This window comes from Lycorma delicatula, chromosome 7 (assembly GCF_047948215.1).
Source record: "Lycorma delicatula isolate Av1 chromosome 7, ASM4794821v1, whole genome shotgun sequence".
Taxonomy (NCBI): domain Eukaryota; kingdom Metazoa; phylum Arthropoda; class Insecta; order Hemiptera; family Fulgoridae; genus Lycorma; species Lycorma delicatula.
In genome coordinates, this window is record NC_134461.1 from 80,433,188 (window position 1) to 80,676,980 (window position 243,793).

Below are 243,793 nucleotides of genomic sequence, written 5' to 3' on the forward strand. Positions count from 1 at the left end.
GAATCTTGTAATGTGTGAAAAAATGCCTAGATTGACCTAAATCGAGCCCAGAAATTCCAGATTAAAGTATGCAATGGTACCTGTTCACCAAGATCAGGTTAAAGTAAGTATTACCATTATGAAAATGTAAGTAATGAAATTTAGATTATTTTATAGTTATAACAAAGGAATCAGAACTAATGCTGTGCATGATACATTGCAAAAAATACAACAGAAAGACAAAAAGATTTGTAATCTCTGTTTAATAATGATAAAATATTTCATTTCACTGAAAATAAAATGTTTAGGGAAATGAAAAGCAAAAAGGCCTTTTATTTCTGTTTCCTTACTTGAAGATTTTTCTTGTAAAATGGTGTTCTGTTTCACATAGAGACTACAAAACCAATAATCACATAAGTTATTTTATTTCTTACATTGGTTTTTATATGCCAAATACTATTTATTCTTTATTCATCTGAGTACCTTTTTAAGTCTTTAAAAAAATATGTATATATTTTATATGCTGTGAAATCTTCAGCATAGTTTTATAAAAAAAAATTTCTACTGACATTACTTCCCAATTTTTTAAAAGTGTATTAAAGATAGTTAACACCAGTTTTTTTTTTTTCAATTTTTTTTGCAATCTTTGATTTAATTGTGATTTTGTTACCAATGAAAAACCTACTTATAACAGAATCACAGGAACTGCTTACAGCTAATTAAACATATTTTATCAGCCTTAAATATATGGTTGAATTTTTTATCTTTTCATTAGAGAACCCATAAATATTATAGTTCTCTGTTTTAAAATGTGGAATTCAAGTTACCTAAAAAATGTTCTTGGTTTTGTAATTATTTATAAATTATCTTCAAAAAAATATCAGACCATGTTTTGTTATCTTTGTTACAGATGATGCTATGAAAATCAACTTATGCTAGAAAACAATCAGTTTAGAAAATCATATGTTAGAAATTTTAAAATAATTCAGTGGACAGATTGTAACCATTTAATTTTAACATAGATAAAACAATTACGTTGTTCTTTTCAAATATTCATAACTGATAATTTTATGGGTAATATAGTGATTAAAAATAATAGTAGTATTTCTATGTCCTTGGAATAAATTTTGAGTGTGTTTGAAGATACATTTTTTATGGCAAGATCAAATTGATTTTATTTACAAGGTTAAACGATATTGCTTTACTTTGAAGCATCTTAATCAAATTAAGTTTACTGTTGTATTGTCTCTTGTATATATTGCTAACAAAAATTTATACTTTTAAAATTGTGTAAGTACTTTAGCTAAAATATAATACAACTTGGGGTTACTTAAGACTCGGAATAAGATTTGATAATTAAAATTGGGCATCAGATCTTTGGTACCAATGAACTGAATGTTCTGATTTTTGTAAATTAAAAATTTTTTTAAATTTCCATACATTTTTATTTACAAGTGTATCTTTACTTAAAAGTACTTATTCCTAAAAACAAAAAAAAAAAAAAACAATATTCTTGTATATCAAACTAAACAGAATATTTTAATTAGACATATAGTGACCTGGAAGGATAGACCTTATTATCCTGATTAAACCATATGACTAATTAAAATGGTTTTCATAAATAAAAAAATTTACTTTGTTATTGAATTTGAAATCAATTATAAGACAAAAAAAAAACTTGTTTACTGATCATGTGGCAGATGATGAAATCTTTGTTACAGTAATCGAAGAAAGGAAACGTAATATTAAAAATTCACAAAGGTCGAATAGGCGTTAATATTGAATGGACAACGTCATTCTTTATAAGGGATCTTAGTAAGGTAAGGTTAAAACATTTTTACTAATTTAGTTCGTACATATCTGGATGATTCATATTTCACTGTAACGATTGTGCCACACAGTTACTGGAATACCGTGTGTGTGTGTGTGTTCGAGACGGCGCCTTCGCGTTGACGCATTAGGGCAACAGCAGTACAAGCTTGCAATTCCTTTTCTTTTAAAGAATAAAAAACTAATTAACTATATTTAGTATTAGGTAATCTGGTATCGCAAAGACAATGTTGGCAAACATGAATTTGTTTACAACCAATAGGAAATAATAGATGTTGGAGGGGGGTTACCCATGAGTCAAAGTAACAGTTAAAGAGGGGTAACGCCTTATCCTTGTTGATTCTTTCATTTGCGAAGGGGTTGCTGTTAAGTTGACAACTTGTTCTTGGTATTAGAATATCAAAATGAGGGAAATAGTTCACATTCAGGCTGGTCAATGCGGAAACCAGATTGGAGCAAAGGTAATAAGTATTACTTTACGTAGAGACTATTTTAAATTATGATCTTTAATTAATTTCAGTTTTTCATCTGGGCGTTTTTTTTCTTAATTACATGTAAATTTTGGTTGCCTGTATGCCTACTTTCGTGAATGATAAAAAATTTTTTCGGTTGCCGATTAGAAACTACACATTGCATCAAGTTAACATACGATATTTTACATATGCCGGCAGCCGAGAAAATGGCTGCCATATTACCAAAGTTGTAAATTACAACTGTACATATTTAGCGAAGTTATTTCTAGTTACTACATCAGCACATATTTGAATGTGATGTTTTCTAATAAATCTAAGCTAGTATATTTTTTAAAGTTGCATTTAAAGCCGCTCATACCTCCATCGTTTGGTTTTTATCTAATGTCACTTTTCTTTTACCTATGTTAAAATTAATTATATGGAAGCATTATTTTACATCTGCAAGTAGGAGCTGTAAATTTTATTTCAACTTCGCATTTGTGATAGTTTTATTGATAATTATTAATTCATGAGATTTTTTGCACTTAAAATTTTATTTTCACCCATCCTAGAAGCAAACATTTTTCTTTATTGCTATTAATTTTTTTTATTAATACCGAATGGTTAGGGCATCGAACGCATTGCAGTTGGCCCGGTACAGACAGGCTCAAAATTATGCCGGTTTTTGCCGGCAGAGATTGCTATCTCGCGAATCAATTTAATTCGTAATTATTACATACATTAAATGTGAAGTTTTCCATATTTAATGAAAGCTTAAATTAATCTTTATTACAATCGGTTATTACAGTTACATTGTGGTTTTTTTTTAAAATTTGTAACGCGTGAATTAACCAGACATCTTTCGTTGCACTTTAAGTAGGACCAATCGTGATTACGAAAGATAGAAGTAAATTGATATTAAAAAATTTATTCTTTCCCATATTTTTTTTTAATGAATATAAAAAATCATTACATTTTAAAGGGGTCCATATTTATTAAAAAAATCTGATGTGGACACTACATGACTTGTATGCCTATTAAATTACATATGCACATTTAAAAAAAATGAAAAGTACATAAAATTTTATTTCATAATAACTTCTAATATTTTTTCATACTTTTTTTTATTTTTATTATTGAATTCTTTGTAAAAATCTTTTTACAATCTGAGGTTAATAAATACGTCAGTAATATACAAATAATACATCAGTATACTTAAATTAAAAATTAAAAAAAAAAGATGGAATTCGAACCGATGCGCCTTCCCCTCGTAAAATCCAAATATTTCATTTAAAGTTTTATTTGGCTATATAATTCTGGAACCAGTGAAAATAAGTACTACTTATTATATATCGTTGAAAAGCTCTCAATGAGGTTGTATTACGGCAGTTAAGAAAAAGTCGATTGCAATCAAAAGGGGAGGTGCACAACTAGATGTTACAACAGTCCTAAATCTAAAATATCAACATCCTACAGCTAATCGTTTTTGAGTTATGCGAGATACGTACGTACTTACACACCTCACGCCAAAACTAGTCAAAATGGATATTTCCGTTGAATTCTGAAAACCGAAACTTTTCGCGATCACAATACTAACTTCGTACAATGAAATAAAAAATACCCTACAATGTTATTAATCGTCGATTAGCATAAAAATCGTGTTAATTTTTTTGACATGTTTATTTGTATATTCAGTATTATGAAGTTTATTTTTCTTATAATATAAAGTTACAATTTGCCTTTTATTTAAAATATAACAATTCAGTATTCCATGAAATCTCATCGTGATTTGGTTATTAAAATTATGCATAGGTTTCAAACGACCTAATTTAAGATTCTTGAGTTTTTTCTACGTAAATAAATAAGTGAATTGATAATACGGATTCTTGATCATTCTAAACTTATGACATGGGATTTATGACATTCAAAACTTAACTAGTAATAGAGAGGTATACAACATTTAAATGTATTGTATTAAATTTGATTTGCCCAAATTATTTGTATAAAAGAAAAGACCATGTATTACTATATGTATATATTGATTAAAAATAAAACATCTAAATAAGAGAAATTCAACAAAGGCAAACCTATTACAAAAAGTATTAAAAAATAAATCCGCTTTGCCTGTGTGTCCTGCTAGTCAAAATCATTCCATAAAGTAATGTGTCATAAAATATACAAATTAAGTCGGTAATTGAAGAAAATTCCTTTAGTTAGGTTCGCTTTGTACGTGTTAAAATATTGAAGCTATTGCGCGTTTTTTTTGTACGACTATCATCAAAATAGAATTTGCCTATGGATTTTACTTGTTGCCTGGACTGTACAGTGTAATCTCCCGCCAGTTGAGCTTATTTCTTAACGGAAATTTTTTGAGCGCCAATATTACCGCGTTAAATTTTCCGTTACTGACCTTCGGATAGCAATCCCCCGTTATATTCCCCCGCATCGTTAGCAGATTTAATACAAATCGCCCAGTTTTTGTACTGGTGATTAGGATTTGATTATCTTACTAATTTCTCTTTGTTGAATTTACACGCAATTTTTCATTTATTGTATCTGTCAAACAGCTTTATTTGTTAGGATTAAAAGTTGTAGAAACTAGTGTGCATTAAAAACTGGGTTTTGTCTATGAAGTAATGATTTTAGAATTTTTTTAAAAATAATAATTTTTTTTGTGATGAACTGATTTTACTTCATCTTATTTCAGTTCTTATCAAATGCATAAATTAATACACCTGGTTAATTCAGTATTGTTCTTGATGCCGCAGCATCAGTTGTATTTATGCGCATCTTGTTCTGCGCACCAGGTGCAGTCTAGCGTCACCTTTTTTCTTTCCTGCTCCTTTCCTGTCTTGCGTTCAGCTGCAGTTATTCGTCCCACTGTTATCTGGTGTTCGTCCCTACAAGTTATTAATCCAAGAAACCTTTTAGCAGTTTATTCCTTTCTGGTAGAATTGTTCCCTGTTCGTGCCAGTATATCCTGTTATTATCAATATATATCCGAGTTATTATGTTATCTATTTTATTAAGAACAAATTAAATAAAACTATCCTACTGGAGAGAATTTTAATTTCCCTTTGTTTTGATTAAACTATCAGGTCGAATCTTAACTCCTGCTATAACACTAGCTGACATTTTGAAATTTTAAATTAATTGTTATTCTATTCGTGTTTGAAAGAATGCTTATTTACGGTCGTTAAAACGACCGTAAATAAAAAGAAGTGAAGCCAACTGAATACAGATTCCTTTATTTAGATTATGGAAGAAAAGTCGAAGGAATTTTTTTCGTTTCCATTTGCATACATACAATGTATTTTAATTGATGAAACAGAATTTAAAATAAAATAGGCCAATAATAGAATACAGTTGTGACTGTTGTATTGACTATTGTACGTTGTGTCCGAAAATTGAAAACAATTAATGAATAAGTTCAAATATAATAAAAGTTGTTAAAGTTTAATAAAGTTTTAGGTGTATTTTAATTTTAGAAAAAGATAGTTCACAATTAAAACAGTATTACTGAAATTTTTTCCCAGTGAAGAAAGTAAAGCTTGTAATCAATCGCTTTTTTATTACACGCACTAATTTACGCTAGTTTAAGATCTCTGTTGAAACGGCATAGGAACTGACTCGATATTGTGAGGGTTTTGTTTTCAACATATTTTCCAACTTAATTTTCGTTGGGGAATAGGTCAGAATAAATCTGTTTGACGTGGTAAGAAATCAAGTTTATTTTTTACCTCCGTAAATGCCGCACATGTAAAATTTTTGTCTGTAACTTCTGCATATATTTTTAATATTGGTTAGTTTACGGAAAATAGATTAAAAAACAAAAAATAAATATCAAATTTTGAATGATGTGTTTTGATCTCTAGTCGGAATAAAGGTCTAAACAAAAAATCAGTATCTCGCAATAAAATATGTAAATAAAGTTATTGAATCTTTTTACTCTTAATCAATTAGAAAGTCTATTTAACGGACGAGAGATTAACTATTTACCAAAGCGTGCCGAGTGATAATCTCAGTGTAATTATGATCCATTAAAACCTTGCTTTACAAAAAAGTGGTTACCAGTATAAATAACCTTATGACATATTGAGTTAATTGTGATGTTTTCTTCTCTACTTTATATAAGAATGTTTAAAGATTATATTCAGTTTTTTGAGTTATTACTTATTCATATGCGCCATCAAGTTGTGAATTGATTATTTTCGATTATGTATTAACCTATAAATAATTTTCTTGGTTTTTCATAATTTACGGATTTGTTATATATATATATAGTTATAATAATGGTTTTCCAATAAAAAAAGGGAAAATACTTTTTACCTATGGTATTTTACTTTCTTAAAAAATATTTTCTAAAATTGTATTAAGTTAAGCAGTTCAGACTCTTGAAAGACTGTAAGTTATGAATATTACGTGTAATATTAAGAAAAACAAATATTAAAATGTACTAATATTCTTTTAGAAAAAGTTTCTCATATTTTTATTAAGCTCTAATGCCGAAATTTTACTCATGTTTTACTTTTGTACGTAAATTACAGTAATAAAACTTCAATATATTAGATTTATGGAATTTTTTCTCCGCGTAAGAGTAAAATTCAGTCGTTGATACCCTTATAAGTGATCCTATGTTGTCATTTTTAAACGACTGTTATTATCTTAACTTTTATATCTACATATAATTATCCCGATTTATGTATTATACTAATTTTAACTTTTATTAATGTTATTTCAATGACAAATTACGTGTAATCTTAATAGTACAAATTAATTTTCTTTTCTATGGAGTTGAAACATTTATTTAGAATTTTAATACATTTATTTAAATTGGCTTGTATAAATTCTAATACTCCTATTTCCACTGTTAATATTTTTAAGCCATTATTTCGCCGGATTTTTGTTAATTTTTTTCACCGAAGTTTTTCTTGGAAATTAGTGCTAAGTAAATTACGAACTACTTGATACATCAAAGATCGAACATGACCCTACATGATATTTAAATTTTTTTCCCTTTTCAATGTATTGTTCACATTTCTATTGCGAGAGTGAATAATCTTATCACAGTTATTCAATATTCCTGTCTGAACGTGAAAACCAATCTGTTGTTTTGTTAACGTAGCAAATGTATTTATTCTGTACTGTATATTGCATAAACCGTGATTCATTTCAGGTTTGCAACCTACTCTTAGTTCATATATGGTCACATGCGTTAAATCCTGAAGTGTTTTTTTTTCCGTTGCGCATTTATGCATAAAATAATTTTACGTAACTTCCAATTATTTTTTATTTTAAGTGCGTTGTGTTTACAGCTTTCCCGTATTCCGTGTTATTATTTGCCAGTATCATTTTTGCAAACATTTCATATAACGAAGTTTCTCTATAAAAAACTGGCGGTTTATTTTTATTTTTTCTCATTGTAAGAATGTTCGTCCAATTATGTCTTTTGTTATCAGTCATGCAGTTGTTGTCAATTGGTATTCTTTATTCCTTTGTGACAATTTTTATTGCATTTTTGGATGTATCTACATCCAAAATACTTATACGTTCTGTTGCTCCTATGCTGCAGCAAATCAACACACTCGTAGTAAAGTTGTCTTCAGCAGGTTTTCTTAGATTAAGGTTCTCGACGTGAAACGTCTTTAAAATCACACCTAAACATACGGGTTCCGTAACAGAAATACATCGTCCTGCCTTAATAACTCTGTAAGTATTAGTTTCAGAGACGTAAATGCGGGGTCATTTTATAATTTACGTGGTCAGCTTGCCGATACGACTTTGAGGTTGTTACTGAAGAGCGGGTTGGCGGGGAGAGGGCACAGGGCAGTTTGACCAAAAGTGGCGCTCTCGCTCATTTTCACTCAGTGTAGCTCACGACTTAGGCGTGATAGCGCGGTGATTCTTGTGTTTGTGTTAGGGTTTATTGAGAGAGATCGATTTAAGTAATATAAGTGTATTTTGGACAATATATGTAAAAAGTTAAAGTAAACTTGTAAAAAAAGTAAAAACTGAATATGTCAGCCTCAGCCCGCGCAAAAGCCAGCCAGAAATATAAATTACGCATATCGTTGGAAAGGGGAGGTTTTGGGCCACGCAAAGGTACTCCAATGTCCGGTGCCGAGTGAGCGAGACTTCGGGAACGTTGCAAAGCTTGCACAGCCCCCTCGGTGAACGACTATCGACGGCGCGAGCACCTCTACCGCTGCTTATTATGCCTTTTGTCTCTTAGTTCTCATATTGCAGACCAATATTGAACAGAATTGTCAGATATTAGTCGAAATAATTGTCACGTACCCATTCAGTGTCTGTTTTATGTTAAATTTAAAATTTAGTTTGCAGTCAGTGTCTCGTTTTTATTTCAATCCAATACACTAAAAAAAATCACTCGCTGACATACAGACCAATTTATCTGTAGTGATGGCCAAATGAAGGAACTAAAATTTTCTATTAGAGACTCAGTTTTGTTAAAAAAAAATTCGATGGTGGCTCTCCCATTTACCTCTACAGACAAGTTGGTCGGTCTGTAGCTCGGAGGAACTTCATCCAAGGTCTGTTGCGTTTCAAGTTAAACTAACATTCGTGCGCCGCGACAGCCCTACCCGATTTAAAAAAAAAAATATTTATTGTTTTATGTTTTGTTTTTAACAAAAAACATTTTTCCCCATGTATGACCTGGACAATTTTTTAATGTACTAATATCTTAGGTATTTTTCCTTGCAAAGTATACCACGGGTATTTTTTTCTTTATGCATATAAACACGTATCATTTAAAGACGTATCTCGCCATTCCGATGAAAAGAGAGTTTAAGGGAATGAATTATGGTACTTTTTTAACCTAGTTTCTATTTCTACATCATTTGTTATTCTGTTTCATTTAAATAATGAAATTTAAAACCAGCAGTTGAGTTTATATGAAACTGAATTACCTTGTACCACTATTTATTAAACACGTCTGTTTGTAAATTTCTGTTTTGCTTCTATCTCATTAACATTTCAATGTTAATGTAATCGGTCATTTGACCAAATTATTTGTTGTGACCTTAGTTTAAATTCAGGTTGGTTTTTTTTTATTATCGGGTGATAATGTCTCAGTAATTAATATATAAGGTGTTTGTTTATAAATCCTATACAGCACCAAAAGGTATGGCAGACGAGATGGAAGTTAGAAATTTTTTGATGAGTTGTCATCTTTAGAATTTAAGATACAACTTAATAATTTTATCCATTGCTAGAAGCCCCGATTTTACCTATAGTGCTATCAGTAGGATATAGTCCTAAAAGAGATCCCTTGACCGATCTGTTTCCACCAAACCATACCAATATCAAGAAGACATTCACAACGGATTGTTATATCCTTAGCATATAAGCAGTAGGTGGTTATTTAGAAAATAAGAATCATGATGAGGTGAAAGAGTAGATACACACATTCACCAAGTTCCAGATACTGTGAGCCTCATGAGAACAGGATCGTGCTCCCTCTTAGGAAAAATCCCTCATTCGTAATTACGTGGCGGCTGGTAGTATCTAACTGAGGTCAAATCTGGCTGGAATTTTTTGGCATAGATAATATAATTAATTTTCATCCACAATGTAATTTAACCAAAAAATTCATATACAGTTATTCTCTACTCTAGGTAATGTATTTTTATTTAATGTACCAGACAAGTTACAAACCAGAACTATTTCTTTGCATCTACATCGAAATATGTCTGTTATTTTCTCTTGGATAATTTATAATGTTAAATTTTGTTTATAGACCATTGGATTATATTTATTAGAATATACAGAACTAAAAATAGTTGAAATATGCTGTTGTCAAAACACCAAGCTGTATAACAGTCAAGTACGCAAAGTTTCTCATTAAACCTGATTAGTCATTTCATTTGTTGTCTGGTAATCATATTTAGGTACACACGCTCGCATTGTAGTATCACGTACGCAATCACAGTTTTCCTATTTCATGCGATGAGACGGGTACTTTTATAAATGAAGGTGCATGTTTTTATAGCAATTTTGAAATAGATTTTCAGTCAATGTTCTGGCAAATTTAGTTATTTTGCACAATAAAAATGTTTTAATTTGCAAAATAATTATTGTGTTTTCTAATGTTAGAAAAAATGTATTTTCTTTGTTTGTCGCATCAGTTTGAAAACTGATATAATTAAGGCAAATATCGATTTAAAACATTAAAAAAGTGATAAGAGTAAATGTCTTGACATTTTAGTTTTTTTTTATACAAACACGCTTTTTATTTAAGAAAATGTTCTTTAATTTAATTTTGGTCTCCATGATTTATAATTTAAAACGTAAAAAAAAAACAACTTTCGTGCGATTCATTATATTCTATGTTCGTATTAACCCTCTGCAATCGAGTGAAACATCTACATCTCCCCTCCCGTATCTTATTCCCCTTTATATAGTCCTTGGTCTCCGCCCAGCACCACGTCCTTTTTTTTATCAACGTACAGTAGAGAACTTTTAAGTAACTGCAGCCGTTCACGCTCCAGCAATTTCCCTGCTGCATTAAATACACTATATAACAGTATTGTTATTAATATTACATGTCCTTCATTACACGCAAACCCTGTTTTCTTATTTTAACCGATACAGTCGATTAGGCGCCGCCGCGTTCGAGCTGAACAATGACCTGTTTTTATATATATATCCTAACCTTACGTAACCTTCCTCCCCTCGCATAAAGTATATTTTCTTTATAGTTTTTATTGATTACACTCGTGATTGCGTTCTTTCACGCCATATAATAAATGATATTTATAATGTTAATAGTAGGCGCCAGTAATTTCATTGAAGTCGTGTGATAATTACATATTAATTTTTTATTTATTTGTCATATAAATAACGTAAACCGTCCAAATTCGTTGAATTTTAGAAAATTTGGCACTTTTATAAAGTTTTTTCTTAATTAAAAAAAAATGTAGGACAGAATTCGAAACTTTTCAATTCATGAAACCATTAATTTTACTCTAGAAGAGTAAAAAAAAATTATTGCTATCACGTGACTTTATAATCATTGAATAAAAATATTTACACAGTAGGTCTTTGAAGTTTCCCATTCTTTTTCCTGTTTAGCCTCCGGGAATTACCATTCAGGTATTACTTCAGAGTATGATATGTATAAGTGCAGTCTTGTACAGTTTCAGTTCGACCATTCCTGAGATGTGTGAATTGAAATCCAATCACCAAAGAATACCGGTATCCACGATCTAGTATTCAGATCCACATAAAAAAAGTAAAACTGCCTTTACTAGGTCTTGAACGTTGGAACTCGAATTCCAAATCAGCTGATTTGGGAAGACGCGTTCACCACTAGACCAACCCGGTCGGTCTGGAAAGTTTTTAAACTAAATTTCTTAGTCGGCCGCGTATGTTGTGTTCATAAGACCTTATGCGAGCTTGCGACATGGAACAGAGAAGTGCAATAAAATTTTATGTTCGACTTCATAAACCTTTCGTTGAAACTTATTCTATGATACAGAAAGCTGTGATGTAGCCGCATCTCGTACTACAACATATACGTGGTGGAAGCGGTTTGAGGACGGTACAGAATTGTTGGATGACGACGAACGAAGCGGGAGGCTGTCAACAGCTGTTTACGATGAAAACGTTGCGAAAGTGCTCGCACTCCTGTTTAAACAACCTCATCTTACCCTTCGGGCCATAGCAGAAGAGCTAAACATCGGTAAAGACACAGTACGTACAATTCTAATTAAAAATGATTCGCCGAAAATTGTGCCCTCGTTTCGCGTTCCACGCTTCTTGACCGAAGAACAAAAACAGATGCGTTTTTCTTGCGCTCAAGACTTCGTTGAAATGCCGATAGTAGCGACCCGGAGTTTTTTGCAAACAATTGTAACTGTGGATGAAAGCTAGTGCTTCATGTATGATCCGCAAACGAAGCGTCAATCCGCTGCTTGGTTGAGTCCTGGTGGAGCACAAAGATCGGCGAAAGTCAGGCAGCAAAAAATCAAGAGTAAAACGATGTTGATAGCATTCTTCGACAAGAACGGCCTGAGTCATCATGAGTTTATCCCAACTGGTCAAACCGTGAATTCTAAATTCTATTTGGAAGTAATGAAACGCCTGATGCGTCGATCCGGCCTATTAGCGGGTTCTGGGCAATAAATATTAAGATTTTTTTCTACCTCAAACTAAGCGTGTTGTTGCGTTTATTTTCTTGAATCATTCTTATTTATTATTAATGTTAGGTATCAAATTTTATAATGTTGGAAGTAAAATTGAATTATTAATTTAATTTGAAGTAATAGAGAAAATAAATGTTAAATTTAAATTAATTATGGCCAGATCATATCGTATCATCTAGTTTTTCAACATTTTTTATTTATTTGTATTAAATATATTTCTTTTTGAGTGGTATAAAAACTTGATTACTGTATTCAGAAAAAAAAATTCTGGAGAGATAATGGCTGGAAGCTCGGTTAAGTTTAGGTTTAAAATATGAAATTATCTGCTATCCAAGTATGATTAAATTAAAATAATCCTGTGAGGTTTGTTAAAGTTTTATCGTTACTTTTGTGCTACTCGTTTCACTTCAAAACATTTTTTCATATTAAAAAAATATTTTGTACCGTCTGTAATTTTAATGTTTACAAAACCCAACCTTAATATAAGTTAATTTTGGTACAATAAATAAATGTTTATAGGGTTGTTTTACAATAAAAAACCTCTACAAATTCTATTTTTTTTAATTTACTGAACAGCTTATTCCATTGCTATATTTTATGTAATATTTAATTATGTAAAAAAATTATACCTTACAATTGATATTGTTTCAAAAATGTGAATATGTATTAAAAGTATTTCAATTCAGAAATATTTATTGAATAAAATTAAATAGATTTTTTTTTATATCAGGTTAAAGTTAGTTAATTTAAAATCTAAATATAACATTTCTTTATCGAGTAAGCTGTTGTATAAAAATATCTATACATATTTGGTTGTTGGTAGTTAACAGACGTTTTTGACCTCCATATTCATCATCCATGTACTGGTTATATATAAATGGAAATTGAAAGAAATTACTGGACTGTACCAGTTGACTTCTAACTAACGTGACTACCTTTCTACCATCACTACTACTGTACTTCTGATGAACTTTTGGCCTCTTTTTTATTTCTCTCTTTTTATAGCCTAAATACTTAAGTTAATATTTTTTTAACAGTTACATATTATTGTATTATGTTCATTAACTACAAATACTACATTCTCATATTTAGAAAGACTAGGTTGATTAACTGTTCATTGTGTCTGAATACTTATCAGTATTACTATATCTTTCAAATGGATTTTTATGTTCTTTTACATTTAACCTTTCAAATCAATTCACCTTTCAAAAATATTTTCATACCATCCATACATTCAAAATCAAGACATTTTTGATATGCTGACTAGTTAGATCTAATTATGATTAAAAAAAATTGATATCTTCATTATCCTTTGTTTAAAATGAAATTGTATTTTCTCATCGATTCAACTACACTACACATTTACATTTAATAATGACAACAGTAGCTTTTCTTTTAAAATTGTTTTATTGAAATAATGTTAATTGGTTATTTGCTTTGGCAAATAAAATTAAAAAATTTCATCTGCATCTTTTTAAAAAATATGTTTTGTTATACATAATATAAAATTGTGGTTGACTTTGGATTTAACTTTTGCTTCAGATACTAAATTAGAAATTTTTTTATTTGTTAGTTGAGCAAAATAAATGTGTTAAGTCATTGGAAAGCCGTTTAAAAAAAAACATCCCAAACCAAGTTTACTACTAGGATAAATGAAAAATAAGTGATTTCTTGTTGCCTTCTTCAGTCGCACGTGAACAACACAGGAGTTGGCTGCAGTTAATATTTCTCGGAGGAACCTAAATCTGATTGGTGCCTTTTGTACTTCATGTTTTTTTACATGAACATAGTCGTAGGAAAATAGGTATCACAGCAGTTAAATGATTAAGACTGGCCATTCTAAAGCAACAGATTAATGAACCCCTGTGTATTTTGTAATGGTGAAAAGTGATTTATTTTAAAATAATTGCAAAAATAAAACTTAAGTTGTACATGATTTATTTGTAAATAATGCAATAAAAATGAATGACTTATGAAAGTGTTTCATTTAATTAGTGGTGGATACCTTTACCTTTCAGGTAAAGGAATTATATTTTTTGTATTATATTGAAGTTTTCTAAAAGCTAGTATCAATCTTTTATATTTAAGATTATGTACAAGACTGCAAAGAATGTAGGATATTCTTTAAAATATGGTAAATTTAATAAATAGTTTCATTGAGATTTGTGATCAAACTCACAAATAGTGATCATTTTGAAAAACGTAATTAAAAATTGATAGATCTTTCCATAATTTTTTTTATGTAAAAGTTCCTTTTTCCTCTTACTAGAAATAATTTTGTCTTGAAGAATAAGAAATTAACAAAATTTTCTACTTCTGTTATATTTGGTAAAAAAGAGTGTTTTCCTGCTTCAGAAAAAGTTGCTTCAATTAAGTATCAAAAGAAAATAATACTGAGTGACTTGAGTGAGAATGTATAATTTCTGATAAATTTAAAACTATTTTATTAATAACAATTGTTTAGACATTTACAATATAAAATCTGCCTCCAGTCCTCTTTTGATTGAAATTCAAATTACTGGTCTACTCTTACAAAAAGGCTTCGTGGTCTCTAGATTTTAACTACAATTGATTTAAGCACTGTTTCCGTATTCCAGAAAATAATATGTTTCTATTTTTAGTAATTAAATTGTATTTCCTTTGAAGTCAGGATTAATTAAGGTGAAAGTCATGAGTACATGATGCTCTAAGTGTTTTAAAAAAATGACTTGTGCATTCTACTTGAGAAAGAAGTGACTGTCTTCATAAAAAAATGTTTTTCCCTTTAATAAATGTTTTATTTATTAATGTTTAATATTACATATTAGTAGTAAATAATGAAACCTAATAAGTATGTGTTAATTTCAACGTTTTTATTTTTATGTATTTAACACACATTTTTATGTATTTAAAAAAAGGCAGGATGTAATTTGATTATAAACATATTGTGAAATGTTTTATCACTTTCATATTAGTCTTTTAAATGTGAATTTGAAGGAGTGGCTTATGAGAAGGTACAAATAAAATTTATACATTGTTTATGCTAAGTGTAAAGAATATTTTGTTTTTGTTTATTTTTCTTTCAATTTATTGCTTTGAGATTTTTATTTTTCTTTTAAAATAATTTTCAAGTGTGATATAGTTAATAATTTTGACTTAAACGAGACAAAATACTGTACGAGTAAACTTTTAGTTTTATATAAAGGGAAAATTCAACTGGAGAACTAATTATGTGAATTAACTGAAGAAAAATTGTAGTGTGATAGGTTTTTAAATATTTTTGAGGGAAATTAAGTTTTGTGTATAGTGAGATTATTTTTATAATTGAAGTATGACATTTCTTAATAATAATACTTGTATGAAGTACCTATTATTAGAATTATTGTCATGAAATATTTCTAGTCGGTAATTGTTTACAACATTGCTGACAAATTTATTTCTTGAAATAACTTGCATAATTCCTTTTTTTTATCTTAATTAGATCGTGATTGATATACAAAATGGTTAAAAAAAATTTTGACGTAGTACTTTTGTATTAAAGAATTTCACCCTGTTAAGTTACTGTGTACGGTAAAAAAAAAAAAACTGACAACACAGCTGTACTTTCCGTCACGCGCTTTTTTTTATGCACGGCTTATACACGCATACATACAACTTAATTTAATATATTTATCATTTTATTTAAATATAATATTTTTTGTTTAATTTGATGATTCTAACGCGCCCGCGCATACCGTGTTTCATTCGTGCGGGTGTGGCGGTACTACCAACCACTTTAAATCGAGAAGTTCGTTAGAACTTCGCCGTTAAGTGTCAGCAGAACTTGAATGACACGACGAAGTCAATGAATTATGTATACACTTTTAAACATGACCTAACCTAAAAGTGAAATGAAAATCGGGGAAAAAATTTAGAAAAATAAGCATGAAAACATATAGATTTTTTTAAATAAAGATTACTTTCAAAAACTACCTCGATTTTGTTAGACAATTTTTCTTCCATTTGATGAACCTAATCTCACTTTTTCCTCAAAAAGTTGGGTTTACGAATTGTGCCGCCTAGGTAGCAGTACTTGATTGTACCAGGTAGCGTACAAAAACTAAAAGAAAATATACTACAGCTTTAATAGTAAATACTCTTACGCGAATGAAAGTATTGAAGATGAAACAATTTTTTTAATTCCCATCATTTCATTAAAAATAATAATAAGTAAAAAAATAATAAAACACAAAAAACACGAACAGTAGGAAAGTGTTGCATATGTGGCAACAAAGATTTGTTACATAAAACAGAAATAAATTCGATTGGTAAAATTTTTTTCTACAATTGGAACTATTTAAACTAATTGGTGGAGAAATAAAATAAAGTTAATTTAATAATATAAAAAGTGTGTCCACGGATACGATAACAAATCGATGATTACAGTTACAAAGTAATAAGAGCATATTACATCACAGATCTTCGATTCGTGAAGGTCTGTACTAGTTCTATTAAAAAAGGAAAATAATGGTATGAAGCAAATACGACTAAAAAAATTGGCCGAGAATTTAAAAAATGTATGTTCTTCTAGAAAGGCAATAAATTTTAATAATAAATCCATAATCAGTAATTCGTAAAACAAAGGAATAACTAACAAAACGCAGTGATATAAAAAAATACAATTAAATTGTATCCGTACAGTAAAAATTTCGCAGATATTCGTAATATAAATCAAACTGTTTTTAACAAAATGAAAAATTTGGTGTATTTACTTTCCCTTAAAGTTATAGCGCTAGACGGGAGAGTAAATTTACTGTAATGATTTGCTATTTTTGAGTAATTGAGTTGTAGAAAGCTGAATAATAAAAATTTGGTTACAAATGAACAATATGATTATTAATTTTTATCGACTTTTTAAAGAAAAGTACGATATTACTTTCAGTTGCATGGTGGGAGTGGGAGGTGAAATTGAATTTTCTTTACGTTTTGAAATATAAGTACAAATATACCATTCATTTAAAATGCATTTTACACACACACACACACACACACACACACACACACACACACACACACACACACACACACACACACACACATGCACACATGCTTATGTATAAAATTTGTGGTTCGAAAATCTTCAAAACTACTACTAAATCGATTTCACTGAAATTTAGATGTGCTGTAGTAGTGTATCAGAAGATTGGATGTGAAAATTTCATGAAAATTGGTTGTCATTTTTAATTTAAGCCTTATTTTCATATATGCTTGAGCAGTGATGCACAGTGGTTAGTGTTTAAAGTTCATGCTTTTCTGTAAGGATGTACTTGTTAATCGGACGTATGTAATGCATTGTACTTTGAATATCAGCCGATTTCTGACAGTGAAATAGTGAGGGTGTCGGGAACGAAAAGTTGGCCTTGCACAGAACTTGTAACAGTTTTTACAATTATGCGAGTAAATATAAGCCTTAAAATTCATTGGTGTGTGAAGCGAAACTAATTAATAGTGATATTTTTACTTGAACCGAACAGAAATTCTGTTTTATTCTCATCGTTTTTGAATAAATATATATATATATATATATATATATATATATATATATATATATATATAAACTTCTGGAATAGAGAACTGAACAGATTTCCTATCTTCAAGATTTATATTAGCGTCGTTACTTCATATATATACTAAGTGATCAATTACCTTGAAAAACTGACAAGCAGGATTGAATGAGAAAAAAATTAACAAAACTAATATGTCTTGCTAAGCAATTTATTCATTGTTAAAAAGAGGTGAAGGTGAAACATCTTGTAAATATAAATTAATATTTCTTCGGTGATACAATAGCAAGACTATACTCCAGTTTCACTGTACCAATTTTTTCTGAGGTAATTTTATAGTAAACAAAAAAATGTGTAAATTTAATGACTAATTCATTTACGGCTGCCCAAAAAGAATAATATACTTAGGGTGTATCTATGTTCCACTGTAAAAACCAATGGCTGAACCGATTTTGATGTATTTAGAACACTGCATTGGAATCCTTATGTTACCGGGAGTGTTTTAGGCATTTATAAATATATGCAAAATAAAGTTAGAAAATAGAATAAAAAATCTGATGTTGACACCACACATGACTCTTTGTACGCCTGTAAACTTATTTCATTTGAAAGCGAGATACGATCCTTCAATTCTCTTTAAAGTGGATAATTACACAGCTGCATTGTGGTGCACACCGCATTGAATAAAATTTTTTTGTGGTGTCCGTATCAGCATGTTATATTAATTTTGATTACATCACCCAAGTAGTATGTGATGTGAGAACGTGTCGGATTCGTAACCATCGACGCATCGGTTCGAATCCCGACTTCATGTACATATTTTTTAAAAATTATAATATATTGATCTATTAATTATTAACCATTGTAAAAAATTTTGAATTGAAATAAAAGTAAATAAAATTTGATTTCGCTAATAACTTCTGACTTTTTTTTTTTACATCGGAAGTTAACAATTATTAATAAATCAATATATTTAAATTTAAAATAAAAAAAATGCCTTCCTCTGTGAGATCCAAGTATTTCATTAATTAAAATTTTATTTGGCTATAACTCTAGAACCAATGAAAATAAGTACACTTATGATATATTGTTCTCAACGAGGGCTTATTACTGCAGTTAAGAAAGTCCAAAATCCAAATATATTGGATTTTGGTCTTTTTTTGAACATTTTTGGCCCAGTCGATTTCAATCAAAAGGGGAGGTAACAACTAGATGTTACAACAGTCCTAAATACAAAACTTCAACATCCTACGGCTGATCTTTTTTGAGTTATGCGAGATACGTACTTATTGACGTCACCCCGAAACTAGTCAAATTGGATTCAGGGATGGTCAAAATGGATATTTCCGTTGAAATCCGAAATTTTTCGAAATCACAATACGACCTCCTTACTTCGTACAAGGAAGTAAAGATCAATGATTTTTTGATGGGTAGTACGTTCGATCGTGTGTGAATGTTCTTGTTTCTTATGTATGACTACCCAAAAAGGAGTGTAATGTATTTACGGTATATGTATGTTTGTTTCACCATAGCAGCACAACAGACGTCCTGACGTGGCATTGTTCTGTAATAAATACACAACACATAAATATAAGTAACTTATTTAAGTTAAAATTAGCAGGAATGTGGACAAAATTTCATCAATATGACTATTTTCAGTTTTTGATTGTCGCGTTTATTATTGTAATGGGTGTTTATTGAATAATTATGTATAGTATGGTTAAAATATATATTTTCACTAAATATTGAGATGGCTGATGAAAATTGAATTAAAAAATCGAAACATGTAAATTAATAATTAGTGCAATTAATAAAGTTTCATCCGCATTACTGTTAATTTTCACTTAGATAATTCTAAAAAAGTACCTCCTACATTTTTTTTTATTTAATATTTTTGAAGTTTCATAACCATGTGGATAGCTTAATTAATCAATTAAAAAAATTAAGCCCTGTAAAAAAAAAGAAACGTTAAATTTTAATAGAAATTTTTCTCATTCTTTATTTTAACATCTATTTTACCAAATTTTAGATAATTGTAAATTAAAAACAATTTTAGAAAATTTTTTATAAAATTAATCAGCTACAAAAATTATAACTTCAATTTTTTAAATATACTTTAAACTATAATTATTATAAGTAACTTTAATTTTAACTTTTAATTTTATAAATGTTATAATTTATTTTACAAACTTACATTTTTATTTTCAAAGAGCCGTTCAATACTTCATAAGTGCATAGAATCAAATGAGAACTGACAATTTAAATTTGTAGGTTAAGTTGATTGTTATTGAATGCACGTGTACACATCATTAAAATTCATTAAAAAATAGTGCACCTTACAAATTTGGACACTGTATATTTTTTAATTACACTTTAAAAGAGTATTTCAATAAATAATAATATAATATTCTCAATAAGCGCACAATTCTAGCAGACTCTGCAATGCTTCGCTATTGCTAGATTTGAGTATACATTTAGATTAAATGAACACAATGAAAGTTTAATAAAACCTTAAAAATTGAACATCAGGAACTTCACAAAATTTAACCTTTCACTAAAAGTCAGAATGTAAATAAATCCAAATGGCAAAACAACAGCACTACCTGTCGGATTTAATTCACACCACACTCTCTAATCACAGTATTCGGTGGAAAATAAAAATAATTTTTTAACGAAAAGAGTTGTGGCTGCAAAATCATTACAGTTAATACTGAACATTAAGAATTACTAAACATTACGGAATTTCATAAAATTTAACGTTTCATTTTTTTAAAAAGTCAGAATGTAAATAATCCAGTGGTCAGAACAGCACTACCTATCAGATTTAATTCAAACTACTCTCTAAACACAGTAGTCCGTTAAAAATACGAATTTTAACGTAATAACAACACTAAGCTACGACGCAAGTAACTGATATGCGAAAACGCAACAAAATAAAAAAATCCTAGAATCCGATCACAGCATCAACTTCCGGGTCTGATTGATGCCAAAAATTTCTAAAACGTGGTCGCAGTGCTGCCTACCGGATCCAACTGTGAACCTTAACCATCCCAAGATCAACACATGAAAAAAAAATTCTATCTGATCAAATTGTGAATCTAAACTAAATCATTCTCGAATCAACATAATCACATACACAAAATTCCATCAAAACCAGTTCATCTGTTTAGGAGGAGTTCAGTCACATACACATGGACAGAGGAAATATATATATAAAGACATATTTAAATAAATTATAAAATAAAACGATTGTACTTGCTTAAATACTATCTATAAAATTGGTCACCCACTTGTTTTAATTATCTCATTTTACAGAGCAATGTTTTTTGGTTTTTTTTTGGGGGGAGGCAGTCATGTTTATTAATTAATATTTTTGTATTAAAAAAAGAATATTACTAAATATATTACCACCAATGATATTTTGGTGGTAGATTCTTTTTTTGTAGTTCTTATATATAAAAATGGATGTTTGTCAGCCCCGTATGCGTTCCTGTCATTCATCCAATTGCGATGAAACTTTGGTGAGTTGTGGGCACACCTGTGAAGGTTCTGAATTAGTTTTAACCCGCTAGCTAGGTTACGCTTGGGGTCGTGCTATTTTGAAAAATTGTATTTATAATCCAATTTGGCTCATTCAGTATGTGTTACTTACATGGGAAAAAATACATCAGGAAAAATGGACCTGCTAGATGGCGCTGGGGTTGAGATGTTTGGAAAAATTGCATTTATGGTCCGATTTGGTTCATATTCAGAATACATATTAGTTACATGAAAAGAACAATTTTTTTGCAAAAACTACCCGCTAGGTGGCGCCGGTGTTGAGATATTTATGAAACAAATATATGTACAGACTTTCTTCTTTTATATATATATATATATATATATATATATATATATATGTAAAAGGCAATGTTCGTATATTTGTCTGCTGTAGACTAAACCTTTGTTCAACCAATTTATGTGTTGGGAAAGATAGAAAGGGTGGAGGGTAAAGGAAAAGCGGTGAAAGGGAAAATTTTAAAAATGAAGAAATAGAAAACAGAAAAAGAGTAAAAGTGAAAGGTTAAATTTTGTGAAGTCTTGTAATGTTCAGTTTTTTAATGTTTATCAAATTTTCAATTGTGTTAATTTAATCTATATATATATACACACACATCTAGCAATAGCGAAGCATTGCTGGGTCAGCTAGTACTTGAATAAAAGTACGAGTTAAGTCAGATGTTTAAGATAGATGCAAAACTAAAAATTACATGTTTTACTTCAGTAGCACATGCAACTTTTTTTTTTAATTATAGTGAACATGTACTAAAGTATGAAATTCACTCTAGTAACTTAAGGTTAGTTTAGTGTATCTCCTTCTCCTTTTTTTTAAAGCAAGATTAATGTGATGTTTTATTATTTTTATTGTAATACATAAAGTAAAATGTACAACTTATAGCTCTTGTAGACTATGTCATTACATAGCTCTCATCTAGTAATACTTGGTAGCACATTAATTGTTAAATATGACAGTCCATGTTACACGTTTATTGCATTATCTTGGAAGTAGCATGACTAGTCAATGCTACTTTGAGGATGATAGTTTGGTTTATATTTGGGTCTAGTTATGGCCCAATTGTTTTTCAAAGTGCAGATTGGTTGGAGTAAAGAGAAGGCTTTGAGTTCATATGAACACAGGAATGATAGATTTATCGCTAGTAAAGATATATGAATTTTTAAATATATAAGAAAAAAATTAAAAATTTTTTTTTTTTTTTTAATTGTTTCAGTTCTGGGAAATCATATCAGATGAGCATGGCATTGACCCGACCGGCGCCTACCATGGTGATTCAGACTTGCAGCTTGAGAGAATTAATGTTTATTACAATGAAGCTTCTGGTGGCAAATATGTTCCAAGGGCAATCCTTGTTGACCTCGAACCAGGTACCATGGATTCTGTTCGATCAGGACCATTTGGACAGATTTTCAGGCCAGATAACTTTGTTTTTGGACAAAGTGGTGCCGGAAATAACTGGGCAAAGGGACATTATACAGAAGGAGCAGAACTGGTAGATTCTGTTTTAGATGTTGTCAGAAAGGAAGCAGAAAGCTGCGATTGTCTTCAGGTTTGTTGTAATAAATTTTATCCATAGTAAGCTTTGTCCTTTCTAAATGAAGATTTTCTTGTTTTTCCTTTTCCTAGTTGATATTTTTTAATGACTTTATTTGAACTGCATATCACAGTTAATTTTCTGTTTACCTTAGATTTCTAAATTAAAATAAGGAGCTTTTTATGTGCGAAATAAAACCTTTTCATTCAATACATTATTTTTTCTCATTTGTTTTGTTATTACAATTGGTTCTCAGAATTATTAATTGCGTAAATTAATGACTGCTTATTATCTAATTTCTTCTTTTGCAGTAATCACTGTATTCATACATAAGTGAAATATGCTCTTATTCATTTGGTGACCAGTGTCTCTATAATGATTCTTTGTATTCATAAGAATTATTAGTATGCACTGAAATTTTTTCAGTTTCAATTATTATTGTCACTTAAATTTTATTAATAATTAGGTACTGTGTAGTACTAGATTTTTTTTGTTGTAATTATCCTTATATAATTCTTCCTCTTTTTGGATATAATTACTATTATGTTGAAATTCAGTACAGCTCACAATGTACTGTTTCTAAATATAAAATTAGATTTTTTTAATTGTACATTAAAATTTGAGTAAAACCCCAATTTATAGGTTTTCACCCTAGCTTTCTCAAAACCTATTGCAGATAGGGTTGTGGGACCAATTTTATTGATTTTTTAAATCAAAAACCATAAGTTTTAGCCACCCTTACTCTTAATGCCCTAAAAATTTCAGTATGATTTCATTTCACCCTGGGGTAGCCAAATTCCAAGCAAAGTCTTTCACTAGCCTGAACTCAGAAATTAAGCATTTTAGGACATATTTTTATATGAACTATTCCATTATTTTCATGAGTAGAACAGATTATGAAAGTCCTGGGGAACTTTGTGATACATCTCTCTCTCTCTCTGTGTGTGTGTGTGTGTGTGTATACACACACATACTGTTATAAGAATTTTGTTTTAATTAATATAATTGTGTTGTCTCCTTCAGAATTTAAGTTTTTGATGGAATTGAAATGGTAATAATAATACATTTAAACAGGAATTAAACTTTTTTTATTTAATCAAACAAAATTTTATTTTTTATTTATCAATGAATATAAGAAGAGTGCTGCATTATTAATTTTAAAAATTAGCATCGAAAAATGATATATTTTGTTAGTTATGGAAGTAACTGTTAAGGTTTTATTTTTAAAACAATTGCATTTAAATAACTTAATTTTTGTAGGAATAAAATTTTATGTTTAAATTCTCACAATTGTTAGGAGAAAACTAAGCTGTCATTCATACTTGACATATTTTCAGTTCCTTGTTTGACACAGATAATATTGTTGAATTAGATTTTTTCTCTTTTCCATTCTGTCTTTTTTTTTTGTTTAGGTCAAATATTATGTTTTATTATACTATCCATTTTAAATATTTTTCTAGTTTAATATTCTAATCTAATTCTGAAATATCTAATACATAGCATACATACTGTCGATAAAAGAATACTAGATCGGTTTTTTAATTAGAAAAAACATTCTTGGATCTGTATGTTATGTAATGATAGGGCTCCTAGAGCCAAAAATATTGTCAAAGAGATAGCTACTTACTAGTTACCTAGTAATACATTTATTTTTATGTGAAATGAGATTGTGTAGCTTTTTGTTAATTTCATTATCTCATTAACCAGTTCTGCATATGCAAACTATCCATACTAGCCCAATTTTATTGATTTTTTTTTTTTGTCTTCAGTCATTTGATTGGTTTGATGCAGCTCTCCAAGATTCCCTATCTAGTGCTAGTTGTTTAATTTCTGTATAAAGACATATATATTTGTGATTAAAACATCACAAAATATAGGGCAAAAAGTCACCTGTTATTTATAAAGATTATACTTTCCCTATATTTTTGTATGATTTTTAAAAATGGTTACATTTTGTACCTTATATGATATATTAGTTGCCTTTGTTACATAGGTAGATGTATAGTTTTACTTTTTTCTTCTGTTATAAAAAATTAATTAAATTTGTTATATGCTGCAGATGTATTGTGTAACACATACTAGTTTAATATAAAATGAGGAGAATCCTTTTTCAGTCACTTTCTAGATTCCACTTCACACTCTTCTTTATCTGTCCTACCTTTTCTTTAGTTAAAAAACATTTTGAGTTAATTGAGAGAAGAGAAACACTTTTCTCAGACGCTGATGTGTATGATAATTTGTTATTTTATATTGTACAAAATTAAGTTAGGTAATGTAAAATTATATACTTAAATTTTTGCATTACATTTTAAGTATGTTTAATGATTATAATTAAAAGTTAATTAAACCATCCATAATCAATAGTTATAATTGATTATAACCATTATGTATATATCACTTCCTTATTTTTTTTAGTAAATAAGCCACAATAACAGCAAATCAAGCTGAAATATTTGTTTTACAATTTTAAAAGTAGTTACTGTGTATACTGCAAGTATAGAAATAATGTATAAATATGAATAAAATAAGAATAACTTTGTTTGAATTACTGCTAATTTTGTGATGAGTTAATTTGCATAGTTTTTAACTATTTTTTTCTTTTTTAACAGGGTTTCCAGCTTACACATTCACTAGGAGGAGGTACTGGTTCTGGTATGGGTACATTGCTAATTTCTAAAATTAGAGAAGAGTACCCAGATCGTATAATGAACACATATTCTGTTGTCCCATCACCTAAGGTAATTAATAATTGTTGAAAATTACTTTTAGGTTTTAAATTGCTGCTTATTGACCACTTATGGTTAGTGTACATGATCCTTAGTGAGGATCATACTGGTATTATTTCACGTCTCATATTACTTAATTTCTTGTGATTATATATTTATTAAACATTATCTTCAAATAAATCTGTTAAACAGACTTGGGGTTTTATAGTAATCTTAATGTAATAAAAATAAATTTGAGCTGAAGGATTCATCTGGATTGAAAATTGATTTGATAAAAAGCCCAAGGCTGTTAACACAGTGTATTAGGCTAACACTTCTCAGGTAACATCTGATTCTTTCTCAGCTGAAAGCATACATTGCTGTGCAATATTAATGTACTGTTTGAATAAACTAGTTTGGCAAAAGCTATACATTGGCAAATATTAGAGCCTTATGATTGCATTTGTAGTAGTATATTGGGGTTTTTGGTAGATTTTACTTAATAAATCTACATTTAATGATGTTTTCTTATCTTGGCTTAGAACACAATTATCTTGAAAATAAATTGTATAAAACCATTCTGGATTCAGAATAATTTAGATATTAATTTATGATTGTGATGAATATAAGTGGTGATTGTATGTGCGTGCTATATGATCCCTAAAAAAGTTTGGCTAACAAGTTGCTGATAAAACAATGTCAAATTTAGCTAATTCTTGTTGGATATTTAAATTTAAAAAAAAATAATTAACCTAACCAAGCCAGATCTAATGCAGCCCAGAAATGTCTCCAAGTATATGAACATTGAATATTTTATTTAAACTGAGGGAAAGTTTTAGGAAATGCTGAAATTAATGAGGAAGTGTTGTTACCAAACCTTTTCATTGTTAGGAAAATTTATACAGAGAACTAAAGCAGCATGGAGAATCAGTAAAAAATAAATTATATTTAGTTTGAGGAAATTAAATATTGTGTGTAAAACTAACTAGAGAAATGTTGTGTAGGATGAATCAAAGAGGATAAAGGAGTAATAATGCTAAGAAAAGTTAGTTAATACTTACAATACAATAAAGTGGTACTGGATCAACTGAGTATTTGCTTATAATAAATGCTTTTATACAATCAGAGCACATTACAACTTTTTTCTTAGATCTATATATGTAAACAAATTGAACATATAAGGTCTTCTAGTCCTTGAAAATGATTCATTTCTGTTAACAATTAACAGATCATAATATGCACATTGTTTTTGCTACATAAGTTTATATAATGAGTATAAGCAATAGCTCAAGCCCAGAACATCAGTGTTCTGTGCATACTTTGTGCATTATCTCATTAATTTTTTACTGCTCAACAAGCCAATTGGAAAAAATTTCACGATTTCATTCTGTGTACTTCTGAATAAGGCAAGGTTTAATTAAATGTATGTGTGTGTAGTACTGAATTGGTTAATATGTGTAGGGATAAAGCACAATTTTGTTTTATAAGCAGCTACTACTCCATTTATTTCTATTTAATTTGGTTTTTCTGTGACCACTTTGTAACTATGAAACAAGATGTTAAAATTATGATTTATTTATTGAAGTGTTGTTATTGTATTTCAGGTATCTGATACAGTGGTTGAACCATACAATGCCACATTATCTGTCCATCAGTTAGTAGAAAACACAGATGAAACATACTGTATTGATAATGAAGCATTATATGACATCTGTTTCCGTACTCTCAAGCTGTCAACCCCAACATATGGTGATTTGAATCATTTAGTGTCCCTCACAATGTCTGGTGTTACAACATGTCTTAGGTTCCCGGGTCAACTAAACGCAGATCTTCGTAAATTAGCTGTCAACATGGTACCGTTCCCACGATTACATTTCTTTATGCCTGGATTCGCACCTTTAACATCACGTGGTAGCCAACAGTATCGAGCTTTGACAGTTCCAGAACTTACTCAACAGATGTTTGATGCTAAGAATATGATGGCTGCTTGTGATCCAAGACACGGTAGATATTTAACTGTTGCTGCTATTTTCCGTGGTAGGATGTCCATGAAGGAAGTTGATGAACAAATGTTAAATATCCAAAACAAGAACTCGTCATACTTTGTTGAATGGATTCCAAACAATGTTAAAACGGCTGTTTGTGATATTCCACCTAGAGGATTAAAAATGTCAGCAACGTTTATCGGTAATTCAACAGCTATTCAAGAATTATTTAAGAGAATTTCAGAACAATTCACTGCCATGTTTAGACGTAAAGCTTTCCTTCACTGGTATACCGGTGAGGGTATGGATGAAATGGAATTTACTGAGGCTGAATCAAACATGAATGATCTTGTCTCTGAATATCAGCAATATCAAGAGGCTACTGCTGATGAAGATGCTGAATTTGAGGAAGAACAAGAAGCTGAAGTTGATGAAAATTAAACAACATACCAGAAATTTCAGAATTATTAACATTACCTTAAATGTCAGAATCCTGCTGATAATGATATTAATATTTCATTACTTAAAAAAACCAAGTAAAGTGGAGTATTCCATTTCCAGTTTTATTGCATTTATCTTTTTTTACTTTTTATACTAATTACTTCTCAGTTCTGTTACTTTATTATAAATTGGTATTCACAGTTAAAAGGGAAATTTTTCGTTACTACAGTGATTATAGTTTGATAATGCAGCTGTTTGAATATCAGAACTATTAGTATTCATTTTCTATACTTAAAAATTAATTTGAAATGGTTTCCCTTTTCTGTCAAATAACCTGATAATGTATGTATGTATAATTATTTTTTATTTAATTTATAAATATTTTTTTTTATAATTTTCTTTTATAGAAATAATGTAGAACCTTACTCTTATTGTCTGTTAGTTGTAAAGAAATAAACAATTCATGAAAATATCTGTGTGCATTTATCCTATGGTATCCTTAAGAACAATTATGATTTATTTATTTACAGCTTTCTTTTAAATTGAAACAGAAATTTTTAACTTTATAAGTAAATATTTACCAGAATGGAAAACAGTTGGTGGTTTTAAACATTTCTTAGCTTCCTTGAAATATTTACTGCCTGTTTCTGTAATGTGTATAGCATATTATAAATACTCATTACAAATTCTTGAATTTAATATGGCATATACTTGCAAGTTCTTAACCACTTGTTCCAGTTATTCATGGTTAGATTTACAAGTCTTCAAAATTTGTTTGCACTACCTTACCATTGTACAGGATGATAGCAAATATCCTTTTTTTATTGTTTGTGTTATATAACCTTTACTAATTGTAAAGATATCAAGGGTTAGTAATCTTAACATGTTTATAAGTTCTATACTTATAATAATTCAGGACTACAAACATGTAGGTCAATAACAAAAAACGTGTACTTCTGTCAGTCTTCAGTTAAGTGTATAACGGATTTACACTTTGTTTTCTGATTGATTTGCACTTTACAAATTGTGCTTTAATATTGGTCACAGAAAACAACTACAATCTGGCAAAAAGAAATTGGGCTGTGCATTGAGTATATAGTTAGGTACAAGAGAAATATATCCATTGCTATAGCCCAGAAATATATCATCAGCGATATATCCTAGCGTTTGATGTTGATTTATGTAAACATTGCTTCAGATAGCCACTTTTTAAGTAACAGATTCACTATAATTTTCTTTTTAAATTTAAATAGTATGTATTGTTTTAGTTTAAAAAATAGAAAGTTATGTATTTCATTTTAAGTAAGACCATATTCATAATGGTTAATCAAATAAAAAATTTCCCATTTAGTGGCCAATTATGTTTTTTCTCACAAGATAGTCTTATGTTTGAATATTTAATTTTTTTTATGTAGTGATGGAAGATGAAAGCTCAACAGAAATATTTCTTGGCGGTTTAAAAGCTTAAATTACTGTTCCCTTCTAATTTAATTTTTAATAGTTTAAAAAAAGTAAAATTGTGTCAATTAAGTTTCATGGAAGCATTAATTAATTCTTAGGATCCACGAAGGAGATAATTCCTAGAATGTTTAGGGGGGGGGGGCAAATGCCTTCTTTTTAATAGATCCTTCCCTTTTTAACATAGGCTAAACAGTGACTAACAAAAATATTTGAACTTTCTTTTTCAAACAGCAAAATTATGTTATTCTGGGCTTATAATTTATTGCTCATTTCAGTAGTTTATGGAAATCAATTTGGCTAATATTGTAGTAAGAGGTTTACATTAAAAAAAAAGTTTGGCTAAAATATAATCATTCAATTTTATTATGCTTTATTTCAAAAAATATTTTTCGGTTAATTTTATTAAGTTGCTGGCTGATATGGAAAATTTATGACTTCTGTTATCCCCCTTGAAAGAACTTCGCTTTTCATAGCAAAATTTTTGAACCAGCACCATCGATTAGCACTTCAATATTCAATAAAAATCTTGAGTAGCAATGTGGTTTAGTTTAAAGATGATGTATTGAAATTATCAATGGTAGCTTTAGCTTATAGATAGTTGCTTAATTTTCGTCACTGTTTTTGAAATAAGTATCTTCAGTACTTCTGTTATCACTTGACCGCAAACAATGAACAAGGTGTTTCTCATACACAGTGAACATTTGTATTAACAGATTTCAATTAGATGCTGCTAATATAATGTAAGTGCAATGCAGAGTTGTAATAAACTTGCAGAGATTTTCAAATAATTTAAATTAAGACGTGGTTGGTAATAGTGATGGAATGTAATAGAAAAGAAAATACAAAAAAAATTCTATATAGTGTTATGTAACTCCCTGCACAAATGAGTTACTGTAAAATAGATGAACTTTTATTTTTATCAATTAAATACTGTTTAAAAAAACATTGTATATTTGAACTTATGTATAGTTATAAAAAAGGTTTTACTTGTGTCCTAGATAGCTTTTATTGTGTAAGGTTAAAATATACCTTCAAATAAAATGCATTGTTAGTATATTTTAGACTAAATTCTCCATTAAAAAAATAAAATTAAATTGCAGAAAAGTAAGCCCAAAATAAAATGTAGACAATTATAAAAATGAAGGTTGAGGGTAAAGGAGTTATTTATGCACAATTAAAAACATTAGAAAGTGTACTTTTTAATTTAGAAGTGACCAAATAATTTTATTCATTGTAAATCTTTCAATTAAAAATAATTTTTTTATTAAAGAAATTTCAACAAATTTAATTACTTTTTAAAAGAACAGCACACTTAATTAATTAATAAAAAGATTGTTACGATCACAAATCACAAGTTATCTTAAATATTTCAAGTTATTGTAGAAAGTTTTTATAAAAACATTTATATGATACAATGATTAACTCAACATTTATTTAATATTAACTACAATTAAGTTTTATGGAATCACTTTCTGAAGGGACGGTATGTTAGGTACAATGCGCATGCGCTGCACTGAAAACTATACCTCTAAATTTATCTGTCTCATGTTGCGCATAGGCAGTGCCCATTTCAGTGTTCAAAGAGCATTTCTTTGAGTTGAAGGACTGCTACCCTAGATCAGAATGCTATGTTAAACATTTCTAATAATATTTAAAAAAATAATGAAGCCATAATTTTTTCTTTATAAAATATTAAATTACTTTTGCAAAAAAGAAAATTTTTCTATATTCTGTTAGACATTAAATAAATGTTTCCTTAGATTCAGTTTTACTTAGCATAATAAAAATGGTACTACTCTTATATTAATTGAAATGTAAAATTAATTTTCCTTCAAACCATAGTTTACAAGTACTCTCTTCTTAATACCACTTTTGAACATTTAAAATAATTTTTGATGACTTAGTAACATTAATTTTTTAATTTATTAGATGATTTCCAAACAGGTTTTTTGATAGCCTTCAAAAAAAAATGATGGTTGCTCAAATGGTTGTGATTATTATGCAAATTCAACTCTTCATCATATTTACCGGTTTTGATGATTCATGTGTTTTTTTTTGTAAAGTTGCTTAGTTTTGGATTTTTGCAGTACCATGATATGTAGTCTAATGTCCTAATATTTAAAGCATTTTTATGCAGAAACAAGTGAGAAAAATTTTAATTTACAATTGTAATTGAAATTAATATCTTCAGTAGTTCTGTTATCACTTGACAGCAAATGATGAACAAGGTGTTACTCAATTTACATAGTAACAATTTGCATCAACATTAAAACTTCCAAGTAGATGATGCTAGCTGCTTAGCCTACTTGGTATTATAATAATGTAGCTTTACTTGGTGAAACTCCACTTCCAGATTTCAGTCTATTTGCTCATAAAAATAACTATTTTTCATTACCTATGTATTGTTTCTTCACACTACTCTTCTTTAATCAAGAGACATTGAATAAGAACTTCTTGCTTATAACATTTTAAGTACTTACAATGAATTGAACAAAACAAAAATATTCTTAAAAATTATCACTTTTTTTCAGTAATGTCCTATTTTTAATTGAATAAAAACAAGAACTTATTCAAGTTAAGATTTATTTTTAAGGTAGCTATTGAGAATACTTTGATTGTAGCACTGGTAACTATTGTATATTAATTTGAGACATGGCAGGGTTTATAAGATTTTGAAAAGGGAAGACTTGCTTGTAGAGAAGGATATTAGCTTTCAGATCATTGTTTAGGAGAAGCAGATGAAACTATTAGAGCCAGAAAATGGAAATACTTTTGCGATTCATAAGTGATATCGGATTTGAAATTGGAGTTGCACAAGATTTTGGTGTTCAGCAGTCTGTAGCCGACAGCATAAAGGAGAAAGCACCATTTATGAATCAAATTTCCATTCCACTTACAGGCAATGGAAATAGTTAAACAGGAGTGGTAGATTTCAGATACTGATAGTTATTGGTGCAAACATGACAGGATTAAAAAAACATCTGCGTTCGGAGATGATTATATTAACAGAAAAGGATTTGTGAGCCTCAATGTGCAAGTTGCTTGTGATTCAACTTAACTGATTACTAATGTAAATGCTCAGAGTTGTACATGATTCCAGGATTTGGACTCTGAATTCAGTATAACAGATTATTTCACAATTTAAGAATAATTTCTGCTTGCTTGGAGGTATTGGTTATAGAATTTCACTGTGGTTATTACCACCATTTAAAACCCCTGTTAACAGGAACTGTTCAATGTCTAGCATGCTAAGGAGAGAGTCATAGTTGAAAGAGTATTTGGCCAGCTCAAGGAAAGGTTTCCAATTTTAGGAAACAAAGTGAAAGTATCTTTGGAAAAAGTTCCAAAAGAAATTGAGTGCTTTGCCATGTTACACAACATTAGCAAATATTTACAAGAAAATGTAGAAGATACCTATGAAAAATGTGCTTATGGAAACAAAATAAATGACAGTTAAAAAGGCCAACTAAAACACCAGTAAAACTGGTAACACTGTTTCTTGTAAGATACAAAACCAAGGCTTAAAATTGTTTTCTTTTTTCTTTTGTTTAGTTTTTTACCTAACTGTAAATCTAATTCACTTATTGTCACATCTGCATTTTTGTTTATTACAGTATTAACAAAATGAATTGTAAACTTATAAAAAACACTAAATAAATATTAAAAAAATAAATTTATATAAAATTGGTAATGAATATATAAGAAATAACGCCTCGGGTAGCTCAGTTGGTAAGTTGTTGGGACTTTCTTTTCTTTTTCCTGTTTAGCCTCCAGGAATTACTTCAGAGGATGATATGAAAGTTTAAATGAAGTGCAATCTTGTACAGTTTCAATTCAACCATTGTTAAGATGTGTGGTTAATTGAAACCCAACCACCAAAGAACACCAGTATCCATGATCTATTATTCAAATCTGTATAAAAGTAACTGCATTTACTAGGAGTTGAACCTTATAAGTCTTTGACTTCCAAATCAGCCGATTTGGAAAGACGCATTCACCACTAGACCAACTCGGTGGGAACTTTCTTTCTTTTTCCTGTTTAGCCTCCGGTAACTACCATTTAGGTAATTCTTCAGAGGATGATATGTATGAGTGTAAATGAAGTGTAGTCTTGTATATTCTCAGTTCGACCATTCCTGAGATGTGTGGTTAATTGAAACCCAACCACCAAAGAACACCGGTATCTACGATCTAGTATTCAAATCCATGTTAAAATAACTGGCTTTACTAGGACTTGAATACTGTAACTCTCGACTTCCAAATCAGCTGATTTGGGAAGACACGTTAACTACTAGACCAACCCGGTGGATAAGGTGTGGGGACTAAATTAGCTGAATAGAACCCTGGACCTCAATATTTGTGCAGTCAGTGGATTCAGTCCAACAACTTATGGACTTAGTATGTTGAGGTGTCCTGTTTCTTTTTGTTTTTTAAATTTTTTTATTATTAAAAATTATTTTTTTCAAGAAACAGGATATTCATTTATTTGAAAAATATTACAATCAGTAGTCTGCAAATTATGAATGGTCTAAATAAAGAAAAACATTTTTTTTAGCTAAGTAGGCCTACAATTATTCAATTAACATTTCTTGTCATTTTTATTAAAACTGTAAATATTCTCATAATTCTCGGAGGAAACCATCTCATTCCACTTCAAAGTTTGTTTCATTACTTTAATAATTAAAAAGATTTGAATTTGACTGTGTAGTGTCAGATTTGGTCCTAGTTGATATTCTATCGATGATAAAGTTTTTCTTTTTTTGCTTGCAACCTGGCAACAATTTAGTTGCTCAAGTAAAACAAGATGGAGTTCTGATCCAGACAAATTTGTGGTTTCTTCAGTTTCTAAACAGAACTTCTTTTTCTTTTGCCATTAAATTACTGTAATTTGTGCAGATGGTAATTCAGAAGGTATACTTTCATCCTGTTTTACACAATTCAGATTCCAATCTGCTTTTTTTTAATTAGTTTGTGAATCACGTATGGCAATATCGCAGCCTCCTGAAATTTTCTGGAAAACGACTTTGTAATTTAACATTTCCAGAAACACTTTTTCCCATTCAAGAAGTTTATTTTTTGTTTCCTGTAGTATTTTGGTCTGTTTTCCGATTTATATCTGTTTTCATATTATTAAGAACTTTTTTAATTTTTCAACAGTATAATTTTTCTCAGACCTTCTGGAAAATTCATCTTTTATTTCTATCCATACCTTTTCTTTAGCCTGTACAATTGCTAGGTCATGGAATTATTGAAAACAACAGCACAACCTTTTAAAATATTTGCAAAAAATTCGGTCCACAACTAGTATCTACAGGCAATTCTTCCTTACTCAAAGACATATTTGATACTTCTATTCACAATCAAATGACTAAATAAAAGACTTTGTCTTAAAAGAATTATAGCTACAGCTATAACTAAACATATTTGTTTTTGTTACTGAAATCGCATATATATTCTATAATGTAATATTAAGAGTGTAGTTACAAATTAAGTAATCACTTAGAAAATACTTATCCACTGCAAAATTTTTCAAATGTTTACTTTTAAGTAAAATTTGCTTTTATTCAATTACAATCAAGAGATAACTTATGCTAGAGGTGTTTACTTACTCTGATAATTAGTTTCTTAACAGTAATTACTTATTTTTATTCAATAGACCCAATATTTTAAACATTTATATAAAGTGCCTAATATTTTGTTTGTATTAAAGATGCATTTTTTGGTGTACATGGATGTCACCTGCATCTAATTTTTAAGATGGTGGATGAAAAATGGCTAGTTGAGAATCAAACTCAAGATCACCTGACTTGGACATTAGCAAGCCGTCCCCTATATTGATTGACTGGCTAAACTGATGACATTCTTGCAATTCTTGTTTCTATGAAATATTTTGATTAGAATGGAATTTTGCCAACACATTATCAACAAAACTCTATTACATAGTTTTCCAGTTTTCCAGCAAATAGTTATCAAATCAAAGGATCAGATAATAGTTGACTTACTGGTTCTCTAACTGTGAAAAACATGTGTGTTGTGTAATCTTTATGGAAACTTTTCCCACTATAAGGGAATTAATCGGAGCTTAATTTGTAGATTGGTAATGGAATGTAAAAATTTAGTTGAGTAGTTTCTTTGCTACATGATTATTCTACTTTGATCCCAAGATCCAGTTAATTCATATTGCTATTTGTTCCTTGGAAAACAATTTTTTCAACCAAGAGCTACAAGTGTACTGGATCCTAGTATAGACTAATCTAAAAATCATCTTTTAATTTTTAACTAATAATATTTGTTGTGTTTGCTCACAAAAGTGGTAATAATTTTAAAACACTAACTTCTGTAATGAAAGATCAAACCAAATTTTATAACTTACTTCAATACATTTTCAGCCAACTTTGCAACAATAAGACCGTTCATCTCATTATCCAAAATATGGCTATGTTCAACACCGATCTGTTTCAGTAATAAAACATCAAACAAATATATTTTTTATTGTTTAATTAGACATCTTTGCTTAAATCTTTGTCATAAAATAACAATTTTATTTTTACCAATTTGTAGAACTGGTTAAATTAACATATTCTGTATTTTAGACTTAACAAGCATGTTCAAGTTGGTTAAATGAATCAAGATGTGAACGAAGATTCTATTCATTTTTATTTTATGCTAATCTTTACACCTCACATATACTATATGTAACATCTCAATTATTTGCTTTATATATTCCAGTCTGCATTCCTCTGCAGTTTTTATATTTCCTTTATTATTAAATTAACTTGGCCCATTAACTTACTTCCTGTTTACAATATTCACTCCTCTCCTATTTTGTTTATTCTATATTAAAACCTCATTATTTCAAATTTTACCAACTCATTTAATTTTCAACATTCTTTACTGTAACACCCCATTTAAAAGGTGCACCTATTCTTTTCCTTCCCTTTTTTTATTTTTAATATTTTACTAAAATAAATGGACAAATACTTTCAAGACTTCTTTAAACACTTAGATCCTTAACATCTGTATACTTCTTTTTTCCTAGTGCCAATCTTCTTTTTATCAGTATTTTCATTTATGTAATTTTACTACTTAAATAACAAAATTCTCCCTCTTTGGTTAATTGTATTCCTGAATCTTAGTATTATTCTTCTTCAATTACAAATTCTTCATCACATTACAAACATTTTTTCACTTATTTATTTTTAAATTTAATTACTATTTGTTTTTTCAATTCAAATTCAGATTTTATAAATATTATTTAAATTCTTGTGAGGCGACCTGAAGAATATTCTTGCCAGTCAAAAATCATATTAAGAATATTAATTATAAATTATTTAAAGGCATACCAAATATGAATAACATTCCTACTTCTTTCTTCAAAATTAATATTCTGTTTTGTATGTAAATGCATATAAAGAAGTTATGACTAAGATTTAACTTCCTGTGCAGTCCCTAACTACCTTTGTTATTATTATTATTATTATTATTATTACCTGTTTAAATATTATTTAAACAAATATTGAATAATTTATTTCTTATTAATACTGCACGTAAGTAAAACACGATAAAAATATAAATAGCTTAATAACTTTACTAACAAATATAAATTTTTAATTATTACATAATTTTAAAAAATTTGGAATAAATTTATTATAAATACAACTAAAGCCTGGGGACAGCAGTGCACTTTTTATTTTTAAAGTGAAGATAACTCATAAATATCTTAAGAATTCCCAGCTCAAAGATAAGTTCTGATTACAAAGTATGCCAGACACTATTATGACCAACTAAGCTACAAATGATAAAAATTCCATTTTCTATCACTAGTTTTAGGTCTCATTAATTAATGTGTTATGATAGTAAAAACATATATTATCATGATTAGTATTTCTAACAATGATAATGTTAATAGATAATATGAATTATGTGCCATTGCAGGCTTAGGTGAACATGACAAACAAAAAAATATATATTACATATATTCAGCAGATATGCACCATGACTGCCATATTCAGCAGATATGCACCATGACTGCCAAGATGCTCTTGCTGATAAGTAAAGATAACATATGGATATTTCAGGAAAGTTTTTTCATAATGATTGTTCCATTTCTGTGACAGACAGCAAACTTGTTTGACTAAGAACAAGTAAGTTCTTCCATGACAAGGCTTCTGGTTTCAAAGTTAATGTGAATGAAGAGTTGTTTGGCAAAATGTAACTTTTGTGGAAATAATTAAAAGGTTAGGACTTCCCTCAACATAGATGTGACAAAACATTTTGGGTCAATTCTCATGGATGCAATTCAAATTCTCATGACCCTGAAAGAGCTGTTATTCTCAATATTTTACTTGGACAAATTTTTTTTGGGATGTCAATTGGGCATTATCTAAACAAGAAAATAGCAATCATATTGTTAATATGGACAGGAAAGCAAGTCAGTAATTACTCGCAATATAATAGTATTTTTTCTGTTATCAAAATTGTTATTTTCATTCACAGAAGCTATGTGTTGTTTCTTAAACAGTTCTGCATAGATTGAGGTTGTTAAATATAAGCTCTATTGTTGCAACTGCAACTTAACCATGGATGCTCAACTTCCCTTTACATTAAAGAAGAGCTGCATTCAGTAATCTAGTTTTTGTGATCTGAATGTGCATCCGGTACTGAAATCTATACAACCTTTTAGCACAGTGTAGGAGAACAGTGTTTTACCACAACATCCATGAATGGATAAAAAAATGTAAGTATACAAACGAACTGGACATTTATTTATGGTCACTACTGATAACAATGGAGCGTGTATGTGTTGGCTCTGAAAGACATGAGCGAGTGTTGTTAAAAACCATGACTTCTTGCCTATGAAATCAACCTGTTTGTACTTTACAGTGAAATGACTATTAAGAAGCTGAAATTTTCAATTGTTGACAAATGCCAAAGACGACTGTTAAAAGGTATTGTTATTGGATAACAATAACAGTCTGCACACTGCTGCTCATACTACTGAAACCCAGCAGAAAATAATGTTTGATGTATTGCTCATCCTCTATATAGTTTTATCTTGCTCCTTCAGACTACCACCCATTTGGTTCACTCAAGACAGTGAGAAGTGTGATCTCAATTAACTGAATCATCATATACACAAAAACTGAAGAAAGTTGTGAATGCATGGCCTGTTGCTCAACTAACATTTTTTTTGAGCGTATAATGAAGCTAAGTAATGATAGAAGTGCACTGAAAGCAATGGAACTATACTGAAAAGTGTTATTATACATTTTTTATTTTTACTAAAATATAGTTTATAGTTGTATGCAGATAATTACACACTTGTTCTTATACATATAATTAATAAATTTTAGCAATTGACTAACCTACCAAAGATCATTATATTATAATTTATACATTTTTAATTCTAAGAAATTAAATAAACAAGTAAAATATGAGCAGTTTCATAATTGCAGAATCTAAATAAAGTATGTTTATAAAAGTGATTCTTCATGGATAAAAAATACATAAAACTTAAAACTGAACTTCTCAATTCGATTTATTTTCAACATTTTGGATAAATTTTATTAAGGGCACATCTTTGCTTCTATATTTATATATACATATATATATTTTTTTCATTTACTATGAAATAAATATCTCTACTATCTGAATCGTTTTTAACCTTTATTTTCACTTAAAAGGTTCCAAATTTGCCTAACTTATGAATACAGATAGATTTTCTAGTAAGTAAAAATAATACATTACACAAAAGAGAATTAAGGAAATATTTTTTTAAGATAAATTAAATAATCAGACAATTTTGTTAAAACTGCTGAATAATTTCCTGTACATCAATTTTTAAATTTTTGTTAATTTAATTTCAAAAGAAATGATACATTTTTTAACTAAAATCTTCTCATGATTTTTGTAGACACATACAAAGTACAAACAATCCATTTTCATTATCGAATGACCTAATAATTGTCACATTAAATGAAAAGAATGGTTAACCTGAAATGGAAAAGACTAATTTATTCTATAACTGCAATTCAGTTTAGACTTTTATGGGGCCATATAACCTTAAAGGTTGAGTCTGATAACAGGAACTTAGCCCAACCAATTTTTCTGATAAATGGCATTAAATATTCAGTATTACTGGATTATTTAAGAGTATTACTTTGGCTCTGGTAGTGCACACTTTTGGACTTTAGAACTATAAAAGAACAAAAAGAATATACTATATTTAGAATGTACTTGCATGATTATAATACTTCAATCTAAAATATCCAAATCTGTAATAAAATAACACTAAAGCATTAATTATTTGACTGGGTAAAAATCCACATTACTTGAAGAAATGGAAAAAAAACAATGGAACTGCCAATTGGTGATAAGAGATAATAAAGTAAAACAAAAATAATCAACAATGATAATTTTAGAAATATATTTTTATCAATTTTATGCATAGCAATAGAATCAAAATTGTCTATGAATATTTATAAATAAAATTAAATATTTCATTTAACCACAACTGTCAATAAAAAAATATTTGTTAAATATCTGTATGTAATTTATATTCACAAAAAAGAGAAAGAATCACACGTTTAGCTTGGACTCATTATAACTTATTAAAAATTATTTTTCCCTTTTTAATAATTTATTCTGCAACATTACTGGATAATATTACATTAAAATATAAGTTTCTTGCTTAAATAATTATTAGGTGATTTGATTAAGTATTCTTTTATCATGAATATTACATAACAGCTACAACAGTATAATTGAAATGCAACGTGAATTTAACTGTTCAAGCTATCTGAATATAAACATTTCACAGAAAAAATTATTATTACAAAAATAAATGTATAAATCATGAAATTTATATTATAAATAAGGTAACATTAATATTACTTAAAATTTAAAATAAATATCCTAAATTAAAAAAAAAAACTTGTCATAAACATTTTGTACATAAAAACAGAATTGGATTTAAGAAAAAAATGTAGCTAAATATTTTGGAATTTGGTTTTAAAATAATAATTATTAAAAAAATATGCCAGGTGTGGTGAACAATTTTGTTAGGAATTTCTTTCTTACACACCACTGTAATATAAGAAATTGAGATAATAAAATGTTATCTCGTAAAAAAATTAAACTATTTAAAATAAAATTATAAAAAAGTTATCGAAAATAAAAATCAAAAATACTTGATATATTTTGAAACTACAAAAAAAATGATCACAAATTTTTCAAAAAAATATATAAGCTATGTTGTTTTTATACAGTAAGATAATAAAAAATAGAATTAAACAACACAATATTATCACAATAATCGTATGAACATCAAATATTATACACAAAAAAAAAGTATTAAATGAATTGTAAATAATAAAATAATATTTTTTTTGATATAAATTAATCAGAAAGTTAATTTTCAGATGACTTGAAAACAAACATTTTTAACCTGAGAAATTATTTTATTAATGGAAAAAAAAATATATATATAAAAGTAGTCTTAAAACAAAGAAATGAAATTCAAAATAATACACACAAGTACACAGTTAACACTTAACATAAATGAATTACAGTAGTTTTGGAGATTTTTGAGCCACAAACTTTTATACATATACATATATATTAGATTTACAATCTATAAGGAAACCTCAATCTAAGCAAATGGTATTTTCGTACTCCTCATAACTCTAAACATAAAGAGAATTCATTTTCACCCCCCCCCCCCCAAATTACCACCATGCAACCGATAGTAATACCATACTTTTTTTTTGAAAAGTTGGTAAAAAAACAAACGCTGAAAATGAATGCAAAATTTTGTACTCATAAATCAATCAACTACAATAAAAACAATTTTTAATTAATATAGCGTCATATATTTAAAAAAATTAATTTATATACTTAGCTAAGTAAAAAAAAAGCAAAAAAACATTGAAAAAAACAGATGATATTAACAAATTATACAAGGAAAGTTTCACAAATATATGAATGTGAGTGAGTAGCTATACTGTTTTATTACATTTTTTTTTAAATTGACTATTCTTTGGCAGTTTTTCAAAATTAGTCTTTAAATTTAGACTTTTTCAAAAGTCTTAGTGGCTTTCTGTAAAGAACATGTGAAAAAGGACAAACTATAGAAGTTTATATACATTCAGTAACAGTTATTAATGGCCGGAGAAGTATCAAGCAACAGATAAGAAAAAAATTGTGAAGTCAAGTAAATATGTCATGATAAATAAATGACGTAACTAAAATGTGATGAAATATCAGTTGTAGGTTCAATAAGGAAGTGAAACTCCATAATTAATTGGAGAAAAAAAAGTATGAATAAATTCAATTACACAGCAAATTTTCTCAGCTTTTTTCATTCTAAACATAAAAAAATAAATATTAATATCAAGTCATGGTTATTGAGATTACATAGCTAACTACATTAACTGCTTGAGCAACCAAGAGAATCAACATTATCACTATCAAATTAGTAATAATTTCAAAAAACTTTACCCAGTAAGGAAATCAACAGTATCATGAAATCCCCGTTCATTTTTTACTTGTCAGAAGATTAGAAAAAGAATCACAAAAATTTTTTATTTTCTATTTTTCCAAGTTTGCATAATCGTTATTTTTTGTACGAGATTCCTAATATGAATCTTTGCCTATCATTATGATTTAACATTGGAATCCTATTTTCTTCTTACAGCTGAAAAGGGAGTGAAGTATATGTAGCTGAAGTAACATAGGTTGGCAGATAGTGACTATTATGAACTGTTGCTCCTGCCACAAGTAAAACAAGGAATAAACATCACATCATGTGAAACAAAATCATTCATGTTACTCATTCGTTTAGTCCATGTTATCTTTTAGAAGCATTCATTCATTGAGATTTTCAGTATGAAGCTTAAGGTAGCTGCTAATTAAGCCTTCTAAATCTGTGAAATTTAATTTTCATAATTATATAATCCATCATATATTACAACAAGAGGAGTACTCATTTTTTCCCCAGAATTGTGCTGAAGTTAGGAATATTAAAAGTACAAAATAAAATAATAAAGAAACAGATATTTTGATATTATTGGCATACAAAGAATGTTTTTATTAATCCAATAATTATGATAATAACTTAAATCTCAAAATTACTGCTATAAAAATGCTTTAAATTTAAACAAAATTCTTTTCATCAATGTTTTTTTTTGAACACTTGATCAGAACAAAACATACATCAAATGAAAAAATAAAATTTTCAATTCAAAATTATATTAAGTGTTGACTGCTAAACAACAATAATTAAAAACAATTTTTTAAAAATATTTTTTGAATATGTTGTATTTCAAATACATATATAAATAAATAAATACAAATTTTTCAGTAAATGCAAAAATAAAACATTAAAAAAAATTACTAATAATAGATAGCAAGACTAAATATCAAAATATAACAACATATTGAAAAAAAAATTAAAATACAGCACTTGCATTTTTAAATCAAGATATTTTCTGACACGGTCACTTGAAGGAACATTTATTTCATCAGATAACATTAATAAATAATTAAGTAGATAAATAATTTAGAAATAACATCAGAAGAACACTTCTTTTGCTGAATACAATAGAAGAAAAATTTATAAAAGAACAATACTGCAACATAATGATAATATTGTAAAATCTTTTAATAGATCATTATTTCATAATAGTAAATAGTAACTGCATTGTATATAATAGTAATATTTATCAATCGCTGATGAAAATACAGCTCTAATTAGTTTGAACAATAATTCCTGTTTACTAATATTATTTATAATAATAATAGTAATAATATTAATTACATCAACCGTTTTCAATAATTGACATCACATAAAAAATGTACCCCAACCAAATGTACGTTTAATAGATTCCCAATAAAAGCGTTCCCAATTTTCTCTCGTGCCTTCTGCTTCACTGAAAAAAAAAAATTATACAACTTACAAAATAAATTACTATCTGTATGTGCTTATATGGATATGTTTGTCAATCCCAACATACATCTCAGAAAAAAAATACTTCCTATTATAACTACAATGAAAACATCTAAAGTTATTTGTCAATACAAAAGATGAGTATGTCATCACACTTGTCTTGTTACATGTGGCAGCCAAGAATACTTATCTCATATAGACTAATAACAAACATTTCTTGAAAATATTTGAAGCAAATGGCAAAGTTTTACCATATAATAATACAAGTAAACATCAGTTGGACAAAAATTCATGCTGTGGTGGAGGAGGGGCTGTTTCACATAAATGAAACTAAATAAAAAAATAAATATTACTAGAATTTAATAGTTTGTAATTAAAAATTATATTGGAGTATTCAACAAGCGATGAAGTTAGAAAATACCATTAATTTCACGAAAAACAGTAAATAGATGATTAATTATCTAAGAAATTTATCACACAGTCAACTAAAAATTTAGATAGTAGTAATATGAAAAGTAATCCACTTTTATCGTCACTGTGTTCTCCGAGAATAATAGTTTGCTCTTCTGTTCTTCTATTCAACTACTGTCGCTGTGCCAATACCAATGAGTGTAAACTTGGTTTAATTGGCGTGGTGTTTCGTTTAGAATTTGAACTAGCCACATGATGGTTTAAGTTCATTTTTTCTAAAAAAAAATCTTGCCATTTGCCACAGTTGAGCTTCAATAATTGATCCTGAAATACAACAAATTTCTGCAGATAGCCAATTATGCAATTAAAAAAGGCATTGCTGCTCTGTGTTGTACTACCACACACTGTACCGACAATGAACTGTTAACTATTCCAACAAGTCCATCGCAATACCACCTTAACATACTTAGGAATCCCCTCCAAGCTAAAAATTTAGTGAGTTTGTAAACCTTTTCCCTGATAAGTCTTTGGGACTTTTTATATTCAGCTATTAAAGCTAAGCTTCAATGCTATTGCCAATGCTGGATAATGAGTGGCTTTTTATTTGCTGGTACTTAATAATAACTCCTCTTCACTTCTTACTGTTTGGTTAAATATAGATGTTTGTGATTATCATTCCACTTGGGATTGAGTTATGTTGTTCCAGTTTTGTGGTTATTGGGGGTTTACGGTTTCTAAATTTTTATTTATTTATTTTTGTTTTTTTTAATGTAATTTTGGAATTTTGTACCGACTGATGATGCAGGATCCTGCAAAGGTCACCTTTTGTATTAGTATTCTAGGTTTTGTTACTGTGTTTGGTAGTTATTTTTTTGTTATTTGAGATGTATATTTATCTTCTCCAGCTTCCTGATTATGTTCAGATCTTTAATTTCTAATCTATAATTTTCAGTTCTTTACCCTTATACTGCATGTGTGACTTTTACTGGTCTTCTTAATTGATAACCAATCTCATATAAAAATTATTTATCATGCAACTAATAAAAAATAGGTTACTTCTAATATCTAAACAAACATCTGGGTACATTTCTTGCGAAATAAAACACTTCACTTGTATGTTTCTAAATCTGTTTTGAATTACCCACCTGAATTATAATCAAGTGAGAAAAATTTATAATTATAATCAATGATAAACTAGAAACAATCAACTACACTCTATTGAATAGAAAACAAAAAGTTAACAATGAATTTACAAAATCAACATTTTGAACATAGTTTCCAAAATGTATCAATTTTTTGTAAGCACTAATTGATACCTACTATATGCTAAAATAAGTTAATAAATCTCATTTAAATAATTATTGTTATAATAGGTGTTGTAGTATTTATTAAAACTGTCAATACATTTCATAAAAGGCAGAAAATATACACATTCAAAAAAGAAGCTTGTACACATTGGTTAGCTCTGGCTGTCAGGATTCAACTTAAGAGCTTAGTTTTATACAATCTCACATCTGTAATTTTTTATAATGAATTTTATTTTTTATCAGCAATTTAACATTAAAAACAAGAAGTGATATAAAAAAAATTAATAAATAAAAATAAAATAACATTTTTATAGAATTATATGACTAGGATCTTAAGAAAAACTAGAAAACGTTTTGCATGCAAATAATATAACTACAAATATAAAAATTAAAAACCTCTCAACAAAAGAAAAATTGGGGATAATTTATTTTATACAAAATATAATTTAATTTTAAAAACAGTTTAATGCTTTACCTTTGTGGGACGTCTGTTTGTTTTAGTCGTATCACAGTATGATCTTGTTGCTGATCTATTTCTAATGAAACTGTGGAATAATGACCATCTGGCCATTGTTTGGATCTCCATTTCTGCACTATTTTTTTACTAGGTACCTAGTTTTAAAAACAAAACAATTTTTTTTAAACTGTTAAAAAAGTATAATATCTTTTAGGAAAAGGACTGAACAATAGTTATCTAAAACATGAAAACATGCAGGATGGTAAAACAGGTTGACAGAAAAAAAAATATATACATTAGATATAATACAAATAAATAGAACAGCTTATTTTAATGTCAACTAAACAAAATTAATTACTTCAAAAGTTAATACAATAATTAAAACAACTTGTGTGTCTCATAATATTCTGATAATCTATAGATGTTAAGCGCAATTTCTTGATTTTGGGTCCATACACATCTGCAACATTGATCAATTTAACATACGTACCTGTAGATATTTACATCCATAGATCACTGGGCCAGGATATTAGTTAGAAACCAACATTAGAATGGTGATCGGGGACAGAATAAAGAAATCGTTAATGTTTAAATATAACTGGCTCAAATTATTTTGATCCTAAAATTACAACAATAACTGATAATATAAGGCATATCCAAAAAGTAAGTACTATTTCCAATACTGTGATTGCAGCTCTGAGCATGCGAGTCATATTCTCTCATTTGTATGCTTCCAACAGACACTCCATTATAAGTACACCAACATATGTTTAAACATCATTTAAAATGTTCAAGTCAATCAAGAATAATGCTGACTGTGAAATTACGTCAGATGTAAGTAACAATTTGGTTATACGAGTGGATGAAAAAATGAAAGAAAATCTATGGTTTACAATTTCTTTGGTTTCTTTGTGAAATAAGTTTCCTTAATCTTCTTTCTGGATATGCCTGGTAAAATAACCAGAACCCTTGATTATTTATTTTCTCTGTAAATAAACCTGAATCTTATATTTTTTAAAAATATTACAGTATAAGATCTAATATACTTGTCTCTGGTAAGATAGTTAACTTTGTCCTGATGATTACCTTTGGGAATGTTTTGTGAACTTCTTTTCAACTGGATGTAGAGTATGGAAAATGATCAGCTAGATGACTTAGTGTTAGCAATAACGTACCAATAAGGAGTTTAAAACCAAAATACTCAGTAAAGTATTTATACACATTAATATTTGCATATGGATTTTTCAAATATTATGGTTTTATCAAGTAATCTGATGGAAAAATTGGTGATATGGTGTAAAAGATTACTGGGCAAGTTTCAGTGTGGTCAGTAAAGTACAACAGACCAAATTTTACAGTCATACAGATCATGATAAAATTCTATGAACACAGGACTGACCTTTATTTTATATTGATTGACTTTAACAAACATTAGACAATATCAAGAGGAAATGGTTGCTCAGAATGATGACAGATTACAGATACCAGCAAGAGTGATAACATTAATTACTACTGGAATACTCATCAACAGACTTGTTTGATCTAGTACATCAAGAGATAAGGAAGTTGACTAAAGAGGAAGTATATGTAACAAATCAAGCTAGAAATGTGCATTTACAGATGATGTCACAATTCTTTCCAGGAATACAACTCATTAAAGCAGAAAGACTACAAATAAAAGTTAACATACTTGGTATGATCTATACTGACTTAAGATGCACACATGAATTGGCCAAGATTATTTGAAAGGATAATAATGAGAAAAATTTATGGGGAATTAAATGAAATAGTGAGATTAAGGCTTTAATAGGATGGAAGGATAATGCTATGGTTCATAAGACTTAAAGACTGCGATAGTTGGTGCATGGTGAGGATAAGCCCTACTAGTCTATCCAGAACTGTTAAAAATGAAAAGTTGCATCAATGGAGGAAAAAGAGCAGACCAAGGAACAGATGGTTAGATGATATTGAGCAAGATGATCATTATGGGGATGCAAAGAAGGTAGTTAATAGGAAGGAAAGGAAAGTGATCTTGGAGGAAGCCAGACTCTTTGAGCTGCAGGGCTACAAAAGAAAAAACTGTTGGATTATCAAGCAACAGATTGTTAAACAATGTGGGTTTGAAAGTATTAATAAAATTAAGTGCAACTTTTTCTCCACAGAGGATTTGGCTGAACAATTTATAATTCAGTTATAGTACATAACATATAATTAAGTAATGGTTAGGCCTGATATCTGGTAAATAATATTAAAAAAAAAACCAATTGGTAGCAATTACTGATCAGTGCACAGCTCCTAACCTGGTTAAAGATACCCAGTTCTCCAGAGGGATTGTAGGTGGTATGACTGCCTGAGGTCTATTCATAATTTGGTAATTTGGAAATACTCCTTAGAGAAGTTTGTTTAATTTAATGGTTCCCTTTGTTAATGATCCCTTTCTCATTATCAAAACTGTTGCTTGTTTTTTTCCCTGTTGATGATGTTCTTCAGATCATGTGGCCTGCAGATCTGTCTGGGGACTCTATCCCACATGATTATAAAACATTTTCAACCAGGAGCTGAGGAGCTGATCAGTAAAGTCAAACCTCACAATCTCTTATACATACGGAATATAATAAACGAGTGTCAGAAACATAAAAAATAACATGTTTTACTATAATCTAAAAAAAATGAACACATACCAATTCAATAAATTCTCCATGTACATTTCCACCAAAAAGTTCAAATTTACCATTTTTTTTTGCATCTACTTTAGCTGGTCCATTAGTAAAAGCCGAAACCATCTGAAATAAAATTTTATTTTTAAGTTATTTAAAATATTTTTAAACTAATTTATCTATAATCTATAAGAAATGTAACTAAACAAATATGATGAACTGAATGCATAAAATAACATTAATTTGGTAAACTGACTGATTCCAATATATACACAATTTTAATTTTTTCCCAATAATTAAAAATTGAAATCTATAACTCATAAACAGTAAAATAATTAATACTTCATACAAACAGGTATAATTAGTTAAAAAATTAGAATAAAATTTGCTAACAAATTGCCACAAATTTTCTATGATGTAAACAGCATTGGTGAAGATAAGAATTTATCTTATTTGAATGGAATAAAAAGTTATAAAACAAAAACTTTGCATTGTAAGGTAACTATGAGGGTAGGATGAAAAGTTTCAAGTCTCACACAGAGAAGATGTTAGTACGCTTAACTTCTTAAGAGTGTTGCACGATTCCATTTTTCATTAGTTTACTATAAGTTTCAAGTTGTACATTGTGCACTAGCGATGCACAATGTAGTGGATGTCTTTTTGAAAGGTGTATGCCACAAGTGATAGAATAAGTACATAAAATTGTTTTGGCAGTCAAGAAGTAACAGGCAACGAGTTAGCAGAGTCTGTAGGTATGTTAACAGAATGTATATGCAATATATTTCATGAACATTTCAGCATGAAATAGCAGTGTTCTACATAGGTGATGTGTTTGCCTAACTAAAAACACTGCTGAAAAACATTTCAAGCGATTGTCTCAAGTTCTTTCAGTGCAATCCAGAGGAATTTTTACATCAATTTGGATGGTTGATGAGACTTGGGTTTACCAATACACTTAAACCAAACAGCAGGTTGAAATAATGGATTAAAAAAGTCAACCTGTTCAAAATAAAAAGCGAAAATTAATTTTTCTGCGAAAAGGTTATGGCAACTGCTTTTTGGGATGCATGTGGAATAATTTTCATTGGTTTAAAAGGATGAAACAATAAATGGCAAATAATATGCGATCCTATTACAACAATAATGAAAGTAAGGAAAAACGTCTGATTTGGCAAAAAAAAAGGTGTTTTTCCATGAAGACAATGATCTACTCACACTTCAGTCACTACAATGGTAAAAATCAATGAATTATGGTTTGAACTTCAACACCCACCATCATATTCACTGAGCTCTCAGTGACTATCACTTGTTTTCTAACCTAAAAAAAATGGCTTGGAGGGAAACGATTTTCAACTAATAATGAAGTTATTGCATAGATGGTTATTTTAAGGAATTGGATAAATTGACGTACTGCACTGGCATAAGTGCTCTTGTCAACATTGGACTAAGTGTATAGACCTTAATAGTGACTATGTACCCAGGAAAATGTTAATAATCAAAATATACCCAAGAAAATGTTTTCTTATCCAGACCCAGAACTTTTCACCCTGTCCTCATATTTCTGTAAATATTGAAATAAAAAAGTGTTTGTTATGACGCAACAATTTATAGGATAGTCATTTTTCAGAATAGAATGGAGATGGCAACATTACAATGATTAAAATTAATAAAAATACTTAATGTTACACAATCATGAAATAATATTAGTTAATTGGTATTATTTTACACAAAAAACATACTAACAAATTTCTACAAAAGAAAAAAGTAGAAAACAATTATTTTATATACATATTCATTCAGTTCCTAAAATAAATTAAGACTTCAGTTTCTGTCTACAGCAACCAATGTTGCTAGACCTCAATTCTTAATGAGGGTCAGAGCATTTAAATTGAGATGGAATTGCAATTCAAGGATTCTTAAAAATCAATAATGAAATAAAAATAAAAATTAAACTGTTCATTTAAATTAACAAGCAATATAATTAAACCACATTTTGTTGTGGCAATTAACAAAAGTATTTACCCTAAACATACATATCAGTAAGAAGTAAACAGTAATAAAAATTTACTAAATGATAGTGCCAATCAGAAATAATTACGAAAGGAAAAAATTAATTCAACAGTAACTAACAACTCAATCACTGGACACCTTTATTAAATACATAAATAAATGTAGCTTAGAAAATATATAAAAATGTTTAAACCTACACATAATTGATCAAATACGAATGGCACAAGGTAAAGTTTCTCAGATAATTTCTCTATTATCAGAATAATCTTACCTGAATGTCAGTTAATGCCCTATAAAGCTCTTCTCCTGTACATTGAAAATTATGGCTAGTAGTTAATGTTGTTGTACTGGTTGATTTCCATGTTTTATCACCCGAGGCTTCAATTTGCGAACTACTGTTCACATGATTCATTTGCATCTGAAGTAAAATAAAATAATATAAAAAAATAAACAAATGGATTTACACAATATTATTTTTCATTAATTTATATAAATTACAAAGTTCAATTTGAAATAAACTATGGGCCAATTTGTTAAAAATATTAATTTAGTAAACATAGATTTTTAATTATGCCTAAAGGATTTGTGAAATGATGCCCGTACAACTTGTTAACACAAGCATTTTATTATTTGGTTCTGACAAATTTTGAACATGTAAACTTATAAAAACATTAATATAGAAAAAACTTTTATTATCATTATCCCACATTAACAGACGGTGTATGAATTATGTTGTACTAATTGCTTTGCACTCTAATTAGAAAGCACAAACTGTTTACATGGCATTATCAGTTGTAATGAACAGGATGGTTAGCCAATTATTAACTTTGCAGTTATGCATTATATTTTAATTTATGAAGTTTTTCACTAAAATAAAGAATAGCGATACTGATGAACTCCAAATGTGGATCCAGATCTTTCTATATTTTAAGTATTTATATGTGTTTACTTGCTGCTTGTTTATCTTAATTTCATCTGGATACACCTTGACTTGCCTATTCTCATAAAAAACTACAACCCATCACAACGAAGTCTCAAATGTGACGAATATCACCAAGATTATATCATTCAATTTCATGGTGCAAAACAAATTCTGCTTCATGTTTATTTACATTAAAACTAAAATCAACAGTTTGTTTACTATTCAGAAACTGACTGGTGGACTACCCGTACGTTCATATGAGTAGGGTGGCACCGTAAGTGATAATAATCTGAACACAGCACAATTTTCATGATTTTGCTTATCTATTTTTTCATATAATGTTCAAATATTATTTTTATTTCCCACTAAACCTCTGATTTTAAAGTCTTTTTTGCTGTATTTTAAATCTGATTATTTTTTTCTCTCTTCTCTGCCTTTATAACACTTCAAACATATTTTATTTCCACTACTAAAAGTATGTTCATCTCTTTTTTACAGTAAAAATGAATACATTTATTACACCAAATTTAAACTTTTCTTAAAATCCAGAAATACTGTGTGTTATACAAAGACTGAAAAAAGTGATAACTGTCTTGAAAATACAAATTTTTTAAATTGTCTAACATAAATATTATTTCAAACTTTATGAATTTTTAAATAGTGATTTTTCTCTTAGTGCTAATTCCTAATGTAATTCCAAAGAATTTTCAACAATTCAGTTTAAATGACAAACATCTTACTACAAAATTTTATATTTATCAGTGTAATATATAATTTTCAATTTTAATTAATTTTGTTAAATTTTTCATGATTATTTAATCTAAATGTAATGAATATACAACATATTTTTATTTTTAGGAAATTTAATTTTTAAAATTTCTATAGGACGTTACAATAGTCATTAAATAAATAATTATTTAATAATAATAATTAAATTATTATTAAAAATAATAGTAAATTTTATATTATTATTAATTGCTACTACTCAAATTAACCACAAGACTTGTTTTAAAATAAAAAAAGTTCAGAATGAATGAAGATGCATTATATTTATATAACATTTCATTATTTTACTTAAGCTACTTTACAAAACTGTACATTCTTTTTTATATTTATCGACTGAATGGCAACATCTGATAGATAAGCGGAATACATAACTACCAAAAATTTCAATTAAATTTATTACTTTTTTTATTAGTGTAATGCAACCTACTCATAAAATAATTCATAATGAACAACCACTATAACACCGGCTTCTTTAAAAATATAATCATTTGAATTTTGAACGTTACTAATTCAAAGTTAACTTTAATATATTTCTGAAACACTATTTTCAATCGATAAATTCAATTAATTAAAATAGTAAATTATTGACTTATTAATAATAAATGTTTGATATAGTATAGTTACTGTATTTGAATTTGTGAGCTAAAATTCATAATTAACTGTAAAAAATAAATACAGTACAGCTAATATCTAATTTATGCAAATAAACACTAAACTATTTTAACTAATTTATAAGACACAAGTCATATTTTCACAAATTAAGAGTTCTTTTTATAAGCAAAAATATCTGATTTTGAAACTTGCTAAACAGAAATTGAGATTGGAAAAATAATCTAAACAAATATGTTCTTATAAAGTGAGAAATTCCTTTAATTGAGTGACACGGTTATTTTATAATAATAATTTAAATGAAATTTCTAGTTTCTAATAATTCTTTCAATTCGATGTCCTCTATACATTCTCAATGAACAAGAGAGGCTTTTAAAATGATTTGTGATGGAACAGAGACAGTTTAAATTTGCACACAGAGCAAAGAAATCATGCAGTTTGTAGGAAAAAAATTACAGTTAGTTAAAACCTAAGGTTTAGGGATAGGTAATGTAGACCTGTCCAACCCTCCACCAACTTACATGCCATCTCAGAATGTTATAAAATTTGACAAAGATATATCTTTAACAACCTTATGATTTTTACATTAGTATTTAGTTATTTTCAGAATAAAAACTAATAATAAAATTACTCTAATAATCTCTTTAAACAATTTTTAATATTTTTTATTCATAATCTTTTTCAGAAATGTTTCTGTTTTATACATTAACTTTTTTTTGGTCAAATTAGATATTGAAATAAAATAACTAATGTTCCTATACAATATTCTAATCATAATGAAAAAGTTGCTGCATTTTTTTTATTTTTTAAATTATTAATTTTTAAGGAGAAAGAATCTATAATGTGGTTATTATTGTCTAAACAGCAACAGAAAATATAAGATTCTAGATCTTAAAATGACCATTTGCAATTGCTATTGCAGTTGTATTGACATCCTTTTCTTATAAACAATGAAACAATGATTTTTGTTAATATCATAAATTAAATTATTTCATTATGTCCCTTTTGGAGGAACACAATGAAATTATTTTCTTAATAATCTACGGGTTACAATCAATAATTAAAGAGACAAACTGATGTACAAATGAAAGGTTGTCGGAGTTCTTTACTTTCATGACTTTAGGTTGGCATCACTAGGATGAGCTGAGAACAGCTTTTGTTTATAACCTCAATATTGCATTTAATGATGGTGTGTCTACTTGAAGTTTCCACATTAGTTGAACAATGTTCAGTGATCTGCTTTTTGCTTTCCGAGGTGAAAAACCAGCTAAAATCTTTTCTTGAATGATTTTACAGTATGGTGAAAGTTGTATGAACCGTGGAAATTTTTATAAGTGGATAGAACAATTCAAAAACAGTCGAACCTCAGTGACTGATGAGAACGTCCTGGCTGGCCAGTTAAAGTGTCAACTCCTTCGCTTGAAACCCGCATTGACGATATTATTCGTAAAGACCAACATATTACAGTTGAACATATAGAAAAAACAACAGTTGCAGTAAGTGTTGGCGCAGTTCATAACATCAGTAACAAGCTCAAGTACAGCAAAACAAGTGCTAGGTGGGTCCCGGAAGAGTTAACACAACAATGCAGGGAAACAAGACTCAAAGTGTGTACAGACTTGAAAGAACGCTATGAAAGGGAAGGTGACCCTTTTCTAAACAAGATTTTAACGTGTGATAAAACTTGGGTTCACCATTTTGTAGAGTCCAAAAGGCAAAGCATGGAATGGAAGCACAGCAGTTCACCTGTCTGAAAGAAATTCCGAACGCAAGCATCAGCGGGAAAATTCATGTTGACCATCTTTTGGGATGCCCAAGGTGTTGTTTTTTGTGATTATTTGGAAAATCAGTGTACAATAAACAGTGTCTACCACTCAGACACGCTGATAAAAAAATAAAGCCAGCAATTAGAGAAAAACATTGCAAATCTCAAAGAAAAGGCGTGATATTGCTACATGACAATGCTCACCCTCATACCGCCCAGCTGACCCAAGAAACCACTGGAAAAGTGGCTCAAACAACAAGACAAAGACTTCTTTGCATTAGGTATAAAAAATCTAGTTCATCATTGGTACAAGTGTATTAATACTGGTGGAGATTATATTGAGTAGTAGTAAAAGTCTCATTTGTAAAAATACAGTTTTTTTTTCTACATCAATTGGTATCTTTAATTATTGAATGTTCCTTGTAGGTATTAGGCATAAAATAAAATTAATAAATTAATTAATAGTTAATTAGATAATTAATAATGTAGTGGGTGATTTATTTAAATACATAATCATGAAAGAATTTATAAAAATCATGTCACAACACTTCAATACCACTTTAAAAATTAAATACGTTAAATACAGAAATTTGTTGAATAACCTTCTCAAAATATTTAAAAATAAGTATTATACTGCACAAATCACCCAAACTAACAATGATAATATAATAAGATGATGATAAGGTGAGTGATATCTGAGGCAACAAATGCAGAAGCATTTGTTGTCTCTGCTGAGAGCTTTTATTTGTCAATAGATAAAATTAAGACAGATGAGTCTGATTTACTGTTAGCTGAAATCATTTTAAAAAAGCTAAACTGTACGCTATGTTTTACAGGTGTTGGGGCTACAATTAGGAAATGTAAATTACATGATAATGCTAAGGTAGTATTATATTTCCAGTAGAAGGAAATATTGAGACATTGTTTTTTTAAATGTCTCAAGATGTGAGATTGAAGTTGTTTCTAAAATTATGGAGCACTGTTCATTTGTGAATAAAAGTATTTGAAGGAAAGTACTAATACTGAGATAGTAAATAATGGAATATCCATAGTTTAAAACTGGTTTTGGCAATTAACTGTAAAAAACCAGGGTTATACATTTTAACAACTAAATAAATTGAGGAATAGATAATAATTCACAGACTTAAATGTAATTGTGTTAATCCATTCTTAAAGTTATATACTTCTTGTATATGGTTCAGATTGTAATTATTTGAGTGTTATTCCTGATAGACAATTAAAATGTCATCTGTAAATTAGTAAATTAACCACGTATAGAGAATTTACTTTTTATACAGTTTTTTAAACAAAATTACATTACGGGCATCTTAGTGTGCATTAGTACAGTTATTGATCAGGTAAAGTAATATTTTGCAGGGTAATGTTTGTTATTGTTATATTAGATCTTTAATATATTAGAAATAATATTAGACGCTAGCAAAGCATCGTTTGATATTATGCAGTCTTAAAAAATGTATTTTTTTCTTGTTTCAGTTTTTTAATTTCCTGGAAAAAAATCACGAGGTTTGCCAACCATGCTGTGGTGATTAGCTTCTAAATAGCACTTCATTTTACTTGGAAGCATACACTCCGCTACCAAAACTTTCATACACAATACACATTGTGGTCTCTTTTCACTATTAATATCTGTTGGCGTAAAACCAAATTCTAAATAACCGTCATCATATTTATGATATTTTTGTTTCTTCACAGTCATACCACTGGGTGAAGACTTAATTTCTTTATCTGCACCATTATATTTATTACTGTTTAAAAATCATTCATTATTAAAGATACAAGAGCAAAAAATCACAAAACTATTTATCAAAAATAACAAACAAGAAGTAATATAACACTAACTATACTACATAAACTAATTTATATCACTGTTTATTTATATGAAGTGCTGAGTTTAATTCTACACAAAAAATGTGAATTTTTCCTATAGCAAGGTTAGTAAGAAAGAAGCACTAATTGTGAAGAACCATAAGCATTTATTCAACCATACTAATTTGCAACAAAATATGATATAACATATACAAAAAGTAAATACATTATATAGATATTAACATATTTTATGCTTTACTAAATGTTAAGTGTAAAAGAGATGTAACAATTATGATATTCAGAAATATATTAATAAATCATCATTGCTAATGATATTAGCAATGTACATTATCAAGTTTGAAAGGAATAACCAAACCAATAGTTCTTCCACATAAATGCTTTTAGTTAAATATGCATTCTTCATCAATGTCTCAAATATAACAGGTACTACAGTAAAGTAATTTTTTCTTTCTAAACACTGACACCTTACAGACATGACTGTCTTGCGCAACTTACAACACTTGTTACTCCTGATTTTCAACTTTATTTTCATTTCTTCTTAATCTTTTGTCACTTCGTGCTTTTCATGGAATGCCGTACGTTTTTACTATTTAACATCCACTCTAATGCAATAGATAATTTGTTTAAGTGTTCAAATCATGATTGCATGTAATTATAAGGAAAATCTTTTTTGTCATTATATAACGTTAAAACTGTCAAATGAAATTGGCATCAGTTTTTATTTAATTTTAAATAATTAAATAAACAGTTCATTTAAGACATCGAGCAATTACCTTTTTATTAAATCCGGACGAGAGATTTGATATTTGATCTTTACTATTTGTAGTATTTTCATCTTTCTTTGGTAATATCATTCCTTTTGAAAATTCTGAAAAATTACAGTAAAGAAAACATGATAAAATAATATTTTAGGGAAGTACATAATAATACGATAAATATTAGATCTAATTAATACAAGACAAACAAAAAAAAAGTATGGAGTCAATTAACAGTGCTGCTCCTACAGATAATTGAATAACTCGTAAAAACTCTACTGCTTCTGGAATCTAATTCTATAGAAAAATCTTACCATACTACTTAAATGTATATTTAGTATTAGTGATATATTTGAAAATAATACAGTCATAATGATTATCTATGTTAATAGGATCATCAGTTAGTATTTTAGTCATTAAAAAAAATGAATTACATTCAATCTATCACAGAAATCCAGAAAGATTGAATTAATTCTTTTCATCTGACTGTTATTTATAATTAGGTATAAAAAAATAAGAAAATACTTCTACATAAAAAGTGCTGCCACTGACTGCTGTGGGTGTCCCTAAAAAATGGTAACTGCACCCAGTGTACCTAGTTTACTGTTACTTGGGATCCAATTCATTGAAATAAACTTTCACCATTAACGCTTTCCAATTTTCAGGATTCCATTTCCAGAGGTAATTTATGTATCAAGGATTCTTCAGATAGAAAGTAGAGGTAGTTTTCAATTTTACCCAGGAGCAAAGAAACTTTGGTTAATTTTTTTTTTAAGTACAATTAGAAAAAATGCACAGGGATTCCCAGAAGCCAAAACTGGTCAATCATATTTTTCTGTTGGCAGAAATAAAAATAGCAGTGAAGAGAGTTAAAAGAATGAACTTAATTAAATGGAATTTGGGAAAAAATAATAACATTGGAGGAGGTAGTAAAAAAGAAATTAGCTCAAGAATTGAAAAATGAGATGGAAAAGGTAAAAATTTGTAAATGAATTTTGACTGAATATGAAAGATGCCATAACAAGAGTAGTAGGACAATTGGTTTCATTACGGGAAGAACAAAGAAACCATGGGTTACCAGAAAGAAGATTAAAAAAAATAGAAGAAAATGTAAGAACAGGAAGGACAAAGAAAATAAGGGCTTTACAAAAAGTTAAATAAATGAGTTAACAACGGTAAAGAAAAATGCAAGGAAAACGGGTTTAAGATTTAGATTTAATAGAAAGAAATGAACATAAAAGTAAAAACAAATAACAAGTTAGAGAGTATAAACTAAAGCAATCACCACTGGTAATGGCAATGTGTTATAAAAAAATATACATAAATATTTCTCTTACAAAATGGAAGGAAAACACAGATGAACTACATCAATCTAATAGAAAACCATAAGAATAAGTAAATTAAAAATTTAAATGTAAAAAAATAATTACCATCCTTTAGAAGACTAATATAACTTTTCAATTTTTCTCTTACTTTATCCCTTCCTTCAACGTATAAGAAATTTTTTAATATTTCAGCTTCAGTACCTTTCTCTTTAGTAGTAAAATTCACCTAAAACAAATAAAAAAATCCTTAGTCATAAAGTTATATATATATATATATATATATATATATATATATATAAACTCTTGAATGAGTAATAATCGTTCACTTAATGATATTACATTTTTGGTAAGATTTAGCAAAACTGTGAGTGTATGCGGGTCTTTATAGTTGTTGGCACCAATGACTTCAAAAATAAAAATAATAAAAAATTTGTAACAGGCTCTCTATTTCCATGATAAGTATTAGTTTAAAATAAATGACAATGTATGTAGACAATTTATAAACTAACCTCTGGTCAGGCATCACAAACAAACAACTTTACACAGCTATATTGTACATGCACAGTAGACATCAGCTAAGCTTAAATATTGTCAAACATAGCCAGTCACCATTTTGTTCTGTACTGCTCAAAAAATATGTGGCAAAATTATAGAGGTGATCGTTGTACTTCTGCCAGTTTCAAGGTATGCCATTGATTTTTGCAAGCAGAAGGAATATCTACAACCAGCTGTCTGTAGTTTATAGTAATCATTTTTTTTTTTTGGGGGTGAAAAACACTTTCGCGTTATAATTGTCTGGGTCAAAAAATAACAAAAAGGCCCCCCTCCTCTTGGATGTTAATATGTTAGTAAAATAAGGTTGAAAATAATAATAAAAAAATCATTCATTAAAATAATAAAAGAAATGTAACCATTAGGATAAAATATACAACACTAATACAAAATAAAATCAAAATTTATGGTTGATTAGATTTTTATGAAGTATATTGATTCTTCTTAGAAGTAACAATACCTGGTCTAGTAAATTTTTATTTCCTAGGTTGCAATGCATGTCTCAGTAATTTGGATCAGTGGTGTAAGGCCACAAACAAATGCAATCCACAAGGATGTGGTGCAGTCAAGCGGCAGTTGAATCGTACATGCAGTGACGCATTTTCTGCTGATATCAGGTGTCTACGAGTAGCTCTGGTATGTCCTAATCGTAATCTGCACAGGACCACTTCCTCCTGGTGAATTTTCTACATGAGGAGTCCCATGGTAACACTGTACTTTTGTAGTGTCAGAGTTTACTAGTCACTGCTGCAGTCACCTTGCCAACTTCTTCAAAGGTATGTGTTACAGAATTAATAAAATCTGTAGTAGCAACTTGAGTGGTGAAAGACGGTTGGCCACCTTTAGCAATGGAATCCACGCGTTTGTTACACAGGATTCCCACATGGCTAGGGATCCAGCAGAAATTTACTTGCGAGTTGTAATGATTTGACTTTGCGATTATATTATGAATTTTGGCGATAGGATGTCCAGAATATAAATTTTCTAAAGCTTGGAGTGCACTATACTAATTGCTACAAATAAGGATGTGACAATGTTTTGACTTAATGATATTTAAAGCCATATTGATGGTAAACAGGTCAGCTTTGTAAATATTCATAATGCCAGGTAGCCCAACACATAATGTAATGGTAACATGTAATAATGTAATGAATAATGGTTCTGGGAGAATAGTGCAGGAAATTTAGAGAAGGGTGAACTAATATGCATGAAGAGGAAGGAAGGAGGTGACATCTCATTGAGCAATAAATTTGTTGAAAAGATTGGAAACATACCATTCATGGTCATTAATTCATTCTTAAGTAGTGAACTTTGTATAAATTTTCCTCAACCTTCAAGACCCTATTAAATTTACAGACAGATTGAGTTTTTTAAGTACTGTATGGGTACCAAAATAACTTTCATATGCCCACAAATGAAAAATAATGGAAGCGGTATTGACTTTTCAGCAAAACCAAAATAAAGAAGTGAATTTCTTGACAGTACTGTTACTGGAGACAAGACATGGATTTGATTCATCAATACAGAGACAAAAAAAACAGTCCAAACAATGGCTGCACATACACTTGCCAAACAAGCCCAAAATAATCAAGTAAACCAATTCGAACAGAAAAATGATGGCTAACAAGTTTTAGAATTGTAAAGTAGTTTGTTAGCAAAAATTATTAAATTGGATACAACAATAACCACAGACATTTATTGTAAAATAATTACAAAACTTAGGTGAGCAATAAGAATAAATGGTAAGAGATGTTAACAAAAGGGAGTGCATTTTTTGTATGACAATGAACAGCCACACATCTCTGCTAACATTAAATGTATACAAAAAAAAGTTTAAGTGGCAGATTCTTTACCATCCATCCATTCATTCTTTGAAGAGGGGCTGGTGTCATGATAAGGCAAGTATTTAAATTTGGGCAGGGATCATGTCAAGAAGTAATATAATTATGTATATAACTTTTGAGTGTAATACAATTTTTCAATTAATTTTGCATACATTTTACTTGTTTGGAGATTAATTTATAAACAGTCCTGCATATAATATATGAATTTATTTTTTTAAATAGCTGATGGCTAAGATATGTTTTAAGTAACAATTAAGTGTGCTCAAGGCCTTTTCCTTTAACTAATTTGATTGTTGAAATATTTAATTTAAAATTAATTTAATTTGTCTGTTATTAAAATTAAGATAAAATAATTTTATAAATCTTGCATACACTAGTAGTTACATTTACCATCACAGAGTAAAATAGAATAAATAGCAAATATTACTTCAAAAAAAAAAAACACACAAAAAAACTAGAACTAGAGAAAATATCAAACTGTGGCAGAATCCAAAGCTACGATTGTAAGAAAATATTATTCAATATTTTCATCTATCAGATTACACATTTCAGCCGACCCAGCAACAGCGATCAAAAAGGAGAATGGTTTTTTTTTATTTGCACTGATATTTTTTATTTCTAATAAAATCTACAGGACAAGATTATATTTTGGTATAGAAAGTAATTGAATACAAGACAGTAAGAAAAGGCTTTACCAAATTTGATTTGGTAATTAAGGAGGCAAATAAATGTGTTAACATGATTTGAGACACATCAGTCACCTTACTACCTAAAGCTACAGAAAATTCATGAAGCATGTTAAAACCATGCCTTGCAAATATGATTAAATTTTAGGTGTTATAACAATAAAATAATACAGTAATTAATTATTCGTACTAAGAACTGAACACAAATTAAGTTTATTTGTGCATATATATCATGCACATAATATCCCATATGTAATGAATATTCTATTTTTCTTTGTAACTAAAAATATTTTTTTAAATGATTTTATGGTCTATGATATCTCTCCGAAAACATGTGAACTAACTCTAGTTGAAACAGTTCTTTTATATATATATTTATATATATATACTTATTTAGCGTCTATTCGTAATTAAGTCAAAATAAATCAATTTATTAATTTGAATGATGTTTACAAGCAAGCATATAAACATTTTATGTGAAATGAATCAGACCCAATTATCTGGAAATAAATTTTATTTTTGTCTAGTTTTTATGTAATTAAAATATACATTTGAATGGATTTTTTTTAAACAAAAATATTTCAACATATACTTCATTTAGGAATAATAAGTTAACAAATAACAGTGAGTAATGGATTATTAGATGATATAATATTAATTTAATTTATAAATAAAAAGCAGCATTTATAAGTCAGTAATATTATAAATGCTTTATTGAATAATATTATTTATAACTTGTTTCAAAAAATATATATATAAAAAGGAAATAGAATTGTCAGAGATTAAAAAAATGTGATATTTGGTTCAGCACAAATGTATACTGAATGAAAATCCAAGGTCGAACAGTTCAGTATATAGTAAATCCATATAAAAGCTACACGCACAGTACAAAACCTGAGGATGGGCCAACATGCACTGTACAGCATAGTAGGTAATTATTATACGGCATCATAGTTGCCTGTACAGCAAGATGGTTAAGTTCTCTATTTTATCCACCACAGCGAACATGTTAAATACGGATGCACATTCACAAATATAATATCAGAAAGCCAACATTAGAGCACTGGAATATTGAATACTTTTCACAATCAACTTCCCTTAATATTAATAGATAAATTTGCAGTCCTGATCCCAACAATTCAGCTTGATTTTTTGATAAACTGAAATCCCTAATCAAGTCATTTAATTCACCTTGTGATATAACATGAGGCTTATTGGATGATAATTCAAAATTATAATTATTGTTGTCTTTTTCAGTACTGCCTGATTTTTCAACGCTGCTTTCAAAACATACATTCACAGGTGGCTCAGGAACTGGAATAATTTCACTGTGAGGTACAGGCCTGATTGCAGATTACAGTGAAATATATTTTACAGTATGTTTTGATTTTTTAGAAATTCCAGACACACTTATTAAACAGAAGTAGTAATCAGTTACATGATCCTTTGGTTCATGCCAAACCATAGGCACACCAAATGGCAAAGCCTTCCGTGTACCTTTCAGCCATCCTCTTAAATATACAGAACAATTAGTGCATACTATATGAGGAGCCCATGTCTTATCCTGATCACCAATTTTACAGTGAAGTACAAATGATATGCTTTTTTAATTAAAGGTGTAATGCTTTTTCTATTTGATTTTATGATAAACTCACCACTTACAAAACAAAAGGCATCCACATCATTTACACAATTTCGGGACATTATGACACTGCACTGTTAACAAATTTAAAACAGCAATAAGACTGAAAAAAATTAATTCATTCCTAAATCCTAAATGTCATAATATGTGACTATGATGTGATTTAATTCTTTGTCTAGTATTGTTTATTTAAAGATTACAAATTATGTTAACAAAATTTAACAATAAAAAATGAGCTAACAAAATACAATATAGGGAGCTTAAAATGCTAACTATATGTTGAAAATGAAAAAAAATCCTTTAATTAAAATTTAAAAATTGTTCAAAAATGGTGGGTGATAGAAAGATTCTGAGTTCATATTCATTTTCAGTATAAAAAAACAGATTAAAATCATGTATCACATGTTAGGAAACAAAAATATGTTTATCGGTGTAATAAATAAATCATGAGACGATATATATAAAAAATTATTCAATTTTTTTCAAGATTAATGGAAAATATTAGCATGAAGCAACTTACTTCAATTTCATCAACTTCATTTTCTTCACTTAAGTTAGGTATATGCATTTTCCCTTCAATTTCAGCTTTATTACCATTAGTCAGTCTACCTTTCCAACCCATAGTTATATCCCATTCATAAAAGAATATTAACTTTCCTTTGCGGTTATTGACAACAGCTTCACCTTCTAGTTTTTCCATATCTGTTAAAACAACTGTACCAACATCACCTGTGGTACTTTTAATACTAAGTCCCATTAATAAATCTTTTAATTTTTCTTGTGACCAACCACATGCATTTTTTTCTGTCCTGTAAAGCGTAAAACAAAATTAAGTTAAATGTTTTAAAACAAGACTTGAGTATAAGAACATTAAACAACTAAAAACATTTTAGTATTTTAAAAGAATTTGAATCTTCTGTAACTTGAAGGGTGTTATTACTACATCATAACCAAATTTATTTTAGAAGAGCACTATGTATTATAAAAATCAGCAGTCATCAAACCAATGTGAAGTATTTTAAAGGATGAAACAACTAAATAATACATGAATTTTGTGAAATACCAGATGGATTATAAATGAATTACTAATAATTATATAATTTTGCAGAATTAAAATAGATCTCATTAATAGTCTCAAAATTTGTCAAAAACAAACAATTTAACAAAAAAAAAATGTACTGTTTTATCAAATAAAATGATTCCATACATAAGCTGCAAATACAATGCCATCTGCAGTACCACTGATGACATTATTAATAATACTATTAAAAATAAAATGACATTAACAATGGTAATGTAATAGTAATGTATTGTAGTACGGTCTATAATTTGACACATGTTATAAATCATGTTAGAACAATTTTAAAAAACTTGATAAATAAGTAATTAGCGATCTATTAATAAGTACCCTTAACTATTAAACTCATATCATATACATAATTATGTATAAATAAACTATATGGTGGCGGCACATCACATATTTACTTTTTGGTAATAGTACAAGGCATGGCTGAAATATAATGCAAAGTTGCTCCTAACTTGTAAATGAAACAAATATGGCATAAAAATACATTCTACCTATAAAAACCTTAATTTTATTTTTCAATGGTTTTTATCTTCAGTCATTTGACAGGTTTGATGTAGCTCTCCAAGATTCCCTTTCAAGTGCCAGTTGTTTCATTTTGGTTCACTCCCTACATCCTACATCCCTAACAATTTGTTTAACATATTACAAACATTGTCTGCCTGCACAATTTTTCCCATCTACCTGTCCCTCCAATATCAAAGCGACTACTGCAGGATACCTTAAAATGTGGCCTATTAGTCTGTTTCTTCTTTTGGCTATATTTTTCCAAATGCTTCTTTCTTCACCAATCTTAACGCAACACCTCTTCATTTGTCACTTTATCCACCCATCTCATTTTTAACATTCTCCTATAGCACCACATTTCAAAAACTTCTAATCTTTTCTACTCAGGTACTCCAAATGTCCTAGTTTCACTTCTATATAAAGCTGTGCTCCAAATATATACTTTCAAAAATGCTTTCCTGATTTTTAAATTAATTTTTGATATAAGCAAATTATATTTCTGATCGAAAGCTTGTTTCACTTGTGCTGTTCGGCATTTTATATCGTTCCTGCTTTGTCCATCTTTAGTAATTCTACTTACCAAATAAAATTCTTCTACGTCCATAATCTTTTCTCGTCCGGTAGTCCATCAACATTATTTCTACTTCATTTCATTACTTTAGTTTGTTCTTATTTATTTTCATGTGGTAGTTCTTACGTAGGACTTAATCCATGCCATTCATTGTTTCTTCTAAATCTTTTTTACTCACAGCTAGAAATACTATATCAGCAAATCGTAGCATTTTTATCTTTTTACCTTGCACTGTTACACCAGATCTAAATTGTTCTTTAATATAATTAACTGCTAGTCCTATGTAAAGATTAAAAAGTTACAGGGATAGAGAGAACATCCTTGTCGGACCCTTTTTTATTAAGACTTCTTTCTTACGTTCTTCAATTATTATTGTTGCAGTTTGATTCCTGTAAATGTAAGCAATTGTTCTTCTATCTCTATACTTGAATCCCAAAATTTTTTAAAATGCTGAAAATTTTATTCAAGTCTACATTATCAAATACCTTTTCTAAGTCTAAAATGCCATGTATTTTTGGTGTGTTTTTTTAATCTTTCTGCTATTAATCTGAGCACTAAAACTGCTTCTCTTGTCTCTATACTTTTCCTGAAACCAAATTGGTCTTCCCCTAACACTTCTTCCACTTTCCTCTCAACTCTTCAGTACAGAATTCTATTTAAGATTTTTGATACACGAGTAGATAAGCTTTTTGATCTGTATTCTTCACATTTTTCTACAACTGCATTCTTTGGTATCATGACAATAACACTCTTTTTGAAGTCTAATGGAACTTTCCTTTTATCGTAAATATTACATACCAGTTTGTATAATCTAGCTATTGTTTCCTCACCTGCACTGCACAGTAATTCTACAGGTATCCAGTCTACCCCAGGAGCATTTCTGCCATTCAAATCCTTTAATGTTACATTAAATTCAGATCTCAGTATTGAAGATCACATCTTCGAAGAACATCTTTGTCACTAGCATTCTTGTTCACATCAGCTGTAATATATCCTCTGATATCTAAGGTGTTGTTTCACATAATCTCTTGTTACAACAGGTCAACATTATATCGCCGATTCATCCTTAATTAAAAACACAATTTAATCATATTAATTTATCCTTTATTACTCTGTAATGTTGAATACATAGTTTATCTGTTAGTGATTGTTAATGTGTCCTGTTCATGTCTGTGTGTTGATGATTGAATAAAAGAATAACTTTACAATAATACAGTTAAACACAATAGATAAATCTCAGATGGCAACTAAGCAGTAATATAATATATACAAACTCGTTTACATTGAGATAAAGAGGAACAAGAAATGAATGTATTTATATGTTATATAAGGAGGAGAAAATAAACACAAAATTGAACATACTGCCGACCAAAACATCAAGTGAGTTTTTCCTTCTTTAATATTACAATAAAATGAAAACTTAAAGCAAGTCAAACATTTATTAATGATTGACGAAATAGTTCTTTTGGTATTTAATATCCAATACTTCTGATGCAACAAATGATGTGTTAACCAAGTAACAGCACGTAGTAGCCGTAAATGTTCGGCCTTAATGATTAGTCTTGTGATGTTAGCATCTAGATGTAATATAATAGGATGTTTTACATGGTAGTTATAATCAAGAATGTTGCAGTCTGCCTCCTACACGTAGTAAACCTAAGTTATCCAAGAATGGATATAGAGAAATAAGTTTACTATGTTTAATAATAGTTCGATTATTTTTAGTACTATATATCTCATTACCAAAATGAATGGATTGTGTTTGTTGCAAAAAGAAGGTAGGATTGTGGTTTAGTTCCTGTGTAGTTAAAGGACCAGAATTCTGTTTAACTGATTAGACTTAGCATTATAAATGAATCTAAAACAGAACTAAATATGTGGAGTAGCATGTGTAAAGATGAATATTTTTATATGTAATCAGGTATGGCAGTAGATACACATGACAATAGCATAGTTCCATTTTTCTGTTAAACATTCTGGATTTGAATCATAATTATTAAAGGTAAAATTACTGTTTGGCCAAAAGGATGAAGATCGTGAAAGTCCTTCTGGACCATGCCACCAAAATGACATGTCAATTAATTTGCTTGGAAGGAAACCTCTAGACAGTACATCAGCAGGATCTGAAGACCTGATGTAATGCCAAATAGCATCACAGTATTATGTTAGATTTCCAAAACTCTACTGCTAATGAATATCTTCCAAATTGATGGTTGTCCATGAATCCAGTAGTGCAACCATAGATTCAGTATACAAGTATATCTCGTCAAAATGTATCTTTAGTGCCGTTAGTTACCTTTATTAATAAGCGAGTGAGTAACAAACAGCCACATAGTTCAAGTCTAGGTAATGTTATTTGTTTTAGAGGGGCCAGTTTTCTTTTTGAACACAGTAAATTAGATGAAATTGTATTGTCAACAAATAATATTCATATATAAATACAATAGCCGAAGCCCTTTTTGGAGGCATCAGAAAAACCATGTAATTGAATTGACTTAACCTTAATATTACTATTATTAGGAATTATAAATCGATTTATTATTATTGATTCAATTAAATAAAACCGATTGTATAGAGCCAGCCATTGAGATAGTATTGTTTTGGGTAATGTTTCATCCCAACTGATTTTAATTTTCCATTATAACTGCATGAAATGTTTGTGAGAAAATACAATAGGCTCAATGAATCCTAGTGGATCGAATATACCAGTTATGATGGACATGATATTTCTTTTTATATAAATATTACAATTATTGGAATGAGTGACTTGGTAAAGTAATGTGTCTGAAGTAATATTCCAAAGAATTCCTAAAGTTTGAATGTAATTATATGTCTTAAATCTAATCATTAAAGAAAATATATCTTGGACTATTGGACCACCTAATCCCATTATAAGTTTTAGCCAAACCATCAAAAACCACTCAAAGTTTAGTTATTAAGCTAGATGGTTTAAATACTAAATGGTGGGGTAAGTAATACACATTAGATTGTTTAATTAATCAATAAGTAAGTCATCAGAGTTAAGTGATGACATGTGATCCAGATCTAAGAATTCTTAGATGAAAATGGTATATCTCTTTTATCTTAGAATTATTGCTTAACCTTTTTTCTAAATACAAAAATCATTTGCTAGCATTAACAAAGGAATTGCCTAATTGATTGTTATCATATTTACACGGTAAATCACCACACACAAACCACAAATAAATCTACATTGATAATTTCGTTATCAAATTAAATTAGAAATGTTTTTTGCATAAGGAATATAAGGAGTGAAATATCAGTATTAATTTCTTCAATCCTCAAAAATTTCTCCATTATATTAGAGAGGTCTATAGAATCTTCACAAGAAAGATATGATATAGTGAAATTATTGCGCTTAACATTAATTGGAATACAACCACTAACTATATATCCTAATTCAATCTCTTGGACAACAGGATCTTTAAGAGTTTGAATAAATTTCCCAGGGGGAATGAGACTCAAGTAAAATTGAGCTGAGATTAATATATCAATGTCATTTGTAATTTTAAAATTGGGATTAGCATAAAATAAATTATAAGGTAAATTATGATATAAAATATCAAAAGTGTATGATAGAAAGCAATTTGTTATATTTGAAAGAACAGCACACTGTACTTCCAATGAAAAATTCATATATAGCGAATGTAATGTGAGTATAACACTATACTGAGATTGAGAAAATGAGTTATTTATTCCAAAAATGAGAAGATTACATTTCACAAGTGGAAGCCCTAGAAATTGGGCAAAATCATGTGCACAAAAATTCACCTGACTGCCTGAATCCAATAAGATTTGACATGCATAAACATGAACATCATTGGCATTAAATATTGCAGTAGACAAAATTATGTTTTTGTTTAATTGCAGTTTAAACGAAGAATAATTATTGATTTCAAATTCTTTGTCCTCTGATTTAGAATCAATACTCTTATCCACATGTACAAGAGTATTATGTTTTCTAAAGAAAATGTTACATGTAATGGAAGAATGACATTCATTAACAAAATGAATGTCACAAACAATTAAAACAATACTTATGATGTTTTAAAAAGTTTCTTCTATCACAGTAGATAGATTTAAAAAATCTTTACATTGTTATAAATTAAATTTTGAATAACATTAAAATGATTTCCTTTAAATGGCTTAGTATTTGAAATAGTTTGTTAAGTGAAAGATTTGGATGTATTGTTGTAACGCTGTCTCTTAGTGTTATTTTCCATGTTTAGAAAGTTTGACCTATTTGGGTTGGTGTGCTCAAGAATTTCCCTTTTAAAGCATTTAATTTTAAAATGTGGTCAGCATTATGAAAAGCAATTATACATTTATTATCAAATTTCTTTTTCAATAGTTTTAATGGGATTACATAATTTTCATTTGTAACTGGTAAATTCTTAATAATGGCTAGCGCTTCATTCTTCAAGGAAGAATGAAGATAATGCAATTTCTGTAAGTTTGTATATTTTTACTACGTATTGGATCATTAAACATGTGATAGTAATGCTGCCAATCTAAGACACTGCCTTTAAACTGGTAAGTTAATTGGCTGTAGCTGGATGTGGTTAATCTTTGAATTTAAATTGATTTCTTCATTTACTGTTTTTTTGACTATTATTTATCAGATATTGCAATTTACATTCAATAATACATAAATCATCTTAACTTGAATATGATCTGATAACAGATCATCATCATCATCAAAGTCAGTTTCAAGGTGTGACTGCATAACATCATATTTTCCATGTAAATCAAGAAGTTTTCTCAACTTTATTCAAAGTGCATAACTACCATCCTTTGAAACATCAGACTTATCAGTAAATGTATTGATTACTGTAATGGCAGACTTAATAGTCCTTTGCTTTAACATTTTTCTCTTATCCATAATAAATTAAGAACTAATAAGTAATGTACATGCTTAATGTTATAAATTAATTAAAGATAGATAAATAATATTATGACATTGCTGAATAAATACGTTATTGTGCAGCCCAAATCGTCATAGTCGGCAACTCTATCAATTCCTCTCACTGTATTGAAGATTTGAATAATATAACTTTAAAGTTGTATATTTTGAAATTGAAGATTATCACAATATACTTTCACATACCCGTTGGGCAGAGGACCAAATAAAAAAATATTTCACATATCCGTTGAGCAGAGGACCAAATAAAAAAGTATTTCACATAACCTCTTGTTACGTCAGTTCAACATTTTCGCCAATTCACAGAGTTGAATTAATAACAAAATTTAATTATATTAATTTATCCTTTTATTATACTGTAACGTTGAATACATAGTTTACCTGATAGTGATTGTTAATGTGTCCTGTTCATGTCTGTGTGTTGATGACTGAATAAAAGAATAACTTAAACAATTACAATAACAGTTAGACATAATACATAAATCTCAGCTGGTAACTAAGCAGCAATATAATGTAAACAAAATTGTTTACATTAAGATAAAGAGGAACAAGAAATGAATATATTTATTTATACTAAATAAGGAGGAGAAAAATAGACACAGGACTGAACACAAGGTTTTCTAACAATTTTCTTTATTCTGCCTAAGTTTGCTTCTGCTGATTTAAAGAATTTCCTTTTTAACATTCTCCCATTCTTCTATATTTTCAACATTATCATTTTTACTCAGACCTATTATGATGTTCTCAAAAATCTTCTTTACCTCCTCTTTATCAAGCTTGTCTAAATTCCACCAATTCATCTGACATCTTTTTTTTAAATCCCAATTTATATTTCACTATCAATGTCTGCTCATGAATATGCATTGCAGTCAACTAGTTCATTTCTAAATCTCTGCTAAACCATGATATAACCTACATGATACCTTGCAGTATCGCCTGGCTTTTTCCATGTGTATATTCTTCTATTATGATTTTTAAACTGGGTGTGGGCAATTACTAAAACATACTTCGTCCAAAACTCAATAAGTCGTTCCCTCTTTCATTCCTTTTGCCTAGCCCGTATTCACTCACAGTATTTCCTTCCTTGCCTTTTCCAATGCTTGCATTCCAATTTCCAACTATTATTAAATATTCATCCCCTTTTATGGGTTAAATTGCTATGTTAATTTCTTCATATACACACTCTACCTCATCAACATTGTGGGCACTTGTAAAAATATAAATGTTAACAATCATTGTCGGCTTTGGTTTTGATTTTACCCTGATTACAATGATTCTATCGCTAAACTTTTTGAAATAGTCTAGTCTCTTCCCTATTTTCTTGATCATTACAAAACCTACTCATGCCTGTCCTTTAATAGATGCCGAGTTAATTATTCTAAAATCACCTGACCAAAAGTTGTTTTCCTCTTCCTACTGAACCTCACTAATTTCTACTTCATCTACATTTAATCTACCCATTTTCTCTTTAAATTTTCTACCACCTTTTGATTTTTAACATTACATGCGCCGACTCGTAGAATGTTATTTTTTAATTTTTTGATGACCCCTTCCTTAGTAGTTCCCAACTGGAGATCCAAATGGAGGACTAGTTTACCTCCGGAATATTCTACCAAGGAAGGCGCCTCCATCTTCATTACATGAAAATGCAGACAGCTATATTTTCTTGGAAAAAAAAACAGATGTAGTTTTCCATTGCTTTCAGCTGTGTAGTACTCAGAAGACTGAGTGATGTTGATATGGCTGTTTAACAACTACGCCTGATCTATGCCCTTAACAATTACCGAATGAGCTACTGCCCTCTTTCAGGAATCATTCCTTAGGCTGGCTCTCAACAGATACCTCTCCGATATGGTTGTACCTTCGGTGCAGCTACTCTGTATTACTGAGCACTCAAGCTCCCTAACTCTCGGCAAAGTTTCATGATTCATATAGTGTTTTCCATGTAGTCACTGCCTCTGTGAATTGTTGTATATGACAAACATCTTTTAAGGTGTTTTAATGACTCTCTACCTATCACACCAAATTTACAGACAAGCCAGGTTTGAGGTAATCAGTCATTTACACACATTTGGAATCCCAAGACGCTCTCAAAATAATTTTTTTTTTTAGAAGGTAGTATATTCTGATTTTTTTTTATTGTAGTGAACCATAGTATCGGTATTCCATGATTTGGCACTTTTCTTCTTGGTTGTAATGATTCACTGAATAATAATAAAGTAGTAGTAAGCATTGTTAGCTGTGGACATAGGAGATTTAAAGATGATTATTAGTTTTCAATAATGTCTAGCAATTAAATGATTAATCATCATTAAACTATTAATGCTATTCTAATTTTAATACTACTATAGTTTCCATAAACTATACAATTGCTCCATTACAATCTGGAAACATGTTACAGAGTATCTAGAAAGCAAACTACTTTTTTCTTCTTTTTTTTTAGCAAACATTAAACAAACCATTTTTTCAGAAAAAATCTTTTTCAAAGCATAAAACAGGAAAACAAGTGGATTTTAACAGCAATTAACAAATTCTGCAAACATTTAAACATACCAATGCCAGTTATTAACATTTGTAGCATCAGGTCTTTCTTCAACAATCCAACGAGGATCACCTTCTCCCCACTTGGCCATTATTTATAAACCTTTAAAAAACATTATACCAAAAATTAAAGTTAAACTGAAAAAATTAAACTAAAACAAAATCTGTTACTTATTTTTCAATAAAAAAAATCAGAATAGGTAATTTACAAATTTCTAAGTAACAGAGAGCATATAACTTTTATTAAGTTTTACATAAATGAAACAAAGAAACACTTCTGTATTCAAATCAAAACCAAATTAAAAATGCAATTAATAAGTAATGCTTGCAGATTCCTGATAAGGTGATGCCAGTTGCTATTTGTTTTATTTCAAAGATGTAATTTTAAAAAAATGGAAATTAAATTATTGGTTACTTTTTAAAAGCTAGTTTTAAAACTATTGTGGAAAGCAATATAACAAATGCAAATGAACACAAAAACTTTCAACCAGCTAACTAACTCTCTTTTGTTTTTTTTGTTTTTTTTTTTTACTTTGGACCTTTCTTGGCAAATCAACCACAATAAATATTGTTGGTAAGAAAATTTGGGAACTGATGAAAGACATTAAGAACATGACAGACTCTTGTCCAAAATATGAACAATCAGAGGTAAACATTTAAAGTATGATGTATTTGTTAATTATTTTAGTATTGGTTAATAAATATTTTTTTCTTTAATAAACCTATATTTTTCTCAACTTCTATGATGATGCCGAGCTCTATACTGATTTTCTTTTAAAGGGATTAAACATTGCCTTTTTATTAAGTAGATCACCTCCAGGTGATTAACTATATTTCTGCCAATATCTTCAGAAACAATTTTTCACTTTAATAACTTCATGAAAAAAAATTTTTTTTTTTGTTTCTTACTCTCTTTCTGTCTATAATAACGACTTTGAGGCTGAAGAGAACTTTTAAATAGGATTGGATATTTAGAATCCATAACAAGCCTGTGAAAGTACATTTTGCTTTCAAATCAATAATACCAAGTGATTCAAAAAGGACTTCACAACTTTAAAAGTTGTAATTTATTGAGATAACTTACAAATTTGGTTGAGGTCTCATTTTATAGCAGAACACAAAAAGTTTTGACTCGCATAGTTATTAATTTAACTCGCATAGTAGAATTGAATTAATATTCAATTCTGCCACCAGTGATGTCACACGTGTTATTAAAAATGGATACATTTACTAATGGGAAACGTGCTTGCTGTATGTTTTAATTTCTTGTTTTTTTTTAAGCTCCAGGACCACCATTAGGTATTGCCTCAGAGGAGATGAATGATTTGTAGCATGTGAAAATGCCATGCCTGACAAGATTCAAACCCAGGACCTCCAGATGAAAACCTGAGACACTACCACTCGTGCCCTGGAGGCTGGTGCAATGGTTTCACGATTTGCAGTCGGCAACTACAGTTCAATGTAATTTTCATAGAGTACGGTACGGAATCTCCAAGTAGGCATACAATTTACTCTTGGTACCAAACCTTTGTTGAAACAGGTTGGTTCTTCCTGATAGAACAGCCCATTCTTCTTCCAGGAGGCAACCATATTGTTTAAATGGAAATGCTTAAAAATTTTCTAATTCCTCAGTTAGATGATGATGATTAAGATGAACATCATCATACTATTAGTAAGACAAGTCACCACCTCACCATTGCCTAAAAATTACAGATTTTCTTGATTCGCAGGTCGGTGGATTGGTTGTGAAGGTCTAATTGCATGGCCACCTGACTCCCCAGTTTTGACCAGCTAGATGATTTTGTGGGGTTTCATGTACCACCTATGCCTGCTGATCTTAATGAACTAAGACTTTGAATTAATGACACACCTTCAGAGGTAATGCCCAACTTGCTGGCTACAGTCTGGAATGAAATCGATTTCAGGTGAGACGTATGTCGCATTACAAATGGAAGCCATATTAAACCAAAGTGAATGTTGGGTGACAAACCTGAATTGTTTTTCTATGAAATGAGACCTCAACTGAATCTGTATGTTACTTAAGTAAATTTTTATATGCTTTTAAAGTTGTGAAGTCCTTTTTGAATCACCTGGTATACATAGCAATAAAATAAATTAACTTACACATTTTTACATTACAATGTGCTAAATCTACAATTTAAGAAAAGAATTACATTATATTTAATTACAGTACTATAAATTGTGTTAAAAGTTTCTAAAATATTTGAATCTAAAGTTTATAAAGACAGTTTCTTAAAATTAAAGCAATTTAAATAAAATTTTGCAAATAAATATTTTGTTAATTTAGATTTTTAGAGATTTTCCTTGTGTTTTGAATTTTCAAGTCTCATTGATGAGAAAATTTTAAAGCTGAAAGAATAGCTCTTTACTGCTTAGCACCCATACAGCTAGATTATTATCTGACATGATTTTATAGTAATGGGTATAGCTTACATTAAGAGATCCAATTAATATAAATGTCATATTTTCTTTTCTTTTTTTTTTAATAGATACAGCAACTCATACAGTTTTAATGTAGGCTAATCAAGTTCTATATGTGCACCTTTTGTAGCTTGGCAGACATCTAGACGATAATCTAACTCTTCTCAGGTATTTAGGAACATCTGCAGCATTATTAGACAAACAGCTTCAACAATTCTCTGTTTTAAATCATCCAAATCTCAAACTTTTCTTTGGTACACACAACTGTTAATAAATCCTCATACAAAAAAATCTAAAAGAGGGATGTCTGAAGATCTAGGTAGCTATGAAGTTCAACTTCCTCGTCTGATCCAACATCCGGGAAAAGTGTTGTTCAAGAACATGGTAACATCTCAATGAAAGTGCGGTGGGGCACCCTATTGTTGGAAACTGAAGCCAGCAGGAATCTAAGAACAGAGAAGTTATCAAGCATGTCGAGGTATGTGTGTCCTGTCACATTGAGCTGCATGAGAAAAAAAAGAAAAAGACTGATGCCATTTTTGTGCAGTCCTAACCAGACATTGACTTTTGATATGTCCCTTTCATTTCCGATTACTCTACAGGGGTTTTCAGTACCTCAAATTTGACAACTGTCTGTTAACTTTCCAGCATATATGAAAGGTTGCCTCTTCACTATCAAGATAATTAAGATTGTTTTCGACACCCCTGCAGCAATCTGATATCATAGGCGACAACCACTTCATTTAATGTGACAAGGGAGTTGTAACTTGAACGCTCACTAACACAGCTGTTTATGAACACTATTGTGTGTGAACAACAGAACAAGGAATCTGCAGTTTGTAACTAACTTGCCTAAGTGACTTTGCAGGACTGGCAGTGAATGCATTGCATACATGATCCACAGTCTTGTCACTAACTGAAACTTTTGGATGATTTTCAGTTTGTGAAATCAAACTTCTAGTGTCTCTTAAAGTTATATCCAACTAATGAAGTCTTCAATATAGAAGAATCAATGTTCAATTCAGTTGAACATGCTGTAGAACACACGCAACTGACTGAAACTTCTGTTGTGGAGTCCACATCTTGACTAACTACTAACTCCAATTGTATTGTGAGTTGGCTTGCCTGTGCATGAATATTCTGCTGACTTTCAGAGTATACAGAACACATTTTGGAATTATTTCCTGTTGATTCAGCCTACATTTAAGAAATTATGACAACTAGTTTTCTAAATATAGTCTGTTATTTTCGGATACCTTTATCCCGGACATCTTGTATATAAGTTACATACAATTTCACTCACAACTTTACATAATATAATAATCTAGTCATTCCTCTACTTGAATCATCTTAATTCATATAAAAAATTATTCATATGAAAACTAGATTAATAAAGAATCTCAGTAAGGAAAAATGATAATTATAACTATGATTAACTAAGTGAAAAAAGAGCTTTTTTTTAGAAGAAATTGATAATCAATAATTGATGACAATTATGCGAGTCGAAGTAAGTAAATTATTAATTTTAAAAACCCAATATAGAACATGGGAGACATCTTTCCCAAAATAATAAAACCAAAATTAACTCTAGGTGTCATCAAATAAAAATAAATTTAAGATTTATACAAAGGTAGAAATCTTGCGTCCCATAAAACCAGATTGGATTAGTCATAAAATGAACAAAAAATTTTAATTTTATTGAAATAATTATTAAAATTTGAGATATTTTGTCCATGACTGTACGCACTGGGACTTATGCTAACCTATAAATTTTTTATTGTAATCTAAATAAAATTTGTTTAATACATACAAAAACAAATAAAACATGACAGAATGAATAATTTAAAGGAAATTAAAATTACAGTTAAAAAGTTAGCACTGGAAAATAACAATTAGTTACTATAAAATAAAACAAAATTAATAAATATATCGGAGAACACTGATATAATTACTTGATAATCATTTGAGGAAACAAACTTTTATATCAATATTGTGAGCGATTATGAAAGATTTGAAAAACATCAAAATCACTTAATTATTATCCCTACAGACATATCTAATCTAGATATAATCAGAAATTACATAATATTCTTCTTCCTCTTTTACAATAAAAAGTATTTTCTCAGTATATGTGTTGCTGGCCTACATGGTGCAAGTGGTAGCATCTCCGCCTTTCATCTGGTTCGAATCCCAGTTAAGCATGGCATTTTCACATGCTACAAAAATTTTAATCACCTCCTTTTAAGCAATACCAACTCTGCTGATTCTCCAGAGGTTAAAAAAAGTTTAAATACTGTCTGCAATTTTTTTTAAATTGTTTTAGACTATATTGTAATAATTAATTTCTAATGATGCTTCCTTTCGTTTTCTCTAAAATCACCAAAACACTTTCTATTATCATACTTTTTTCTGTAATTTAATATTATTAAAACAACCATCCCATTTAAATTCAACTTCAAGGAAATTACTTGTCTGATTTCAGATCGTCTTGCAACATGTCGTCAACACTATTATAACATAAATTGAGAAATAACATGATGAAACCTATAACTGCACAAGTTACAGAGTAAATTATACCTTTCAGTTAAAATTACAAAAATGACATATATGTACAACTGAAAATAAACTTTAAATATTTCCAGAAGCCATTTGTTTATAGGTGACAAGATTAACAAAACACTCTAATGCAATTTTTTCTTATATCTTTAGCAGACCTGGTTGTTAACAAATAATGTTAAATTATTTTAGAAAAAATGATAACTTTGTAACCACAAACAGCAAGGGAGTTAAACATTTTTGAATGTGATAAATATTAATAAGTATATCAATAAATGTCTTTAGCCAATGTTTCATTCTCAATAAGATTTTCAATAGCACTGTTCCAATTCATAACATAGTAACTGCCCTACAATGATAGTTCTGCTCTTTGTTGTCAGAATATAATGAACAGCAATACTTATTTAAGAAGTGTATATATTGCAACTTTACTTTTTACAATTTTCTATTCTCAAGAAAAGCTGGGGTTTTTAACACTTACTGTTGTTAAATATGAACGAACTATTTACTTACTCGCTAATACAGTCCAGAAAAAAAAAGAAAAACATTTTAAGAAATGTTTCGTTAAAAAAACCATGTTAATTTTCTTTTAAAAAACCTATAACAAAAACTGAAACTATAACCTAAACCAGCCCATCGAGCTGGTCTAATGGTTAACTCATCATCGCAAATCAGCAGATTTCGAAGTCAAGAGTTCTAAGGTTCAAATTCTAGTAAAGGCAGTTACTTTTATATGCATTTGAATACTAGAATACTAGATCATGGTTACTGGTGTTCTTTGGTGGTTAGGTTTCAATTAACCACAAATCTCAGGAATGGTTGACCTGAGACTGTACAAGACAACACTTCATTTACATTGATACATATCATGTTCTGAAGTAATACCTTGCAGTGGTTCCAGAGGCTAAACAGAAAAAGAGAGAGAAACTAATTAAGTAAAAAAAAAAAAATTTATCTTGTTGATCACCATAAATAAGTATGTAACACCAAGAAAATGGGAGATAATATAACTCATGTTACCAAGCTCATTTAATGTATTCTGCTGCCTGAAAAACAAACTAAAAATAGCAGAAGTCAATTTACATACCCAATCACACAAACCTGCAAAGTAGTTAGTTTTTTAAAAGCAAGTAGTCAATTTAGAACCACTAACTGCAGTTACTTGCAACTTTATCAAAAACAAGGAGCGACAGATTAATATAAAAAAATTCAATAACAAAGGATCCGAAAATAAACTACACTTCATGAAACAGCTTGAAAAATTCACAATACATTTTTAAAGTTTTATTCATAAGCTCTACCATAAAATGAAAGCCAACAGAACTAAAGTCTTTGAATCTACGGCTAGATTATTCAAAAATTTTAATAAATTACACCACTACATAACAGAATTTTCACGTAATAAAAGTATTAACACGAACAACTTAGAATAAAAAAAAAATTAAAAAAACTTGCAAGATCAGCGCACACAAGATTGACTTTATTTCAATTTCATTCAATCACAAGTTCTAAATTATAAAACCTCTTATTCCATTATGAACAATAGCATGTTTAGTATTATACATTTACATCATTTTAATATACTTACCGTAAACAAGGCCTTTTCTTATTCCTCAATTTCGCAGAAAACGATAAATTTCTGCAAATAAATTCAAAATTACGTCGTATGTAACTCCAAAGTCCTTCTAAATAGAAACAAAAGTCTAAACAGAATAAGTTATAACAAATAGTAATAATTCAACAATAACTACAACACCTTGCAAACTTTTACTTCTGTGCCGCAAGGAGGACAATATTAACCTAGAAGACCTCGAACATTCTAGAACAGAACTCATACGACATCAGGAATACCAAAAAAACAAACAAAAAATCTGATTGATACGATATTAGTATTTCAAATGCATGAAATTGTTCGTATTTATGTAAACTATCGCCTAAAAACTGAGCCCTGCAAATATATTATAACTGGGTTTCATAATTATCTTATATACTATAAATCATATTATTGAAGTAGCAGTATTCTGTGTATAAGCTTCTTGCATTTTATACTACATTATTTTTTTGTAAGGGTTATAATATAGTTATTAAAGGCGAATTTACCCGTACCATGCCAATAAGTTTGTGGAAAACTGGTTCTTATCCTATTTTATTACTCTAAACCTTAAATGATTGAGATTATTACTACTTAATCTCTGCAATTCGTAATAATTATAGAATCTTCGTACGATAAAATATAATTTTTTAGCTCTGCGTTCGGTCACACGTACTGCAAAATATATCATTTGTAAATATTAATCTACACTAATTAAATGTTGCATCAACGATGAGAAAAAATATCTTAATACAACCGAAGGCAAAATGATACTGCATTTGTCATGTTTAGCGCAGCAATTTTATGTAAAACATTGGCACGTATTTCTCTTTGTATACACATGTCTGTGTATGCTGTGAGATAATGTGTGTGCACCCCAAGAGCCAAATTGTTGCATTATTTATCTTACTAAAAAATAACTAAAATTAAAATCTACTAACATGTAGCCCGGTCAATAATTCTGTTGTTTGTATCAGAAAAAAACAATTTTCTTCTAAAAAATACAAGAGAATTCTCACTGTTGCTCTACCCAACCCCACTTGTAGAGCATCTAAAATGGGGTCCGGTAAATTTTTCTCCCGCAATTAATCACTAGCAGTTTACTGCTGAGTCATTTTATCGCATAAACAGTTTATAGCCTACAATTGATAACGTATTTACCTTGAGATATGTATGGTCAAGATATAAAGAGTATTTTTTTTTTGCCCTAGTCTATGATTAGCGTATTTTTGGAATTTTATGAACTATGATGGAATAGTTCCGAAATATGTAATTTAGTAGATAGATTATGTATTTGAATAGTTACAAGTATCACAAAAATAGTAAAAAATCCTTTATTTAAACAATATAATAGGTTAATTTTAAACTAATAACATTAGGTATGTCATAGTAGACTGCAAACATTCAAAATTAATATTTATGCAATCTTCACAATCAATCACGTTGGGATAATTAATTACTAAGAAAGAGTATGTAGTATTAATAACAAATATTAGCGCTATACCTCTTAGATAATTAACAATATTGCTCCGCTCATTGTATGCACTAACAAGCTAACAAGGATGAATTCGTTCATCATAATCGCGATACTAATTTTTTTTTTTGCTCTGATCACTTCCACTTAAACATTGTTCAATAAGCATTTCATTAATACTATGTTTTTTTTTTTTTAACGCAATCTATAAGTTTCCAAATGTTTGAATGATAAGCAGCAATTTGTTCCTCAATGCCACTCTTCAACAGAATTAGTCCTTTGTAATCCTTCAGCAAGCTGGTGTATGTTTCACCATGGGAAATACTTTGGTGATTGATGATGTTGTTTGGCTCGGCATCCAATGCATGTATCCTTAAAATAATCAACAATTTCTTGCGATTCTGGAGGAAAAACACTGTTTTCACACAAATGTTAAAAAATAACCGTTACAACAAGAGTGGACACAGATGCAATTGCTGTCAAAATTTGCATATTTAAAGCAAAATTAGCTCAGTTTCATAACGTTGCTTCAATCCTTTATTCTAAATGGAATGAAAATACACTGAAAAAAATAACCCCTCTGCGAAGCATAAGGAAAACATTTCTGCAAGCATTCATTGCCATTTCAAAATTTATACTTATTGATTGTGGGGTTGTAGCTGATTCCATTACTTTCAGCTGCTGTAGTAGAGATACATATGTTTCCTTGACTTGTTAGGCAATAATGCATTAACTAATGGAAGTGACATTTTGTCCTTGAATTCATGTATCATAGACAACTGATAAAAAAGTAAGGAAACAGTTTTCAAAGTTCTATTGGCATACCAGTGTTCACTTTGTGCTAACAACTGAAAATTTCTTTTCATACTGAAAATTAATATACGATTGTCCTTGGGTCCAGAATCAAATTGTAGAAACAATCCTCATTGAATGTTGTTTTGTATTCTTCTGTAAAAACTATATTTCTATTATGTGTTGGAAGAACTGGGTGATCAAAATTTTGATCTCCAGACTATTGATGGATGTTACACTGAGATGAACCCTATAGAGTACATAGAAGGAAAAGCGTGAAGCAGAGTATAAGTAGTCCAAAGAACTTCAACTCATGAAATAAAATTGTAAGTATTTTACATACTTCATTATTAAGGATGGGTGAAGTGAGGGAGTTGTTTCCAAAGGGATGATGTACCTCATAAAAATTAATTAAATAAATAAAAATAAGTTAATTTAAAAATTCACTATAATAGAAATTAGGCTTATTTTGTGGCAATTTTCACAAGAACTTAAGAGGTCAATCACTCTCCACCCTCCTATTCAGACCACTCAACTGTTTAGCTATAAAAATGCATATAGTATAAGCCAAAAAAGTAAATATATTATATTAATTTATTTTAAAAAACATCTTATATCTATTCTCTCACATTTTTCCAATTTATCAAATTTTTACAAATTTTGAAATTTGTGATTTGTGAAAAATCCTAATGCGATGGAAAAAAAGAAGGTTATTTTCGGATTCAGCACTAAAAAATACATAAGAATTAACTATCAAAAACTAAAAAACACAACCATCACATGCTTGTGTTATTATTATTCCAAGTTATGTTTTATCAAACATTTTATAATAATACAACTGAATAAAAAGTTAATAGTTATAAAGGAGCAAATTTAAGTTGTTCAAGTCATTATAATTAATTTATTATAAATACTGATAGTTTTGTAAATTTTAAAGTCATTGCTACTATTTACATATAGAGTAGCCACAAAGTCCCTTGCTACATATAGGTTAATCACAGTATATATCATCAGCTGATTGTAATGGTAAATCAGCTGCTTGTATTTATATATAACTAAGCGCTAGATTTTTTAGAAATTGGTGTTATTTTCATGTGTTTAGTTCTCTTAAGTTAATCTGGTAAAGGTCTTCGGACTACATATTCACCACTCACCCTTCATAAAATAATGTAAGTGGTCCTGGGTTTAAATCCTTTAAGCCTGTTCATGTTAATGAATTTTCTGACTAGAACATGGTTTAAAAGGAAATTTGTTGCAAAGCTCTTTTAAAATATTTATCTATATTCAGTCATGGAAACCAATGGTTTCCATGACTCATAATATCATAACATGAATCATAATGATATCCATTGCATGATCATGGTGCTTGAAAATTATTTTATTTCTTAGCTTCAACTGGTTGCTACGAAATAACTGCCATTTTACAGCAAGGAGGAGCTCCAGTCATTATACCCAGTAAAGAAATTTTTTTTAGCATTTTGATGGGTGATGGATTAGTAGGGACTCCAAAGTAGTGGCTACCTAGAAATCCAGACTTAACAACCTATGACAACGTACAACAAAAGTAAGTGGAGACGTGTAGAAAATATGGCTAGAAAAGATTTGGGATTGACTATCCTACAGAAGATAATAATGGCAATAGTATTTGATCTGACAGGGTGAGGATGTGGAAAAAATTAACATTAGTTTTCATAGCCAGGAATAGGGTGCATATAGTAATACACTTAAATCTAAAAAAAAAACTTTTAATGAATGAATTTTCATTGTATTTATTGAAGTTATACTTCTTTTGGGGTGTTAGGAGAAACTGATCACTGTATTTTCAGCAAGTTATGGAAATTGCACTGTTGTAACACACAATGAAGATTTGCACAGGCCCAAGTCGATCAGTTTGCATGCACATACATGTAGCGTCTAATTCAGTCAGCAGTTCAATGCAATTAAGTGATTAGCACATGATGTAAACATAACAGATACTGAGTCATAATAAATATATATTTATATACACGGATTTCTGAAGACGGATATTTTGAACTGTAAATATTGTTTATATTCATAAAACTTTATATCGCAGTGTATATTTATTTTTATTTTTTTTGTGAAAATTGTATATCAAGATTTGAGGTTATATTTATGTAAGTATTATTTTTTATGAGTAAAATTATATTTTTTAATGACGGAAAATAGCACACATCAGTTAAATTCTTGAATTTGCATAAATAATTTTAAATTTACCAAAAACAAAATTTTTGATAAAATGCACTATTATAAAATAAAACTATTTGTATCGTATTTTTTATATCATAAGCCGCTGATAAATCTCATGCCTGCCTATTCAATTGTCATCCAAAGAATTAATGGAACTAAACTAATCAAAATATATTCAATGAACTTGGTTTTATATGACAACGAATACTTCAGTATTTTTAAAAGTGTATTTATTTAAATTTAAGTGTTATTTATTCAAACATTTTGGTTTGTTTGCCATTTCTCCTGCCACCGTTTCTCCTGCCTCCTGCCACTGTTTGGTTGTCCTAAAGCATAAGACCGAATGTCTGTGCCACAAATAGCTAATGAGCCTTGAAACAGTTTAACAACCAGTGTCCTAAATAGCTCCTAGAGCTTACCTAACAGCGTGAGTGGACTAAGCACGTTGCCATGCATCACCAGCTTACGTGTCCCAACCACTCACTTGTCGTATATTTACTAAAATAGGTAGTGCACCCTGTCAACTACTAAAAATATATATAACATCTGTAAATTAAAATTTATCTAGTTTAGACAGCAATTCACTGCCACGCCACATTGACTCGCCGTTTGTGAGTGGCCAATTTTCCCCTTGACTTCTAAGTTCCAGGGTGGCCCAGTCTCTGCCCCCCCCCATAGAGCAGGGCAGTCAAACATCAGGTGTTCATTTGACTGGATCTCTCCGCAGATGCACAGCTCATCAGCTGCCAGGCGGAACTGGAACAGATATTGGTTCAAATTAACATGGTTGGTGAGCACCTGGGTACCCCTTGCCCTTAAAAACGAACTCGAAGCATATCATCTGACAAGATCCCGTATAAACTTGTACAGGGATCTTCCCTTGGTCGTGGTGTTCCATTCCAGCTGCTATGCTTCCATCGCGAGACACTTCAGCCTCTTCCGCAGGAGGGAGATGGCAACTGAACGAAATTTAGATCCGGTGCATTGTGATCACCGTTTCGTTCCGGTACTGGCCCGGCCCGAAACCGCATCCCAAATACCTTTCTCAATACGGTGGTTGCCTCGTAGGAGGTTGTTTTAAAAACACCAGTACACACAATTACGGCTCTGCGCTTCAATTCAAACTTTTATTCATGTTATTTAATGTCGTCTATCGATCGTTTGACTCTGTTCAAATTTGTTTGAATGCGTAAAAAATTCTTTTTTTATTCACGCCAAAGTATAACTTCTTACGTGCGTACGAAGTATGCACGTAAGACGTACACACGAGCTTTTTTATTTTTTTATTTCAGTATTATTTTATATCTAGTAAAATTGCATTTTAAACCTAGGAGTTCTTTTATACAGACTCTTCTGTATAAATACTATACTAAAAATTAACAATGATACAAGAATTTAGAGAGAAAACACTTTAATCATTTTTCAGCATATTCCAATAAATAAACATTCAACGCCTGTACGATGTATAAAGATTGAGAATGGTCACTACCTGGTATAACACTAAGTAACTAACGCTAGATTAATTATCATATTATACTAGTATTTACTCGTTAGTCAACAATCAGTGATCAATTATACAGTTTACATTAGGAAGGTAAAAAAATATTTATAATAGTATTTAATATGATATTAAATCTTTTAATGAATCTTGACGTAAAAAAAAGAAACAGTAAAATTAGGAAGATAAAAAAATATTTAGAATAAAATTGTTATATTACGTCTTAGATTTCTTTAAAAGAGGTATAAAAACGTGGAACAGTACTTAGTCATGCATGGTTAGTTACTTTTTCCATTTCAACAAATGCATTATGGACCTATTTTTTTCTGTTTCTACACCTACATAACCTTAATCAATGTCTTCTTTCTGATTAAAGACAATTATACCTAGTGTCCAGTGGTATATCCAGCTCAAAATGAAAGGGGCGGGCAACTTCCTGAATTTAATTTCTTTCATGGTCGAAGGGTATATACCCTTAAACCAGCCCCCCCGCAAAATAATATTGCGGGGGGCTGCTATGCAATAATACACTATAACAAAAGGAAGAATAAGTATTTATTTTAAAAATAAAAGCCGATTTCAAAAAAATAATAGTACTAAAAAGTTACAGATAATTATTTTTTTTTTTCATTAACAAAATTAAAAGTATTTACAACCAATAACTATTTTTTAAGTTGGTGCCAGCCAACGGAAGTTAAAAATAAAGTTACGTAAAGTTAGTTCCTCAACCAATCGCTGGGCGGCTAAAGGGATTCGACGTGTAAAATGGGGTCTGAAGAAAATAAAAGAGATAGCGTCTCACGTTTATACCTTGTGGGCAGAAAGGGAGCGCGTCGCTCAAGACAAGCTCAATAATACATCGTTCCGCCGGTGCCTACCGTTAAAACCAAATTTCACAAAATGAAACAACTTCACTTTCTATTTTTAACCCGTCAGTACAGTAGAATCATCCACTAGCAAAGGACGCAAGTCCGTATACTGCAAAAAGTAGCATAGTACTGCACCCTCCGACAAACTTGTGTTCCGTTCCGTTATACCTCAAATTGAGACCGCTAAGGCATAAGTAGTAGGCGATAATATATGCACCTAAGCATCTATAAAGTATTCTTACATAATTTTTGTATGTCGCGTTTTATGCTTATATTTTTGTAGATCTCATTTTATTGTAGTAAAAGTTCTACTACCAATTTTGCATTGTTTCAATTAGAATTTGTATTATATAGATCATAGGTTTTTTTTTTGTTTAACTTGTGTTGGCTGGCACCGACTTCAAAAATAATTATTTGTTATAAATACTTTTACTTTGGTTAATAAATAAAAATATAATTATTTGTAATGTTTTAATACTTTAATTTTTTTAATTATTTTATTTCATAATTTTTATCGATATATTTGTATATATATATATATATATATATACCACAACATACTTGTATAACAGTATATGTTAATTACAACTATAATGTATGTATTATTATAAAATTAAAATATGGGTAAACATGCTGCTCAAATGAGATAGTGACATTTAAAGTAAAGTTGACAAGAAAGGAATGATCGTTTAAAGAAAAAGGGAGAAAGAAATGCCAGAAATATTTCCCCAGAGACGTCTCAACGATGAGAATGTAGCCTCTCACAAATGAGAATGTACAGCAGTCGATTCTTATGGATTGAAAGTCAAGCACATCATGTCAATTTAATACACAAATGTTTGTCAAACGAAATGCAAGAGCAACATCCTCACTGCCTCAACTTAATGTACGAGCAAGGAAAGTTATTGGAAACTGTACTCATAAAATTTGATGATGAGACTATTTTTCTTAGAATGAAAGATATTGATGGTTGAGTAATCATTTCACCAGTTTGTACAGCATTCCAAGCAACAAAGGAGTGCAGAGATGGCGAGCGCAAAATGCTACTTCTAATATTAATCTGGGTTGTAACTATTCTCAAACTGCAAATTACACTGCTCTTGACAGAGCAGTCATAGACTTTGGCAAGAAAATTTTTCCAAGGGGCAGATTTATGTCACTTAGTCGAGATAAGACTTTAGTGGGCATCACCTTGTCTGATTTGGACACAAATAAGTTATTAAGTAGACCACATGATGAGAAAGCTCTGACAGAAATGATGAGGTTGCGTAATTTATTTAATTTATAGGTTTCAGTAGTACGAGTAGACATTTGGACAAGGTTTACGAGTACCCGGTTAAAAAAAGGGCTTATAGTAACTATAGTATATTTAACCATAGTATGACTATTTAACATTGCAAAATTAAAATTTATTATTGCAATAATATAAAAATATTAATACTTATATTATAATTTTGCAATTAGGGATAATACACTTTTTCACCATTTTATATAAATATTATATTAGGTTTAATATTTATATGGAGTTTAAGAGGAGAGTAGCCAAGAGAAAAAAGGAATGATTGTTTAGGAAGAAAAATAGTGATAGATATGTCATGAATATTTCCACAGAGACTAAACAACGATAAGATAGACGGTTATTAATATCCTTGTTGTACAGGGAGCAGAGAGCAATAATGTACTGGTGAGAGCAGTCAGCGGCTAAGGGTGTCGAGCTGTTCGGTTTTTTGTATTTTTTATAAAATTATCATCTGATTATGTTTAAATTTGTATGGGACCACAGCGAAAGTATACTCTTTGCAATAAAAAATTATCAAAATTTGTTTACTAACGTTGTAGATACATTAAAAAAATGACAGTAGAATTGAGAACCTCCTCCATTTTTAAAGTCTGTTAAAAATTTTATTTTGTAATTTAGTTTGCGAGTTTTGAATGCAAGTTGTTTAACTATAGCTTCCACTAATCGTTCCTTGTTAGCAAAAACTCATTGTTGGTGAATGCTTAACATAGCTAACCCATTTAACCTGTTTTTACTGGTGGTGCTTATAGCCATATTTTAATTCAACGAAGGGAGCTAAATGAACGTCACAACAATGGATGCTGTTGTTTTTCTTTCACCACCTAGTCTCACACAATTTAGGATTGCTAGCAATAAGCTTACGTCATAAAACGGACTCGCTAAAAAAAGTGATTATCTCCTTGATAGTTTCAAATTTCTGGGCTAACGTTTAAGCTATTCATAACAAGGTTAAGCTTGTGAGAAGAGCAATGGAAGTAGAAGGCTTCTTTGTACTTTGTTTCAAGATCGCCTGCATCTCCTTTTCAGGCATGGAACATCCATCAAAGCCTAATCACCACATATTTGTCAGGGACTAGGTTATCATATCAATAATCACAAAATCCAATTAGTTTGCCATTACTCATGGCATTAAGTTCTTCAAGCTCTACAAGGCCTAAAAATTCTTCAATTTTGTTAGATTTTTTATCAAAGAAACATAATCCAATAGACAGCTGCCAGAAATATCCATGGTTTCATCAGCCAAAATGCTGTAAACGCAAGTTTGTTTTAACCATTGTGATGATATATTCCCTGATTGTAGCACACATAGATCAATTACTATATTTCAGATGAAAGGTGATCTGCGTTTTTCAGTCCATTCTCAAAGTTGTGAATCAATTGCTTCCATGAGTAAATTGTATGTTGATAAGTACTCCTCATCCAAATTTTTGACTCTGAAAGATAAATCTTGTGCCGGAAAAAATGATGCAGGAAACAATAGGGAACAGTAACTTTTGTTCTTTTCTATTAATTTTCATGAAGACTGGTGCAGTTGGATGCTCACTGAAACGCCCTCCATGAACGATTTTGCAGATTCCATTGCAGTCTGATGTCCCTGGGGCATGCACATGTGCTTTGCAATAATCGTGCTCATCCTTGTACTTATTGAAAGGTCTAATAGTAAAAGAATCCCAACCACCTCTCATTTTTTTGACTGATGACGGAAACAAAAAACAATATATACATACAGAAATCACCTTTGAGTAAGCTAGCCATAATGAATATGCATCCAACTACTGGTGATTGAATTTCCTTTTGAAGTGTTTGGCATCTGCAGCAAAATCATAGTTCTTTGAAGGTACCCACACATTTTTTCTTATCAACTGGCATAGTGCTCGCCAGACCAATCAATTTTTCAATATAATCTTCATAACAACTGTCGACTTCAATTTCAGTGTGTTGCATATTGGTTTGAACTGTAGAAGGCCCCATAGTCACAATGTTTGAACCAAAGAGTGGTTGTACTTACTTGTTCCCAACCTCATTGCTGCTGCTGGTTTTTTTGTTTTAAATTCACAGCAAAAAAAATAAATTTAATTTGATGAAACATTGACGTGGGTGCAGGCATGGCATCACACTGCATTGGTTTCACATGTAAGGTTCTAACTGACTTTTTGTCAAAATTGTGTTTTACACAGTATAAAACTATACTACATGAATTTAATTAAAAATATGATTCTTATCATTACAATATTAAAAACTTATGTAAGAATCATCAATAGAAAGTTTGTCAAATATACAAACATTTTTAAAAAAAACTTTTTTGGACTCAGAGATCCCAAAATTAATATTTTCATATATCCATATCATAAATTTTCACAAGGTAGTTAAATTTTTTCCTTTCTTTACTCACAAATTTAAGATAAACTAGAAATGAGCCAATTTTACTGAAATAAAAACCAAGCAAATGCCAAAAGCAGTATTGGTAATTAGGTCACATTTTGAATTACTTTTAATTGTTCATCAAAGTATTTATTATTTAGAAATTAACAAAAATTATAAATTTCAATATGAAACTCTTGTTGAAAGTTCCAAAAGAATACGTAGAGGAACAACACTTACAATCACAGAAAGATAACCAAAAAATGCATATAATAAACATCACAGTAGGCTACTTACCAAAAAAATGTTCTAGTATCCATCCATTATAATGAAGTGGATGGTAGGTGGTCAGCACAATAAAACAAATATACAGTTGTAAAAAATTGCATACATTACTTACACTTTTGTGAAAGTAACAACTACACTGACTAACAAAATATGTTTGCCCTATTATTTACTTAGTAAATAGCTTCTGGAATATTCCTGTCATGTCATGAAATGAAACAAGAGTGAAAAGACTATTCTAGAAAACTCTTGCTACCACAAGCTAGATGGCACTAGCATGTAACAGTAGCTCTTACACAGTATCATTTCATATATGGTGCAAGTGTCTATTTTGTAATTAGTTTCTTTCAAATTGTTGTTTAATTTAACATTTTTTCAAAAATTTGTTATTTTATATATTTTCTTGTTTTATTTTTTTAAAAGTTTTTTCATTTTGGAAGGGGTCCAGCTGACCCCTCTAGATAAGCTTTTATTACTTACTTATAATCAAAAGTCAGTTCACACTATAAATGTTAAAAAAAAAGAAAAGGTAATGCATAAATATGTTTACAGCACAGTGAGAGTATTAATTTTACATTTTACTGTAGTAGCTGATAAGTTTCTGGCAACAAATTTCTAAACTATGATCAATATCTTAGTACTATCATATTACAAGCCAAGTTTATGAAGTATACATGAGTTGAGCGAGGAAATAGGGGTTTATGAACAGGGTGGGGTGCTATTAAAGATGAACAAACAAACATTAAAGATGTGGTTTACTTACAAAATCATTTAATATGTAAGCAATCAAAATCTTAATTTATAAAAATATTTTGACTAAATGGCCTCAACAGTTTTAACTAAATCTATCATTTTTTAAACTTGAACTGGAAAATTGGATTCATTTTTTAAATTTACAATCCTCATATCACTATCACTTAATATGTTCATGCCTCTTACTTAATGTTCACAACAATGGATAACATTTCCTTTTAATGATATTGTTTAAGTCCTGTATTGTTTGCAATGTTGTAATTGTTAGTTGTTAAAAACAAAGTAATGCTCGAACAATCTAGATTTCAAAAATCCTTACAATAAGAAATTAGGTGTAGTAAGTCAAGGGACATTAATGGCAATGTCATTTCTGTATTAAATTAAGCAATTTGAAACATGTTGCTTAAAACTTCTTTTTTTCATTGATTAAGCCAGACTGGCCTACTCCAGTATCCACTTTTCCTTAATGTCTCTTTTTTCTCTTAGTGCATAATATTTAGTCAGTAATGGCTAGAGGAAGAAGATTCAAAAATTTGATAAAGTTGTTCAGTCTATCATTCTTTATATAATTTGATGATGTCATTGATAGATCAGATGCCTAGTTCTTCTGGGATAATTTCATTTCTTATATGGTCTAAACTAAAAATTCCTTCACAGCTCTTAAATAGTGTATTTCAGCTGCTTGAATTTGAGCCCTGTCCTTACTACTTTATTACCCATATTTCACATTCAGTAAAAGAGAATGACCATCAATTGATATAATCTTAACTTTATATATAATTTCTATGGATAGTCCCACACCATATTTATTTTGAACATCCTACTCTTGATCAAACTGTTAGTCAAAACTCCAGAATACTGCGTCTCAAAAAGTTTTTGAAATTTATGTTGTATGGCTTATAGTCGCTGTTTAGATTGAATCATAACTTTTCATAATGTACTTATAAATGCAGTAGCACTTATTTACAGATTTATGCAAAATGTTATTGACCACTTCAATGTCAAGCACAGATATTATATTTACTTTTCACTATGTAAGTTGAATTTGGAGGATCCTTTTAGGTTGATCTTCAGCCCAGAAATGATAATCTTCTATTTATTAATATGACCTGTGATCTGACAATCTATTTATTCAAAATTTCAGGATTTTCATAAAAAACCATTGAAATGTTGCAGAAATTTATTCTTAATCTAATTCTGTAAAAATGTCTGCAGTATGCCTTTTTTAAAGGATGAATGAACTGGGAACTTCAAATTATCATTTGCCTCACTCTTTATCTGTTTTTGGTAGTCGTTAATTAGAAAGTATATTAGGTACAGTTTTGTTTTCTTTATAAATATTTTAAACACTACTGGTGAATTAAAATTTATGGTATCAGTGTAATATTAAATTGCAAGGAATTCTACCCAATGGTGGAGTACTGAAATTACAGTGAATTTTGTTGAATGGAAATTATGTACTCATAAATAAATGAAATTATAAAAAATTTGCAGCTTCAGTAGCCGTTATGACACTTAAATCTACTATAGTGTAATGGCTGTTATTACATTTATAGCAACACTGGAACTGATTTCCTCTGCTCAGTCTTACATATGAGGGCAGGACTCTTTCATATTAGTAAAATTTACTGTTGACCAATTGTTTAGTTATGTTCTCTGAAAAACTGTTTAGTTACATTTCAACACAAATAACTGTTATTAACTGTAATTAATGTGTTTAATAGAAGTTTAATTAGGGGTATATCAAACGATTAATGTTATCAGAACCCTGGTATTAAAATAATCCATAGTCTCTATTAAGCAAGGGAGTTTAATGGATTAAAAAAAGGAGTATTATATATATATATATATATACATATATAGTGTATCACAAAGTTTTCCCGGACTTTCATAACCCATTTTACTCATGAACATAATGGTAAAAGTTCATGTAAGTATATGCTCTAAAATGCTTCGTTTGCATGTTACGATTAGTGAAAGATTTCAGCTACCCTAGTGAAATGAGATTGTATTTAAATTTTTAGGACATTAATGGCAATTTCTTACGGTTTGATTTAAAAAAATGGAATAAAATAGGTCCCAGATCTGTATCTGCAGTAGGTTTTCAGAAATCTTGGGTGAAAACCTATAAATTGGGGTTTTACCCCAATTTTGACATACAATAACTTTGTTATATGGGTAATAAACACATAAAACTTTTAAACAAAATTTGTAGAGAATTTAATTCTAAAAAAAATGGTGTTAAGTTGAATAAAAGAAAGAAGAGTTAGAAAAACTGGAATTTTATTTAGAACAGAAACAGTACGTTACTATATTTGTCAGAAAAGAACTTATTTAATGTGAACAAAAATCTAATTAATTTTTGTGATGTGAAAAATGTTTTAAAATAAAATTAAGAGTTAAAAGATTAAAAAAAATACTGGAAATTACATAATTGTAAAATAAAAATTTTTTAGATAATTTTTTTAATTTATGACAGAAATGCAATAAATTATTTGAAAAATCATTATTTCAAAGTTGGCAATAAAATAACAATTATCAACAATGCACAATGCTGTATTAGTGTTTAAATCATACATTAAGTATATCGAGTAGTGTAGACTGTGCAGTTGTTAGCGAAGGTTTTCTGTGAATTTTAGTTTGTTAATGTGATCAGTTTGCCATTGAAGTAATGCTGTACTTATTTACAACAGAGGAATACAGTGATAGAGTAATCATTTTGGGTGTGTGTGTATTGGCAATAGTACAGCTGCTGCAGCAAATACCAGCTACACAAAAATGATGATGTGATTGATGAAATTATTATTGTTGCAATTCAACCCAGTCCAAGGATCAGTACACAATGTATTTCTGAATGGATCAGAGTATCGCATTCGATGGTTTGGAGAAAACTTACACAAAACAAGTTTTGTCCTTATCATAAACAGTTAGTTTAACATCAACATCCAGGAGACAATCTGCTTCGCTTGAGTTCTGCAACTGGTGGAATACAAATTGACAACTCTTCGAGTATGTTTTATTTATCGATGAGGTAAATTTCACTTGAGATGGTATCAACAATTTAAACAGTGAGTACAGATGGGCAGAAGTAAATCCTCATGAAATGGTGGAATGCAATTTTCAAAATTGATTTAATTCAATGGCCTTCTTCACAATCAGAGTTTAAACCGTTATATATTACCTGGTCACTAAATGCTAAGGTTTATTTGCACTTTCTTCAAGAATTGCTGCAGCTGTTTGAAGATATTTTTCTAGCACTGAGACGCAAAGTATACTTCCAGCATGATGGCGTGCCTCTCCATTTCTTTGTGCTGTTTCCATCCACTTAAATCATTTCCCTGAGAAATGGGTAGGTGGTGAAGGAGGTCCACATTCCTGGCACTCGCCTAATCTAACACCTTTAGATTTTGGTTCTGGGGATGGATGAAATAATATTGTATACAAAACAAAAATACATTCTTGTAAGGAATTAATTGTCTTCATTATGAATGCAGCTGAGCAACTTAAAGACAGCTCTGAAGAACTAAAAAAGGCAACAAAAGTGTGCTAAGAAATATGATGAAAATGGCAAGCTCATTTTTGAACATTTATTATAAACTGGTACGTATAATGCACTTTGGTCTAATTTACTGTTTTTAAATAAAATTCAAATTTTTCTAACTTTTCTTTGTTTTATTCAACTTATCTTACACCATTTTGTTAAGAATTAAATTTACTACAAGTCTTGCTTAAAAGTTTTATGTGTTTATTACCCATTTAACAAAGTATTGTACATCAATAATAAAAAAAAAAAACAGGGGTTTTTATCCCAAATTTCTCAATAAATCTTAAAAATATGGTTCTGGAACCTATTTTATTTGATTTTTTTTTGGTAAAAAACCATAAGAAATCACTAATTCTGTCCCTTAATTAACATCCTAGAAATTTCAGTACGACCTTATTTTACCAGGGTACCTGAAATTCGAGCAAAATCTTTATCTTTCACTAGCTGTAACTCGCAAACGAAACATTTTAGAACCTAAAATTAGCATTTTAAACCTAAAGGTTTATATGACCTTTTCCATTATTTTCATAGGAAGAATAGGTTATGAAAGTTGTAGGAGAACTTGGTGATATATCTGTAATTAGGGAAATGATGAATACAATTCAACTTTGATGTATGTATAATTCAAGAATAAAGATGTAGAGTGCAGTAGTAATATTTCTTTGCAATTTTATTTGGCAAAGTAATAGGTATTCTGAGTATGAAAAATAAACATTTGCAAATAAATATAAAAATGTTTTTAATGTCAGAAATAATAAGCCCAATTAAAAAAGGTATAGCTACATGTTTAATTTAGTTTATTCAGGTATGATGTATTCTGCAAAGTAACAAATTACATTCTGAAATAAACTAAAATCATATTATTTTAGTAGTAGCAGACAAATTAATTAAATTCATATGATGTGAAGTGTTAAGCAGTAAAAAGTAGAAAATATATTAATTATAGATTAAGTACAAACCAAATTTGTTTACACTTTATGTATATTACAACTACAGAAATAAATACCAAGCGAAGGAGCTTTAAAACAGAGATGTAACAAAAGTACGTAAAATTAACTGATATAATAAAAAAAAATTAATAACCTAAAAAATATTTTTACAGATATAATTATAACTCTATTTTATAAGTAAATTCTACACTACTTGAATATCATTATTTTGTTACAGCAGAACAGTCTCATAAGTTGCATTAAATCTGTTTTCATTCTATTGCAGTACACAATGCAAAAACTACAATAAAATATACCTCATTAAAACTTTAATAAGATATAATTCATGAAATTTCAAACAAATCTTCCATCCAACCATGAGTGTATTAAAATTTTAATTAATCATGGAGTATTTTTTATTAAATGTAATTAACTTCTTCATTACTCATTTCAAGTGAAATTTCTGATCCTTCAATTGTAACCACATCTTAATTTATACATATTGAGATTCTACAGTTTATCTTACTTATGTGTACAGTATTCCCACAAATCAAAGAAACTAAGAAAATTGCCTATAGTGCTTTCAATAATTTTTAAGCCTATAATGTAAAAACTAATCTTTCACTAAGGGCAAAACAAATTGTTTGAGGTAATCAATTAAATTGCTGTACACATTAATTAAATAATTAATCAATATAATGTAATACAATATATATATGTATAATGTATTTATGTATAAATAATACATTAATAATACATATGTATAATAATTATACATATAATTTCATACTATTTGTTAGTAAATTTTTATGTGAATTAACATTAGAATTATATTAATTACACATTACATTTATGCAATAACAATAATAAAATAAAAATAATCTAATAAAACCTGTCAATAATCAAAGAGGCCTAAATTAAAATCTTACATCATAGAATTTCTTCAAATGCTAAAATTTATTTGGAAAATTAAAAAAAATATATATTCAAATAATGATGTGAAATGAACTAATAAGAAAAAATTACAAACCAGAATTAAATTTGTAATATTTAATATTTATGAAGGAATGGTAAGATTGTTGTTTCATTTTTAATGTTACATACAGTATTCATACAATTACATTTTAGTGTCAGTTACCATGTTGCTCTTAGTTATGAATAAAGCAAAATAATTTGAAAGGATTAAAACAGGCCTATTCAACAAAATTAAAAAAATAAAACTGTGCAAATTGTTGGGGGTTAGAACACTGCTATAAACAACATAAACCTAAATTAATGTACATTTTATGCAATAGTAGCCTAATTAGCAGAAATATTCATTTGAGACTAAGTTGCTGCAGTTCATTACACAGCTGAACTTACAGTGTATTGCTGATTTTAATTAATTGTAGTGCAATGTTTCTTAAAATATTATTTTAATAATAAATGAATTATATAAAAATAAAGTGTAAAATTTGCAATAAGGACACTAATAATATTTTTGAAATTTTAAGTAACAGTAGTAAATATGAGCACATCCTAATCTAGAAAGTGTAATGAATGGGAATGGAGTGATGATTGAAATTTAAGAAAGAGTAAGGATAAAAATAGGAATATTAGCGAACGGGGAAGATATAAAGAAAGATTGAAAGAATTAATGGTCATGAATTTCCTGGAATTTCATCAAAGCTCAAAAAATAAGTGGCAGATGGTCCACTTAAATTACAGTACTGTAACAGGTAGAAAAGCTTCCAATAATAGAATGTGCAGAATAAGAGAGAGAAAATGAAGAACAGATAACAAATTTAAAAAGAAAACCAGATATTCTTTCTAGAAAGAATTTCTACAACAGCTATATGGTTGGGACAATAAACGATTATTTTTGAATGAACAAAAGGGTAAATTGGCTGCTGTTACTACAGGTCAAGCCCTAGGCCCGAATGTATAAGTACTGCCACAGACCAGCAAATTCAGTTCAGTTTGTGATAAATGTGAGGTAGGGAGCAAGAGTTATTAGAAGTCAGTGTGTGGTACAGTTGAGTGTATGAGTGAAGAGCATGTCATTAGATACTGTCTGTGGTTAAGTATGGAAAGTTGTTTGGTGAGCTTGTTGTGAACAGAGGAGAAGGTAACATAATTCACTGACAGAAGTGTGAGCAAGTTTCCTTTTCTAAATATTAGAAGTAAATAATTCTTGTATAAAGTTAATTATTGATTTTGCAATTGTTATAATATAATCATCTCCAATTTTGTATTAATTTTTATTAGCCATTGTAAAGTTAATAGTAAAATCAGAATTATATTTTATGATTTATAATTGACTTACTTTATATATATTTTATTAAACGGTAAATAAATTATATTAAGAATCTTTACATGTGCTATCTCAATATACTTGTTAAACTATAAATACATGATGAAACAACTAATATAGAAATAGATAATAATGTATTATTGTCATTACATAGAATCTCTAACGGTCATGTAAGTAAAATTTTAGGAAAACAGTGAAATCTTGGTGTAAATCAAAAGTGGTACATGCAGTAAGACCCAACAAAATTGATGTGTTCATTAGATTGTAAAAGCCTATATTAAAAGTTTTACAAGTTAGATCAGCTGTATTGTATCTAATAAGGTCCTTTTGGTCTTCTAAACTGAATATTGAATGAATGCATATAATGAACGAGAAACTGCGGCTAATACTAAAACTATCAATGATTGGTTTTATTAAATATTTTTAAATATAGTATATTTAAAAATATATTATATATATATAAAATATATTAAAATATAAATATATTTATATTAATTTATATTTATATTAATATGTAAATTATATATAAAATATATTATATATTATATTTAAAAATATATACATATTTTTAAATATTAGTTTTAATTTAGTATTAAATGTGCAAGGTATGCAATTCAATGTAAGTCAAAATTAATTATACTGAAACTGAAGAAAAAATGAATAATAATTAGAAAAATAAGCTCACTTAAAAAATTGTCTGATGGACAAACTGCTCTGGTTGCTGACATAGATAAAGCAAAAGCTGATAACAATTATGTTGTAATTTCCATGGATTTGTAACAGGCATAGTCTACTACTAAATTAGAAACATCAGTAACATATACATCAATAACAATAGGAAATACTAATTTTCTTACTTGTGTAACAAAGGTGGAAGCACACAAAAACATTATTAATAATTAATACACAGTTGCTTGCATCTGTATGTAAATGTTATCAATTATATTGATGATATGTTGAGTTTCTTTCTGGAATATTGCATCAAAAATAAGTAACCGATACAAGAAAAAATAATTCTCACAAGCAGGTGGACTCTGTTAACTGAAAAAAAGATTGGGAGAGAAGGTAATGGAATGACAAACATGGTCAGAGATAAACCATTAAGCTTTTAGATTAACTCAATTTCTGGATAACTGGGAAGCTTAGCTCTACTACATGGGCACACTCACCAGCAGTTAGAGTATTACTGCAATTTGCAGGTAAGAATTGCTTCAAAAACTGCCACTGTATTGAACCTCAATAAAGAAGTGACTGCTAAAAGTGGCACAAATGGAACCAGTAATAAATGTCTACAGCTTGCAGGGAAACTGCTACCAGTTATTGAACATCAGTGATATACAGGAACTAGTTTATTATTTGCATTTTATTGTTTAATCTTCTATTCCCAGTGTTAACTCTCTGATACATTCCAGATGTTGCAAAACCAGTTCAATTTTTATTTCTAATGTTGCATATTTATTTTATCTTATCTTTATAAAGATGAATTAGTCATAGAAGTCTACATAAATATGCCAACTGTTCAGATGTGTCATGATTACTGGGATTAAAAATAAGAAATGTTTATAACATCTAATGTATGAGAAATGTTTAAAAAGTCTATACAAAAAGTACTAAATTTGTAGGAACTTATTATATACCAGCATGTAAAGAAAATTATACTCTAAAATATAGGTTATTACTAACCTATTAATAAGCTATAATATTTTAATACTATAATACACTACTACACAAAACTAATATTTCACAGTTTAATTAAGTCTTACTATAACTTAATTATTATTGAAAGTTGTCAATAAAATTATAACATGTGTACAGAATGTCGAGGTTGACAAGTTCAGTATATTGGGTGGATAGAGTCGCTTGCATAGATTATCAGTACGTACGGTTGATGATTTTAAAAAGATTCTTTATATTATTATATTGATAAGATACCTTATATATTCAATAAGACTAATTAAATGTTCATACCACATTATAAATATATGTGTATGTTTCATTTCATTTTCGTTAGGTTATGGACCCAGAATGTTGCATAAAATAAAAAACATTTTGTGTAATATTGCAATAAAGAAAATTGTCAGTTTGAGATTAAACTGTACTGCTGAAATATTTAACATGGGTTGGCTAATATGTATGACTGAATTTGAGTATAACAAGTAATATATAACAAAATGTTACAAGGAATGAGTGTAATGATTATTATTAAATTGGAAGGTGAAGTAATTGGACTACATGGAAATTTCAAACAAAAGTAATATTGAAAGAATGGGTGCATTCAATATTGTTGACGGATCTACAACGAAACCAGAAAATAAAAATGCTGCATCGTTAAACAAAGATGTAAAGGCACAAAAAAAATCATTTTGAGAATATAGGAAAAATTAATGATAAATTTATTTAAGTGTGAAACTTAATCTGATATGAGATCAAAATTGAATAGTATTTTTGAGCATAAGTCAACCACAAGTATTCACTTATTACAACAGAAATTTCTTAATTATAGCTACATTGTTTAGTAAAGTTGAAGAAATGGTTAATCAACTTAAGCAATTTGGTGAAACTGTGTCATATCAGAAGGTTATAACAAAAATTTTTGATGTTATTGTCTGATAATTTAAAACATTTTATATTGGCAGGAGAATCAGTTCTAGCTGAAAATCAGAAGCTTAATGATTGTTAATTGAAGAAGAAAGTTTGAATAATAAAGTTTGCACAGAAAAAGTAGTTGCTTTGGCAAGTAATACAGGAAGTAAAAGGAAATGTTTTAATTGCAGAAATAATGGACATTTTAAAAAGGATTGTAGAATAAAAAAGGTTATTTATAAACAAGATCAATGGACATGCTACTTTTTCTGTAAAAAAAACAATGATACTTGACGAATGAATGTCATTTTAGATCAGAAAAAGAAAAGAAAAATACTAATAATGCATTTACTGTCACTTATCTAAAGAATGTTGGTGACTTGTCTGCAGAATATTGGATTGTGGATAGTGTGCAAGTGAGCACATGTGTCATATGTTAAGAACTATTTATACAGAAACTGAAATACCAAAATATTTAATAATAGGAGATAGGTCAAATATAAAAGTCATGAGTACTGGAAAGATAAATTTATAGTTACAACAGTTGTGAATGGGTTTCAACAGAATTAAATAATGTTCTGTATGTACTGGATTTAAAAGTAAATTTATTTTCAGTGAATCGTCCTTTGAGTATGGGATACAATATAATTTTTGATCTTCAAAACAAATGGAAATTTACAAAGAATAATACTGTTATTGCTATCACCAATTATCAAAGTAAAATGTTTACCATGATTTTTCATTACATTTCATCAAAATCTGTGATAGCTAATATTAATATAAAAAAAAAAACTTTAAACGAAGCTTGACAATATGACAGTGCTTACGACATCAAAATTTTGAACATGTAAAGAATATTCTGAAAAGGAATAACATAATCTTACCAATATCTAATGAACAAGATGCGTGTAAAAACAAAATAGGTTTTTATTCAGTCCAAACAAAACAATCATGAACTACATGTGTGAGACCTTACATGTTGATCTACTGTATGTGGCACTATGGAGGTTGGAGGTTTTAGATATTTCATGATGATCAAGGATGATATTCTTATTATAGAGTAGCATATTTTCTTAAAGAAAAGAGTGAAATAGATGAAAAATTTATCTATAAATCTTCCAATTTATTTGAAAGCAATTTTAAATGTATGTAAAAAGTATGTATTTAAATGTATGTATGTTAAAGCAATTTTAAATGTGTGTAACTCAATCAAGAATTAAATTTGTTACTACAAATTTTGCTGAAACAGGGAATGTACCTGTTGAAAACAGGGTTGGTGATCATAAATCACAAAAATTTGAGGCCAATAAGAAGTCTGTGATTTCATTCATTTTTAAATCAGTGACCTACAAACTGTGAGACAATATCTTTCATCAGAGCTTAATATTGATAAATTACATAAAATGTATTGTGAGCACACAGAAGACCAAAACTTAAAAGTCAAAGAATGCTACTTTAGATTTATTCTTAATTATGTAATTTATATTAGTTTTGGAAGTCGACAGGTAGATATGTGCTCGACATGGTTAGAATTTAATGAAAAAATCAAACTTGAAAAAGTTATTGAAAAAAGAATAAGATTGCAGGATAAAAAATAATCCATAAAAGGTGAGTGAAAGCGTTTTATTCACTATTAAAAGAGAAAAATTTTGGTGTCATGGTTCTGTCACTTGATTGTCAAGAAAAATTACCATTACCAAAAACTTAAGATACCAGATCAGGAAGGAGGCTTACTACAAGAGATAGTGATATCAATACAAACATTACATTACAATAGTCTAGGGTAGTTCAAAAGACACTCCTTAATAGAGATACACGCACCAGCTTTGTGTGGACTGGGAACGTCCATAAAAAAGGATCAAACAAGATAGCATCATGTTTCCATCAAAAGCTGAATTCCCTGGATTTTAGTGGAATTTCAAAATTAAAGCTGTTTGCTGATGGTTGTTGGGGGGAAAACAACAATAAAATTATTATTGCAATATGTTCTTGTTGGCTTCTGGATGCCCTCCCTCCAAAAAAATCTGGATTCAATTAAATTAATATTTCCAGTTAGGGGCGATAGTTTCATTCCTACTGGTAGACTTTTTGGTCTCTCTACAGCTGAAATTAATAAAAAACAAGTTATTGAGAACCCAGATGAGTATCTGAAAAGAACTGGAAAGAGATCTAAATTCAAGTCAAATGTTTTGGTTCGAGGAGAAGAATTCTACTACTATGAGATGTCTTTGTTCAGATTTATTACCAAAAAGGGTAAGCAAATGATGGACATGAACCCAGACCTAATTTTACCAAATGCAAGAGGACTTGTCAAGGCAAAAATTTTGCTTATGTTAAAATTCATTTTACAGAAAAATGGGGTGAAAATCCCAAACTTGACTTTTATAAAACTCTAATTCCTGAGACCTTTTCTATTGGTCATGCTATGGGAAAAGCCAGAAGAAGAGAACTTGTGTGAATATATATGGAAGAATTTCCAGAACTTGTTAAAATTTTTTAAATAAAATTATAGTAGTTTTTATAATTTTTTTAGTTATATAATAAAAGTTTTGTTCTACACTTTTTTGAGTAGATAATAAAAACATTTTTTATTCATATATACCGGTATTTCATATTTTATTGTAACTCACAACCATGCAGCACTAACCTCTTAATTATAGTAATCTTCTTAATTAAAATTCAGATATTCCAATTTATTAATTCAATTTACTTATGGTAAATACAATTTAAATTAATGTACAGTTTAAAAACATGTTTCATCTTCAAAGTAAGGTAGGTTTGACTAGCTAAACCAACAATCTCCAAATTTAATTGCTTTATCTAAATATTCAATGAACATAAATTAGTAAAATTTTGCAGCATACATTCTTAATGCTACACTAAAGTATTAACAGACATTTCAAAGAATTCCACTTCTGAAAAATGCCTAAAAATGATTTTGGTCTCCAGTAAAACTTACTTCACTGGAGATTGCTGGCTTTGCTTTTAGGAATCTCACATGATTCCAATTGAGTTAGATAGCATGAACAAATAACCTTTTGATACATTTTGAAAATACAAAACTCTGCCCCATACATAAAGCAAGTAAAGGAAGACCAACTAAATAAAGCAGATATAGAAATAAAATATTGTCAAGATAGAAAAAAGATTATAGGAAAAAGCCACAGAATAGAGTTCATGTGAATGCAAAAAAGAAAAGAGTGCACGTGCAGGACAGAAGAACGAAAAACACAGCACAGTGAAAGAATGAAGGATTTCTGGAGGAGAAAAAGGAAAAATCAGAATAGAAGGAATTGAAATGACATTTGTGTGATACTCTGGAGGCCTGTTTGGAAAAAATAAAATATCAAAGAAAACCACAGATGAGATTAAAGTTTTAAGACCAAACAGTGGAAGAAATTTGTAAATGAAAAAGTAATTCAGCTATTATTAAAAGAAGGAATAGTTCATTAAAAGTGTGTAACATGAACAGAATGATAAAATTGAGAGGGAGATGAGAACCATAGTAAGGCAGCTAAAATCATGCTACAAGCAAAATCATTAAAAAAACGTTTTTGAGCAGAAGCAGTGGATATTACTATTTATTTATATTTTAAATAAAATCAGTACCAGTATAGTAAAAGGAAGACACCATTTGAATTATGGTTTTGACATAAAAGAGATTGAAATGGGGTGATAAAAATAAAAGTGGAATATTTACAGCTCATGGTGAAGAAACAAAGGGATTGAGAATTTATATATATGAAAGTAAGAACATATAGGAATAGACATTGTGTTTATCAAAATAAAAACTAAAAATGAAGGAAAAGAGTTAAAAAATGTAATTGAAATGCAAGAAATAATCAATGAAATTCAGTGTGAAGAGAATGAAGGAAACATAGACGAAACTGAAGAGATAACAAAACAAGAAAGGTAAAATATTGTAAGCGAGGAACGAGATAATGATCAAAGGAAAACAAACACGAAATATGAGAAGAAAATCAAAATCTTGGAAGAAGAAAAAGGACAAAGCCAGTTTGGTAATAAAATTATGATGTACATGTACAGAATTTTGAGGTTGGCAAGATCGATATATTGTGTGATTTAGAGTTGTTTGTATAGAGTATCAGTGTATATAGTTGATGGTTAAAAAGTTCCTTTATATTACTGATGTTTTATAAGACTAATTAAATATTCATACCACATTATTTGTGTATGTTTCATTTCATTTTCAATAATTATCAACTCACCTATTGCTTCAAATGTTTCTGCTAATTTATTACAATCAGTGAGAAAAGTCTCCGACTCCTCTTGAAAATATTCATTATAAACTGTATGAAAGAATGTGTAATTTTCTGTATCAATTTTACATGCAACTGATATCACTACTGGTATTACTAGTTTAGTAACAAGCTATATTACTTTAATAATAGAATAAGCTATTACACAAAATTAATACCATTTATAATTAAATCTTATGTTTTATTAATTTATTTTACAGAAGTAATCAGTGAAACAGAAACACCAGAAATGATGGCAGTTACTTGTAAAATGGATACACAATATTTACATGTAAGCTTATTAGCTTATTCATTACTAAACTAGTTTAGAATAATAGTGTCGACTAGCAGTACTGGTGTAGGTTAATTTGTAAAAACTACTAGTACGAATTTTGAGATATGTGGAAGGGAGTAAAAATTATTAAAACAATAACAATAATCCTTTTCTATTAATTTGATGAATCTAAGTTCGACTGTAGTAAACACTGCAACATCTACTCATCCAGTAAACATAGTGGATTCCAAGTGAGACATTATTAACAATCCATTGCAAGCAGGTTTTAATATAATAATAATACTGTTTTGTAGATATAGTTATAAAATGATAAAGGCACTGTATGTTAGTTAACTGTTTTAAATGTTGATCCAGTTTAATGACATGTAGCCTTTTTTTTGATATAAAATATTAATTAAACATCTAAAATAATTTATTTAAAAACAAATAACAAAACCAAATAATAAAATTGGAACTACATTAACAAAAAAACCAAATATTAAAATTAGTACTATATTATTAAACTATTCATTTTAAATAGAATATAAACAATAATTTAAAAAATTCATAAAAAAATGAATAATTGAAAAAATTTATATTTTATTAAAATAAGAAAAGAATATAATGTGATAAAAACCAATGGACAACGAAATATTTAAATAATTTATGAAATATACAACTAAAATCCTGAACTGCTCTACATGGAAAGTGATACAATTTAGTTAACTTTTTTTAATAGAAAAAAATTATATATATATATATATATAATCAATAGATAATGATACATATTTAGGTATTTGTTAGACTGCAATAAAGCAAGAAGGCATATGCATATATGTAAACAAATGATCACAGAAAATAGTGGATGGTGTTTTACAACTTTGTAATGAAATTTTTCAATGTAAAGTTCAAACACAATTCTTTGACAATTTTTATAGAATAATTTCTTACAATTAATTTTTCTTAATTCTTTAAAAGAATAATTATTTATTTATTGTGTGTATAGTATTTAAGTTTTGTATATACTTATGACATGTTGCCTACTGCCATTTGGGACCTAAGATATTATTCAACAACAGAAATCAAATAAACGAATACAAAAAATTAGGTATGGGAGGAGATTAGAAGATCACCAGGAGCTTGTCAATTTGATTTTATTCTTAATTAAATCAATAAAAATTACATTTTATTAATATCAAATAGTGAGATAGTTATCAAATAGTCACCTTCCATAAAAGTTTGTATGGTGTATCGATAATATAATTTTATTAAATTTACTAAATTTGAGAACTGAATTCAATAACCAAATTGAATTCTTAATTTTGTCAAATTGAATTTAAAACTAAGTCTGTGATTCTGAGAATCTGATACATAGCTCTTAGTAGGATAAATATTGTTTGCAGAAAATACAATCATAATCAACACTTAAGACATTCATACAGACAGTTTAAAAAACAATCGTTTTTTAATATAAGCTATCTTTTTTATATAAGAAGCTGTTTTGAATAAGATTTTACCAAGGTTTTTTTTAGTGCACCAGCCAAATGCTGATATGGTTTAGTTTTCATGGTGTTTAGTCTTTTAATGGAGTAATGAAATTTCCTTTTAATTATTTTTAGAAATCAAACCCAAAAAAAACAATAACAGAATGATATAGGTAGGAAAAAAAGAGTTTTCATATTTGCAAATATTACCAATTATCAACATATTGAAAGAATAAGGTAAGAAAAAAATCATTAAAAAAACAATCAGCTCTTTATGAAAACACTATCCACCTTTTCCAGAGATCCAGTGTTTTCTTTCTTTCATTACGTAAACAATAATTTGATTACATCATATATAAATAAATATTTATAAATATTAACAATAATATACATGTATTTTCATTCATGCTATGTGCTAACTAAATAATTCATGGTTACTTGTCTAGTAAAATTGTTATTAGAAATAAAATATTTATTTACTTTTAGAGAATTTAACAATTTAACCATGAACTATCAGAAGTTAACTGTATATGCTTTATATACAAATAAAATATAGTTATTATTATTTTTTTTAAATAGTGAGGTACGTTGAGTTATAAAGACAATATTACAATATTTAAAATGATAATAATAATAATAATAATAATTGTTATATAACCTCATAAGAATTATCACGTGAATTTAAAAATTCTTCTAATTCATCATGCTTTCCTTCTTCATTGCTACTATTACGATGGCTGCGATTAGATGATGATTTTTTCTTTTTACTCTTTTTTTCATCTTTATCCTTATCTTTATCTTTAATCAGATCTTTATCTTTATTTGATTTTTCTCTACTAGATTTCTTTTTATGATGTTTACTTTTACTACTTTTTTCTTCACTCTGGAATAAATAGATAGTAATTAAAGATATATTAAAAATTGTATGAAATAATAACTAAAGTTATCTGAATAGTAGGTTTTCTACATGATTTCTCTATGGATAATTTATCTTTTAAATTTTTTTGAGATTGAAAATTTAATTCTTTTTCTTTTTAATGTTAATGACATAGTTTAAAGTTTGAAATATACTTGGTTTTGAATATAAAATGCACATACACTTTTTTAGGTAGATTTCATAAGAAAGCTACCTATTGTAATGGGTACCATGATTCGACTTCCAGAAAATTTCAACATATCTTCTTCGTGTTTCACATCCCCCAGACCCCCAAAACCACCATCAGTTCAAAAGTTTATATACAGATTTCACTTTCTTGTGGACATAACTGCCATAATTTTGTGCCAATCACTTTCAAATTTATACATAAAATATAACAACCCAAAATCTTGGTTGAGTTTATTAATGGGCAAAATTGGACCATGGGGGTGGAAATGGGAGGGGATTTAGAAAAAAAATCACTACACTTTCCTATTAAGTAAAATATTGAATTCATTTAAAGTTCCTACTATTCTTTGGTCAAGGGCCTAAATCATGTTTAAGTAAGGTTTTTTGATATCACCAACCACTGGGCCAGGGGGTTGGAAGAATGGGATTTCAGAGATAAAAAAATTCATACCTCCCTCAATAGGCACAATGTCGAATTGGTTTAAGATGGTTGTTAGTCCTCTAAACATTACCTAAAACTTTTGCCTGACACAATTTTTGATATGACCAACCCTTATGGCAAGGAATGACCAAAATGTTGCTGGAATGGTAAGACTGAGCTTGTTGTAAGCTAAACACGTGAAACTTTTTTGACATGCAACCATTGTCGAATTGGGTAAATTTGAAGTTTTTCTTAACTTTAAGGTGGAAATATTTTTTATCCCCTACTTAGCACCGGTGAAATTTACCTTCCAGCATGCCAAAAGGGATTTTTTTCTTAATTATTTATTAACATTCTAAACATTTTTCTTTCATTACTGGTGTAATTTAAGTTATATTTTTAAGAACTGAATAATGTATGTCAGTGCTTCTGGTTGTACTTGAAGTTCAAGTTCTTTAAGGTTTAATTCAATATTTTAGAAAATCGATATTTGAGTGATACAAATAATTTTTTATTTTTTACTAGAAAAACGGATTTGGTGTTAACCAGGATTTGATACCTTGCTATTCAAAATTGTTTTTGAAAAACAAGTTACAATTAATTTATCCCAATTAATTACAATGGATTTTGATCTTAAGTTGAAATCACATATTATAAACTATGTTCACACAGAAGACAATATGTGCAAACATATACATATATATATGTATGTACAAATACATATCATCAATATGAGATGATAGAAAAATAAGCAATGATGATAATGCAAATTCTGAAAATTCAGATATAATGGGGATTTGATAGGCAGAATATAATGCAAACATGCACAATGGAAGGCCATTTGCTGGCAAGTGAAAAAATAATAGTAATAGAAATAGAATTTTTATTTTTGTGCAGATAATTAACTTTTAATTAAATTACTTTAATCACAAAGATATATCAAATGATTTCTGATGAAAAACAGAAAAATGAATAATATCATACTTCATAGCCAAATTGTAAATGTGTAAATAATTTTATATGCATGGTTTTGAAACAACAAGAAGAATGAATAACGTGGGAGCAAAATTTGGTACCAACCATAAAACTTTAATAGCAGACATCAATTAATGTTCCAAGAAAAAAAACAAGTTGGTTAGTAATAGTGTTATAAGATGTTGGTCATAGAAAAATAGAAAGATAGAAGGACAGAAGAATAGAATAAGGATACGTTCTTCAAAAGAACAACAGGTAGAAGGAATTGCTGACTGCTGAAACATTTTTATAGATATAGAATGAGATAGAGGAACTGAGATGCTTTGAAAAGAAACCGTCATGAAAATAAAAGCTGTTGAAAGATAATGCGGGAATAATTAAGTATAAACATTAAGGGAACTAGGTGGTGGAAAGAAAGTTACCATTTAGTAAGTATTTGGTGAAGTAAATGGTTTGAATACTATTTGCTGTAACCATTATATAGTAGAACAGAAAATATATGATAAAATAAAAAGAATAAATAATATATATGTCGAAGGTAAAAATGTGGATCACCATTTTTTGATTATTTCTTTTTTAAATACCAGCAAAGATGATCTTCTAGGAAGCAAAAAGAATGCCTAGGAAGAATGTGGAGAGAAGACTGAGGGAAATTTCATTAAAAAGAAGAAATTTTGGAGCATACTTAATGGGTAATAAATGTGAGATGAAAATGGCTAGACAGTGTGAAGGTAAAGAGTTAAGCATTGGATTGGGATTCAAAGAAGATCTTGAAAGTGTGACAGGGAAGTTTGGAAAGGATTTGGAGTAAATCCTTTTGGTGTAAATTTTGAAACCCAAGAACCATATCTTTAGTCACAGTAATAGTAAAAAAGTGTAAAGACAGGTAGCAATTTAAACTTGCCTTCCTTGATTTAAAAGTAGCCTTGAGTTAAGCCAAAGAAGGTAAGCTGATTAGGACCAGAATGACATTTAAGGCAGTGGAATGAGGAAGGAATCAAACAGGAAGTGCCTGATACTTTTTATGGATGAAGTAGATAAAATTTATAAAAAATTAACACAGAGAACTATAATAGTACAATAGAGGATGACACTATTACAACCCTGCCATCCATAAATGAAAATGAAGAAATAAGAAAAATGTATTAAATGCCACAAAAATTATGTTGATGGAAGTTTCCTTAACCTTATAAATACCAGATCTGAAAGATTGGATATAGGATGTTCTGGGATGTATTCACCAAACTTCAGGCACCAATTCAGGACACCAAAATGAGCAAAAAAGTTCATATCAAAGCAAAGTCCTACTTTGCTTTGTTTTCCTTCTGGATGTCATTTTGTGATTTTCAACAAAAAAATTATTTCTCAGGAATGGGTAAACTTACTTTAATTAAATTTGGCAAATCTAAGACTAGTTAATATCTTATTCTACAAAATAAAAAAGTTTGAAAACATCACCTTCAAAAATTTCAAAATGGCAGCCATCTTAATTTTTTAACTTTCAATATCTTTGTAATTTTGTTGATAAAATTTTTACATATTACAAAATTTATTAAGAATTCTATTTTGAACAAAATGACAATTCATTTGTAAAAATCTGTTGAAAAATAATTGAGTTATTGCAGACAATTAACTTGGCAGTACACTTGCACACTGCAATGCAAGCTTATTATTTTTTGCCTGTTTTTATTTCCTACACAAAATGTAATAAAAATTATTAATAGTAAATTAATAAAAATTATCCATTTTCCTCCACTCCACACTTGTTCTCTTGCTTTCTTGGGCACAGTGGTAGACCCACATTTTGTTGCAGGTCACAATACAATCCAAAAATTCCTCTCCTTCTTCCTCAAAGTGATTCAGAAGCTGCTGACAGACATTTCTGGTCTTTCTAGACATCTCTCTGTGCCTCAGTCAGAAGACATGGGACCAACTTCGCAGCTACTTTGCTGTATCTAAGAGTGTCTGATAACATTATATGCACACTCCCAACATTTATGCTCATCTCTAATGCAATCTAATGGTTATGTGGGGATCACCTTCCATAAGGTCACAAACAGCCTGAATGTTGTCATTATTATGGCTGATCTGTGGATGACGTTCATGACTTTCGTTTTCCACTGCATCATGGCCACTTAAAAATTTTTTGTCCAATAAAACACTTCAATTTTTGACAGCATAGCATCTCCAAATTGTGCCTGGAGTTGAGTCAACATTTCAGAAGATTTGCCAACTTCTTTGGCAATAAATTGGATTATAATTCATTGCATAACGGACGATGGTAACCTCCTGCTCAAACATTTTGCTACTGACATGGGAATGTGACTTACAGGTGTGGCTGGCCAATTGCCCCCTCCACACATATCCAACTACCTGCAGTGCCTCACCACATTCACTACTATTCCTCAGTCTGCACAACAAAATTTTGATTTATATTTGAATGACCTTCATATGTTCTTTTCCTCTACCTCCCTTTGGTTTAAATATTTTTCAAACATTTTTTTGAAAGTTTCTATTTCATGTTTAGAGCTATCAAGAATGTCATTTCAAAAAAAAATTATAGACTCAACACCTAAAACCCAGAAAAGTTTTTTGAAAATTTTCTTTTTCTACCTATAGGCTTTATTGAAGAGGGTGTTAGATTTAGAGAAAATTTTACTTCAGCAAATTTAAGCTTAACTATGAATATTTTTAGAAAAATATTTCTTATAATTTATTCCCAACCTCTAAAAAATATATATATTGTTTTTTTTTTTTTTTGTTGCTCTAACTCTTTAAACTTTTATTATAAAGAGATGGAGAAGTCATGCAATGCTTTGCTAGTTATTTATAGTTTACACAAAATGTAAATTTTAAACTTCCAGACTATTAGATGATAATATCTTAACAAATACAGAATATTACAAGAATATCAGTACAGAGTGACTTACAAGAATGCCTATAAATAGAAAATAAAGTTCTTTAACTTCAGTGATCATCACTTATTTTACTTAAGTCAGTAAAAAATTTATTGTGGCTGATCTACAAGAAAAAATAAGAACCAAAATAAAACCTGTTTGGTGCTTTCCAGAATCAGCTGTTTTGTAAGGAACACTGGATGCTGCATGAGGGTCTTATCTGATGCATCATAGATTTATATAACATACCTAAAGTTTCAATAAATAGTTAATTTCGATACATTAAGATAATACAAAAGCATTCCATGGGATTCTCAACCATGATTAGATATAAAAATTTTTGTAATATTTTATATAACTAATACTACTAAATAACAATATATGTTAATTGTTGCAACAATCTAAACTGAAAAAAAGACATTAAATGTACTTCTCAAGGTATATTATTTATTTTACAGTGGCCTCAGTCATCTTATATGCAGCTCTGACATGATTTCACGATCTGAAGGTTAAGTGTAATTGTACTAAGATATACAGTACTTATAGAAGAGACTTGCGCTGCGTGTGGCCATGGCATATCGATTGGTGTCGCTTGAGGCCGTCTTCAAGATATTCTGGTGAAGGAGGGGGCAAATAGATACCAGGGTTGGAGGTCTTGGATACCAGGAGCAGGATGTTTGATCGATGCCAGGAGAGATGGGATGCGGCCACCACTGGCAGGTGGACACATTGGAATATACCATGTGTCAGGACCTGGCTTAACAGGAGACACAGGAAGGTGGATTTTTGGATGACTCAGTGGCTCACGGGGTATGGGTCATTCAATGTCTACCTCTATGCTAGAGGGAGTCGGGAGACACAGACATGTGTGTACTGCCATGAAAGAGATGATATGGAACACAAATTTTTAATGTGTCCAAGATGGGCTGCAGAGAGACTGTTTGATGGAGTGGTCTCCTCAGAGAAGGTCATGTGTGTTGCCTTTGCATGAGAAATGGAACATTTGTGCTGTATGGTTCAAAGATGTACTCTCCTGGAAGCTTGAAGAAGAGGTGAGACAGTTAGGTGGTGTTCAGGCAGAGAGTGACAGTAGAAGGCCAGCCTTCGGGATGGGCAAGTGGGGGGTCCAACTGGATCACCACTGCTGGGGGCCCCTGGGGAACACTGGAAGTAGTTGTTTGACGTTGACACTGGTGAGTCTGTGGATACGCATAGTGATAATGCAATACCCTTGCATCATGGGTGGTTCTATCACCGCATTGTGTGAGGGGGAGGGTTTTTAGTGGGTCCCTGTCTCACCAGGAAACCTCACACACCCAGCAGTACAGGCTGCTGGGCTTCTGGTTGTAGATTTTCCCTCCTCCAATGCAAAAAAAAGTATTTTTTTAGAGTTTCATTTATCAATATGTGTAACAATAACATAGATACAATCATTCAGTCAAGTTAAATATAACTATCGTTCCCTACAAGCCAAAAATAAATGCACAATTACTAAATTGAACGAGCCCTTGAAATTCTGACATATAAATAATATTTTGATTAATTTAAAAATAAAGTAAAATATTTTGTTTTACAGAAATAATATTACTCTGATGGTTAAGTTTTTAAAAAAAAAAACCGTTATATATAAAACTTGTAATTTTTAAGTACTCTAATGTACCCAAATATTTAACGCATTAAACCTCTATAGAATTGTTTTTACTGATATATTTATTAAATTATCTTTATAAAGTTCTATCACTAACATTTAATAAAATCATTATTTTTATATATTAATGTGGATTATACCCATTTCTATTTATAAATTTGAATTTTGGAGAGCTGCTGATTGATTAAATGTTTTTCCACAGTTTCCCCTGAAACCACCTGTACTCCTTTCTGGCACAACTAGAATAATTCCTCTATATTACCTAGGGAGTACCTTAGATATGGCCATACCCTAGATATATATGTGGCATAGATCTCATTTCTGAGGTAATCTATTTAGTGTATAATTATACCTTATTATCTGAATAAAGTACTATATGATTACTATTTCTCAATCAAGTAACCTCAATAATCACAATTAGAATTTTTTTTTTTATTCAACTTCCAATTTATTTGCTAGTAATTTTTTTCCAAATATAAAAATATACTACTTTATAAAAAAAATACCTTATCCTTATCTCTGCTATGATGCCTTTTACTGTGCAATCGAGCAGTACTATCAGATGACTCAGCACCACCAGGACCACTGTCTTCACCCCCTTCAGGACTAACACGTCCCATCCATTCTTCTAACATATCTTCTGTTATTGTTACATTAAAACCACTATCTACTGTTATATCATTGGAAGTCTGTTCATTGCTGATAAAATCACCATTACTCTCTGTATTTTGCTGTTGATGAACTTCAACCTGGAAATAAGATTACAATACACAATAGATAGTTTATGATACAACTTAAAATATAATAAACAATATCCTATTTATTAAAAGCAATATAAATAATGCATTATTTTATGGCAGAAAACAGTATATAAATCAGTTTCTTACAATCTAACTTTAGTTTTTCTTATAGCTGTGACACATTGTAACATGGATGGGGAAAAGAGGTAGGATAGTATATGGGTATACAAGTTGCTGTCTCCATAGTAATGTTACTAAGCCTACATCAGGTGATTATGAACATTACATATATTTTGGTGGTAGGGTTTACGATGGTGGCATAGCACTTCTTTCTTTGCAGTATAAGCTTGGCACAAGATGATTGCTATTCTTGAGGATGGTTTCATTAATGGGAATGACTTATGTCATGTAAGGTTACTTAAAATCATTTAGTTTTTGCTACCTAATCAGCATAAAAAAATTTCAATAATTTATTAGATTTTTCAAATTTATCTATAAAATTACAAAAAACAATTATATAAATAAAATAAATATAATGCTTATAGCAATCAGATAACATTTTTTCCAAAGAATAGAGCTATTTATGCCATAACGAACTGAAACAAAGAGAATGAAATTGTATATCACATTTTGTCTGATCATTTTAGAACTTAAAAGCAAAATCAATAATTAAGAGATATAGGACAATGAAAACTGTTCACAAACATGTGAAGTTCACATGTTAAAGAACTTCACATGTTTGTGAAGTTCTTTACATTTTTAATGGTTATATTTAAATAAGAGTGGACCCTTCTGTACATAAAAATTATTGATATTTTTAATAATTAGCAAGTAACTAATACTATGGAACGCAAATGAAATTGCCATTATTTATAATTTATTATTAGTATACCAACTCTCTGGTACTGCCTTGGCTCTCTATCAGCTAATGATAGAACTAGTGAGATCCAAATCTCTTTTGGATACATATATTGTGTAGTGCAGATGCAATACACCAGGTACATAAAAAAGAATATCAGGATTTTAGTTTGTTATAATTTCTTTTGGATAAGGTGTACAATGTTGATTTAAGGCTAGAATCAAATAGCAAAAAGGACAGTTTTAACTGCGTACTTGGCTATAGATCGATTCCTTTTCTGTTTGACAGTGCCACTAGCAAAGATAGGGACTCCCGAATAGAAAGCCTTCTGTGTTTGGCAGTCTGCTAAACGTGAATCTGTAGTTACATTTCAAAATGTGTTCTGCAGAAAGTTTAATTGTGATCCTCCAAGAGAAAATAACATTCACTGACTGCAAATCAGTTTGAAAAAACAGTACGTCTACATAAAAGGAAGAATACAGGACAACCAAAGGTATCTGAAGAAAATATTACATACATTGGGGAGTAGTCTTTCTTGGGTAGCCCTAAAAGATATATTTGAAAGGCCGGCTGCAAACTAGAAATGCCAATATGTATTGTTTTAAGGAACCGTTTACATTTGCATCCATACCACTTACAGCTGACGCTGTGTTTGCCAATCTCACAATCAAAACGTTGCAGGATGATTATGATTTTCCTGATATAATATATTGCAATTAGTAATCAGTCAACATTTCATCTAAGTGGATAAGTTAACACACATAAAGTCAATATCTTTGTCAGAAAATTCCCATGAATCTTACAATGTGAAAGGGATTTCCCAAAATTAAATGTTTTCTGTGCAATATCCTGACGTCAAGTTAAAGGGTCATTATTTTTCACTGAAGCAATAACAGGAATTGTTTATTTGGATATGCTGTGTTCATGGCTCTTTCCTAAACTGCAAAATCGACCAAAGCATTTTATTTTTCAACAAGGTGGTGGTGCACTTCCTTGCTGGCATAATTCTATACAGGATCGGCTGAATGAAGTTTTCACCGACTGCTAGATCTGTCAGCATGGACCTAATGACAGAGCTTGTTTGTGGTGGTCTCCAAGGTCACCTCATTTGACCCCATGTATTTTTTCTCTTGGGGTTTTATAAAGGACCTGTGTATGCACCTCTGCTACCTACTGATCTACCTAATTTGGGACAAAAGATTAAAGCAGCTGTTGTTGTTTCCATTACTTGCTGTATTACATGATGATTAAAGTATGGGATGAATTTTCCAATTGGTTGGATGTGTGCCGCATTAAAAAAGCTGTTCACTTTGAACACTTTTAGGGGAAAAATGTAAGAATTACTTTAATTTTAATCGTGATTCATTTTCATAAGTCAAAGTTAAGAAATATTAAATAGCTTTAAAACTCCAACATTCTTTTTACACCCTATATAATTGCATATTGCAATACTGTAATGCTGTACAGTACAGATCTTTAAGTAAACCTTATATACACCATTTTGTTCAAGCATTCAAATAAGATAAAATATACTTAAGATAAAACCTTCATACACTTATGAATATAATCAAAGACATTAAACAACCTCTGATGTATTTTGACCATATTAATTTAAAGAAAGTTTTGTTTGTTTGATGGCAGTTATATATAGTGAACTAGTTTAGCATATGGCAGGTTGGTATACCTATCCTTGGACTGTGTTACTGTGTTCTTTGTTGTTTAGTAATATTTGTTAAATACATAATGTTTGTATTTTAATTTAATTTTATAAGGTTTGTCCAGTAATCCACCTATTATTTAGCAGGATATTCTTCTAAAGAAGGGATCTGTATGAATACCTCTTAACCTCTTTAGTACAAGGTGGTAATGTTCAAGTTAAATAAAATGGCTGAAGCTTCTATTCATCAAAAGTGAAATACTTCATTAGTGAACAAAATTAATTAACGTAAACAACTTTTATTTAATTATGAAAACAATAAAAGAGTGATAAATGTACAAACCTACCTGTATAGATGACAAATTAAAATTTTTATTCTGTGGAAGCAGAGGAGATGAAGATTGTGTAATATGAACGCTTCGGATACAAGATGAAAAGTCTTCTGGGTCAATTTCATCTTGAAATTCAGTTACAAGTGGATTACCAATCTCAACATCACTAAACAAAATATTCAGTAAAATGTAATAATAAAGACAAAATATAATTTCATTATTCTTCTTACTATACATAAAAATTTTTGTTTCTAATTAATGATTACTTTAAATGATTATACTATAACATCCCAATCCAGTAGGAGAAGACACCCACCCGCCTTGTAATGCTTCTGGTCGCCACACCATCTCCCCCCACTTCTAGCCCTGATAGGCTTTAACAGGAGGATTATGCTATAACACATTAACTGTAAGTCCAATTACAGTCAGGAGCTGGTTCAAACCAACCATGAAATAGTGCCTTTAATCCAGCTATAAAAAATATAAGCCATTAAAGGATTATTCAAATCCATTTAGAAGTAATGGATTTGAACCACGGCTGAGTAGCATAACATCATAACCCATTGATTAATGTTGAGTGAAATCAAACATCTAGGAGTTATGCTGGGTTGGAAACTTACCTGTAATGTCCATATGGATAAAATTAAAAAAAAATGTAATGATCATAAATAGCTTGCAAACATTTGCTAGGTTTAAAATGGAAACTGTACTCTTCTGTACTAAAAGCTGAATGAGTGATTACTGAAAGTGCATATCATGTATAGTATTTTTGTATAGCAAAGGAAAGCCTGGAAATACATCACAATAAACTGATCAGAGGTTTATTTACGTATCTTTAGATCTTTTAGGAGCACTCCTATTTAATAAAGATTGTTGTCAAATATTTAATACTGAGGCAATATAGGTGGCATATTGGGTCATTGGTGAAGGGTGATGGAAGAGTAGCATAACTAGTGCTGGAGGTTCCATATCATAAATTCTTCACTGTTCTATTCTTGTCATGAAATAAGATAAGACATGAGGTGTTTCATGTTTTAGATGAAACAGTCTTGTTTTTGATTTTTTTTAGATGGTTCTAGGGTAAATTACCATGCAGATGCTTGGTATGTTTTATCTATGCAGGTTCTTGCTTACAGTTAAGTTTCAAATTATAAATAAAAAAAAGAGCTATGCTAAATATTTATTGAAGTATACAGTAAAAAAAAAAAAAATGCTCAAGAACTGTCTGCAAAATTAAAAAAAAAATCTAACATTACTGTCTTACTCAAATTTGAACTGTTATAAAAATCAAACTGTCATCTGATTTAGAAACAAGTCATATTTTATTTTGTATTACATGTTATTGAATTTTTATTTTTTCGATTTTCTAAGGTATTTCTATCCAAGAGATAAGAAAAACCCACCATTTTTTGAGTCTTCTGCCAGTTAGCTTGAATTTGATCGGTTGCCATAAAAGAACTGTTGCAATGATCCCATTCAAAAAATTACACAAGGTAGTCTATTCTATTAACTTCATCCCTTAAATTTCAGACCTGTAGCTGTTTTAAGCTGTTATTCAATTTGTAAAACAATTCTACTTTCAGTGATACATGATGTAGATACATCAAAATTTTCAAAACTGTCAAAAAAAATTGTCAAAATTTTATTGAATTTTTTCAACAAATTCTTGTCATAATTTTTTTTTTGACAATTCCAACTGGCTTTTGTTTTATAGTTGCAGTTTCAATAATTTGTATGGTCTTTCTTTCGTTTTAATAGTTTGAGCACATGCTTGGTCACAAGAAATTACATAAAAGATTGTTTTTATATCATGGTCATTTTACTTTTCATTTCAATGGTTTTCGCAAATTTCATGCATGTCACTTATTACTCACAACATTTCTGAATTATTAATCTCACGACTATTTATTAAAGAATGTATTACATAATATTTTCTAGGGTTCATTTTCACTTGTTTTAAACGAACTTTTGATAAATTTTACATCTAGCCATTAGCTATAGTAGGCATTTTATAGTCATTTTCATGATGTAATGAGGGAATAACTTCTAAAAATACTTTAACTTCATAAGCTCTCTTTTTGACTGTTCAACCAATTGATATAAACCTCATTCTAAAATGAATATAGAATTTTTGTTACTAATCTGTTTGTAATTAAATGAGTGTATTCAATGAGCTCTGACTCTTGTATCTATGATATATGACCAAAGATAAAATGGTTTCACAAATTGAATAACAGCTCAAAAGATTAAAGGTACATGAAATTTAAGGTGTTATAAGTTATTAGATTTTTCTATCTTGTGTAAAACTTTGAGCACGATTTATGCAGAAGTTCTTAATGGCGAGTGATCAAATTCTAATTATCTGACAGAAGGCTCAAAAATAGTGACTTTTCCATTTTCTCAGCAAAACATATCTTAAAACATCAAAGTTTAACATTACCAAACACAAAATAAAATTATGCAAATTTTTAAGCAACTTTCTTTAAATTCAGTTTGTTTTTTGTAAGGACTGAAATTTAAGTGCACATAATTTCTATGTCTATAGTAGATGGACGTTTTAATTGTTAAGGTAATAAATTAAACAAATAAAAACAATCTGAGTTGGGATTTAAATGTTAACTGATTGGTACTGCCAAAAATGACAACATTTATTTTCTGTTTTATTTAACTTTTATTCATCAAATTCTTAGAAATAAATGTTTTATGGCTTATAGATTATTATTTATTTATTTATTAATATTTCTTCTTTTATTTATTCGGTTAGTATTAACTGATGATGATTGTTTAACAATTGAAATGATCACCTAGTTAAATTTTAAATAACTTTTTTAAAATTGTTTTGGCTTTTTCAATTTAACTTTGTAAATAACCAATTTCTCAGGCCAAAATCTATACAATCTTACAGTGTGCAAATCAGTAAATCAGGGAGGAGTTGCAGTGGCAAACATATCTTACTCCTAAGAGGGCTGCTTCACTATTACTATGAAAATAAATTTATGAATGCAATTTCACTGACATACAATGGCAGTTGGGTTCAAATAATGCAACTACCTCAGGAACAACTGAAATATTCAGGTCAGGAACAACCAAACAAACGTTAAACTTTAATTTTTAAGATTTTATTGGGTTAAAAATTACTCAAATTATCTTTTCTACACTAACTGGTAAGTTAGATAATTATCCCCAAAGTGTAAATAGAATTAAGCTGATTTTGTTTTTAATGGGCCTTTAAAACCCATTAAGAACCGTGTAGATTATGATCACCCAAAAAAAGAAAGCAACAAATTGCTGTTCTGTAGTGAGCTACATTAAAAAAAAAAAAACATTCTGAAGAAAAGCTCTGAAAGTTTTCCTTAAAACTTAAAATGTTTTCCCTTAGAACTCAAAAATAGAATAGAAAGATTATCCAAGAAATCTTGGAAATGTAAAAATAAAATATTAAAAGAAATTAATGATAAATATGTAAAGTTGGTGAATGCATCCATACTTAGTCTAGAGACCTATTATTTGCAAGGATTATGTCTTATCTCTTTTTAAATTTTTTTCAATATTACATCAATTATTTCCATTTCCTCAAGAATATGTAAGTAAAAAAAAGAAACCTGTCAGAATCTTGTTGATCAGCCTGTTTAAGTGCATTAACAGCAGTTGGACTTAGATGTTGATGTGAGCTGTCTTCAAGAAATGAATTATCAAGTTCTGAACCCTCATCTGGAACAAATTCTTCAACACTTTTAACTGACATATCCAGAACACCATCTAATACTATTGCACCAGAACTATTTACACCTAAAAGCAAACAATATATCAATAGAATTATAGTTATAATTCTGTACATTACTGTACATAAAAGAGAAAATACAAATAAAAAATAGACAGTCACAGTTTGTAAAACTAGTTATTCCAACCATTCAATGTGAAATTACTAGAACTAATTTCCATAATAAGTAAAAGTTTTAAAAAACAGATATTCCTTAGATATGGCCTTATTAATTTATAGGTTTCAACTGGTCAACAAATTTGATCTCTATACTAATAATTCACAACTGATCTGATAAGCTGTTTCTCATATGGGTTTTGTTGTGTTATTTCAAATTTATAGTCACATTTTTCTACATGGCAAGGCTTTTGAGAAATACTCAATAAAAGAATTTTATGGTATAAATTTTCTGAAAATTACTTTGTATATTTACCAAAAAACACCTTACCTAATATGTGTTTTGTTGATTTTCTGGTTTATTTGATTGTATATCATCCCTTTTACATGTCCATTAATAATAATTATGAACTATGTGCAGTTGGGGCTCTATTTTCCTTGGTAGGATGTTTCCATTGTTTATATGTCCTAGTAGAAGTAAGGTTTACTGTATTCATTATTTACATTTCCAAGATTTTGTGAAACAGAATAAATAAAAAATTAATTAAAATAATGCATTTTTATCAATATATTGCATCCTAAAGACCTGTACAGTTGTTTTAATATATCACTAACTGCTTTTGTAGTTTTTGGCGTTCTTGTCCAAGAAATGTTTTATTATTTTCTAGAATGATCTCTGCCTTGCTCTCTTGATTCTTCAGCCTGCTCTCAAAATCTTTATCCTTTCTTTCATTTCAATAAATATGGGGTTTAATAAATATATCTGCTTTGATAATCTTCAAACACTTATCATGATCCATCACTATTGACAAAATGTTTGTGTCCAGCCATGCTTTATATGGAATTGTTGATAGTACATCTTCTTAGGGCTCACAAAAGGCTTATCGGGTAAAAGATCTTACCTCTTGGCTACTGTATTTTTATAAAATAGCTTTCCAGTCTTTACTATACTATTCATATAAAAATCAGAATTTTGTGTAACCAAGCTGAGTTCTTGATAAAAGACCTGTAACCACTGTAGCTATTTGTAAATACCATGAACATCATTGAAAATAGATATTTCATGTTATTATATTACTCTTTCATATGTGCTGCATAAGCAAGAGGTATTGATAGGTTTTTAATTCCATTTCAAAGGTGGATGATTGTTATAAGTATCACCATGAATTAATACGAAAAAAATTAATGATATATTATTTACAAATATATTCTATTTATAATTTATTCCTAACACTAGCTACAAGTAATATTATTACATATCTGAATCATACCTACATATACCACATATGCAGGTATTATATCAAATAATGAACCAATTATAATACTAAATTATTCAATGAATCAATCATAACAATCAAATTTTTAACACGGATAAAATGATTACAATCTGCATCTCAGTTAGAGATACCACTGCTAATTTATAATATTCCCATTAATGATGAAACTAACTTCAATTATTTCCTAATATGAATTGAACATGTATTTTTAGGCTAGTATTCTTTTTGCCATTTTAGAAATTATAAACATAAATTACAGAATTTGCAAGACCTTATATATATATATATAATTAACTATGCTGTGGTCTAAAATACTTTCTTTTTTCTTTTTCTGTTTAGCCTTTGGAACTACTTAAGTTATAACTTCAGAGGATGAATGAGGATGATATGAATGAATGTAAATAAGCGTAGTCTTGTATAGTCTCAGGTTGGTGGCCTAAAATACAATTTATATGTTTGTCCACAATTACATGTAACTGTAATCTATTTTGTTATATTTATTTTTTCATTATTACAGTGTAACATAGATTATATGCCTTTGAAAGGCCGAATCTGGATAACTGGAAAATTACACAAGGTTTATCATACATACTGGACATATTGTAATGTTTAACGGATAAAACTTAATAAAAAAAATGAATAAATAATTTCTGTAAAATTAAACAGATTTATGGAACATATGTACAAAGTAATAAAAAACAGATAAAGTAATACTTTATCCAGTGTACATGGCAATAAGATTTAAAAAAAAAAAAAATTGTTAAATTCTTAATCAATTTAAATCTAATTGTGAAAAACTATAATAAATTGGTTGTTTATGTCTGTTCATAACACCACAAAATAAATAATCAAGCAGAAAGTAATGAAAAAATATATTAAAATAAATTCATAAATGACTTAATGAAGTTAATAAACCATACTAGGTATTTTAGATAATATATAAATATTTCACTGAAAATTACTCATGAATTGGAGCTGTAAGTTCAGTAGCACTGTGAGTTCAGTAGTGGCTAGTATGTAATGCAGCTGCCCACCTCTTCTAAAACTTTAAAAATAATATATGCCTCTTTTCAAAATGTTCATACTCATTAATGAAATTATTTCTTTATATATAAAAGTTTCTTCATCATACTGAATGGAATTAAATGGTCTCAAGTTGGTCAAATGAAAAAATCAGGTATTTTGTGAAAACTGGAAAGTAGCCTGATAATTTTTACATGGATATGAATATCAAATGTTAAGAAAAGAACAAGTTTTGGACCATGACTTCTTGCCAAGCCATCATGCTGAGAAATGAACTATTTCTTTGAGTTCTAATCGACAGATAAATGAGTGGAAGAATAAAATTCTTCTTATTATAAATGAATAATACTGTTACAAAATAATAACTGTTTACAATTTATTAATGAATTTAACTAAATAAAATATAATATTTAATGTAACAGATGTTATGTTACAAATAAAAATGTTATTTATTGCAATAATGATGACTTTTTATGTTGTAAAATAATGACTGAGAAATAAACCAATCTCACGTGCTAAAAATGACCTTACTACCCTTTGTAAGACTACCTTCTATAGCACAACAAAAACAGAAAAATGTTGCTCACTCATTTGAATAAATAGTTACTTGTGATACTAAGTTATAATAAAGAAAAACTTGGTTTTCATGTAAGGTCAGGTATTTTGGTGGTGAGTTCTTACTAATTTTGTATTAAAGATTTGAATACAGTTTTAAGAACTAAAAGTAATGGCTTTTGGTATTTAAAACAATGAAATGAGATGTATTTTTCATTTTTTTAAAAATACTTGTAATCTCTAGTTAAATTCTTTTTCTCTATATATAAATGTTTTTTAATTGCCCTTAATTTTTAATAATTTCTGGATTCATTTATTGAATGTAATGTTCTTTAGAATTATCACATTAATTACTGGTCTTATCAATGTTTTAAAACATTTATTTCCAAATTAATAAATATACAAATTTTCCAATTTTTATAAATCTATATGTATTGCTTTTTATCTTTTACTGAACATTTACAAAAAAAAGTCAATTTTATCATTAATTGGAACAAAAACTTTTCGTTGTAGATCATTTCATGAAAAGAATACATTAATACTGAAAAAAAAAAAATGCTAATTTCTAATGTAAAATATTGAATATATAAACTGTACATATATATATAACTGTTAAGTTAAATGACCATAAGGATCAACAACCCCTCATTGTTTTGATTTGTGAAAAATTGTGTAGACTGGTGCATAAAATAAATTTAAAAAATTCATCACAGCAAATAATTTACAGTGAATGAATAAACTGTTTTTTTAATATTAATAATAAATCAATGCGGTTCTTAAATAAAGTGTTAACAAAAGTGTGATAACATTTTTTCTAAAGGGTTACAGATTAATTTACATGCCAATACTTAAACTTAATAATTTTTTAAGTTAAATTTATTAAAAAAAAAAACAAGAAAATTGGGATTATTTATTTCAGCATTTCTGTGATAAATATATCCATAGCTAAGTTACAATTAGCAGTGTTTTAAATAGTATAATAAAGACAGAAATCTATAACCATGACTTAGGTTAGAACAGTTCTGCTCACTTAACATGAAAAGAAATTTAGCTTGGTTTGTTTATATATGGGACTTTGTATAGGAGCATCATATTACAATAATAATACCAATCTGGCTACAAGCATAAAATTTGAAACTGGTAAAGAAATGCACAATGTTAAAAGAAAAACCACGGCACAAATTATACTTCAGTATTTCAGGTATAGTCCCTTCTGTCACAAATGAAGATATAAGTTGTGATGAGTATCATCTGAAAGGTCATTACAATTTTTGGGTTATGATAACTTAAATATACAATTAATCTGTTCTATATTTATATAAATATATTTACTTTCCTGGCTAGTGTAATGGATAATACTTTCTTTTTCTGTTTAGCCTCCAGAACCACTGTAAGGTACTACTTCAGAGGGTGAATGAAGATGATGTGTATGAATGTAAATGAAGTGTAGTGTTGTAAAAAAAAAAGTATTTCATGGGTCAAAATTTTGGGTACCTAGTTTTTCATTTCTTATTGCTTTTTACATTCTTTATAGTCTTCTTGAGTCCAAAAATGCAAAAAACCTACTTTTATATGTAATATATGTCATATATTACATATAAAATCTTGTATTTTTATGCAAATGGTACCAGTATAAACTACCAGCAATAGCTAGAATATATGATGCAATATGAGGGCTTCCTAGTAATATACTACAGTTTTCCAAGTCAAGAATTATGCCATTTTCAAAACTGATTTTATGCCATTTTGTAAAGTGATTCAAGTGGTCCTACAACCATGTTAAGAATCCCAGATGATCTGGGAAATATATTAACGTGCAACCTAACAGACCACTCTCAAATTTTCTCATCTGGTTAGGAAGATGCACATTAAGAATGATCTGATTCCTTATTCTAGATATAAACCATTCTAATTAAGTCATTTCTGAGCCATCTATCTTATACGGATCTCTTCTGAAGTGACATTTTACACTGGTTTGTCATCAGTCTTCAGAGAATGTAAAATATGTGAGGCTTTTAAGTGGGAAATATTCCAAAAAGGTTTTAGGACTGTTTTTCAGGAGACATTTAGTATCTGGAGGACTGTGATCAGTTTTTGGAAGGGCACAACAAACCTTGGTGATTTAGGGGGAAAAATTCCCTTCCACATAGCACTAAGATAAAAATAAGGCTCTATAATAAGACTACAAATTAAAAATAATTTTTTTAATTTGTTACTGGAAGAAGGGTTAAATGTTAAACTTTACGCATAATACAGTGAGAAAGTTCAGCATTTTAAATCGTTTTTTTAAATATATCAATTCATCTTCACTATTATTTATTTAACAAATTCATAAATATTATGTCATTATGTGCTTAGTTTTTATAATTTTTTACTGATAATTTAAATATTAATCTCATAATTTAAGTTCAGATAGGGATTTCATAATTTGATTACATTTTATAGTTTAAGAGGTACTCAGGTATTATGAGAACAGAAGAGTTCCAGCTTGATATATACATATAACTCTAAAAATTACTATTATATATATATATATATATATAAATACATCATGTATCACAAGTTCTCTTGGGATTTTCAAGACCTATTCCACTTGTGAAAATAATGGAAAAAGTTCAAATAATCATATGTCCTAAAATGTTTTATTTGCGAGTTATGGCTAGTGAATATTTCGCTTGGATTTCAGTTACTCCAGTGAAATGAGGTTGTACTAAAATTTTTTAGGGCAACCAATAAACTGGGTTAAAAAGCCATGTTTTTTATGATTGACATATAGCAAATATAACTTTGAAAATACAATAACTTTGAAAATGGGTAAAACACATAAAACTTTTTAAAAAAAATTGTAGACCTTTTAATTCTCAACAAAATGATAAGTTGAATTGAATAAAGAAAAGTTAGAAAAATTGTTGTACTATTTCTAATTAAAATTTGAAGTTTTCTAACTTCTCTTTTTTTTTAATTCAACTTATCTTACAATATTTGTTCAGAATTAAATTCTCTACAAGTCTTGTTTAAAAGTTTTAAAATGTTTATTGCCCATTTAACAAAGTTATTGTACGTCAAATATAAAAAACATGGTTTTTTACCCTAATGTATTGGTTTTCACCCTGGATTTCTCAAAAAGTACTGCAGATATGGTTCTGGGATCTATTCTATTCAATTTTTCAGGTCAGAAATCACTGATTCTGCCCCTTAATTAACATCCTAAAAATTTCAGTATGACCTCATTTCACCAGAGTAGCTGAAATCTGAGCAAAATCTTTCATTACCCAAAACTCACAAATTAAGCATTTTAGGACATAACTCACAAATTAAGCATTTTAGGACATATGTTTATATGTACTTTTTCTATTATTTTCACGAGTAAAATAGGTTATGAAAGTCCCAAGAGAACTTCATGATATACCTGTATTAATATGAATATATATATTAACTTAGCAAAATCAATTCTTTTTTTTTGTTATTGTATCTGTCCATATTCACCTCTGTACTAATTATATCCAAGACAAAAGTATAACACTATTCTCCACCAACAGTACAAAACTCAACAATGCCTCTTACTTATGCTTATTGGTTTTTTTCATTTAATAGCGCTTTTGAGGATTTCCCTTGTCAGTTAATAAAAACTTTTTTAAAAACTTACACATCAAACTCAAAACATAAAATTGTCAACATAATATAAAAATATGTAGTCAAAAATAAAATATTTCATATGGCCAGCCACACATACTGTACTAAGATTATTAAAATTTTTATAAATTATATGAATGTACTCTTATCTATGGCACTCCTGACAAGAATATATGGTAAGCATACACAAATGCGCGCGCGCACGCATACCTAATTTATTTATTATTTTTATAATTTCTATAATGCTTTGTCTAATATGGCAGACTATTTAATAAAAAATAAACATTTTATTTCTGATATTAACACAAATTAAAAAATTAATAAAGATAATGTAAAATTAAATATATTAGAAATATATTACATATATAAATACAAACAAAATTTCAATTTGATAAACTAACAGACAGTGTTTGAGGGAGACAGAATAATAGATAGTGCAACAGATAGCAGCACTCATATAAAAAATTAATATGCAATTTTCATTATTTTAGTATTTTTAATATGCAGGTAAATATTTCAATCATGACCGAGGATGGGGTTCCTGTGGAAGTATCACTGTAAAATTAAGGTAAGACATATCATATCTCAATATTCAGTACTAGGTGGTTTATGTTAATCGAATTTAAAATATAATTTAACAATACTGAGGAATAGTATGAATCTTAAAAAGATTAATTTCAGTAAAGTAATATATATATATATATACACACGAGGGCTATTTGGAAATCAACTTCTGGTACTCTGTATTTCATGAAGGAGTGAGAGTAGCGATTCTATTTTTGCACAGTTGAACAGTCCAGTTCAGTGCGGTTCTAGTTTTATTATTGGAAATATAGTTTGCCTGTTTCTTCTTGTAAAACTCTTGTTCAAAATGGCTACTCTCTTTCTTTCTTGTTTAGCTTCCAGAACCATGGTAAGGTATTACTTCAGAGGATGAATGAGGATGATATGTATGAATGTAAATGAAATGTTTTCTTGTACAGTCTCAGGTTGACCATTCCTGAAATGGCTGCTGTCATAGAAAATCCTGCCAACTACGAAGTGCATGCGATCATCCATTTCCTTCACACAAAAAACTTTCCAGCTGCTGAAATTCATCATGAACATGGTAAAGTATATGGAGGGAATATCATTAATGAAGTGAGACAATGGTGACAAGTGACAATGGTGCCATATGTTTCAGGAAGATTAAACAAACATTCATGACAATGAAAGAAGTGGTTGACCGTCAATTGTCACAGATGAACTTGTAGCAAGTTTCGATGTGAAAATCATTCATTCACAATGACAATTACTGCTGACATTTAAAAAATTGAGAGGGGCCATAAAAACAAACAAAATAGTATGCTGAGTTCAGGCATTGTTTTTCTTCATGACATCGGTTGTCCGCATACTGCAGTACGTACTCAATGTCAAATCAAACGTTTCAAATGAAAATTGTTCAACCATCCTCTATACAACTCTTATTTGGCTCCCAATGGTTATCAACTTTTCCTAAAAATGAAGAAATGGTTAGCGATGCAGCATTTTGAAAATGACAAGGAGTAGAAAAACAGTGTTACTACCTGGCTAATTCACAGGCAGAAGAGCTTTATGACAAGGTTAATAAAAAATTTGCTTACAAATGACAGTGCTTTAAATTGGATGGAAAATGGAAATTATGTAGAAAAGTAACTATAAGATGTATATAATAAATTGTTTTTTATTAATTGAAGTATTTTTAATACTGAATTGGAAGTTACTTTCTGAATAGCCCAAGTATAAATATTTACTTATTAAACATTAAAAAAAATACTATATAACTGATTAATACCTACCTTGCTGTTTATCTTCATAATTATCTTTCTTACCAAATATTTTAGACATAATTCCACTATTATGTATATTAGAATTACCAGTAGCAGCAGTGGCTGCAGCAACAGCAGCTGCTGTTACAGCTGGATCAATAATAGGTTGGCCAGAAGGTGATAATGGCAATGGGTTTGTAGTTGGTCGCGGTACTGATGGATGCAAATGAGCTGATGTTACATCTGGTACAGAATGACTACGTGCTTTAACATTATTCACATCTGTTGAACCAACACTATGCCCTGAAGAAATAGTCATACCAGATGAGCTATTTGTTACACCAGGTTGATACTGTGAATGTGCCGATGATGATGATAAATGAGTTTGAGAATATGATTGTTGCACATTATGTAAATTTTGACTCTGATTAATAGATGTAGTTGTTGTTGCATTTGATTCTGCTAGCTGTCGTCTCTTAGTGGTAAGCAATTGCAAAAATCTGTAAAGAAAAGTTATTCACAATAAATATAAAGCCACTTGACAGAAAATAAGACCTTTTAAAAGAAAAATTTAATGTGATTTTACATTTAATTTTTTCTCCAAAATCTGTAAAAAAAAACTAGCTCACAAAATATATAAATCCACATTATCTACTTATTTAATAAAAGTATGTAAATGATGATCATCAGACTAAGCGTTGCTCAGCTTAGTTTTTTAATGCTACCAAAAGATGGAATATAAAGCTAACAGAATTAGAGAGAGCATCATGTGATAGAGATTACTCTGCTGATGTTTATGGTGGATTGGTTGTCTCTTCATATTGTATTTGGAAGATTCTAAGTTTGAATCCCAGTAAGACATGGATTTTTCATGTCCTACTCCTAAAAGCCAGATTTAGCAACTAATAACAAAAACAGTTAACAGCAGTTTCAGTGCACTTTTACAGCATCAATAATACAAAAATACACTTTTTTTTTGTAATCACAAATATCCATATCCTGAAGAAATTAATTAGCTCATGTGTCGCCTAATAAGCCTTCAATGTAAGTCTGCATTCATCTGTACTCACTGGTAGAACCAAACCTAATGTATTTAGTGCCAGCTTTTTTTTTTTTTGGAAAGCTATACTCTACTACTCATTTATTTTGATTTGCATAACAAGATTAAGTACTAATGAAACCACCAATCTTCCAGTTGCAAATTAAATTTCAGCAATATTCAGCTAGAATATCTGAGGGATATACACCATTCAACCTTACCCACACTCAGTTAGTAAAACCTGAATTTTTGTTAATGAAAAGTGATTAAAGGCTTATCATAGGTTTTGGTTATGATCAAATTTATGAAGTGTGTTCCAGGTCTAGGTGAACTGACCCAACGGGTTGGTCTAGTGGTGAACGCGTCTTCCCAAATCAGCTGATTTGGAAGCCGAGAGTTCCAACGTTCAACTCCTAGTAAAGCCAGTTATTTTTACATGGATTTGAATGCTAGATCGTGGATACCGGTGTTCTTTGGTGGTTGGGTTTCAATTAACCACACATCTCAGGATTGGGCGAACTGAGAATGTACAAGACTACACTTCATTTACACTCATACATACCATCCTCTGAAGTATTATCTAAACGGTAGTTACCGGAGGCTAAACAGGAAAAAGATAGGTCCAGATGAACTATTGCTTGAGACAAAGTTCCCCTCATGAGAGTAAAATCTACACGAAAATGACCCTATCAGGGTTACAGGAATCATGATAATTTAATTTATATATAAATGTTTTTATAATTAGGCTAACAATAAACATGAATTCAATGCCTTTGATAGGTGCCAAGTGAATTGCATGTTATGACATGCAAGTGCCAAGCACTTGCATGGTCATAAATACCACAAATCAACATTACAATTTTAAATAATAAAAATAATAATTATAAATTATTTCAAGATTTTTAATAATATTTTTAGGGTAATGCTTGTACCCTGTAAAAAAATTGACAAAACAGTTATCAAAATGTAATAAACAAGCGCTAATGGCTCGATAAAGAGTTAACTAATAATTGAAACTCATTAGTTGAAATTGAAAAAATGAATTAAAGTGAAAAGAATGTAACATATGATGTCATTGCTAACATATTATAATTGATGATTTTTTTGCACCTAAAATATATCACATGATCTTAGGGTTGGTAACTAACTAGCTTTTATAGTGCAAGGAGACATTCAATAAATGATTCTTACATATCTGTATACATCATATTTATTATAACTGCTTTGTGGTTTGAACCATTTTATTCATTTTTTATTTATTTTTCATTAATTTGAAATGCTTTATTCAATTTTTAAATACTGTCATTGTATTCTGTGATGCAAAAGGAAGTTGAGTTTAAACAGTCCACAAGAGTGTTGTCAACAAAATAAAATGTAAAGCTGGAAATATTTCTGGAGAGATCTAAACCTGGTGATTCATCTATATCTGTTGAGTTCAATGAATGTAGAAGAAGCTGTTATGTCAAAATTTCTGAAAAACTGCAAGTGCTGGGTTCTGAAATTGATATTGAAGGTAATCTTAAAATAAGAGAATGTAATTAAAATATGAGGTAATACAGCTGAAAAGAACCATTTTAGGCTAATTGAAAAACTCTCAAATTTGGTAAATTACTCAGGGAGAAATAACCTAATTTTTAAGGGCATAAACACTGATTGTTGTGAGGTGCTTGAAGATTTTCATGTAACTATTCTCAAGTGCTCTAATAATTACATAAATAATAATCTTTTCAAGTAAATTGAAAAGATTATAACTCAAACAAAACTCATATCTACATAATGCTATTTTTTTAATAACTTATACTGACTATAAACGTTCCAATGAAAAGTGATTTTTTTTTTTGGAATGAGGAAATTGAAATTTTGAACCAAGCAATCAATTATTTTCACTTATAAAAAATGATAATGATAACTTAAAATTATCATTTACAAAAAAAAAAAAAAAAAAAAATGTATGAGCATGTATCTAAAGTGAAATCTAGTTGAAATAGGGTTTGGAGTAAGTTTACTTGAAAGAATAACATGTCAATAGATACAAAATAATCACTACTTCAAGCAGTTTCAAATGCAATATTAACTTATGGGATGAAAATTTGGATTCAGATTTTTTCGATATTTTGATTTGCTATGTACAGATTTAAAAAAGTAAGTTGATAGCTATTCTAATTATACAACTTCTTTGGAACTTCATACTGATTTATTTCTGTATATAGTCAAAATCCATTTAAGCTACGTAATAAAGGTACCTAATATGCCAAACTTAATGTTGCTGCTTTTTTTCTGGGAAAGATGATTAATTATGACTTGGGGAAGTGTATGAAATCAAGAGATGCTAAAAAATGGCAAGGTATAAATGTGAAATAAACAGAGATTTTGAATGAATAACAATATTTTAAAAAAATACTAGTAAACCAAGAATGTATGGGGGGGGTGCTTAGTTGGAGCATGTTATTTTTTGTACGATAGTGAATGTTATGCAGAGATTTATATAGCAAGTCAAAGAAGCCCAATTTCATAGTATCTTTAACTGTCAAAGTTGGAATTTCAGTAATAATAATTATAACTAAATTGCATTAGAAATGAAATAAGTGTAACGTTTCGAGTTTATGACGATTTATTTAATTTAAATGGGAAAGAGATCTGTGACAGTGATTTCTTCCCTTAATAATCTCAAGGAAAAAAAATGTGGCTGTATTTCAGGGGAATGTTGTAATCTTAAGATATGAGAAATGAGTGGTTGGGACTATCCCATATTGGCAAATCACAAAGTTATTGAATAGTTCAAAATCTGGCCAGATTTTTATGGAAATTGAGTTTCAGGAGGACAGAAGGGATGTGACAGATGAATTCAATTATTTAATTTTATTTAGTAAAGTATGATAACAAACATGCACACATTGTCTACTGTAGCTAATATGACAACTGTTAAATATTTGTTGAGTACTTTATTTTATTTTTTTAATGAAACATTATATGAATAATGTGAACTTATTATTATAGAAGTGAACTTAGTATTATTGATTATACAATTAAGCAGTGGATAGTGTCTGATTTAACATTAAAACCTGAGCAACTGATAAAGTTAGCTACATGATGAAATAATGATTAGTTAGTGGATTAGAAGCTGACCATGAGGATGAATTAAATATAAATGGTAATTTAAAAAAAAAATTTATTGATTAGTAATATACACAATTCTCACCTTCATCATTTCTCTATATAGTCTCCTGTACGATCCACACACTTTTGCCAACAATTTGAATATTCCTTGTTCATAAAATGTTTGAAGATTAGTTGTCAACTAATTGCACATGTGCTCCTCGACATCTTCATTGTTTTTGAATTGTTGCCCTCCAAGTAATTTTTTCAAGGTGCAAACAAAAAATAGTCACAGGGGGACAAATCTGAATTGTAGGGAGGGTGGTCGAGGGTTTCCTAGTGCATTTTTCCAATTTATCTCTTGTCTAAATCACGGTGTGCAGCCTGGCATTGTCATGGAGAAGAATGACATCTCTGATGGGCATACCCAATCTTTTGTCTTTTGTTGACTGTAGCAGCTGGCAATAGTAAGCCGCATTCACTGTTAATTGATTATGGAGAAAATCAATGAATATATCTCCCCTTCAGTCAAAAAAAAAATGATTACAATAACTTTTCTGGCTGGCAGATGGGTTTTGGCCTTTACTGGGCAGCCCTCATCCTTCCTTCGTCACTCCTTAATCACCATTTTTGACTCCGGAGTGTAATGATGAACCCATGTATCTCTCACATGTGACGATGCACCTAAAAAAAATGTGCCGAAATTGATCCAGAAGTTTCCAACCTTACCTGTTTTTGATCAACAATCTCAGAACCCATCAAGCACTTACACAATCAATGATCAGTGACAATGGATTGAATACTCCCATGGTTGATACCCACTTCTGACATGATTTCTTCAACAGTGAACTGGCAATCACCTTCGATAAGCTCTTGAAGGCACGGATATTCAGCTGTGAGACTTGACCCTGGCCGTTAATCATGATTTTCAATTTCTACATTTTCTCATTTGCCCTTAAATTGTCTGACTCATGTATATACTCAGTTCTGGGAAAGTGTAACACCCCCAAACTATACCTTTAAACAAGTAAAGATTTCCATGGGTTTAATGCCTTCATTAGTTAAAAACTTTATGATTATATGTTCTGCAACAGACAATAGAACCTCTTGTTTACTCATGGTTGTACTAACAACAGAATAGAATGGAGCAGCTAACCAAGCTGGTTCCCTTCTCTAACACATCAAACATTAATCCCCCACTCTACCATTCAGCTCTTGAACTGCTTGCTGCATAGAATAGGCAAATTACCATTTAGATTTGATTCACCCTTGTATTATTGAAAGATAGCAACTCTTTAGTTTCAAAATAAAGAATTAAAAAATTTGTTAATATTGTATTATACATTTCTAATTTTATTTTATCTTATTTCATTATGATTATTGTTTATTAAAATACATTTATTTCTTTTATGTTTTTGTTATTTGTATAACATCCAGTTAAGATATAATAAAAATGCATGGAGACCATGGCAGATTACCAGTATTAGTAATTTCATAAGTTCACCTATTGTTTTTTTAATCTTTTATATTTTATTTTGTTTTTTTATTTTTTTGTACTGATTCTGAAAATAAAGACATTATTACTATTATATAAATGATTTGGATTCAATGATAATATGCTTATTACAATAAGTAAAATAGTGATGGTTGATAAGAGAAACAAACTTAGTTATTTACATTGAATGATGATAAAATTTTCTAAATAGAAACATATAAAAACAATAAATTCCAGTTTTTATTAATTAAAATGGCGAACAATCTATTTACTTACAATTTTTCTTTTAATATAAGAATTATTTAAAGTATTAGAAGAAATAAATATACAATAAATATAAAAATCAGTTCTTTAATTCCTTTAACATAAAGAAAATATAACTAGATGTTTAATAAATTTGAAATTTACACACGTGTAATACATAATCTAAGTGATAGCAAAACAAAAAAAAAATATCTGCATATCATCACTAGGACTATAAAAAGAGGATTTATAAAATCAAGTTTTATAAAACAACTTTATTAAAAACAATACCTAAATTTCAGTTTTTAAAGTTTGATCTCTTAGAACTTTTTTTTGGATTTAAGATAAGCTTTTTCCAGATAAAAATCAACTACCTACCCTTTTAGTTTACTCCCTCAAGTCATTTTTCCAAACTTTTTTTTCTTTATTTACAATTCTTAATCATAAAAAAATTACAGAAGCTTTTAAAATGGGATGGGTTCATGAATGTATTAAGTTTTGTTATAGGTACCTTGAACTCTACATAGATACCTTTTAAAAAGGTGTAAGTTAATTTTTCATAGCAGTCCCTGATTAAAAAGTATTTTCTTTTGACTGTAAAAATAATGTAAAATAAAAAAGCATAAACAGAATCAAGGACAATTTCAATTTAACAATAAACATACAAAACTATGATCTATTTACTATATATTAAAAATAGGTAACCTTACATTCTTAATTATGGTATATAATTAAAATAAATAAAAAAAATATATTTTTAGATATATTTCTGTAAACATAAATTAATTATAAATTAAAATTTGCTGATCTCTGAAGGAAATGATTTTCTGCTGATACAACAATTTTAAATATATTATTGAATACATAGATATAAAAGATGTAGAGTAAAAAAAAAATAATAAACAAAATGCAAACAGTAGAGGAAAACAAAACTCTTCCAAAACAAAATTAACATTACACTCAATTAATTAATCTAAAACTGAAATATATCCAGCTTATACAACAAATAAGTTACAAGCTTTAACCGTGTGAGGTTGTATCAATGAAACCATTACAAGATACATAAATAAAGGTATTAGTTTTATATACAATATCTCCACAAATTTCATTAACTACATTAATGAACAAAATTATATAAACTGGACTTGATTAAAGAGACTAATTGCTAGTAGTAATACAAGTGGATATTAAAAATCCAGCTCAGCAAATATTTTTTTGTCATGTTATCATCATTGTCTTAAAATGCTAAAAGATAATTCCTTAAAAAAATAATAAAATTAATAAATAAAATTTGAACAATGAATTCAGGAAAATTCTCTGGCGAAATTTAAGCAGAAAGTTAATATTATGATAAAGCACATTCAATAAATAAAACAATTTCATTACACTTTACTTACAAAGTAAAACTCACACACATACACACAATAAGGAAAAACATGTTTTTTTACCATACTATCTGGAGATTAAAATAATTATTCTAATCATTCTTTAATTTTTTCAATAACGATGCACACCTTCTGCCTTTGCAATCTTTATACAGTTCAAGAGCAATTCATTAGCCTAAAGAGAAGAATGTTTATAAACGTTAAAGCCTGAAGAGAAATGACCTGAATTATTATTAAAAATTATCTAACACATCATAAACATTATTGTAAAACAGATGAATGTCATTTTAATGAACACAGTATTTTCTACAATAATATGCTAAGGAAAAAAATTATTTTACTGTCAAGCTCTTAAATAATTATAGAGGAACAGAAAGCTGTTTGAAAAAACATAGAAGATGAAATAAAAAGCTGTCATATATATTATGTATAGTGCTTATTTAATAAAAAAAATAAATGTTTAACATCAAATTAATAAACTCTGCCAATATAAATATTTTTATAGAAATTTAAAACAATTTTTTAATTGCTTAGAAAATATTTTAAATATGTAAGTTTCAACAAATAATAATTATTCATTTGATAATTCAAAAATATTTTGTGGCATATATTTACCTATCATAATCTGCATCTTCACTCTGCTGATAAAGATCAAGTTCATGTACAGTTATTTCAGATTCAATTTTATTTCTTTCCAGAAGACCAACAAGTGTAACATGTTGTAATTGTAAAAATGGTAAACAAAAAAATTTATGAATGTATTTTAAACCAAAACCATTACTCATTGATGACTCTGTGTATCTTATCTGTGCTGAATCCTTTGGTCTATAACAAAAAGTAAATATGATTAAAATAATAAATAATTTCTATTTTGAAGAGTAATTATTTTATAATCGGTGTCTATAGAAATCCCCACAGAGGGAAAGATGGAACTGAATGAAATTTCACTCTTCTACTTTTTTAGTTGATAAAAAAGGAAGAAAGATTTATTGAGGGATATTTTGGTAATCAGGTCAATTTGCTGAAATTTTCTTGAAACCCCTCTGGATAACACAAGTTTAACTTGTTCAGATAAAATTTTAAATTGCACTAATTCCAATGGCACAGAAATTCATTTTTTTAAATATTTATCTTATGATACACTTACTATACCTAACTTAGCCATTAAGTTGTTATATTTATTGCAAAACAGTCTGTTCTACATTCTAATATAATTGGTGAATAAATCCAATTAATGATGTAGTTCTAAACTAGACCTGAACAACTGCGTTACTGGAATAATTTGGCAGTGGAAATCCATTATGGAACCAATATTAATTGCCCTAAAACTGAAAAAGACCTACTGCCAAAATAGAATTGGATGAATAAACAGCCTGTTGAGAAAAGATATACTTGTAATAAAACTAAATGCATACATTAAGTGTACAATATACTTGCTAAGCATAACTCCCAGTAAAACAATGAAACGCCATTAAAAAGTTTTCCCATTTCAATATTTTTTTAATAATCAACTTTTAAGTAAACATTTACACATTTTGAAAAGAAAAATTAGTTATACTCTTTTTCAACAAATTTATTTTTAGATGATGAACTGTCAGTGTGAAATCATGAATAAAAACCGAGGCAGCAGAAGACGGGAACTTGCTAGATAAAGAAGTTGAAATAATTTTAATTACTTTCACAAAATGCAAGATCATTTAATACATTATATGATTTTGCTGCTGCAGTAATTTTTCACTTCATGTTTTGCTGTGATGCGATGACTTTGAATTCTTTCTCAGGAGAGTAATGGATTATAAACGTTTCAGCCTCAATAATAAATTATTTCCTCCAAGAAGTTTTTATCTTCTTCAAACAGAAGATGAGAGAGGAATGCATTGATTCAATTCTTCTTATGCTACTTTGCCAGTACCCAAGGAATCCACTAGTTGTATACTTTTTGATATCCTGAACAATAACCCAAATTGTGCAATGTGAAAGACTGAATTCACTTCCAAATTTTTGAGTCTTATGGAGTGATTAATACTTTTTAATTGCTGGGATAAGATCTGCTGACATAAGACAAAGTCATTTGTTCGTTACACACTTTACTTTTACAATATTAGGATCATGAATGCTGCACACACATTTAACTAAGGGCATAAACAGCCTCAAGTTCACAAGGTAACTTGTTATTGTTCCTTTAGCCACAAACTGCATCATCTGCATAACAAATTGCATCTTCTAATATACAGACAGATAGAACATTTTTTAATTCCCTCCAATAGGAAAGAGCTTGTGGAAATTGATTAGTTGCTCTATCTAGTGACCATTTAAACTAAAAGCCAGCAAAAATCAACTGGTACATGTAGTACAAGAATCATTTTCTAAGTGTAGTTTTATCATCAAATGAAGACAATTTATTACAATTCAAAATCCTTGTTTTTAAAGATGAAAATATATCTTTTAAATTTTATAATTTAAAAATAACCATTTTTCAAAATAATCCTTGTTGACAATCAAGCATTTTTGAGATTCAAAGATGTGCTTGAAAATCCCCTTTGCTTAGGAACTTAGGATCTGTTTTCTGAACCAACCAATGTATTTGATGAACATCATCATTAATCTGCATGTATTTTTTGCTCAAAAATCACTTTAATACAATGAAAAGATGAAAAACAGTTGGCAAAAGATCAATATTTATGGAAGATGGTAATGGACCATATACTGATACCTTTCATCGCAATCTTTGCAACTGTACTGGTGGATTTTGAATAACTTACATTACACTTACTCAACACATTTTCTCTATATACTTCAACTAGCTGTTGGTGAATTTCAACTGGGAAAATGGTTTCCCAGTTAAAAAATGAATCACTGGTTGCACCTTGCAACTGACAGAATATTGAGACAGTAAAATTAAAATGCTATAGATAAATAACATCTGATACAACCAAGAGTGTCAGAATCACAGACAGATACAACATGTTCTTGACAAGGTTGTATTCCAAACTGTCATCTTGTGTTAATATATGCAATTCTTACTTCAAAAATATTCCCTCCCGATACATTGACATCAATTCTACAGAGAAATTTGTTTTCTGACTTCTCCTTGATTCAACATTCATTTTTATTTTTATCTACACAGATTACTGATGTTTAACAACTTGGTGATAGTGAAAATAAAGATTGTGATTATAATACACATCCAATCATCTTCTAATCAAAATTTCTACTGATTTAAAACAGCAGTGGTAAATGTTTAAATAGATAAGTTTCCATGCAAATCACTATAAAGATAATCAATAAAACATCTCTTGATGAAAAGTTTATTTTTCATACTATTTTTCCCCAAATATTACCCTGTATACTCAGTATACGTTTCATTTAATTGTGGTAATAAAAAGAGATTATGTATCTCAGTTGGTACAACTGACTGATATACTGAAGAGCTAGATTTCACTCCCAATTTAGACTAATTTTATTACTCATAAACTAAACACATGTGAAGAATTTAGGTTGGAATCATTAACAACAGATGATAAATAGTTAGTTAAATCTTTGAGCAGAAGATATAATATAACATAATAAATACAAGTAATTATATATTGAGTAATACATTATTTATTTAAACAAAAACATTGTATCTCATTTGTTGAAATTTTACATCTGATGCTTGTAACTGGAAACTTTCTGTTTAGTTTCAAGAAACTGAAAATATACAAAGGTAAATAATTATGAATTGTGAAATGATGTACTTCAGTAATGTAATATTCAAATAACAATTGGGAGTACTTCACATATACTCTGATAAAAGTAAATAAATTACACCAAAACAAACAATAACTTGCAAAAAAATTATTACATAATGTGAAAATATAAAATATTTAACTACTAGCACAAAATTTTACAAAGTAAATATATATCCACGACAAGAAAATCATTTAAATATTCATACGGAAACTTTACCTTTGTACAGACTCTATATAATATAATACATGGTCCATAGTTACAGAGCGATGATGTGACATATCACAATGATTACCAAGTATTAGTACTGGTATATGTTCTGGCACTTTAGGAAGCTCTCTTTGTATATAATCAAATGTCCTAAAAAAATTTACAGATTTGTCAAAAAAAATAAAAAAACTATTATGAAGAAATACATAGTTTATTTAGCAGAAGAGAAACATATGAAGCAACATAATTATTTTGTACTGTAAAGTATTAAAAAGAAGTGGTACTAAGAACAACATAATATTAAAATTAAGTATTTTTCATATTCAAAGGTTCAACAAAAACAATATATTAGAATTGATTACAATATTAAAAATATATATCGCAAAGATAAAGAAATAAAAAGAATGATTTGCTTATAATGGATTAAAAATTAATAAGTACATTTTTTGGCAGCCATTCATTGTGAAGAAAATTATGAAATTACTTTCAGTCACATGATAGGAAAGGGTGGGGTGGAGTAGATTCAACTTTTCTTTACGTTTTGAGATATAAGGAGTACAAAAATATCATTCACTTAAAATGGGGTTTTGTTATATACATATATTTATAAATAGGCCTTTTTATAAAATATTATGGCTTGTAAACTTCAATAACTACTAGATCAATTTCATTGAAATTTAAATGTGCTGTAGTAGTGTATCTTAGTTGCGTATGTGAAAATTTTATGAAGATTGGTTGAGTCATTCTCATTATACCAAATTTAAGGTCAAAAAGATTTAAGGTTATGTTGACTAAGTAGTGGTGTATTTTTCATATTGATTTATGCAGTGAGTCACATTGGTGAGTTAGTTGTACTTTGTAAAGTCAATAACAACAAAGTTTGTTAAAACTTTGCGTTTTAACAAACAGTGAACAGTCTTAACCGAAAAGTCAGTCTTCTTACTCACAAATGCACAAGTTTTTTCTGTTTATTAAATTCTCTGCTTCTTGAACCACTTAAACTGTTTGCCATAAAGAATGCCCCACATATTAATTATTAGTGACGTAAGGTAAACGTTATTTTGATAACTAAATTTTTATTTTACATTTTAGTCAATTCACAGTATAAGTGGTAAATTATGTTTATCTTCTACTATTTTAGTTTTAAAAAATATATATGCTAAAATATTCAACTTTACATGATGTGTTTCAAAAACAAGACTGTACTTTTGTAATAGGACCAAACAATGCACAGGATGTATTCCAACAAATGATGGAAACCAGTGGCAACCTTCAGAAAACTATAACTTTTAACATGTCACATTTATGATAGTGATTTAATATGTCACATTAACATTGTTACTTTTCAAGTTACAATAGTTTGAAAACATAAATATATGTACTAACCTTTAATCAGAATTTTAACAAAGTGAAAATGAGAATCTTGAAGAACAATGTGTTTGTGTTAAATTTTGCTTCAAACTCTGTAAAGCTTCTACAGAGACATTTAAAAAAATCTAGAAAGCACTTTGGAAAAACTGTGAACAGATCACAGTGCTATGAATAGTTCAATTCAATTGTTTTAAAGGGGGCAGAACATCAACCGATGAAGATCCCAGATCTGGATGATCTTCTAAGTCAACAAATGATGATAACAACAATTATGCAGTTCTTGATGATTGCAGATGGCTGAGAAAGCAGAATATCAGCATAGGATTATGCAGCAAAATTTTTAAGCATAATTTCTTGACCACCATTAGCTGGCAAAACATGAGTCAACTGTTGTATCTCACCCACCCTAGTCACCAGACCAGACTAGGTCCCAGCAGACTTTTCCTTATTTGCCAAATTGAAGATAACCTTGAAAGAACATAAGTCTCAAACAATAAATGATTCTAAGAAAAGTATGGTACACCATCTCCCCAAAAATCCCTTCTGGAATGCATCCCCAAAAATGCAATCCAGGAAACATTCCAAAAATGAAAGCAATTATTTGGAGGAATACCTTGCCAGCAATGGTTTTTTTTTAATGGGAATAAGCCTACACAAATTGTAAATACATGAAAAGTTTTTAATATATAAATAATTTTTTGAACGCATCTTGTTTATTAGAACTTGACAATTGACAATACAGAAGCCTGATTGAGGACTTTTCATTCTTTCTTTTTTAAATGCACTGTTGTTGTAAAGCTTGTTTCCAGCCACTTTAAAACTTATTTAAATGAATATTTGAACTTGATGACGAGAGATGTTACTTTATCATACTCTGACATTGCCTTGTTTTAGGCAAACATGTACGTTAAATAAACTGTCTCTCTTTTTAATTGTAACAAATACACACTTTCTATGATAAAACTTCCAGTGAAGTAAGTATGCGCCTTTTTTTAAAAATATGTATTCCTTATTTAAATTTGCTTTATAATAATTTCAGTGATGAGAAAAAAATAATGTAAAGACTCAAAATAATCAAATAGTCATATTTTTAGGCTGAGCAACTGAAACTGACTTGTTTAGATTAATTAATGCTAATTACCCAATAGTTAAAAACAAAACAAAAGCAATTATAACAATAAATCATACCAGTTTTTAGTTATATCCATCATTAGTATAAGGCCATTAGTTCCTTTATATACATCAAGGAATTCTGCATCAAGTGCAGGCGCCTGTTCAGGAGCAGGTCCTAATTTAAGTCCATCAAGTGGAACCCTTTTTTTCCCTTTATCAACAACATCCCACACTTCCACTTTAACTATATCATCTGCTGCCTTATAATTCCATTGAATACTAGTTACCTGTATAAAAAAAATACATTCATAAATTTACAGAAAAATAAAAAAAGGAAATATTTAAAAATACAAAAAGTGATTTTGTTTTATTTTGTAGGACGCACAATGAGGTGTCACGATCAGTGTCAGACACAAAATTACTTTACTAAATAATTAAAAATTAACAATTAAAATTTACCTTAAAAATGAAAAAGACATAAAATACCTACTTGGTATGCTAAGTGTGAAATAAAACCAAAAGATTAATACTAAAAGTGTAGCATAAAACAGCGAAGTTGCCATATATTAAAACACAAAAATATATTACAGTTTTAAACAAATACTTGAATCCAGATGCATGCCCTTAAGAAATTGTAAGACATTAGATAACACTGATATATTGTTGCCTGAGATATTTTGAATGTTAGCCCCAGTTTAAACTTCAGACTCAATGCTGCATAACTGACATAGTCCATAAGGATGTGGTGTACCGTTAGCAGTTGCAGCGAACACAGACGGATGAATATGCATAACGAGAATAAGCACTCTGTGGAAAGTAAGAATTGTGGGTCTTACTTCAGAGCTGTAGAGATGTACTTCAATTCATTGAATGGTTAATTTTGGACAGTTGAATGCTCAAGGTGCTGTTCCTGTTTAAGACAAGTAAACATGAAGCAGAGTGTTGCCACGCAGTGCTGGAGGTGGGACCAAGCCTTCTACAGAAGTTTTGTAGAAGATGTCTACAGAAGTCTTTTGACCAAGACTTCTCGTCTTGTAGGGTGAAGGAATATAAGATGTACAACATTGTTTTAAGTGTTGTCATTATGGGCACAGGGTGAAGTTCTGCCAGTTTACGTCACTATGTGCACATTGTGGAAAGGAAAGGCACAAATGAGAAGATTGTCCCAAGATGAGTGAGGGATCAACTTGTGTAAATTGTAAGAGGCTACACAAAGAGCATAAGTACTCTGTGGACAGTAAGGATTGTGAGGTCTTATTTGAGAGTTGTCGAGATGTACTTCAATTCATTAAATGGTTAATTTTGGACAGTTGATTGACCAGGATGCTTACATTTATGCAGATTGAATTAGGTGAGGTTGTAGATCGAACGAATCTGGATATAGTTCTTCTGCAGCATCCTTATGTTGTGGCAGGTGATCTGCCAAGTCTTAGTGGCTGGAAGAAGTTTCTGTGTAGTCCTGTTAGTATCTCTGCTATTCTGTGCAGAAGACATCTGCATTGTGTCTCTGTTCAACAGCTCTCAAATTTTCACCATGTTGTTGTGAATTTAGAGAAATGGGACAGAATTGTTCAGTTTTTTTGGTGGCTGTCCTATTCTGATCGTTACAGACACTAATGCAAAGTATTTATGGTGGCACAGTACTCTGATGGATGAGAAAGGGGAGTTGGTGGGGAGTTTCAATGTACAACACAGTCTTGAGGTTTATAATGTTTTGGGCGAGTTGCCAACCTTTGCAGAAATGGTAGATAGTAAAAGGTTGTTTCCTGGCACAAATATAGATGTGACAGTTGGAAGGAATATTCCTGGGACTGTTTGTCAATGGACAGTAGTTGATGACTGTTCCAGTGATCATTATTTGATTGTGAATGTCTGCGGTGTAATGTTCCTGTTCAGTAGGGGCATTTTCTACACAGGAGGGCAGGAAATATTTCATATATTATCAGCCAGACTCTGTGTCTTGGGCCGGAGTTTGGAGGAGTTGGCAAAGAAGCTATTTCTTGTTTGTGTGGATATTGCAGAGCACTACATCCCACACAGTTCTGGTCGGGAGAGAATTACTCCATAGTGGATCGGAGAATTTCCTGATCTGAAGTAGTCTGCGAGTTGTCTTAGGCAAGCTTCTCAATGTGAGGATGACCCTTCTGAACTTCTGATTAATAGGGAATTAAGGAATCAGTATTTTTATAGTATTTGAACAGCAAAAGGGATTCTTGGCTTCTTTTGTGCAGGATCCGGGCATTAAGGATCTCTGGCACTTTATCTATAGGGTTTTGGAACATAAACGAAAGAAAGACATTCCTTAGTCTGCTTTCTTGATCTGGCAAGATGCACTGACTGACAGGACGGAAATACTGTGCACTCTGCTGAATGATTTACTGCCAGATGATGATGTGGAAGGTGGAGGGTGTGTGTCAGTATCATCTGTGTGTTTTGCGTGAAAGCAGTTTTTTCCTTCAGGTACGGCATCTTTGGAGATTTCCGAGGCTGAGGTGTGGCAGGTTGTTTGCAGTTTTGCAAGACATAAGGCTCCTGGGTATGACAGAATCACTGTGGAACTCCTTGTTCGCAAGTTGAGCATAAGTGTAGGGTAGGTTCTGAGTAAAATGCTTTTTGTTGGCTATTTTCCACTTTATTTGGAAAAGAGGTGTGATTAAGCTTCTGCTTAAAGATGGAGACAAGGATCCTGCTATGGGTTCGTTGTACAGGTCTCTGATGCTTGGAAAGGTGTTTGAGAAGGTCCTGTGTTTGTGGGTTAATGGAAGGTTGGCCTCACAAAATCTCTTGATGGAAGAGCAGTATGGTTTTTGACCTAGGAGAGGTACACAGGAAGCAATTTTAGATGCGGTTGAGGTTGCCCAACGGATATTGTGTCATCGCTTATGCTGATGATGACTTCTGCTGGTCAAAGGAGACTTGCGAAACAAGGTTGAATTCTGAGCAACTCAAGCTTGTAGAGTATTAGAGGTGTGGAGGAATCAAAATAAAATTGTACTTAGCTCTGACAAGACCACCATGATGCTGCTGAAGGGCCATTTGGTGCTAAGCCTATGTTTTGATAATTGGCCATCTTATTCATTGTTTTTTTGCAATGGTACTTGGGTGTACTCTGATGAAAATTTCAGATTTAAGGACTACTTTCAGAGCATCACTAAGAAGGCGTGTGATGCCTTCTTCGGCATTTGTAGGGTGATCCATTCCAACTGGGGTCTAAATTTTAAAACAATGAAAATTTTGTATACAGATACATGCAAGGCGACTGCAGCACCTGTTTGGGAAAACAGAATGAGGTATAAAAGGTACCGTGATATTCTGTTGAAGTCTCAGCATCTCCTGTTACTGTGATGGGGGGCTGTAGTACTATTTCATGCAAGGCAGTTCTAGTTATGCACGTTGTGCATGTTAAACTAATTGACGTCCTTGTGTCGAAACATCAGTTACATTACGATGAAAAGAAGTCAGGCGAAGTAAATGTTCAACATATTTGGGAAATAGAAGAGGAAGGTTTTGATATTTGGCAGGACAAGTGCGATGAGGTAGCAGATGGGTGGTATACGCATGGTTTCTTTCCAGACGTAAGGAAGTTGAAAGTGACCTCATGGATCTCCATGAATGGGTATGTGACTCAGTTCCTTTCAGGGCATGGCGCATTTCAGGACTGACTGACTCAATTTGATTTTACAGACTTGGGTCAGTGTCCTCAATGCTAAGTATCGGATGATGCTTGTCATGTGCTGTACATATGCTAAAAATATGAGTTTAAGCATGCAGAAGTGGTCAGGGAGCGTGAAGGTATTGGTTCAAGTCTGTATATGCAGGCTAATTGGTGAGGTAGAGATGAGTGGCACATTGTTGAAAGAAGGTTTTTGATTCTGAAAGGATTGCTGAGGGTGTTTAGTAGAATAGTAGCCTGGGTGGCTAGGGACCCGTTGGGTGATTTTCCGCCAGAAAAGGCACATTCGGCAATTGTGCCTGGTCATTATTTGGTATGTTCGTGGGTTGATTGGTAATCTTAGTTGCTTTAGTATGGTAGGTCAAAATTGCAATGCTGTAAACAATTTTTGAGGGTATGAGATTAATGTTTTGTTTTAGCTCAATTTGTAAATTTGTATTGGTTATCAATTTTTTGATTTGATTTATGCAATTTTGAAAAATATCTTTTGTTAGCTGATGGGTTTTAACACTGATGGAAATTTTTTTTGAGCCATTTGTATTGCTGCCATCCTGATAAGATGTAGTGATGACTGAAACTTACAATCAGGTATTGAGGGTCTGAAAGGTAACCTCTGGTAAAGCCCATCAGCACTAGGAACAGACAGGGTGGTGTGGCAACCGGGATCGTTACAAGGCAGCTGTCTTCTCCTGTGGAGTTAGTATGGATGTTTTAATGCGAGCTACATAGAAGCAGATTATTTAATTTCATCTATACCAAAGAGATGGCTCACCACTGTCCACTAGTAGACCATGAGGCTTAAACAAAAACCTGTAGCAGATGGTTAAATGAATGATGGACTACATTGAGCATCCTAAGAGCAGTGGCCCATGTAGAAGAATAAACCTCGCAGCTGTACTCCAAGCAGGAACGAACCAGAGCTTGGTAGAGATACAACTTGCATACTTGATCTGCTCCCCAACAAGTATTAAGATGAAACTCTCGGCATATTCAGCATATTTAGATATTTTAACTTCAGGCCCTTTAAATGAGTTACCCATATCAGTCGTTGGTCAAACCACAACCCTAAAACTCTAACCTTCATGCATGGTTCAACTGATTCATCACATAAAAACAGTTGAGGATCAGCATGTTCCCTTAACTGAGAAAAGCAAATGCACTTTGTTTTCTCTGGAAAAAGGTAAATCCAGTAGTTTTTACACCACAATTCCAAACAAGTTATTGTGTTTTGAAGCAGCCTCTTGACAGAAGCTAAAGTTTTACAAGCAACATAAATTGCAAAATCATCTACAAATAACAAACACATATTAGGTTTTCGCACACAGTTAGTTATAATATTTATGGCTACGGCAAACAAGATAGGACATTTCCCTGTGGTATTCAGTTTTCTAGTGTGAAACTATCGGATACTGTCATTCCAATTCCAACTCGAAAGGACTGACTATTGAGGAAACCCCTAATAAATGCAAGAAGATTCCTTTTTATAACCCATTAATGCAGTGTATTATATTCCCCTCCTCAAGCCATATCATATGACTTTTGCATATTGGTAAATACAGCAACAAAGCACTGGTAAAGAAGGAAGGCATTTTGAATAACAGATTCCAGGGCAACTACATGATCGATAGGTGATCTACCTCGGTGGAAACACCATTGTTTGAGGGAAATTAGGGAGTTTCTCTCACGGTACCACACTAGACAATGGTTTACCATTTGTTCCATCAACTTGCACAGGGTACTGGTCATGGAGATAGGATGGTAACTTGAGAGACATGATTTACCTTTACCAGGTTTCAGTATGGTTATCACCAATGCTTCTGACTAAGAATCTGGAAAATCCTGGTCAGAAAATATTATATTGTAAGTAGACAGAAGATGTCATAGTATAGTATCCGTGAGGTGAGGTAACATACTAAGCCTGATACTATCATTTCCAGGGAGTGTCATGGAAATTATTCAAGGCACACCGAAGTTCATCAAAAGAAAAGGGAATGTTTAATTAGAATGAATGTTGAATGAAAGGGAATGTTTAATGTTTAAGGGAATGAGTCTCCAATAACAAATGGGATACTTTCCACCTGCAACTTATATCTCATAAACTAAGGACAATAAGACGATGTAAGGGAAACCGACTTAAATGTATTTCCATCATGTTCACCACACATAAATTGGCAAAGTGACAAGGATGTTATAACTTTCCAGTCCAATTGGCTGTGGAGATTGTCCTGATCCACATGACCCAAACTTTTCTCCATACAACAGAGGATGGTGTCTGTGAAATGGAATTGACATAATTCAGACAAGATTTCCAATTTGCACACTGAAACACTCAATGGCAAACAGCCCTTGCACTGCAGAAGATGGAGAGAAATTCAGTCGTAGTCCTTTGATTCGAATTACACAATGCCCTGCAACAATCCCTTAGTGCATGCCTGCGGTCTTCATCCCACTAAGGAACAGTAGGGCGCCTTTGCTTTCCAGATGTTAAAGGGAAGAATTCTTTTGCACTATTGAGAATCAGGTGTGGAAACTTGGCAAGTTGGTGGATCATGCTTACACTCTTGTCATATTGGCCAAAGGAATCCTTGTATCTGATCCAGTCTGCTTTCTGAGCCACCCATCTGCATTGCTGACTTTGAGGTAAATAACTATTACTGACTGACATAACAACTGGTTTCTGATCATTTCTATAGAAGTTTTTGGAAATGTGCCAGGTAAGATGTGGGAGTAAGGTTACTGAAAATAAGGATAGATTAATACACAAAAATTTACCAGATGTAGATGACATAAATGTGTATGATCCATCGTTCAATAAGCAGAGATCTAAGTTCTGCCTCATTAAGAACATCATGATAAGTTCCATGAATAGTGGGCTACTGGACACTGAAATCCCAAATATTAGACAGGATAAAGGAATCTGGGGAAACAGATTGGACAGATTATCTTTCTTGGTATTGGAATTTGGAGGAAGATATAATTTGCAGATGTTCATTATGAATGGTGCCAATATCTTCACTGATACTGCAGGGATGTTTGTTGCTAGCGTAATATAGGCAGATATTATGATTTCCATCAGGAAAACAGCTACCCTTCACATCCTCTGCCCTCAGTTTGATGGTCACATCTTTCGCAGATATCCGTGAAAGGACACATCAGGTTGGTCTAATGATGAACTCATCACTGCAAATCAGCTGATTTTGAAGTTGACAGTTCTATAAGGTTCAAATCCTAGTAAAGGCAGTTACTTTTATACAGATTTGAATACTAGACCGTGAATACCAATGTTTTTTGACGGTTGGGTTTCACTTAACCAAACATCTCAGCAATGGTCGATCTGAGACTGTATAAGACTACACTTCATTTACATTCATCCTCTGAAGTAATACCTACCCTCATCATCCTGTGGGTGGAGGGGAGTCGCCTGCATACACATTATTAAAGGATCTTTATTAGGAATTCAATATTCTCATGGCAAGAATGGAGACTGCAAACATTTCAATGAATAATGTTTATATACACAAATATACTCTTTTCCTGTTATATACAAAACTGCATGCAGATTATTTATCAAATACCATCTGGTTTTTCTTTTTTGTGTTTATAACTTTTAAAAAGTGCTTTGCTTCTTCAGGTCCTTTATCTGCCAACATATCTTCAAAGAGATCTCAGGATGGTAGTGGGAATTTGGAAGCCTGGGAGGCCAAAGATACCGTACCAGGTGACCAATTTTTTAATAGATCCCTTCATAGGGATGTTGATAATTTACTGCATTGCTGGTACAATAGGAATTTTATTTGGTGGTGTACACAATTGTCAGTCTTTCCACCAATACTACCTTTCTTCTTGCTTGTATTGTTAGTTAACTCAGAAAAATGACTGTGAACAAGGTGACCTGATCAGATAAGATCTAACAAGCTGCTTTAATTCACTGCAGGATCAGCACTTTTGATTACTCACATTTATGGGGTAAAAGAGATGTCTGTTTTTAACAGGTTCCGGGAGTTCAGCATCTTTTTATACACTCGTTGGCGCCAGAAAAGATAGCTTCTGCTCAGTATAAATTTTGAGAATTGCCTTCTTTTTTGTAAAAGTTGGGCAATCCCATGAGCGAGCTGAATGTGATCCTCCACAATTAACACATTTTTCTCCTCCTGTGAATTTGTTTTGTTCATTGAGCACATATTGCAGTATTCAAGCAAGAACTTGTAGTATGACCATACCTTTGACACTGGAAATATTGTCGAGGGTTGGGAATGAATGGTCATAATCGAATAGACATGTAACCTACTCTTATTTTCTCCAGTGGTATGGGAAGGTTAAACGTTTGTATAAGAGAGGGAGTAGGATTCATTTCGCTCTGAAGTTTCATAATTTGTTTCACCTGTACACTTTGGGTTGAAGTTAATCAGCAATCTCACTAATGTCAATCCCTAAAAGACCTAGACAAAAACTTACTCCTTGGCTAGTACTCAAGGTTTTGTGGCATATCACACTTACACCGCTCATACTGGTCAGACGTAAGAGCGATTGACTTAACTCATAACTATAAGTATCAGTATTGATCTGTCTCTCAATTTTCTGACATTCTTGGAGGAACAACTTGAACCCATTACTACCTTATTTATCAGGAAAGGCGAGATCTTATGAAGAAAGCCATCTTCTTGATTATTTAGAAGAACTATAAATGTGATGTTTGTATATTGTATGCGGGACTTGACACCATTTAAACTATTATCTTCAGGGCTATTATCCTAGTCAGACAAAGCTGAGCAAGATCTTTTCACAAGACTAATATTGGTGTTTTTTCAGATGAACTATCATAGGGTTTGTCAGAGGTCTGAGGACAAAAATTTGAAAACTTATTTCATTTTTTAGTCATTTTCATTGTTCAATATAGGTTTGTTATACTGTAGTAATATATAATCTGATGACAGTCTTATATACTTTCATACAAAAATTCAAGAAAATTAGTTGAAAACATAGGGAAAAAATAATACATATTGCAGCCTTCCAGGGACTCTTAGATCGTGTTCAGTAGGATTTTTTCCACATAATATTTTTGTCTACAAAAATAAAATGTTCTACAGTTTATCTTACAAAAGTTATAAGAAATGTTTCAAGAATGTCAGAGGTCTTTAAACTTTTGAACCTGTCAACTTGAAAAACATTTCAACACTGATATTTTCTTTTTTCATTAGGAAAATAATTTAAAAGTTATTTTTTTATGATGACCTTCTACTATTTATTTTTATTAATGTAAATAAGAATTGAAAATAAAAATAAAATAAAAATTAATATATTAATAAACTAAGTTAAGAAATATTTAATATCTATCAGGAAACTTAAAAACTTCGCTTTTTTTATTGTAGAGAGTAATACGGTTTATGATAAATTAATAAAATAAAATCCCTACATTTAATCACTGTATCAACATTTTTAACTTTAATTAATACACAAGATAAATAAATCAAACAGAAGTCTATTTATAATAACTGGTAAACTAATGTAATACTTTTTTAAAGTAATTAAACAAACATTGATTTTAATTAAAAGATTTGGTTATTACGTTGATTATACATATTTACTGAAAATTAGATTCATCAATTAGTAATCATGTATTTTAACACAATTCAATCTAATTTATCTACAATTAAAATGACGCATTATGAAAAATGGTAAATAATACTTTTCATCTTAAATTACAACTTTTAGAAATTGGGTCAAATTAAAAACAACAATAAAGAACTTTTTAACTCTTAATTTGAATCCAATTTTAAGTTTAAATTTAGAAATGAATAAAAAAGGTATTATTTTGTAATATTTAGCGTAGTTTTGTTTAATGTTAAATTATTATCTGTTTATACACATTTATTTTACTATATTTTATTTGTTTTTTCATAACATGTTTTAAGCATTTTAAATAAACGTTACTTGTTTTTTCCCTTAAATTGTTTATTAAATAAATTTGTTTTACACAATGATCATGTACTGTAATTTGAATCATGAAATCAACTTAAATTTAAAAAATTATAAAAAAACAACTTAATTTACCTGTATTTCATCAGTAGGTACATATTCTTCCACAAATTTTTTACCCTGTAAACGATGGAATAAACATGTTTTACCTGTATTTCTATCACCCTTTATAATAATTTTCACTGAAACAAAAAGGAACAAATATTTTTATAGATTATCTTAATACATCTCATTGGAAATTTTATAAACAAACAAAAATTTGTGCCTAATTAGACATCGACCTATGAAGGGTAAAATTTTATTAAAGTGATATTATCAATAATTAATTTTAAAGAATAATGAAAATGTAATTTAACTACATTAAATAAATAAAACTTAGTTACACTTTGCAGTTTATAGTAGGGGATTTATTATTAAAAACAATGTTGACAGAACCCAACAAGGAACATTCCCACAAAATTAAAATTATAAAAATTTTATGTTTCATATAAATAATCAGCTTTTTAGTTTTTATAAATGAATTTTATTGAAAATTATTTGTCATAGAAAAACTATAACAGGGTGTAAATAATAAATTATTTACAACTCACTTCCTAAATAACTGCAAGTATCTTCTGCAATACATTTACCATTTAGTTCTTTCCTCAATAGTGTTCTAGTAGGTACCACTGTTGTTGATGGCATTACTCTTAAAATTGATTAAAAAAATCCTGTTTAGTAAACAAATGTTAAAATATGTAAAATATGGTCAATATTGATGTTTTTGAAAGATTTACTATGTTTGTAAAACTCATATTTTTCAACTATGTCGAGTTCATTACTTTAATGTACTGCAGGTTAAATTCACATATTTGAGGTTAATGTTTGTATGTGTATCATATTTCTGTAAGATAACTTGTAAACATTGATTCTAATGTTGTCTGTAGTATTTATGTATGTATATATATATATGTAAGTATGGGTGAGTGGATGTACACCTATAGTTTGCCAATAAAAATTTTATTGCAATAAATGAAGTTTTATTACATATTACTGTGTTTGCTTTTTATTATTTGTTATTATATTGTATTATATAGAGTAAATTGTTTTTGGTTTTGCACAAAGAAAAAACACATACACTTTAACCACACAATACAAATATTGTATCATGTGACATATGAACTCAACATACTTGATCAATATGAAAATTACAAATACTAAATTTAATATAAACAACACACTGGTTTGAAGTGAATAAAAATTTAATTTTACTGATCCATTTTTCAGTAAATACTTCACTTTATGTGAATAAAAATGAAAACTTTTATTTTTTTGCAACTTCTGGAGTATTTAGCGTAAACTCCACATAAATACTTTTTCTGTAAATTTTTAAAATGATGTGAATAAGCACTTCCTTTTATTTCAGTAACTGCTGTAGTTTTTAATGATGCTTCAGACCAATCTGGAAAGTAGAAGCAAGTACTTTGTAAATCAATGAGTTTATGAATGTGCATAATTGCAAAAACTACAGAGTGCGAAGGTCTATCAGCCTTAGCAGGTATAAAGAACTTCTTCACTTTCAAAATGAATCAGTTCAATATTTTTGTACTTTATTTTAAGTTCAGATAATTTACTTCTAGCTGAAATAAATGAAGCATGGGGAAGTGCATTAAATTTTTATCAGATGGAAATACTTCTTTGATTTCACTCCAATGTAGGAGTTCAAAACTGTGTTAGCAAAGACTGTGGTGTACATAGAACAACCATCTGTAAAACAGTCAACTATGTTCTCCAAATGGTAACAAAGAAAGTTCTCGATTGGATTCACTTTTCTGAAAACTGTCTCTGAAATTGATGTAGTAAACAAAACTGGAATGTACTAGTCAAAATGCCTTGTTAATCAGTGCAGTTGATTGTACTCATGTATACATAAAAATAGTAACTAATGTTGGCAACAGTTATATATTGGAAAGGATACATTAGCATTAACATAAAAAACATATGATGTAGGAGGTATAATTACAAGTATTGATGCTTCTTTCTAGGGCAGTACCCTTGATAGTCAAATTTGGAGATAAAGTAATGTTTCAGAGGTAATGGAAACATTTAATGATGCTGCTTTCTTTTAGAAGACAGTGGTTACGGAATAACACTAGGGTTAGAAACACCTTTCGAGAATCCTCACAATAAAAAAAAAATTATTGAACAAAGTCCATGCAAAGCATGAACAGTTATCGAAAGACTGTTTAAAAAAATAAAATCAAGCTTTATGATGATGAGAAGTTTCCTGTACAGTAGACGATTGTAATGAATTGAAAACAAAATGATGCACATTGTCTTAGTATGCCCGTAGAAATATCGTTCAAGTAGTTTAAAAGGATCAGGGTGTGAAACGAAAGATTAATCATCAAAGAGATTAAAGAAATATTGCATAGAGAAAATGATCCTCATAAATTAGGGTTCAAGAATGTAAAATCACCAACCTGAAATAAAAGTATGTTCCTGTAATCGAATTCTTTTATTTTATAGAGTATTAAAACTGACTTCTATGTAATCATGCATTCAAGGTCGGTATGTTGTACTTTTAAATGTATTATGAAATAAAATTGAATCCTTTTATTTCAAGCAGAATTTATTTATAAGTACTTTATGCATTCAAGGGTTATTTTTAAATTAGAAACTGTCAAAAATAAATTTCAAGTTTATTATGTATGTGGTCACCTTCCCACTGCAAAACATAATTACTGTAATAAACAGCAGTAAATATAGAAATCTACAATTAAATACTAGATTGCTAGTATTAGTAAAAAGTAAAAGTATATTATAATACTTTAAATTAAATGTTAAATTATTTACTTTCCAGTTCAGTAAAAGTTTATTTACTTTAAATGCAGTACTTACTTTCAACTGTTTTCATACTTACTGAACAATAAATACTTCTCTATATTTTGAAATTTTTATTCACTTCACACAGATTAAACTGATTTCTTAAATGCTTAAAAATAAGTTCATTTAATAACAGTGTCATCTACAACACCACTGAGGAAAGAACTGAGAAGTTCGGTTTATTAAACTACATAAATTATTTAGTTCTTTAGTAATTATACTAATTTTGGAAATGTACAATTTCTTGGAAGTCAGTTGCAAAATAAAATTATACAACTCATTTTGACAAATGCTCTATGAATACGAATGTACAACAACATTAATTCATCAACCTCAAATAAACATTAAAAAAAAAAAAAATCAAAGAAAGTTAAAAAATAAATTTCCAAGAAAATAAAAGATTTGGAGATTAGCAAGAAAATCATCAAGGCTAGAAGTAGACAAAATTAAAATATTTAAGATAATTTTTTCTATCAATAAATCTGGAAATATTATTAAGACTGATGTTATCTTTCTGCAAGTGATGAGGTAAACCATATAATTATGTATAAGAGATATGTGAACAATAACTGTCATTTCAATAATATTTGTCAAACTCATGATAAAAGTGAGATAAGGCACCTACTATAAAAGTTGCTGATATTACCTGCTTATCAATTACTAAAGCCTATATGAACTTCTGAATGAACATAAACACAAAACATAACATAAATTATTTTTTAAGTTTTACTTTCGTACATTAACTACCAGTAACACCAACACAAACCCATATCACATAATCTTTAGGGCCTAATAAGCAAGTAAAATATAAATTACATGACATATTTTGTTAACTGACAATTAAAGATACAATATAATTTAATAATCAATACTTCCAATAAAATAATACATCACAAAATATTCATGTCAATTTAAGTATGATGAAAATAACTAACACACTTTACAAACTCCTGTAATATACTTACTATTATACTGTACTCCTTTTGCAAATTTTCGCTGTAGATTTTGTGACATTGCATGATGTCCAGGAGTAGTTCCAGGAATGATTCCATTTTCTGTTTTGCCTGTTAACCGTTTAAGTGCCGAAAACATATCTGTGAACAAGCAAAATACTTTCACAGCAGAAATATATAGAAAAATTATAGGACGAATTTTTATTCTCTTCTATTCAATATGAGTATTGAATGTTGGTAATAAAATAAAACATTAATATATGACAAACATCTTATGTCATTTCAAAAAGTTACTCAAAAAATTAATTGTAGGACATAAGATATGCTGATAATTGGAAGGTAACAAAGTATACATTCCAATAATTTCAGATAAATTGTTTCTCTTAGTTATTAAAAAGTAGTTAAATATTTATAAATCACACATAACATATTTTTTAATTAAAAGGTACACGCTGAAGTAAGTAATTAATAACAAACATTTGATAATTTGCTACTTCTAAAATAAACGTTAGGTACACTTTTGTTGACACTTACCGAAGACTTGTAAAATTATCTAGTTAGTTTTATTTCAAGCAAATCATAACAATTTTATTTCTCTTTGAATAACTCTACCACGAAGGCTTGAATGTAACCAACGTTTTTGGCAAAAATTTGAAATTACGAGTAACTGGAAGATACGTGTGACATAACATGATTTTTAGCAAATATAAGAAGCACAGCATCAATTACAAATTTTAAGTTGCAACTGAACAGCTGTTAGACTACATCAAAATTTGTCGTGGTTACATCCCTTCCTAATAGGTTTTTGGATGAGACGAAAAATTATAAAGAATGATCTAAAAATATTTATCTAGTCTTTACTGTACTAACAGTATTTAATGTATTCTCAAATTAATGCTTTACATTGGAAGATAGAAAAATTATATATATATAATTTTTAACCTTGTGTAAGAGAGGTTGCTGTATATAAATAAATCATATCTTAAAATATATATATATGCCTATTTTAATATAGCTAATATCGTCAAAGAGGTTAATTGTTTGTTATAAAGAATGTGATCATATTTTGTATAATATTTTATTAGATTATAATATCGCTACAAATATATAATTAATTTCATGTTGATTTGACGCGATTACCAAGGAGGCAATTGAAAATATGGCGTTGTGTTTTTCCGTCGCTTGCTAGTTTAATGTTGCGGACTAATTTAGACTGTAGAACTTGTATACAATTAAAGTAATTTATGGTATAGTATCATATGAATTTATTGTAATCAGGTAAGTAGTGATGGTGCATTTTTAATAATTTATTTCGTCTAGTTTAATGGGTGGTAATTTATTAATTTGCTATTAAACAATGCGATTTGTGCGGCTTTCTGTTTTTAATTAAACTAGTTACGTTTAGATGTTTACAAATTTCAAAGAAAAATATTTTTTCAGCTTTGATTGATTTAGATTTTGAATTGGGTGAAATAAAATGTTATAAAAGATGAGTTAAACGAAATTTCAACATCTAACCTAACTAGCCCAAGTTAAATTTTTTCTAGCAGTACTTTTAGCTGATCTATAAACAAAAAACAATTTGATAATATAAATCATGTATGTAAGTTACCAGAAGTCTGTTAAAACAAATAATAATTTTAAATCGTAGGGATATTTGTTTAAAAATAATTAGTCACGCACTTCTAAATTTTAATGTTTAGAAATACAGTAAGTAGATTTAAAGATTTTTTTATTTTAAATCATGTTTCATAATAGTTATTATTAAATTTATTAGAATGTTCTCATTAGTAAGTTGTAAATAGATTATTACCATAAAACAAAAATACAATATTAATGCTGTATATATATATATATATATATATATAGTGATAATACAAAATAGTAACAGTAAAATACAATACAAAATGGTATATATTATATTATTTGGGAGAGATTTTTGATGTGCTGTGTGGTTTAATTGCAAACCTAATTGCTAATAAAATGTTTTGGTGGTATATTTAACCAGGTTTATAGAGTTGTCTTGAATTTAGGGTATTTTTTATTCTGACTCCTTCTGATTATTTTCAATGAAAGTTTAATGTTTTCAGGAATGTATTTTTTTTTAGTAAAAATTAACATTAGCTAGTTAATGTTAATATTAAATGTGCCAGTTCATTAAATTATTATTTAGCCATCTAGTGGTGGTTATGTTGTGGGATATATAATTCAGTTAAAATTTGAGGTTTTTTATGCAGTAGAAAATTAAAATTAATTATTAATGGTATTATGTTCTATACTTTTTTCCATCTAAATGTATATTTAACATATATTTTTAATTTGTTGTAAAGTTGTTTGTAAAATAATGATAATTTTTAAAATAAATTTCAAAAGTTAAGAATTCTTCAGTTAATTTTAGATTTTTGTTTCATTTACATTTGAACATATTAACATGATCGCATTTCATTTTGTATAAACAATTTTTTTTTCTTACTTAATTTTAACTAGTTTAATCTAAACAGGAGTGACTGCTATAGTGATTAACCAACAATGACTGCCATAGCATGCAGAGAATCTTATTGAGTGATAATGGCTTTAACTGTAAGGATTTAATTTACATTCTCTGATTTTCAGTATGCTATGCCATATTCCAGTTTCATAAATCTTGTGGAACCATTTGGTTGTATAAGTGCCTTTAGACAAAATAATATTGTACATTGCCAGTTACATTTTGTGAAACCATTACTCAACATTTTTATCAGCAATACATTATAACCAAGCAGTTTTCCTAAATAGTGTTTGTAGTCACATATTGCCGTATGATTATGTATTTACCTGCGACAGATTCTTGCCAATATTTGATCAACTAATGGAGTTAAAACAAGTAAATTAAGATAGTGATGTACATGTGACTGCTGCATAACCATAAAAAAAGAAATTAAGATTAGTTAGTTCTCCATCAAGTAAGAGGCAAAATGTTGTAAATGTTGAATTCATATTTATTTATCTTCATTTGGATTCTATGAGAATAACTTTTGAAGGGGTGTTTCTACAGACTACATTTTTGAAGTCTGCTTGACCATACTTTAAATTTACCCAAATTCTTAAAAGAGAATTAAACTATGTTTGCTAGCTGATGATGAATTCTCATTTATGAAAACTATACTATTACTTTAAACTTGTTTGCAGTAATTAAGAGTTAGAAACAATAATTAGTTAAATTAGTTTTTAAAACAAAAATTAGTTTTTTCTTTGCAGGAGTCTGGAAATCAAAATGTTTGCTCATCTTTACTTTCTCCCTATTTTGTTAATGAAATTGAATGAATACATTTTGAATTAGAAATGAAAGCTTTATGGTTTTTTTTTAAAAATTTAAATGGTTAATTTTTTATGTATTTTAAACTTAAAAACATAATCTATATAGACATTTTGGTTTACATTTACCCACAAACAATAGGAAAGAATTGTAGAGAATATTGCCTTTTTTAAACCTTATTGGATTCATTTTTCTTCCCTACTAGGAATTCCTAGTTATTATTTCTAAATAATACTTGTGTAAGTTAAGATTTATTTATTAAATCGTGAAATAATTTATATAATTATAATTTTACCTGTTTAAATGATAACCTTTACCTTTTCAATACATAAATTTTTTCTTCTGATTATTCATGAGCTTAAGAAAGATCTTTTGAAATATTTTTAACTTTTGGTATTGTCCGTTGTGTATAATTAGTGCTACTTTAGTATGCAGTCTACCATCATCATGAGGTCTGAAGTAGCACTGTCTCACTGTGTAATTTATTTTTAATAGTAAACTGATATAAATTACATATACAAATTGTATATAATTTGTATGAATATTTGGATAAAAATTATATATAATTTGTATATTTAATATTAGATGAAGTTAGCGCGCAAAGTGAGCATAAAGTTAAGTTTGGTTAGTTAATGTTGATATCGTATGAAATTCAGTACAAGAAAACATAATCAAACTCAACATAACCTAACGCCTGCTTTGCTCACTAACCTCATCAAATTAACATTAAATAAATTATATACACAATGATACAATAGGCCGCATGTACTGTAGTGTTAGACCTCATGATGATGGTAGACCACACACTGAAGTAGCACCATATAATTTATAGTTTTGTTAACATAGTCATCAAGTTACTTAACTAAATTATTTAATTAACAAATAGTTACTTATAAAACTTTATAGTTGGTTCTAGAAGTGCGCATATTTTTGTATAAGTGTATATGGGGTTGTGGACTGAGCAAATACTCACAAGCACTTGATAGTAAAGTATTCTTATTTAATTAGTGTGCATTGTAGTTACTTAACTTGATTTTTAATTTTACACAAAACTATAAAAACATATTACAAGGTTATTTTTTACTGTTATTCTGTTGAAATGAATTCATTCATTTAAAAAGATTATACACAATAATTGTGATTATTGCAAAAATTGTCTTTTTCTTTCAGGTTGCAAGTAATAATAATGAATTTCTAATACAAGCTTTAAAGATGTTGCCAGATTATTAGATTATGATAATATACTATTAAAAATGAATTATTTTTTGTCACTGTGTTATTTTTTCTATTTAAAGCTTACCAGCTATAACTTAAATTTGGTTGCATATTTTAAAATATTAATGACTTCAGATTTCTTTTATTTTTAAATGGTGTAGCTAATCTTTATTTGTGCTATTATAAAAGTAAATTTAATGTTCCATTAAGTACTATATTTTAATTCTGCATTAAGTAGGGCGTTGTTTCTTACTGTTTTATGATTTTAAGCTGTATTAAAGTTTTTACTTATTCTAAAACAAATGTTTACTCTAGCTTTTTTTTTTTTTTTGAATAAGAATAAAATTTACTGATGCCATATTCTTTCAATAAAATGTTATAAAATTTATTTATTTTTTTTTACAATTTATTATTATGCATTATAAGAACCTAAGTGCTGTTTTAAGTGATCTTTTAATATAAAATTAATGGTGTGTTAATGCTAACATAAAAATATATGAATTAAAAAAAGTTAAATTAAATTTGATATAGCGTTAAATTCTATATATATATGTTAATTTAAGTTTGCATTTTATACTATTATTATTATTCCTTTTTATATTATTTTATTGTTTTATCTGATTTTATAATCATTTGTTTTTGAATTGGTACTAATTTTAATAATAAGGTTTTCTTATAGACATTTTACTGCCATAATGATTTGGATTTTTTTTTTGTTGAAATTAAAAAATAGTTATGTCAAGTCTATCTACATGTTGTTCAAAGACCAACCAAAGATGATCATTGGTTTTATAATTATTTTGATTGGTTGAAAAATTTCCATCATTCATATTAAGTGCACATACACCCACACCACACCATACACATCATGCACATATAGTGTTTTGATGATTTCTTGTTTGTATTTGCATTAGAGTTAATTGGGAATGCTACTTGAGTATTTACTTTCTATTTGTAATTACCTAAGTATGAAAGCAGCTCTGATATATCTTAACTCTGTAAACAAGTTAAGTAAGTGCTACAGATTTATTAAATATTTTTACATTTACACTTACACATCATACATGTTAATTTACTTATATATTTATTAGCAATTGCAGAACTATTCAGTGTTTGATTAATCTTGAAAACTCTCCCCTTCCAAAATGTTAATCATTAAAATCAATAAAATAATATGATTGCTAATTTAAGAATTTTACTATATAGGTAATCATCCTTTCTGTTACAGTTTTAACTTTTTCCTATAATAATTACACCAAACAATTCATCTTTTTTACGAATGAGTAATTTGTTGGTGTCTTGATGTGACCACCATGAATATTTTATATAAATCAATGCTAGTTTACACTACATCCACTTCTTCCATACTAATTACATATAAAATTTTAGGTTTAAGCATTTTTGAAATTTCAGCATAACAGAATAAATAAATTAAAGCTAAAAATTGGGACAGAAGTTTACTTAACTGTTTAAGACATCAAGATGCTAACTCCTCTCATTGGATGGGGGTTCTTTACGTTTTTAAAATGGGAACTATTTCGGAAGTATATATCATAATAATTAACTTGATGAAATCAAGAAAATTTATATCAAGTCATTACATAACAATTCTAACCAAAATGAGATGGTCCTTACATACTAATTTATTAACATCCTTAAGATTTCATTACTTCATAATAATATACTAATTTTTTTTTTGAGATTAAAAAATATGAAAATGTGAATTTGAGAACTTGAAGTTTTTGTTTTAAGACTAAAAAATATTTTCATTTTGACTTTTTTATAATAAAAACTGCAGAGTTCTAATTACGTGCAATAATATTGTTAATTAATATAGTAGGGAAGAATAATATACAGGCAATTTTTAATTGTAAATGAAGAAATGGGAAAAAAATTACTGGGTTACTAATTGCTTGATGAATTGAGCTTGGTTTTAGCACATTTAATTGTGAAAATTTTGATGCAGTTTTTGTTAGATAGAAAGTTTACCTGAACTGCTTGCTGTGTAAATGAATGGTCGAATGAAAAATTTGGTAGTATTTGAGTGGGAGTACAAATTAGCTGTCATCCTCTCCAGATTTAACTCCTTTTGACTTTCCTTTTGGGCTAGCTTAGAAATAATTTTTATGTATCTGAAACATCATCAGTTATAAGATTGTGAATAGTAAACAATGTTGTAACCATAAAGCAAACATTTTGAAATCAGTGTAGTTAGTCTAAGAAACTAAGTGAAAGTTCCAAATGGAGAACTTCGTTTATAATATTTACCTCCATTATTTTGAATTAATTATTGTATATAAATTAAATAATTAGAAGTGGACATTGTCTTCTATCGTAAAGAGCATTAACTTATCGACATTTTGGGTTTTTTTAAAGCTTTAATTGAATTCATATTTACACATTTTTATTCTTAAAACACTAAAATAAAAGTATTAATGTACTTATGAATTATTTAATTAATTTACTTCATTCTTCCTGAAGGAGGATGCATCTCTTGTTTTTTTCAGTGTAAAATATAGACTCTGAGGTTACAATTTAAAGGATGTACTGTAATTACATATAAAATGCATATTTTATCCTGAAAGTGATAATTACAAAATTAAATACTTTCTTTATATTAAGTTCTGGTAGATTTAAACATTTTCAGTGTATTGGTTGCATTGAAAGGTAATAAGATACATGTAATTTGTTCAAGTGCATTACAGTTTAAATGTAATATAAGTGCAGCTTAAAAAAATTGTTGCTTTTAGGAGTAAATCAATGAAAATTTATAATGAATAATAAATTATAAATCATAACAAATGATAATCACTTAGAAATATATATTATTATCCCATTCTGTTTTACTCTTCTACATGGGTTTGAACTTATTTTTTTTTTAGTATATTCTAGTTTTTTAGTCATTCTTATTATTTTACCTTTGCTACAATTTGTTTGTTTCTAATTGCATTTTTGGGTGGTAAAAGAATATCACCCTAGAATACTCTTAACGGTTTTTTAAAAAAAGTGAAGAAACAATTATTTTGGTAATTTTTGTATGTTATACGCAATGGCATGTAATTTAATTGTTAATAATTTGTATGCTGATGATAATGAAATTGGAATGGTAAAATGATTTCATGTTACATTATTGTATTAAGATTTGTTTTGTGCAGCAGTATTTATTCTATATTAGAAGAACCGAGAGATAGAATATAAAAATATTTTTAAAAATATTGACCAAATATATTGTAAATACATATTGAATAATTATGTGGTCGTCGTCTGACTTACAAGGCGGATATCCCACCCAGTGGGCTTTAAATCCTTCCGCATATCAAAATGTTTCAAATGAAGAAGGTATGTTATAGTAATTATTATTATTAGTTTATTATTATTAATAATTTTATGATTATTTAAAATTGTGGTTTAGTCTATTAATGATGGATGGAAAAAAAGAAGGTTTTTCGTAGTGGACAATTTGTGTGCTAAAACCCATTCAAAATATCATCTTTTCCAACCTTGAAATAAAAAAAGATTTTACACCTTCTCTTGAATTTCTTTTAGTGCCTTCCTTTAATAAACTCAGATAGTTTTTTTTTTGAGATTACAGGCCCAACTGCTATTAGTCATTAGTCCAAATGATAATTTGTAGCATAGTAATTATGAATTAACTGTTTGACCTTTTTAAAAGTAGTCAAACAAAATACTATTTTGCTCTTAAAGTATTTGCCCTTCATCAACTTGCAGACTTAACATCTTTAATCTCTTCACCAAGAAGTAGGTAAGTGCTGCTACTGCAAGGGTTGTTGTGTTGAGTTACTTGATGGTTGTATAACCATGCTTCTGCAACACTGTTCAGTTGTTTAAAAAGATTATTTATTGATTACTCTGTTTTTTCAGTTCCCCCCAAAAAAAAGTGAAAAAAGTTTTTGTAATATCTTAGCTAATAGCATCTACATCCCCAATAATTTAGGAATTATAAATCCTGGCTTTGGATATTTGTAAGTTTTTCAACAATTGTTTTTACCGGTATTCTCTGATCTACTAAGATCAGATCTTGCATACTATCAGTAATTTCAGGTTTTTGTTCAGATTTCAAGATCTTGCTGCATCTTCACATTGAAAGTAACTATAGCATGAGTATGAGAGACCCTACTCGCACAGTGTTTGCTTTATAAATTTTTGGATTACTTTTGAGTTTTTTTTCTTCTGGTATAAGAACTTTTCACAACCCAGAATTTAATACACATTTGTTTTGTTGATTTGGTTCCATCAGAATTACAAAAAAATAAAAATAAATAGTGTTATGATCCTGCAGTGGCACTAAACAACGAATATTTAGAAAATGGTTCAGACAGTAAGTGTTTGAGTACTTATTATACTTTTCAGAATACTGACATTATTAATTTTTGGTTTTGTTGATTGTTCTGTTAATGTAAACGGAGGATTATATTTCTTGAGAGTAAAATTTGCCCATAGTGGTATTTATTTTTTGGATTAAACTACTTCACATTAGATTACTTCACCTATAATAGTTACATTTTAATACTAGAGTTAAGTAGTTGGATTTTAGAATGAAAAACCAGTTGAAAGGGTTTTAACAATATGAAGGATTAAAGTAAAAAATGTTGTGTAACTTACTACTCTGAGAAGTTCAGTTTTAGTTCCACATTAAAAGTAGGATGCAATTTATTTTTTGATAGAAAAATAATACAATTACTTCATTACTGAAATTGTGTGAAAACTACTTGTTTAACAAGTAGTATTCAGTAGTTGTGGTAATATTACGTATGTAATTCTTAGGAATTCATATGTAATTTTTCACAATATTTTATAATACACATAAATTTTGCTGTGTGGTGAAATGTCAGACATGATATATATGAATGTGTATAGAGTAGTAGAGTAGACTTTGTACTAACAGTTTAACATCATTCAAAAAGTTCTTTGCTGATTAATTTCTGTGTTCTGCCCAATCTAAGTTTGTTTATGTCCAGGTTTTACTGTGTTGTATCCTCATTGACAAGAACATTGTATGCCTTTTCTTTTTTTTTTTTTATTAATCTGACCACCGTTAGACCTTTTATTCCTAATTTTTATGTTTTATTGTAAAAATTCACCATTTATTGTTAACTGAATTTTACCTTTTTCATAGGGAAGAACTTTTTCTAATTCTAAGAGTGAATTTGGTGAGGTTTGAAATTTTTTATATGCTACAGGCATTACATATCACATTGCCACACACTAACTTTAAGGTTAATTGATCATCTAAATTTAGGTGGTGAATCATCTAGCAAGAGATTTAAAAGTAAAGCAAATACCATGCTGTGCTAGCCATGAAAAGAATGTTTTAAAATTCTGTTTTGTTTTTTTTTTTTTACATTATCAGTACATTACTGTATTAACTTTCTAAAATAATGTGCTAGTATTTTTCAGTAAATATTTCGTTAAGAAAGAAAGTAATAAAAAAATGTTTGTCACTGTAATCTCAGAAAAGTCAGTTATAGATTTTACGTCATATTTTGTTTGATTAAATGACATTTTTTTGTTAGTATTTTTGACCTAAGTTTTTCATGAACACAAAAGTGTTTTTGTGCCTTACATTTTTAATGATAAGGTTGAGAATCAAAGAGCATAGCAACATATTATTTGTAGAATTTACCTTTTTAATGGTAAAAAATATTATGTACAGAATACAATTAATCATATGAAAGTGGTATGGATTCATTATCATGTTAATATTGTAGTGGTTTTTTGTAATAAGAGATGAAACTTTAGGTACTTGTTTGCTAGAGGGGTCTAATTTTTTTATTGATTTTTTCTTTTTATGTTAATCTTAGTGTTAAGTTGACTTATCTGAAAATTTATTGGAAAAGTAATTTTCACTGTTTGGTCGATTAGCTGTTAAAAAGGGAATACCATCTTGTTTATTTGAACCAGCCTTGTTTTGATACTTTGGTGTTAATAATAAGCTATATTTAAGCTGATAAAATTTGGATAAAGACTTAGGATGTAACCAATTATATGAGGCACAATTTAAAAGTAAGGGCTGATCGGTAACAAAATGAGAACATTTGGAAAAATGAAAAATCTATTAATGGTTTCAAATACTTAGATATTTAAATTTTTTTACTGAATAATCAGCATTTCGTTTCAAATAGTTTTGATATCGTGAAACAAGCATCTTCAAACCCACTGCATAAAATTCTGTTGCCTAAATTGTAGACACTTTTGCATCAAGATTTTTAACTCTTCACTTTCCTTGAATTATTGAGACACTAGCCAGTTTTTGAGGTGTAGGAAGAGATTGTATCTACTGGGCGCAAGATCAGGACTGTAAGTGAAGGATAAAAAATCTCCATTTGAATTTTTTCAGTTGTGCATGCAGCCATGTGTTATGAAGAAGAACAATTCCTGATCTCAGCATTCCCAGTTGTCAGTTTTGAATGGCACGACACGGTTTAGAAAGTATTTCACAATAGACTTGTGAGGTGATGGATGTTCCAGATTCTATGAAATCAATCAAAAGCACACCCTTTTGATCCCAATGGTTTTCCTTCAAGATTGGATGTATTTGAATTTTTTCGGTTTAGGTGAACATGAATGATGTCACTGCATGGATTGTTGTTTTGTCTTGGCATTGACATACAAAATCCATGTTTCATCACCAGTGACAATGTGGGAAAAGAAATTTGTCTCCCTCGTGGTAAAGCGGTTGAGAAAAGCATGTGCAGATGTCATTCTATGATCTTTGTGAGCATTTGTCAACATTTTCAGCTTCCATCATGCACACAGTTTATGATAGCCTAGAGCATTGATTCTCAAACTTTTTCTTCCACCTACTATCTGTTAAAAATAATTGCAGTTGCTGTTTTAAGATGCACTCTTAAAAACAGCAATGTAATTGTTTTTATACATAGCCTATGCATGTTATGCATATCCCATTTCTAAGTTGAAACTTACATTTTAAATGAGAGCAGTTAAAACACATATTTAATCGTATTTGGAAGTATTTTTATTAAAACTGAATTCTGGTGTATACTATCAAAAAGTAAAGTATTCAGGCTTTTAATTTTTTTTTATTAGTCTCTCCAGGCTTCTTGGTTGCAAAGTTGAATACAATAAATTTTTTATCATAAAATATAGGTGTCCCTTTAATTTTTTGTACTAGTGTAGTAGGTATTTAATTTTAGTTTGAAATATCAGGAAAACATCATTTTTGTATTTTTTTTTGTAATTAGCCATTGCCTTCCTAGACCCCCTGATTGGTCCCAATTTTCTTTGGGCTTTCTACCGCTCCCTCCTGAAGGCCTCCAGTGCCCACAAGGGGATGTTATTGCCCACTTTGAGAACGAATGGCCTTTGAGAATGTCAGGCACATTTCTCAACAATGTTGTCTTTGAAACTTCTGGAAGTTCTAAAGAAATATTGCTAATTGAAAAATGACGATTATCTCTCATTTTTGCATTCACATATTCAATGAGATCGTCACCCTATACACTAGGCTTACACCTCTCTGTTCATCATGAACATTTGAACAACCTTACTTAAATTCATAACACAATTGCCTGACTTTTCCTTCACTTATTATGTTAGACACATATGTTTCACACAATTGAAGGTAAATTTCAGCAGCATTATGTCCTCTTATCTTATGTTTAGAAATCTAATCACCGATTGAACTTCATAACTGGTAGAATTTTTTTATTGCCGTACTCAATTCTGTCTTGCAAAAGACAAACAACAATGAACTGATGGCAATGTGTAAGTTAAATGTCCAAAAGACCTTTTAAAGCTAATCCACATGCATGAATCAGTGAATGTTGCCAATCGCTATTTATAACTCATTGGACCTTACTTTTGAATTGCACCTCATATTACATCCTATTCATTAAAGAAATCAGCTGTTATGTGAACAGTTAGTAATGAAAATCCCCGCACCCTCACCCAAGAAAAAGCTTTTAAAGTGAGTTCTGTGTAGTATGTAGTGCAATTGAAGTTTTTCAAAAGACTTCAATGCACACTTCAATGTATTTATGTAATGCAATGTATTGCAAAGACTTCAATGTATTATGCAAAGCATAATACAATCATTCTTTTCCTTTCTATGTTGGTAACTCAGTTATTCTACAGTTGTCTGTTTTGAAGTAAATTTTTTTACGTTAAAATGAATTTTTTTTGATAGTGTGGTTATGTATTAGAGGCTGAATGGTTTAATTCTTATCAAGAATATTATAAAGAAAAAGTATAAATTAACTGTAAAGTAGGTATTGTCCTAAATTCCAAAAAAATGTATTTTTTTAACTTTTTGTCTTGAATACGTTGCCATTTTAGCACATCTTTCTGAAATATTATTATTAATCTTGCTTTTGTATCCTGTTTTATAGATCCATTATTGATTGTGCTTTGTACTTTTCATGTGATGGTTGTTAGCCAATTTTTATTGTTTAGTTAGGCCTATGTACATTGATTTGCTGAAAAAAATTAGTTAAGGCAGTTTTAAGGTGGTATTTATAACTTTACTATATGTAAATTATAATTACTTCTTATTATTTGTTATCTAGACTCAATTGAACATAAACTGTTCACTCATTTACATTTTTTTTTTTTTTAATTCATATTATTGATTATACATAATCTCAGAAGAGATTATCTTCTATGGAGAATTAATTCATCAAGAAAAGAAATTTATATTATTATTAAATTAATTAATGAAACAACTAAAATTTTATGTAATGTTATTATTTTGAATGTTTTTTGTCAGTTAAGATTATAAATGTTACAGTTGACTGGGCATCTTTAGCACAACAATGGATAAAAATGAAAGAAACATTTCCAGCAGAGCAAGTGCCACCTGCACCTCCACCACCACCGCTAAGCGGTGGTATTATTGGAACAAGCACCGCACCAAACGTAAGCGTTAGTGGTGGAGGAAGTATTGTAAATATGAAGAACAGTACACCAGCTGATATATCACCTGATATAGAAGGTGGTGAAGCTCCGATGGATATGGATACTAAAGAAGATAATGACAGTAGTACACCGATTAGTGCTGCTGCTACTACCACATCTTCTGGTCAAGGTTAGCAATTTAATTTAGTGTCAGAACTTATACGATACTTCAGCTCTATCTAGTAAATAAATTTTCTATGTGAATGTGCATAGAAACAATCGGTGTCCTAGCTTAAAAATTAAGGACATTACCATGTAATTATAAATATTAAAAAAAATCAGTTTTACAGTATTTTATGTGTGTATTTACTTTCATGTTGAGGAATTGAACATGGAATTTTCTGAGTAGTATCCCTGATGGATTCCTGAATGGTGTGATATCAATTTTTGTTGAAAATTCAGTTTAGTAGTCTATATTGTGTAGAGGTGCGAGTATGCCAGTCAGACTGTACACCTTTATGAGAGATTATTTCCAAGAAATCTTTTGGTAGGCAGTAATTCCTGAATCTCTTGCAGAGATGCTGTTATAGATTAGTCATAACTAGTATAGATTTTCTGTGTAGATTACATAGCTACAAATTGCTTCATTTTTTTGACATTACAGTTTTGTTAATGTTGATGTAACACTGCTTGAAGGAAAGATTAATGGTATTAAAAATACATCGGTCATATATAGTTTTCCACAAACATGCATTCTGTGCCTGTTTGGTAGTTTGGGGAATGAATTGACTGCTTGTCCAATGGTTATCAAAAAGTCTTTGATTGTAACAGTGTAGTCATGACCAGTACTCCAGCCAATCACAAGAAGCAGTGTAGTCTGCCATTGCTTGTGGCACGTAAGTATACGTGGATATGCGTATTTATGTTTTGAAGATGGTGTGAGGTGTACTTTTAAAAGTGTAAAAAAAAGTTTCCTTTGTAAAACCATTGATTACACAAGATCTTGTGAGGATGTAGCACATGCTACTAAATTTTAAAAATGATTTGTTATTTGGAGATTAAAATTAATTTTAAGAAAACAGACTACATCAAAATGATAATTGACAATTTTATTTTATTTTCTGGATTTAAGAAAGAAAAACGTTTTATTTTAATCTTCTTAAATGATTGTATAATAAGAAACTGATAACTTTATTTTAACTAATAAATATTATTGTGTATTGAGAAACAGAAACTTTATTAGAATTATTTCCTGGTATTACAAATAATTTGGTTTAGAAAATAACCTTTTGAAGATAATGAATGATTAATTGAATCTTTTATTTTACTGCTGTTATAGATTCAGCCAGCTGGGGTACAACTTGGAACAATTGGCAGCAATGGGGATGGGGTGGTAACTGGCCTGCTACGGCAGCAGCAGGAACAGGTTCTCAAGCTCCTGGTTCTACATCAGTTGTCACTGATGGTAAAAGTGGTGCAACTGCAAACAGTTTTACATATTCAGCGACTACAGGTCCTTCACATGCTTTCAATGCTGAGGGTACTAATACTTTTGATTATAATCATGGTGGCTCAGTAGAACATTTTAGTCAGGTAAATTTAAAAACTGTAAAATTTTGTTATAAAACATGTAAATCATCTTAAACAAATCTGGATTAAAAATTATGAGTAGAATTTATGTTTATATACATACTTTTTTTTAATCTTTGTGAATAATTGGAGTTGGATCTTAAATATACAGGATGTACAGAACTGACTAAGCGGTTAGGAGGGCAGGAAGGTTCTTGTGGTCTCCTCTGTTCCACCAGTGATCCCATTTCAGTAGCCAACATGGTTCTTGGACCAGAGCACATTGAGGCTTTGCAATACCTACTTGTTTTGAAAACAGTTGATCTGTGATTGCAACACAAAGAGCTTTTCAGTGACTGTTCAACATTCTGTGCACCAATGCCGTTCCTAATGTGAATAAAATTCAGTCCTGGGTTAGGCAGTTGGAGGAAACTGGTAGCACGCTAAGAAGAGGTACACATGGCCGATTCAGGTCCATTAGAACACCAGAAAATATACAGCTGATGAGAGCAGCAATTAAGCAATTGCCAAGACGTTCTGCTGGATGTGCTGTTGCCTTGGGGATGTCAGATCGCGCAGTTTGAGAATTTTGCATTTCAGTTTGAATTTTCAACTCTTCAAAATAATGATGTTTCAAGAATTGAGCCCAGCAGACTATGCCAGCTCCTAAAATTTATGTGAGCAAATACTTGCACAATCACTTCTGAGGCAGCTTTCTTCAGTAGTGACAAGGCGCATTTTCACATCAGTGGGGCTGTGAATTCTGCTACTGGGCTGAAAATAACCCCCAAATTATTCACAAAAGACCACTACATTTTCTTAAACTGATAGTGTGTATCACAATTCAGTGCGAGAGGTCCGTATTTCTTTGAGGAGGGCGTGATTATGAATTCCTATGTTATGTGTTGATGTTATGAAATTTTCTACAGCCCAGAATGGAAGAGATTATTGAAGAAGAGGGATTGAGGGTCTTGTAGTTCCAGCAAGATGGGGCTACAGCTCACACAGCCCAAAATTCAGTCGATGTTTTGAGAGAAATTTTTCCTGGATGTCTGGTCTCTCTGAGGGGTGATGAAGAGGCCTGCACAGTCACCTGATTTGAGCATTTGTGATTTCTTTCTTTGGGGATATCTGAAGGAAAAGCTGTTTGAATGTCGCCCTCACATCCTACGAGAGCTAAGGGAGCTGATTATTGAAAAAGTTAATGCCATAATCTACAGTATGTGTGAACAAGTTGAACAAAGCTTCAGAGATCATCTCCAACAGTGATTTGCTGCTAGCTAATGACCACAATCTTGAGGACATTATTTTCAAAACTTAATGATTATTAAATGCCAATTTATTATTTGTATTGCTAATTTAAAAAATAAAATAATTTTTCTCTATAAACCCCCATTACTGTTTTATTACTCCTCAAAACTGGTTCTGTCACAGCCTGCAGTAAATGTTTGGATATGACATTAATGTATTCTGAAGGTTTTCCCCTGTTTTTGTTGGTTGTTGAGATTTATGAATTGGTGTGCCTTGTATTAAATGTTTATTACTATAAGTTGTTTGTTAATAGGCTATTCAGCTTCTGAATTTAATCTGAAATGCCCCTTTTTGGGATATTTGTTTGGCTTTCTAATGTGTTGAGCCTGCCGTTACTACATTGCAACAATTGTAAATCATTATTTTACATTCTCTTTTGACCCTGAATTTCTTTTTATTATCACTAGTTAGACAAATTCCTTTCCTGAATTAGCAATTCTTTCTTTCGTGTCGTATTTCAGGTATTATTTAGTCTTGTTGGTTTTTTCAGCATTGCTGCAGTTTAATTTTATTGTAGGTTGCTTAAATACAGATACCTTTAAATCTTTTCCAATAATTATAATTCTTATTTCTAATCATGTTGAAACTGTATATGGTGAATTATATTACCATCAGTTCAAGTTAATCTTTTGGCCTTTTTTATTAATGGTTTTTTTATTTATTCTTTGTAGCATGGATATTGGATGGGTGGACCAGCACCTTATATCAGACAAAAAGGAGCAGACTGGAGACAAGATGGTAGACATCTAACTGGTAGAGTTGGTCGAGGACCTGATGAAAAATCAGATGAAGATGAAGAAGCAGTTCCTGTTATTGATGCAGCTAAAAGGAAACAGCTTCCTGCTTGGATTAGGGAAGGGTTGGAAAAAATGGAAAAAGAAAAACTTAAAAAACAAGAAAAAGAAAGAATGCTTAAAGAAAGAGAGATTGAGTTAGCGAGGCGAAAAGAGATTGAAGAACAACAGGAACAGTCAAATCAGGATATTACTGTTGTGCCTCATAGTAAATTTGTAAGTGCTGAATTAAAGTAAAGTTTGCCTTAACACAATTAGTTATTAGTTTACTACAATTAGTTATTAGTACAATGTCCTAACTCTTCCCTTTGCTGGATTGTGTTACTGTTATTTATTTTTTGGCCATTTTTTAGTTCAGGTAATCTTGCGATGTACCATAATCATGGTTTGTTAGAGAAAAAATTGTACCAACAAAATTTACATCCCTCTATCACTTGCATAATCTCCTGGTAATAAACTTGCTGTTTTCTGGTATTTTCATTTCTTTTAAATTGTAAAAAGCATAAAATTTCAGGCCTAAAAATCGAATTATATATGTAATAGTAATGTGAGACCTAAAAATGGTGTTGATGGGAAAGTTATTAATGAATATTGTTAATTTGACAGCTTAAAAAATGCCTTATTCAAAACGTGCTGTGCCATTTGGTTATCTGTCCTGACCAAGAGTAGTCTTATATAAAAATCTGAATGAATTATTTTTTAGTAAAAAAATGTAAGTATTAATAATGGTGTAAAAATTTATCGCAAAATATTCATGATATCTGCAAATATAAATATTATTCATTAATAAAGCATTAATTTATATTAACTTTAAATGTTAATAATATAATATAAAGAAAAATGACTTGAATTTACAATATATCCAAATTATTATTTATTGAGATTTCAGTTTTACTTGATAATATCTTTACTTATATTATCATTATTTAACTCAAACATTTTTTCCAAGATTGTAATATAAACATCTGTTAATTTAATGGGTTGGAGGCAGACTGAAGAAATTCAGGAAAGAAGCTGAAACAGGTAGTGACCTCAAATACATGGTAAAATAATGAAATTTATGTTAAATAGGAGTTAATTTAAAAAGTAATTGAAAAACAACTTGTCTTAAAAATGTAGTCCTTTACACTAAAATTGGGATTCCGTGCTAGCCAGTCACAATTGATGGAAACTACCTTAGGTCACAATGGTGTGGTCATAGTGCAGAGGTGTACCCATACTACTTACACATTATGGACCACTTTAGCCACAAACACACTAATCTTTAATTTTAATGTGGGAAGCATTTTTAAATTCTGTGACTTTCTTTCATTTAGGTAAATGAATAAAAGATAAAATTCATTAATTTCAGAAAAATTAAATAATTGTAAACAAGCACTGAACCATCAGCTTGTGAAACTGTTAAAGTTGGCTTGATTGTTTTAATAAAATAGTTGGTTCTTTTTTTAAAACAATAATTGTTACTGTAGGCTGTAAATGAGGTAAATGTTGGTTGGCTTCAATATTTGTTTGTCATATTTTTCTTTAGGTATTAAGCATACAGTATACATTTTGGGATTATTTTTAACATTGATTAAGAAATTTATTTCTATTGATAAAATTTTGTACTGGTCTGTTTTAGGAAATGATTAAACTCATTAATTTTACTGTACATTGATATTATAATTATATTCTTGCTTCTGTTATGGTAGAAATCTAATAGATGTGTGATAAAGTTATACAGGTGTATCATGAAGTTCTTCCTGGACTTTCATAACCTATTCTACTTGTGAAAATAATAGAAAAAGTTCATGTAAACATATGTCCTGAAATGCTTTGTTTACAAGTTATGGCTAGTGAAAGATTTTTTTTGGAATTCAGCTACTCTAGTGAAATGGGGTCGTACTGAAATTTTTAGGAGATTAAGGGGCAGAGTTGGTGATTTCTTATGGTTTTTAACCTGAAAAATCGAATAAAATAGGTCCCAGAACCGTATCTGCAGTAGTTTTTGAGAAATCTGGAGTATAAACCAATAAATTAGTGTAAAAAATCCTGTTTTTTTTTATATTTGATGGACAGTAACTTTGTTAAATAGGTAATAAACGCATAAAACATTTTCAAAACTTGTATAGAATTTAATTATAAACAAAGTGGTGCAAGATAAATTTAATAAAACAAAAAAAATTTAGAAAAATTCAAATTTTATTTATAAACTATACACTAGACCAAAGTGCAATGTACCAGTTTATAATAAATGTTCAAAAATGAACACTCCATTTTTTACACATTTCTTGGCATGGTGTGGTTGCTCTTTTTAGTTCTTCAGGGTTGTCCTTAAATTGCTCAGCTGGATCCATAATGTGAACAATTAATTCCTCATGAGAATGTATTTTTATTTTGTATACAATATTTCTCATTCATTCCCAGATGCAAGAATCTAAAGGTGTTAGATCAGGTGATCTTGGTGGCCAGGAATGTGGACCTCCACAATTGATCCATTTCCCAAAGAAATTATTATTTAAGTGAGTTGAAACAGCAAAAGAAAATTGGGGAGATATGCTATCGTACTGGAAGTATACTTTGCTTCTCAGTGCTAGAGGAACATCTTCAAGCAGTTGCGGCAATTCTTGAAGAAAGTGAAATTAGACCTCTGCATTTAAGTGGCCAGCTAGTATGAATGGTCCAAACAGCTGATTGTGAAGAAGGCTGTACCATACATCGATGCTAAATTGATCTTGAAATTTGCTTTGCACCGTTACATCAGGATTTATTTCTGCCCATGTATGCTCATTGCATAAGTTGTCACCATCTCAAGTGAAATTTGCCGCTTCTGTAAACAAAATGTACTTATAGAGTTGTCGATTTGTATTCCACCAGTTGTAGAACTCAAGTGAAGTGCACAATCTCCTGGTTGTAGATGTTGTACTGGCTGTTTATGATAAGGAAAAACTTATTATGTTAAAGTGTCCTCCAAACATCGAATGTGAAACTGATCTGCCTAGAGAGTTGTCATGTACTGACACCTGGACTGCGCTGAACTATATCAATAATAATTTCATCAATAACAGTGTTGTGTTGGACAGATCATTTTGTAGCTGATACAAATACTAGATAGTGAACCTGTTTCCCAAAAATTGTGAAAAGTCATGCTAATTTTTTTTAGGATTTGGTATTCTGCGATTCAGAAAACATGTTCCATATTTACTGCAGCAGCTGTAGCATTATCATTGCACACACCCAAAATGAATGCCAAATTAGCATATTCCTTTATAGTAAATAAGTATTACTTCAGTGGCAAACCAGTCACATTCAAACAAATTCACAGAAAACCTTTGCTAACAACAGTGGAGTTCACAATACTCTATATGCTTAATATACATAACAGAATGATCTAAACCTTTAAACTATTGTGGAATGTCGATTAGCTGTTGTTATTTTATTGCCAACTTTGAAATAATAATTTTTCAAATAATGTATTTCAGTCATTAATAAAAGAGTTATCTAATTAATCTCTGCTTAATTATTTTTAGTTTACAGTTATGTAATTTTCAGTTATTCAAAAATAACAGTAAATTTTTTTCACATCAAAAAAGAATTTGGTTTTTATTTACATTAAAAAGAACATTTCTGATAAATGTAGTAATGTATTGTTTCTAAATAAAATTTGAATTTTTCTAACTTTTCTTTATTTATTCAACTTATCTTACACCATTTTACCCAGAATTTAATTTTTCAAGTGTTTAGTACCCATTTAACAAAGTTATTGTACGTGAAACATAAAAAACTTTTTTCCCAATTTAGTGGTTTTCACTCCAGATTTCTCAAAAAGTAAGCCAGACATGATTGTGTGAACTATTATTTTAGTATATTTTTCAGGTGAAAAGCCATAAGAAATCACAAATTCTGCGCCTAATTAATATCCTAAAAATTTCAGTTTGACCTCATTTTACTGGGGTAGCTGAAATCCGAGTGAAATTTTTCATTAGCAGTAACTTGCAAATAAAGCAGTTCAAGACATATGTTATTCTGCATAAGTAGAATAGGTTATGATAGTCCCAGGAGAACTTAATGTTACTCACTGTATAAACAAATTTTTCAAAACAGCATTAGTGAATTGTATACACATGTCTTATTGTAATTCTGTAAAAGTCATTGAATTCATATCCTTGCAGCCTGATTGTTCTCTAAACCTAGAAATCAAAGCTTACACAGAAAGGATAGCCAAAGCCAAATTTAACAAAGCATTTCCTGTTAAGCGATCACTAAAGTTAAAGAATGTTGGATGCAGTTTCACTGTACCACTGTGTTTGTCATTAGTGCTAATGATTTAGGAGTCAATATTTCTTTAAATGAAAAAGGATTTTCTATGAATTTTTTCTGTCATTTTAGATATTTTTAGAAATGGTTCATATTTGATGACCAGAACAATAATTTTTTTAAATGCCTACAGAATATGGTCCTGTTAGATTTTAATTTCACCACAAAAGAAGTTGTTATTAAATAGTTTTATTTGGCTTAATACTGAATCTGAGTAATCCGAAGTATCAATTGTTTTTAGGTCCTAAGTATTTATTTTAGATTTTAACAGTTGTTGATTTTATGTCAAAGGAATAATGTTAAAAGATGACTCATTAGAGAATAATACTTTTTCAATACTTAGTGCACAAAAAATAAACTTGGGGTTTTAAAGCTGAGCTATTAATATCTCTTAACTTTTACCTAAAGTAATGAATCACAAGTAAGGTGAAAGAGCATCTCTTACAGTTTTCTCTTAAAAGTGTTCAATGTGAGAAACCTTTTTCATTGTTGTACACATCCATCTGGTAGGAGAGTATCCTAAACTCTAATCAGCATTTCTGGAGTAATGGAAGCGACAGTTGCTTCAATCTTGTTACTCAAATTGGATAGATTAATAGATAGTGGAGGCAGATTCACAAGATTGTTAATAAAAGTTCAAAGGAAAAGATCTCAAAGGCCACTGCAGACAAGCTCTATGCTGAATGATCCCATGGTCAGGGAAAACATTATTCAACTGATCCTGTATAGAGTTGTGCTGGTAAGGAGGTGCACAATCCTAGTCAAACAAAATTCTCTGGTCCATCCTGCAATTAAGGAAAGAGCCATATACAAAATATATCCAAATAAACAACTTTTATGTTATAAACAGGAATTGGCATGATTGTTTCAAACCAGTCATGCCATTGTTGGATGTTATTGTCACTCAGAGGGTGACAATTAAACTTTCTATAGAATGTATGCTAAAGTTCACTATAGATTTACATTAGCAAACTACAAAACACAGAAGGCTTTGTGTTCAGGAGTCACCATCTTTGCTAGTGGTGCTGTCAAATGAAAAGATAGGAATACTAAAACTATCCTTTTTGGTGTTTGATATTCTAGTTTTAAATCAACACTGTACATCTCATCCAAGAGATACTATAAAAATTAAAACTCTGATATTCTTTTTTTTACACCCAATATTTATGTATATCATTCTCTGCTTCAATAATCTCAGTTCGTAAACCAGCATTTAATTAATAACTGTAGGGTATGGAGACTGGATATGCATTTAAAAATTCTTAGAAAGGCATCTAAAACAATAAAAAATAATAAAACTATTTGCAATTTATATACCAACATGTTAACAACTGTTATTAAATTTTTTACAGGATACAGAAACTGATGAATCTGGTGATGAAGGAAATGATGAATTAGAAAGAGATGCAGATTTGAAGTCTATGTCTCGGAAATCAAGATTTGATCAAACTAGTCAAAATACACCATCTTCTTCACCACCATCACGCACAACTCTACTACATCATAGTGTATCACATGAACATCCAACACCAATTTACAAATCAAAGGAACAGATAATGCAAGAAACGGTTAGTATATTATAATTCCTAAATTATGTTTAGATTTTTAAAAACAGTTTGTCTAAACAGTGCGATTTTCAACGAGCAGCAGTATCGACTTATTACAATCTGAAAAATTTTTTAAACAATAGTTAAATCTGAGATTTTTTATTTTAGGTAGATTTCATAAGAAAGATTACCATGATTCATTCGACTTATCTTGCTGTTTCATTTCCTGCCCAGACCCCAAAACCACTTCAGTTCAAAAGTTTATATATATTCCACTTTCTTGTAGACATGATAACTGCTGTAATTTTGCGCTAGTAACTTTCAAATTGCTACATAAAATATAACGACCCAAAATCTAGGTTGAGTTCGAGTGGAAATGAGGGAAAGCTTTTTCGAAGAAAAAAAATTGCTATAACTTTCTTATTAAATAAAATATTTGATTCGTTTAAAATTCTTACTATTCTTTGGATAAGGGCCTAAAACTTATCTAAGTAAAGTTTTTTGATATCACCAACCATTGGCCCAGGAGGTGGAAAAAATGGGGTTTTGAAGACAAAAAATCATACTCCCTTAATAGGCACAGTATCGAATCTGTTTAAAGTTGTTTAGTCCTCTAAAAATTACCTAAAACTTTTGTCTTAAACAATTTTTTATATGATCAACCCTTATGGCAAGGGATGACCAAAATGTTGCTGGAATTGTAAGAAGATGGGGGCTTGTCGTATGCTATACATGTGAAACTTTTTTTCACATGGAACCATTGTCATATTGAGTAAATTTGATTTTTCTTAACTTTAAGGTGCAAATCTTTTTTAACCCCTACTTAGCACCGGTGAAATCTACCTCCGCCTTCTGGCATGCTGAAAGGGATTTTATTTTTAGCTGCTATATTATTTTTTTTTAAATTAAGTTTGGAAAATGTTGACCTCTACTCATGTTTCTGTTTCTATAAAACTACACATGATTTTCATGTTAATAATTATTTATTTTTATGGTCAATTCAAACTATAAAAAATTTGTTTCATAGGCATATTTGGAAAGTAATTAGTTCTGATATAATAGGATTAGTTTTTATAACAGTTACTTAAACTTCTTTTATAACTATTTATTATTAATGGAATTCAAAATGTTTAGGGTTGTATTTCAGTTGTCTTTGTTTATGTGCCACTTACCAGAAAATTGAAATAAAAATTAAAATGATAGTAAGAAAAGAAAATATATATCTATGGCACAAACTATCTATGACCGACGGCATAAACAATAAAACTAGGAGGTACCCTGTTTCAGTCACTGGTGCAAATATTTAAAACTATTGTCACTTTTTTCCAACTGTCAAACTTCATTTATTACTACATTGAGGGCATAATAGCTATTTTAAAGCATTATTTAGTAAAAATTATGAACATCTCTGTTTATATATTAGAACACTTGTGTAAACTTTTCTTTGTTTTATTTCAGATGAAAAAAGTGCGAGTTGTATTGACTGATATTTTAATGTCTGTGACATCAGAAGAACTTGAAAAAGCTGCTACTGAAGTGCTAACTAGTATGCGTTCTAAAGGTATATATTCATACTATATAGACTTGATAGAAAAAAGTTATATATCATCATATTATTTTACAAATTACATTTTTCTCATTAACTTAATAAAAACTAATGTGATATTTCAGTTTTATTTTTTATGTTTTAATTTCACAATGGATATTTTCACACACAAAAATTAATTGAATTCTGTTTCATTTTTGAGAAAATTATCAGGGTTTTTTTATATTGTTTGAAATTTCTATTTAATATAATTGATGATGTAGTAATGGATATCAGTAAATTTTTTCACAATGATTTCAATCTCATTTTAATTTTCAATATTGAAAAAATATTTATAAATGTGTTTTTTAACAAACTGGAACTATGTTCTGAATCATGTGGACTGTAACCATTATATTTACAAATAAATGAAACTAAAGTTTTGTTCAGAGTAAATAATATTTTTGTTAGATTAAAACAATTGAATCCTGAAATTCTATGTATTGTTTAATAATTTACTCTATTTTAATTTCTGTTGCTTAAATATTAAAGTGGTTTTTTTATTGAAAAAAGACATCAGAGGGAGTCTATTCTGGACAATAAAATATATTCACCGGTAAAAAAAATTAAAAAGTTAACATTAATTCTCCAGCAGTTATTAAAATCAGACAACTTTTACAATTTATCTTTGTTTAAAATGCATGAATGATTGATAAATATACAGTAATTGTACATGAATAGTGGTTCTCAAATTTTCTCACCTCCCAGCCTTTTTGCAGTCACATGTTTTTTCAAATATTATTATTAATGTGGAATTCTTTTTTTGTGAAAATTAATTTTTCTTCAGCTCTTTATTCCTGTGTAATAAGGAGTTAAAACTTGTATAAAGCTGTCCAGTATGTTATCCTAAGGCTTATACTGGGCCAACTTTTCCTGATTGATCTTATAAATTCTGATTATACAAGTTATCAGCTGAGGCAGCTTTGAAGAATGAGTGGTTGCCAGCTGCTAACAACTTGCAGCATATCTAATTTATGTGATCATTGAATTTTTATTGCCACGAAAGTCATGAGTGCAAGACAGTTTCCATGGTTAAGTTGTGATTTGTGGTGTGGGGCAATTCAGATTAACGTATGGGTGAAATTTATGTCGTCTGCTGATGCTTCAACGTGTTCGTTAGATAACTGCCATATAATGATCTCATATTCTTCTTGGTTGAATATGTTTAGTATTTTTTAGGAGATCCAATCTACCATATAAAATTGATAGCATTTTAAATGATGTCAATGAAATTTACAATTCGTCAAGTCAGATGTACAGTAGTGTGCAAATTAATCTGAATACAGGGAATTTTTAATTTATTTCTATGTTGTGGCTACACTGCATGACCACATCCATTATTTAAATTTATATATTGTGAGGTTACTGTTTTTTGATTATGTAACAATTTTCATGTTATAAATAGATTTTTTGGGAAAGTTTATTTCATTTTTTATTATAAAATTATTATATTTTTACGTTTCTATATGTTTTGAGTATATATAATAATGGACATAACTCCAAGAAAGTGTTCAAAAATTGACTCTCTATCTGAGCATACTAGTATGATGCAATTACAAATAGCCTGTAAGTATAGTGTTGGACTAGGGACAGTGAATGTTATTTTAAACAATTTAAAGAAGCTGGTTCCTTTTCACCTCAAGGAAAGGCAAATGTGGCTGTAAAAAAACTACTCTGACACAGGATCGGTTGGTTATTAATCACAAAAAGTTAACTTAATCCAAAATTATCTGCTGTGAACTTAAATCGAGAACTATCCAACAGTCGGTTAAACATCCTCAGAAAATTTTGTTTTGTGGTAGTTTCACATTTGAAGGCTATTGTTCATTACATCCAGCAGATGGAATGTTGAAAAGTGATGGATGTATCAAGATTCTGAAGAAAAGGGTTTGACACCACTTCCATAAGACAAGTGAGTGTTCCAACAAGATTTGATGCCTTCCCATACTGCCAAAAAAAGTGGAAAATTATTTTGAAGAATGAAACATTAAAAATGCTTGTGTAGGCAACTCCCTGTTTTAAACCCAATTGAAAATCTTTAGGCAGTAGTCAATAAATGACTCAAAAATGAATAGTAGCACAAAAATTGATGTCATAAAAGCAGTAATATTGGTATGGTTTCATGATGAAGAATTAAAAAAAAAAATGTGTATTACACTTGTTGAATCTATACCAAATCATGCATGTGAAGTGATTAAGAATAAAGGAGGACTTTATAATTACTAAGTATTCACAGATTGTACAGGTGTGTTTTTGTTTCTAAATAAAGTTACTTTTTAGTTTTAGGTTCAGATTAATTTGCATGCTTACTGTATATTTGAATTTTAATATTTCCTATCATCTTTCAAATTTCATTGGAGCCCTTTCTAATACCTCCTGGATTACTTGCACTATGAATTCATTTCTGCTAGTGTATTAATTTGTTCTGTATTTTTATCTTTGTTTTGAGACTGTATTTCTTTTTATTTGGATATTTTTCTGTATCAAATTTTTATACCTCAGGTTTATTCATTCTTCTGTTAATGAAAGTGTTCCTTTCATTAACCTCCTCAGCATATTGAATTTTTGTTTCTCTATATGTTGCCACTCTCAAATTGATTTATTTCTGCTGTTTATTCTTGTTTCAGAATTAAATGATTGTATTTTTCAGTGTGGTACTGTTCTTTTTGTGTTTTTTCAGGCAGTAGTAAACTTTCTCACTCAGGTTTTTAGTAAAAAAAAATTATTGCATTAAAAAATGGCATGTACACTTTTTAAAAAGTTGAGAAAACTTCATTGATTAAACGAGTTTTTGCTCCATATTAAGCTTCTTCATAGCTCTGTTTAAAAAGTGTACAGTAGTTGATTTTTATAGTCATCCATTTATGTAATTTCAGTTTGTCATTTATCTCAAAATTCACCTTAAATAAAACTACCTTTTGCATTTTTTTAACCTAGATATTGTTTATCACCTTGGACATAATTTTTTTTTATAGTAATTAATCTAAGAATAAAATAATCATTTGTAAGCAGTGATCATTTCTATTGAATAATTGTTCAATTGTACCTTGTGTTTGATATTGTCTAAAACAGAGGAAAATTGAAAAAAGCTACTAGGAGTATTGCCACCCTCTGCAATAACATTTATATGAATGTAATTATACACAAATTGTTTGTGTTTATGAATTGACAGACGTATCTTTCCAAAGGTTGGTTTGACCTCTTCCTAAATATCAGCTACTAAATGAAGCCTAATATCATTTTAAGATATACTAGTTTTAAGAGTTAAAAAAATGTTCTCCTTCAGTTTCGTTTCTCTGAGAAGTATCCAAAGCTAGATATTAACAAGGAAAATATACTTCTACCATATGCACTAATTAAATATAATTATTTAACCAAAGCACAGTCCATGACAATTATTTATTTTAATCATCTAAATAAAAAAGTTTTTTTTTTGTCTAGAATCCCCAACCATGAATGAATAATGTCTTCTCTAGTTGTAAAATTTGTTACAATTTTAATTTCTATATTAAAAATTACAAATTCTATGAGGCATGTTTTTAAAGTAAGGTCCATTTTGAAATAAAAACAAAACTGAAGAATATAAACAAACTTTATAATTTATGTAAAAACTAAATATATTTTCTACATAGCTCCAACTAAAACACCATTTTTCATAGCATTTCATTAGCTTCTTCATTTCCTCTTCAAAAAATTTTAACATGCAACAGTGTAATTTTTCCAGTCTCCTCACTATTAGATTTGCCATTTTTGGCCAGGCATTGTCATGCAAAAACAAAATCCTGCAAGCCAGCATGCAGTGTTATGTTTTTTTTTTACAGCTCTTCTATGATTTTTTAATGTTTCACAACACGTATTTGCATTCATGGTAGTTATGTGATCACTTAATTTGACAAGCAAGGAAACATTTTTGCCCCCAAAAACAGTAGCTGTAAGCTTTTTCACCGAACATTCTTGTTTGAATCTCTTCAGTCTAGGATATGATGAATGCCACCATCACATCGAATGCTGCTTTATCTCTTGGTTTGAATAAGAATAATGATCAAACAATTCATCACCTTTATTTTCATCGCAAATATTCATGCATTGCAGCTACACTTTTCCTTAAGGGTGTTTGTTAACATCTTCGACACCCATCTGACAAACAATTTTTTATAGCCTAATTTATATCACTGACAGCTGGCCACTACGTTCTTCATAATGAACATTCGTTCACCCTTCTTGAAATGAACGACACCACTGTCTTTAGCATCATTCATAATATTCGGCCCGTAAAGGTCACAAATTTGCCTGTGAATTTCAGCTGCAGAATTGTTTGCTGTCAAAAATCTGATTAATCCTTGTACTTCACACTTGGGAGGATCATAAATTATAACAGTCATTATAAATGGATAAATATTAACTAACAACAAAATGACTAAATTGTTGTTGCTAACAGCTGACTATTGATTGAAATAACTAAGCTGTGCAAGTGCCATCTGTTTGTAATCATGTACATAGGTGGAAAACTCATAATGGACCTTAAAAAACACATCTTGTTCTTCAGCAGCCTCCCTTGCTGTGCTTTCATTCTAGCCCTAGACATTCATGCCCTAACATTTGAGAACCACTGGATCTGAAATATATCTTTTCAACCAATTGAAAGTTGTAAGCATTTTTAACTGAAAGATGTAAGCATATTTTAGAATTTTTTTTTTATAACTGATGTAATTTTTTTTGACAGCTTGTTAGAAAGCAGTTATTTTAAAATAATGTATTACAAATTCTACTTTTTTAATAGTTATAGCAATAATTTATTTATTTTTCAGGTTAATCTTTGTTTTATTGATTGATTTTTTTTTATTTTATTTGTTCTTAAATGGTCTTATCTTGCAATTAGTTTATTTGAAAGAGAGAAAATGTAAAGAACATTGTTTGTAACATGATATATTATTCTGTGTATCGATTGAACTGTTATTTGTGTTATTGTTAACCAGTATGTGCAAATCTGATTTTATCATATCAGGAATGGAAATTACTGTCATTGGTAGGATCTTTTTCTTCCATTTCATGTTTTATTTATTTATAAATTTTTGTCTTTGAACTTAAACTTAGAGATTCTGCTAAATTTATTTGGTAGGCTGTTACATGTTTATTCTTTTTTGCTTATGTCAACAAAAGGATCATTTTTATACTTAGATTCAGGTTTAGTGTTAATAATTGTATTTTTTAAATTAAACATAGTCTAACCTGAGTCTATAACATTATTCTTTAGCTGTATAACTTGTGTAGCTCTGTTATAGGTTCATACATGTTTCCATCATTTTTTTTATTATTAACTGCATCGCTAATGCAATAATTTATAGCTGAGTTCTTTTAGGTTTTCAAAAACCATGCTGAATATGCACTGCCTATATGCTATAGTTGTAGCGTTTTCCTCATACATTAGCCATCTTAATTTTATTTTTATATTGGCCCGAAAATTTTAAAATGTTTAAACAATACTTTTGTACTGTTTAGTTAGGGCTTTTTGTTTTGCATGTAAATTATTGAAATTTTCTAAAAGTTTAAAACAGGAGCAAAATGTATTCATTTGTGCATTCAAAGCTAAAAAGATATAAATTTATATGATATAAATTGTAATGAAAGACCCATACAAAAAATCAACACATAACTTTATAAAGTAGATAGTAGAAATAAGTTATTTTCTATCACTAGAATATAAAATGTGTGTAAAAAATAAAACGTAATAGTAGACAATAAGTTACATTATTAAAAAATTTCCTGAGAATTAATATTGAAAAACATTGAATATATTATTATTAAAGTATGTAAATTCAGTTTACTATTATAATTTAGGTCTACAGATTTTTAATATCTTTTTTTTCCAAACGTGTTATCATTTGTGCCAGTATCAGTTTTTTTTTTTTATTATTATTTGCTTTGATTAAAAAAGTGTTAAAACAACTGATAATGCATCCATGACCTTATTGTTATATGCAAATTATAATTTTCATAGTAATAATAGCGCAGCGTTATTAAAAAATAGTTATTTGGGTACTTAATGTAGTTTTGTTTGTGCAATAGTTTTCCAAAATGAAGAGGATTTTTTTATAAAGAAAATTCAGTAACATAATTTTATTTATCAAACAAAAAAGTTCATTTTTATGGAATTAAAAAAATAATATTTAAAAAAAAATATTATTCATCAGTTAGTTAACTATAGTTTGATAATTGTTTATTCACACAGAACAGAAAGAAATTATTATAAAGAAGCTATTATAAAGAAGCTAAAGCTATTATAAAGAAGCACTTTTTATAATTCTTTGAAAAGTCTTAAAATAAAAAAATAGAAAAAAAACTTGTATGAAAATGTATGTAGTTAACAGTAATTTTTCTAGGGCTCACAGTAAATATTAAGTGACATATTGGCATTCAACAAAGGTTATAGGGTCCACCAAGAAATGTACAAACCATTTATGTCTATGGTAATTGCATTTGTGGTAAACTTCCATTGCATGCAATTCAGTTAATGCTATATGTCACATTTGCTTACCGCAAAGTTTGTTGATTTTTTACCTAGATGTAACATTTAGAAAGAAATTTTCATTACTGAATTATAGGAAAAAAAAGTGAATCCCTTATTCAGATATATTTTTATTTTTTTAATTTTACATACTTTTAAGGAAGAAAAAATTTTTGCACTTGCTTCAAGAAGAAAATACCACTAAGTTTATTTATTGTTTAAAGTCTGTTCCCTCTTTAAAATTTGGAATTTGCTGATGCTAATATCAGTGGATTATTTAAAAAAAATTTCTTTAGAAAACATTTACTGTGTTCATGTTAATGGTAGTTTGTAGTATGTTTAATGATAGTTAATCTGCAGTTTGTACATTCTATAGTATTTAAAAAAAGACAGAGCCTAAACATGTTATAAACAGCTACTTTCTATTTTCTTTTTGTAAGTAAATAGGTTCTGGTGTTAATTGTATTTATTATTATTGATGAAATAATAATTAAGTAATTATTGGTGAAGTTTAATCAATTAAATAGAAATTATTTATTTATTTGTTTTTTTATAAAATAATTGTGAAATTGTTAATAGGTCTGGTATTTAGTTATGACTTCATTTATTATAACAAATTAATTATTGGTAATTTTTGTGAAAATTTACTTTTGTTTTTGTTTTTAAAAACTGCAGTACTATAATAATGTGACTTCTCTCTTCATTCTTTATTTATTATTGTGTTATTAAATGTTTTATTTATCGTAAAGCCCCAGCCAAACAACATAGGAAGACACCGGCGTTAACTTCTTTGACTGGCAAACTTGGTAAGTTTTCTATTTTTCAATTTATTAAATGCATAAATTTACTATAATAAATTTCTTCTTTTTAAGTTCAAAATAATAATAAACAAAATTAAAAGATGAATCATGTGTTGCTTGGGAAAATGTCATGTACTGCCAACCTATTGCTTAGAAAATTCTTGAATGATACATAATATTTTTCAACAATCTGAAAATGTAGAAAAATTTTAATTGTTATTTTCAATTGAATTTTATTCAAATTACATTCCTTATGTAAGTTTAACTTAATCTAGCAACTGCTGCAGTTACCTTAGCAAATCTTCTTTTGGTATGGCCGTGAGACTTCATTACATTCTGATTGATGTATTCAACATAAAAAAAAACTATCATTTCGTAAGTAATTTCAATTTTGGAATAAGAAATTATTGTAGGGATTGAAATCTAGATTATAGGATGGTGATTAATCACTTAAAATTATTTTTTTGCCAAAAATTCCTAGGCAAAACTGACTGGTGAACTTGTGCATTATCATGCAGAAAAAACCAACTGTTTGATATCTGTTACTCAGGTTGGACCCATTGAATCCTCTGTAAGTGTTCTAGAATACTAACTTAAAATTTCTTAGTGAAAATATCTCCTGAAGGACATTATCTCATTATATCCTAATTCATGATGAATAATTATGTTTAAGTCATAGAAACACACATGCATTATTATCTTGTAAAGAAGAGTTTTTTTGCATTTTATTCATCCTGGTGGCTTCCATTAACCACCTAGATCAATTTGTAACATTTTAGTGACAATTTCAAATTTTATCCTTATCACAGTAAAATTAATTTTCTTTTTATTTGTGTAAGCTATCTGAATGGTGTCTCAGGTTCTGCAAGTATTCAAGTCTTAGTCATCTGACAAGGAATGTGACAAAAACTAGGAAGTTACCTTCTTGCCAATTCTTGTATTAAAATTTAAAAAACGTCTTGTTGACACAAAAATCAAGTGTAACCATTCTCATAGTTACATAACAATCTTGAATTTATTCTGTACTTTGGCTACAAGTTCAACAGAAGCTGGACAGGCTATCCTCATTCTCAAGGATTTCTCTAACTCCTTTTTGATCCTTGCAAATTACTTAAGTAAATGTGCAACAGATATCATTATAAGGGTTGTTCAGAAAGTTCTCAGCCTTACAAAAAAAACGCAAGATTATTGAGAAATTTTTTCAATGTAATCACCTTGCAATTCAATTCATTTAGACAAGCAACTTTCCAAATTTTAATACCTTCAGTTTAATATGATTTGTTCAACTCTGCAGAATAAGAGGTTGTCTCAGCTTCGACTTTATCATTTGAAGTAAATCTTTATCCAGAAAACCATTTCTTTATGGTTAGAAAAGAAAGCAATCACTGGAAGCCAAATCTACCAAATACAATGCATTTGGAAGCACTTTGAAGTGTAAATTGGTGTAGTTTTGTAACAACTCGAGAGGTGTGTGGAGTTGCATTATCATGTTGATAGAGCACTTTATTTGACTAGATAAGGACATTCAGCATGAAGGTAGTCCATTAGTAAAGTGTAATACTCCCCGGTGATGGTTCTGCTTTTTTCAGGTAGTTTATGACCACCACACGATGACAGTTCTAAAAAACCTCAGTCATAACTTTTGCTGCAGATGAAACTGTTTTCATTTTCTTTGGTACGTTTTCATTTGCTCCTTCATACTACTGTTTCAACTGTTGTTTGGCCTCTGACATGTAATTGTGAAACCATGTTTCATCTATTGTTATAAAATGTCAAATAAAGTCAGTGGAATCTGTTTAATAAGGTTTGGACACTCTTGAAAAGTGTTCAGTCAAATACATTTTTAATATGACTCCAAATGCGGTAACCATAGAGCAGAAAGCTTTTGGATTTTTGTGATGATTTTGGCAGTTCCAGCAGACTTTGGGTATTCCAAGCATATATCATCATCTTGAATGGATGTATGACCACATTTACATTTAAATTCAGTAGCCCACTTTTTTTACAGTATAAAGCAAAGGGGAAGAATTCTTTAATGAATAACTAACTTTTTGTACCGTAATCTTGGGATTTTCTTCTTTTAAAATGGAATGAAATCTTTTAAAACAACATACTTTATAGTAGCTCAAACATCAATTTTATCTGTTTGTTTTTTAGAAAATATCTAAACTTGTTTGTTTTATTTGACCGCCCACAAACAAGCTCTTAAATGCACACATTTGAAATTTTGCAGTATGCCATCTAAAGGATCATACTTGAAAAATAATCACGAGTCATTTTGTCATATCTTTATCAGGCCAAGAACTTTTCAAACAACGTGGTTTACCTCATGAATTGTATAGTCACAGATACACTTTTCTCAAGTTAAAAACAAAATTTGACATTTACTTTATGATCCATAGCACTAATGTGACATTGGTTTCCCACTTCTAACAACATTATGCTGTCATTTCTTCTTATATGCTTACCTTGGTCGATGGTGTTGCCAGATTTACATAAGACTAGTCTCTGAATTACACTTGTTGGTTGCTAGATGATGTTAATATTAGATGATGTTTTCATCAAGATAATTCTATTATTGTATGCATGTAGGAATGAATGTTATCACAATTTATAACATACATTTCAAATAAATATTATTGAACATTGAAATGAATTGTTATTTAAATGTACATATTATGGGTACTTGAATTATATATTAAATAAAATAAAAAAAAGGTCTTATGAATCAAAAAAGGAGATAGCCTTTTTCATTACATATTACATTTCTATATCAGAAAGATGTAGAATCATTCAAGATAAGCAAAATATTAATTGCTGCCTCAAAACATTGCTTAATTGTATTACTGATCAATATTCAGAAAAAAGTTTAATAAAAATCAACCATGTTTAATTAGTTGAGCAGATCTTAAAAATTAATGGGTAAAAAATCTGCTTTGTGTTTTTAAAAACTATTTAAAGAGTTGCTCAAATGAAAATGTGGTGTAAGAAGATTCATTACATTTTATAATTGACTTATGAAATTTCTTTTGTTTCTCTAATTTATTGCTTCTAATTCTGATTAATTACAATGTGTTCTTGCTAATTTCATCAATAGACACAGTGTTGTAACTGCAAAGTAGCAACTTTTTAGGAGAGCAATTTAAAAAAAAGCCATAAACATTTCACATTGTAATTTCATATATAAGCAACGTAATGAAATGAAATTAGCCCAAGATATTTAAAGATACGTACATTAACATATTGTTCAAAATTCAAATGCTCTTTTTTCCTTCTTCCCGACATTTTAAAACAGATATTACATTATGTCTCAAAAAAGGAAGGTAATAAGTCTCTTAACAACTGTACATTTTTTTGGATTTAACTTGATTTATCCCCCAGAAGAATTGTTTTTGTAAATAAAAATGTAAAATAAATTAAGAGAAGATATTGGGAAAAAAGGAAATATAATTTTTAAAATTGAATAATTATATTATTTAAACATAAAAAATTCACTGTAATATTATCAAAAGAGTTAGTAGGATTTAAATTCCATTGACAGTCATTCAAGAAGTTTGAACTTTTTCTAATGTCGTTTTCTTCTACTAATGATAGGCATTACACCACTACAGAGTCCCATCAAGTCATCATATTTTTCTTTACTTAGTTTAGATTGGTTTTTTTAAAGCTGACTTGGATTCACAGTGGGGGCAGTGCAGTCCTTGAAATGATCAAACTTTTGTATTTGCCAATTAAATGGTTTAATTTGAAAAAGATTTTAATTTTTTTTAAAACCATGTTTCTATCATGGTAGGCTCGTTGAGCTTCTCACCTTCATCATTGTGCCCCAAGGAAAGGATTCTTAAGCTTTCTAGTGTGCCCCATAAACTCTACGAAATCTAGAGTTTATGCTTTGGATTGTTTTTTTTTACATGTGAAGCGAATAATTGGAGTTTGGATGGAACAAATACAGTACCAGCAGTAATTAATGCTGAATGAATAGCACTATGTGCTATGTCTGCCTTATTCTGTCAACATCAAATAAACCTCTTTCTTGCAAACAAGTATTTCAGAACTATAAAGTTGTTGAAAACAACTAGAAGTTGTTATTTGTGGAATTAGTAGGACTGTTAGCATTAGTTTTAGGCCTTGATGAAGTTTTTTCACCTTTGTTTTGTACCTGTGATTGCAGTTGCAATACTTTTGCAAATACTTGAATTGCTGCAACTTTTTCAGGGATTGGTTAAAAAAAAATCTAATTTATGATCATCTTCACAAGAACTTTTAGTTGTGTGATCTTTGCACAAAACGGCTTTAGATATCATGAGAGTAAACATCCTTCTTGCAACACTCCATATCACAAGCTGGAAAATAATCCAGATCTAAGTCATCATTGTCGTTATCACTCACAACATCTGCTTACATTAGGTCTAAGTCAAAATTGCTAATTTTTGGCCTCATATTATTTTTTGTAATTAAATTAGCTAAGGATACATCTTTTTCACTATCTGTGTTAGAACTCATCATGCATGAGAGTTAATTACTCTGCCTACTTGTCTGCCTGTAACTACTACTAACTTTCGATATCTTTTCACAGAGTTCAGCAGTAATGAAAAATGTTCTCTTTAAAATAAAACGCTGATAAAATACAATTTTAAAACATAAACTGTCACAATAGTAACTATTGCAAGCACAACAACAAATTTAGATTATGTTTGTTTACTTTCTATTCCACATCTGGCAGTCAACTTTTTTTTCTACTTGGCACCTGTTTGTATTGCCAACTTATGCAAAAAAAAAGAAAAAAGTAATTGTGATTGGGTAACATGTAATTTAATGAGATTAAACAATAATTATGGCTTAAAAATTCTGTTTTATTAAGCATAATGAATAACAATGTTGTGCTTTACCACATATGTCACTTGTGCTGTAAAAAAATTAACTTAAAATATTAAGAGACATACATATGTAAATGAAGAAACATCAGTAAGTTTCTTGTAATACTATGGAAAATGTTAGTTGCGACCAAAAATATGCAATATCAACAAATGCTGTATGTCTATAGAACAGTAAGAGATAAATACAGGAGAAAAATACATCTGTATTTTTCTCCTGTAGAGTTCAAGACAAATGGATGGACAGTCATAACTCAAAATTGGCAATTTTGCAGTTATCACACTATGTCTATTGTACGATAGTTTGTCTGTTTATTTTTTAATTATTACCAAGCTTTTAATTTATTTTACTTAAAAAACATTAAATGTATTAGTTTCATTTATTCATCTCTTAATTAGTTCATTTATTTATTAGTTTGGAACAAGCCTTTCCAGTAAAAAACAACTCATTTTCATGTTTGACTGAATGTACAGGCTTTTTTTCTTTGGATGATTGTTTCCCCTTTCACTGTAATGGCTACATCTTGGTTTCAACATGAAGCCATAAACCCAACCCAAATCTTCTTTCCTGGTATAATGAGTTTCTAAAAGTTCTCAATAGTCAGCAAATGTGGCGTAAATTTTGTAGATATATGATGCGTGGTAAGTTTTTCATTAAAATTGTATGGCATGATCCTAGCCTGATGCCAATTTCTTAGCAAACGTTCAGACAGTTAAGTGGCAATCTTCACAAACCATACATGAATTGCATCAATGTTATCATGATTTGTTAATGTGGAAGGTCATTTAGGTCTGGGATCTTCATCATTAGATAATCTGCTATCATTAAAATGATTGAACCATTTATAGAACTGTGATCTGCCCATATTGTCTTTTCCTAATGATTCCTAAGTCTTTTAATGTGTGTGAAAGTTTTACAGAGTTTGAAGTAAAATTTAACAAAACTTGTTAAGATTTTTTATTCTTTGTTAAAAATGTTAAGTGGTTAGTACGCATGTTTTCTCCAGTTGTAAGTTAATAATGGTAGTGTGATACATCAAATAGCATTATTCATAAAAGTTGCCACTAGTTGGAATATGTGTGTATCAGTTGGCATGCTGTTAGAAAAGTTTGGTCATTCTTTGAAACTCACCTTGTATGTGTGTTTATGTATGCATGCATGTGTATGACATATACACACACATATAAACATACACTCCCATGCACATTTTATTAGCAATAACTGTTTTGCAAATTTAAAAAAAAAAATTGTATTAAAAACTTGTTTCATCCTTAGCAGTTTTTAAACCTTCTAAATTATTTATATTTTTCAAAAATTGTGTTAATTTTTATAACTTTTTTCCTGGTCATGACAATTATAAATGTATACATATCTAGAAAGAACATTTCTGTAAAATAAAAAAAAATTGGTATTATAGGATGAAAAATTTAATTTTTGCTTTTGTAATGATTTGTTTTTTAAAGTATTTATTGAATTTAATAAAAGGTAATTGTTTATACAGTGTATATGAATAAAAATATTACCTATCTGAGTGATAACAGTAATAAATTAGGAAGGACATGTTGTCTAATGTTTTACATTTCCTACTTTGGTTTATTAATGTTTTTATGAAAACTTATTTCTGTTTATGTTTATTTAGGACTGGGCATATACAACAGTGATGATTCTGATGCATCAGATGCCAGTGATTATGGTGATAATGAACATGACAGCAAAGATAATGGAGATTCTGATCAGGAATTAAAAGTAAGTTTTATCTGGTTTTGATTTAACATTGATAATTGTTATATGTCATTCTTAATCAAAATATGAACAAAGAATAACCAAAGTTCAATAATTTGTTATTGATTTTTGTTATCTCTGGATAAATCAATTTGGTTTTTCTTTTATAATAAACATGTGATGTGTAGAATTATTTGGTAGGTTTCGTATTCTGTTTGTACATCACCCACTTCATAGAAAAATATGAAAGATATATGTTCTTTTAAACTGATTTATGTTTAAACTCTTTGACTTTAATTGAACTGTATTCACAATTTTACAAATTAAATATTATTGAATCTGATATCCAAGAAAAAAAATTATTTTTAAAGACATTGAAAGGCCATTGTCCATTGACAGTACTTTTCCATTTGTAGTAAATTTAAATTTGTTTATTTCTGGAATTCACTGACAGTTATATCAGATCATCAGTCTAAAGTGTCTTCCAAAACATACTTTATTCCAGTTGCAGTGCACTTAATACAGGAAATAGCTTAAAATCTTACATATTATCAGTTATGTACGAGTCATTTTTATTGCGATTGTGTAATTTATTCTTAAAATTCATACTGGTAATTTATTTAGTTATATTTTTGATTAATATCTTTTATTTTTAATAACCCTACATTGTTATTATTATTTACTTGCCTTTGTAAGAGATCTTCCCTCATTCCAACTGCTTGTTTTGCTTTGAACAGATGACTGCTCCAAAAAAAGTATAACGTATTTAGGGTGCATTTATGATTTATGTATGTATGTATATTTGTTCCACTGTAGCAACTCAACAGCTGAATCGATTTAAAGGTATGACACCCTGTGTTGGAATCCTTACATTACCGGGTGTGTCATAGGCTAAGTATATATATATATATATATATATATATATATATATATATGCATATATGTTTAAATAAATTTTAAAAAAATCTGAAAAAATTATATTTATATATATATATATATATAAATTATATATATATATATATATATATATATATATATTTAGTTTGCTATAGTTTTATCTTTTATTACTAGTTTTTTCCATTGAAGATATGAAGCGTGTCAGTTTGTCAGTATAAGCTGACCAAATATAATATAAAGTCCTTCAAAATGAATGATGAAATTATTGATTAAAATAAATTTCCATTTAACTTTTAAACAACAACAACAACAGGACAAAACAACAAACTGTCATGTTTATATAAATACATCATATCATAAATTTTTGTCAAATTAGTAGTCCTCTATTAGAAAATTATGTATTAATATAAGTACATAAATTATGTTTATATTTCCCATAAGTAAATAATTAATATAAGTACATAAAGTACCCCTTTGTATTAATATAAGTACAATGAATAAATCACTGCTTTAAAAAAAAGAGCTAAAACTTGATTAGGACATAAAAAAAGTTTTTGATAAATATGAAATCTTCTCTTTTTATCCCTTATTTCTTACCTGATAATAGAATTGCTTTGCATAAATTTATGCAAAAATATGTCCTCAAAGTCAAGCAAAACAGTAGTGAAAGATTTACTCAGATCCAGCGCAGTGCTCCTGGAGTTTTACTTGAATATTGTCACCTACAAACAATCATGGAAATTCTGATTTATTTACAATAACATATTTTCACATATTAATTAAAATTTTAATAATTTTTCTCTTTCTGATAAAATTTAAGACATTTTTAAAAAAGTATGAATTTATTTACCAGAGATTAAAGGATGGTTCTGTATATTTTTGTATAATTTGATTCAGATATCTGAGAAAGCAGTCAAACAAATTGACCTAAAATGTTGATCCAAATTCTTCATCTTGGTTAGTTATATTAGAAAATATTTAAGAATTTATCCATTCTCCTTTTTATTTTATGTGTGCCTTTTGTTTAGGACCGTTTACAAAGACGTAAACAAGAATTTGCACGCATAGAAAATGATATACTATTAAATATTGAGGAACAAGAAGAACGTGAAAGGAAACAAATGTTAGAAGATGAAGGAGAAGGTGGTGAAAGAGATGAAGATGATAAAGATGACTGTAATGATGATGACGACAATGATGATGATGATGATGATGATGACGACGACGATGATGATAAGAATGGTAATGATCATCGTCATGGAGATGATAGTGACAGCAGACAAGGAGAGGATCATCAGGTAGAAGCTAAACATCCATCCTCAGGTAAGAGAATATATTGAATGAATATAGGATTTTCTTTTTGTGTATTTATCCACTTTTGTAAATATTGTTATTATCTTAATTAAAATTATTTCTTATTAACTGATTACTATTTGGCCCTCTTTTTCAAATAAATTATATAATGTCAGGTGAAATATATTCTGATAGGCTTAAGTAAAATGTATTTAAAAGTTTAAGTTTTCTTTTCTATAAATGTGTAATTGTTTAAATATGAACAAATTTAAGAAGAGATGATAAGTTGTAAATAAACAGCAAATCAGGAAATAAGATTATGGTGTTTGTGACAAAAAAAAAATAATAAAAGTTGCTAAAAAGTAATATACATCGTAAGTGTTATTACAGATTTTTAATTTTAATTTAAATAAATTTCAACTAAAGATCTTTTAATTCTTTTACAATGTATTAATTTTATTGCTGTATTGAAAATGTTATATCACAGACCCCCATGAACATAGCTTTAAGAGCAAGTTATTGTCATTAAAATTAATTATTTCTCTTATTTTATGTATTACTAGTGGTCAGACATACACAAGAAAATAAGTCTTGACATCCATTACATTGAAAACTTATGTATTAATTGATTTACAGTCTGTAAAAGTAACTTTCATTGTTATAATTTTATGATTGACTACAAAACAAATTGATAAAATCATTAATTTTTTCTTAAAAACTGAATTATTCTTGTATTTGTTTATTTATTAAATAATATAATTATAAAAATATAAAATATTAATTCACTAGGGAATTTCTGTATAGATTAAAGCCCAATAATGTTTTCAAGTACAAACTATTAGTAAAAATTTTTAACTTTGCTGTTTAAAAAAATGATAAATTAATAAAACAATTACTCAAACATTAGTGAGGTCATATTTTAGAAGTAGTATGCAAACCAAAAAAATGTATTAATGTAGTTTATTAATTTCTTTAATCTTAGTAATGTTTTGTTGTATCTGATATAACAAAATATTCTATTAATATTTGTTATGTGATATTTGGTAAAAATTAATTTTAAAAAATGTTTATGGTGTTTTTGTATTTTTTGTTTGTTGGATTTATAGGAAGTAAAGGAGAGAAAAGAAGTGATGTGACAGAAAATATACCAAATAATGAGAAATATGATATGTTAACCGGCCAGAATGAACATAGATCAAAAAGAGAACGAGATAGCTCAAGGGAACAATCTGAAGAATCAGATGACGATGATGATAGTTCTGATTCATCAGATTATACGAGTCAGTCGAACAGTTCAGGTTCAAGATCAAGCCGCAAAAGAAAAAAATATTCTTCAAAACGAAGAAAAGAAAAGAAAAGCAGCAGTAGTAGTGGAAATAATACTGTCAATAAAAGTCGAAGAAAAAGAAGTCGAAGCAGAAGTAGGAGTAGAGGAAGCGACAGAAAAATTTCAAGTCATAGTAAATCTAGTCATGAGTCTTATAGGAGAGATGAGAGACGAAGAAAAGAGAGAGATTCGGAAAGGAGGGATAGAGATAGAAATAGAGAGAGAAGTAGTTATAGGGAAAGAGAGAGATCGAGATCACGCAGTCGAGATAGAAGGCATAGTGGTGGCGATACATATAGGTATAGACGACACAGTCCTTCTCCACATTCTAGGAAAAAACATTATTCATCTTCATCTCATAAACGGAGACGTTCAAGTAGTTCTTCTGATTCTATCAGAGGGGGTAAGAGGTCTGGTCGTGATCACGATCACAGATCAAGGGATTAAATACAGTTTTATTATTAAATGATACGATCCTATGTAGGTGGTATTTCTTCCAGCACAATCGGTTAGTTGAACATTTCTCAATTACTTTTAATATATTTGATCATTAATTATTTATTAAATTGTAATTTAAATGTGTTTATTAAAAATATCTGTAAAGATATTATTAAAGTATTATTACTGTTATTTTGGTGGTCAGTATTAAATTTTTATTTCATATATCTTATTGAAACACCTATCATATTAAAAATTCATGATTACTTAATAATTTTAATAATTATACATTTTCTTGAATAAAAGTAGAGCAATTTTCTTTTTTTTTACTACTGTTTCAGTCTATAATTAAGTAAGTGTGGTTGATTATTTAGGATGATTTAGTTGCTCTCCTGTTATAAGTGAATATATCTTTCTTTTGATTGGTTCTTTTAAAATTTGTTAGTATCACTCTTCAAAAACTTCAAATTTGAGTGAAAATTATTATAGGTTAAGTCTCTTAAATAGAAAAATATTAGTTTAATGTGAAAGAAGACCTATAAAAATGCAATTTGATTAGTTTTTTTTTTTAATATAGTATTAAATTGTACTAAATATACTGAACAGATAATTTTACCTAGCATAATCATTTGATCATGTAAAATTTTATATTATACCTGATATTTCACTGGTTTGAAAATGCATAGTACAGGAGTAGGTAACAGTACTGAATGATTGTGAAAATTAGAAGATACAAGTAGTTAAACATTGTTTGATAACAGTCTGTAATTGCTTTACCTTTAATTGATATAGTATGAGTAAAGGTTGGGAATAAGTAAAGTGGTTAGAACAGTGACATATTTCTATACCTTTATATATAGTCAGGTTCAGTTGATAATTTTTTAAGAGTTTAAGCTTCTCTGTTGCATAACAGGAAGGGAGCTCACAATTTATAAAGTAATTTAAATAAAGGAAATTGAGGGAATAAAATATTTGTTCCTTAGAGGGATTAAGAGGAATTAGCAGTAGAAATATAAAGAAAAGATAATATTGTCTGTTATATTTGCCTTTTTTATTTCTGAATCAATTGATTAAAATGACATTTTACTGATGTGTACTTCTTGAAGGCATATTACTTCATTTTAAGCATTATAATTTTTAAGTTTTTTCGTAATCTCTTTTAGATGATTCACTATAACTAACAGCTTATGTAACCAGGGTGCACAATTACAGAATCCTCTACCCTGATTAGTATTTAAATTATTTAAGTGATACCTGTATCAAGTAGCATTGTCTTGTCTGTATCAAATTGTGTGTGTAAAATAACCCTTGCTTCCTCGGTTTATTTTAAAGACAGATGAATAATTTAAAATATGAAAATTTGATTCTGCCTCTTGATGACAAAATTATTCAAGACATATTTTTTCTGATTCCTGTGATTCTTTTTAAAAATAAATCCTGCTTTTTATTTTTCTGTAATGAAACTAGAAGGTGGCTGATTCTGTGTTGAGTGGAATTGTAAAAGACAAACAATTTGTCTTCTATACTTTTTAAAATAAAGGCCATCTGTAGTAGCTGTGTATATAACTCACGTGATAGGATATAGCAGTAGCCTAACATGGTTCTTAAAATTATCAACTCAATGTAACAAGCATAGGTATGAGGAGAAATCATATATGTTAACCAAAATATAAAATTATTATTCATACATAGATAAATTTTACTGTATGTAAAATGGTATTGGAATATGGGAAATGAATGGTATACTATTTAAAATTGTAAATTAAAAAAGGTAGTAATAACTCTCACCTCCTGTCTTGGGTCCTAGTAAGGTTGTAAACTGTTGTACCTAATGCTTCAGCAATTTACAGAATAGCATTCTTGAAAGTTAACAGTAAGTTGAAAATACTGATGACCAAAACCATATAATAATTGGTTCACTTACACCATTGAAGTAAAGCAGTGCTGGGTGCAATTTACTGTGTTTTGTTATCACTGGTTAATGACACTAACAGTTCAAAATTAATGCCTAATTTGAGGGTTTTTTTAAAAAATTAAAAAGTATATCATATCACCTTTTGGGTCTGTTTATAGTTTAACTGTTTAGAAAATTAAAGATATTTAGATTCCTATTTCAACTTAATCAATTTTTTTTTGACTGTTGAATTAACACCACAGAAGTTTACAAAGACTTGTACTTAGAAATGTGAAAATGAAATTTTCGTGTAGTGAAAATATGATAATAATATATGTTATGAAAATAACTTTCACATAGTGAATGTATGAAAAATGCCATGCCTGATTGGGATTTGAACCTGGGACCTCTGAATGAAAAGCCGAGACCACTCCGCAACAGAGATGGCAATTTGTTGTAAATTGTCTGAAAAAAGTTCCCCCTTGCTCATTTGGGGATTAAGGAGTTGATGTAAGAAACTGTAAAAAAAATAATGAAATTTTATTATAATTATTAAAAAAAATGATTGTCATTATTTTGAATTTTAATAGATATTTTTAAAAATAGCCTTCCCTCATTTTTTGGGGTAAATTCATCAAAATAAATGTCTTTTTCACTTATTTTAATAAAATGTTGTACTTTGATACTTTTCAGTGTATAAAAGCTAATTCTGTAGAGCTATGTCAAAGACAAAATTTTTAATTTACAACCCAACTGACCCTAGTGGTCTTTCTACATTCCTTTGCACTATAAAAATATATTGTACTTAATCTCAATCCTACTTTATATTTCTGAAATAAGACAAACATTTGAAAACCTTTCATGTTTCTAGAGATTGCTTACCAGTTGTTCAAGATCTCAAAATAAAACAAATTACACCTAATCTTGTCTAGTGCAGTACTTTGTTCATAATTTCCCAATCCATGTCCTCTCTCAGCCTGCAATTGTTAGGTAAAAATGAATAACTTATATTTTGTAAGTTATAAAAATGTGATCAAGCTTTGAAGATTCTTTGAGTTATTTATTCTAGAACTGTTGTTGATTGCTACAAAATTATCATTTCATTGCAGAATTTCTTTATCTACCTTATTAACACATGCCAACAGTATGCAGAAAATCAACAGCCAATATTCAGATTTTATGATATGTATGATATTCTTATTTTTAGGCTGTATTCTTCAGTTTCCATGGTGTTATATAAGATCTTAACAGGTATTAAACCATCAGTTTATTAGGCATTACAACAATCAGATTGTAATATTGTTAATTTGTATTATATTAGCTATAAAATATTTTTGGTTAACAATAAGGAAAGTAATGAAATTTTTCAAATATTTTACATTTCAGATTTTGGCTTGGAAATGTTAAAGAACTATAGATAGTTTGAAAAATTCTAGTTACATTCTAACAACTTTATAAATGTCAAGTAGATTGTCCTGTTTATAAACTTCTTCACTGTTCATCATTTTAAGTTGAAATAAACATTTTTAAGATAACATCTTTTTCATTTTTCTAATTATGGTTAAAATTTTCAATAATTGTTAACAATAATAATGACTGTGTCAAGTATTTATACATTTTTTCTATACATATTTTGTTACCACATTACATTACAGTTGACTAAAATGAATTTTTTTTTAAGTTTAAATATGTATTTTTATGGCTATAGTTTCTTAAGGAAAGACATTTGAAAAACTTAATATTTATTTTAACAAGGAAAATATCTACATTTTGCTTTGGTAGTTCATATAATATTTTTTGCAAAAATACACACTGAGGCATTGCAGTGTGGCTAGTAATCATGTAGCACAATCTGTTGTATGCATATTGCATGTTTGTCATTTCAATAATATAAAGGGGAGTCAAGTGAAAACTTTAAATATTGTTTGTATTTTATTGTACATAATGTTTTTCTGTAGTTTATATAAAGTTCATTATAAATATTGTAACAGTTCAGGATTTTGTGGATCTCTAAAATTGGTTTTTCAGATAAGAGCATTACCATTCATCCATTGCCTTTTGAAACAGGCAAACCTGAAGAGTTGGCTGCTGAAGAAATGAATCTCTTATCGTACTTGAAAAACTTGCTTTCCATTGCCTCTGAGAAGTCCAAAGTTGATAAAATCACTGGTAGAAAGGGGGAAAAATCTGGCCTACATAATAGATGTGGAAGATCGTGGTTAGTTGTAATAGTTATTGGCAGTGTGGGGTCAAATGTTGACATGTTGCATTAGGAATTATGTACTCAGATGTCCACATCACTTAATTGCAGGATGCAGGAGATTCTTGAGATCTGCATTTATTGCAACCATAACAGTAACTCTCTAGGTTTTTAGTGATCCCAAATTATCTCTTATTCATTCCCAAAACGTCTATAACTCTTCCTGCCAGTGGATGTTAAAAATTTTTTTTCACTTTTGATGAAGAGAATGGTGCTATTATTTGCTTGCTTCTTGGTTTTCAGTTGGTTGTGGTGTCAAATCAACTTGAATTGTGATTCATTTTAGGAAAGTCGCCTTCTATTTCAAAGTGTAAAATTTAGTTATCATCAACATGGCATCTTTTCAGTTGAGTAATCAGCCGATGTGTTATCCACCAATACTGTATTGCAGAGCAGCTTGGATAATATATGTACCCTGTGTTCATATTCTGATGGCAGGTATTTCATTAAAACTACCATCTTCCTTAACAGCAATGGCATCTGCCATCACTTCTTGGTTGCCTGACCTGGTGAACTGGAGTGTTCATATGTAGTAATTTACATATGCCACTATACTGAATTTTAATTTGTCATTGAATTTTTATAAGTTTCACCATTTGGAGGACTCAAAAAAAACAAATAACAGAACTGCTGTTACTCATTGGTGTGAAGTATGTTAACATTTGAAGCTGCCATCTTTACATTACTGTAGTTCCATATGTTTTTGTTCTGGGATCGTGTTGCAATGTGTTGGTCACTCATGAATATTTTTGTTGCGAACTTAAAGAAAATTGCTTTATGGTATTTGGTTAATGTTTCCTTCTATTAATATTTTAATTATTCTGACATTTGTTTTATGTGAACTGTGCTAGCTTTTTAATGGAGAAAAATTACATTGACTGGCTTTAGTCAAGTTTAGTTCTTTTTAAAGTTATATTTTAATAGTTAAAAAGAATAATTAGTTCAAAATACTAATAATAATTTCTGAATTAATTAATATATACGTAATTGACATGCAACATTGTAAACTTCTGTGGTCTCTGTTTTTTCTGTTAAATTTTTAGCCATAGAATTTTTTACGGCTATTTAAAAAAAAAAAAATAGTATAACTTATTCATAAAAGGGGCTTGTTAATATAAGTGTTTAATTTTATTACTCATGAACAACATTAATATTTTTCAGTTACTTGATTGAAATTAGCATACACATACACATCTTACACGTTTAAAATTTAAAGAAGTTGATATAGACATGATTTGAAGGAGTTACAAATTAATGTGCATATATTACTTTGTTTAGTATTGTTATTGTGTATAAGGCATTAAAAAATATGTTTATTATAATGATAAAAGTCAGAGCATTAAAAGTATTTAAATGTATTGATGATTCAGTAAACTGATTAACTCAATTGAAGATTAAGGAAATAATTCCACAAAAAACACCATGTAACAATGTAAACAATGTTTGATTAATGGATAATATAACCCATAGGTAGGTGTGTGAGCAAATTAGTGGGTGGTTATTTTCATTTCTAATTACTGTGGTGGTTGGTGATGTATGTGATCATTGAGGTTCAATTAGTGATACTACCTTAGGAATGGTTAGTATTAGGTAGAGCTAGAACAGTTGTCAAACTGTAATTTGGCTTTGAATTTGCTATCAGACCATATAATCTTCATTTAAAAAAAATAAATAAAATTATTCCTTATGGTAATACAAAATATATTCTAGATAATGTTTCATTATGGAATTGTTGATATTTCTCTAATTGTTTTTGTATTTTCTCTTTTATGAAATGTATTTTTATTTATTTTCAGGTTTTATCATTTGTGTTGCCATACATCAAACAAGGCTAGTGTTTTTTTTTTTAATTTTTCAAGAAAATACTATTATTATAATTTAAAAAGTTGTTTCTGTGTGCAATTTTATACATATATGACATATTTGAAAAGTGAAATAATTATTGTGTATAAAATAAAGTCCAGTCTGGTTTTTTTTATATAGTGATTTTTCTTATGAAAGAAACCACTGTTATAGACATTCCTTTTGTTCCCATTAAAGGTTTTATTACGGTGTGAGTGTTAGTACACATTAATGTGTACATTTATTTTATTTTTGTATAAAAAAATAAATAGATTGTAACTATATGAAGTGATATAAAAAGTTGTATTGTAAGTAAAGAATTGAATTGTGCTCTTAATGCATAATTATTATTAATGCATTTTGTAAAAGTTGGTGGACTTGTAAATATTTATTATTACTGTAAGTATATTTCGGTAAGATATCTCTTTGTATTTTCATTTAATCTGTTAATGTAGTTATGTTATAATTTTACATTATTTCTGCAAATCTAATCATATTTAGAATAAGTATAATAATAAAATTTTATATCCAGTCTACAAAGAAGTATAAATATTTTATTAATATATTTAAATTTATTAAACAGTTTTATTTGTTAGCAATATTGAAGCTTTTCTTTTTAAATTATTTAATATTAAAAAAAAATTGTTTTAAAATTACGTATTTACTGGATTTTTTATGATTGAATAAAAATAACTGTTTTTTTAAACATTCTATTTTTTAATTTACTTTTTTAAATACTATTTAAATATTAATAAACATTAAATTATAAGAAATTTTAAAAGAGTTTTAATCCATGTTATTTGGTTATAAAATTCTAAACTATATATCGCATACCGTACAATATTGTATATTGTACCTAGATGTAGTGTAGTAGTGTCTATGTGTATATATATATATATATATATATATATATATATATATATATATATATATATATATAATCCATGGATTCAAAAAACATTTTGTTTAAATTGCTATTTTGCTATAAGCTTGATATTTTCTGTATTTATAGTTTTAATTTATATATACAGAATGTCACTAAGTGAAAATAAAGAAAGCATTCACATCTAAAACATAGGTCTAGAAACCCTTTGTTTTCGAGTTACAGCTTGGGTAAAAAAATAAAATATTGAATAGGTCTCAGAACTGTATCTAGTAATTTCTAAGAAAATTGTTTAAAATTCAGAAAATTAATGTCAAAAACACTGGTTTTTTTTTAGTTCTGTCATACAGTAGTAGTTAGTTAAATTGCCAGAACAAAATAAATTTTGCAACATAATTGTAGAATTTAATTCTGACAAAATTTATTTCTTTTAAGTAAAATTCTTAACTGAACACAATGAGTTTTATATACACAGTAGGTCTGAAAAGTACCTTAACTAAATTTCTGTAGTCAATCAAGCAGCGCCATCTGTTGGGACAACCAAAGAATTATGTTGTACGATGTCTGACGAGTGTGTGTACAAACTTTCATCACATTTTGTTACTCCAGTCTCGTGTTTGCCGCTTATGTTGTGTTCATGTAACCTTGTGCAAGTTCGCGACATGGAACGGAGAAGCGCGATAAAAGTTTTTGTTCAACTTCAAAAATCTTTTGTTGAAACTTATTCTATGGTAAAAAGTTGTTGGATGACAACAAACAAATTAGGAAGCTGTCATCAGCTGTTCATGATGAAAACATTGTGAAAGTGCATGCGCTTCTGCTCGAACAACCTCATGTCCTTTGGGCCATAGCAGAAGAGCTAAACATCAGTAAAGACGCGGTATATACAATTCTAACAGAAAAAATGAACCACCAAAAGGTGTGCTCTCGTTTCGTTTCACACTTGTTGACCAAAGAACAAAAACAGGTGAATCTTTCTTAAGCTCAAGACTTCTTTGAAACTGCCGATAGCGACCCAAATTTTATGCAAACAATTGTAACTGGGGATGACAGCTGGTGCCTCATGTATGATCCGCAAATGAAGCATCAATCCGCTGCTTGGTTGAGTCCTAGAGGACAAAGACCGGTGAAAGTTAGACAGTAAAAATCAAGAGTGAAAACTATGTTGATTGTATTTTTCGACTCAAAGGGCCTGATTCGTCAAGTAATGCCTGATGTGTCACATTTGTCGAATCCAGCCTGAGTTCCAGGATCTGGGCAGTTGGCCTCTCTTGAATGACAATTCCCCAGCACACATGGCAACAGTTTTAACATGTTATTACACCACAAATCAAATCACTATCTTGTCCCACCTGCCTATTCACCCAACTTGGGTTCCAGCAGACTATTTTCTGTTCCTAGAACTCAAGTTGAAGATGAAAAGCTGCTTTTTCTACGACATTCCAACCATCCAAAGGCTTGCACCAAGCAGTTAAAGGTGATTCTACAAAGTGATTTCTCCAGAGCATTTGACAGGCTCTACCAGTGCTGCAACGAGTGTATAACTAGAGAAGGGTTCTATGTAGAGGGCTGATGTGAGTAAATTTGTTTCTTTAAATCTCTATTTTTATTTAATTTAGTTTGAGGACTTTTCAGACGTACTGTCACTTAATCAAAAATAAAGACTGAAAAGTGGCAGAAGAATGTATTATAATTTTAAACCAAAACAAGAATCATTTCATTGTTGAAAAATAACTAGTCAATTATTACAAATAAATAAAATAGAACTATTTATATATTATTCAATATTTCACTTAATTTAAAGTCCCCTTGGGTGATTCTTCTTTATATATCAGATTGTCTTGTTTGTTTCTAACAATTTTCTGACCCTGCAAATAGTAAACTAGCTATAGGTTAGATGACCTTGGAAGCCAAACCAATTAATTGGTTCGTACCTAATCCAGTTATTTGTAAAGCTCTTATATTCAAATAATTGCTAATTTCTTGAAAAAATAAACAGGAGCCCTGTCATGTTAAAAAATCATTTCTTGCCTCATTGGTACACATTTCCCGTAAGGCAATCATAAAAAGTAAATGGTGTAATAAAATACTCATCAATAATACTGTGCCACACGTTAATATAAAACATGTCTTGGAAACTATTTTCTATGTATGAAGCTCCAGTTATATTGTTTTGCAAAATTGCCTTATCAGTAAATAAAATAAAACTTATGTCTTGAGACCAGTGATAAAAATTTAGACAGCAGAAAGTCTCCACAGTGAATTTTGAATCTCCTTCAACTGTTATGGGTAGGGCTCATTGCAACAAAAAATAGGATTTGAAATTCATCTGCTAATAGTCCCAGGGTATGTAGAACTTAATGAATTACATTCTGTCCTTAATCCACATGATGTTTTTGGCATTTAATAGATTATGAATATGACTGAAAAGAACCGGTTGAGTGTAAATACTGAAACAAAGGTTTTTCAAATCTGGAATCTTTGTATTAGCTAATCTTTCTTGATATTTACGATGGGCAGCTAGTATATTTCCCTTACAATACTCATAGACAAAAATTATGTTTACATACTTTTACATACGTAAAAGTACATACATACGTTTACATACTTTTTTCATTTGAAGACGCATTGTAATCTTCAGTATTGAAAGCATACAAATATATTCAAATGCAGTACAAGAATTTCAATTACTGATCAGCTGTTAATACTGCCAACTTGCTGAATAAAAATCTTTTTTATAGAGGTTTGAGTTATATGCCTGTAATTAATTGTTATATAATGTTTAAATGTGATAAGACCAAAGAATTTTTGATAGTTATTTAAATAAAAAGTATACAAAAACAACTTTATTGATACATGCACATGTATTTATGTTTGTATGTTCATGAATTGAATAAATATATGGTACTATACTAGAATACAAAAGCAAGCTTGTCACTATTATTCTAAAATAATTATTTATAATTATATTGAAATGAATATTAGAAAGAAAAAACAAATTATCAATTTACAGTACAAAGATTACTTAATCCAGTATTAATACACTGGGTTCTGCAACCTAAAGTTAAGATTAAAGTAAATATTATTGTCTGTTATTTCAGGCTGATGCAGAGGAATTTGTAACCTAAAAATTTATATTATTTTAAATTATAAAATTATTATTTTCTCTACTGGAAATTTACAGATTAGAGGCTATATTGTAAAAATATTTATTATGCCATTAATGTATGAGATATTATCTCTAAAGTAAAGACCATTTCATTGTAAAAAAATTTATTCTGGAACTTTATAAATACTTTTTATTTCTACATACCTTATACTACTCTATATAATCACCACATGAATTAAGACATTTATTGTAGCGATATACCAGGTTCAATATACCCTTGTAGTATTTTTCTGCTGCCAGTCCATTTAGCCACTGATTAACAGAATTTTTAAGTGTTCATCGTCACCTGTGAATTGCTTACCACTATATACCCTTGTAGTATTTTTCTGCTGCCAGTCCATTTAGCCACTGATTAACAGAATTTTTAAGTGTTCATCGTCACCTGTGAATTGCTTACCACTCAAAATTTTTTTCAATTTCCCAAACAAATTATAATCAGAAGGAGCCAAGTCCGAACTATATGGTGGGCAATTGTAAATTTCCCATCCAAATGTTCTCAGTAAATCACATGTCGGACCTGCATTATTGTGCAGCAGGACGATGCCATTGGTCAGCCACCCACATCGCTGATTTTGAATGGCGCACCATAACTTGCATACAGTTTTGCAGTAGACTTCTGCATTTATAGTTGTTCCACGCAACATGAAATCAATCAGCAGTATGCCAAACTAATCCCAAAAGACTGTGGCTCTCAGTTTGCATCCAAATGGCTGTGGTTTGACCTTTGTTGGTTCGATTATTGATTGAAGATGACACCATTCACTTGACTGGCATGTAATATGAAATCCATGTTTCATCGTCAGTAACATTTGAATTAAGGAACTTATCACCATATTCTGTGAAGCACATCAAAAATTCCAAAGCTGATCCCATTCGGATTTTTTTGTGACGTCTCATTAAGATGTGTGGCACCTAACATGCACAAACCTTTCTGAAACCTAAATGATTATCAACAATGCAGCCAATAACAGCTCTTGAAACATCAGGAAAAAGAATGTTCAGGTCAGAAATCGTTGAGCAACAATCTTTTCTGATTTCATCATCGACATGTTTCAACTAGTCCTCTGTGATTATCGAGGGCCTATCCAAATGTTCTTCATCATGCACATTAATTCTGTTATTTCTAAACCTTTCACACCATTTTCAGACGTTTCTTTCATTCATTACATTATTACCATACACAGTAACAAACTGCCTATGAATTTCAGTCTGCTTAACGTTTTGATGGTTTAAAAAACATATGACTCCACGTGTTTCACAGTTGGTGGCAACATCGATTTTCCTATTCATCTTGTAATAACTCTACATAATCAAACAACATGACAATTTACAGACAATACAGTGTGTACTTCTTTTTCCTGTTTAGCCTCCGGTAACTACCGTTTAGATAATTCTTCAGAGGATGAATGAGGATATGTATGAGTGTAAATGAAGTGTTAGTCTTGTACATTCTCAGTTCGACCATTCCTGAGATGTGTGGTTAATTGAAACCCAACCACCAAAGAACACCAGTATCCACGATCTAGTATTCAAATCCATGTAAAAATATCTGGCTTTACTAGGACTTGAACGCTGTAACTTTTGACTTCCAAATCAGCTGATTTGGGAAGACGCGTTAACCACTAGACCAACCCGGTGGGTTAGTGTGTACATTACTAGCATAGCCATAAACAACACAGGTTCACCAACCTTAAGGAGAGAAATTTCCCAGCAGTCTTTACTTTATAGATATCCCTCATAATTTTAAATTAAGCAATTCTTTTTGTATGAACAAAGTCCATCAAATTTATAAAAAAGTATAAATATTACCAATTTTAAAATAAAAAATTCTCAATTTATTTTTTTCTTTCAAAACTTTCTGAATAATGAATTTTCATTTCGTAATTTTAACATAATAATTAAATTTAAATAATGCTATTAAACTATCTTCTTGTTTAATTTTTCATTATTTATTTTTTGACAATTTAATTCACCACAGAAATTAATAAGTAAGCTTGTTCATGGGAATACGAATATGGAAATTTGTAGTGCATGAAAAATGCCATTCATGACTGGGATATGAAAGCAACAAATTTACCCCTTAATTTAAGTTACAAGAACTTCAGTATGACTTGATTTTACCCTTGAAGCAAAACTGTTAGTAAATTACTCTTGAATTTAAACTCAAAAATGAAGCATTTCCGGACCTATGTTTATATGAAATTTTTTTTTTATAATTAAATAGTTATCATGATGAAAACAGTTGACTGAATAAAGTAAACAAAAATTTAATATGCCTGCAAAAATAAATAAAACTCAACTTTACCAAACTTACCTGCTTTTAGTTGTACATTTGAGAGCGTATTTTATAATATACATACTCCAAAATAAAAAACAAACAATATCCAAGTTTTATAAAAAAAAGATAGCCTCCTAAATTTAGACCATTTACAAACAAATGCATTATTTGACATTAGATAAACACAAAAAGAATGTTGCAGTAGGAATTTAGCTTTTTAGAATGTTGCTAACCACGAGTATTAATTCATATTTTGCTGCATGAAAAATGTCCTTATTTGTGAAAAAAAATCGATGTTAATTCCCTAATCATTTAAATTAGTAAAGTAAAGTCCGACATGTTTTCATTGTAACTCTTTTCAGAATATTTCTCCTTTTTTCCCTAGTCTAGATAGTGCATTAGGGATCTACCTTCTATTATTGCTGTTGTAAAGTGCTTTACTTTGTGAAGTCTACAAAAACCATGTATCATCACTGACTGTGAGCCATCTCTTTGGAGTAGATGGAACCAAATGATATGCTCTTACATAGCTCGTATTAAAGCGCAATGAAATCATCCAATCTTTAATGCAGTTTTTTCTAACCAATATCTAAATCAATACCAGGAATAGCCAAGATCTACTACTGCACTAGGCATCAGAGCTGCCTTTTCTTAGCATTTACTAAATGTACAATGTTAGCTCCATGTTATTACCTACCCCTCTCCCTTGACGGCCTTCTCTCATTAACTACTGCATTGGTCTTTGTCTGTATCTATAAAAAGAACAAATCCGATTATATTACAAGAAAGATTCAATATTATAAATAGTTTGAATCCTGATGCTATAGTTTGTACAAGCGGCTCTAAAAACATTAATTCTGTTGGTTGGCAACAGAACATATTTCTTTGGCCTTCCCAGCATTGTCAGTATTTTTGTTGCAGAGCTGTATGCTATTAATAAGACATAATTAGCCCAAAATTTTGACATGTATTTTTTCTTACTCAGATTCTATGAGTGCCGTACAAGCAATTAGTGACATGTACTTCAGACACCCTATTGTCTGTGAGATTCAGTGTGTTATTTCATAAATGACTCAATGTAATAAAACTGTGAGCTACTGCTCGATCCCTAGCCATATTGGAATTTCAGGCAATGAGTATGTTGATAGTACGGCAAAGGAGGCTTGTTTTTCTAGCCTTCTTTTACCAGTCACATTGTTTCGAACGATCTTATCTTTTTTTTTTTTTAGGAGGGTGGTTCATGATGAGTGACAAAGTGAATGGAATGCTACCATTAATAATAAATTTCATCCAGTTAAGAACACTGTGGCTCTCCTCGTGTAGAAATAACTGTAAAGAGGAGATTAATATTTGCCATTTGCGAACAGGGCACACTAGGCTCACTCATTGATATCTGATGACAGATGCATCCATTTGCATCTTGCTGTGACAAACAGATGCATTTGTGCTTGCTGTGACTGCCAACTAACAGTGCACCACCACAAACTTGTGGATTGTATCTTCTTTTATGCAGCATTGTGACATAAATTTAAGGGACTAACATGCAAAGTACGGTCTTTCTTACAGTTTTTTCTATTTAGTCTCTGGAACCAACGTAAGATATTACTTCAGAGGATATGTATGAATGTAAATGAAGTGTAGTCTTGTACAGTCTCAGGTTGACCATTCCTGAGATGTGTGGTTAATTAAAACCCAACCACCGAAGAACACTGATATCCATGATCTAATACTCAAATCTGTATAAAAGTTACTGCCTTTACTAGGATTTGTACCTTAGAACTCTCGACTTTAGTATTAGCTGATTTGCGATGAGTTCACCACTAGAATAACCTGGCGGGTTAATAGTTACGAACTATATATGCTAGGGGATAATAAAATGATTTCTTAAGGCCGTCCGTTACATTCAGATATTTGATTTTATTGTAGTGTGTTTCAGCTAGTTTTGCAATTTTCCATAAAGCAGATGGTAAGTTTATTATTTTAATTGAAATTAATAATGTGTATTCTTGTGTTATTTTGCTTCTAGCATACATAACAAGTTGTATCCTTTTAAGATGTATTTTTACGATGCTGGGTTTTGGTTTTTTTAACTAATTTTTGTCAATTTTTAACATTATTTATTTACAACAAATACATTGTGTTTGAGCAATAATGCGTGTTTTTCGCCCAAAAAAACTAAAAAACCATGTAACCCTTTTTCTTTTCTCACTCTCATAGTCTTATAATACAATTATGAATAATTTTATCAATCAACTACTGGAATAGCTGTTTTTATTGTAATTTTTATTTTGTAATCATAAAATTATATTTTATATCAATTATAATTGACACACTTTAAATTGTTATTTTGGCTAATCATAATGATAACTGTGAACTAACAGTTCAGGGTTCCACTTAGAAATCTTAAATCTGATTTTTGTAAAACAGCTGAAAAAACATTTTAAAAATAAAAATAATAGGCCTCTTGCATAAAAAACAACAGAAGTTTTATAATTTATTAAATAAGTTTGAAATCAGTATCAAAAAATGTATAATTAGGTTCTCATGTACATGAGAAAAGAAGGAATGTCTGAAAAGGCTGTTGCTAAAACTTATTTTCTGGCACTGTAGACTTTGGGCTCTTCAACAGTTCACCTTTCAATCCTCCCTTCTCGGAATCACTGCTCTGCATTATGAGCATTTTTGTTTCCAAAATATTTTCTTTTTTCATGTTTACTTTACTTACTATAAAATAGTCCTGTTCTGATGTTCCTGTATTTCCTGAGATGTAGATTTTTTACTGTGTGGAGTCAGTCGCTAACACCACATCTAATGCCCAAATTGGAGGACCAGGGTTTTTGTTGGGGATTCCCTTCCACTAGCCAATATGAACTATTTTTAGGCACTGGTCACTCGTCCTCGCCCTTAACTATAAATGACAGGGTTTACTGGTTTTGATTTTGGCATCTTATTGGCATTAATGCTGATTTCAAGACACTCATTCAATCATTTACCCCGATTACTCCCCAAGACATTTCACAGGTTATTATTAAACCACTGGGTTGAGGTGGAAAAAATGTGACCAGAACTGTATTATAAACAGGTACCTATGAGATGAAATTTGAGTGAAATAAGTAGAATCTGTTAATACAGCATGGAGTCTGAATTTATTAATTCTGACTTAAGAGGATTAAAAAGAGTTTGTCATTTTGTGTAATCTAAAGTGTTCATTCAGATCCATATGATTTTAAATAAATCACTAGTAATGAAGTTTTCTGTAAATTGTCGCATATGTAACTTTATGCAAATTTATTGTTAAAATATATGATTTTATTTATTATGCTAGCAGTAGTATATTAGATTATATTAGAGTTAATAATACTAAAAAAAGGGGGGGGGAAATAGTTTTAGATCTTTGTCATGCTTGGAAGTTAGGAAATTTTTCAGAGACAAATAAGTAAAGATGTTAATATCGAGACATAAAATTACTTGAAATTTTACAGACATTTTATTCAGCACCTTAACCGTAATTTCTTAGTTTACAGAATATATTTAAAATTATATATTTATACGATTTCTAAGTAAAATATTATTAAATATGTAGATTCTATGTACAAAAGTATACATATGTTTACCTAGGGGTCATGCTGTTGAATGTACTTATTAGGAATCATGAGTTTTCAGAATGTATACAAATATATGCAAATACAATTGACTAATGAGAAATCAATCTATCTGCTTCATGATTAAAGCAACTAAAGGATGAGAATAACAGTATCATGTGGCATGCTTAAAAAATTGAAGTAATAGATGTGGCCTTCCTTATGTCAGATAAGTAAGGGTAAATGAACTTTCTACTTATTACTTTCCTCAACCCAAAGTTTCTTTTGCAAGACAGCTATTTAATTTGATAATAGCGATATTTAGGAATACTGTACTCTAACCCATTTCCATACCTTTAAGCAGTGAGGTACATCATGTTGATGAACAGTAAATAACAGACTTGCTCTACCTCTTGTTGATGCACTATAAAAGTACAGTTTTCTTTTATTTTCCTAAGACATCACTAATAAAAAATATTGTGACTTCACTATGTAAATTTATGAGTAAAAATTATGTTGTGAAGGTTTATTATGTAAAAGTAATAAGGCTTTTTACATTATTTTTCTGAATATCTACAATGATAAAATGAAAAAGAAACAAGATTTTTATAATTTACTAAAAATATACTGTGACACATTAAACTTCTTACAAACAGGTCATTATATTACGTATTTTGTTCAAATAATATGATGCATAAAAATATGAATAAATTATATTTATATAATTTATTATTTATAAATAATTTATAATTTATATTAATAAATATTTATAAATTTATGTATTTTTAAGTTACACAGAAATTATATAGTAATTCTAAAAAAAAATAAATTGTAAACAATAACATGCAAGTTGCATACCTTAACTTTTTAATTACAGTTAAAAATTCTACGTACATGTTTAAATTGTTTTATTTTAGAATTTACATCTACACATTGCTTTATTTTACATTTCCATGTATCAGAATTCCATGTTAAGCATCTCTTTAAAAAAAATTCTGATTTATAACAATAACAGGAAACACAATAAATTGTTCTAAAGCTAAAAAATAATTTATAACAAAAAAAAATCTGGCATAATTTGATCATACACGTTTCAATGGTCTTCATATGTTGGTCCTGGACACTCGCGTCCTAAATCACGATCATCATCATACTGAATACCACACCATATACAATAACAATATGTTTGGCGTAAGTAATAGGTTAACATTTCTAGTTTTTCTTTAACCTGTAAAAAATAAATTCATTATTTAGCTTTGCAATAGACATCCATGTATTTAAAATTCATTACTTACAACTGGAAAAAAAATATAAACTGCACCAAATTAATTCCTTCTTGGTTTTTTCTTGCCTAAACTGATACTTTATTCTTTGGTTATTAAATGTTGGTAGTATCTTGACGTTTGGTCTGCAGATTATGAAACCTACAAAAATTTTTAACTTAAAATTGTAATCACTGGCAACTGTAAAGAATATAGTTTGGCAGAAGCAGCACATAGGCTATACAAGGTCTACCTACTGACTTAATGCTGGTAGTAAATGTTAATGAAAGTATTAATTTGGTTCTATGCATTTGAATGAAAAAATGTAGGATTGCAGGTTTCCTTTTGTAGACTGTTTTAATAGCCAATAAATCTTTTTTTGTAAGTTTTTGTTTGGTGAACATATTCAAGTTGTTTCATGTCTAGAGAAATTTTCAACATTAAATGTTTTTCTAGAGAAACTATTGAATCTTCAGGTAGTTTGCAAATTTTCAAATTTGAAGACTATAATTACATAAAAACAATCTATTTTCAACGCCAAATATCCCACTGTTACCAACAGATGTCTAAAATTATTATCTAGATTTTTTAATTAACACAGATTTACCGTAACAAAGAAAAAACAAACAAATTTAGATAATGTTAATAATAAATTGGTCTGTCCAGAGAGAGAAATTTCTACTGAGAAACTTTTAAATTGTCGGTCAGATAATTTTATGCTCATGCACGTTTTATTATCTCATTAACCAGTTCAGTTATGAACAGCTAGAATAAAGAATTATGAATTTATGATTCTTTAAGTTAAGCAAGGCATATAGAAAGAAATAGAGCTATTTAACCTACCTGTTCAGTAGTTCTATGGGTCTTTAATTCCTTCAGCTCCACCTCCCCCACCACAGAATAATTTGTAGCAACCTTTTTAGGCAATAAAATAAATCATCTCCACAACTGACAAAAAATATGTTGCTATTTGATTGCAAAATGTTTAGTTTATTGATCTTATCTTATCTTTATTGAACTTTGGTCAGCCAGTTTAACTTTTAGAAATACTAATTTATAAAATTAAATTGTAGTTACTATTTAAAGAACTAATCGTAGAAAGATACAGATATTTAAAAAAAAAACAGAAGCACTGATAATTAAACTTTTTTTTTGTTTAACCTCTGGGACCGTCATTAGGTATTGCTTCAGAGGATGAGATGAATGATTTATAGCATGTGTGAAAATGCCATGCCTGACCAGGGTTCAAACCCGGGACCTATGGGTGAAAGAGTGAGACGCTACCACTCGCACCATGGAGGATGGCGGTTATTAAACTTAGGTTGACATTGTGGGTGATATTTGAACTACATTGTAAATTAAAATTCTTAATAAGACATTTAATTTAAGAAAAACTGGACAAAAATGTTGCCGTTATTTTAACAAAGGCATTTTTCAAGCACTTTTGTAGCAGTAGAATGTTATGTTAAAAATCAGTTCTTGAACTATAATGGGCAAGGTGGGTCAGATGTCAAAAATCAACATCGGCTCTCACTATGAGTATGATCACACCCAAATGAAGTTGAAATAAAAAAAAAATGATGTAACTGTAAATGTGTTAAAAATATTATCTAAAAGGTAATAACTAATAAGTGGTAATGTGTTAAAGCAATATTTTAGAAAGTGAAAAATTGTCCTTTAATAGCCACATACATAACATTTTAAATATAAATTATCATAATCAAAATTCTAAAATACTTCCTTTGAAAATAACAGTTTTATGAGTATAACTTTTATCTGAATGCTGGTTATTTATTTAATCACCTAAATGTTGTATTTGTTAATGTGACTGATACTTCAGTTTTAAACATGTTCATTAAGAATTAAGTTAAATAAAATCTTAAATATTGCAGAAACAAAAGCATTTTTCTGTTTTTGGACGCTAAAAAAAAAAAAGGTAGAATCTAGATAAGTTACATCTTTCTTTTCTTCCACTTACAACCAATAAACTGCTCCCTTTTGACAAAAAGATTGAATTTTGACACTTATTCTTTCAGAATGCACTTAAAAAAAGTAAGCATTAACCCTTTTTTTAAATAACATCTTATGATAAATTTTACTGTTTAAAAAAAAATTTTGCAATTTTTCTTTTCAAACATGGAATGGGATTCCATCCCTATTTTGGCATAAATCTTATAATTTACTGGCAAAAACTGCATTTTTGATGAAAAATTTCAAGCAGTAAGAAAACAGTATAATTGTTGAATTTTTCTGAAGCATGATTTTTTTTGCAATTTCCAATTGGAAGTTCTGTTCGAAAAAAACAAGTAATACGTAAGAACTGGTATCCACAGGAAAAAGTATAATTAAGATTGTTTTTTACACGAAGTAAAATTATGTTATGTAAAAAAAAAAGAAATATATAAGAGGTCTATAAATAAAGTAATGAGACTAGTTTTTTTATTAGCCAAAGTGGTAACACTATAAAGTTACTAGTAAACATATGGTTATATGAACAGCAGCTGATTTATATTATTAATATTTTTAGTCTATTGTTCCCATGTGAGACGCAAATGCAAACTTTTCGTGTAATGAGTTTTTGTTGTGTGTTACAAAATGAGTGATATTTATTATGAGCAAAGTTATGCAATCAATCGTTATGTTAAACTTGGTGAAAATGCTACTAAAACTTTTTCAAAATTGAAAAGGGTGTATGGAGATGATGCTTTATCATGAGCCCGAGTTTTTAGGTGGTTTAACGCATTTTCAGATGGTCAGGAAGTTACAGACGATCCACACTCTGGAAGACCATTAACGCCAAAAAGTGATGACAGTGTTGAGCAAATCAGAGACTTAAATGGTACGACCGGTGATTAGCTGTCAGAATGATTGCAGAACAATTGAATTTGACCCATACCACAGTCCATAAAATTTTGACAAACAAACTGGACATGAAAAATTTTGTGCAAAATTGGTCCCATAAAACCTCACTTTAAACAGAAAAACAACAGGGTGGAAGTGTGCCGCGATCTTCAAGGGCGAATTGAAACTGATAGAAGTTATTACTGTAGAATCTTGGATATTTGAGTACAACCCAGAAACAAAACACCAGGGAAAGGAGTGGCACACTTCAAACTCACCATGTCCCAAAAAGCAAAAATGAGGAAATCAAAACCATGCTAATTTGTTTCTTCAACAGTAATGGCATTATCCATAAGGAGTTTTTGCCTTTTTCATAAGGAGTGTTCATTTACAGACTGTAGAAATTTACTGAGAAATCCTTGAAAGACTGGAAAAGAGTTGCCCGCATGAGACCAACCATCAAAGACAACTGGATGCTGCATCATGACAATGCATCTTGTTACATTGCCCTCTCAATTAATGAGTTTTTGGCAAAGAAAAACATTCCTGTAGTTCCTCAACCACCTTATTCACCTGAATTGAGTCCCTGTGACTTTTTCCTGTTCCTGACTTTAAAAAACATCTCAAAGGACACCATTTTGAAACGGTAGAAAGCCTAAAAAAAATGTAACCAACCATCTGAAGAATAATCTGAGTTCCAACACTGCTTTAAAAAGTGGGAAAACTATTTGAAGTCTTGCAGGCTTCCCAAGGGATCTATTTCAAAGGTGAGTCCATGTACAATTTGATTGTAAATAAAAAGTTTTTCTGAACCAGTCTCATTACTTTATTTGCAGACCTTGTGTGTGTGTGTGTGTATATTTATATATATATTTCTTACTGTATATTCTTCATACTCTTCTTCTTCTTCTTCTTCTTCACCTTCTTCATCTTTATCACAATTATTCATTTGTTTATTTTTCTTTTCACTACTGGACCAATTATCATCTTCATTATCATCATCATCGGTTTCCTTTTGTTCATAATCTAACCAAAACCAAACTTCATCTGGTTCTAGTAATCCCTAAGAAAAATACATAATTTACTAAAGTAAATGAACTGTTAGACAATTTTTCTTGGGTTTTATAAATATTTACAATTATATTTTTATTAAGTTAGAATTTTCTTGTGTGAATTAAATTAGAATATGACTACTTTTATTTTTCCTATTTAGCCTCCGGGAATTACCATTCAGGAATTACTTCAGAGGATGATATGTATGAGTGTAAATGAAGTGTAGTCTTGAGTAGTCTCAGTTCGACCATTCCTGAGATGTGTGGTTAATTGAAACCCAACCACCAAACAACACTGATATCCATGATCTAGTATTGAAATTGTATAAAAGTAAACTGCCTTTACTAGGACTTAGAATATGATTACCTCCCAAGACTTAACATCCCAGAAGTGATGGTTTTCACAGACAGTTCTTAATCCATGAATTTTTATTATTAGGTAGTAAACATTTAGGGGTGTTGTAAAATAAACCTGATGAAAATACAAATATCAAGGAATATGATATATCTACTATTAATAAACCCCAAATAATAACCTTGTATGATGTACAGATTTTATACAATCAATAATCTAATACATTAAAAATAATTATCATTTTATTTTGTCACAGATTAAATAAAACAACTATTATTTTTCTGCTGATAAAATAATATTCTGGTTTGGGCAATCTGGTGCAAAGGGAAAAATAAGATTGCTCTTTCAGAGTGATGAACTCATTTAATCTATGAATTGTCAATATTTGATCACTTTATCAATCAATTTATTTCACTAGTAATTTAAACAACCTATGCACACACGTTACATTAAAGTGCTTTTTTCTTAAGTATTTTTTCTTTCTTGTTTTTATTTTGTTTTAAATGAACTACTTAAAATGTTAATAATATTCCCATCAACAGGATGCACTGTATTTAAGTTTATAATGTTCTTGACTAAATTTTATCCCTTGAATGGAGATCTGATGGACTGGTTTACAATACCATAAATGCCACACAAATTTGGGGTTTGTTATTTTAAGAAAGTTTATGCCTTTCAAGAGCAGCTGTCTAATTTCAAACAAAAAATATTTTTTTAGCAAATAGATTCAAATTTAGAATTACACTGGGAAACAAAAAATAATTTGTCTCAGGAAGAAAAATATGTGATTCTGATAGTATTTTTTCTCCTACATTCAAATATAATATTAGTTTTTCCCCATCACTCAAGGTTTCCAAGAGAGAGAGGCATTTATAATTTCAAACATTTTAATACTTTCTGTATTCTTGACTACACAATATTCAAACATTTGACTCACCTAGAAAGTAAGAGATGATGATTTTCTGCTATATTTCACCTGTGGAGCATCCTTCTTCATGGTCCAACTATAATCGACCAGCAAATTAGGAGGCCATTTGCCTTGATACCACTTTTCCATAGCTGAAATTTCCTGATGAAAGTGTCCCCCATGCTCATCACTCACTGCACCAAGATTTTCCGGGAAGAAATCTAGGTATGAGTGCAGGAAGTGTACTTTTAAGGATATATTACAACCCAAATTTTTATAAGATTTCTGACAATATCACAGTAATTTTCCGCTTTTCAATTTCCCCAAAAAACGCTGAGTAACATTTTTGAATACTTGTGCTATATGCAGTGGATTCAATAGTTCCTCAAACTTTTCATCATGCATTAGTGATTGTATTTGTGAACCCACAAAAATTCCTTCTTTAATTTATGCATCACTAATTTTAGGAAATTTCTGTTTTGGGTACATGAAATCAGGAGTACTGTCAATGGCCTTGACAAAATTCTTCATTAATTCTAGTCTGATATGTAATGGAGGTAGACACACATTTTTAGGATTACGCAGTGGGCCATGTTTTTCATATTTTTCTGTTCAGAAATGAGTGATTGCGTTTAGGCTATTCTTTTCTAATGAAATGGTTTTTTTCTGTCCCTGCTATCTCATTCATACAAAGAACAACAGTACTTTGTGTAACCAAGCTGCAGACCAAGAATACGTGCAATTACCTTCAAATCGCCACAAATATTCCATTCATACAATGCATATTGAAGCTTTTCCAATATAAATTTAATGTTTTCATATATTTCATTCATTCTAGGAGTCACAGGTACTGATGGGAATTTACTGTCATCATACTGAATTATGAAGAAGCACAGCTTTTAAACTAACTTTAGAGGAATCAATGAAGAAACACCATTCTGTTGGGTTATGTTCATTATAAAGTGTCTCCATAAGAAATGTCATTACAAAACACTAAGCCATATTCTTTAGTAAAGTAGTCTTCAAATTCAGCATGAAGAATAAGTACATATCTTTGTATTCATTTGAAGAAAATTCCATTCTTTTAGCCAGGAAGCATGCATTTCAGACTCTTTTTTGGATAACTTTAAATCTAATATGAGATCATTAAGATTTTCTTGAGTCAGTAAATGAGGCTCAGATGAACTGCTTTGTTCAAAAGTTGTATCACCAGAATCTGTTTCTTTTTCTTCCTTATTTTCATCAGACTCTGAGCTCTCTTCATCTAATGTTACATGTTCTGAAGGCTTTGGTATGGACAATTCTTCACAGTGTGGAACTGGTGTTGTTGCAGATTGTAAGTCAGGGTACACCACTGTATGTTTTGATTTTGATATAATCCCTTTAATGTTTGTTAAGCAAAAATAACAGTCAGAAAAGTGATTTTTGGGTTCCCTCCAAATCATCGGGGTAGCAAATGGCATGTGTCATTTTTTTCATGCAGTGAGAAGCCTAGAACACAATAAACAACAGATGTGTGAGGCCCAGGCCCTTGTTTGGTCCCTGATTTTACATCCAAAATAAAGTTCATAACACTTTTTTACAAATGGAATAAGGATTCGCCTTTGGGATGTGAGTGTCACTTCACCACACACACAACAAAAATTGTTAGGATGATTTAAACAAACTCTAGGCATTTTGTAACTAACAACTAATTAAAATAAATAAAGTTGTAAATATGTAATATACAATAATTCAAACACACATTGATGTATTTACTGGTACACTATTATCTCAACTGGTATCGTTCTGAATGTGTGCTACACTAGATGACGTTTGTAATGCCTATACACATCTGAATCTGCACAACAGTACCAACACTACCCTTTGAGTTAGCTCCATCATATTTACAATGCTCTAGGAGCTTTTACTTGACAATGGACAAATGGATGAAAAAAACATTTTAAAATATTTAAAAAAATTAAAATAACAAAAAAATAGTTGGCGATGGAGAAATTCCGAATACATATTTGAAAAACTGCATTAAGTACACCTATTAGTACTCATGAGACAAAAATCATGTTGACCAGTGTTATCAATCAGTTGTAGCTGCTCCCATCAAGGACGTTTAACACAAACATCACATTACAACCTAGGATAGAATAGATGTAAGAAAAAGGTATAGACTCACGGAGAGAAAACAAAGAAACAATCCCTCACAATTTGCCAGTTATCTGGATCAAAGAGACAATCCTTGAATTTCTTTTTTCTCATTGCAATTTTTATTTTAGAAAAGAAAGGCATAATTCAACTGCTTCTAAATTTGGTGGAGATAGTAGCGGGAATTCCTTATTTTCCCAAAATCAAGAAAACATCCATCATCAAGAATATACTGACTTGAGTTGTGAAGAGACCACAGCCTATTTTCCATAAAGACAAGTGTAGATGAAATTGAATAGACTACCTGATGATCACTTCTTTATAAAATTTACTGTTTAGTCTGATTTTCCACCACAAATTGATAATGAATGATATTGTTGGCATCAAAAAAATTTTTTTTCACCCAACACTGTTTTCATTCTCAATTTTTACAGTTTCATTTTTTGAACTTTCAATTGCTTTGAACTCAACAAAGTTGCAGTTTGACATTTTTTTGTTAGATTACACATGAATTACTAACTTTCAATAAGCGTTAAAACTTACATAACCTCTAAAAAAAATTCTCTTGTACCATCATCAATTTATATTATATGAACATAGATGTCACACTTTGCACATTGTCAACACCTGAAAGATTTTTCCAAGTAAATGTACTAGTAATTATCTTGTTAATAATACTTACTGAATCAGTATCAAACTGTTTGCAGATTCTTTGACTCTTTCTTAAATCAATTGCTGCTTTCTTTTCAGCAGCTTTTTCAGCTAAATGTGTTCTGTAATTATCAATATTTGTTATTTTATTTTGGATTTCTTTTTTTATGTTTGCTTTCTTTTTTGCAATCTCTTTTAATGCTTCCATGCGACCTAATCCTTGGCGATCAGTCTTAAAGTTAAGTGGAACAGGTTCAGTACGCCCAGCATCTGAAATAAGATTTTAATAGTGATTTTTATTTACCAAAGTAAATAAAGTCACTTTATATTGTGTTAAAACACAATGGTGATTATTTCTATTATTATAATATTAAATAATTGTGGTAAGGCTCAATACTGATATGAAACACAATTTTTTTTTTAAAGGGAAGTAAGCAGTTGTTATGCTTAGTTCATGTTGAAAACACATAACGATGTTTATAGTTTCCTATAAATAAATCTTTTCCTTCCTAAGAATTTGATTGTGGTATTCAATATCTTAGGATTTTGTAATCCACACAAAGCAAATCTTTAAAAAAAAGTGTTATGCAAGAAATTAATTAAAAGAGTAAATATATATATTATAAAAGAAAATAATAAGATTGTATTATACAAGATATCCAACAGGAAAGGACACTATTTTGCGAGGTAATTCAACATCAAAAATAAGAAAAAAAATCATTCAAACATAGGTCCAGAAATACACTTTTTTCAAGTTACAACTGTCGAAAGTTTTATCCTTATTTCTGGTCAGTAAATAATATAATGAACTGCTAACATTTTTTTTTGGATAGTCATTATGATAAAATATTGGTTAATTTTTATATTATTTGACCCAAAAATGATAAAAAGTGGTTCCCAAAATTATATTTCTATTATTTTTGAAGAAAAATCAAAAAAACATTTTTTTAGCATGAAATAATCTTGTTAAATTGTCAATTAACAAATAGACTTCTGTAGAAAATTTATTTAAATAAGGTCAATAAAAACACAAATACTATCTTGTGAAATTTTATGTAAAAGGAAAAATCAAGTTGGAGGTAAAAAAAAAGAATGCTAATACAGCTGTTTTAAGAAATACCCTAGAACAAACCTCTTCACTGCCATATTTTTGGGCAGATGTTTGTTGGTTTTCAAGAGTGATTTTTTTGCACAAATCTAAACTTAAAAAACAAGCAATGTTTTTTTTGTATAACCTGCTACCCAAAGTATGCAAACCTAAAAGTGAGATGCACATTTTTAAAGGACCAACTGATAGAGGTTGTCTTTCTGTTTGTGGTCTTCTGTACTAGTGAGTTTACCTTTTTCAAATTTTTTTAATGAGAGATGGATTAAATATTACGAGTTAAGTAACAGCAGTGGGCAATTTTTAAAAAGTAACCGATGGTACCACTCACTACAGGTGATTAATAGATGTCATAATATGAGACAAGCCACCTAGTTAGACAACCTCTAACATTGTAGTTTTATCAAAATACCTTTCTGTACTTATAATACCAGTTCCTTACTGTAGCAGAAAAGCATACTTTACTAAGTATTTTTTTCCCCAATAAAGACAAGTTTTATCACCTGACTATAAAAATTTTAACGCACAAAAACTTATCCTTAACAGCGACCCAAGTTTAAATGGAGGAGAGGGATAAATGCTCCTTACTCTAAATACAAAGTAAAAACTACCCATAAGATAAAAACAAAGTTAAAATATCTACCATAAGTAGGTACTGTCTTTCTGATTTGTCTTTAGGCTAAGAAGAAAAATAGCAAATTAAATAAGGTCTCTCATCCAAAAAATAAATGCAAACTTAATATTATAATTAATGCAAAATGATCAGTATTTTAAAGACCCACTACAGGACATTCATACTTAAGGGTGAGATTAAGAAGGACCTCTGCTTGAATATAAATTTTAAATTAAAATAATCAATAGAAACCTACATCAACCATAACTGTTAACTATTCATAAGCACACAACCATCCTAATGGTCATGCACTGTCACTTAAAACACCTCACAGCATTTTTGATCAGTTTTTATCTTTGACACATATCACATAATGTATCCGATCAAAAATAATATTAAAAACTAAACATAAACTGCATACTGGATAAATGATACTGAAAATCCATGAAATAATCTGATGAAAGCTAAGGACAAATGTGCCTTTAATCTCTAATAAATTATTCTCAATAAATGTTAACTCACTATGACAATCAAGTTTTCTTCTTTTACCATGCAGTTAAAATCAATAACAGTAATGTAAAAGCTGGTTGAGAATCTGTTTCTTTAGGAGTGAGGTCAGCAAGTTGATAAAGTTTAATTACATTATTAATCAATTAGCTTCATTTAACTAATTATATACAGTTTAATTTTACTAAACAACCACCTATATTATCAAAGCCAATATGTATAATGCTGTTTGATGATAAATATCTTAAAAAAGGATTTTTAAATATTTATTGGAGTTACATCAGAATTTTCAGACTGTATATCTTTTATTGTCTTTATTTATTTATTTTTTTAAAACTTTAGAGGGTTTTTCGATCCTTCTACTTACTCAAACTACAAAGTTCCAATTTGACAGATTGTAATTCACAAATTTGTCAACCAAGTCACTGCAGATTTTAAAACTTTTTTTTTATCTTTTGTTTCTCATGAATCTGCAGAATCTAAAAGTACAAACTTTCATAAAGTGCAATATTTAGATGAATAAAATATTAATAACCATAAATAAATTATTATTAGTATGAATTTTATTCATACTAGGCTTTATAGAAATATCTGCAAATATAATACATTCCCATACAAGTTAACAAATAAATACAATATTTATTCAGATATTAATATGATACAATGAATGCTGTAGGTTAACTTACAGTAATTTTATGAAATAATAATAATTGTTACAAATTTAAAACTGCATTCTATGCAAATTACTATGAAAGTTTGAACCAACCAAGCAGTTTGTAAGCTATAATCTGTCTTCTTATAGTAATCTCTAAAAATTAAATATTTATTTTAAAAACTTCTCCCTCAACACTTACAAAAAATAAAAGGCAATCAATAAAAGTAAAATCAAACTGAATTAAAACTAGTGGCTAAATTTTAACTTGAACATCACTTACTTGATTTTCCAAGACCAGTTCCTGGTTTATAACCTAATTTCTGAAGCATCGCAAATCCTTTATTGTCAGAAGAAATAGGTTGGTTTAATGCATTTTCTCTATTTTCAGCTTCAATAAAACTTTTAGGACGATTATTAAGTTTATTAATTTCATTTTTTTCACCTTTCCTTTTTAGTAATTCATGATTACGCTTATCTGCATGAGTATGAATAAGACCTGGTCTTATGTCGTCCTTAACACTGCAAAAATACAAAGATCAGCATTAAGAAACTAAATCATGTAATTCAAATCACTTTCCAAATATAAGGAATTGCACTTCCAGAAGATCTTTCCAGAGCTAATTATACGAATAATTTGTTAGTTCAGATTTATTAATAGTGTTTGTCTTGAAATGGGTTTAAACCCTCTTTAGTAGATAGTTGAAAATACATTTTATCTAAATTATGTATATTCATTAAATGTGAGTGAAATAGCATATCATGGTTAATGTCTTTGTATGTGTGATCTGTGTCTGTTGGTAATTTTCAAAGGTTGATAATATTGCATGAGTTGCATGTATGAATATATGTGCAACCAGTCTCCCTGATATATACTTAGGGCATCAATGAACTTTAATTTGGGTGCTCTTGGGTTGTTCTGTTTTATTAGTTTGTTGTATATATAGTCTATTTTGAAGGATATATTCCAAATCCACTAAAAAAAAATACACCATCATTATCTATACACCAGTCTCCAGTATACAGACTAGCTAATAAAATAAAAGAACAAAACAATTGCCACACTTGAGATCTGCTAATATATTAAGAACACAAATCAATTTATTTAACAAATTTTATAGAACTCTATCCTTACAACCTTCAATATAACAATCTCTATACTTTGCACAAAAAACTAATGGACAATACTACTTACTCGCATCTTATCACTTCATTCAGTACAAATATGTAGTTTTGTAAACACACCACATAGCCTAATTTATAAACACCTTTGTCAGCAGACAATTACACTATAATAAAGTTAACGATGTACCTACACATTTTACTTCTAAAACAAAATCATCCTCTAGTAACAGAAAAAATATATATATACATAATCACCCATTATTTACAAAAAAAAAAAACAAACAATTTCAGGAAAGAAAGTTACTGTATATCTTTCAAAACTCGGAAGCCCCACAAACCAACAATATAATGAAACACGTGTGTACAAAAGAAAATGCATTTACAATAAATAAACATCATTCACAACAAGGATTTTATATATGCAAGTTTGCACAACTAAAATAATCACAGTTATATCAAATTCTTTGTGAGGAACTGTTAAAATTGCATTATAGAAATTCCCTAACGGTACAAAATTTTCAATCGATCAACCACTCTTTAAGAAGAAACCTGAAAAGGTACAATATTTTTACATTTTTAACATTGTTTGGTAAATCATTGCATACTTTTTTACCAATATATGGAATCGTATTTTCAAATGGAAAATACCATCTGAAAACTCATATGAAGGAAGTTCCAAAAGTTTCACATGTTGTGAAGAGTATTATGAATATCTGAATTCCACTGAGTGCGATTATTTAAAGTATAACATGACATTGTAGCAAGTAAAGTATTAGACTATCAGAATTCTAAGCTCGTATACAATGCAGGACTGTCTATAATATTTTCCAACTGTAAATCTTATTAGATATTTTTATGAGTTGAATACCACAATGTGTGGGATGAAAAATCTTCATATAATTATGCTGCATAAAATAACTAAGCTTAAATATACATGATAAACAGCACTCTTTAAAAGACATTGTAAAATTTCTTTAAATTTTAATAAACCATAGAATGGGTTTATTGAGTAAATATCCCACTTCACGTTTTAGTCCACCTAGATACAAAACTTCAAGGAATTCTGATATTAAATAATAATTTGTAGAACTGAAGACATATTTGTCATGAAAACATCACCTTTCAACATGAAATTTTCTAAAACAGAATTTATGCATTTATTTATATTTATAGATAAACCATTTACATCAAATCATGACCACAGATCCAAGATAGACAATCCCTAATTACTTATGTTCATTGTGTAAATTAGCAACCAGACATGGTGTATCACTGTACCATCAATGGACAGGTAAAAACTGCTAAAACTAGTAGTGCATGGAAGATCATTTATAAATTTAAAATAACAGGGGACCAAAAATGGAACCTTAATACCAGAAACAACTTTGATATTATTGAGACAATAACATAATAGTATCAGTAAATACTGACTGAGGAGATAAGATTCTAATCACTTCAATGATATTCTATAGGATTCTAACTTTCCCAGAAGGATAGTACTATGGTCTATTGAATCAAATGCCTTTCAAAAATTGAAAAACAGTTCTACTGTTATATGCATATCTAAAAAGTAAAGGAGTTCCTCCCTGGAGGTGTGCTACAACATTTACATTTTTTACTAATACAGGGTCATTCACGGGAACCGGATGTTTTTAAAATAATCATAAAAAATTGGATATTTACTTTAAAAAAGTTTTATTGGTACTGAAACACTTGTTAAATCAAAGCATTTGTTACTTACTCATGAACGAAAAATTATGTCCGGCAAGTGATGTCCATTTTGGGCAATACATTGTTGTAGCCTTTCACGGAAACTGGCCTCAATTCTTTGTAGCATGTCTACATCAATCTGGGTGACGTGATGACGAATTGCGATCTTTAGGTCCGCGGTGCATTGCCGTACATACGCGATTTCAGAAACCCCCACAGAAAAAAATCATAACTTCTCAAGTCGGGGGAACGAGGGGGCCAAGGAATGTCGCCGAATCTGGAAACGATCCGTCCCGGAAACAAGTTACGGAGAACAGCCATCGTTGCCCTCGCTGTAGCTCCATCCTGCTGGAATAACACATTTTGAAAATCGATTCCCCGGTTTCGTAACTCAGGGATGAAAAACGTATTCAACATCGCAATGTAACGATCAGCTGTTACAGTTACGGCAGCGTCATTTTCTTCAAAAAAATAAGGTCCAATAACACCGACCTTTCCTATTGCACACCAGACAGTCACCTTTGGGCTATGAAGTGGTCTCTTGTGAAGCTGTGTGGGTTTCTTTCTGCCCAATACAGGCAATTCTGTTTGTTGACAAAGCCATGCAGATGAAAATGGGCTTCGTCACTCATTAACAATAACAAATTTTCATTTTCTTCAAAAATGGTAAGCATTTGTCGACAAAATTGTAATAGGTGCGTGAAATCTTGCTCGTTTAACTGCTGCACGACGGCTATCTTGTAAGGATGGAAATGCAGATCTGTATTCAGAATTCGTCTTACCGTACTTGTGCTCATTTGAAGCGCTGCTGAATGCCTCTGGCAATGGCTTCCCTTACTCGTTCGATGTTCTCCGGAGTGCTAGCAGTTCGTCGGGGACCCGGTGGTTTTTCTTCAATATTGAACCACATGTTCGAAGGTTGTTTACCCATCGCAATATTGTGTTACGAGAAGGGACACTTGCATTACGATGGATATTAAACTGACGGCGGAAATCTCGCTGAACAGCAGTTACGGATTCGTCATTTCGCACAAAACTGTCATACGCGTACAGGCGTTGGTCTAGCGTCCACGGTTCCATCTCAACGACTAAAATGTAAATGCTATGAACAAAGGAAACGTCAGACACCAGCCACGTGCCCCTCCCACCACGAACGCCCGAGTACAACCCACTTCAAAAACATCCGGTTCCCGTTAATGATGCTGTACAATAGAGTAATTATTGAATTTAGTCACAATGTTCAACAGAGATCTCATATCATAATTCATCTTTTTAACTTTTTTGTATTTATGAATTGCTGGAAAAAATAAACCGTTACTCTCCAGTCTCTACTAGGTTTTTACTTTGTTTTTTTTTTCCCAAAGAGGAATCAATTTCTTTCTGGCAATATATATTTTTTTCATTAATAATCCAAATTATTTGCAATTTTTTTGTTAACTAAATTATTTTGGATTTAATTTTTTAAGCTTTGGATTAAATACACTGATCAACAATGATTTTGTTAAATGAGAGTGAATAACTGATTCTTACAGTATTTTTCTTGCTGATTTCAAATATGAAATCAGAATTCTTCTATCAGACTTAGTTTTTTTTTTTGTAACTACCATTCTTATTTTCAGGTAGTATATATTGTATCAACTCCATAAGCATAACATTTTGTGAATGTATTTTATTACATTATTTATCAACTAAATAGTTTTTTTTAAATTTATTACAGTACCTTAATTGTTGTCACATTGATTTGTAAGACATTAGTCATCATGTTTATTATTTTCACACTAATTAAAATGAACAAGAATGTGACTCATTCTTCCTATTTTCATTCTACTGTATACATATCATCCACTCATTAGTTATTTCTGTTATTATGTTTACTTATAAACTGTCATGCAGACTAGAGAAATATTTTTAATTCTTATTCAAGTTCTCATGTGTGTAACATTCAGTTTTGAATCTGGCTTTCGTGTTTGCAGCTATATTCTGTTCAATAACATTATGTTTATTAAATTAGTGCATTTATAAGTGTTTTTTAAACAATATTAGTTATTATAATGTATTAACAATGCCTTGCAGTTGCATTAATCATCAAAACAATTTCTGCTACATCTGTGGTGAGGTAACATTGAAGTCTCAGAAAAGCAATATAACTCCACTGATAAAAAAACTCATATGAACTATATTTTTAATGTAAATTAGGCGATCAGGACAAATCTTGGGCTCCTCATATTTGCTGTGCTTCTTGTGTAACACTGTTCGACTGGTTGGCTAAATGGATCTCATCACATGCCATTTGCAATTCAAATGGTTTGGACAGACCCGAAGTATCACACCACAGACTGTTATTTTTGTATAATAAAGATATTTGAGATAACAGCTAAAACTACATGTACTGTTATCCTGATATTCCCTCTGACATACAGCTAATGCCACATAGCCAAGAGCTTCCAATTCCAGTACCACCAGAAAAATGGAAGATGAAAATGTCAAATCTTGTGCTGACTTATCAGGCAATGAAGAAAGAGTCTCAAACTATTTACAAAATAGATATACTGAACTCCATTTAATTAATCAGTCAGAATAAAATGATCTGGTTTGTGATCTAAATTCATCAAAGAATCAAGCAGAAATACTGGCATCAAGACTGAAAGGATGACATCTTTTACAACCAAATATTAAAATAAGTGCTTTCCATGACAGCCAGAATTTGAACATTCTTCTCTCAGTACGAAAACTTAATATACTGTAATATCGTGGAGTCTTTACTGGAAGCTTTGAGACATATGCACCATCCTGATGAATGCAACTTTTTATTGACTCATCAAAGCTTAGTTTGAAAGTAGTTCTACTTCTCATTGGAAATATATACGCAACAATACCATTAACATATGCTGTTCACATGAAGGAGTCTCATGAAACTTGTATTGAGCAAGAGTCAGTATGAGAAATATTTATGGCTTATTTGTGAAGATCTGAAAGTAATAGCGCTTTTACTTGGTCTGCAACTTGGATACACTAAGTTCTGTTGCTTTTTGTGTGAGTGAGACAGCAGGGATATGAAAAACCATTACATAGAAGAGCAGTGGCCAAAGAGAGAGGTACTGAATGTAGGAGAGAACAAAACAGGCATTTGTAAAAGTTCAACATGCCTTCACCTCTACTGGAAGAGGAGGAGAAGTCATATTGAACTTTTACAAAATGTATAAAAAAACTTATAATCATATATAACAAATCTGATATTCAATGTTAAAATCCCCAGTGATTATGGTCTTTCACTATTTAGAAACAACAGAAGTAATTTTTCTAAATTATCAAACGCTGAACAAAGTCAATAAATAGAGGGATGATAAATGCTGATCATCAAAGTATCATTGGATCATCCTATCACAGCTGTATCAACTTCAAAGGTAATCTTTGGTGTACTTTTTATTATTACACTGTGAGCATGTACACTTATATATTAATATAAGTACATATTAATATGCTATAAATTAAAACTTCAGAATCAATTTTTTTGCTTTTTGGAAAAAGAAATAACTATTTTGTAACCACCTTATTGACATTTAACTAGAATTCAATCAAATTTTTATCAATATCTTCATTAATATGAACAGTAATCCCCTCCTCTTTACTTCTTAAACTCCAAATACTACAAACAAATCACAATGGGATATTTGGAATTCTGCTTGTACTTCTTTATTTGAACCTTTATCTGAGATTTAACAGTTCTGTATTAGAGATTATGCATCTATTTCATTAGACATAATTATTAAAGACCATCTTCTTAGTTGCTTCTCAAGTAAATTCTTTTTTTATTCTGTGATTTTTGAATTAAACCTATCTCCTAAACTAACTTTCTCATCTATAAATTTTTTCATGTAATTTTATTTTTTTTTATAAGATATTTTACTAACATTCTTTAATTTAATTAGAAGTTAAATCCTGATTCAAACAAAAATCTAGTTGCTCTATTATATGTATAAAAAAATTGGATAATACCTGAGATACATCATCTGCATCACTATCTAAAATCACTTAATAAAGGGCAAAATCTACTATTTAATCATTCAGTACTTGAGTGTAATACTTGGTTAAATCAGAGGTAATTTTTTTTTTTGAGTTTCATTGTTTTAAATTTTTTTTCTACACTATTCAGAATTGTGGGAAGGAAAACAGAAACTTGCAAATCAACAATTATACGGATTATTTATATCCAATAATAATAAATACTACTTTAGACATAAAAAACGAAATTAAAAATTATTATATTTCACGGATAAAAATTAGTATATTTTTAATTTTACAAAATTTTTGGTACTGAAAATTGAATAAGATAATTAATAAAAACCCATAAAATTATTGCTAGATGTACTATGTATTGTCAGTATCATGTATTTGATGTATTACATGTATTATCAGCATCGCTACAAGAAATTACAGCTTAAAAATAAATAAATAAAAAGCACACACACTCAAAGCAATTCATTTAACAGTCATATTCTAAATATGTATCTACACAATATGAAGACTACTAATATTATCAACAATAAAAACTTCTATTGGAATCACTACAGTCAATGAAAGGTGACACACATCAATATGAATCAGTGATGAAACTAATATTTACAAACAAAAATGTACACAAGTTACAAATAAATATTTAAATATTATTATATATTCTTTTGTGGATTTTAAAGAACAATATTTGTGTTTTTGATTATATTTTGTTAAAATTCCATCAGATTATTTTACATATTTCAAATAACCTTCTAATTTGTTAATGAACAATATAAATAACCCATAAATACTGAATTTGCCCATGATGGTTGGCAGGAAAGATTATACAAAACTATTAAATTTTTAATAACAAGCCAAACTTATTTTAAATGGATTTTCTTTTTAATAAATAATCAGATAAATTACAGAAATTAATTCCATTTTAGAAACAGCTGGACAAAAATAAATGGTAATTTTTACCAAATTATCTTTGAATTAAGAGTAATATTGGATCTTATTTGTTTTAAAAGTAATACTGATAGTTGCAGACAAACCTTACCTAATTTATGACAAATAGTGCTTTGTATTCTTCAGTAGGAGTCTACCAGAACAGTTTATTCGGTTAAGTTAGTGCTCAATACATTACATAATTCTGGGGTTCAGCAGGGGAGGGACTTTCCTTCGAGAATCCTGAGTCTGTTGTAAGGTGCTTGTTCAGTATATGTCTGGAAGAAAAGTAATTTATTGCATATATTTATACTGATCAAAGGAAAATCACTCATTAGTTCCACACACTGCTATGTATATCCTGAATAGAGATATCCAGATCTCCTAGAGATTCTGGGTAGGCTGTACTTAGTAAAATTTTGGTTAGGTATATTAGTCTTTTTCATAGACTCTCTATGGGTGTCTTTCTCATTGTTTACCTTTCACTATGGCAGAGTTTGAGATTTTGAGTAACCATCACTGGATACATGGGATTATTAAATTCTTTGTTTCCTCAGCATTTGTGTAGTTTGGCAAGGCACTCAGCCTATGGAGTTAACCATTGATTCCATTTTCTAACCAGCAAATAAAATGTAATCTGAGGGTAAGGTATTTGTTGAATAAAGCTAGGTCTCTAATTCCTCTTACTGTACTTTAACAATTTATTAAATACCCGTAAGTGTATTAATGTGGAATATAAAATGTTTCTACAATTCACCTTCAATCAACATCTCTCCTCTACAACAGTCAGAACTCTGTTATTGTTTGTAAGCAAGCAAACACTGATTCATGACTGATGTATTTATATTTAATAAAAACAAAATTATGTTTAATAATCATATATTATTATTTTTCTGATAAAACTTACAGATACTGAACAGTTTAGTGAAATCAGCTTCTGTTCTATATAAATATATAAAAGATAAACTGAGGGCTAGATAAAAACCAAATTAGTTATAAAAAGTCTACAGAAAGTTTGACATCACAATTTCGGTAAAAGAAAATTTTAAATCTGTTTTTATAGCACTGTATATGTAACAAGAGATGGATTTTTCTCATAACTAAAGGGAAACAAAAAAGTGTAAATTAATTATTTGTTTTTGTAAATATTTTCTTTAGAATACAGTTATAATGCTGATATATTCTGTTATAATACAGAATAAAGTTATAATGCTGAATTAAGAATGACAGCATGGAAAACAAAAAACATTTTTTTTTAAATACTCATTTTATTTAAAAATATTAAGCATACTATCTTGAAGTGCAAAGAATACTCATGAGTACATTAATTTTTACATAAAAAAATAAACATGAGATTGAAAACCTTATAAGTGGATTACTTACTGGTAGCACTGGTGCTATGTCTTCTTAAAAAGCATAGGAAATCTAAATATGTAATTGGATAATAAATTAGATGGATGTAGCATTTTTTCACTTAATATGCAAAAGTCCTTTGGAAGAAACGATTCCAGTATATGAAAGAAAGTCTTAAATAGTTAATAATTTTAAATTGTAATTGAAAAATAGTAAAGGTAATCATCAATTAACTTTCTTCTTTTTTTTGAGTAAAATCTTTATCCACCATTTGACATGAACTGGGATGCAATAAAATATTAAGTGATTTTTCTTTTTGTATTAAAAGCAGACTCATTTATGTGTATTTAAACTGTAAGTGATCACATTTTCTTTCAAATGTAGTGTGTGCATAATTGTTTGAAAGGATATATACTATATGTACAGACTTATGAATTCCATAGTGTAAATTATGTATTACTAATTTCAGGCTGCTAAAAAATTCTACAAAGTGATATACAGTATTAGACTTTCCTCTTCAGGGCAAATCAAACAAGAATTATTTTGTATTTTGTGAATTTGTGGTTTCAACTTCCTTATACTACTATCATAAAAATATACTGGAATTCATATGAATTTTTACACTTAATAGTATTTTTGGAAGGGTAATCCTTCTGTTTTAGAACCACAATCTGATTTCCTCCTTGCCATCAAAATCTAAACCCTACTCTGGTAATCCAAGTCTGGGTCTTCCGCTAGGCATGGGCAATGTCACAAACCAAACCAATAGGTTACTCAACTAACATATAAATATTTAGTTTTTTGATAATTTGCAGAGCTCATAAGAATTGTGAAACTATTACAATACAGACATTTAACTTTTGACGAACTTTAATAAAATGTTCAGTTGTTATTTAATTTAATTATGTAAGTTTTATAATTTTATATATTTTAATCATAATATATTCCTCCTGAAGATGGTAGAATAATCGAAAACGCTCGAGGAAGTCAAATTGGAATTTTGGTAAGCTGTTCTTAAAATTATATATACAATATAGATGTTTGTCTTAAAGTTTTTAAATGTAATAATTATTTTTAGCAAAGCTAATCTACACTACTGCAGATTTTCAAGTGCAAAGTTTCAAATCGTGACTATAAAACGAATTTAAGGTGACTGATTTAAGTAGCTTAAAATCTTAAATATTAGTAATTTTGTATTATAATAATATAGTATATTTCATATAACTTTACGTAAAACAAGAATATGAAGTAAAAACACACTTTGCTATTAAGTTCAAAATGAACACATAACCTATAAATAAAAAATAATCACATTTTTATAAAACACTAGGAAGAAACAGCATTTACATAAGAAATTGAAACAATTGAATTTTATCCTTACCATCCCATTAAAAAAGTGTCGGACATATAATCGTCTTCAGACGAAGACATAACTTTTTCTGCGCCTACAATTCAAAACGTTAAACTATCTGCCAGAGAGTATAGCACATTAATTACATGTAACATTCATAATTCTAAATTCATTTAAGTTTTATCTCTGTGGTGAATAAAGTACATCAACAACGGGTAATTTAAAAAATGGTTTTTGAGATGTAGTAATTACTTAAAAAAGTAGAAATATAATTAATAAATTGTTATAAAATTCATATTTAATGTTATTCGATTTCATTATGAAAATCGCTGAAAAAACTGTAACGGTTGAACAGTACAGATTTTAAGGAAAAAAACATTTGTTTAAATTTTAATTTAATATTAGACTTTTGTGTAGCGGCAGATAACATAATTCACTGGAATGGAATTCTGTTGTTTAATGCGTTATCTAAATGATAAGTACACGACACATGTTTTTGGTTTGTGTTACCCGTTACTATAGGCTCGAGTATGGTTAGCACAATTGGTTTAATAATTTATTGTTATCAGTTTATAAGCTCACTGTTTTTAATACAAAATGACTGCAAATATTTGTATTTGTTGTGACATTTGTGAATCGTTAGATCGCAGTTGAATATGTATGTACACATAACCTGCAATAACTTTCTTAACCTTAAAGTATTATAGTTAAGTATTGATAATATTAATTAAATATTTAAGGAATTCCTGTATTTATTACATTGTATTACATATCGATGGATACTTTACAAAATGGTGATATTAAAAATTATAATGGCTTGAAGATTTATAAACAGAACCGCAAAACAGACGTGTGTGTAGAGTTTACAATTTCCAGGGAAAAGCCCAAATTGAATATTTATATCGCATCATTTTTTGTTTTGGGTATGTCTGTATTAATTGGACTTCATTACTGGACTTCTTGTTTTCATGAATTGATTTTTATTAAGCATTCAGAATGGTATTTCATTTTATCTCTAATATTAATTATTTTATTAAGTGTAAAAACAATGTCGTTTGTAAAAAAAGAAACTTTATTAGTGATAGTACCAGTTGGTTTACAGTTTACTACGACATACGCGTTTGGACGTGAGACTGTGATGTTTATACCGTGGAGTATGATAAAAGACGTGTTAATAGTTGAAGTTATAACTGGACAAAGAGTGTTGTTTTATCTTGCAGTTTCTGTTTTAAAATCACAACACAGTGATAAAAGAAAATCTTGTGAAGGACTTGTTACCCTGTTTCAGAATACCCGACCAAGGCTGGTTTGTCTACAAGAAATATATCAGACAGTACAAAGACTTCTAAATTCTTAGTAAATACCAAAACATATTCATCTATAATTGAATACAATAATTTATATGCTGTGATTAAAGGAAAATAATTATTGATTACCTTTCTGTGCCAAAATTATAATTATATATATTTTTACATTGTATAAATACAGTATGTCCATTCCTTTTAGTTACTTAACTAATAATTAAATATCACTAAGCATTTGTTACCAAATTACCAAAGATTTTAATTTATTGTAAAGAAACTATTTTAACATATTATTTATTTATCATATGGTAGTAGTATTTCAAACATTTTAAATTAAATTTCTGTATTAATAATGATAAGTTATAATTAAACACTTATAATTATTATAAGTGTTAGAGTGGTTAATAATAAAAGTTTTTATTTGTAAGTTTGATAAAAGATAAATTTTAATAATATTAAATGTTTTTAAGTGCTGCTTATTTAATTTCCTGTTAAAAGTATGTGTGTAAACTATAAATTAATATTTACTCCCTCTAATAATCAAAATTTAGCCTTGGATGAATAAGTTAAAACGTAGCTGCACATTTGAAATATATTTAAAAGAAAAACTTCTAGAGTAAAAAAATTTAATTAAGCAGTTTATTGAGGTTTCAATATTGGATTGGAGTTGTGTTTTTGCAGGGTGCTTATGTACAAAAAAAACAAATTAAAAGTTAAGAAAAGGGGCGTTATATTTCTAAGAAGTAGATATAATCTTGAGAAAATTTTTAATTTCAAGCTTATACAATTAAAAAGATCACAAGTTTAGAGAAAACATTGTGCATTGGGGTTCAACTTACAACTATTAAAAGATTTAAGACAAAGATCAATATCAATAGAACGATTTATTATGAAATTGTCTTTTCTTACAAAAGTAGAATTTTATTATTGATTATTTGTATTATATACATACGAGGTGTGATAAAAAAATACGGTGAATAATTTTTTATTAAAAAAAAGTAATAAGGTTACATAGAATTCGATTTAATCTCATTCAAAGTACTGTCCTTGGCTAGCAATGCACTTATCCCAACGTTGACTCCATGACTGGAGGCATTTCTGGAAGGGCTTTCAGTTGCTCGGTAGTGGCCCTCTCAATGTCAGCAATGGTGTCAAAACTTCCTTTAAGCACAGTTATATTTTTTGGGAAGAGCCAAAAGTCGCATGGTGCTAAATCCGGTGAGTATGCCGGATGTGCACAGACAGGAACATTTTTTTCGCCAAAAACTCACGAATGAGAAGCGAGGTGTAACACGGCGCGTTGTCGTGGTGAAGAAGGAAGCCATTTTTCTGGTCGCTTTCTTCGTACGTCGTTTCGCTTTGAACGGATCCGTACGAGATGTTTTCCTCCGTACGAGGTCTTCCGATAGATCTCGAATAGTAATTAGCCTGTTTGAACGAACCATTGTTTCCACTTTTTGCACATTTTCAACTGTTTTTGAGGTTACTGGACGTCCCGCACGCTGCTCGTCTTCAACAGACAATTTCCGTTTTTAAATCGGCCATACCACTTGTACAGTCTTCAGAATTACCACATTATCGCCGTACACCGATTCTAACATTTCGTGAGCTTCTTTAGGACTCTTTTGCAACTTAAAACAAAACTTAATGTTAATGCGTTGTTCAAAATACATGTTGCGCGACAGACACGATAAACACAACCTCACTCTACCGGCTCTGGCAGCTGACTGGCAAGCTCGAACGTGTTACAACTTGACCCTGCCTGTCCCCAAATTACACCATATGGATGTAGCGTCGGCAGTTGCCGCTATAAAAATTCATTCACCGTATTTTTTGATCACACCTCGTATATATGGTGGTGGTAGCAGTAGCAATATCAATATTATTAATGATAGTTCATCATGCTAGCTGTTAAGTTTCTGATTACTCTCTTCTTTGAAATCCCTAGTTTGCTTTTAAAAAAATCAGATGTCATCTTAAATGCACTTGTAAGTCAAACTTTTATTAATTACCTAAAAAGAAATGCATAACTATTATATATACAACTTGCCTTTGTAACCATAAAAGAAGCATTTTTTCAGCATGTAAAAATTTTTACATAAGAAATGGATATCAGTTATGGAAATGGAAATTTTATTTTTAATAAGTATTTATTTCTTATGTTCAATCTCTCTTTAAAAATAACCCTTGGCAATAACCCTTCTGTCAAATATTTTTGGGTTCTATTTTATAGGAAAATGTTTTTCTACAGTACTCTTCAGCTCAAATTTAGATGTATGTTAATGACAGAAACAATTTTAATTAGCAAAATAAATGATTTACATTAGTAGTTATATTATATCACCTATAGGTAACATTTATAATCATTTTCTTACAATGCTTTTTTAACTAAAAAATATTGTTAACAATAACAGTATGTTAATATTCAAAGAAAATTATATTGTAAAAAAAATAATATTTACTGGCATATTTTTTCTATAATTACTTTTTTTAAGAGACTAGTTATAGAGAGTCAAATGTTGAAATTATTTATCTGTAATAAATGATTGAACAAAATTTAAATAAAACTTAAAATTTCGATTGTTAGGTAGACAGTTTTGTTACAGCAATTAAGTAAATACAAAATAAAAAAATTGTATTTTAGTTAAAATTCAGTTTAGACTAATAGTTAAAAACCTAATTTAAAATTATTAAACAAATTAAAAGTCCAGATTGGTCTGATTAGTCATGAAAAATAAATCTTTAAGTAACTTTTACCCTGGACAACAAATTCATTGCCAATCCTAATGGTTTTGTTTAAGAAGTATTGAGGTAAGTAATGCTGATAATTATTTTACAGTCAAATATTTAATTTTTAATTAAAGCCATTTCTTTTTTATTTAAGTAATTTCTTTTTAATTTAGACCCACTATTACTGAATAGTTAATATATGAGATAATAGTTAATATATAAGCGTTTATCATAAAACAATGAATCTGTGATCGCAACTCAGCGAGCCTTTCATATATGCTTCAGTCTCTGTCAACGTGCTGCTGTTCTGGGTAAGAAAACAATTTTGCAATGGGTTTCTAATGCCCATTGCAACTAGGTCATCATTGAAATGAAGACCAACTGGCAGACCTCAGACCATTACAACACAGAAAAGTTGCAGGCAGTAAAAACATTCATCGAGCAATCTCCAACGCATTCTGCATGTAAACGTGCAATTACATTTAGGATTTCTGATTGCAGTATATGAAGAATTCTCTACACAGAACTTAAAATCCATCCTATAAAATGGTAATCGTGCAAGAGGGACCGTAACAATCATCATAGTTTGTATATGTATAATGAATTTTGGCAGTACATACTCCCTACAGCTGTTTAGCGATGAAGCACATTTTTATCTCTGCCAGTGTAAACAAACAAAATTTTCCCTTACTGAGATGAGACAAACCCTTACGAACTTTACCAAAAACCGCTGCACAGTCTTCACGTTACTGTTTGGAGTGCAATAGTAGATATTGGTATAAGGGGGGCCATATTTTTTTTAAGACTACTGTGATCTCAGATCAAAATGTAAAGATGCTAGAGCTTTCTGCGGGCTTAGATTAGATGAACTTGAAAACTCAGCAGATGTTTGGTACAAAAATGCCACAGCTTACCACTTCTCAACATTCTGTTTGCTGTTTTGAGAGACACCTAGTTATTTAATCTTTATGAGGTGACATTTCGTGGCCCTCATGGTCACCAGATTTAACCCCTTGTTACTTTTTTCTGTGGGGACAGTTAAGAGAAAATGTTTTTAGACATCCTCAAAGCCTAGATCACTTAAGATTTTTTCTTTCGAGATGTGCTGGAAAGTATTGAATAACTTTCAAGAAAGACTTCAACAATGACAGTCTGCATTTGAGAGATGTAACTTTCAAAACTTAGTTTAAAAAGAACTGCATTGTGTATTTTGTGATAATAAAAAGATTTTTTTTAACTAAAAATGTGGAAGTTACTTCTGCTGCACAGTGTAAAATAATTAAAAATTTCCTTCAACTTAAGATTGCTTATCTACACCTTTAGCCATAAAAACTAATATAAATGCAATAAATTAATAATTAATAATGATTGTAATTTTTATATGGATTTTACAAATATCTTTATAAAAATGCATTGATAACTTTTATAGTTATACTAATAAACTATATCACATACTTTTTTGTTTATCATAAATCATTACTTGAAGATTATATGTAATCTATAACTTATCTTTATAACAGTCCCTAAAAAGAAATTATTGTTACAGTTTTTATAAGAGCAAAATGAATGATATACAATTATTACTGCATTATAAAATACAATAGTTTTAAACTGAAGAAACCATTTCAAATCATGTTTATGAATGCCTTAACAACATAGAGTATTTTATAATGTAGACTTATCTGCATTGCAAATTAATGTTAATTGTTTAGTATTCTTTCTATTTCCATTGATAACATTTTTGCAGTATGGAGGAGGTAAAAAATAAGAAAATTACTTATGTAATTATAAATTACATATGTAAAATATATCGTATCTCTTATACATGAAAAATTATGTAATCTCATTATCTCTATTATATATGTATGTATGTAATTCTAAGTTTTTCACTTGCATTTTAAAAATTATCAACAAAGTTTGTTGAAATCTTTCTTCAAAATGTTTTAATTAAATTTTCATGAAGATAGGATCCAGTGAAGTAATGATAATAACATACACATTAATTAACATCCTTTTTTGTAGTCAAATAATAAGTTATTCAAAAACAAGTAATTAAATATTGATTAAAAGGGATCAGAAGACTTTATGAAATAAGGTTTATTTTTATGCACACATTATTTTGTGCTTTCCAATAAGAGTGTAGCTTAATGCTTTTATGCAAGATACTTACACCTATTGTTCAGAATTCTGATAATGCCAAAATATTTTCTTTAAGTCTATTTTTAAATGTTAGCTGGTACATACAAGGGATATCGCTAAAGTAAAGACCACTGGGAAATTTCTGTCCTTAAGGTTGGCCAACTTATGTTGTTCATGGCCACGTTAGTAATGTGCACACTCTAACCCGCTGGGCTGGTATAGTGGTGAACGCGTCTTCCCAAATCAGCTGATTTGGAAGTCGAGAATTCCAGCGTTCAAGTCATAGTAAAGGCAGTTACTTTTATGCGGATTTGAATACTATATCGTGGAAACCGGTGTTCTTTGGTGGTTGGGCTTCAATTAATCACACATCTCAATAATGGTCGAACTGAGACTGTACAAGACCACTTCATTTACACTCGTATATAACATTCTCCTTCATCCTCTGAACGGTAATTACCGGAGGCTCAACAGTAAAAAGAAAGTCATGTACACACTGCATTATTGTCTTAAGTTGTCGCGTTGTAGTCTTTGATTACATGCTGAGTTATTACGTTATAAAATGAACAGTAAAATCGAT

The 243,793-nt window shown here is 29.4% G+C and overlaps 5 protein-coding genes across 9 annotated transcripts; 2 read left to right on the forward strand and 3 right to left on the reverse strand.

Annotated features, from left to right (window-relative positions):
• The first annotated feature begins 2,110 nt into the window (after positions 1 to 2,110).
• LOC142328409 (tubulin beta-1 chain) lies at positions 2,111 to 28,642 on the forward strand. Its single transcript, XM_075372122.1, has 4 exons — positions 2,111 to 2,270; positions 22,719 to 23,054; positions 25,649 to 25,777; positions 27,349 to 28,642. The coding sequence occupies exons 1-4, from the start codon at positions 2,214 to 2,216 to the stop codon at positions 28,168 to 28,170; spliced, it is 1,344 nt and encodes a 447-aa protein (XP_075228237.1). The 5' UTR covers positions 2,111 to 2,213; the 3' UTR covers positions 28,171 to 28,642.
• A 10,502-nt stretch (positions 28,643 to 39,144) lies between these two features.
• LOC142328478 (activator of 90 kDa heat shock protein ATPase homolog 1) lies at positions 39,145 to 79,620 on the reverse strand. 2 transcript variants are annotated; one of them, XM_075372295.1, is made up of 9 exons: positions 79,384 to 79,620; positions 72,810 to 72,900; positions 63,673 to 63,961; positions 58,534 to 58,654; positions 57,122 to 57,216; positions 50,690 to 50,836; positions 48,433 to 48,534; positions 45,770 to 45,906; positions 39,145 to 43,559 (listed from the first exon to the last, which is right to left on the reverse strand). In XM_075372295.1, the coding sequence occupies exons 2-9, from the start codon at positions 72,887 to 72,889 to the stop codon at positions 43,472 to 43,474; spliced, it is 1,059 nt and encodes a 352-aa protein (XP_075228410.1). In that variant the 5' UTR covers positions 72,890 to 72,900; positions 79,384 to 79,620; the 3' UTR covers positions 39,145 to 43,471. The 2 variants fall into 2 exon arrangements, with proteins under 2 accessions (XP_075228410.1, XP_075228411.1); XM_075372296.1 differs by lacking the exon at positions 79,384 to 79,620 and adding an exon at positions 66,145 to 66,379 and having other exon boundaries at positions 72,810 to 72,906.
• Positions 79,621 to 106,556: 26,936 nt separating this feature from the next.
• LOC142327265 (rab-like protein 6) lies at positions 106,557 to 156,988 on the reverse strand. Of its 2 annotated transcripts, none has more exons than XM_075370144.1 (11): positions 156,761 to 156,988; positions 156,239 to 156,367; positions 152,484 to 152,590; positions 142,835 to 143,046; positions 140,285 to 140,425; positions 136,952 to 137,161; positions 129,187 to 129,578; positions 120,529 to 120,715; positions 116,942 to 117,092; positions 113,845 to 114,087; positions 106,557 to 107,175 (listed from the first exon to the last, which is right to left on the reverse strand). In XM_075370144.1, the coding sequence occupies exons 2-11, from the start codon at positions 156,363 to 156,365 to the stop codon at positions 106,942 to 106,944; spliced, it is 2,004 nt and encodes a 667-aa protein (XP_075226259.1). In that variant the 5' UTR covers positions 156,366 to 156,367; positions 156,761 to 156,988; the 3' UTR covers positions 106,557 to 106,941. The 2 variants fall into 2 exon arrangements, with proteins under 2 accessions (XP_075226259.1, XP_075226258.1); XM_075370143.1 differs by having other exon boundaries at positions 129,109 to 129,578.
• Positions 156,989 to 157,290: 302 nt separating this feature from the next.
• On the forward strand, positions 157,291 to 205,171 carry LOC142327345 (uncharacterized). 3 transcript variants are annotated; one of them, XM_075370304.1, is made up of 12 exons: positions 157,291 to 157,504; positions 163,895 to 164,075; positions 169,504 to 169,800; positions 170,950 to 171,203; positions 173,162 to 173,500; positions 178,933 to 179,148; positions 180,586 to 180,688; positions 187,967 to 188,023; positions 194,532 to 194,638; positions 196,540 to 196,834; positions 197,911 to 198,639; positions 204,520 to 205,171. In XM_075370304.1, exons 2-11 carry the CDS (start codon positions 163,988 to 163,990, stop codon positions 198,576 to 198,578), a joined length of 2,424 nt encoding a protein of 807 aa, XP_075226419.1. In that variant the 5' UTR covers positions 157,291 to 157,504; positions 163,895 to 163,987; the 3' UTR covers positions 198,579 to 198,639; positions 204,520 to 205,171. The 3 variants fall into 3 exon arrangements, with proteins under 3 accessions (XP_075226419.1, XP_075226418.1, XP_075226420.1); XM_075370303.1 differs by having other exon boundaries at positions 157,292 to 157,504; positions 163,892 to 164,075; XM_075370305.1 differs by lacking the exon at positions 163,895 to 164,075 and having other exon boundaries at positions 157,292 to 157,504.
• Positions 205,172 to 214,370: 9,199 nt separating this feature from the next.
• Positions 214,371 to 237,226, reverse strand: LOC142327320 (G patch domain-containing protein 11). Its single transcript, XM_075370249.1, has 5 exons — positions 237,071 to 237,226; positions 226,844 to 227,082; positions 223,715 to 223,953; positions 219,460 to 219,642; positions 214,371 to 215,704 (listed from the first exon to the last, which is right to left on the reverse strand). Exons 1-5 carry the CDS (start codon positions 237,118 to 237,120, stop codon positions 215,570 to 215,572), a joined length of 846 nt encoding a protein of 281 aa, XP_075226364.1. The 5' UTR covers positions 237,121 to 237,226; the 3' UTR covers positions 214,371 to 215,569.
• Between the last annotated feature and the right edge of the window lie 6,567 nt (positions 237,227 to 243,793).

Coding starts and splice junctions, on each gene's coding strand:
- LOC142327345 (XM_075370304.1), top strand. CDS start 163,988: ATGTGGTCGTCGTCTGACTTACAAGGCGGATATCCCACCCAGTGGGCT. Junction 188,024..194,531: donor TTCTTTGACTGGCAAACTTG/GTAAGTTTTCTA, acceptor ATGTTTATTTAG/GACTGGGCATATACAACAGT. Junction 196,835..197,910: donor AGCTAAACATCCATCCTCAG/GTAAGAGAATAT, acceptor TTGGATTTATAG/GAAGTAAAGGAGAGAAAAGA.
- LOC142328409 (XM_075372122.1), top strand. CDS start 2,214: ATGAGGGAAATAGTTCACATTCAGGCTGGTCAATGCGGAAACCAGATT. Junction 23,055..25,648: donor AAAGCTGCGATTGTCTTCAG/GTTTGTTGTAAT, acceptor CTTTTTTAACAG/GGTTTCCAGCTTACACATTC. Junction 25,778..27,348: donor CTGTTGTCCCATCACCTAAG/GTAATTAATAAT, acceptor ATTGTATTTCAG/GTATCTGATACAGTGGTTGA.
- LOC142327265 (XM_075370143.1), bottom strand. CDS start 156,365: ATGTTTTCGGCACTTAAACGGTTAACAGGCAAAACAGAAAATGGAATC. Junction 140,426..142,834: donor ATGGATATAACTAAAAACTG/GTATGATTTATT, acceptor AAATTTTTTTAG/GACATTTGATTATATACAAA. Junction 120,716..129,108: donor TTATGAAGATAAACAGCAAG/GTAGGTATTAAT, acceptor GTTTGCTTTTAG/GTGTAAATAGTTCTGGTGCA.
- LOC142327320 (XM_075370249.1), bottom strand. CDS start 237,120: ATGTCTTCGTCTGAAGACGATTATATGTCCGACACTTTTTTAATGGGA. Junction 227,083..237,070: donor GACACTTTTTTAATGGGATG/GTAAGGATAAAA, acceptor GTATTTTTGCAG/TGTTAAGGACGACATAAGAC. Junction 223,954..226,843: donor AACTGGTCTTGGAAAATCAA/GTAAGTGATGTT, acceptor ATCTTATTTCAG/ATGCTGGGCGTACTGAACCT.
- LOC142328478 (XM_075372295.1), bottom strand. CDS start 72,889: ATGGCCAAGTGGGGAGAAGGTGATCCTCGTTGGATTGTTGAAGAAAGA. Junction 45,907..48,432: donor ATGGAGAATTTATTGAATTG/GTATGTGTTCAT, acceptor TTTTAAAACTAG/GTACCTAGTAAAAAAATAGT. Junction 43,560..45,769: donor CAAACAGACGTCCCACAAAG/GTAAAGCATTAA, acceptor TTTTTTTTTCAG/TGAAGCAGAAGGCACGAGAG.